Source organism: Balaenoptera acutorostrata, chromosome 12 (genome assembly GCF_949987535.1).
Source record: "Balaenoptera acutorostrata chromosome 12, mBalAcu1.1, whole genome shotgun sequence".
NCBI classification, from domain to species: Eukaryota; Metazoa; Chordata; class Mammalia; order Artiodactyla; family Balaenopteridae; genus Balaenoptera; species Balaenoptera acutorostrata.
The window spans coordinates 9,831,472-10,114,613 of NC_080075.1; the positions used below are offsets into that span (position 1 = coordinate 9,831,472).

At 48.5% G+C, this 283,142-nt stretch overlaps 7 protein-coding genes across 13 annotated transcripts; 4 read left to right on the forward strand and 3 right to left on the reverse strand.

Annotated features, from left to right (window-relative positions):
- Window positions 1–1,492: 1,492 nt before the first annotated feature.
- On the reverse strand, window positions 1,493–38,949 carry CNNM4 (cyclin and CBS domain divalent metal cation transport mediator 4). Of its 2 annotated transcripts, XM_057557734.1 has the most exons (8): window positions 37,456–38,949; window positions 12,130–12,273; window positions 11,704–11,838; window positions 10,523–10,692; window positions 10,164–10,260; window positions 8,529–8,591; window positions 5,241–5,425; window positions 1,493–4,923 (listed from the first exon to the last, which is right to left on the reverse strand). In XM_057557734.1, exons 1-8 carry the CDS (start codon window positions 38,855–38,857, stop codon window positions 4,726–4,728), a joined length of 2,394 nt encoding a protein of 797 aa, XP_057413717.1. In that variant the 5' UTR covers window positions 38,858–38,949; the 3' UTR covers window positions 1,493–4,725. The 2 variants fall into 2 exon arrangements, with proteins under 2 accessions (XP_057413717.1, XP_007197399.2); XM_007197337.3 differs by lacking the exon at window positions 8,529–8,591.
- Window positions 38,950–53,976: 15,027 nt separating this feature from the next.
- Window positions 53,977–77,960, forward strand: LMAN2L (lectin, mannose binding 2 like). 2 transcript variants are annotated; one of them, XM_007197338.2, is made up of 9 exons: window positions 53,977–54,178; window positions 55,392–55,510; window positions 58,539–58,656; window positions 59,467–59,549; window positions 71,367–71,399; window positions 72,494–72,655; window positions 72,748–72,862; window positions 76,028–76,147; window positions 76,477–77,960. In XM_007197338.2, exons 1-9 carry the CDS (start codon window positions 53,992–53,994, stop codon window positions 76,617–76,619), a joined length of 1,080 nt encoding a protein of 359 aa, XP_007197400.2. In that variant the 5' UTR covers window positions 53,977–53,991; the 3' UTR covers window positions 76,620–77,960. The 2 variants fall into 2 exon arrangements, with proteins under 2 accessions (XP_007197400.2, XP_007197401.2); XM_007197339.3 differs by lacking the exon at window positions 71,367–71,399.
- Window positions 77,961–79,081: 1,121 nt separating this feature from the next.
- FER1L5 (fer-1 like family member 5) lies at window positions 79,082–135,203 on the reverse strand. The gene is made up of 53 exons (XM_028162651.2): window positions 135,119–135,203; window positions 132,105–132,157; window positions 131,418–131,509; window positions 130,603–130,711; window positions 128,911–128,965; window positions 128,342–128,451; window positions 126,249–126,377; window positions 125,001–125,063; window positions 124,218–124,268; window positions 119,402–119,432; window positions 118,608–118,723; window positions 118,254–118,377; window positions 117,775–117,827; window positions 116,486–116,554; window positions 114,034–114,077; window positions 113,858–113,940; window positions 113,686–113,780; window positions 112,594–112,722; window positions 110,732–110,909; window positions 97,417–97,541; window positions 96,478–96,578; window positions 95,580–95,757; window positions 95,349–95,504; window positions 94,236–94,367; window positions 92,958–93,121; window positions 92,528–92,642; window positions 91,600–91,702; window positions 90,876–91,054; window positions 90,628–90,780; window positions 90,251–90,395; window positions 90,047–90,124; window positions 88,978–89,159; window positions 88,465–88,655; window positions 88,087–88,180; window positions 86,895–87,041; window positions 86,652–86,814; window positions 86,476–86,501; window positions 85,644–85,694; window positions 85,403–85,507; window positions 84,966–85,085; window positions 84,311–84,472; window positions 83,979–84,070; window positions 83,401–83,571; window positions 83,052–83,200; window positions 82,691–82,830; window positions 81,468–81,556; window positions 81,111–81,206; window positions 80,768–80,909; window positions 80,436–80,535; window positions 80,167–80,360; window positions 79,868–79,977; window positions 79,419–79,566; window positions 79,082–79,309 (listed from the first exon to the last, which is right to left on the reverse strand). Exons 1-53 carry the CDS (start codon window positions 135,201–135,203, stop codon window positions 79,082–79,084), a joined length of 6,198 nt encoding a protein of 2,065 aa, XP_028018452.2.
- A 5,792-nt stretch (window positions 135,204–140,995) lies between these two features.
- On the forward strand, window positions 140,996–182,034 carry KANSL3 (KAT8 regulatory NSL complex subunit 3). 5 transcript variants are annotated; one of them, XM_057558069.1, is made up of 22 exons: window positions 140,996–141,048; window positions 142,060–142,324; window positions 145,321–145,491; window positions 152,635–152,725; window positions 152,871–153,056; window positions 162,127–162,258; window positions 162,488–162,604; window positions 162,832–162,933; window positions 163,031–163,102; window positions 164,282–164,356; window positions 164,536–164,693; window positions 167,104–167,167; window positions 167,616–167,816; window positions 168,009–168,165; window positions 169,626–169,703; window positions 171,130–171,321; window positions 171,786–171,870; window positions 172,165–172,295; window positions 173,181–173,290; window positions 173,693–173,915; window positions 174,271–174,404; window positions 179,362–182,033. In XM_057558069.1, exons 2-22 carry the CDS (start codon window positions 142,110–142,112, stop codon window positions 179,380–179,382), a joined length of 2,715 nt encoding a protein of 904 aa, XP_057414052.1. In that variant the 5' UTR covers window positions 140,996–141,048; window positions 142,060–142,109; the 3' UTR covers window positions 179,383–182,033. The 5 variants fall into 5 exon arrangements, with proteins under 5 accessions (XP_057414052.1, XP_057414053.1, XP_028018450.2 ...); XM_057558070.1 differs by lacking the exon at window positions 169,626–169,703 and having other exon boundaries at window positions 179,362–182,028; XM_057558072.1 differs by lacking the exon at window positions 140,996–141,048 and having other exon boundaries at window positions 142,071–142,324; window positions 179,362–182,034.
- Window positions 157,862–159,408, forward strand: LOC103012111 (zinc finger protein ubi-d4-like). The gene is given in 2 exon segments (XM_057558073.1): window positions 157,862–158,319; window positions 158,322–159,408. Coding segments are annotated over 2 exon segments (1,173 nt in total). The 5' UTR covers window positions 157,862–157,895; the 3' UTR covers window positions 159,071–159,408.
- Window positions 182,035–210,969: 28,935 nt separating the features above from the next.
- On the reverse strand, window positions 210,970–224,174 carry ARID5A (AT-rich interaction domain 5A). Its single transcript, XM_057558792.1, has 7 exons — window positions 224,055–224,174; window positions 216,410–216,525; window positions 214,829–214,949; window positions 214,418–214,470; window positions 213,859–213,956; window positions 213,444–213,603; window positions 210,970–213,061 (listed from the first exon to the last, which is right to left on the reverse strand). The coding sequence occupies exons 1-7, from the start codon at window positions 224,056–224,058 to the stop codon at window positions 211,832–211,834; spliced, it is 1,782 nt and encodes a 593-aa protein (XP_057414775.1). The 5' UTR covers window positions 224,059–224,174; the 3' UTR covers window positions 210,970–211,831.
- Window positions 224,175–248,403: 24,229 nt separating this feature from the next.
- NEURL3 (neuralized E3 ubiquitin protein ligase 3) lies at window positions 248,404–254,337 on the forward strand. The gene is made up of 4 exons (XM_007197342.2): window positions 248,404–248,431; window positions 251,110–251,595; window positions 252,567–252,638; window positions 253,299–254,337. The coding sequence occupies exons 1-4, from the start codon at window positions 248,404–248,406 to the stop codon at window positions 253,505–253,507; spliced, it is 795 nt and encodes a 264-aa protein (XP_007197404.2). The 3' UTR covers window positions 253,508–254,337.
- Window positions 254,338–283,142: the final 28,805 nt, after the last annotated feature.

Below are 283,142 nucleotides of genomic sequence, written 5' to 3' on the forward strand. Positions count from 1 at the left end.
CTTGGGAAAATAATTCCTAAAGACCAACAAGAACTACTCAAGAGAATCCTCCCAAAGACTGTGTGGTCCTTGACAGTGTGGAATGTTCTTCAACCTATTATATGTGAACTTTACCTGGTTGGAAGGAAATAGACAACCTGCTAACAAGACCTCTCTATAGGTGTCCAGATGAAATGGGTTTTTAAATATTTTCTTTACATTTTTATGTATTTTCAAATCTCCTAACATACGTAGACTTTCGTAAGGCCGTCCATGTACATGTCACTTAAAATGGTCTTTACAAGGATTCTATAGAAATTCATGTGCTGTGTCATGAAAACACTATAAACAACAGTTAAGACACTGTGGCCTCAATTAAGTAAAATATGTTTGTGTGGAAGGTAATGTGCAAGAATGAATAAACCCGTGGCGAGTGACCGGCAGAAATATTGTGTGAAAAGTTACAGAATAAGCCGCCAGCAGAAGCAATAATGACTACTGAGCCTTTCCACTGGGCTGGCATGCCTCTTTTGAAAGAAAAAAATAATAATAGTAGACTCAGCCCCTCTGGTTCACACTTCTGTCTCCAAGTCCAGATAAAATGCTGACACTGAGATAGAATGGACAACAGGCTTGAAATGAGTCATGTGCCTGAAAAGTTAACTAGCGAAGACCAGTTCCAGAGGCAAGATGGGGAGAACACTCGGTATATCCAGACAGGGCTCTGACCTTTGACAAGTTACTTTTCCCCTGGTCTCGGGCTCCCTTGGAAAACAACCTGTAACTTATTTGGGAGGGGGGAAACCTTTGAGTAGAAGAACAGTTGGATCACGCTTGGAAAACACAAATAGTGATTTAAACTGTGAGACCCAAAGACAAAGGATCCGGTACAGAGCAAACAAAGCTGCTCACGAGTGACTTTCTGTGAACAATAGAGGCCCCAACACTACTTTGCCAGCTTCTTTCTTCCTTGGCTCTACGTCACTCTTTGGCCCATCATCACAGCGTCAGTGGAGACACTTGTCACTGGGCATTCAGTTCCCCCATGGGCGATTTTTCCTTTCTGACCATTTGGTTCAAGACATTTCCATGTTTTATGTAGTATTCTTGAGTTTCAAACCCATAACTATTGTGTGTGACCCCTGGCTAATTTCTTCTTCTCTCTCAAGTCTGCAGACGTCACTTCCTCCAGCTGGTTTTCCTCAACCATCTTGACTAGATTGGGTCAAGGTTATGGGAGAATTGTGCTCCCCTGCAATAGCATCCAGTACTCACCTTCTTATAAGACCCATTCATTCATTCAACAAGTATTTCCTGCATCCAGTGCCTGCAATGTACTAGGTACTGTCCTAGTGCTGGGACTGCAGTGGAAATAAGAAAGACCCTGACCTGCTGGAGGTTAAGTTCTAGCGTGAGGACAACAGAAAATGTACAAATCCGTATTTTAATATCTGACAATAAGTGCTATGGAGAAAAACATGGCAATACAAGGAGACGGACAGAGGGACTGGGGCCAAGCTCTTTTGGATGGGGTGATGGGGGAAGGCTTCTTCAAGGAAGTAGCATTTGAACAGAGGCTTAGATGAAGCAAGGGGGTGAGCCTCAACAAAGACCTGGGAGGAAGTTCCAGGCGGAGAAGACAGCCTGAGGGGTTGGTGGCACCTGGCATGTAGCAAGGGCTTAAACGTGTGGAACAGGTGGATGAATGAAATTTATTCCTGCCCACCTATGCCCAAGACTTTGTATTTGTTATTCCTTTTATCTGAAATGTCCTCTTTCCTTTCTGCCTACCCAGTGCCTCCCTTTCCTTAAACATTTTCCCCCCAGTTCGCCCTGTCAAGCCAGGCTTGCTTGAGGCCCTGGCCTGGGTGCACTCGACTGCACACACAGGCCGAGGCACCTGTGGGCAGGAGTCTGCCTGGCTAAAGCCTCGGGAGCACATCCAGTGAGGTTCCTCTCAGGCGGGCTCTCCAGCTGTGAAACCACAGCCAGCCCCTGAGTATGGACTGAGAGGCACCTGCTGCTATAAGACAATGCGATCATACTTTTGGATCAAGCTCCTTTCTCCTTCAGCCCCCAGGGGAGAGAGGAGGGGCAATCTGCCCATCCCAGCTGCCCCCAACCCTCTGGTGTCCATTTTACTGGATTCCTAATGGTGGCAGTTGAGCACACTTGCCCTGTCTTATCTAGCAGCAGCTGGCACTCTCTAGCTCCTGTGACAACAGCCTTGATTACATATATTTGTGTAAGTTACATTTCTGCTTCCTTTTTACTGCTGAACAGTACCAGAATGCTTGTCCCTTGCCCTGTCATAGGTGACAGCCAAGCACAGCCACTTCTAGCTCTATGACCGGTACCGAGTATCGACAGAACTCAAACAGGCCAACTGTAAACTCACCAAGATTTATACATTTCTTTTTTTATTACCAATCAAAAATAAATTCCGTATATCGTTTAGCAAATATTATCATTGTTTTGTGACAAAAGACACAAGAGTCATAACAACAAAACTCCCCGAGAGTCAAACTCATAACAATGCCAAAATAAATCACAAAAATATACAAATTAAAATCTTATGCAAAATAAATATGAGTTATTTGCTACGGTGGCTGTAACTCGCCTACCCATCCAGAGGCCGTTTGCGAAGGTCTCCCTTCCACGGGAAGACACGCAGGGCTGGGCCAGGTCAGGGTACTGCTCAGCCCAGGAACTAGAGATTGGAATAGGAGGTGAAAAATTGCACTGGGAGGAGGAAGTCATCGGACCAGTAATATGTGGAAATAATCATGACCCTCTGCAAAAAGTGATTATAAATGGGGACGGGAAGAGGAGGGGAGGCGGGACCATCTCTTGAAAGTGTGCGTGCAAAGAGGTAGCCGTGGAAGTGTGTGCACCTGCTCCTTTGGCTTCACACACACTCGGTTCAGGCCGTGAGTCTGCTCCACCTGGCACTCAGGTCCCAGGAACACAGCTCTGCGAGCCCCTGTGTGGACTCGGAAAGCAAGCTGCTCCTGGAGAAAACTAAGGGGTTTTCAGGCCCCAACGGGGGACAAAGGTCTGGTATCTTTTTTCCTTATGGCTTGAGAACCCATGGCTGTCACCACCTTCTCTGCAGACTTGTAGGAATCAATTCTGTGTCTGGAAGGACTTTAAAATGACCAGGGGCCAGTATACTTGGTGCAAGACATTTCCTGGTCTCCAACAGAGCACTTGGGGTAACAGGACTCACAGGCTGAGGAAAGGAGTGAATAAATAACACTCAGGAAGGCCTGTGGAGTCTCCCTCGCCTGATCTTGGGCTCCCCCCACCAGCAACTGTTCCACCCAATCAAAGGGCCACCGTGGACCTTGGTCCTACAGCTTCCCCGATGGCGGGAAGCCTGCAGCACAGGGAAAAGGTGCTGGGGCAGGACTGCATGTGGGGCTGGGGCTCTGAGCGCCCAGGACCACGAGCTTCAGCAAAGGCCAGGACGACATCTCACACTAGGATAACACGCACGTGGGGAAGACGGGGCTGCCAGCTGTGTGCCTTTTAGGTGGATCTGTAAGTGCGTGAACAAAGCCAGGGGAGCCTCAGCCACAGAGGAAAGGGCATGAAGAACCTGCTTAGGTTGGCTTCCTACAACGTCCTCTTGTCCTCAATCCCCAAGAGGCACTGGGGCTTTGGATTAGAAACCAGGAGTCCAGAAAGAAGGGCTTGGTGGGTCGGTGACTGAGACCTGACTTTCGCTGTGGGGTGGGAAGGTGGATGGAACGAATTGCTAACGACGTAGATGCCCATGACCAGGTTCCCTCCTGGCCCCGAAAGGAGCATCGCAGACAAGTCCCCTCTAACACAGTCGCTCCCCCAACCTGGGGAAAACCTTTGGTGAAAGTGAGGTCAGGGCCTGGGGAGCAGGGGTTAGCAATCTTAAAGGTGTGAGACCCTGCCTAACACTTGGACTCAGCCCCATTACAAGGGGGGAGTTGTCCAGAGGAGCAGATAGGAGGGACGAGGCGAGAGTCCTCAGCGGAGCCCAACTCACCAGGAGAGCCCGTCAGCAGAGTTCTAGGAGATTCCTGGGTCCAGCTATTACCAGGAGGAGGTGTGCTCCTCTCCGCAGTTGCGAGTGTCACGTCCCTGATCACAGTTCCCAGAATCCCTCGGCCTCGGCGACACCAGGCGAGCCTCAGCACGTGTCCGGGCAATTGTTCTCAGCGCTATTTGGTTCTTTGCTTCCTGGGAAGAACTGTCTTCCCTCCCAAGAGAAAAACTTCCTCCAGCAGGCCCCTGGGATGCCATCTCTGGAGGAGGCAGAGGAGATGCAGAAAGAGTAGGCTTCCTGAGTCAGGGACATAGCCAAAAAGGTCACGGCTGGGAGCAGGTTATGGCTATTGCTTCCCGGGGTGAGAAACCCTACCCCTTTTAAAGTTTTTGTGGGAAAAAAAAAAAAAAATTGTTTTTAAATAAAGTTCCTTAACCCTGTCTTCCCTTCCCCATATGGTATTAAAGAGAGGTGAGATGAGCCTAGTTTAGAAGCGCTCCTGGTCGCCAGCCCATTGCCCCACAGTCCAGGGTGGGCAGCTGCCAGCTCGCAGCTGTTCAGAGGTCCCTGTCGGAGGCCAGATCCCCCTCGGGTCGGGGGCCATCTGGCTGCTCAGTCAGACAGGCTATCTGTACCCCTTCCGGCCTAACAGGCTCCCTGTCTTCGTGTGGGCCCACTGGGGAGGCCCCCGCGGGGCTGGCGGGGGACCCCGGGCCCTCCCGTCAGATGGCGCCCTCGAGGGAGGCTCTGTGCAGCAAGGAGTTGCGCTCGTTCAGGAGAGTCGTGGTCTCGTCCACCAGGGGCAGCTCGGACTTGTCGGTCAAGTTCTCGGTACAGATGGTACACCCATCCGGGGGGAACTGGGGGCAGTTCTCCATGCGTGAGGCCAGCAGCCCATTCTGGTACTGTTGCCGGGTGATCTGCAGGGGGAAGCGGGAGGGCCTGGTTCACCGACAGCAGGGCTGGGGGGGGCCAACCCTACAGGAGACCCGGAGAAACGGGTGGCCAGGAGGGAGGCTGCGAGTCCAGGAGAGAGGGCGTGACCCAGGGGGCGGGGCGGGGGGGGGGTGACCAAAGAGCGAGGAGCTAGAGTAGGAGGGACACGCATCCCGGGGGGCCCTCCGTGCTGGGTGTGGTGGATCAAAGAAAGAAGCTGCCGGTCAGAGGCAGAGTGATCCAGACGCCCAGGATGAGGAGGATAGTGCTGCCTGGGAAGAGGGCCATGGGGAGCGCTCACCTTAATGTACTGGAGGTCCATGAGCGCCCGGACGCTGAAGTCGGAGGTATACTGGCCCAGGATGGAGCTGCCGAACTGGTGGCTGCTGCCCGCCAAGGGGGCTGTGCTCGATGCCGTTTCTGAGCGGTCCGGGTAGCTGAGGGAGGCCGAGCGGCTGAGGGGTGCGGGGTGGGACGGGGAGCGGTCTGTGGAGGGAGAGAGGCTGTCAGGCCGGGGGCCAGCCGGGTGCCCCTCACAGCCTCCCGTCCAACCTTGTCCACAGACACCCGGGCAGTGGTGCCCCCACCGGCAGCAGGAAGTAGTTCTCGGGCACAAACGAACGGAAGCTCTGCCTGCAGAAGGTCTGACCTCATCAACGCCAATGAGTTAGTTTGTTTAGGACTGTGGTGCAGTAAGTATTAAAAAGTCTACCCAAACAGATGAACAAAACAGAAAACAAAAACCAGAGACACAGAAAGTTTATGGCTACAAAACCCCTCATTTCCCCAACAGCTGATCAGGCAAGGGTGACACAGCGATGACCCGAGCATGGCAGAGGAGCCACTGGACAGCTTCTGTCAAGGGACATAAACTGCATACTTTTAAATTATATGAAAAGGAAGAACCTACAGTTTGCACTCTCTCACCACATGTCATACACCCCCCAACATGACACACTGTTCACACCTCAAAATGCTCGTAAGAGCTCAAAAGTGTGTTCTGCACGTAACCTGTTGCGTGTGGAACAGTCCTGCCCTGTGTCTGCTGAGCCCAGCCAGTCTGGCAGGGGGATGGGGGTGCAGCAGGTTCCTCTCAGAGGAACCTAGAGGCCCCAGAGCTCCAGGCTTCCCACTCTGGGGTGTCTGGGGGCTGGGTCCCAGTCCGCCTCCCACGAGGCAGAGCCTGGGGTAGCGGTGGCAGTGCCTCTTCCCGCCACTAGGGGAAGCACAGGCCTCCATTCGGTCGACTGTAACCAGGAAAGGGGAATGACTCAACCTCCAACGAGGAAGGAACCAGCTCCTTATTTTGGAAAAGGAAGGGCACACACATTACTGTACATCATTAGCTCGTATTTTTGGGAACACTCAGAAAACAATGAAATGCACCAAGAAGTTAATTGTGGAGGCATACTGGCTTGTTTTAAACAAACAGGAAGTGGACTAAGCTGATTTGCTTAGTTAACTAGTAAGTTACTAACTGCTGAGTTAGCTATTCTAACAAACAGACCAGTGAAAAGAGCAACCATTGAATCTGGGTGGCTGAACCAAGTGCGACTGAACTGAGTAATACTCTACGTTTGCGTTTCATTCATAAAACTAGGAAAATACAGTCTGGATATTCTATGATTAGGTGATATACAACCACTAGAGGACCATGTGCATGTATCACTCATTCTAACTCAGGCAACACCTCTGATTAAGTTCTAGCAAAGAACAGAAACACTAGGGATATTGCTTAATATTTAACATTAATTATTTGGATGATAGAATGATTTTAATTAATGCTTATTAACACTCCAGGAACAGGAACTGAATTTAAACCAACATAAATTAGTCACATGGCCTATTAAAAACAGAGGTCTAGAAATATAACAAAACATGAAGTGTTTGTTTCTGAATAATGAAATTATGATGCTTCTTAATTTTCTTAAGATTTTTTTCCACCTTCCCAATTTTCTAAATAAGCTATGTTACTTTTATGATTAAAACAAAACAAAACAAAAAAACAGGGGGTTTGACTTGGTAAGTCCATTTCTGGAAGAATATTCTAAGGACATAATCTTAAATACAGAAGAAGTTTTTCTGTAAAGAGGTTTACATCATGCTGTTATACTTAGAATATAGACCCCCATGAATATGCATAAGGGGGAAAAAAACAAATGAAGGCACGCCTGCTTGGTGAAACCCTGTGTAGCTCTAACTAGAAAGCTTATGGAAAAGTGTCTCGGTTCCCATATTAGGTAAAGACATCAGGATTCAAACCATGTATGCATCAACTCCCGGCCATCTATGAGACAGAAGCAAGAGCAGAAGAGGAGAGTGAGGCTGAGGGGTTGGCCAGTGAGGGCTGACATGGCCCATTCTGTTCTCATCAGACAGCCCCCTGCTCAAAGACCATTAATTGCTTTGTACTTCCCATCACTGCCAAAAGTTGGCTGTGTTTGAACGGGACAAGTGACTTCTAAATCACCTTTTTACTTTTTTTTTTTTTTAAAGAGGATCAATTAAAAAAAGTGTGTGTTTGTATATTTAAGATGGAAAAAAAACCAGCTGTACAAACATAATAGGGGAAACAGTTGACTGAAGTGACAGGTTTTTAGCACTGCTGGGGCCCCGGGACCTTCTCTAAGTTACGCACTGAGACTGGAGCTCAAAGGCACTCATAATGCTCTTCTCCTCCGGCCTCAGCAGCCCGGGCCAGAATCCTGACATCAGGACCTCTGCTGCCGCAGTATACATGGGATAGGAATCCCTCGAACTGAGTGATTCTGGGGCCAACACAGTTCCCACCGACCCTGGGACAAGGCTCGGGAGTGTGACATATCAAAGGCCAGAAATAGCATGTTTCTGTGGCTTTTGGAATTTTCCTAAACACTTTCTGATTGGAATGTCACATTTTGGTTGTAATAGCGAAAAAAACAAATAGTAACTGAGCTCTAACTAAACATTTTGTATCAATTCTCTCACTGCTGCGAACAATTCTAAGAAGAGGGCACATGTATTGTTCCCATTTCACAGGAGGAAACTAAGACTTAGAAAAGGTAAGTCAGCTCCCGGAATCATTTAGCTGCTGTCTATGGAGACCCCATTCAACCAGGGCAGTATGACTACGGCCACACTTCTAACCACCCAGCTGCTGCCTCCCCCTGGCAGGTGGAACCAGCAGCCAAAGAATGAAAACCAAAGCCTGTGAGGAAAGCTGGAAAGTTTTTTAGAGAAAGCTGATGGGGTGACAAGTCATCCTGCTGAGGCCCGTGAGTGGCCCTGAGCAGCTGGGCTCCCTTGGCCTGGCCGGGAGCCACCCTCCACTCCCAGCCTGTCACCTGCAGGCGTGTGTGTCTCTTCTCAAAGACCGAAGGACCTTTGGGGAAACCCTTCCAGGACCTGGGCAAAGGCACATAGTAATTGGGCCCCAGGCCAAGCAGAGCCAGCACTGGCCAGGCTGGCCCACAAGTGTGAGCAGGTGGGATGGCACAGGTGCTGGGCGGGGGCGGGGCCCCCAGTGCCTGCTGGGAGCGGTTAATGCAGCTGCAGTGTGCGGGCTCGGGCGGCAGGTGGCAGTGCAAATTCTCCAGCCATGCCATGTTACCTGAGAGCCAGGAGAGCAGGGAGTTCCGCTTGCCAGGCGGACACCTGACCAGGGTGGAAGGCACTGGAGCAAAAGAGGAAAAGGTCAGTGATGGGTGGGGTGGACGTGGAGCCGTAGGTACAGGATGGAGAAGCAGACTTGCTGGGGGCCAGGTTCCCTCGAGCAGAGAGGGGGGCACAACAGTAGAGGGGACCCGGCTCTGACGGGGAGGGTGCTCAGAGCTGACCAGAGCCCTGATCAGAGAAGGGCAGAAGCTGGTGGGGTGCGCCCAGAGCCCCCGGAAGTCGTCTCCCCTCCCTTCCAGCCACTGCAAGTGGGAACCAGGGGCCTCCACATCAAAAGACAGAGCCCAGGACCCTAACCAGGCTCTGAGGCGTGGCTGCAGAGGAAGGGTGCTTGGAGGAACGTCCCGTGACTGTGTGCCCTGCTGCACGAGATTTCCCCAAGCTGGACCGCAAGAGGTGCTCTCAGGAGGGGCAGAGAAGTCCTCCCCAGGCCTGGGGCACCTGCGCGGGGGCCACCTGTTCCAAAACCCAGCTCTGCAGCCTTGTTTCCCACTCCCCTCCCCCAGGAGCCTGCTCACGCTGGTGGAGGAGCTGAGCTGAGTCAGTATGCACGGGTGCCCAGCCCCCCGCACGGGGGTCCTCGTTGTCAAAGGACAGTAACAGGCACAGCACGGAGGCTCCCCAGGAGCTGCAGCAGCCCCCTCACCATGTGCCTGTCCCCGGCACCAAAGCAGACTTTCACCCCCCAGCCCGCAGCAACCTGGGGCCGGAGGGGTCACACAACTGGCAAGGAGCCGAGCCGGGCGAGACTTGGGCCTCGTCTGCAGGGCACCCCCTCCAGCAAGGGGAGCCTGAGCCACCCAGGACTGGAGAAGCAGAGGGCGCCGGGGTGGCCAGAGTGGCCCTTCTCAGAGGCTGTCCAGTCCTTTCTTTGCCCCCAGGTCCCTTTATTCCATCAGAACGGCCCCTTAACCAAAAGGCAGTGGCTCAGCCCCCTGAAAAGCCGAAGGCATCTGCAAACTGCGCGGCCAGAAAACAGGCCCTGGCCTGGCCTCCAAACGTGGGAGCTATGGGTCCCCTTCCCCCACCCTGACTCCCCTGGCCCAGTCTTCACAAGTGAGGCCCTGCAGCCTCCCTCCACCTGCCTCCCTCTCAACTGGCCTCCCACCGTCACGGCTAAGGAGGGCCACTGTGGCCCGCTTGCCCAGTTGGCCCACTCTGCTGTCATAGGTCCTCCCGCTCAAGGGCCACTAATGGCCTCCTGCTTCATATCGCAAGCAAATGCCATCAACTTCCTGCGGCTCCCTGACTCATATCCACCCTTTTCCTCATCTCCTGGTGGGCTGGTCTCCCCACCTCAGAACACGCTCTCAGCTCCCTCCGGGCTTTCGTCAGAATCCCCTTCTCATCTCTTCTCTCCACCCTCTGAACCCTGTCCCAAGGGGCGAGTCACTGCTCTTCCAAGCCACTTCCCCGAGGCCCTGGCAGCTCTGGCCCTCGCTGGCCTCCTCTCCCCTGAGCCACCTGGGTTATGACCCTTCTAGGCGGCCCTAGGTTCTGGGGGGCCAGTCCGAGTCTCTCTCCCTCCAGGAGTGCTGGAGGGCGGCCCAGACATGGCCCAGAGACTCACCAGAGGGGAACGAGGACAGGGCCATGGTCCCGTAGTAGGAGAAGGCGCCCGTCTCAAACTTCATGTTCTCCTTCCCGGCCTCCACCTCTACCTTCCCCTGAAAGAACGCAGGTCAGGGTTACAAACAGAGTTGAGAAGGAAAAAACACCAGGGAAGAAAAAGCCTGAGGCACGAGGGAGAAGCGAGGAGTGCACAGGGCTGTGTGCCCCGTGGAGGAGCTAGTTCCAGAGCCCTGGAGACCCGGGGGCGCAACGGTGGCCTTGCAGGAGGAGGACGGGCAACGGGGAGCAGAGGCTCAAGGGCAGGAAAGCAGGTGAGAGGGCAGCGCGGGCATGGAGGGCGGGGCGGGGCAGGCGCACCTGCAGGATGAGGATAAAGTAGTCAGCCGGCTTGTTGCGGGTGTACAGGTAATGGCGGACGTAGTACTTGTTGTGTTCATCGAACTTGAGCTCCTGAATGACGTCCGGGTACTTGAGCAGCCGCAGCAGGATCTTCTCTGATATCAGAGCGGGGCTGAACTGGGGAACCTCTGGAGGAGGAGAGAGGAGGATTTCACATGAGGCCAGGCTGGGCCGGGCAGTGCCTGGAAGATGGTCACTGCTGTGCTGGACGGCTCCTCACTGCCTGGCCCTGCCTCCCCGGAGGACGTGACCTTGGCTCCGGCCTCAGTACACGCAAGTCTGTCACCGGTTGGGCCTGAACAGTGGCTCCTGCACTAATAGAACATGACCTCAGGCAAACTCCTTCACCCGTGCCTCAGTTTTCTCATCTGTAAAATGGGGATTTAAAACTTCATGGGGTCGCTGTTTGGTGAAATGGGATAACCGATGTAGGACACTTAGACACATGCTTGCCACATGCGAAGTGCCTAATAAACGTGACTATCACTACTGTCAGTATCCACATCATCAACAGCCCGGCAGGAAAAGCACAGGAGAGGGAAGGATCACAGCTTTAGCAAGTGAGGGCTGGGAAGAAAGTCAGACCGAGGGGAGAGGACAGAGCAGGCGGGCGTTTTCCTAATCAATCACCCGGGTCTCCAAGGGAGCTTTGAGTCAGGGGTGAGAAGAGAGAAAAGTCACTGACCTAGAAGTCAGGTCCCGAGGGGCCCAGCAGATGCAGGTGGAGGGGAGGCAGAGAGACGAGAAGGGAGCTGGATCCAGACGCTCAGAGAGGATGAGCAGGCAGGGCTGTGGGCTGTACCCAGGGGGAGGGGGCATATGGAAGGGCCTCCTTCTCCCTCCTCAACGGGGAGCCCGGTGCCCACCTCAGGTCCTCCCAGCACATAACAGCCCAAACAAACCCAGACGGTTCCTGGAAGTTTGTAGCAGCAACCCATTAACGGGGAAAACAAACCGCAGGGATCGTCGGTGGGGATGGAAGGAAAACACCTCGCCCCCTTCCAGAGGCAGCGGCGCGTGCCCCAGGCCCTTCATCTGCTGTAGCCCTTGTCCCCTGGGGAGGAGTAACCAGAGGCCCAGTACGTCTCCCTCCGGGGCTGTATCCCACCGACACCTGAAGGCCCCCCTCTTGCTCTTACCCGTGGACAGGAAGCGGTGAGCAGCCAGAAGCAGCTGAGGTGAAATTTTCACCTTGAGTTCATTGTCAGCATCCTTGAAGGCTGAGAAGTCACGCTTGTTCTTCTCAGATACCCGTTTCCGGCTTCGGTTGTCAGCTGCAACAGAGGGAATGTGGAACTGAGAACAGCATCCCCCAAGGAGTGGGGAACAGACTGGTACCCACCCGCCGGCTCCCAGCTCCGCGGGCCCTTCTTCCACCAGAAGCAGAAGCAGCAGTGTCTGGGCTGAGACACAAACGCTGGGAGGAAGGAAGGCGGCTCCTGTGGATGCTCCGAGCAGCCCTGGCTGGCGCCCAGCCTCCCGTCCCCACGGCGGCCTTCCCCCCTGGGGACAGCAGGTGCCAGTCTGAGCAGAGCAGGGCAGGGCAGGGTGGGAAGGGGACTCACTGTACATATCAGACTCGTCCAGGATCTCGGACTTGATGATCTCCTCGATGACGTCCTCCAGGGTGACCAGGCCCAGCACCTCGTAGAAGGGGTCACCTTCGCCCTCGTTGTTCACCTTCTGCACGATGGCCAGGTGGGACTTCCCTGCGGGGTCAATATAATGAGTCAAACAAGAGCAGAGGGACCAGTCATGAGACTCCTCGACCAAAAGTTAACGCATTTGGGGTCATGAGTCACTGGGGTGGGGTCATGAACGGCCTTTTTTCCCCTTTCTGCATTTCCTGAAGCTCCTACTGCAAACAGACATTGCTTTTATGGAAAGGAAAACCAAAAATATTTTTCAATGTAAAGGCATTTAATTAAGGACCATTTGTTTAAATAGAATGAAAATGGCAAGGCCCTGCCTGGTGCTGCGCATCAGGGGCTCCTGGGACCCCTGGGAAGGGGAGAGACCCACCCTGACAACTCGTGGACAGAGGCAGCATTGGTCAGAGCCCTGCGTGCACCCGCTGGACATGGGGCTCCCCAGGGGGCCCACGCCGCCCCCCCATGGGCCTCAGAGGCCACTCACGTTCCTTCACCCGGTGCTCCCTGGCAAAACTTGCCTGCGTGTGCCCAGGGGCCATGATCCTGCCCAAGGCAAGGGCTCTCAGTTCCCAAAGCCATTAACAAATTAGCCCAGGCTATAATTAGGCCAGGCAGGTACTATAATTAGAGGAGGGTCATCCTTAGAAGCAAGAAAGAAAGTTAGGAGGCAGAGGGTGGGGGAGGAAGGACCCTCCACAGAAGCTCTGTGGGGTGGCAGGGCTTCCCAGGCCCTCCTTTGGGGTCCCACACTGCTCTCGTGCCCCTCGCCCCAGCGCGTGACAATGACGGTGACAGCCAAGAAGGGCCCGGCCCCCACTCTGGGCTGAACGGGACTGTGTGACCCACACACGGGGACACGGGTCTGGAGCAGCCTAAGGGGAGAAGGCCCGGAGAGCTGTGAAGGTCAAGTCAGGGTCTCCTGCTCAGCTTCCCCCGCATGACCCAGTCTCAACCCTGACTCTAGCGCACGGTCCGCAGAGGATGTTCTCCAGGTCTCTAAGGCCTCAGGGAATCCTAGCCCCAGGATGCAACTTCATAACTCCTAGGGGCCTCTGAGGGAGAACAGAGACATGCCAGTTCTCGGGACCAGCATTTCTAAAAATAAAGTGAAAAATCGCAGAGTACACCACATGGGGGGAAGTACTGTTTTTCGTTTGTGTGGTTGGTTTTTTTGTGTGTGAAACTTTTCCACAATGTGCCGGTCACTGTGGTATCCTTATTTCCAGTCGTGGTCAAAAAACTTTCAGCACTTTGCCAGGCAGAGCCATGGACTCGATTAAAACTTTCCAGTGTCTTCCAGAGCTGAGCCGGCAAGACCCAGAGCTCGGCCAAGGTCCTCAGCGGGCAGCAGGCAGTCAGGGCCAGAACCCTGGTGTCCGGCCCCCCGGCCTCTTCACCTGCCACTGCTGCCCATCCCGGAGCGCTCTCTGGAGACAGAAACGATGCTCTGAGGGGCCTGGGGCAGCCAGTTAAGCTGTGTCATCAGGTGGGAACCAGACTTAGAGCAAGGTAGCTTTTGCTGCTTCCAGACAGCACACCCTAATGAGCCTGGGAGTGCCCAGCGCTGGGGAGACACGCAGGCCCCCACAGGCACTCTGGTGGGTGGGCAGGTAAACGGGCACTCATTTCAGGAGGCCAAGTTGGCGGCATGTCTCAGAATTCAGGGTCCCTAAGCTTGGACTTGGAAATTCCACGGGTAGGAACTTACTCTACGGATATAATTTTCAAAATGTAGAAAGAGAGAAAAAGCAAAGGGGTTCATCAGAACATTCTTTTTAACAACCTCAAACCTCGAGAGCAATGGAGCAGGAGTCCTTAACAGGAGCCACTGCTGTTCTGGGGAGAATGCGGCACAGCCGGATGAACCACATTGTGGAAGGAAGCCCTGGAGAGGCTGTAACGGGACAGAATGCGTGCTGCCATCTGCCTGCGAGGGGCGGTGAGGTGTAAACTACCCTGTTAGCGTCTGGAGGAGATAACCATGGCCACCTTCGGGGATATTTGGAGTTTGAGGGAGGGGCCTTGTTATCCCTTACTTTATTCCCTTCTATATTGTTCTAGGCATGTTTACTTCTACAGTTTTTTTTTTAATTGAGAAAAAATGAAGGGGGAAAAACAAAATTAAAGGGAACAAAGGGAAACTGGTGAGAGGGAGTGAGCAAGGACCCTCCCTGCCTAACCTGCCGCAGACTGAGCCCCGGAGAACAGGGTGGGTGTGGCTCAGTCCGCAGGTCCTTGCTCACAGCCCAGAAGTCAGAGCCCCTGCAGAGAAGACACAGCTCCAGTAATCTGAGAAAACGTCCCCCTCCCCACTGAACCCTCTAATTAACCCACAGACTCAGAACAAGTCCTGACCCACAAAACAGTCACGGGTCACACTGGGCCTCACAGGGAAAGGTGGGTGGCTTCTCTGAAGGACCGTAATGCCCCTCCTGTGGATGAAACGAGCAGATTCCTTGAGCCCCTCTCAGCCCTCCTCGCTCCTCTCTGGGGCACCTTGGTTTGTGGAATCCACTGGTGGGTGTGGGTGCCCTCTAGTGGCAGCACCTTGCAGACAGGTACCCCGTAGGTAAGGCAACCCGGGGCACTGCCCACGGCCAGCCCTGCTCTGCGGCTAAGAGCTTGGAACACTGCACTGACTGTGGCTGGCCAGTTGGGCCCCATGCAAAGGTGCTGGGCTGGGGGCCAGTCAGTCATCCTCTGCTGGCCCGGGCACGGGACCCTGGGCCGTGTCTGCCTTCTTCTAATTTATCTGCCCAGAGGAGCCATTCTTGGGTCGTAGCAGAACCATCTCCCCACCTGGTCAGAGAACCTCTCTTGCCAAGGTCACCAATGACCTCCAATGGTGGGGTCTCATTCTCAGATGACCTGCCCAGGCCACAGTCTCTGACAAGGGGCCAACTCTCTCCCTCCCCCTGGAAATCCTCCCTCTCCTCGGCTTCCAGGACACGGCTCTCCTGGTGTTCCTCTGACCTCAGGGCTGCTTCTTCTCCTTGAGAAGAGAGGGTCCCAGGGCTCAGTCCTTGCACCTGGTCCCTTGCCTCTGGACTTTAAATACAAACTATACGTCAAGGCGTCTCAAATAACTATGAGCAGCCCAGCCCTCTCCTGTGCCCTCCAGACTCACATATCTAGCTGCTCGCTGACAGCTAGCTCCACGTGGATGTCTAACATCTTGAACTTAACTCGGCCAAAACCTAGCTCCTGCCCTTCCCCCAGACCTCCCCAATCTCCATCCATCCAGTGGATGGGGCCCTGGAGGAATAAACTTTGCCACCTCTATTTCTTTTTTTCTTTGGCCACGCTGTGCAGCATGCGGGATCTTAGTTCCCCAACCAGGGTTCGAACCCGAGCCCCCTGCAGTGGAAGCGCAGAGTCCTAACCACTGGATCGCCAGGGAAGTCCCTGATTCCTCTGTTTCTCTACCCTTCTACATCCAGCCCACTCAGCGGATCCCATCAGCTCTGCCTGCAATGGACACCCAGAATCCAACCTCTTCTGGGAGCCTCCACTGCTACTGCCGTGTGCTGAGCCACGTGCACCTCCTCTCACCCAGAGGGTGAGAACCCAAGTCTTCATCCTGGACCCGAGTCTACTCTCAACACAGCAGCAAGGGGGACCCTCTTACAGGAGAAGTTATAACGCCACCTCATGCTGTGCCCCACACCCTCCAGGGGCTCTGTCTCACTCCAGGTAGACTGCATACTCCTCGCAGTGGCCTGGGGCCCAAAGCCCTCCTGCTGCCCTGCTCCCTCACACTTGTGCCGCTCGGCCTCCTGGCTCTTCCTCAAACTCCTAAGGCTGCTCCCTCAGCCTGGCCTGCTCCTCGCCCACACACCTGCCCAACTCAGCCTGCTTCGGGTCTTCCTTCACTGCTCAAATGTCACCTTGGCCTACCCAGAGGGCCTCGCTGAGTACTGCAACCCTTCCTCCAGCCCCGCAACCCTGGTCTTTAGTTTATCACCTACAATAAACAATAGAGGGCTTCCCTGGTGGCGGAGTGGTTAAGAATCCGGCTTCTGATGCAGGGGACACAGGTTCGAGCCCTGGTCCGGGAAGATCCCACATGCCGCGGAGCAACTAAGCCCGTGCGCCACAACTACTGAGCCCGCGAGCCACAACTACTGAAGCCCGCGCACCTAGAGCCCGTGCTCCACAACAAGAGAAGCCACCGCAATGAGAAGCCCGCGCACCGCAAGGAAGAGTAGCCCCCGCTCGCCGCAGCTGGAGAAAGCCCGCGTGCAGCAACGAAGACCCAACGCAGCCAAAAATAAATAAATTATAAAAAAAAAAGACCATTCTTGTTCATTGTGTTTATCGTTTTATGGCCCATCTTCTCCCACTGGATTGAGAGCTCCATCGTATCAGAGGCTGTCGTCTGTGTTCCCGAAACTCAAAACAGCTAGCAGCACACAGTAGGTGTTCAAAGAATATTTGTGGGATGGATGACACAGTTCATGTGGATGTGCCTTAGGAAAAGAAACATAACCAATGGGGGGAGGGGGAGAGGGACGGAGACTAGGCAAAGAATTATTCCGAATTTTAGTAATCAAGAAGTTTCTGTACGGACTTCCCTGGTGGCGCAGTGGTTAAAACTCCACGCTCACCAAAGCAGGGGGCCCAGGTTCGATCCCTGGTCAGGGAACTAGATCCCACATGCATGCCGCAACTAAGAGTCTGCATGCCACAACTAAGGAGCCCATGTGCCGCAACTAAGGAGCCAGCGAGCCGCAACTAAGACCCGGTGCAACCAAATAAATAAATAAATATTAAAAAAAAAAAAAAAAGCAACAGGGGGTGATGACTTAAAAAAAAAAAAAGCAGCTTCGAACAGTAATTGAGAAATTACTATTAACTGATTTACCATTTAGAATAAGAGGATCAACTTAGGACTTACATTTATGATTCTCATTGTATGGAATTTAAATCTAATATAGAATTTCATTTTAATGAGTTACCTCATTTGATTATTAGTATCCATTCAACTGGATAATTGGATTTTGCGGGGAGAAGTGGGGTGAGAAATGAAACATGAAAATTGACGTAATACATCTACTCCAAAAGCTGAGAATCCCACATTTTCCAAGGCAGTCCTTATTCAAAGAAAATAAGGCTGAGAAAATGTAGCAAAATGATTATATTTGGCTGACCCATATGAAATTGCTGATATTTGACTATTTTTGACCAAAAAAAAAAAAAAAAAAGACAATTTCAATTCATATGGTTTAACCTAACAGTACGGGGGGTTCAGTATGGTTTCTGTTTTCTTTTTTATACTTTCCTAAATAGAAATTCTAAAATTTCCATAATCGATGGTAGAATTAGAAAGAAACACATAAGAAAGAAAGAAACTTAAAAATACTCTCAACACTGCTTTGCTAGGGCTTGGGGCTTCCTCAGCCTTCTAAATTCAAGCACTGCTAGGAAGGGGCAACGTGGCTGTGGGGAAGGGAAGGAGGCACCTTGAAATTGCTGTCCTGAGGTCACCTCTGGGTCACATCTGGCTGCAAGCTTGCCCTCTCCGCCCTTGTCAGCCTTTGTCCAGGTCAGAAAGCTGCACGAGGCCTCTAGAAACCCCCGCCGGATCGGCAGATGCAGACAGCAAGCCTGGGCCTCTTTCACTGCCCTCTCCCACCTGGAAGAGGGGGCAAGCAGAGGGAGGACCTGCCTGAGTCCCTCAACAACCCTCCCCCACCTCTTTACCCTTCCACCTGCCCGTTAGCACTCACTGCCCCCGCGCCGCCCCGCCCCAGTTCTTCCTTTCCCAGCACTTGGAAGGCTGCGGGCTGTGCCATCGGCTGCCTGGCATCCAGCTCCCTACGGACCAGGACCAGGACCAGGATGCAGCTAGCCTGGCCTGCACCGTGATTCACTTCTCTCCACGAGCCCCCCATCCCTCGCCCGGTGCACAGCAGATGCTCCAAACTCTGCTAGAAACATACAGGGAGGTCTCCAGGGGCCCTGGAAAGCCCAGCCCTCCACCGCCCACAAGGCCCATTTTAGCAAACAGCTGTGGCCTCCTCCGCCCACGCCCCCCCCCCCCCCCCGGTAAAAAACCTTTATAGTCTCTCAAAGATCATAAGAAAAAAACATTACTAGGTGCTGGGTTTCAAAGTCCACAAGGGCTCGGAGAGGCCCTACTCGCCAGCTCCAGTTGCCTTTTCTCATGGGGAAGATCCAGGGGCCCCAGATCAGACGTGGGATTACCGCCACCCAAGATGGTGTCCTCGGCATCTCTCGCTGGCCTCCCTCGCTGGCCTCTCGGCAGGTCCCACCTCCTGCCATCCCAGGTTCCAAGACTGGCCCTGAGCTCTCAGGTCCCCCCCATGGGGAGAGGAGCTGGCCAGGCAGCCAGCTGCCAAGTGCAGACCCATGGCCCAAGACATAGCCTTGGGCCATGGGTCTGCACTTGCAGACAACAGGCACCCTGATTTCCTGGGAATCCCCCTCCTCCGCCTCCCTCCACCCGGCCAGGGCAGGATTAGGCTGATGATTAATCGCGCTGACCTCAGCCAGCAGGAGGAGCCGTGGCCCATCCCAGAAAGAAGCCAGAGGCCAGGGTGACAGAGGAACCAGAGGCGCACAGCACAGCCCTCCCAACTCAGCTCCAAGGGGGTGGGAGAGTTACATGCAAAAAGAATACTGCAGAGCATCCAGAGCAGAGGGGGGCCGGCCGGACTGGGGAGGGCCGGGTGGAAGTTGTTTAATCAATAAGCAATTTAAAAGAACAGTGAGAAAAATTTTTTTAATTTTTTTAATTAAAAAAAACAAACACTGATGAGGTCCTTAATTTTAATATAAATTAAAATATAAGACTTTGGTGACTAAAAGAGTGCAGTACTGGAGAGAACAATGACATTTTTCCGTCATGACCTGGCAGTATGCGTCAAGATGTAAAATGTATGACCTTGGACTCCGTTTCTTTCATTTCTAGAAAAGACCATAACACAAAGGAAGTGCCCAGGCCATGTGCAAGGTGTGCCCAGGAGGGTCCACCCAGTGTGGTTTATGACACAGTATTGCAGGCACTAAAAAGGCTGATGTAGATATAGATTTATTTTAAAAGACGGTGGTTCACTGTGTAAAGCAGAAAGTTACAAAACAGGACAGTAAGAGCGATACTGATTTCTTTTGCTTTTGCTTGATGCATTTTAAAGTCAATATGTATTACTTTTTAATTTTTACACTTATAATCAGAAAAGAGAAGAAGGATGTCTCATTTTGAGGGAGAGAAGCAATACAGTTCATTGCTGACTCACTAGAAGAAAACGCAACTAAAACATTTGGGGTGGTAGGATGAGGGTGACTTTGACTTTTATTTCTTAATCATTTTCCACTTTTCTAAAAGTTTCTACAGTAAATATATTACTTTTATTTTTATTTTAATTAAAAATACAAGGTACACTTTTCTGCACCTTGCGTGTTGCCCTCAGAGAGGTCACTGGAGCGCAGAGCTGCTCCCCACCCCGCGGCCCGAGAGCTCTGATTGTGGGCACCAGGATGGATCTCGATCTGACCCTCTCCCTTCTGCTGATGGACGCATTATTGTTGCCAGGTTTTTTTCTACTGCAAATAATGCTGTAAAGATAATCCCTGTACGTCCACCATTTTCGACCCACGTGAGATACATTTATAGTTGTGGAGTCACAGGTCAAAGGGCAAATTTGATAGAAAACTCCCAATTGCCCTCCCCAGCGTGGGTCCCGGTTTACACTCTCACCCACAGAAATTATATTGGGCGGTTCTTGACTCACGCCTCCTTGTCCAGATGAGGCTCAATATACAGCAGGTGCCCGACAGGCAAGCTAGCCAATGAATATCACCAATGAAAATACCGCATTATAGCGGGCTATGTTTTTGTTTGGTTTTGATAAATTTATTTATTTTATTTTTATTTATTTTTGGCTGCATTGGGTCCTTGCTGCTGTGCGCCGGCCCTCTCCAGTTGCGGCGAGTGGGGGCTACTCCTCGCTGCGGCGAGTGGGGGCTACTCCTCGCTGCGGCGAGTGGGGGCTACTCCCTGCTGCAGTGCGCGGGCCTCTCATTGCGGTGGCCTCTCCCGTTGCGGAGCACAGGCTCTAGGCGCGCGGGCTCAGTAGTTGTGGCTCGCGGGCTCAGTAGTTGTGGCTCGTGGGCCCTAGAGCGCAGGCTCAGTAGTTGTGGCGCACGGGCTTAGCTGCTCCATGGCATGGGGGATCTTCCCGGACCAGGGCTCGAACCCGTGTTCCCTGCGTTGGCAGGCAGATTCTTAACCACTGCGCCACCAGGGAAGCCCCAACGGGTTATGTTTTTAAAAGGAAAGAAATGAAAATGTAAGGCAAGACAAAAGGTAAAACAGAGTAAAGCAGGAAAAAAAAAAAAAAGACAGTGATAGGAGGACAGCTGCATGGAAAGAAATGGAAATGGAGACACTGGGGCCCACTTGACAAAATAGACAGGGGTCTGCAGGTAAAAGGGGTTCTAGAGACTGACCAGGAGATCGACCAGCCGAGCCACCCCGAGCTAGACAACAACGCAGCACGGCCCATCCGGGACCTTTCAGAACAGGGTCTCCCAAGGGGGTACTCATCCCTTACACGGTTTCTGTTTATTTTTAATCCAAGATAAATAAGCAACTTTAGCTTTTGTTTCTACACAGACTGACCACGGGTGGGCCTGGACCAGGCCTGCAAGCCAGCCGGTCACCAGTCACCGCAGGTGACCACGGGGCTCCGGATGTCCTGCGCACACACACTCACTCATACTCCAGCAGACTGGGAGCAAGTGCAGACAGGGATTTACACACGATGTGGAGTACGCGGGACCAAAGCAAAGCTCGCAAAATGGACAGCTGCTTAACAAGACCCGGGCAAGGAAATCCCAGAATGAAGAGCACAGATGCCAACAAAGGCCAGAGCTGCCCCTCTCACCACCCGCCGCCTCAACCAGCATCGGGGGAAAATCAGTAAGGATGGAGTCAGCGCTGAGTGATTGGCCAAAATGATTCAAAACAAAGAAAACTATGTGAAACACAGACGTCCAGCCACTGTCAGTAATGATGAATCCCAGCACAAGGGCATTTTGTGCCTTGAGAAAGTATATAAAGTATGTGCTAGAGACAATAGGAAGTGATAACTATTAGCAAGACATTTAAAAATAACAGTTATTCCATTTTTACTTCTTTAAAATTGTTTTTCTTTGTTTCATAATATATATATTAGAAAAACAGTACATGTATATAATTTTTGAATGAATGGAGATACAAATTTAAAAAAATTTTTTTCCTAATAGGGTCCACAATCAAAAAAGTTTAAAGAGCTCTGTTTAGAACAGCCTTGGAAAGGTGGCCACACCTTCGCTGTCCCTTTGCACCGTAGACGCTTGGGTGTCCCCCCTCAGGGTCTACTTCCCCCCAGGCACTGAGCAGTCAGGGTGAGCACTTTTGGGGGAGGAGGGCAGGGTGCTGTCCCGCCCCTCCCTTCCCCCCATCAGAGCATCTCCTACGACCAACCCCGCTCTTCACAGGAGGAAACCCCAGCTCAGAAAGGTCCTGCCCAGAATAGCACTGTGAGGAGGTGAGCAAGCTGGGATTCAGAAATGGGACTTCTCCAAATAGCCTTCTTTTAACCCAAGCGCCCCAGGGGTCAAGCTGTTGATAAATGGATGTCGGGGAACCCTAAGACTGTTCTCTAATTCTCAGGACAGGTCTTCATGGCTTTGATTTTTCAGTTAGCTAGTAGTCTCTAATTTTTAACCTTTTATGATGGAAAATAAAAGCATATACAAAAGTAGAGGAAATAATATCATTACACCCTTCACCTACCTTAAACAATTAACAACTCTTCTGGCCAGTCCTGTTTCCTCTTTCGCCCCACCCGCTCCACTAGTTTATTATGAAGGAAATCCCAGATCTTATCTGTAAACATCTGTAACTTTTACCCAAGCACTTTGGTGAGTATCTCTAAAAGTTAAGGACCCTTTAAAAAAACAAAACCACAATAGTATCATCACACACACCACACAAACATATAATTCCTTAAGACCATCAACAGTCAGCGCTCTAACTTCCCCAGTTTTCTTGTAATTTTTTTTTACATCTAACTAATTTTTTTTCTGATTGTGGTAACAAAAGTAGAAAGAAGGAAATTAAGATCACTTTTAATCCTACCTTCCAAAGATAAGTACTGGTAACTGCTTGTTTGCTTTGGTCTTTTAAAATTAACATATATAGATAAAATATTATAATATATATTTTCTCCACAAATTGGATCATAATGTAAATAGTTTTGTACTCCATTTTTTAAATACTTTGCATTCTTTGTATTTGCCCATGTCATAGAAATATTTGTAAAAATTGAATGGCCTGATAATATTTCATTGCACACATGTGTACATAATCTCAAGCCCCATTAGGCTCTTAAACTGTGTCCTTCCCCTTTTTTTGCCAATATGAAAATCCTCGTAATAAATATATTTGGATCTATCTCCATGTCCTTAAGATAGATTTCTAGAAGGGGAATACCTGGGTAAAAGGAGAGGGTTGTTTTTTTTTAAAGTTTCTTAAGTTATCTCAGGAGTGAGTTCAGACCAAGTGCTGGTGTCTTGGTCCTCAGTGATGTGGAAACCTCTTCTGGAGGACACAGCCAGGGATGGTGCAGAGGGTGGGGAGGAACACAGAGAACTAGAGCTACATTACACAGTGGAAAGAAGTAAAGTGGAGAGAAGATGCTGGCCCGGCTGACATGCCTGTGAGGGGAGGAAGGCACCACCAGCCTCCTTTTGACTTTGGACCCTTCCAGCAAACTGCTTCTCTCTCTTTCCACCAGTCCTCTGGTCTCAGGAGCCCCCCTGGCCTTTCCCCGTGGAATCCCAGCTCCTGGCCATCTGGCCTCCCGCCCCAGCCCCCTGCCCCCGAGGAGAAGCCCCTTCCTCACCACTCCCCGCAGGACCGCTCACAGACTCAGCACACTTACTGCCTTTAGAGGCACCTGCTCTTTTGGATCTGTTTGTGCAACCAGCTAATAATCTACGGGCAAATCAACCTAAAAACTGGACCACTGTTAATGAGCCCATATGTTGCATGTTATTCATGAAGAGATAATAGGAAATTCTCTTAAATGTTAACATCAAGATAACATTAATTCTGGGACTAGTTTTCTCCTGAAATAACCTAGTAATCCTATCCCCCGTCACAAAAAAAAAGGTTTTTTGTTTTGTTTCCATTGGTGAAGCCCAGTTGGTTCCTAGTAATCATACACGTTTCCAAATAATTCGTAAACTATTAAAATCATTCTAGACCTTGATATCAAAATCTGAAGGAGAGAAAAAAAAAAAAAAACCCTAAAGAAGGAGAAAAACTGCAGCAACATTTCCCGTGATTTAAGAGGTTTATACTGGTTGTCTGAAGGAGAAGCAGGAAACGGGGAGGCAGAGGGTGAGATAATTACTTGCTATGTTCAAATTTGCTCGCCTAAACTGAAATATTAGTTAAAAGAAGGAAAAAGACTCAATTATTAAGCAATTACTTTTCCTGCCACAACAAACAAACAAAAACCTAACGGGGACACCTTGTAATAATATCTTCCTCAATTGCTTCTTTAATGGCAGAACAAATACTTACAGGCCAATCTCTCTTATGAACGTAGATGCCGAAATTCTAAACAAAGATATTGGCAAATCAAATCCAATGACGCGTAAAAAGAATACATCAGGGCTTCCCTGGTGGCGCAGTGGTTGAGAATCTGCCTGCTAATGCAGGGGACACGGGTTCGAGCCCTGGTCTGGGAAGATCCCACATGCCGCGGAGCAGCTGGGCCCGTGAGCCACAACTACTGAGCCTGCGCGTCTGGAGCCTGTGCCCCGCAACGGGAGGGGCCGCGATAGTGAAAGGCCCGCGCACCGCGATGAAGAGCGGTCCCCGCACCGCGATGAAGAGTGGCCCCCACTTGCCGCAACTAGAGAAAGCCCTCGCACGAACCGAAGACCCAACACAGCCAAAAATAAATAAATAAATAAATAAAGTAGCTATACAATTAAAAAAAAAAAAAAAAAAAAAAAAAGAATACATCACGACTAAGTCAGGTTTATTCCAGTTATACAACAAATGTTTAAGGATTAACGTTCAAAAATCAATCAGGGGGCTTCCCTGGTGGCGCAGTGGTTGAGAATCTGCCTGCCAATTCAGGGGACACGGGTTCGAGCCCTGGTCTGGGAAGATCCCACATGCCACGGAGCAACTGGGCCCGTGAGCCACAACTCCTGAGCCTGCGCGTCTGGAGCCTGTGCTCCGCAACGAGAGAGGCCGCGATAGTGAGAGGCCCGCGCACCGTGATGAAGAGTGGCCCCCGCTTGCCACAGCTGGAGAAAGCCCTGGCACAGAAACAAAGACCTAACACAGCCATAAATAAAATAAATAAATAAAATTTAAAAAAAAATCAATCAGTATAATTCAGAAAAAGGGAGATTAATCATTCAATCATCTCAGCAGATATTTAAATAAGAATGCCCACTGTCACCAGGTCAACATGATCCTATATGTCCTAGGCAGTGAAATAAGGCAAGAACAAGATATAAAATATATAAAGTTTAGCAGTAAATAAATAAAATTTCCATTATTCATAGGCAACATAATTATACGTGTAAAAAAGCCAAAAGAATCTAAAATAAACCATTTGAATTAAATAGTCAGTTTGGCAAGGTCAATGAATTCAGAGTCACTATACAAAAATTAACTACATTTCTCTATACTTGTGAAGTATAATAAAGCATATATCTGGTCTCTGACCCTAGTTCCTGGCACGGAGCTTCAAAAACCCTTGGATTTCCTGAGTGACAGGAGTGTCTTTGTGATGTTAATAAGATGACTCTAGGGAATTCCCTGGTGGTCCAGTGGTTAGGACTCCGTGCCCTCACTGCTGAGGGCCCGGATTCGCTCCCTGGTCGGAGAACTAAGATCCCACAAGTTTCGGGGAGCAGCCAAAAAATAATAATGATAATTTTGATGACTCTAGGTGGGACCCTAGAGAGAGACTGGAGATGGTCACCAGTTAAACTAAAGAGGGCACAAAAGGCCCTACCTCCAGGGAAGGCCAATGACTTAATCAAGCATGCTAAGGAAGTCCTGATGATAAAAACTCTGGATCCCAAAGCTCAGTGGGGCGTCCAGGTTGGTGAACACACCGATGTACCAGGAGGGTGACACACTCTGGCTCCAGAGGGAGAGGGCATGGAAGCTCCCTGTCCCTCAGACAGACCCCATCCTAGGTACATTCTTTAAAATAAAACTAATCGTAAGTGTAGCACTTTCCTGAGTTCTGTGAGCCATTCTAGCGAATTATCAAACCTGAGGGGGAGTCATGAAAACCCCTGAGTGTATAGCCAGTTGGTCAGATGTACACAAGCGGGGGGGTCACCACTTGAGGCTGGCATCTGGGGTGAGAGCCGTCTCTGGAGGACTGAGCCCTTACACCCATGGGGACTGATGCTAACGCCAGGTGGTTGGCACCAGAACTGAACTGCAATACACCCTGGTTGGAACAATCTGCAACAAACAAATGGAAAATAAAATTTTAAAGACACTGCTTAAAATCACCAAATACCTAGCAATAAATCAAGAAAAGAAGTGTAAGACTTCTACACAGAAAATGACTGTATTATTGAAAGAAATTAAGAGAGCATGAACTAATGGAGGGGTAACCATATTTGTAGATTGGAAGATTCATTACTATAAAGATGTCAAGTCTTCAAGTTATCTATAGTCAATGCAATTCCATAAAATTCCCAGGCAAAAAAGGTTAAGAATAGTCAAGACAATCTTGAAGAACAAAGAACAAAGTATCGGACATTATCAGGTACCAAAGCTTACTGTAAAAGTACTGCAATTATGTCAATGCAGCATTGGAACAAGGAAAACTAAAGAGACCAATGGAAGAGGGCCCAGACCTACATATATACCACGGTTCAGTGAGGAAAGGACAGTCCTTTCAATGAGTTCTACTGAAGTAGTTGGACATCCATATGGATTTTTTAAAAAAAGAATCTTGACCTGTAACACATCAAAAACAAAAGTAAACTCCGGAAGGATTATAGATCTCTAAGGTAAACAATACAGCTTCCAGAAGATAACACAGGATTCTAGCTTCCTGACTTTCATATAGGCAAAGAATCTTAAACGGGGAGTCAAAAGCACTAACCACCACAATGGATGATAAGCATATGAGAATGTGCTCAGCATCATTAGTCATGAGGGAAATCTATATTAAAACCACAGTGAGATACCAGCACACACCTGCCTGACGGGTTAACTAAAATAAAGTAAAGAGCCAACAATACCAGAGTTGTGAGCATAGGAGTGGAAACAGATACAAGCACTTTGGAAAACTGTCTCCTCTATGCCTATACGATGCCCTAGCATTTCTACTCCCAGGCATATTCCCAACAGAACTGGCTACATATAGTCACCAGAAGACATGCCAAGAGTGTTCTTCGTGGCATTATTTGTAAGACTCTCGAAGTGGAAACAATCCAAACGTCCACCAACAGTACCATGATGGTGTGTTTCTATCATGGAATACTACACAGCAACGAAAAGAGAATGAACTACAGCTACAAGCAACATGCATGAAGTTCATAACCTTAATGTTGGGCAGAAGGACCCGGACATAAGAGTATATACTATACGATTCACTTATAAAAGTTCAGAAACAGAAAAAATTGACCCATGATGATTTGGGGGGCAGGGGCAGTAACTGGGAGGGTGTGCGGGGGGCTTCTAGGATATTGATAATGTTCTATTTCTTGAGCTCAGAGGTATTTACACAAGGGTGTTCCTTTGCGAAAAACTAGCAAGCTGAATACTTATGATTTAAGCACTTTGCTTCAACACAAAGTTTACTTTAAAACAAATCTAGGAGTTTCCCTGGTGGCGCAGTGGTTAAGAATCCGCCTGCCAATGCAGTGGACACAGGTTCAAGCCCTGGTCTTGGAAGGTCCCACATGCCGCGGAGCAACTAAGCCCATGTGCCACAACTACTGAGCCGGCGCTCTAGAGCCTGCGAGCCACAACTACTGAGCCCGTGTGCCACAACTACTGAAATCCACGCTCCTAGAGTCCGTGCTCTGCAACACGAGAAGCCACCGCAATGAGAAGCCCATGCACCGCAACGAAGAGTAGCCCCCGCTCGCCGCAACTAGAGAAAGTCCACGCACAGCAACGAAGACCCAATGCAGCCAAAACCAAATAAATAAAATTAATAAATTTAAAAAAATAAAAAATAAAATAAATCTAGGTGGTTGCCGAAAGTGAGAGGTTGGGCAAAACAGGTGAAGGTGGTCAAAAGGTACAAATTTCCAGTTATAAGTCCTTAAAATGGGGGATGGGGATGGGGATGGGGGTGGGGGGGGGTGCGGGAGATAAATAAGTCCTGGGGATGTAATGTACAGCATGAGCACTATAGTTTATAGTTAATAAATAATATGTACTGTCTATTTGGAAGTTGCTAAGAGAGTAGACCTTAAAAGTTCTCATCACAAGAAAAAAATTTTTGTAACTATGTGTGGTAATGAATGTTAACTAGACTTAACCGCAATGACCGCTTCACAACATATACATACAGCAAATCATTTTGTTTTATACCTGAAACTGATATAATGTAATCTGTCAATTATATCTCAATTTTTTAAGATGTAGAACTGACAGTAAATTTTCTAGCCTGGGGTTACTGGAATAGCCCAATCTTCTGGTCTCTTTCTCAGTACGTACAACCCCCCTGAGAAGTGACACAGAACAGCAGTCAAGGGCTTGGCCCGTGGAGGGGAGCAGCCTGGGGTGGCCACTTAGCTGTCATGTGGCTGAGAAAGAAAGATTCTCAGCCTCTCTGAGCCTCAGTTCCCTGTCTACAGCGCTTGGAGGATTAATTCAGTATTCAACAAAGGCTAACCATTCATGAAGGCACTTCTTCCTTCTTTAACGATCCCTGCTCTACCCTCTTCCAGAGCTTGGGTCTGGGGCATTTCTGGGGAGACTGGGCCTCTTGGGGAGCCTCAGTCCCTTGGATCCCCCTCTTGTTCCTGCTGCTTTTCTATCACAGCCTCTTGCCTCCCTAACTGGGGCACCAGGGAGGACAGGCGACTGGTGGATCCCGAGATGAAAGAACCCACACAGGGGCGCAGCTGGTAAATGTGGCCATGCTCCTTTCCCAGACATCTCCCCAGAGCAGCGACCCCCAGACTGTGCTTCTGCAGTGAGACCACAAAGGCGCTGGCCATCAGGACGGCTGCCTGAACTTTTCCCAATCTGCGGGAAACAAATAACTGAATGAGGAGCATCTCCTCAGTTTTAAGTTACTCTTCTGGACATTTTTTTTCTTAAGTTCTGGCTTCTCTTACCCTTAACATACACGCTAGGGTCCAGATAAGATGCCATCTGAATTAGCGTGCAATTATATAGCAGGCTCTTTTGACCTCAATGTACTCATAATTCCAAGAAAGACACCACGCCCAGACAGTGGGGCAGCTGCCACCCAAGCCAGTATGTAAGAACCACCGTGGCCCAAGTGGGTGTCAACGCCAACAGGGGTACCTTTTGGATAGTAGTAACAGTAATTTTTAAAACAGCTGACATGTATTGCACAACAACATAGTGCCGGTGCCAGGTGCTGAGCTGAGCCCTGTGCGTGCCCTACCTCGTTCTGTCCTCCCCACAACCTCCGGGTTGGGTGCTGTCATTCGTGTGGATGACCAAATCACCAGCCACCAAAGAGAAATTTCTCTGAGCCCAAAAGTCAGTCACTATTTTAAGCCTTTTACAAAATAAACTCCACTGCACAAGCGTTTGCTCCCTTTTTAAACTTACTCTTGAGAAAGTTTGATGAGAGACGGACGTACATTTAAAGCAGGACTCTAGGTGATGGTGCATATGTGCGTGTGTGTGTGTGTGTGTGTGTGTGAGAGAGAAAGAGAGAGAGGGAGGGAGGGAGAGGGAGCGCCTGCCTGGAGTGGATAAATGTGTGTGTCTGTCTGCCGGTGGGTGTGGGTAAGAGTGTAAAACGATGCCTGAGTGTGTGTGGGATTGAGCCTGCCTGTGTATGAGTGGGTAGGTGGGTACGTATGTGTGCATGTATGTGTGTGCGTGTGTGGACGTGGGTGTGTGTGGGTGTGGATGTAGGTGTGTGGGTGTGGATGTAGGTGTGGGGTCGTGTGTGTGTGTGTGTGTGTGGATGTGGGTGTTTGTGTGTGTGGATGCAGGTGTGGGAGTGAGCCTGCCAGTGTGTGAGTGGGTAGGTGGGTGCATATGTGTGCATGTATGTGTGTGCGTGTGTGGACGTAGGTGTGTGTGAGTGTGGATGTAGCTGTGGGGTCGTATGTGTGAGTGTGTGGACATGGATGTGTGTGGGTGTGGATGTAGGTGTGGGGTTGTGTGTGTGAGTGTGTGGACGTGGGTGTGTGTGGGTGTGGATGTAGGTGTGGGGTCGTGTGAGTGTGTGGACGTGGGTGTGTGTGGGTGTGGATGTAGGTGTGGGGTCGTGTGTGTGCGTGTGTGGACGTGGGTGTTTGTGGGTGTGGATATATGTGTGCATGTATGTGTGTGCGTGTGTGGATGTGGATGTGTGTGGGTGTAGATGTAGGTGTGGGGTCGTGTGTGTGTGTGGACGTGGGTGTTTGTGGGTGTGGATGTAGGTGTGGGGTCGTGTGTGTGAGTGTGTGGACGTGGGTGTGGATGTAGGTGTGGGAGTGAGCCTGCCTGGGGCGGGGCAGGGGGTGGGGGTGGAAGGCTTCCTTCCAACCAAGGCTCCTGGCTGCCAGCTGGCCAGAGACCAGGCGTTCCAGAGAGCCCAGCGAAACCAGTCTTTCGAGAACCCTGCCCAGGTCACAGTAAATAGGCCCTGCAGCAGGGAAGAGACTCTGGCTGTAACCTCTGGGGAATGCTCCAGCAATCCTAGGTTTAACCCCCAACGAAACAGGCTGGCGGCCGCACACCCCAGCCCTCTGGGCTCACCTTGTCAGCCACAGAACGCAGCCCAGCCCTCAGTCTGTGGAAATCCTCCTAGACGCTCCTCCTAAGAATCCCAGGGGTAAAAAGGGATTTCACTTCTTATCAGAGGAGAAATCTGAAGAACCGATCTAAACTGTGTTCCGAAAAGCAGAGCACAAAATTATACATAGACAGTGACTTCAACGTGAAAACACGTAAGGGCAGCTAATGAGAGAGAGCATGGCTGTAAAAATGAAAATGATTTTGAGCCTGTTGTCTTGTTACAAGATTTTTTAAACTTTAAAAAAAAAAAGATTAAATTTCTAAAAAGTGGACTTCCCTGGTGGCGCAGTGGTTAAGAATCCGCCTGCCAATGCAGGAGAGACGGGTTCGATCCCTGGTCTGGGAGGATCCCACATGCCGCGGAGCAACTGGGCCCGTGCGCCACAACTACTGAGCCTGCGCTCTAGAGCCCGCAAGCCACAACTACTGAAGCCCACACGCCTAGAGCCCGTGCTCCACAACAAAGAAAAGCCCCCGCAATGAGAAACCCACGCACTGCAACGAAGAGCAGCCCCTGCTCGCCGCAACTGGAGAGGGCCTGCATGCAGCAACGAAGACCCAATGCAGCCAAAAATAAAATAAATAAATAAATTAAAAAAAAAATTTCTAAAAAGTTATCAAAGTAAATTAAAATATTAAAAGTGCTTCTAAGTCACTGGCTTCTGGATTGTTTGGTTTTGATTTTTGCCTGTTTTCAAAGGCTCTGATAATGATATGTAGGTCTTTTTAATTAACATTAAGGAAAAGAAATTCCATAATGAATGGGACAGGAATAGAGTAAGTAGTCCAGAATCCAGTCTATGAAATGAGCCAGGTGTCCTTTCTGTAGCCACAAAGCCTTTTACAGCTGGATGTCCTGGGATGCTCAGGTGTGATGAGAGGGGTAACCCGAGGTTCAGGACAGGAGAGCAGCCTGTCATAGGGCAGCTGTGCCCAATGGCAGATGGAGGGGCTCGGAGAACAAGGGGAGGGCACTGGATCAGACGGCAGCAACAGCACCAGGAAGCTGCTCCCCGTCCTCTTAGCTGAGGGCCACCTTGGGCACCTCTAGGAAATTCCATAACCCTCACATCCTCCTGGCAAGTTCTGCTGAGAAGCTCAAAACTCCCTAAGGCCAAAGGAAGGCAGAAAGAGAGAGCCAGCCCTAGGACAGGCAAGGCAAGCTGTCCCTCCCAGCAGGCTGGGCTGAAGGAACCAGGGGGCTCCGCTAAAATCAATCACCAAGTCAGCGACAGAAGGGTCCGGTCCACCCTCCCCCTCTAGGCACACTCCCCTCTTAGAGTGTCTGATAAACAGGCTTGCGGCCCCTGCCCTCGAGGAGACAGACTGGCAGGAAAACGTCATGCGAGGCACCATTCCCTTCCCTCAAGGATGTCATAGCTGTTCAGTTACCTGGCTCATCAGCATGACAGCACTACCTCGGGGGACGGGCACACAGCGGTGGCACCTCCCAGCCCCTCTGGAAAGGGCTGAGAGGCGGTCACAGTATGCAGAAGCAGTTTCCCCCATAGTTGGCACCAAGGACTGAGAAGCTCATTTCTCACCCTGTGGTCTCGTCCAAGTGCTCCCAGAACAAGAGACACAGACATGAAAAGTGCTGTGTCTATTCCCCCTCGAAGATAGAGCTGAAATGTCAGCTTTCTACTGACAAGACAAGCAAGGCTCCGGCTTCCGGAGGGTCCCCTGCCCCTTATCCACTTCTCCTGCAGGACACAGGAGAAGTGTGGTTTTGTGTTTCTGTGCACTGTTTTCAATATTAAACATCTGTCCAATACCTCCTGCCCAGACCAGAGGAGTCCAGGAAAACTCTAGAGCTGGTCTTTTGGATTAGAAATACTAGACTTTTGACAAGTAAAGATCTAAGAAGCTCTTATTAGGGCCTGGCCGTAAGGCAGAGCCTTCCAGTACACAAATAAGAGCTTGAGGAAGAGATCTGTAAATAGAAGATGGGTGAGGTGCTCTCAGCTCTGGCTCCCCTATGGAAGCCGGCCCACGGGCTGCACATGCACCGCACTGAAGAGAAAGTGAGCAGCAAGCTGGCCAGTGCTTTGTCAGTTGCCCCGCTGGCATCTCTGCCCCGACAGGCAGCTCCTGTCACTCACTCAGATACACTTGCCCCCGGGGAAGCTTCTTGAGATCAGATCACCAGCTCAGTTCAAGAGTGTTTCCAGGTGGAGCTGTCCGAGATCAGGTGTAGAGCTGCCTTCGCTCTCCACTCTGGAGGCCGCCCTCTCCCAGAACCTCGGGACCACTGTCCCATCCCACAGCTGGGCTCAGCACTCGCCCTATGCGACCTCCCCAGGAGGCTCCCCAAACCAGGCCTGCGTGGCTCTTTCTCATCTCCCCAGGGAGCCGCTTCGGCCGGCGGGCTTCTCCACGCCTGCCTGCTCTCAGTTGGCTCCCAAACCTTTCAGCCGGGTCCCGCCTCACTCCCGAGCCCCACGTGGCCCTTCCCCTGCATACCTGCCTGGATGGACTGCACCCTCGTGCTGCTTGGGGTGGCCCAGGGCCAGCAGCACGGGCATCATCCGAGAGCTTGTCAGAAAGGCAGACCCTTGGGCCGCACCCCAAACCCACTGAGTTCTCATCTGCGTTTGAACAGAATACCTAGGCGGTCGGACATTCGTTGAAGTGCCAGACGCTCCGGTGCACACAATGCTGGGCACAGAAGTCTGATAACGGGTCACACCCGTTATTATTTAGCACCACCCCTCCCTCCGCCCTCACCAAACTGGCTCTGCTCCCTCCTCTGCCCACTCCCGTCAAATGACATCATCAACTTGAATCCCAGGCAAAAAACCTCAGACGTTCACAACTACTTCCCACCCCGACTCCAACATCTCCGTAGTAATCACTGGGCCCTGTCATTCTGACTGCAGAAGCGTCTGGAGGCCTAGGCCTTCCCGGGTCCCACCGTGCCTACCTGTCTCCCTGGCAGACAGCGGCTGCTGTGAACAGGGCTGTGTTAGTCCTCTGACTCCCAGTAGCTAGCACACCATCTGACACACAGGCTTCCAAAAGTTAGATGTTTGTTGAACAAATGAAAAGAACAAGCAGGTGGAGGGAAATAAGATACTTAAGGTGCGCCAGACGGTAGGAACCCAAAGCAAATGCAAAAATTATGCAGTGTTCTTTCCAGCCTGTATAAAGCTGTTTCAGGAATAATATTAAGCAGGTGGGGAAAATGTGATGTGACAGAGCTGGAAATATGGGAGGAGTTTTCGATGAAATTATTTCTAGCTTTTTCCCTCCAAAGTATATAACTCACTAACTGTCTATGAGGAGCAGTAATAGGTGCAAGGTTACCCCAGGGGTCAGTGACCACTGACTAAAGAAGAGCTGAATGCCTGGGAGGGGCAGGAATGCCCCGGAGGGAGGGGGAGGGAGGGGCACAACGGAAGCTGGAGGGTGGGTTTCAATGAGGGGCGGAGCTTCCAAACTCTCAAGTGGAGAGTTCATTCATTACTGTGCTTCCAGAGTCTGGGGGAGCAACTGTGGTGAAGGAAAAACACAGCAGGGCCAGGAGCAGCCCAGGGAAGCTTCGTTTTAAGATTTTGAGCTGTAGCCAAACTCAACCAAAACGCCCAGTACTGCGAACATTCTAGGCGAGGTTTAAGTGGAAGGACCAAGGTTCAAATTGCAGGAGCCTCTCAGTGGCCTCACAGCTCTCACCAATTAGCGAGTCTTACTCCTGAGGGCCTGCAGCACCAGGCATCCTGTCTGGCACATAGCACGGGGTTCAGTAAACGGTGACAGCTGCCTTGAGTTGGAAGGCAGAAGCGGCTGGGAAGCTGTCACCTCGTTGCTTTGGTCCCTAGGCGAAGCTCAGCGCCCCCAGGCCTGCAATGACTCTCTGAGCCTGTCTCTAAGTGTGTAGGAGCATATTCATGACTCTCACTAATGAGTGAAGCCATGTCAGCTCTTGATGGTCAAAGACCGCTTATTCACCGAGAAACTGAAGCACAGGGAAGGAGAACCAAGACCCCACACTCTGCTTCTCAGTCCCTGACCTGAACCTCTGATACATGTGTCACTGCAGGAGCACCTCCTGGCTTTCTTGGGGCAGCTGGAAATGTCAAGTCCCTGGATAACAGCACAACACACCCATTTTTCTTTATCCCTTATCAGCTCGTCAAAATTCTAAGACTTCTGGGATGTGGATAATTCTCTCTCAAACCTGACAGGTCATTCGTTCATTCAGTGACTTTTTATTGAGGTCTTACTATGTGCCAAGAACCATGTTACGTGCCAGGGATATATTGGTGAATAGAACTTAGAGCCCTGCCCTTTGGAACTTACATTCTAGTGGGAGGAGACAGACAATAAAAAACAAACTCGTAAATTGTACAGTTGTTAGAAAGTGATATGAGAAAAAGAAAAATGAGCACAGGGTAGGTCTGGGTAGATCAGGAAGGTCAGGGTGGGAAGGGGGTTACAGTTTTAACTAGGGTGACAGGAAGGCCTCACTGAGAACGTGAAGTTGAAGCAGACCTGAGGGAGGGGAGAGTAAGCCATGCAAAGTCTGGGAAGAACATTCCAGCCTGAGGGAACACCCAGGGCAAAGGCTCTAGGGTGGGAGTGTCCTCAAGGCCAGCAAGGCCAGCAGGGCTTGCCAGAGAGAGCCATTCACTTGTAGCTCATTCATTGTTTAACAAACATTTACTGTTAATTTCTTCCCTAGCAACTGAGTGGAGAAAACACTAATAAGGCATGATCCCAACCCTCAAGGAGCTTATAATGCTAGTGGGTAAGGTGGAGATAAAATGACCTTAAAAGAGGATTACACCCGCAGCCGAGAGACTCTGGCAGAATTCAGGACCCTCACCCAACTTGGAGGTGCCAAAGGGTCCCCTGAAGCACAGAAAAGACCCTTGGCTAGACTAGGCAGGCACCCTGGCCCCGATTTTGGTGCTGCTGACAAGGCTGGCTGTGTTAACCTGGCTTGTTGGTTTTTCTTAGCTAAAAAAGAAGCCTTCCAAACACCAGATTTGTAAAGAAAATCCTTTAAGTTGCAGATGTACACTAAGCGTTTGCCGTGTCCTGGAGGGCCTTAGACTGAAAAGGTAGATGCCAGATGGAAAGATCTGGCAGAGGTCACACTGCGGGGAGCCCAGCATGGCAACGAGGTAAGACTGGGAACAAGGAAGTGATGGTGTAACACCCCGGGTACGTCCACTCGGGGTGACCATCCATCACACTCGCATCTCCAGGGCCTCACACTGCGTAGGGCAGACCGTGCCTGTGTTTCCATGGAATTACCAGCACCCCCTCCAGGCCTCAGTCTCAAGCTGCAAGCCTGTTAAGGAGGAGAGTCCAGTGGACTAAAATGTGCATCCGCAGAGCCCCACTCAGCAGCGCTCTGGCCTGAGAGATGCTAGCTCTGTTTCCTCAGCTTCAGGAAACGGTACTTTTTTTTTTTTTTTTTTTTTTTAAGATGAGTCCAAAGGTGGCCCTGCCAAGACCCAGGACGCTCCCACCCTGCTGATCAGGGTGGGAAGAAGCCTGACCAAGCCAATCCATACAGGTTGGATCCAGATTCGGGCTGAATGATGCAAACGTGCTGGTCGGGTGTGTCACCAGCAACAGTCCCAAAGACCATCGAGGTGGTGAGGAGGAAGCTGCCCTTGTGAGTCCTAACCCGGCTCCTGACCAAGCAACAGGGGAGAGGTCCTCTGGGCCTAGAGGCTGCAGGGTGGGGTGGGGCTCAAATCCTCAGCGCTCTTCCGTTCAGACTCTGAAGCTCCCCCCAGGCTGTGCCGTCACCACCGGTCCCTCTGCAGTGAGACGAACCTTACTGGGCTGTCTCCCACTCAAGTCCTCCTCAGCTCTGACGCTGAGATTCAGTCTGTCAAACTGAAAAAGGGAAGGTACCTGGCCCTGACCCTGACCCCAGCATCCTTGCCAGGCCAGCTCCTCCCAAACCCACTCCATCACCCACTGACCCAAGCCAGTTCAAGCTCTCCTCCACGCTCGGTTCCAGAAATGACTGAAAAGGGTCTGGGCTCTTGCTCCCAGCTAGAAGCTAGAAGGCCTCAGCCAGAGGGAGTTCCACCTACGGGAAACAAAGCAAAGTCCCCAGGTTTAGGATAAGGTCCCTCTCCCTCTTCCCCCATTCCTTTATAGAGAGCTTCCCTTTCTGCCTCCTCTCGCCCTTTGGCCTAGGAGGGTTTTACTCCATAATTGGTTTGTTTACTGTCACTCTGAAGGCTTCGGACTGGCAGAGGTAGGAGAAAAGTTTTGTTGGAAGTAAGGAAAGGGGTGTGCGCCCTGAGCTCTGAGGCTGGTGAGTAAACCCGCCGAGTGTCTAACTACCTGAAAATTGGCCAAGAACCCGTGTGAGAAAAAAACACAAGGCAATGCAAGGCCCGCTGAAGATTCCCAGCACACCACAGGAGGGAAGCTTATGTTTGGCGCCTGGGAAAGACAGAACAATAACCGAAACTTAATCGGCTTGCTTCTGCTGAATAGTCGAAAAGCGTTACTTGGCATTGTTCTGAGCGGGGAGCCAACTAGAGCCCTCCCAATTCGGCTTCTGTGGGCCAGGAGCTCCAGTGACACTGTTCCCCTGCTCCAAAACCTTCCATAGCTCCAAGCTTCCAGCAGGCTGACTGCCCTGACTTTCAGGCTCTTCCTGAGGCCCCAGATGACTCAGTCTCTCCCCCACTGACCAGTGATCAGCAGAGCCTGTACCCATAGGAACAGGACCACCTGCTGGGCCACAAGCACATCCTTTGCTCCCCAACTCAACTTCTCTGCTCGAGGTGTTCCCTCTGCCTCAAGTACCAAGTCTCCCCACCTTTCAAGGCTCTCCTCAAATATTCCCTCCCCTGTGAAGGTTTTCCCAGTTCCCCGGCCCCTTCCCCACCCGACCCCTTCCCCACCCGACCCCAGTGCGACGTGCTGGCGCCGGTTCCTTGCCCTAATCTCCATGCCCTGGTGTTGGCCTCTTCTGAGGCATTAGCTTCCCTCTGTCTGGCTCCCAAGTGGGTGAGTGTGTCTTGCTCTGCTTTGATTCACCTGAAGCACAAAGCACAGCTCCTGGCAGACAGCAGATGCTTAAGAACTGTTTCTGCTGCCCTGAGTACCGTTCACCTCAGAGGCATAGGAGGTGCTGAGCAAAGGGACACAGAGTCACGCGAATGGAACGCTAAGATCCGCAGACACAAACCAGGCAAGGATACGCACGACACCACAAAGAGTGAAGCGGGAGCTGCATCAGGCCTTACCCTTCTTGAACTCCTCCAGCATGGCATCCAGCTTGGTATCGTGGAAGACGAAGTGCACCGGGTGGTTGTAGAAGCGGGTGATGGTCTTGAGGGGGGTGCAGTCATCGGGGTCCACGAAGGCCAAGTCTTTGACGTAGAGAATATCTACGATGTTGGACTGCTCATCTTCATACACGGGGATGCGCGTGTAGCCGCTTTCCATAATCTCCGACATGGTGTTGAAGTCCAGGATGGCATCGCTCCGGATCATGAAGCAGTCGTGGAGCTGGGTCATGATATCCTCCACAGTTTTGGTCCGGAGTTCCAGGGCACCCTGGATCATGTTCAGCTCCTCTTTCACGAGGTCATTATAGGGCTCCGTCACCTTCAACATCTCCATCAGCTTCTCCCGATTGTAAACGGTGCGGATCTCCTGACCCAGGAAAAAGTCCAGGAGCTTGCTGATGGGGAAACTGAGGGGGAAGGTGAGTAGCATAAAGAATTTGGTGAGAATGATGGTGTTGGCGCCCACAGCCAGCCCATGTCGGGAGCACAGGGCCTGAGGCACAATCTCCCCAAAGATGACAATGCCAATGGTGGAGAAGACCACGGCCACCAGCCCAGAGCCGATGAGGTTATCTACAAGGATGGTGAGGGAGGTGTTGACCAGCACGTTTCCCAGGAGCAGGGAGCAGAGCAAGTAGTTGCCCTTGCGTCGGATGGGCTCGATCTTGCGAGCATAGCGCCTCTCCTTCTGAGTGCCACAGTTCTGCACGATGCGCAGCTCCATGGGGTCCAGGGCCATAAGCCCCAGATTGAGGCCAGAAAATATGCCCGACAGCACCATCAGCACCAAAATGAGGAGGATGTGCAGCCAGAGGGGCAGGAACCTCCCAGCCTCCTCCACCATGAAGAGCAGCGAGTCCTTGTCCGTCCACTTCTGCCAGGGTCCGTCCACGCCGGCCCGGGTGCACAGCGCATACAGCTTCATGTTCTCGCTCCTCCGGAGGAACTTAGTGAGCACCACCAGCATCCCGGACGTGTCCCCGCGGCTCACGTTGACCAGCTTCTGGACGACCAGGTCCTTGGTGAGCTCGGGGCAGCTGGTGGAGTTGTGGATGGTCTCGGCGTTGTCCACCTCGGTGAAGGAGATCAGGTTGCTGGAGAAGGAGCCCAGCCTCTGGCCGTACAGCCTCAGGTTCACCGTGCTGCCCTCGGACACGAAGATGATGCCATCCGAGTTTATCCCACACGATTTGTTGCAGCTCGCCAGCCTCATGCCCAGGATCGCGCTCCGCTGGGGGTCGCCCTGGCCGCGGGCCCCCCGCGCCCACAGCAGCACCAGCAGCACCGGCGCCACCAGGAGGAGGCGCCCTCGGGCCGGCCCGCCGCCCGGGCGCCCGCCCCCGCCCACCGGCGCCATGTTGCTCCGGCTCGGCCGCCGCCGCTCCCCGCGCCCCTCCGCGCAGCCCCTCTCACGCCGTCGCTCCTGCCGCTCCGCCGCCGCCGAGCCAACTGCCCGGGCCGCCGGCCTGACGTCAGGTCAGCGACCCGCCCGCCCACGCCCCGCCCCTCATTTGCATGGGAGGCCCCGCCCCCTGGCGCGCGGCTCCAGCGCCCTCCCTTAAGGAGGTCCGGCATTTAAGGTGGCGCGGCGAGGGAGCGCGGGAGCCTCGGGCGAGCGCACGCCCCGCCCTTCTCCTCGCACGCCTTTCCGCTCTCTCGGCTGGTCCCTCTTTCCTCCTCCCCGACCTGCTCTCTCGACCACGTAGTTCCTCTTCCGCAGCCCAGCCTGGGCTCGGTTGCTGGGCTCCTTCCCCTTCCCCAGAAATCTGCAGCTCGGGGCGGTGGCCCTTCTCTGCAAGAACCTCTCGGAAGCTGCACCGCGTTGTGCTCGGGCGAGAAAATTGATTTTCTGCTATGAAAAAAGAAAAGGAGAACCTGAGGGCATAGACCTGAGGGAGGTCTTCAAGTTCACCGGCATTGTTCTGGCACTCCCGGGGGTTTTGCCCACCTTGTCCCAAGACCAGAAGTGGGTTCCCCAGGCCCAGGCCCGGGGTCTCCTTCGGGGGCCAGTGGAGGGAAAATCTGGGGAACTGGAGCTGTAGGATGTACCCGCGGATAGAAGGGCCAGGGTCTGACCTGGGCTTATCTCCTGTCGTTTCTATTTAGGACACAAATATTGAGCACCTACTACGGTCACTTGTTCCAGGCTCAAACAGTACAGCAGTGAATGAGTCAAAGTTCCTGCCCCCTGGAGTTTGCAGTCTAGGATAGAAAACCGGCAATAAACAAACGCGTACATAATATTTTTTTAATCTTCCCAACAACCCTAAGAGGTAGTGTTATTATTTCCATATTACAGATGAAGAAATTGAGTCTAGGCACAAATCAGAGCCCACCCAGACTGTTATCTTAAGAGCAGGCCTGTGTGACTTTGGGTAAGGCAAGTTGGAATGTCTCTCAGCCCCATTTTCTTCATCTGTAAAATGGGGATAAGAATGATAACACAGCACCATTTCACTAAGCTTGTGGGAACAGCTGGCCTAGGCATTGAACAGGACAGAACAACTCTGTGAATGTTCTTTGACTATGCAGCTGTTGTTGTTATTGTTGTTGCTGTTATTATCTGCCCTGCTGGGACCAAACCCCTAACCCCAAATTGTGGTGACTGACCCTGGGGCAGCTGCATGTGGAAACAAGCTGAGACGCTCAGCGCCAGGCCCAGCCCTGAAATGACTGCTTCCTGGGCGGCCCTACCTCGATGTCAGTCGGCAACTATGAATTGAGCACCAAGCACTCAGGATGTGGGGGGAAAGACCAACCGCAGCTGCCATCCAGTTTGGGAGAAGGAGAGAGACAGACAAACATCCTTATAATTGCAGAGGTGTGCTGACAGGAGGATCAGGTACCAGGTTGACCACTGGGTCTTGGAGCAGGTTTTTTCCCAGCCCTGGAGACACAGAATCCATTTCACTCTCTCCCTGCACAAACACTTGTGTTTATTTTTATTACGGTATACTGTTTGCCAATAAAAGCAACAATCAATACCAGCCGGAAGGAAAGGAAACTAAACAGAGAGGAACAATAATATAGTGTTTTAGGAGGAGGCGTGGTGGCAGAGGCCTGATGCAACTAAGCCCTGTTAGCAGGGGTAGAGGGTGCTGTGTGCTAGGCCAGCCTGAAGCGACCCCTTGCAGGTGCCTCACTTCATATTCCATAGTGAGTGTCCAGCCTGCCAGTTTTCCAGAAAACAGGAGCCTCAGATGGGCACTGGCCGACACAGAATAAAAGCAGAGGGCTTTCCTGGTGGCGCAGTGGTTAAGAATCTGCCTGCCAATGCAAGGGACACAGGTTCATGCCCTGGCCTGGGAAGACCCCACATGCCGCGGAGCAACTAAGCCCGTGCACCACAACCACTGAGCCCACATGCCACAACTACTGAAGCCTGCGCGCCTAGAGCCTGTGCTCTACAACAAGAGAAGCCACGACAATGAGAAGCCCGTGCACTGCAACGAAGAGTAGCCCCTGCTTGCCACAACTAGAGAAAGCCCGTGCACAGCAACGAAGACCCAACACAGGCAAAAAGAAAGAAAGAAAAGTAGAAAGCAGAACTTTTGACCAGCTGTTCCCTCCCATGTCCACTGACCAGCATGAGCCACCTACATCACCTCAGAGCAAGCCCAGCTCTCAGGGATGCTTCTGCCCTCATCTCTTTCCAGCCAGCTTTAGGACCAGTGCCCTCCCCCACGGTACTTAGAGACTTTCCCATTCTATTATCGACCCACTGGCTATTTTTATTTTGCCCTTTTCAGACTATCTGTACTCAGAAACATTCTATGCATGCTCTGAGCCCAATGACAGAAGCCAGCAAAGGGAAGGAAAAAATAAATTTTCAAGATACTTGGGTTAAAAATGCCAGGGGTGGTGAAGATTTGGTAGGAAAAATCAGTCTCTGCTAAAGTTCATTTAATTACACCCATCCTGGGCTTCCCTGGTGGCACAGTGGTTAAGAATCCGCCTGCCAATGCAGGGGACACAGGTTTGAGCCCTGGTCTGGGAAGATCCCACATGCCGCGGAGCAACTAAGCCCGTGTGCCACAACTACTGAGCCTGCGCTCTAGAACCCGCAAACTGCAACTACTGACCCCACGTGCCACAACTAGTGAAGCCTGCGTGCCTAGAGCCCGTGGTCCACAACAAGAGAAGCCACCGCAATGAGAAGTTCGTTACCGCAACAAAGAGTAGCCCCTGCTCTCCGCAACTAGAGAAAGCTTGCATGCAGCAACGAAGACCCAATGCAGTCAAAAATAAATAAATTAATTAATTTTAAAAAATTACACCCATTCATGATTATATTCACACCCGTGATTAGGTAAATAGAGCAGATGCAATGAAGTAAAGAAAAGAAATTCCCCTTTCCATGCTACCCAGGCAGAGGTCCATACGGCCTTGTTCTGGGTGCCCATTATAACTTACAGGGACGCTTTCACAATGTCCAGAACGCTTGATGCCCTGCCAATGAAGGAGGAGGCGTCATCTGTTATTAAATAGTTTATACAGTTAAGGAAGGAAGGGAGGGGAGGGAGGGAGGAGGGAAGAGAAAGAAAAAGAAAGAAAGAAAGAATGAAAGGAAGGAAGAAAGAAAAAGAAAGAGAGAAAGAAAGAAAGGGAGAAAGAAGGAAAAAATGAAATTCTTCTTTGCCCTCCCAGGGCCTTCAATCTGCAGGGGAGACAAGACTCCCTGGGTAATAGTTAAATGATACAACCCAGAAAGTGTCAGAGGAGGTATTTGAGATGCAGACTGGAGTCCACGTTCATTCTCTGCCTGGCATTTGTCCCTGGTTAGGGCATTAAACCTTTCCTCATCTGCAGAGTTGAGACCCACAGCGTGGTGGGGACAATGTGGAGATGGAGGTGTATTAATGTGCAAAGCAGGAAGCCTGGACCATGTTTGGCTCCTGTGAACAAGGCTGTGAGAACAGCAGAAAGTGATGTGCATGTGAGAAGCCTCCTTCCTTTAGGGGGCAGACCTGTTCCTCTGCCTGGAGTAGAAGTCTTTACTCACCTGAGTTGCCTCCATTTGAAAGTAAGGAGTTTGGAGAAGGTCCTTCCCCAAGGGGTCCTGATACCTGACACCCAAGCATCCTAAAGCACTCCATTCACGACATTTGGGCCTGATGGGTTCTTTCCGGGACCTATGGCAGCACGTCTACACCTCCCGTGGTTGAGCCCACTCCTTTCTGGTCCTGTGTAGGGAGACAGCCTAAAAGGTTTATTGCCCCTTCTGTACCTGGCATTGAGCTGACACCGAGGATCCAGTGATGAACAAGGTCCTGAATTAGTAACCTGGGATCTCCTTTCCCACTTCCTAGGCTGGGATCCTCCCAGGCTGGATTCTTAGCCCTTTTCAATCTCTCGGTCTCCACAATGGGGAGCTGTGGGCAGAGAAGCTGCCCATCTACTGGTGGAGCTCAGAGCCTGAGGTCTGCCATGGCCCCAGGCTGGGCAGAGCCCTCGGGGGATGCCGTGGGCCTGGGCTGTGAGAGCCTGGCTGGCAGCAGTGGGACACCTTTTCAGAGTGAGACATGGACCATCCTCAATGCCTACCGTGGTCTGTTTCACCACTGTCTACAAGTCTATAGTAACCCTGAGCATTTGCAGGATACCTCTGTGCCATTTAATTGTCTCAGGAGGGGGCTTCCCTGGTAGCGCAGTGGTTAAGAATCCACCTGCCAATGCAGGGGACACAGGTTAGAGCCCTTGTCCGGGAAGATCCCACACACTGCGGAGCAACTAAGCCCGTGCACCATAACTACTGAGCCCGCGTGCCTAGAGCCTGTGCTCCACAACAAAAGAAGCCACCGCAATGAGAAGCCCGTGCACCTCAACAAAGAGTAGCTCCCCTCACCGCAACTAGAGAAAGCCCGCACGCAGTAGCGAAGACCCAACGCAGCCAAAAATAAATAAAAATTTAAAAAATTTTTTCTCAGGAGGGAAGGAGCAAGCGTGGGGTTAGCTGGATGCTGCCTTTGTTTTTTTTCCTTTGGCTGCACTGCGCAGCATGCAAGATCATCTTAGTTCCCTGAACCCATGCCCCCTGCATTGGACGCGCAGAATCCTAACCACTGAGCCACCAGGGAAGTCCTTGGACGCTGCCTTGACTCACATCCCAACTCAGGGCATCCCAGCGAGTGGGGACAGGAGGACCCAGTGTGTGAGACAGATACTTCATTGAGCCAGAGAAGGGGATGAAAACATCAGGTCAGCAGATCCAGGCCCATAAAAGGATGTACCTCTGAGAAGCGGTCAAATGCCAAAGCGGCAAGGGGAAGGAAGCAGTTGTATTCACTGGGTAGGCTTCAAGGCTCCCACGGCCATAGGACAGGTTGCCCTCCTTTGGGACAGACCCACGGGAGGCAGGATGTCCCACCATGAGGGTTCAGGCACAGCTCTGGAGGCACGATGGGGGGGGCTGGCTTGGCCACAGATGGCCTGTGTGACCTGAGACTCCGGGACGTTCTTCAGTGCGGAGTGAGAGGATGTCTGGCCCATGGTAAGAGCTCAATACCATGACGATGATGGGAACAATGCAGCCAGGATTTTTAGAGGACACACAAATGTCCTTAGCTCTGCTGTGTCTCTCCATCCAACTTCAGCCAGTCTTCTTGTCCTTTCCCTTCCCTTTCCTGAGGAGGGAGAAATCAATAGAGGATGATGGGGAAAACCAGAGGCTGAGGGGGAGATCACCGAGGACTGAACGAGACCACATGTGGCCCCCTTGGGCCTCCGTGCGGAGGGAAGAAAGGAGGCTGAGGTTAGGGGAGGTCGAGCTGCTGGAGGGCAGAGGGGCTGGGGGTTACACACAAGCTCTCAGGCTGCTGGGAGGGAGAGAAGCCTCTCACTCGGGATCAGAGAGACCTGACACCCCACGAGCCCAGGCCTAGGGAAGCCCCTGCTGTTCCAGGGCCCCTGTGGGGAGCCCTGGGCAGCACTGGGTGTGAGAGGGGCCTCCCGGACCTAGGACTCTGCCCGCTCTCCTTCCCTCCTGCTTCCCTCCCTGTCGGGTGCACTGGAGCACCCTCCGTCCCCAGGACTGGCTACCTCAGCAAGCTTTTCCTTCTGCCTCCCCCCAAAAAAGGACCCTTTTCTATTTTTTTAAGTAAATTTATTAATTTACTTATTTATTTGTTTATTTACTTTTGGCTGCATTGGGTCTTCTTTGCTGTACGCGGGCTCTCTCTAGTTGCGGTGAGGGGGGCACTCTTCCTTGCGGTGCATGGGCTTCTCATTGCGGTGGCTTCTCTTGTTGCAGAGCACAGGCTCTAGGTGTGTGGGCTTCAGTAGTTGTGGTGCACGGGCTCTAGAGCACAGGCTCAGTAGTTGTGGCACACGGGCTTAGCTGCTCCACAGCATGTGGGATCTTGCCTGACCAGGGCTCGAACCCGTGTCCCCTGCATTGGCAGGCAGATTCTTAACCACTGCACCACTAGGAAAATCTGACCCTTTTCTATTTTAACAGATTAAATGCTCATCGCTAGAAAAAAACTAGGAAGAGCAAGCTAACAAACGCTGAGTATTTATAGAGGCTTAAGAACAAAGTTTTCGGAGTCATTGTCCCTAGTTTCTGACCCTTTTTCTTAGTTGGCAGAAACGTCACGGGCTCTGACCCTTACCATCTGGTGAATTGGGGCAAAGTGCTTGGCCTCTTAGGGCCTCGATTTCTCCACTTTAAAGATGAAGATCAAGAGACCCTTCTCGGGCTTCCCTGGTGGCGCAGTGGTTGGGAGTCTGCCTGCTAATGCAGGGGACGCGGGTTCGAGCCCTGGTCTGGGAAGATCCCACATGCCGCAGAGCGGCTGGGCCCGTGAGCCACAATTACTGAGCCTGCGCGTCTGGAGCTGTGCTCCGCAACAGGAGGGGCCGCGATGGTGAGAGGCCCGCGCACCGTGATGAGGAGTGGCCCCCGCTTGCCACAACTAGAGAAGGCCCTAGCACAGAAACGAAGACCCAACATAGCAATCAATCAATCAATCAATTAATCAATAAAAAAATAAATCTTTAAAAAAAAAAAAAAAAAAAGAGACCCTTCTCGCTGTATTGAAAGGACCAAATGAGCCCTGGTTTGAAAGCACTGCTCTGTAAACACTGGTTTCCTTTCCTTCCCCCAGATTTGATTTTGATTCCCAAATCTTATTGGCTCCTAGCCCAACCCAGAAAGGGAGACTGCCTTTCAGATCTTCATTCCCAAGTGCCCAAACAACTGCCAAGTCACCAAATACCTGGAGAGCCTTCAGCAACCAGCTCATCTTGCTAGCCTCAGGGCCTTTATCTTTAACCTGAGGGAACTGGATCTGATAATTAGGTTCTATCCTAATTTAAATTCTTTGATCTACGATTCTTCCTGGACAACCAAAGGAGGAAGGTAAAGGCAAGACCAGCAAGATCAGAGGTAGTGGGCATCTGTTGTTCTGGTCTGTTCAGCTTCCTTCCCCTCCTTCTGCAAACGGTACCTCCCTTTCCTCTGCGAACGTGTCCCACATCCATTTTCATGGGTTCTAGTGGGGATGGGCAACTGACCAGGCCTGGACAAAAGTACCCCAGGCCACAGCAATTGACCTAGGGTGGGTAGGACACCAAGAAGGGCCAATCAGGAGCCTGGATTTTTATATAGGGGGAGGGTCCCTAAATGGAGGTAATAGAAGCCTCAAGCTGTCTGTTACTAGGTCCCCTCCCCCTGTTGAGGGCAGTACTTCTGTTCAGCTTCACCACAGCCCTAAAACAGGGATACCATTAGTCACCTCCTTTCACAGATGAGAAAAGGGAGATTTGGAAAGCTGAAGAAACCTGCTCAGGGACTTCCCTGGCAGTCCAGTGGTTAGGACTCCGCACTTCCACTGCGGGGAGCACGGGTTTGATCCCTGGTCAGGGAACTAAGATTTCCGCATGCTGCACAGCACAGCACCCCCTAAAAAATAAAGAAACCTGCTCAGGATCACACAAAAATGGATTTCGATACTGTTCCAACCTGTCTGGACTCCAAACCTTCTTAGCCCTCCTGCATGTGCTACCCATCTGAGGACTAGGGTTCCAGGAACAGAACTGTAATTGGTTGACTGAGGAATTTCAATTCAGTGGGGACTTAACATGACATGGTTTTATTTCTTTTCTAATCAAGGCTTTTAACCAATCTCTGTCAAATTTCCCCTTTCCGGCCTTCCTTGAGGTCTCTGGTGGGTCCACCATCTTTAGTGTGACTTTTAGTATCAGGAATCCAGTCAGGTCCATTAACAACTGCCATCTCATTTCTGACTTACATCACCTGTGCCCCCTCCCTGTCATCCTTCTCCAGGCATGGGATCCAGGGTCTGCTCCAAGGACTTGGAGCAGGGAAGGGCCTTGGTCAGCCTTTCAATCCTCCAATCACTGCAGCCAGTTTGGGGTGAGTGTGTATGTGTGTATCTGGTGTCAAGTGGAGGGGGTTACTTCATTCTTCCTTTTCAGGGTCAAACTTCTCCAGCATTGGGGCCTGGTAGGGCAAGGGGGCAAGGGGAAGGGCAATTTCTCTTTACTTAACCTCCCACAGATTAGACCCCCCCCCTCCCCTTTATGGCTGTTGCTGCTTGACTGAGTGTGGCTTGTGTCCAGTTATTGGTTTCTTATAGGGGGAGGTTCAGCTCAGCTTCTTGCTGTTGGGGTAACCTTTGCCTGGCAGACAGCCCCTCTTGAGTCCACCCAATGGATGCTGTAGAGACCACTCCACTGATGACCCCTCTCTCTGCCTCAGGTCTTCAGTTCTCTCCTCCCTTTGCTCTAGGAGTCACAGGGCAGAACAGCAAGTCTGGTGCTTATGGTGGTATAAGATGCCAGTCCCTCTTCTTGCAGGAGCCCCCAAGTTTTCTTAGAGCACCCCCTTCACCTGACTTTGGGAAGTATGTTAGTTACCTATTGCTGCATAGCAAATTATCCCCAGAAGTTAGTTGCTTAGAATAGTAAACATTTATTATGCCATAGATTTTTGGGGTCAGGAATTAGGAAGCACTGTATTTTATTTTTTTAAATAAATTTATTTATTTAATTTATTTATTTTTGGCTGCACTGGGTCTTCGTTGCTGCGCGTGGGCTTTCTCTAGTTGCGGCGAGCAGGGGCTACTCTTCGTTGCGATGGGCGGGCTTCTCATTTCTGTGGCTTCTATTGTTGTGGAGCACAGGCTCTAGGCGCGTGGGCTACAGTAGCTGCAGCGCACAGGCTTAGTAGTTGTGGCTCGCTGGCTCGAGAGCACAGGCTCAGTAGTTGTGACGCACAGGCTTAGTTGCTCCATGGCATGTGGGATCTTCCCAGACCAGGGGTCAAACCCATGTCCCCTGCATTGGCAGGCAGATTCTCAACCACTGCACCACCAGGGAAGCCCCTAGGAAGCACTTTAGCTGGGTGGGTCTGGCTCAGAGTCTCATGAGTTGAAATCAAGACATTAGCTGGGGCCTCAGTCATCTGAAGGCTTGACTGGGGATGGAAGATCCACTTCCAAACTCACTCACATGGCTGTTGGCAGGAGGCTTCAGTTCTTTTTCATGTGCCCTTGTCCACAGCGCTGCTCACAACATGGCAGCTGGCTTTCCCCAGAGTAAGTAATTCAAGAGAGAGCAAGACAATGTAGAAACCATGATGTCTTTTATGATCTAGCCTCAGAAATAACATACCACCAGTTCTTTCCAATTCTATTGGCTATATGTACCCAAACTGACACACTATGGGAGGGGGTTATCCAAGGCATGAATAGCAGGTGTCACAGACTACTGGGGGCCATTTGGAGGCTGGCTGTCACAGGAGGTGAGGGAAAATCCTCTACTGAATACTGATCAACTAACAAACGTCCCCCAACCCTGACCCCCAATAACTTCTCTTAAAAATTGGGAATACGGTCTTACTGGGTTAATGGTTAGGGCTGGAGGGTCTGTTCTCTGCTTAGAAGTCCAATAGACACATAAAGCCATCATCACCAAAATTAAAATATTGATTTCTCCTCCAAAATATATATCTCCCATAATTTCCCTTCTATCAGTATATGTCAATTCCATCTTTCCAGTTGCTGTGGCCAAAAATCCAGAGTCATCCTACTCATCTTTTTCTCTTATGCCTCTGTCTGATCCATCAGCAAATCCTGTTTGCTCTACCTTGAAAATACATCTAGAATCTAGGTACCTCTCCTACTTCAGCTGCCACCACCCAGACTCCAGGCACCTTCCTTTAGCACCGATATAGCCTCCTACCTGGCCTCCTTATTCCTACCCTTTCCCTCCCACATTCTGTTCTCAAGGCAACAGCCAGAGTGATTTTATTTTTCTTTTTTTTTCTGGCCGCACCACGTGGCTTGTGGGATCTCAGTTCCCCTGACCAGGGATTGAACCCCTGCCACAGCAGTGAAAGCCTGGAATCCTAACCACTAGGCCACCAGGGAACTCCCCAGAGTGATCTTTTAAAAACATAAATTATAAACCTCTTCTGATCCAAACCTTCCAGAAGCTCAGTTTCTTTTAAAGTAAGAGCTAAACTCCTGACATTGGCCTATACACTAAAGAGTTTTGTCTTAATCCTATCAGGGAGGAACAAAGATTCTTATTGGGGAAATGATGTAATGGAAACTAAAATTTGGTCAGTGTGTTGGGGAAATGGGGTAGGAGGGAGTCCAGCAAAGAAGCTGCCATTGTAATTCAGATGTGAAGGGACAGGTAACAATTAATAAAAATTACCTCCCATTTATTCAGTGCTATGTGCCAGACACTGTGCTTTCCACACCTTTCCTCATTTAAATATTTATAGCAATTTTGTGAGGTAGGTGTTATTATTATTCTCCTTTTACAGGTAGAAAAACCAGGTCCCAAAGAGGTTACATAACTTGCCCAAGGTCATACAACTAGGCAAGGTCAACAGAGCCATGTATTGAAACCCAAACCTGCGTACTACCAATGCTTTCCAAGCTGTCATTTCCATTGACAAATGTTGAAACCAAGGGACATCATAAGAGTTTTCATTACAGGAAATAGAAATCTTTATTATAAAACAGCCATGCATGAGTCTAGTTGTTTAAAGAAATTCCAAGTGGAATATGATTTAAAGAAATAAAGCCATGTCTTTATAATTGGGCTTCTTACACATCAATCTTCAGTTTTTGTCTTTTAGTCTGTAGTCTAACCTTGACTTCTTGGCTCTCTCCCAGAGCCAACAACCCTCCATCTGACTTTGGAAATAGCCATCATCAGGCTGGCTTAAGACTTCGGGCCAGGTTAATTTCCAAAGCCACAGGATGGCTTCCCTTGACTCCGTGGCATCCACTCATCCTGAAGAGCCTGCCGTTCTTGGCAGAGATGGGCTCTGAATTCTCTGCACAGAATGAGAATTTCCATCCTCATCCACCCCCTCCCATGGCTTCTGTCATAGCTGTAGCTCAGCTGTATCCATGCACTTCCCTACACATCTAACTCCTGGAGAGCTCAGGGCTCCTCCATCTGTTCATCTTCCACAGGAAGAAGGAGAGTGAGGAAAATTATACCCAACAAAGCCTTTACTTAGCTGTTTGACCTTCAAAGCTATAGCTTGTTGTATTTCTAATTAGAAACCCCAGTGATAAGATTGCACATTACACACTTCCACTCTGCACCCCAGATCCCTGAACAATATCCTCAAATAAGCCAGTGGTTTCTACTTCATTTATAAACCTACTTCTAACAGAGGGACTTTCTTTCAAAGGGACCAAACCCACTTTCCCAGAACACAGTCCAGAACACAAGTGAGCAAGCCATAGCAAAGCTTTACAAACAATACTAATCTGTATACTTATAGAACTCTTTAGAGTCAGCAAGGTGCATGTGCATCCTTTATACATTCTTTAGTTTAATGCTGTCAACAATCAAGTGTGGTAGGTTTCATCACACCGAATTTACAGGTAGAGAATTTGAGGTTCAGAGAGATTATGTAATTTGCCCAAGGTCATACAGTAGAGCTGGGTTCAAAAGGGCAGATGTTTTCATCCCAACTCAAACATGCCAGAGTTCTCCTCCCCCCTACCCCCATTCTGTAATTCTTGGTGACGCTTATATCCCAACTCTGTGACAAGCAGGCATCTGGATGCCTAGAGGCAGTCCCTAATTCGTAAGAGTTCTCCTACTTCATTGAGCCATCACAGATCTAAGATCTGGTCCTTAGGATATTGGTTTTTATTAATTCACTGATGGATTAACAGATTGGAGAGGGTAAGTCACACTAACTAAGCAAGTAACTGAGTGATAAACCCAAATATGAATTTCTTAACTAATACTGTGGCTTGTTGGGAGGTCAGAATTTGTAAGTTGCCACTGGAAAATAGTTGGCCAGTTAGTGTTGGAGCTACTGTCCCCTTCTATGCTCCAGGGTCTGCTGGGAGAACTGGAAATGCAGGGGGGTGGGGCCAGATCAGCTGCAACTTTAGGGCTGAAGATGGGCCCAACCCCAAGGCTCAACCTGGATCTCTGAGGCAGGAGGAATGGTCTTCCTGGTTTTGGGAAGGCTATGTTAGGCCCTGCTTTGTGTCCTAGGTTTGGGTGAGGGTAGATTTAAATGGAATATCAAGGTTTAGAACTGAAGGGTGGTACTAACACAATATTGTAAATCAACTATACTTCAATTAAAAAAAAAAAAGGGGGAATTGCAGGGTGGAAGGGAGGGAAAGGATGGGGCCAAGATTCTACCTTGGAACCTCTTTCATGAGGTGGGGAGCATCAGGCTTTAAGGTGCTCCTGTTTGACTTTGAAGACAGGAAAGTAGGAATCAACCAGAACTCTAGAGTTCCCAGCTCACTTTGCACATGAATGGCCCCCACCTTGGAGCTATGCAGCCCTAGATTGTGATTCCGCGGAGAAAAAGAGGAATATTAGGCAGCTGAAAGGGTGGTCGGTCCAGACCTGACCCAGCTTTCAGAAGGTGCCTCTATGTGTGTGTAGGGCAGTGCTGGAGGGGGGCAGGGCTCCTTTTTCTCTTTCTTCCACCTCCCCTCAACACCTTGACATGTTGAACTTTATCTGAACCTTGTACTTCTGGAAAGCAGATACAGTCAAGAAATGCCTCCTCTGCTTTGTGTCCCCCCTCACCCCATTTTGAGTTCTGAAAATAGCCAACTTCAAAGGACTATCCTGTTCTAGAATATTCCAAGATAAGACCCCCTTCCACCCTTCCTCACTGACTCAGATAAGACCCTCTCTAGCCTTCCTCATGATGACTCCTTGTTTACCTGCCTCTATAAAACCCCAGTTCCCTCCTTTTCTTTGATGCATTCCTCATTAGTGAGCATTCTCCCTTTTGCAACAGTCTGATTTATTGTCCTGTGCATTTTGTCTTTCACACCCTTCTCTTTTATTCCCTTTTTATTCATTGTAATGAGTTTCATAATGAGACATCTCCTGACATAATCTACCAAAAATCAAGCTCACAGGCTGCACAACAATATGAATGTACTTAATGCCTCTGAACTGTATACTTAAAATGGTAAGCTTTATGTTATGTATATTTTACCACAGTAAAAAAATTCCAGCCGATAGAGAAATACAATGAAAATAATTTTATTCAAAACAATGAGAATCCCTACTATGTGCTGGGTGATGGGTTAGGGAGTGGGGAAGTGGGTGGGGCCTGGGATAGGAAATGAGTAAGATCTGCTCCCTGTGGTCCAGGAGCTCTCAGACTTGCTGGGGAAACAAACACATAATCTGCTAATTGAGCACCATAATTCAGAATGACACACATTGTAATAGACATGTGTACAGCCTGATTTGACTCAGGCTGAGCAGGGCCTTGAATGTTACACTAAGGAGTTCGGATTTTATCCTTAGTGTAACATTAGTGGGAGGCATGCATGGTTTTAAAGCCAAGGTATGACACGGATAGATGTATTCAATTCCTAATGTCTTATCACCAGTCATCTGCTTTGTGTAGAGTGTGTAAAAGATCAATAGCTGTGACAGCTTTAATTTTAAAAAGTTGACCCCCCCATAAAACAGGCTCATAGTCATATATCTCCTATTAAATATATTTATGCTCAGGAAAGAAGGACTTAACTTTGGTCAAGTCTATTGGGAAGACAGAGACACAGAGCTGGCAAGTACTGTGTAAGAAATGTGCTTGGGAACACTGAGAGCTCAGAGTGGGGCACTGCCCGCTGGCTGAGGGAGTCAGGGAAGGCCTCCAGGAGAAAGTGGGCTGGGGCAAAGGAGAGGGAACGGGAAACTGGAGCATATAGGCAAGGAAGGGGGCTGTGGGCCAGATGGCAGATGGCTTTGTGTGCTAGGTTGAGGGGCCTGAACCTCTTCCCCACAGGTGATGGTGAACCATACTGGGCTCTGTTAATAATGATGGTGATGCTGCTGATACTGTCGTGCTTACTACATGGCAGACACTACTCTAAGAGGTAAGAGCTTTACCAATAGGCACTCATTTAACCCTGACACTCAGAAAAGTGCATGGGTAGATGGTTTAGATCACTTGGATGGCCATGTTGATAATGGTGGCCAGAACAACAGTTGGGACACTTGTTGCGGTTCAGGGGAAAGACAAAGGGAGGGATGGAAAGGATGTGATGGCTTTGAGAAATAATTAGGAATAAAACCATCAAGACATGATTATTTACTGTTTCGGTGGTGGAATTGCTGAGAAAGAGAATGGAAGCCGGGATGAATCTCACTTTTTTGGCTTCGGGGCCCGGATGTATTATTGCACCAACAGGTAAAGGATTGATTACTCTGTTCCATTTCTCAGAGGACTCGCTGAAGTCGCCCAGTGCCTCCTACTCCCTCACGAGTAATTTAGAAGTTAGTTTAATTTCCAAACATTTGGAGATTTCTCAGAAATCTTTCTGTTATTCTTTTCTAGTCTAATACTGTAATGATAGGAGAACATCCTTTATGTGCTTTCAAGTCTTTTAAATTTGTGCAGGTTTGGGGTTTTTTGGTTCAGATTATCTTGGGAAATGTTTCTTTTGCACCCGAAGAAAATGTGTCTTCTGCTGTTGTTGGCTGGAATTTCTATAAATGTCATCAGGTCAATTAAAAAAAAAAGTTTGATAGTGCTCTTCAAGTCTTTTATAAATTTGATAATTTTCCTGATAATTTTCCAACTACTTGAGTTGTGAAGTTGTCTATTTCTCCCTTCAGTTCTATAGATCAGTTGATAGATCCGCACAGTCAGGAGGGTACTATGGCAGAGAGGCTAGAACGTTTGCGTGAACTAGAAGAAACATTTTATCTCTTTAAATTTACTCTAGAATGCATGGACGAAATGGAAATCACTACGTATCCCAGCAGGCCTAGTGGCCCTCAGGACAAATGCAAATAAGGGAATCCAGGCATTCGGCCACGCCCCTTTCCTGAGTTGGCAAGGCAAACTGGTGCTCAAGCCAGCCAATCGGTGAAATGCTCACCTGCGGGGGCGGGGACTCGACGAGAGCCAATAGGACGTGAAGCAGGTGGTTCCATGGGCCAATGGCTTGGAGGACGGGGCGGGCTTTCGATGAAGGGAAGGCAGTGGGAAAGATGGCGGTGGCCTTGGTACCCTCTGGGTGGTGGCAGCGGTGGCGGCGGCGTTTGTCGGCTCGGGATGGGTCCAGGATGTTGCTCCTTCTCCTTTTGTTGGGGTCTGGGCAGGGGCCACGGCAAGTCAGGGCGGGTCAAACGTTCGAGTACTTGAAACGGGAGCACTCGCTGTCGAAGCCCTACCAGGGTGAGGCGCCGGGGGCGAGGTGGTCGTGCATGGGGAGAGCTTCGGGACCTGAGCTTGTCCGTGTAGGCGGGGGCGGTGAAGGGCTTCATGGCCCCGGGGATGCTGCCGGCTGTGGGTGGGGGCACCGGGGGCTCTCGCTGTGTTTGGGAGCCACGGGTACGAAGGGCAGGGGCCCGTTTACCCTCCTCCCACCCCGGAGTTAGCCCTGGAAGTTTCCAGCAGGTCGAAGCCGGACTCTCGGATGCCACTAGCGCCGGGCCTGGAGGAAGGGGAGCTTAGAGTTGGACAGGAGGAATGTGGGAAGGGGAGAGAACTGCGACCGATGGGAGTGATTGAGGGCCACTAGCAATGAGCCGGGCTCCGGATGGAGCTGTGGATGTGCTAGAAATAGAGCAGGCGGCAGAGCTAGGGTAGAACTTGGCCGGACTGAGAAGATAAAATTCTTCTATCAGTTAAGACACGTGTTCTTCTCCAGTCCAGGAGCCCTATTGATGAAAGAGGCTGGTTAGCTTTGCTCTGTGTAGTGTTCATAGGCCGCTAGGCACAGCTTATCAACCAGAAAATTTACATGGTTAGCTACAAAGAAGACCAAATCAGTGTAGATGGCTTAATTAACACAAGTCCGTTTCCCCACTGGAGGATATGGGGACAGCAAACAAACAAAATCACAAAGTGCAAGAGTATATACGCTGCTGCTAAAGGTGATTATTTACTTAGCACGTGCATCCAGGGCCTTCTCGTTGCTAATACTGTGGGTTATACAGACACAAAGTTCTCACTCTCAAGGGGCTGATAGTCTGAGGTAAGGGGAAAAGTAGCTTCACACTTGGATTGTTCAAAGAAAGAATGTGATTAAGCCCCAGAGCCCCAAAGGGTCAAGCTCTTTTGGTATAACTGGGGAAATTTTTTTATTTCATGGTGCTAAAATTTACTCACATACAAAATGGGGAAAAATGGATCTGAGCTATGGCTACTGTGGCGTGGATAAAGTGACAGCTCTGATGTGCTCTGGGGTCTTCACCTGAGAAAGTCTTTGTGAAAGGAAACCGTAAAGATGGTAAGGAGTTGAGATGTAATGAGTGACAGAAGATGGGAGATCGAGTGACATGAAAGGGGAAAAAAAGGTGATGACACCAGCTTTCGGAGGGTCCATGGTGGCTTTCCGAACGGGTTGGTGTTGAAGAGAATGAACTGATCTACTTCCTCTCCGTAGGTGTAGGCACAAGCAGTTCCTCCCTGTGGAATCTGATGGGCAATGCCATGGTGATGACCCAGTATATCCGCCTTACCCCAGATATGCAAAGTAAACAGGGTGCCCTGTGGAACCGGGTGGTAAGAATCTTTCTCACTCCTGTGTTGCTGACCCAGAAAGTACTAAAAAGTTCACCAGTGGCATACTGACTTAATTTCACTGTCTATCCCAGTATTCTGTCTTCTGTGGATATCAAGGATTTTCATTTCAGAGATTATCATGACCTTCATAATGAAATCAGATATTCAGGGAGGTGCTCTGTTGCCCTAAGTATACCAGATAATCAATTTTGATTCTATTTTCTGAAAATAGAAAAATAGCAGTCTTTAATTCCTGATTGACCTGATAGTGTTATTTTGGAGGTTAATAACTTAACTCATGTTTAATTACTTTGCTTTATGAAATAGAAGACTGCTCTTTTAAGTTTATCTCAAGCTTCATCCCAGTAACGCCCCCCCCCCTTGTTATTTCCCTTTGAGTCGAATTTTAAATTTTATTTTCGTGTAAAAGCCACTTTCAGCCCTTGGTCATTTTATTTGTCCTTCTTCTCTGGGCCTTTTCTAGCTATATTGTCTTCCTTGAGGTATGGCGGCAAGAAGTGAATGCAGTATTCCTGGTGCGGCTGCACTGTGATTTTGTACAAGTGTAAGACGATGCTTTCTTTTCGGTTTCCAGGGCTCTTTCTAAATCTTTCATGACCACTTTTAGGAGTGACCTTGGCATCCTTTAACACTTTCTCATGGGTTCGCAGAAGCTAAGAACTTACTTGTACATGGCTTTTATCATTAGTTGTAGACAAGTGAATCTCAGAAAAGGAAACGATTTATTTCCCCTGTTCATTTTGTGTGGCAGAGAATTCTAAAGGAGCAGCGGGATGAGAAGTTTCTACGTGGAGCTGTTTGCACAAGCTGGCCCCTTATCCCAGATTGCAGTGCTGAACTCAGTCTTGGACAGAATGCAGGGCAGTGTGTTCTGGTAGAAGAGGTGAAGGGCTGGCAGTTGAAAGACTTGGGTTCTCAGTTTAGCTGTATCACACACCCACTGTGAGCCCTGGCAGTTATTTATCCTCTCTCACTTTGCAGTTTCTCCAACTGTTAAATGAGCTTCATAATATCTGTTCAACTTGCCTACCAGGGTTATTGTGAGAATAAAATAAGGCAATAGACATGAAAAAGCTTTGGAAAGTTAAAATGGTTACAGAAATGTGCTGTTGTTTGTTACACCTCTGTTACAAGTTTCACTGATACAGGTCTATGGATTATAAATGATTGTGTCCAAGACTTTGCTGCTGTCTTGCTAGCTGTCTCTACATAACCCTTTTATGTAGCAGTGATTCTAGTGTAGGATCTAGTTATCTTGCCCTTTTTCAGATTCTCTGATACCTGTATTTTTGGTATTTGACTCTCAGAATGAGCTTTGGCATTGTTTCTGAGTTATTTGAGTAGGATGGATTTGTTTGAGCAGTTCTCAAATTTGGCTGTCCACTGGAGTTGGTGGCTGGGACCCACCCCCAGAGATTCTGAAATAATTGGAATGGGGTGCAGCTTAGACACTGGGATTTTTAAAAGCTCCCTAGGTGAATCTAATATGCAGCAAAGTTTGAGACCCACTGTTAGACATAGCCCTGAGCAAAACTGTATAGCATTGCGCTACACAAGGCCAAGGATAAATGGCAGACACCTCTTGGCTCAGTGTGAACTTCTCTGGCCCTACCCTCTTCCCAGGGGCATCATACCTACCCATTGGCTATGGGGCAGCTTCCTGCCACTGAATTTCACTCTTGCTGTGAAATCTAAATGAAATAGCAGAAAGAGGAGAACCCCGAATGACAACACAGGGATTGGGCTCATCAGAGGAGGGAAAGCTATTGGAGATTTCAGGGTTGTTTGGTGAACTCAGGAGTATCCACACCCCTTTTATTTTTGACTACGTACTCCTAATACTAACACTTTTGGAAGATTTCCCAGAAATTAAAAATGAAAACTGAAAATAATCTAGCAGTATGTTGCTCAAGAGCCAGAACAATTTTTTTTTTTTTTTTGGCCACGCCGCGAGGCTTGTGGGATCTTGGTTCCCTGACCAGGGATTGAACCCGGGCCCTCGGCAGCAAAAGTGCGGAGCCCTAACCACTGGACCGCCAGGGAATTCCCCAGAACAATCTATTTGGAGGGCCTTTGGCTGAACCCCACTGGTCTATCTGCTCTTCCTTCCCTTCTTTCTTCATGGTGAACTTTAACCAGGAGCCTCTGCAAAACAAGTACCCACTCTGGTTTGAAAGTGGGTTGAAAGTGGTTGAAAGTTTTCAACTATTTAGAACACTTAACCATCCACTTACCTGCTTATCCATTTTTACAAGGTTTTGATACATAATTCAAAAGAAGAAAAACAAGAGTCTGTTTGGTAACCACCTCCTTAAATGTTTTTCCACCAGAGGCTGTCCCTGTGCTGGGGGTGGTGGTGTTCTCCTTTGGTGCATTTGTGCTCCTTGGCCGTGGGCTTGAGGTTGGTGGGGGCATAGCTTACCCCTTCTCAAGGGAACTCTGGGGTGCCCCTCAGCTTGGCATAGGGCCAAGTCTAGCCAATTAGAGTTGTTTATAGCATCTGCTAATTATTCCTGGAGACCTTTGCGGAATGACTTAGCTTATCTTTTTCTTTTGTAATGAATGGGGCTTTGACCCTTTTTGAAATCCAAGCTTTTTAGAGTCTTTCTGTCAGAGGGGCGATCTTAAGTTGCAGATGAGTGTTAATTAATCAGCCACCTCTGCTCTGTAGGCTGAGATCCTTTGCTGGGTGGATGTAGAATCACAGTGCTCTAACATGAAGTTCTCTTGTCTTTTCCAACTTTGGAGTGCTATCCTGTTTCTGTTGGGAGATGGTGAAGATAATGGGGAGGTTTATTCACTTTTCATATTAAATATCATATACAGTTGAATGGCTCAATCTGTTTAATTTTACCACACAAACACTTAGGAAGTCTTAGATCTCGGTTTTACCCCTTAGCCTCACGTCACCTGCGTTTGTGTTTTCCGAGTCTGTAGACTGTGCATGAGGGCCTGAGGGCTTCGTGTTTCATGTTCCTCATTGATTCTAGGGTCTTCTTCACTTTAGCCATGTTTCCTGAGAGACTGGGAGTTGCAGGTGCACTTCAAAATCCACGGACAAGGGAAGAAGAACCTGCACGGGGACGGCTTGGCGATCTGGTACACGAAGGATCGGATGCAGCCAGGTACTGGGACCCTGGGTTGCTCTCGTGGGGTGTGTGACAGGCCTGCTTTTTTGTGTGCCCTCTTTTTGAGAAGGGCGCGTCTCCACAGTGCCAGCGGTTTTCCCTCTCCCTTGATGTCTGTACATAAAGACTGGCCTGTCTAGTCTCTAGAATGGGGTCTGAGTCCTAAAAGCAGCTGAACTTGACTCATCCCAGGGTGATTTCTTGCTAATTGGTGACTTCTGCTTTCCCTTTGAAACCTCCCGGCCCGTTGGCCGGAGGAAAGCACTGCCTGTCCCGAACACTGACATTGGGCACACTGGTTTCTTCTGGGCATGCATAGTGACCGATCTCAGAACTCCTGAGTCAGCAGAAAGGAGAAGAGTTATCTATTTTTCCTTGTTGTGTGGGAGCCATTGCTCCAAGTTATGGCAAAACTCAGCCTGATTTGACCGGATCTCTTCTGCAACAAGAAGTGGAAACTTGGGAATTCAGTTCTCTCAGGGGTGTAGTCGTCACCAAGTGCTTGTGAAGCAGAATTCTTTAGGGGCGCCTTAGCAACCAGTTTGGATCAGGGAGCAACTGGGGTGCTAAACAGTGTGGCGCTGGCCTTCTCTCTTTCCCCGCCTTTAATGACAAACAACTGCAGGTGCTTACTGGGTGCTTGTTACAGGCCATGCCCTTCACTGGGTGCTTTTACAGCTGTTTCCTCATCTTAAGGAGAGGCTGGGGAGTCTTGAATTTCACTTTTTCCTCTGTCATAGTGATGTATTATTCCTTTATCAACTCTTGGCTTTATTTCACTGTTCATCATCTGTTCTCTCTCTCTAGGGCCTGTGTTTGGAAACATGGACAAATTTGTGGGGCTGGGAGTATTTGTAGACACGTATCCCAATGAGGAGAAGCAGCAAGAGGTAACGGCAAGTGTCAGAGCTTAGGTCAGCTGCCCTGACGTCACAGCCCTTTGCCTTAGGAATGTTGTTGAAGAGGAAACAGAGGGGAAAGAAAGTGAGGGGTTCGGTTCTATTTTCTTCACCTGCTGAACTTCAAGAGTTAACGTCTATGTCAGGGTTTTTTCTGGATAGAGCTGTTTATGGTGCACAGTCTTGGGAATGGCTCTCGCGAATGGGGGCTTTTTCTTTAGTGTTGACAGTGTGCTGTCTTGTGCACGTTGGGAGCGCCTAGGCTTGAGCATGTGCGGCTGGTTGGCGCTGTGGCTCCTAGGCCAGCGCAGAGCAAGCTGGATTTAGGCACCTCCACTCCGCTGACGTCCTGTATCACTGCTGAGCTCTCTTCTGCAGCTGCTCCCCCTTGCCAGCATCCTTTTCTTCTTCCTCTTCTCAGAGGACTGCACAGCAAGTCTCCTCTCCTCTAGGAAAGGCTGTAAAAAGAAACTGATGAAATCTCACCATTTTGTTGAAACCCAGTATCTGGCTGTTGGCAGAAGCTTCTTTTTGTTAGCTGACCCTGAGTGTTCTTAAGTACTGTCTTATACTGGCAACAGGTCTGCGCTCGCTCTGTGCCTGATGGCCCTGAGAGCAGATGGTGGGAAGATGATTAGGACACGTTGTTGCTGGGTATCCTGTTGCTAAATAATACTTAGCAAGAAAGGCAGGATTAGGAATGGAGGCAGAACTTACTTTACTTTTTTCCCCAAAAGTTCCTTATGAAAAATTTCAAACTTATAAAAAAATTGGATGAACAGATCATTGTATATACAACACCCAGATTCAACAGTTTTTCACATTCCCCACAGAGTTCTGCTTAGAGGAAGTGGAAAGTGAGACCTGAGTTAGGAGAGGAACCTTTGTTGTGGGTCAGTTATAGACTTGCTTCTCCACGTTGCTTCTGGGCTCTTCTTCCGTCCATCAGACCTCAAGCACTTTCAAGGTGCCAGGCCCTGGGAATTAGCGAGACCAGCACAGTCCTTGCACTTAGTAGCAGGGGTGCTGATGTAGTAGTGAGGGTGCTGATGGGGGTGCTCCAGGGGGGCTATAGGAAGACCCAGCAGGAGCATCTAACCTGGGGTGGGATGGTGGTGGTGGGGACAGTGGTTGGGAAAGACTTCTTCCAGGAAGTGACATTGACGTTGAAATCTGCAGAATTAGGAACCAGTGCAGAGGGAAAAGCCATGTGTTAAGGTGATAAAGTTAGAGAAGGGAAAGTGGATGTGAGGGGAAAAAGGGGGGTCAGGGAGAGATGAGGGTAGAAAGAAAAACAGGGCCCTCAGTCTCGCCATGTTCCAGGGCCGCCATTCACATTGCATTCTTTGCTGCTAACACTCTTCCCTCTTGAGCAAGCTAACTGGCCCGTGAGATTGAGCAGCGTCTCCTTGGGTGGTTGGTGGCTTGGCTCTTTAGACCGGCAGCAGAGCAACCTGAACGTAGGTGACTCGTCCTCACCGTGCACATTGTGGGGCGGGTTCTGAAGGGTGGTGTGTCTGTTGGGGAGTCTGGGTTTCTAAGTATTTTAAGGGGGTAAGTGCATTAAAGGATTTTAATGAGGGGAATGTCATGAGAAGGTTTGCAGTCCTGCTGAAGAAATAGTGGTGGTAGTTAGAAATACATCTGAATAAGAGGTGTGGGCTTCAGGGCTTGACTAGAGTTTTAAACGTGGCTCCCTGTTTCTCCCAGAAATAAATCGTTCAAACTCTTTTAGCTTCCATTTCTCCATCAGATAGGAGTAATTCTGGTTGAGAGGGCAGATCTGATGGGCCTCATTTTGTAAGGAGAGTAGATGTTAATCAAAAAAATTAGTTTCAGATGGTAAAAATCAGGACTTCTTTTCTGCCTTACTCCCAGCTGCACTTGGAATTACCTGGAGAGCATTTAAAACTATCGATGTCCAGGCCCCGAGCTCAGAGAGCCTGATGCTGTTTGTCTTAGGTGCAATCTGGGCAACCTTACTTTTTCAAAGATCTCCAGGTGACAGTCCCATACATAACCAGGATGAAGAACCCCTGGATCAACGTCAGGTCATTGTTTCCTTATTATTTATTAAACAAATTTATTTATTAAAACTAAATTTAAAAAAAATCGAATAAAAGCAGTTTCTGTTTTTTAGTGGCTGTTATGTGCCAGGTACTTTACAGTTATTATTTTGATCCTCATCAAATCTCCTTATAGTCAGTATTATTTTTCCCATTTTACCAATGCATAAACAGAAGACTGGAGAAGTGTCTTGTCTAAGGTGACAGCCAATATAAGGTGGAGCCAGGTTTTGAACACTGGTCCACCTGATTCCACAGGCTGCACTTTTAATTATGGTGCTCTGCCACCTCCCATCCGTTTTTTCCTTATGCCAGGATGATTTCCTTGAGAACGGAGGCATTCATTCTCGGAGTGATCTCCTCTGCAATTTCAGTTCTCAGAGCTTATGCTCAGTGCAGAGAGTGGAGAAAGTGTACTCCTCTCTACATCCCAACGATCTGGTACTGTCTCAGAGGGTGAAGTCAAATGTGTTTTGTTAGCGGCATGGTTTTCTTTGACATCATACTTGAAGGTGCCAGGCATTGTTTTAAGTGCTTTTACATGTCTTACCTATTTATCCTAACAACCCCTTGGGGTAGATATTATTATCCCTACATTATGGGTAAGAAACTGAAGTACAGAAAGGTTAAAAAAAAACTCGTCAGTGACACCCAGGTAGTGGGTTTGACTCCAGAGACTGCAATCTCTTTATTTTGCTTTATTATTTTGAGCTCATAAGGAGAGGGTGACAAATATAGTACCTTTTGAAAATTTGGAAACGTTGTGTGTTGAAGGTGTTGAAGACGAGGAGGAGAAGGAGCGGGCAGGACGGGCTGTGGAGCAATTCAGCAGCTCGCTCAAGGCAGTGGTAAAATTGTCTCTCTGGTTTCTTGTTTCCTTGTCACCAGAGTGCCCTTGACCTCATTGCTCAGTTCACTGTCTACCACATTTATTTATGAGGAAATATTGGGAAAATACTAGCAACATTAATGCATCTGAGAAGAGGGTGAGGGAGTTTAGGATTTAAGTTGTGTTTAGGCTTGGCTCCCTGAAATCAGGACACGTTGTTCAAAATCACATAACCTCTGTTCCCCCATGAGCAATATAAGAATTGTTGTTTAGGTTGTCAAGAGCTTTAGTATTTGAAGAACAGGGTACCACCTGTGCCACAGTGAGATTGTCAGGCCATAAATGGCTGTTAAAATGATAGTTGAAGAAATAGAAAATCTGGATAGATTGAATTGGTAATTAAAAAGTGACTCACAAAGAAAAGCTCAGGCCCAGATGGCCTCACTGGTAAATTCTACTAAACATAAGGTAGAATTAATACCAGTTCTCAAACCCATGTGAAAAATCAAAGGAGCAGATGCTAACCAATTCATTCTTTGAGGGCAGTATTATCCTGATACCAAAGCTGGATAGAGACATCATAAGAAATGGAAAGTACACACCAATATCTCTTGTGAGTATAGATGTAAAAGTCATCAACAAAATACTAGTAAACCAAATCTAGCAACATATAAAAAGGAGTATACACCATGTATAAATACACTGTATTTATGCTAGGAATTCACAATTGGTTTAATATCTGAGCATTAATATGATAGACCATATTAATAGAATAAAGGACAAAAACCATATAATCATATAAATAGATGTAGAAAGAGTATTTGACAAAATTAAATACCTTTTTATGATAATAAAAATACTCAACAAATTAGTAATAGAAGGGAACTTCCTTAACCTGAGAAAGGGCATCTATGAAAACCCTACAGCTAACATCATACTTAATTGTGAAAGACTGAATCCTTTTTCCCTAAGATCAGGAATAAGGCAAGACTATCTGCTCTTGCCTCTTCTATTCAACATTGTACTGGAGGTTCTAGTCAGGGCAGCTAGTCCAGATTGGGAAGGAAGAAGTAACGATTTCTCTTTGTAGATGATGTGATCTTATCTATAGAAAATCCTAATGAATTCACAAAAAGCTATTAGAACTAATGAATTCAGCAAGGTTATGGGATATAAGATCAACATACAAAAATCTATTGTGTGTTATATGCTTTCATTGAACAATCAGAAAATGAAAGTAAGAAAACAATTCCATTAACTATCGTCAAAGAGAATAAAATACTTAGAAATAAATTTAACCGAAAAACTTATACTCTGAAAACTATAGAGTATTGTTGAAAGAAACTGAAAAAGAGCTAAGTCAGTGGAAAGACATCCCATGTCATGCATTGGAAAATTTTGTATCATTAAGATGGTGATACTCCCCACACTGATCTACAGATTTGAGGGAATCCCTATCTTTCAAAAGCCTAGCTGGCTTCTTTGCAGAAATTGACAAGCTGATTCTACAATCAGTATTGAAATTCAAGAGAACCAGAATAGCCTCCTCTTGATTAAAGAGGAGCAAAGTTGGAGGACTCACACATCCTGTATTTAAAACTTACTATAAAGCTACAGTAATAAAGACAGTGTGGTACTGGCGTAAGGATAGACATATAGGTCAATGGAATAGAATTGAAAATCCACACATAAATCCTCACAATTATGAACAAGTGATTTTTGATAAAGGTGCCAAGTCCATTCAATAAGGAAAGAATCATCTTTTCACCAGATGGTGCTGAGACAACTGGATATCCATAGGCAGCATAATGAAGTGTTTCCCTACCTCACACCATACACAAATGTTAACCCAAAGTGGATCAAAAACTAAACGTGAATCACCAAAATTAAGAAGTTTTATACTTTGAAGGACACTATCAAGAAAGTGAAAAGACAACCCATGGAATAGGAGAAAATAAATGTGAATTGTATATCCGATAAGGGACTTGTAATAGTTCCTTATATATTCTAGGTACAACTCAGTAATTAAAAAGACGGCCCAAATGAAAAATGGCCAAAGGATCTGAATAGATACTTCCCAAAGAAGAGAGATAAATGGCCAATAAACACATGAAAAGATGCTCAACGTCATTAGCTATTAGGGGCATACAAATCAAAACCACAGTGAGAAAAAAAAGACCACAATGAGATGCCACTTTATATCCACTTGTCTGTCTAAAATAAAAAAAACAGATGATAACAAGTTTGGTAAAGATGTGGAGTAATTGGAACCTTCATACACTGCTGGTGGGGATGGAAAATGGTACAGTTGTTTTGGAAAACTATTCCATAGTTTTTCAAATGGTTAAATGTAGAGTTTATATGATCCAGCAGTTCCACTCCTAGGTATATACACCCAAGAGAAATAAAAACATGTCTACACAAAAAGTTACATGAATGTTCATAGCAGCATTATTCATAATAGCCAAAAATGGATCCAACTCAAATGTCCATCAGCTGATGAATGGATAAACAAAATATATCTATACAATGGGATATCATTCAACATTAAAAGGAAATGAAGCATTGATACGTGCTTCAATGTGGATGACCTTTGGAAAGATGCTAAGCAAAAGAAGCAAGTCACAAAAGACCACATATTGTATAATCCCATATATAAAAAACGTTCAGAATAGGCAAATCTATAGAGACAAAGTAGATGAGTGGTTGCCAGGTGCTGAGGGTTGGGGTCTGGGGTGGGGAGAGTGCACAGGGTTTCTTTTGGGAGTGATGAAAGTGTTCTACAATTCATTGCAGTTATCATAATCTTACCTGTGAACATACTAAAACCCATTGGATTATAGATTTTTTTAAAATTAATTAATTTATTTTTGGCTGTATTGGGTCTTCGTTTCTGTGCGAGGGCTTTCTCTAGTTGCGGCAAGCGGGGGCCACTTTTCATCGCGGTGCGCGGGGCTCTTACTATTGTGGCCTCTCTTGTTGCGGAGCACAGGCTCCAGACGCGCAGGCTCAGTAGTTGTGGCTCACGGGCCTAGTTGCTCCGCGGCATGTGGGATCCTCCCAGACCAGGGCTCGAACCCGTGTCCCCTGCATTGGCAGGCAGACTGTCAACCACTGTGCCACCAGGGAAGCCCCCGCATTATAGATTTTAAATAGGTGAATTGTGTGGTATGTGAGTTACATCTTGGCATTGCTAACTTTTTACAATGTTGATTAAAACACAACCTGATCATCTTTTCTTGGCACCAGAAAGTCATCAGCTGATGGTCATCCGTTTCTCAGGAGAACCCAGATGTTGGTGAAAAGTTGCAGAGAACTCAGTAGCAGTCTTGGAGTAGGAATGTCTTCTCTCAGTTGAAATCAGAGTATGGTGGCAAGAGACCTTCCTGGAATGAGAGCCCAGAAGTGCAGCCCTTTGCAGCCTTGGCCCTCATTCTTCCCAGTGAGACCTTCAGGCCTCACCCCTGGAGGCAGAAACAGCTGGTTGGAAAGTGGTGCGAGCAGCTCACTGCTCTTCTCAGATCAGGCCAGCTTGGAAGTCTAGTTTGAGGTGCTTCCCGTATTTTTTTAATGTGATGATTGTTTTTCCTCTTTTGAAACTGGAAGAAAATTAACAATAATATGCCATTCCAATTGAAAAGCACATTCCCTCAAATCTTTATGTTGATGAAGACACTAATCCCTTTTGGTGTCTTTATTGTTGGTGGACAGAATTTTTACAGTATTAAAGGAACTCCATAACTTCTTAAATTCTCTTGTTGTTATACTACTTGGATGTGACTTAGGCTTTTTTTTTTTTTCCCTCAGTCCTTGGTGAGGCAGTGTTTTCTAAGAGACAGTCCTTTGGAAACTAGGTCCAGCAAGCTCTCAGATGTGATTAGGCAGTGAGGCTGAGCTTCATTGATGAGAACTAGTTTTCAGGGGAAGTAGAAATGTACGGCTTTCTGGCAGATTTGAATACAATAGGATTTTACATACAGTGTCAGGAGATTCATGGGTTCCCCACAGTAGAACTATAGACAAGATCTCCTATTCCATAGAGTTAACCAGAAGTATTCACATACTACCATAATGGTGGTTAGCAGTGAGATTAAGGTGTTGCCTCTTAGGCTGTGTTCTACATCTTGGCCCTTGTAATCTGGGTAGGTGGGTTATGAACTTCAGTGTTTGGGGCATACCTCGAGTTTAAGGTTTCCTGATTTTACAGTACTCTATTGAAGTCCCACATTACATGGTCTGGGTTTGTTCTAGTTGGGGATCACAACTAAGATAAATGGGATTAAAATCATTCTGTGAGTTTAAGAGTTCATGATAATTAACGTTCAAGTATGTGAAGCTCTTCCAGGCAGTCAGCTGGCCTGGAGGCTGCACTATTCCGTATCCTCCAGTTGAGGAGCTTTGAGACTTGGAGACAGAGTCACAGCTAGTCTAGTTTAGTAGGAGTTTGGGGGCTTATGGAGCAGGGGCCTTCTCATGCTGCTTAATCTCACTGATGTTACCCATTCTAAGTAGGATGGGTGTTGCTCAGTTAACCAGCCACCTCTTTCCAGATTCCTGCACAAAGGGTCAGTTGGATGAAGATTACTGTAGGACCAGCGACTTAGAAAGTTTTGAAAGTCTGAAAAGTGTCTGTCTGGGAAGTGGCAGTGAGTGTGTTCTGTTGGTGAGCCAAGGGGAAGGTCACAGGGAGGTGTGAAGGGAGGTGCTGTAGAAGAGGCAATTGTTTTGTTAATTCTTATTTTTATGTAAAAGCTCATTACAGAAAAATCAGAAAAGACTAAGACAAAAACAGAACTATACACACCTTTTTAAAAATGAAAACATTGCATCTTATTTAACATACTGTTTTTTTTAAACCTTTTTTTAATTTTGAAATTTTTTAGACATAGAAAAATTGAAAGTGTGGTAAATACTAGATTCAGATTAATCATTAAAATTTTTTAAATTTTGATATAATTTCAGACTTACAGATAACTTACAGTAATGCAACAAAGAATTCCAGAATGCTCTTCACCCAGATTTCCCAGAATGTTAATGTTTTAGTACATTGGCTTTGTCCTTTTCTTTTACATGTATATGTGTATGTTTGTGCCTGTGCTCATGCGTGTGTGTGTGTGTGTCTGACCTTATGCATATGTGTATATTTTTTTCTGAACTACTTAAGAGTAAATTGCCTTCATCATGTTTACTTAATCCTAAATTCTTCACTTGTTTTCCCAAAACAAAGTGATAAAAATCAGGAACTTAACATTGATAACGATATTATTATCTAATCTATTGACCTTATTCAATTTCACCAGTTGTCCCCACTGTGTCTTTTATAGCAAAAGAAAACCCCAGATCCTGTGTTGCATTCACTTGTCATATCTCTCCTTTCCTTTAATTTGGAGCCATTTTCCAGTATTTCTTTGTGTTTCAGGGTATATTAGAGACTTAGGTTTTTTGTTTGTTGGTTTGCTGGTTTTGGTTGTAGCTAAGTATATACCAACCATTGTTCCATACTGATTGATCTTGAGAGCAGTGTGGCATAGTGATTGAGCCAGGGCTCTGAGGCCAGACTACCTGGTTTCAAACCCTGCTTTCACTACTTAATACCTGCGTTATCTTAAACAAGTTTTCTTAACTGTGAAGTGCAGATACCAGTACTACCTCTTAGGGTTGTGGGAATTAAATGAACGCATATGTGTACATTACTGAGTACAGTGGCTGGCACAGAGTAAGCTCTCAAAAAACGCTAGCTATTCATATTCACACCACTAAGTGACATTCCCAGGGACGTTTTATCGACATCTTGGCAGTAGCTGGTGTGGCTCTGTGCTCTCCCTTTCTCCTCCCACCCTCCTTTTTTTCACATCTAGGTTCCAGGGAGCAAACTTGGCCAGCTTCCTCAACTGCACTGGGGTTTAGGTTGGTAAACCTGCTTTAAGAGAGCGGCTCCTAGATGCTGGTTCATAGACTCGTATTGGTTGGTTACAGAGTTTCACTGGTTTAAGAATAGGAACAGTGAAGTGACTTTTTATAAATGCGAAATGTTTTATTAATGAGTTATTTATTATAAAATTATATAGTTCTTTCTTTTTTTGGTTTAAAATGTTCTTTTTAAAAATGATGTTTATTATAGATGGTTGTCCTGTCATTCATTATTATATTTTAATATATTTAGTAGGCAAAAAAAAAAAAAAAAAGGCAAGAAAAGGCAAACCTATTTATCCCAAAAATATGTTTAGAGATTTTAGTGGTCCATGACAGCCAGTGGTCTGGGAATTACTGCTCTGAAAGACATATGTTTGGCTTTGTGTCTATATATGAACACCTGTGAACAATATATCTAAAAATTCATTAATTTGGTCATTGGTTGAATGAACATTTATTGACTCCCTTCTGAATACCAGACACTGTACTAAATGCTTTACATATTTCATTTCATCTTCATAATTAACCCTGTGAGCTGTGTATTATTCTCCCTGCTTACAGTGAGGAAATAGAATCTCAGAGAGATTACACAGGTGTTAGTGGTGTAACTGCATTTAGAACCCAGGTCTCCCTGATTACAGAGCGCCGTGTGTGCTCTTTTTTACACCTAGTGGTTCGCAGCCAGTGTGCTTTGCACCTGTGGAATTTTAGCATAGGATCCACACAACCACAAGTTCATGAGTCTCTTTTCAATCAAGTTATGCTGAAGGTGCAATACTGTGTGGAGGGCCTTGTAGTACAAAAAGTTGAAGACATCTCCCCACCTTTCCGACATCAACCATTTGGACAATAGGTAGGAGTTCCTAATTTTTGATGACTCTTAAATTAGGAATGAAACTACCACCTTTGCCGGAGTCAGGGTGATTCTTCTGCCTTTGGTTCTGGCTATATATAGGCTGCTTTCCAAGGAAAGAAAATTAGCTGCTGTGTCAAATGAGTGGGTACCCAAGGAACCCTTCAAGAACTCCTGACTGGGCATAGAAGTTAAGACGACATTTAAAGACATCGTTAATGTGAGGTGTAAAGTGGAAGGCCAAGTCAGGAGTTGCTGAAGTAGACAGATTCCAGCTCCAAAGCTGTGGGACTCTGTCTAGGGCAGTATTTCTTAACTTTGGCTGCACATCCCAGTCGTCTGTGGTGCCTCTTAAAAAATACATAGTCCCGTGCCCCATTCTAGACCTACTGAGTGAGGCTCTTTGACTGCGGCACCCACGTGTACGTGCAGTTGAAAAGCTCCCCCAGGTCATCCTGAGGCCCAGCTTGCCTCTGGCTGATACTGGACGATTGGCTGCTTCACCAGCCTTGGGAAGAGTAAGGCCCCCTTAGGTTAAGGATCGCTGTCCTAGGCACTCCCTTGAAAGTTACAACTTCAACGTCTGATCACAGGTGCTGGGGTTGATAAATGAAGCAAGCCTTGGGATCACCAGAGCTCACGAGGGCATTTTCAATCCCTTCTTTTCCTAATTGTTCACTGAAGTTATGGGCTTTCTTGTCAGAAGCCCATCTCTGTAAACTGCTGATAACATACTCACGATTCCCTTGTCCTGAATGATAGTTGTAGAAGAGTAGTTTTCCAGCAGTTTAATCATCCTCTGATTCATTTCATACCTTTCTATAGTCCTGTACATATGCCACCAGTGGCACAAGAGAAGAGCAGCTGCTCTGAGGCTCACCCAGACCCTTGCTGTGGCCTGTAAGGGGCTGGTATGAGCTGGCTGCCTCCTCAGCTCACACCAGCCCCTTCTTCACTGGCTGGGCTGAAGACACCCCTGTCATCTTCCAGTCCTTGAATATGCTAACCTCATGCTTCTTGTGCCCTCAGAGTTTTTGGTGGAGTCCCTCTAACTACTTGGGTCTCAGCTCAGATGTTGTCTCCTCAGAGAGATGTTTCCTCATCAGTCTCTATTGTGTTACCTATTTTATTTTTATCATAGCATTTATCAGTCTCAGATGATTTTATTTACTTATTGTTTGTCCCCTCCACTTTAATGTCAGCTCCATGAGAGCAGAGAGCATTCTGCCTATCTTGTTTGCTGTTGAGCTCCTAGCATCTGGGACTGTGCCTGGCTCGTAATAGGTGCTCACTAAGTATTAGCGGGCAGGAACGCTTTGGGTTCTACACCTTTGCCCACACTTCCTGTAGGGCAGGGCCGAGCTGAGCTTGTACAGGTATCTCTTGTTGCTAGTAGCTTAGAACTGTAGCGGTTTTCTGGAGCGAAGCTAAACATGCTTGAACCTTGTGATTTTTCTAAGTCTGTCCTGCTGCAACGTTCCCACAGAGCTTTTTCTTGCCCACATGTTGTCGGTTAGAATAACTGTTTGGAAATATATGTCCATAAGGCTCAATTACAGGGTAAATGATCCCTTTGGATTAGAGTTAATTTGATAGCCTCTCAAGTGGTGGGATTTTTGTCTTCTGGGCAAGAGCTATATCCTGAGATCCTGGGCACTAAAGGACATCTTGAATTTGGAAGAATTTAGCCCTATTTATCACTCCTGTCTCTCCCCTTGCTAAAGAAATACTGTAGTCTGGGTACAGACCAACTCATGGCCTGACTTTTGAACTGTCAGAGACATAAGTGAGGCCTGCTTGGAGAGTGTGATACTGTGTGTTTTATAAAGTTTCAGAGAGTTTCAGGACCCCATGTGGGTTAGAGGGGTCTTCCTAGTGGACCCCTTTGAGAATCTCATGATAGCAGCAGACCCTCTCCTTAGAAAGTGTACAAACACCTGTGCATATAGTTTTGCCTGTAATTTTGAGGGGTATGAGGACTTGCGAAATGCCTTTCACGGACCCTAAAATTCTGTTTGGGGATTTAGATTGGTTTGCTCATCCACCACAGCTGGGTCATAGCTTTTCCATGGCTGTTTCTTTCTGACTTGGTCTCCTGTCTTCTGTGCCCTCTCTTGTTTTTATAATAACCTGCTGGACCCCCTCAGGCCCAGAAGAGGCGATATTCTCCCAGAGTCCAGGTACTCAGTTCTTGACCCACCATGGCCATCCTGTACTCCCTATGTGTCCATCCAACATTTGCTACTGTTTAGAATCTGTGTGGCTGTTGTCTCAGGAGTCACCAGTCTCTGATTTCGACTGCATCTTCACCTTGCATGTTGATTGTTTAGGACAATGAGGGATTCACCAAAGAAGTGGCATGTCTCATGTTTCCTGTCCTTTCATCCCCCTGCCTCTCTGCACTGCCTTAGCACTGGGCTTGTTCTGGAATGGTTAGCTCAGCATTTCTAGGGAAGAATTTGCTCCACGAGCCTATTGGAGAGAGAGGGCCTCTGAAGTAGGTGGGAAAATGGGTGGCATATGGGGAAACTTTCAGTGGGAGAACCTCGCCCTGAGTATTAGTGGGAGAAGTTATGTGTGGTGAAGCTTAAATGGGCTGGATGGTCTTTTGACTAAGAATAGTCATCTGTGGCTGGAGAACACCACCTTGCAGCCTGGTTCTGGCACTGCCCTTTCTGAGTCCTAATCCATTTAGCATCATATGCTTATAGAATTTTAGGATTTGAAAGGTGCTATCCTGAATGGAAAGATATCCCTGATTGAACAGGTATTTTCGGAATACCTGTCTGTGCAAAATACTTGCCCTGGGGGGGAAGGGATGGAGCTAAGGTGGACACATGCAGAGAGGCATAATAAATGATTTTTCTCTTCAAGAAGTTGACATGGCAATTACACACACACACACACACACACACACACACACACACACACGAAGAAAAACAACAGTCTTGGGTAGACTGTAACTGCCAAATGGCGATCTTTGGGAGGACTCCAGTCAGACTCCAGAGTGTCAGAGGGGCCATTTCACACCCACCCAGATGGGTGCAAGGAGGATTCCTGAAGGCAGGTAGAGAGGTCAGTCACTTCTGGGCCATGTCCCTCGAGTGACCATCTGAGTGTGTGTTCTCGGGGGCTGCTAGTGATGAGACAGAGTGGTTGTCTGGTCTGCTGTGAGGAGCTCAGCTTTATGTGCAGAATTCCTGATGCTGTTTGCACAGGTGTTCCTAAGAGTACTTCCTCACCGTTCTCTGCTTTTCCTTCCCTACTTTCCCAGCGGGTTTTCCCCTACATCTCAGCCATGGTGAACAATGGCTCCCTCAGCTATGATCACGAGCGGGACGGGCGGCCTACAGAGCTGGGGGGCTGTACGGCCATTGTCCGCAATCTCCATTATGACACCTTCCTTGTGATTCGCTATGTCAAGAGGCATTTGACGGTGAGTCCCTGTTCTGGACCTGTTGGCGATATGGGCTGTCTCGCTCCCGCTTCCGTGGCCTGGCCCTGATTTATCTCTTCTTTTTATTCTAGATAATGATGGACATCGATGGCAAGCATGAGTGGAGGGACTGCATAGAGGTGCCCGGTGTCCGCCTGCCCCGGGGCTACTACTTTGGCACCTCCTCCATCACTGGGGATCTCTCGGGTACTGCCATGTGCGCTCCTTACTTGCCCTGACTGAGGTCACATCTCAGTAGGCAGCCTGGGTGAGGCTTCTCAGAGGGGAGAGCCAGCCAGGCAGAGCTCTGGCAAACAAGTGCCCTGCGAGCGCTTATCTTCCTGCATTCTCGTGTCCAGATCCCTTAAAAGCCCAGGCCGGGGGTTATCTAGCACGGTTGTCTTCGGGAGATGTTTGGTGCTAATGGAAGGCAGTGTTTGCCTCTACATCAAGCCAGCTCTTCCAGCCTGTGTTTTGAGTTCTGTGCTTTCCTATTTCTTGTGCCTCTTTTTATAGTCAGGTTCCTGTCCTTTCACCTAATGTGCTTAGTTCCCTTTCTCTTAACAAAGCTTTTCCTTGACTCTGCCCTCCCTCTTCGGACCCCCAGACTCTCCTTTGTGCTCAGACTTTTGGATGTGTTGTGTGTGCAGATGCTTGTGTTTCCAAGACATCCACCTCTGTAAATTTACCACCATGGTAAATGCTGCACTCAGGCCTGTGTCTCTGCTGTGCTATTAGCAGAAGTATTTTTATAAAAGCTCCTTCTGCTTCTTTGCTGTTCTGTGTGCTTGCTGTTTGTCCTCTCTTCAGCTTGTTTGACCAATTACTCTGAAACCCCTGCCTTCCTTGACTTATGTGGCGTTAGCAGTACCGGGCTCTTCTACTGTTCTCTCTCCTCTGGATTTTCTTCCTACTTGTTTCCGATGAGAAGCTTCTTTTATGTGCTTATTCTCTCCCTTGGCTTTAGCATCAATCATAACGTCTTTTCAGAAGAGGTAAAGAATTAAACTTTTGGTTCTTTTGATATAATGTATTATGAATGAAGCTAGGAAGAAGTAGAACTTTCTTCTGGCAAGAAAGAAAGGCAAATACCCATCTGAAATGGGCAGCATCCACTCAGTTTCAGCCATTGTTGCCGATAGAAAATGTGGGCTCAATGAGGCCATGTCTTCTAGTTTTTTAAGAGAAGCTGGAAATCTGGATTTTTTTTAATGAAATCTGATTTTGTACATCCTAGCAACTAATTTTTTTTTAAAAAATCAACCCTATTGAGATATGCTTTCCACATAACAGAAGTATATAGTGTGAAGAGTTTTGACAAATATTTACATATATGTAACCACCATCCCAGTCAAGATACAGAATGTTTCCATCAGGGAAAAGTTCTCTTGTGCCCCTTTGCAGCCTTCCTCCCTTACCTTGCCTCCAGACAATCATTGATCTGCTTTCTGTCACTTATAGGAGATTAGTTTTGGCAGCTAGTTCTAAATACTGTGCAGGTAGGCCAGAGCTGTGGGACATCTTACCTTGGCACAGGTAAGGGGAGGCACAGGCTGGAGATCTTTGCTATGGAATCTTGTTATGCGACTCAAGTTGAAAGAGGTATCCCTGTCCACAAGTTTCCTTTGAGCTTGCAGGCTTCTGGGACCTGCTCAGTTAACCTCCTGTTGTACTTGTCAGTGGGAAGTTGTTCCCAACTGTTGGAAATGGCCAAAGAGAGTAATTTTTTGTTTATCCTAAGGAGTCCTTTGTTCTAAGTTCTTGGTGATAATGCCTAGGTTAGTACGTCCATGTTCTCCACCTGTAGGATACCCCTAAATACAAATTGGGTCTTTCTATTAAGGCGTTTCTTGTTAACATCTTAACTTGTTTTGCTGTGGATTATTGGAAATGCTGAGAAAGGACACATCACAGCGTCCCAGCCTACGATGCCCCTCCTTTGTGAGGAGGATCACTGTGGCTCTTTATCTGTCCCATGGTTTAATCTCAGTCCTGGCAGAGAAAACGTTTTGTCTAATAGAGGGTAAATCCAGTTTTTTTACCTGGGGGTCTGCTAAAGATTCTAAGAGTCCAAGCAGCTGTAAATGCCATCCTGATAATAGAGATGGCAAGAAATCCAGTCTGCAATAACCAACCTAGTAGCAGTGAGCACCCCTAGCACTCATGTTTGTGGTCTCTTAATACGAATACCAATGCCAAGAGGAACGAGAGCTTCTTGGGGATTTGGCTAATGCCAGGTCTAAGGTAGGAAATACAGGCTGAAAACTTCCTAGAAAAGCAAGGAAGATACCAAAAACTTCTGGGTTCGTGTAAGAGGACTTGGGAGCCAACTTCAGTAGGCTCCCACTGGATAACGTTGGGTTGGGTTGAGCATCAGTAAGAGATACAACTTCAGTGTATTGAGACACGTCAAGTATGTTTGACTGTCTGAATTTATAATGTTACTTTAAAAAAGGAGAGAAAAAATTGAGTCCCTAACTTCTTCATCCTTCTCTGGTAATTAATAGTGAGATTCAGGGCCACAGTTACTGCGAGGGATTAGGCACAGTCCAGAAGGGAAGTGTGTTCCAGGCCAATAGCTGTGCCCTGCTCATGGCCCATTAAACAGCTGCTGGGAGGCCCTCTCCTGTCTTGCTTGTGTGTGTTGTCCATGTTAAAGGGAAGCTGTGGGGCTGCTGTGTCTCCTTTCACTAGAAGGTTTTACGTGTGATGGGGGGTTAGTTCTTGTATCATCTCTAAATTTTATTTTATTTTTATTTATTTATTTTTATAACATTGACTTTCCTTTTTTATATTTATTTATTTATTTATTTATGGCTGCGTCGGGTCTTAGTTGTGGCTTGCGGGATCTTCATTGAGGCATGCGGGATCTTTCGTTGTGGCGTGCGGGCTTCTCTCTCTCTAGTTGTGGCGTGCGGGTTTTCTCTCTAGTTGTGCGCGGGCTCCAGGACGTGTGAGCCCTGCAGTTGTGGCCCCGCGGCTCCAGAGCACGTGGGCTCTGTAGTTTGCAGCACGCCGGCTCTCTACTTGAGGCGTGTGGGCTTAGTTGCCCCGAGGCACGTGGGATCGTAGTTCCCGGACCAGGGATCGAACTCGCATCCCCTGCATTGGAAGGCGGATTCTTTACCACTGGACCACCAGGGAAGTCCCTCTCTAAATTTTAAAATTATATAGGTAATGCATGCTTGTTGATAAAAACTATAAATACAGGATAATGTAGAATATTCCCTGTTCTTTGTCCTTATTTTTAGATGAGAAACAGAAGTTTCAGTTATTTTTTTTCAGGTCACTGTTTGTTAGCTGTGGATTAGAAGCTTGAACCAAGACACTTTTCAGGGTGGCTTGAGTAATCCTTGTTCTCTTTTTCTTTAGACAACCATGACATCATTTCCCTGAAGTTGTTTGAGCTGACGGTGGAGAGAACCCCAGAAGAGGAGAAACTGCATCGAGAAGTGTTCCTGCCCTCGGTGGACAACATGAAACTGCCCGAGAGTGAGCACGGGGGATCCTGGGGAAAGGCCCCATGGCCAGTGAGGAGGTTGAGGGCTGTGGGGGTCTGGGGTGACATGCAGTACAGCTGGTGGGGCTGCCTCTTTTCGGGGTTCTTCTCCGAAGCACTTGGAGCACTTGCCCGTGCTTTCTCACTTGTCTCCGTGTTACAGATGAGCAGACTGTGGGCTGTTTAGGTTTTAAATTGCGGCATCCAGAAAGGTAGAGTCTGAGCTGTAGCTCCCAGAAATGGGGACTTGATAGCTTGTTGGTTGGTCCTTCCCACTGGGCGGGCTCCCTCATTCTGACTTGCTTCTCTCTTGCTTCCTTAGTGACAGCCCCGCTGCCGCCCCTGAGTGGCCTGGCCCTCTTTCTCATCGTCTTTTTCTCTTTGGTGTTTTCCGTATTTGCCATTGTCATTGGGCTCATACTCTACAACAAATGGCAGGATCAGAGCCGAAAGCGCTTCTACTGAGCCCTCCTGCGACCACGACCTCTGTGACTGTCACCCAGGAGTATGGGAGGAGCAGGCACCGGCCTGAGCACATAGCCAGGCGGGTCTTCTCTCGTCTCCAGCAGCTGGTCAGGGACTCGGTTCTGTCACTGGAGCTTTGAGTGCAGGGACGCTGCGTTCCCATGGTCACCCATGAGGATGTCTAACTCTGGATCAGGAAGCCCACCGCCCCGGGCAACGCTGCTGTGATGTGCCTTTCCCCACAGTCCTGCCACTTGGGAGCGAAGAGGGATGGAGAGAACATAGGCTGTCATGATGCCAAAACCACTGGAAAGAGTTTCATAGCCCAGGCTGCCTTGTTGTTGGGCTCAGAGGACCCTCGTACTTCATTCTTAAATCTGCAAAGACTAGAAAACTGATAACTCCTCATACCTTCCAGCCATCCATCCACTGGTTTTTGCTTTTTGTCTAAGCCTCTCTCCAGCTGAGGAGCTTTCCTTGGAAATCCGGATGGAAACTTCTTCCCTGCCTCGCCTTCCTCTCCTTCCATTCATTGTCCTCTGCAGATGCAACCTGAGCTGGAAAAGACACCTGGCTGCCTCTCTATTGGGGGCTGGGGCTGCAGAACAAACTTGAGTTTCACTGACCCTCATTAGGTGGCCGTAGGGAGGGGGCATTCTGCTGGGGCTCACTGCTCCAGCCTTTGTTCCTGCGGGTGGATCTTGGTCCTGTTGGTGTGTTCATGACCCTCGCAATTAGGTCCCTTTAGGCCCTCAGCCAGGTTTGGCTGAAAGCTGGTGTGCAGGTCAAGAGAAGCTTGGGAGACGTCACGGATGCAGTGGGACTAACTGTGAAACTGACTGCTCCACGTTTTGACACCGAAAGCAACATCTGTCACATGATCTGACCACGTGGAGATGTTTCTGGACTCTGGAGCCTGCTTAGCTGCATGTTTTGTGTTCATCATAATTTTTGGAATCCTACTTAGAGTGTTCAAAATGTAAGGAAACTTTCTTCTTATAGCCTGAGCTTGGATACTCCCCAAAGAGGAAACCTGGCTTCTCCTTCTTAACGGACAAGGAAAGGTTGTTGTAAATCTGTAAGCAGTGACCCCCATCATCCGTGCCTGGAAGAGTTCACTGTCATTTGAGCAGCCGAGCCTGAGTGTCCTCCTCTGTGGGTCAGCCCTGATTCCACTGCCTTACCTGATGCGGGGTCACGTGCTGCTCACCTGTCTGCCCTGTGATTCCATTGCTAACAGGCCGGAGGCTCCCTGGAGGGCTTGGACTCTGAGCTCTCCTAGCCCTGTGCTCTGTAGCCTGAGGGAAAGTCTCAACATGGCTGATGGAAACCAAACATGAACTCCTGAGTGGCCTTCCTTTTACTGGTGGGTTTGGCTGAGCCTTAAGCCATCCACCCTTGCCCTGCCTTCTGGGTTGGGAAAGCCCGCTGCTCAGCCCTGAAGGAAAGGAGGGTTACCTTGTCTGGCTGTGGGTTTCTGTTGTCTTCAGCTTTCTTGTATCCTTCCCACAGGCGGTAGTGCTCTCGTGCAGGTGGGATGACAGTGAGACCCTCCTGACCTCCCCCCACGGCAGAACGGCTCCAGAGTGCCAGAGGGTCAGCTGGGGCCCCGGGCTTGGCTTTCGGACCAGGTGGAACTGAGAAAGCAAGTGGCTGTTCTGTGTTTTTGAGTTCCGGGGGAGATTGGCTAGACCCCTGTAGTGGGAGGACGCCGGTGGGCTCGTGAGCTGGCCCGGGCAGGGGTGCAGGAGGGGCAGCTCAGCGTGGAGATCGTCACACTTGTGGCTTTTGTGTGATTCTAGCTCATGAGGTCCTTGAGGCTCTGTGAAGAGGGCGGGGAAGACGTGAAATGCAGTCCCCCCGACCCGGGCCGGCCTCAGAGCAGTGTGTGGTGCAAGGAAACAATCTGACTAGCGTGGTAGGTTCTGCCCTGGCTCTTCCCTTTTGTTCTAGAAACACATGCTTCCCATCGTGAGTGGGGCCGAAGGTTGATCTGGGCGCTGGAGTCCCAGCCGTGTCCCAGAGGAGGGGGCCACCTGGTCACGTGAGGGGTGAGAGCGGCGGCCTCGGCCGGCTGCTTACCCCGCATGAGCCACCTTTCCTCACAGATGCCCTTCCTTGCCGTCTGTTTTCCTGTGACGTCAGGGCCTCTTCGAGTGGAAGAGTCCCTGGAGACTCGAGGAGGTGCGTAAGGGTGACATCATTCCCCATCCTTGTGAGTCTTGTCTGAGAGCCTGGCGTTTTCAGCCTTTCGTGGTGTTGTCAACCCCCTCAGATTACAGGGTGGCTCCGTTACCAAAGTTGTTTATTTCAGTGGAAAGTTACAACTCTGCCCTTCTTGTTGGAAGTGGCCCGAACAGAATGGTCAGAATATCCCTAGTCCCCGGAAACAAGGAACTGGTAGGAAGCCCAAGGGTAGTGCTGTGGATGGGCAGGAGAAAAGCCTGGCAGACACGGGGGAATTAGTCTGGTGGGGCTGGAAGTTCTGGGAAAATAGCTTGCAGGTGATTTATGTGTCCCTGGAGGAGTTTCAGCTTATGGCCTGTTGTAGATTTCAGGTTCTGATGGGGAGTGGTGAGGTTGGAAGAGTTGGTGTTGCTGGTGTTTAGTGAATTGATGATATTGGTGTATATTTGAATGGGAGCATTCAGCCGAAGTTCAGGCTTGACCCAGCTCATGGCCAAATAGTTCTAGAGAGAATAGGCAACAGTTAGCCTGAAGTAGCAACCTGAGGGCTCTCTCTTGGGTCATCCCGAGAGCAGCTGTGCCTTTTCCCCTGTCTCCAAGGTTGTCACTCACCGGAGCTGAATAGATAAAGTTGAACAGCAGAAGCCCTATAAGCAGTATGATTGAGATGGCTATGATTTTGAAGCGGTAGCGTTTCCAGAAAACATGGATGAACCTTGCAATGGGTGACCGAAACCACATGAGCAAGGTATGGGTGCGTCTGTCCAGGAGCAGAGATGGCGGAGAATGGAGGACAGAGGGAAATTTCAGGTCAAGTAAACCAGAGCAAAGGCCTTTCATTTTAAAAAAGCAACTTCTGCTTCTGCCCTCCCCCCTCCCCAGCTTTTCTCCTCGATTGTAACTGAGCATTGAGCCAGAGTGGGGAGGTGGGGGTGATCATTATCCCTCTTTACTTGTCAGCCTCCTTCCCCGGTCACCACCCCATACAGACTGCTAGGCCCAGCAGCTCAGCTTTGTGAACGAGGAAGAGACTTGGTGCCTTTGCCCTGCAGGACCCTTACAAGGGAGGATGGAGTGTAGGGTACTGGTTGGGTTCTGACTGGCCTCTTCCTGCTGCCTTGATTAAGGCTTCCTTCTCTGTCAGAATCTCCAGGGTCATCTTCACTTTACCCTAGAAACACCATGGGTGGTGGGAGCTGAGCTCAGATGGCAGGAGCAAGGATAGTTTTAAAGCCTCTTCCCAGGGTCCAGAAAGGGAAAGGGATGTAGCTCAGGCCCCCAGAAGTCTGTCAGAGCCAAGTGATGCGGCACAGCAGTCAGCCCTGTTCCCTAGGCAATAGGCACCTTCCCCAGCTCCTACCGACAAGCGCCATTTGCCGCCATCGAGGACCTGGCAAGGCCACCAGCCGCTTACATTCTTCATCTTAAAGAGGGAGCAGTGCTTGTACTGGAGGAAGTGAGGCCACTTGGGGTCAGCGTCCATCATCCTGATGGAGCATAGCTTGGCATGCCGGGCCGGGAGGGGCATGTCAGTCAAATCCAGCTCCAGGACCCCTGAGCCCAGAGAAATGCCGTCAGCGAAAAGGAGCTCCCTGTCCTGTGGTCACGGGCCCTGTGCCAGGATCTCACCTAGGAAGTCATCCGCGGAGATGATGTTATTGTCCCAGATCTGGATGATGAGCCGGGCTGGGAACTTCATCAGCGTGGGGTCCAGGCTCCATATGTAGTCCTGGAGCAGGGCAGGAGAGCGTATTTCCGGCCTGTCTCCTCTGAGAGTTCCTTTGGCCACTTAGCAGCCCATCACCCAGCAGTGATGGACCGTTGAGGAGGAGGAGAAAGTCGGGGAGGGGGAGGGGGGAGCGGGGAGTTGTTCCACCCAAGGCCACATTCCAAGTGTCTTGGTGCAGCTTGAAGGCTTTGAGGGGAGGGGGAGGAGTGCACCCTGCTCCTGGGCCTGTTACCTTCTGACTCAAGACGCATGCTTGCTCTGCTGCCAGGTAGTCCAAGGTGAAGATGAACCGCCAATTGAAGATGCCCTCCCCCGTCAGGGAGTGGTAGTGGACATCTGTCTTCTGCATGTCCTTCTCCAGCCCGAATAACCACCTGGGGCCAAAGTCCACTCATCTGGGGTTCACTTGGATTGTCCCCACCCCTGAGCTGGAGCCCTGGGGGGAGGGCTGCCCAGTAGACGCCAGGCATGGGTGGAAATGGAGAGACGTCACGCCAAGATTAGGAGGACCCCCAGGAATGACAGAACTGGGCAAGTCTGAGGGCACTATGACGGAGCCCGCTCCTCTCCCTCACCCTTTGACATAGATGTCGCTCATCTTCTCGGTACTTAAACTGTTTTCCTTCAGGTCCACGTGGGCAGTTTTCCAGATAATGCAGCGCAGCTCATACCTGTAGCCACTGTTCTCTGAGGCTTTGCTGAGGAATAGCTCCCCAGCTGCAACCTCGGTGAGGGAAGAGAGCCCTGGGAGGCTGCCCTCCGTGCCCACCCAAGTCATGCTGCGTTTGGGGGACCACAGGGAAAGGAGGCTCCCCGGATTCCCGACAGAGGAAAAGAATCACCGTGACTCAGTGTTGGAGCCCACTGGCGCTCCGCACGCTGGGAAGGCCACACTGAGTGGTGCAGTTGCTTGGGAGATGGGTGTCACTCACCTTCTAGGCTTTCTGGGCCTAATGTTGAATGGGGGGCCAGGAGGCCCAAGCTTCTTGGGGAAGATGTCCACCCACATTTGCACCTTTCCCTAGAGTGGAGATGGATTAGCTGGCTGGGGTTGGCCAGCCCCCATTCTCGGCATCCTGGTCTTGGGGGGGCCCTGTCTCAGCTTCTAGGTCTGCTGAGGCTGTGTTTCCAACACCGAGCGGTGGGGTATCAAGGCATCTGGGAGGCGGGATGGACTTCAGACCGGAAGTCAGCACACCGCCCATCAGCTTCCACTTGTTTCTCTTTTTGGCTGGGAGCATACGACGGCTACGAGGCTGACGGCTGTGGCGCACGGATGTCACGTGTAGCTGGGGTCTGGAGGGTTGATGCCATTTAACAGGTCCTGCTGGACAGCTTCTCTGGACGGGGCTCCAGGATGGGATTGGGGCTGCGATTACTAGCCACCTTCGTGGCCCTGAGTGAGAGTAAACTAGGTGACCTCTGGGTCACTTTTGTGGAACCACAGCCTAAGGGTGACAAGCTATCCACAAAGCACAGAGCTCTAGGAAAGAAGGACGAAGCTGGTAAGAAAAGGGGAGACAAAAGAGCTAAGAGGGTAGAACTACCAACAGTGGAGGTAGATCCCTTCAAACCATGTGGCCTAGTTTTATTCTTTTGAAATTGGCCCCATTTAATGAGAAAACAGGTTTAATGAGGATAGTTTTAAAAAGTGCTCAGTAGAGAACTTTGGATCTAGAATGTGCTATCAGTTTGAGAGATTTGGAGAATGAGGTGAGCCATTCTGCTGGCTGGAGGGTAGGGGATGATTAGGGTGCCTGTGGGGATTTTTATTCCTCCTGTTTGGGGTTCCTTGCCATGGAGAAAACACAGCCTGCACTTAACAGCCAAGCCGGGGCTGTGATGGCTGCACTCTGACCCCGGGTGCTGCCTCCCCACCCTCCCTCGGGAGAGACTAAGGCAGTGCTGGCACCGGCGGGGAAGGCCCCGGAACACTTCCACAGCTGACATGGGGCCTCGGTTTCTCGTCGGTGACTTTTCCAGCTCTGAACTTCTCCATTCTAAGAGACACCACTGCGACTTCTTGCTTATTGACATGCGCAGAACGTGCTTGTCTGCTTTTCATGTACATCTGTGGGTGCCCGGCCTCTCTTCCCCTCTTGTCCTGGATGGGTGGGCTTCCCCACCTCCTGATCCAGCCCCTCCAGTCTCATACCTGGTCGATGCCCGGCTGGCTGTCGCTGTACAGTGTGCGGGTCTCCACGTGCTCAGGTACCAGTCCCTGGGTGTGCAGGAGGTACAGCGCAAGGCGTTCTTTCTTAGGTCCCAAGAAGCGAGCAGTAGGGGGCTTGAGCTCTAGATTGGAGGGGGATGGAAGGAGGGGATCATGAGGTCATTAGCCTTCCCGTCTCCCACATAGGCCCCTTCTCCACCCTCAGCCTGGGCAGTGGACTTGGTTGTCCATTACAGGAGAGAAGGGGGGGGCGGGGTGCCCTCTGGCAGCTCCTGCATCCTGTAGCCCCACTTGTTGCAGAGGCCCGGCTCTGTGCTTTCTGGCGGTGTGCTGTGCTTCTCACCAAAGCTTTGCAGTCTGAATTTTTTCCCATTGTAAAACACAGAGTCATCCTCAGGGCTGAACAGAGGCGGAGGCAGTCCTTTCTGCTTGGCATGGTGTTCCAAGAGCAGGCTTGGGGGCATCTGATCCCGCCACCTAAAGGGCCCTGACCTGTGGGGAAAAGGTGGGGAGATCTGAGTCCTGGAGAAGCCTCTGCTTCGAGCTGCAGGCTGACCAGTGCTGGGAGCAGGGGTGCAGACAGGTACAGGCCCTGGTTCCCCAGCCTGGGATGCAGGCGTCTTCGAGGGGAGCCGTGGGCTTACTCTTCCAGCCCCCCGTGCTCCCTTGCCCTGGTTCAGGGCCACGCTTACTGGCAGTAGGATTTGGAGAGCCCACAACGAGCTCCAAAGCCAGACAGGAGTCGGTTTTCAAGGTCGATGACTGTGGTTCCAATCTTATCATCGGGTGAAAATAGGTCAAAGTCATACAGCTGGATCTCTAGGTCCTTCTTCAGGGGGATGGTGCAGCTCATTTCAAACATCCTTGGGTGAGGGTGTTGGAGACACAGAGACCGAGGACCATGTTATCTACACAGCTCCCTCGCCAGCATCCCAACCACACGTGCCCGTGCTCTACCCCCTGCTGTTTGGCCCTGGTGAATTTGGAGAGCAGAGCCTGGGGTGGCTCTTGTCTGCCAATAGCCATCCGTCAGTCGTGGCTGGGAGTAACTTTTGACAGGCCTGGGGTGTGGGACTCTGAGCTCCCTTCCCAGGCAAAGTGCTTGAGGGGGGAGGGGAGAGCTGGGCTGCCCATCGATGCATCTTCCATCTGTTGGACACTGTGCTAGGGACGTGGAGGCTAGAAAGGAACGTGAGAGTTCTCTGCCTTCTGGAACTGCTCCCGGCACAGAGAGCGGGGATGTGGGATTGGGAGCGTTGGGGCAGCTCACACGCCAAAGATGGGGTCCAGAGTGTTGGGCTGGTACTTGTCCCGGTTGCCAAGCTTTGTCTCTCCCAGTTTCAGTATCACATAAGGGTCACACTGGCGTTCAGACAGACGTGAGAGAAGGACGGGAAATGGAGAGTCAGCCCAGGTTGGGCAGGGAGGGCGGGAGTGGGGCAGAAAGGAGCCCCTTGGACCAGATGGGGCCTGTGGGAAGTTGGCAGTCTGGGTGTCAGCCTGAGGGAGCTCCGGGATGCTGGGGTGTAGGGTGAGGTGAGGGGGGTGCCCGGGCTGGGGGGCTGGGGAAGATGAGCGCTGCGGTTCAGGGCTGCTCGTTACCAGGCCATTGGTGTCTTGGGGCTGCAGGTTGACTGCTCGCACCACGTACACCCGCACCAAGCACTGCTGAGGGAAGTCCTCTTTCTTAGGCCAAGGCAGGAACTGGCGAGGGGGCTTGGGGGCTTCTGGATTCTCAGGAAAGGGGTAGACACGGAATTGGCCCTGTGTGTGTGTTGGGGAGGAAAGGTATTGGTCTCCGGCCTGGCTCTGTAGAGCCCTCCAGGAGGTGCCCCTGGTCCAAGGTCAGAAGAGTGGGTTGTGTTGAGGGTGGCAGGGACGAAGCCCGTGAGGACGGGTAGGGGCACGTGCCGCAGAGATGCTCTACGGGGACCACGGTGTTGTTTTCCGCTGAAGGGAGGTCTCGTTCCACCCCCACCCACCCCTTGGGGTCCGCACTTGTTTTTGAAGGCTCTCGGGCCTCCGAGAGCAGCCCAGGCCCGAGCTGGGACTGAGAAGCCCTCACGCTTCCTGCTTTGGGGGAGGCCACCCTGAGTCCCTGCAGAGGTCAGTCTCTGCCCCCCACTCCCAAGACTGTCAAGCCCTCCGTGCCCCATCCTCACGCCGAGCATATAGAACCAGCGCTCCTATCAGAGTCTTCCCTGGACAGAAGGGGCACAAGGTGACAGGTGCAGCTAGGCAGGGCTGGGACACGCACCTTGAACTCCCCTACCACAGGGCTGTCCAGCTTGGGCCGTTCTTGGTAGAGTTTGAAGGTCTGGCAGAAGTCCTGCAGGCCTTGGAAGGCTGGCACGGCCTCCAGCTCGCAGTCGTATACCTGTGGGAGGGCGTGTGGGACCCGGCTGGCGGGGGGAGCTGGCCAGGGCTTGAGGGGACCATTCCTAGGATCAGGGGGTTGGGGGGCCACCCAGGTCTCGCCCCAGAGCGTCTGCCCCGGGGTCAGCAGAGCTGCTGCTGGGGGGCAGTGGCCTGCGGCGGCACGGCCAGGAGTCTTGTGAAAAGACGAGGAAGCCACCACCCCCACCCCCACCCCTGACTTGGTGGTTCCCCAGGGACTCGGGGCTGGGTTTGTTGGCCTCTCCCCGCAGATTTCCTCCATCCCTCAGCAGTCTCCCCTCATAGGGGCCTGCGAACCTTCAGGGCGTGATACTCTTTGTACTTGTACTTCAGGGACTGGGGAGCATCTCCTGTGGCCCAGAGCAGCTTGCTCCACCAGTCTACTTCCTGCTCGTGTTCATCCTGGCAGGGAGGAGGAGGGGCATTTTGGCCCTCGGGGAGAAGGCACAGTGGCCTTCCTCTGCCCGGAATCATGCTGCCCCACCTCCCTGAGCTGCCTGGAGTTGTTCCTTATTCCCCGGGGCTGAGCCTACATCACCTCAGCTTGGCTGGACTTGAACCAGAACTTTTCGTAAAGGTAACCTAGGAGCTGAAAAATGATTGTGGGTGAGCAAGGCAAGGCCTGGCCGCCCAGGCCGCCCACCGCCTCTGACTTCCGAGATCAGAAGGGGCTCGAGGCCACGGCTTCCTTCCCTGGCTCCCTTGCCCTTCACAGAGGCTTTTTAATTCAGGGATCCTCAGACATGGGACTGGGGCGGAGAAGGAGGGTCAGGTTAGTTCTTGGTTCTCATTGCCCACAGCTGCACACTTAACTTTGGAAGGGCTCAGAAGTTCAGAGCCTCAAGCCCCACCCTAGGCCTCCTGAAGCTGAATCTGCTTTTGCTCAAGATGCCAAAGGATTCCTGTGCATTCAAGGTTGACAGGTGCTGCTCTAGAGCAGCCGTTCTGAACTTTGGAAACACTGGAATCACCTGGGGCGGGGGTGGGGCGTAGGTGGTTTGGGCTTGAATAAAATAATTGCTGCTCCTGGTTCTTATCCCCAGCAACTGGTCAGAAGCCATTTTGGGGGGGGGGGCGGGCTGTGCAGCACGTGGGGTCTTAGCTCCCCAGCCAGGGATCGAACCCATCCCCCCTGCAGTGGAAGCGCGGAGTCCTAACTACTGGACCGCCAGGGAAGTCCCTCAGGATTTTTAAAACGCTTGGGCAATTCTAATGTGCAGTCCAGGTTGAGATCACTGCTTTCGAGTTCTCGTGAACAAGTAGGCCTCACGCTGGGGGCGCGGATATCGGAACTCTGTTTAATCTGTACCCTCCTCAGGCACAAGGGCTGTTTCCTCTAAATGGCACGGGGCCTCCAGCGCTTTACTCACCTCCTGGTACTTCTTCACAGACAGCACTGCGTGGAGAGAGTGCGGTCATGAGTCTCAGGAGAAGGGAGAAGTGGGCGGGGAGGGCCACCAACCCGGCAGGACAGCCAGGGCCTTGGCCACTCCCAGTGCCAGCTTGTTGGTGAGGTCTGGGGAGGGGCAAGGAGAAAGGGCCGTACTTGGAGGCCGTGGGGGCATGTAGTCCTCAGCCCAGGGGTCACAGAAGTAGGGCTGTAGGGAGTCAACGTTGGCCTGACCCACCACGGTCTCCTGGCCGAAGTCCTGGTGGTCCACCACCTTCAGCACCAGGGGCAACGCGAAGGCCTCGTCCGTAGGCATGTACTGCAGCCCCAAGGAGAGGCCAGAGCATGAGGCTTCCCACGAGCCGGGGCTGCCCCAGCCCTGGCCCAAGGCCTTCTCACCAGCGTGAGGAAGAGGGCTGACTGGGTGAAGTTGGGATTGGTCTGGAAGTCCCTGATGGGCTCTGTCTGCACGGACTCTTCCCAGCATTCCACCAGGAGCCGGGGCGAACGCACCTGCTTCATGTTCCGAAGGCCCCAGACCAGCATCTGCCAGAACAGAGAGGGAGGGTGGGGAAAGGGGCAGGTGGCCCCTCTGATGGGGTCCTGGCCTGGGAGCAGTGGGGCCTCAGGGGGCCTTCAGGGCCAGGGCACGAGGCTGGGTGAAGGCAGAGTCTGAAGGCTCACCCAGGCCTCCTGCGAGGGATGAGTCCTCCAGGCCTGGACACTGTCGTCGCTCCTCCACGAGGGAGGTGCCCGTTAGGTATTGCCCTTCCTCCCCTGCTGCCCGTCTGGCCTCTAATCATCTCTCTCAGGGGTGACTTCCCGCTGCCGGCTGCCTCCCAGGCCCACAGCAGCTGGAGTGCCCCGGGGTTCTTGGGCACCTCTGTGCCGTCCAGCTCGTGGCTGACCTGGATCCCACAGGACTCCACGGCCAGTCAGTGAGCCAGCACCCTGGGATCTCACTCTCAACGGACAAACACTGCGTACCCCGGGAGCTGTCCACACCCTACTCATAGGGCTGCCTCAGGGCCAGAGTGGAAACCAGCCAGGGGGTCTGATCTTGGCTCCAGTGCCGGGAGGACCTGACCACCTTCCGCTCTTTGCCAGGTTTGTGGCAGGGCACGTAGGTTCTGACCTGGGGGCCTCCATGCTACTTTCAGAAGAGGTAAGAAACATCCTGGCATGTGGAGTCAGGCAGGGCCGGGCCTAAACTCTGGCACTGCCACTGAGCCCCCGTGTCACTGTGCGTGGATGTGTTGTTTCTCAGAGCCTGAATTTCCGTCTCTGGAAGGTCGTCCCTACTTTTTGCACAGGGGCCTCATGAGGCTTACATTCGGTAGGTAATGAATGCTAAAGCCCTTTGTCTACGACGCACTGCAGAGGTTTGCATTAAAATACTTTGAAATGTTCTATCAGAACTTCATTTCTCTCCTGTCTCCCTCCATCTCTCACATGGTATCTCCTCGGGGTCCAAGCTTTGGAGCAGGTAGGCAGAAGGCCCAAGAGGGTCAGCAGAGAGCGTGCCGTGGGGCTCGACTGCTCTGGGGGTGGCTTGCGCCCTGCCCACGCGCCCTGCTCCACGTTTCATCACCTCAATAGCCATTTTCCTTAGCGTGGGCTGGATGCTCTTGGGGAGGATGTAGATCCCATTCTTCCAGGGAACACTTAAGATTGGCAGGTGTTGTCTGAGACTCTGAAGGGATGAGGTGGGAGAGCAGGGAGCCTGAGGCCCTGTTGGGCTGGTCCTACCGTCCCCCACCCCCCCACGCAAGCAGGACCCTAAGAGGCTCAATAGCGGCGGCCCCAGAGCCCTATGGGCAGAAGCTGGCAGGGGAGTTAGGGAGAGGTTGGGCAGGCCGGCACCTCCCAGCCCAGTGTTCTGGTTCCCGGGCCCCAGGACTTTGCTGAGGGACTGCGGTTGGGGGCCGCTGGCAGGGGAGTGGGGCAGCGTGAGGGCGCTGAGTACCACGCTCCCGGCCGGGCCCTCTCTCCCAGCACCTCAGTCTCGAGGATCAGCTCACAGGACGCCAAGATCTCGCCCTCTTCCTCCTCCAACCCTTTTACAAGGGGGTGCCACCTCATGGGGGGCAGGATCCGGTTTTGGACATCCAGCCAGACCGCCGGTGACCACATGCTCCGTCCCCACAAGCTCTCATTGCCCTGGAGGGAAGGGGAAGTTCACAAAGCATGGAGGCCAGGCTGGCAGGGGTCTGGCTCCTCCTGGGATTCTGACCGCTCTAGGATCAATGCGACGTGCTCTGCGAATCAGGTCCCGCTGGAGCACTTTCTGAATATTCTCCTCTAAAATAAAAGCTCCTCACGGAATTCCCTGGCCGTCCAGTGGTTAGGACTCCACGCTTCCACTGCAGGGGGCACAGGTTCGATCCCTGGTCGGGGAACTAAGATCCAGCATGCCGCATGGCACGGCCAAAAAAATACATTAAAAACTTCTCAGAGCTCTGCCCAGCCCAGCCCACCTTACCTGGGTGTCCCGCTGCCACAGTTCCAACACCACAAATGGCGGGCTCTCTTTGGTGTCCTGGGGGTTCTCGTACAGAAGAAGGTGCTGGAAGATGAGCGTCTGGGCCCACGTAGGGGCTGCAGAGCTCTTCAGGGTTTGGGTACACTGGCTGTGGTTCAAGAAGACCAACCGAATGAAGGGCGCTGCGGGTGGAAGGAGAGCTGTGCCTTTGAGCTGCCGAGTGAGGCTCTCCTCTCTTCTGGCTGCTGCTGCCACTGGACTGGGTAGCCGGGGAGGCTCAGGCCAGACAGCCACAGCCACTCCAGCTCCCCAGAAGGCCACCTCAGAGTAAGCCACAGAGTGCATGGGCTTATAGCTAGAGCCCCCTTATACCATCATGGTTGGGGCCTAGCCATCACAGACGCAGAGGGCCCGGCGGCTCCTCTGGAGGGGTTCTGGGGACCAGGCTACACGTAGCTGCCCTTCCACAGCATCAGCAAGTGGCCTTGGCATCAAGGAACATCACATGGCCCTCTCGATGAGGGTGCTGATGCCCAGTGGACGCAGCTCCCAGCAGACACCCACTGCCCTGGCTCAGACCCTCGTCCAACAGTCTGGCTCCCAACAAACAGGGCCACTGCCGGCCCAGGGCAGGAGCACGTGACTCACCTGAAACTTCCCATGGGGCCTCCACACAGGGCTAGAAATTGCCACACCTCCTCCCCACCCCTCATCTTCTGTCCCTCACAAGGGACAAGTGGTTCCCAAGCGTGTCATCCTCTCTCTTGCCTTTGTGTCTCATCCTCCCTCTTCCTTGTCAAGGCCCAGCAAACTCCTCCTCCCCCTTCAAGGCTCAGCTAAGTGGCCTCCAGTGGGATGAAGCCTCCCCGTCTTGATTCCACAGTGTTGGGGACACACCGCAAGAGCGGTCCTGCCTTGTATTCCTTGTTCTTGTGTCTTTTCCCCAAACCAGGGCCATGAGCTGCTGGGGGCAGGGGTCTGCATGTGTGTCACCCCCTCCTCGCCACATCCTTTGTACTGCTGGGTGGCCACATGGAGGGGCTGGGGGAGAAGAGGTGCCCACGCCTACCCTGGAATGTTTGGATGTGGTTGGACATCAGGTTCCGGGCCTGGTAGATGTAGCAGAAGAGCTGGTAGTAGTGGGGCTCTGGGTAAGAGAGGAGCCGTGTCCGCCACCCGCCCCCAGGATCCCCACCCCATGCCCCCTGCTCCCTGCCCTCAGGTGCTGGGTGTCTCTGGGGCCACCCAAGCCGACTCTCAATTGAATGCTCACTGTTGAAGACGCAGTAGATGAAGGGCAGGTTGGGTGGCTGGGTGATCTCTGGGGGAGCCCTCCAGGAGCTCCTGATTCTGTCCAGTCTCCGTGTCGACGACACCATGTCCGCTTCCCTCTTAGCTTGCTGTTTCATATCTAGACTCTGTGCCCAGGACAGACTCCCTGAGGCTCATAGGTGCCTTTCCTGTCTCGCCCAGGTCACCCTTCTCCCCATCCAAAGCCTGAGGATGTGGCTCTGGGGCCCAGGTCCCCCCACCTGCAGTGGTCAGTGCATCTGGCCACACGGGGCGTCTCCGTCTGCCTGGCGCACTGGGGGGCCCTGGCTCCGGAGGTGGGGTTGCAGGGAGGAGACACCTAGCCCACTGGGGCTTTACCAAGGATCCCTCCAGGAGGAATATGGGCGCAATGCCCTTGACCTTGTTGGGGGCCAGCCTGCGGTGCCAGCGGCGGCGGCGGAACCGGCTCTGGGGCTGAGGCTTCAGGTGGAACTTGGAGCCGAAGACGCCGTACTCCCAGCCCTCCTCGTCCTCAGCCAGGCTGGGGTGGTGCTGCGGGGAGAGCAGAGTCGCCCTCTCACCCGGCCCAGGGTGGGTGCCACCCATGGTCCCGCCAGGTCCCTGACCAGGCAGCCCCTCACCAGCTGCAGGAAGGACAGGGTCTCCTGCTCGTGGCTCAGCCTCCCGTGGTCCCGGTAGCGCACGCGCGCCCAGCGCCGGCGGCGGCAGGAGTAGTAGGTCTTCTCCACTGAGTTCCAGACCTGGGGCAGCCCCGAGGGCGGGATGCCCACTCCGTACTCCCAGCCTGAGGGGCCAGGACACAGCCCGTGGGTGCCCAGGGGCCCACAGGCTCGGGGGCTCGGACAGGCCCGAGAGATAAACCCCGGAGGGGCAGGCCAAGGGGGCAGTGCTGTCCCTCACGTCCAGGTCTCTCTGGCCACAAAGGAAGGTGTGGTCACACTGCGTCACCCGGGTGGCCTGGGCTCCACTGCCCATCTTACAGACAAGGAAGGTGAGGCTCACAGGCGTCCTGGGACCCGCACAAGGTCACACAGCCCGCGAGTAGCAGAGGCTGCATCTTGAGCCCAGGTCTTCCGACTCCCAGCCCACTGCCCCTTCCCTGGAGCCACCTGGGGTGAACCAGGCTCTGGACGCGACCCCAGTTCACGTGCTCGGGAGGCGCTTAGCACGTGCCCTGTCTCAAAGCTGGGGCCCACGTCTGTGGCAAGGGTGGAGGCCCCGCTCTCTGGAGACTGAGGACCCCCAGGAACGCAGGCCTATCCCACCCGACAGCTTGGCCACTTGCAGTTCCAGGCCCTGCCGCCCTTAGCCGCTGCCCGGAGGACTGACCCTCTTTGTCCACCGCGTGGTTCAGCTCCACAGCCCAGTTCTTCTTCACGTGCCAGCCTTGGGGGCACTTCACATTCTCCCGGGCCTCCACGGGTTCTCCGTTCTGTGGGTGGACGGAGAGGGTGGGCCAAGGGCTGTCTTGCTCACCTACTACGGCTATGGTGGCCTCCAGCCCCCAGGAGCAGACCGCGCTTGTTATGTCTGATGCCACCCACATGTTCACTTAATACGCTTTTACTGGCTTGCCTTTCCGAACCGTATGTGTCTTTTTTAAAGGAAACTTTATATAAACACTGTCAGTGGAACCACTCACCATAAATAGGAAACAACCGTACGAATGACTGTGAAAGCAAAATAGTGTGACTGAATCTCAGCTGGACGCTGCTGCCTGCCCAAGGCGGCTCTCGGGAAGGGGAGACCAGCGTGCGTGACAGATGGGTTAAACCTCAATGTCCAATCAGTGGCCACCAGCCTCCTGGGGCTCCTTAAATTTAAGTTCGTTAAAAATGAAACAAAATTCGGGAACTCCCCTGTGGTCCAGTGGTTAGGGCTCCGTGCTTCCACGGCTGGAGGCCCAGGTTCGATCCCTGGTCAGGGAACTAAGATCCCGCATGCCGCGCGGTGCGGCCAGAAAAAAAGAAACAAAATTCAAAGTTCAGTTCCTTACTGAACTTTGAATTCTGGGTAAAAGCGCCACCTTCGAAAGGGGGAAGGAAAGGTGCCCACTCTGTCGTTCTTCCGATCCCATTTAGGGGACTTCTCCCCACCACCTTGGGATACAAACCCCATTGGTGCTCACCCAAGGTCACACCAGGGAGCAGGGCTCAGATGGTAACGCCTGATCCAGTGCTCTTTCCACTCAGACACCCCAGCTTCCAAGGTGCCCCCCTGGTTGAATCGTTTGCCCCCCCTCACGCCCCCTGCTCACCGCGTCTGTGTTGGGGATGGCGGCAGGCACCCAGGCCCCCGTGGCGTCCCGGTGCTGGTTCTCGTACACCTCCTCCAGCACCTGGCTCTTGTTGATGTCTGTGTCCAGGAGGAGCCTGGGGGCAGTGAGACCCCAAGTTCCCAGCATATCTCCCTCAGCTTACAGGCCCCTGGTGTCCTCCTCTGTTGGCTGAGCGCTCCCGTACCTGGCAGCCCCACCTGCTCTGGGCAGCGGGGCCTGGCATGCAGGGTAGGGTGGCGGGCAGGGCCCCCTGTCCTATGCACCCCAGCCCCCGGGACCAGGCTGCAGTGGCTGTGTGCCCGCCCCTCTGGGCTGCTGCCTACTGGCCCTCCTGGGTAAAAAGAAGTGCCAGCTCCGGTGCTGCCTGTCCGGGGGCACACAGGCTCCGGGTCCCGCATCCCAGCCTTACCTCCGCTGAGGCTCCGCTGTCCACGGCCCCTGCCAGTGCCATCCATGGGGCTCCTTGAAATCTTCCCTGGGGAGGGCCTTGTGCCCCATGACGTCCGAGAAGCTGGGGCAGTGCTGCAGCCACTGCTGTCCCCACTGGTCCTTATACTTGGCCTGGTTCTCGTACTAGGGGAGGGGAGTCCATCAGTGCCTGCTGCCCCCCCTCCCCAGCATACCCAGCACCGGCCTCCTCCCGGGGGCAGGAGCTGCATTGTCACTTGTAATGGGACAGCACTGCCCCCGCTGTCAATCAGCACAGGCAGCTGCCACTCATCAAGTGCTCACTGTGGCTGGGCCCAAGCCAAGGGCATTACATGAACTATCCCCTTTCAGCCGCACACTCCCATTTCACAGGTGAGGAGACTGAGGCTCAAAGGTCACCTCTACCCCAGGCAGCTCAGCTCTCGAGGAGTGGAGTGGGGTAGATGCCCGTGGTAGAGCCTGGTGGCGCCTGCGATTTGACCTGTCCGCCCCGTGTCACTGCTGACCCTGGGGAACCTGGTCCTGCTCCACCACTGCCACGTCTTTGCTGCCTCTGGACCTTTCTTCCACATTCCCCTTCTGGGCACGCAGCCCCTGCTCCCTACACTCATCCTAAATCCCTCTCTGTCTCAGCACCTCCAAGTTCTACAATCTATCCACAACATGCAACTTAGGAACCATGAAAATGTTTTGACAAAGTAAGTTAGAAAGCCCGAAACTCAAAACTTATTTCTCTTCTGTTCTCAGGACCTTCTCCTGAGCCATGTCCTCCCCCTCCTCTGATCATAGAGCAGCCTCTGGCCGGCTGCTCACCCACCTCCTGGGTTTACGGTTCTAAGGGAAGATGCCTCATTTCCGGCTCCTCTGACTGTCCCAGGCCTCCCCCTCCCCGGGACCACCAGGCTGGCCTGCAGGACCCAGCTGGGGTCGGCAGGGGTTCCGGGCTGTCACGTTGATGATGGACGAGACCCCCTGCAAGCAGTTGGAGGCTTGCTCACCTCACATACCCTGAACTAATTGGGAGAAACTCCCAATAAACCTCCACCTGGGTGAGAGTGACCAGCCCCAGGGGACCATTCAGCTGCCCTCCTGTCACCACAGCCTGTGGCTTGTCAACAGGGGACCTCTTTAGTTTCTGCCACCTCTCTCAAGCCCCATTCACGGTTCTCAGATTCTGCCAGTAATGTTCTTCTCCACCTTCGGAGCTGGGCTGTTGCCGGGTCACCCTCCCGCTGGCCCCACCCGGGGCCCTGCTCACCGTCTCCGCGGACACGACCACTTCGCCCTGGCGGAGCAGCTGCAGATCCTTGCTGTCTGTCACGTTGCCGAGCCACATGCAGACCCGGAGCTGGGCCGGGAGCGTGTCCTTCTTTCCTTCACCCTCTGGGTACTGAGCCAGAGGCAGGTCAACAACCACGGGGGTGCGGGTCCCCCAGGGGCAGGGGTGCGGGTGAGGGAGGGGCACACACACCTGCCCCTTCACCCCGAGACCTGGGAGCAGGGGCCTCACCCTGAGCTGGGTGATGAGCATAACAGAGGCTGGTATGGGTTGCGGGGGGAGAGGGTCAGTGCCGCTGGGGAACCTGGGAATGCTCCAGGGAGGAGTGGTGCTGATGGTACCATTGACAATGATGCTTGCTATGCGCCAGGCAACGTGCTAAGTGCTCTGATCCTCACACACCACCGCAGGGCGGGCATCATTATCGCCAGGCCCATTTCACAGAGGAGCAGGCTGAGGCCAGACACGGTCAGGAGTTGGCTCCGGCTCACACAAGCCAGTGAGTGGTAGAGCCAGGATTCAAGTCTCATGATCCTTGCAGGACGAGAAGGACTCAGGTGGGCCCTTCCACCGTGGCAGAAAGGGCAGTGGGGAGCCAGGGACGTCTCCGAGACGGAGGCAGTGTCCCCCACCTGCCTCCCAGGGGGAGGGCTGGAAGCACAGGGCCGTCTTCAGGGCAGGGGACATGTGGTCAGTCAGCCTTATTTATGGATTGTGTCTGATATGAGGGGCTGGCGCCCAAACCTTATAGATATTAAATATGCAGATAGCAGCCAATCGTGGTCCAGGGGAGAGAGGACAGGGACAGGACCAAGTGAGGCATCACTTGGATGACGGAGGGGACAAATTTGAGGAATATTTATGGGGGGCATGGACTTGGTGTCGGCCACATGCTGATGGTCCCAGGCCCCCGCCTTCCTCTGGAGAACTGTTTAAACCCCATTTCACCTGGTAAAGGGCCTGGCAGAGAAGAAGTGGGCATGCCCTTGGGAGGCTCATGGGGGCTGCCCGGGGTTGGGGGGGGGTGGTCAGGGCTTCTCCCTTGGGATGTCCTGGGCCCTCTCCTCCCCTGAGGACCCCTGGCCTCCCCACCTGCAGGAAGAGGGTCTGTGTCTTCCCACAGAACCTGCCGGAGTGCCGGGCCCCGGTCGGGGAGAACAGGATGGTGTGGGCGGGCACCTGTGCATAGGCCACTCGCTGCTCCCGGGACATCAGCCAGATCATCACATCCGGGAGGTTCATCTGGGGCTGCCGGGCGGTAGAGCGTCAGGCCCACGTGGCCGGCTCCAAGGCCCGCTCCCGGCCGGAGTGTCCAGCACCCACCTCGGGGAGCACGGCATTGAGGCGGTACAGCCAGCCCTCCGCGGTGGCCACCATGTCCCTGGGCTGGGCTTCCTTGGCCTTCTGGGCCAGCTGCTGCAGAAGGAGTCTGCGGAGCTGCCACCTCTTCATGTCCAGGTTGGTTGCTTTGGGCTGATCAGCCATGCAGGGCAGTGGGCGCCTGTGGCCAGGACCGGGAGGGCGGGGCTGAGTCTCTGTCCACGTCACTTGCTCACCATCCCGCCCGGCCTCAGGGCCCTTCCTAGACCCAAGATCCTGCCCCACGCCTGCTGGCCTGGCCCGGGGAGCCCTGCCCACCCTCCATAGGAAGCCCACTCACTGCGGTCCTGGCCCCTGGGTCCTCATCCTTCCCCTTCGCATCCTCCCAGCCCCTGCAGTGTGCCAGGCCCGTGCTCAGGACCTCCTCGTGGACAGAGGTGTGAGCTGTGAGACAGGGGCCAACCAAACCCAGGCGGGAGGGGGGAGGATCCAAGTGGGCTGCCGGGCCAGGAGGAGCCTTCCAATGGCTCTTCCAGAACAGGCAGAACCCTGAAGAGGGCCTCGTGGATAGAAGGAGCGGCAGGGGAAAAGGTACGGGCCGGGACCGTGCAGGGCTTGTCTGGACAACGGGGAGGCTGGTTTGGTGGGAGCACCAGGCATGGGTGTGTGGGGAACAGTGATGGGTGGGGAGGTCAGGGCCATTTTGGGGGTCCCTGAATGGGAGAGAGGCAGCTCTGTGGTTTGGGGAGAGATCTGTGCAGAGCTCATATTTCCTGCGGAGGCAGGGGTGTGGAAGGGTGGTGGTGAGGGCTGTTCTGTAGGGTCCTGTCTGCACCCCAGAGCCTGTGTGAGCCTGATCTGGCTCAGCCCCAGCCCCGGGTGAGGTGCCCACCGCCCCTACTTGCAGTCCTCCATCAGCTCCCTCAGCAGTTTCTCCCACTGGGGGAGCAGAGCTGGGTCCCTTGGATTCCTCATGGATTTCAGGGTGTCCAGATTGGCTTTCTGCCCAGCAGGAGAGAAGCGGCAAGTGAGCATGGGGCTCCCTCAGGACAGGCTGCAGGGCCGATTGGCCCAAGATGGTTTCAGCCAGGACTTGGGGACGTTTGAGGGGTAACCTGAGGATGTCAGTCCAAAGCTGTCACAGGCCCTTGCAAGGCTAGGATTCCCACCCACCCTCCCAATGGGTGGCGGGAAGGAGCCAGGACAGGGTGGGACCGTGAAGAGGTTACAGGGCCCTGACGCTGGGCTCCCCTTCTATCGGTGCGAGAAAGTCATATTTGAGGCGGAGGCACCGGGTGGCTCTCCTGCCTAAAACTGCTCTGCGGCTTCCTTCCTTAACAGCCACGAAGACCTTTTGTGATCTGACCCTTCCCAGCTTCCCTGGCCTTATTTCCACCTCACCTCCAGGCCCCCACCACCCCCGAACTTCCTATCACCATGGCTCTGCCCGTCGTTCCCTTCTCTGCACCCCACCACTGCCCCCAGCAAGACTCTGCTCCAATGTCATCTCCTTTTTGAACACCTCCTCTGACTCTCCTCTCTTCATCTCCCCCACCCCAATCTCTCTGCCCCTATGGTTCTCCTGCATCTCCACCGCGGCCCTACTGCACTGTGTACCGCCTATTTGCACATCCAACTTCCCTGCTGGCGAACACTGTGTCTACCCATCGTTGTGTCTTCAGTGCCTGTGCCTGGCACGTCCGTCTCAATTGGTGTGGAATGCGTGAGAGAACTGAGTGACCGGGTTCCTAAGACTGCGATTCATTTTCCCAAGCCTCCCATCAATGACCCAGGTCCTTTCCTGTACCACCACCCCATCCCCCATCCCCACACCACTCACCAGGCGGTCCCGAGTGAACTGGAGGAGGTTGAGGCAGTTCATGCGGAAGCTGACGTCCTCCCAGTAGGAGGTCACGGCCACGACGGGCTTGGTGTTGTACCAGGGCACATAATGGTAGATGTTCCCTGAGACACAGAGACACGAGCAGGGGGTGGGGGCTGGAGGTCTGAGGGACAGTGTTCCCTCACTGTGTCCCCTCAGAGGACCTTTCTTGGGCTACTTCATTCCTCTAGCGTCTGCTACGCATCCTCACTGGACCCCTCCTGCTGGAAGGTGGGCTGCAGGCCAGTCCAGGACGGACGCGCTTCGATGAGCACAGCCGGCTGGCCGGAGCATTCACTGTGCTCAATGTCACACAGCCTTACAGAGTCCCCAGTTTACAGGTGGGAAAACCCAGGCTAGTGATGGGAAGCAGTTTCCCTGTGGTGGCACAACCAGGTGGCATAACGCAGGCATTCAGTTCCAGAGCCCGTGCCCCTAACTCAGGCAAGATGCCAAGGCCAGGGGCCTGCCCTGAGGTAGGGTCTTCCTTCTGGGTGGTGGGTAGGCACAGGAGGAGTGGGTCCTGGGTTCGGGAGACCCAGGGTTTGGTTGGCGTGGGCAGACATCTGACAGGAAGGGCCTGCCCGTGCAGAGGAGTGGCGTAGAGGAGCAAACATGGACAAAAGCCAGTGATGGGCTTGGCAGGCTGGGTCTCCTGGCCATGATCCTTATTGAAAAGAGCGGGGGGCTTCCCTGGTGGCGCAGTGGTTAAGAATCCGCCTGCCAATGCAGGGGACACGGGTTCGAGCCCTGGTCTGGGAAGATCCCACATGCCGCGGAGCAGCTAAGCCTGTGCACCACAACTACTGAGGATGCGCTCTAGAACCCGTGCTCTGCAACAAGAGAAGCCACCACAATGAGAAGCCCGTGCACCACAACGAAGAGTAGTCCCACCGCTCGCCGCAGCTAGAGAAAGCCCACGCACAGCAACGAAGACCCATCGCAGCCAAAACATAAAATAATAAATAAATTTATTAAAGAAAAGAAAAGAGCGGGGAAAAGCTAGATGAAGCATAAAGGAATCTTTTTTTTTTTTTTGGCCTCACTGTGTGGCTTGCGGGATTTTAGTTCCCCGACCAGGGATCGAACCCAAGGCCATGAGAGTGAAAGCGCAGAGTCCTAACCACTGGACCACCAGGGAATTCCCAAGGGATTCTTTTTATGAGATGTATTGCTGGGTTGACATAAAAGCAAGAAATCCACAGAAACCAAAAATAAAGTAAAAGCAGAAAGTCTGTGAGGCAAGTGGAAGCAAAGCAGACTTTTGTCCTCTGAGTTTCTGGCAAATCTTGGAGAACCGGTTCTTCTCTTTGACGACTGCCAGGGCCCAGGAGAGAAAGCCGAGCACTGCCTGGGGTGGGCAGTCTAACAGGACACCCCATGTGATATGGGTGGAATTGCATCCCCTATAAAACTATGTTGAAGTCCCAATCCCTGCTACCTTTGCATGTGACCTTATTTGGAAATAGGGTCATTGCAGCTGTAATTAGGTAAGATGAGATCGTACTGGAGTAGGTTGGACCCTTAACCCATAATGACTGGTGTCCTTATAAGCAGAGGAGAGGGACAGAGAGACGACAGGCCTGTAGAGACACAGAGACAGAGGCAGAACGCCGTGTGGAGATGGAGGCAGAGATGCAGTGATACATCTCCAAGCCAAGGAGCACCGAAGATGGCAGGCAGCCTGCAGGAGCTGGGAGAGAGACGTGGAAGAGATTCTCCCCCGGGTCCATCAGAAGGAATCAACGCACTAACACCTTGATTTCAGACTTCTAGCCTCCAGAACTGTGAGAGAACTCATTCGTGTTGTTATAAGCCGCCCAATTTGTGGTACATTCTGATGGCAGCCCGAGCAAACTAATCTGCTATGCAGAGCTGGCACTGCCAACCCTAAACCCTCAATCAGTGAGAAAGAATCCACCACACGGAAGAAGACAGTAAGGAAACTCGCCCATCTCCAGCGTGGCTCCGGGTAGAGGGGCAGGAATTTTCCCGAAAATTTGTAACCACAAGTGAGGCCTCATGCAGGTTGCATTCTGCACTCATGCCACCTGCACGGTCTGGAGAAAACTTGATGCGGTCTCTGGTTGGCAGTGCCCCAGGTAACTAGAGGAGGCAAAGACAAATCCTCACCGGAGCATGAAATTTGGGTCATGTCCCAAAGGATTCCCACAGATAAAGTTCCAAGAAAACGAGCAGCTAAGAAGCAATATACACACCCTCTACCCCAGCAATTCTGTTCCTAGGTATACAACCAACAGAAAGGCATAGAACAGCATTATCAAAAGAAAAATGTTCACAGCAGCACTACTCATAACAGTCCAAAATTAGCAACCACCAAAATCTCCTTCAGCAGTAGAAGGCATAAATAAATTACGGTATTTGCACAATGGAATACTATACAGCAATGAGAATAAATGAGCCACAACTACACCCAACAGCATCTAGGTTTGTGAATGCATTTCACAAATAATATGATGAGCAAAAGAAGCCAGGCACAAAACAATACATACTATATGATTTCTTTTATATAAAGTTAAAAAACCAGACAAAACCAACTGGCAGTTAGGAGAGGGGTAGCAGCCCTTGGTAGAGGGGGGCTGAGGGGCTCAAGGGGCCTCTGGGATGTTGGGACTTTGTTTCGTGGTCTGAATGTTGTTATGTGGGTATGTTTGCCTTGCAATAATTCATTGAGCTGGATGCTTTGGTTTGTGTACTTTTCCATAGATGTGTTATACTTGAATCAAAAGTTTACTCAAGAATTTAAGAAAATAGTGGGAGCAAAAAAGGCAACATACATAAAATACAATGGGTCAAATGGTGGAAAATGCTATGGAGAAGGATGAAGTGAGGGAGAGGGATAAGGATCTGCCAGAAGTTTTTAATAGAGTGGTTGATTACCTAAGGCCTCTCCTGAAAAATCTAGAAGAAATTATGCAGAATGCAGCCCAGAGAGATGAAAAACGTGGAAGAAAGATTTTTTTTTTAAATGGTCCATATTAAATGGACCAGATTTGATAGCTTGCTTGCTTGCTTTCTTTCTCTCTTGGCTGCGTTGGGTCTTTGTTGCTGCGCGTGGGCTTTCTCTAGCTGCGGTGAGCAGGGGCTACTCTTCGTTGTGGTGCGTGGGCTTCTCATTGCAGTGGCTTCTCTTGTTGCGGAGCATGGGCTCTTAGGCGCACAGATTTCAGTAGTTGTGGCACTCAGGCTCAGTAGTTGTGGCTCGCGGGCTCTAGAGCACAGGCTCAGTAGTTGTGGTGCATGGGCTTCGTTGCTCCACGGCATGTGGGATCTTCCTGGACCAGGGCTCGAACCCGTGTCCCCTGCGTTAGCAGGCGGATTCTTAACCACTCTGCCACCAGGGAAGTCCCGAAAGATTTTAAAATGTGCAGAACAGAATGAGAAGTTCCACAGAGGATAGAGTGAATTCGAGACAGAGCTAGGAAAGAAAAGGGGAAGAGGTAATTTTCAAAGAGAAAATATTTTATAATTATCCAGAATTGTTGGAAAGACGCCTGTTTCAGACCCTGGCACTGAGTGAATCACTGGAATGATAAATAAGCAGAGATCCATGACTGGGGCTCTCAGATATGAGCGTGCCAATACAAGATAGCAATTTTCTTCTTCTACTCTTGGAGAGCATACAAAAGCAACAAGGAGAAGGAAAATAACTCAATTTTCAGCAAAACAAGGAGACAGATATAATCTGCAGGTTCAAAATACACATAAGGGCTGCCAAAAGCAACTGTGAGTGCCCTAGAAGCTGCAAGTGTTGAAGGGTGGCAGAAGTCACCTGGGGGGAATGAATAGCAAGACAGACAGCGAGAGTCACGGCTTGATGGGAGCCGAGCGCAGAAAGTGCCAGCAAAAATACACCCCCAGAACGAACTTAGGAGTCAGACAAGGACATGTGAGCCGGCAAAACTCAGAAAACGAATAGAAAAAAACAAAAACATCACAGGAAGGAAGACCACATGAAAGGAAGCCCAAGGGACATTAGACTCTGCAGACAATCCAGTGAGAGGCACAGAAATAAGAAAAGTGACCAAAATAAGATGGAAATAAAGAGCCAAGAAGGATCAGGGAGAAAATGACAGATATAGAAGAAAACCAAGGAGAAATGTTAAGCCCATAAATGGAGACCCCAAAGTAGAAAACCTGAACAATGGAACAGAATGTTTAAAAATATAATTTAAAAAAACTCACATGGCAAAAGGATAGCCCTTTTATCAAATGGTGCTTGAAAAATTGGATACCCATATGCCAATTAATTCAAAATGAATCATAGAGCTAAATGTAAGAATTAAAACTAAAACATTTTAGAAGAAAAAATTGGAGAAAATCTTCATGATCCTGGGTTGGGCAAAGAGTTCTTAGATATGACGCGATAAAAGAAAAAAAAATTGAACTTCAGCCAATTGAAAATGTTTGCACTTCAAAAGACACCATTAAGAAAAGGAAAAGACAAGCCACAGACTATTTGCAAATCATATATCTGATAAAAGACTTGTATTTAGAGTATATAAAGGACTCTTACAACTCAATAATAAGACAAACAATCCAACTAAAAAATGAGCAGAAGATTTGAATAGACATATAAGCAAAGAAGATGCATGAATGGCTAAGAGCACATGAAAAGATGCTCCGTATCATTAGATATTAGGGAAATGCAAATTACAGCCACAATGAGATACCTATCCACAGTAATAAATACATAAAAAGAGGAAATAACGAACATTGTCGAGGAAGTGAAGAAACTGCAGCATCAGACGTTGCTGAGGGAATGTAAAATGGTGCAGTCACCTTAGAAAAGTCTGGCAGTGTATTAAAAAGCTATTCCACTTCTAGCTATATGTCCACAGAGAGACTTGTACATAAACGTTCGTAGCAGCTTTATTCATAATAGACAAGAAGTAGAGGTAACACAGTGACCATGAACTAATGAGTGGATTAACAAATGATGAATGATACATGTGTATGACGGAATACTATTAGGCGATAAAAGGGGATGAAGGACTGATGTATGCTACACTGTGGATAAGCCTCTACAACACTATGCCAAGTGAAGGCCAGATGCAAAAGGCCACATATTGTACGATGCCTTTAATATGAAAAGTCCAGAAAAAGTAAATACACAGAGACAGAAGGAGATTGGTAGTTGCGTGGGCCCTGGGATGGGAATGCGAGAATGACTCCAAACAAACATGAGGGATTTCTTGGGGAGATAGGTTCTAAGATGGGGTACGGTGATGGCTGTCCAACTCTGTAAATTTACTAAAATTTATTGAATGGTAAAAAACAAGTGGATTTTATGGTATGTAAATTACACCACTAAATAAATTACTAACAAAAGAAAAGAAGACTTGAATCTACATATTGAAAGGTACACCATATGCCAGGGAAAACTGACCCCAGAGGATGAACATGTGGTCACATCCTACTGAAGTTATTGGACTTTCAAGATAAAGAAAGAACCTTTGGGCAGCTGGACAAAAAAATGAAGACATTTATAGGGGGAAAAAAAATCAGAAAGAGAAAAGGTATTAGTTATGAAACTTTAAGAAACCACAAACTTCTAGAAAGAAGCATGAGAGAATTCCTTAATAAATTTGGAGTGGAAAAGATCTAATTATGACTCAGAAGCCAGAAGCCATAAAACAAATAGTTTGCATACATTAAAAAAAAAGTTTTCATGGGGGAAAAAAAACCCCAGAACACCATAAGCAAAGCTATGAGACAAATAGAAGATATATATTTAGAGCTCATATCACAAAGGCCTAGTTTCCCTAATACTTGAAAGGATACTAGAAATCAATAAGAAAATGGCTAACATCCCGATAGAATAAAAGAGAAAATTATATAAACAGTCAACTAACACCAAGGGAAATACAAATGACTTTTAAACATATGGAAATATGTCTAACCTCATTTATAATGCGAGAAATACAAATGACAACTATACCAGAATACCATTTTTCACTTATTGGACTGATAAAAATCCAAAAGTTTATGCCAGATTTTGATAAGGCTCTCACATTTCAGGAGTGTACAATGGTACAACATTTATGGAGGATAATCAGTCAGGGTCCAGCCAGGAAAAGAAAACATCATACGAGATATTTGAAACAGAGGGGATTTGATAGAGAAAATATGTTTATGAAAGGGCCAAGAGATCAAAAAGGGGAAACTGAAGTTACTGAGACATTAGTAACTGGAGGAAGAAGCTACTACTTCCATGGCTGGGGGGAAGGGACGCAGTGGTATGACCAGAGACAAACGCAGAGCCATGGCTGCATCACTGAGCTTGCTGCACGGGGTACTGGAACCACTCAGAAAATGATGCCCAACCAGGAGTGAAACTGCAGAGGAGGGGCTGCCTGGCCAAGGCTGGAACCATGGAGAGATGGGAGTCAAGCTGGGGTCTCTGAAGGGATGTAGCTACTTCCAGAGACGTCTCCTGAATCAGAGAGAGAGAGAGGAAGAGGAAGGGGAAGAAGGAGGAGGAGGGGGAAAGAGGTGAGAGGAGGGGAGGAGAGGAGAACAGAAGGGAAGGGAACAAGAATATCTCCCCTTCTATCATCTGACAAGGGAATTTGGGAAATGGAGTTTGCAGGTGTTCAGCCCCTGAGCTATGGAGTGAGGAAGGGCAAGAATGAAGCTTGATAGAGAACAAAGCATGCAAAGGCCTCCTCTTGCTGGAGGAGCTGAGAGCAAATGAGAAAATGACCAGCACAGAGGGCAGTTTTGCAATATCTGCCAAGATGCAAACACACTTTGACCAGTTGCATTTTGGGAAATGAATCCTACTGATGTACTGATTCATGTGAAATAATTTATGAATAAGACTGTATCTTAGCAGTATTATTTGCAATAGTAAGAGATTGGAAAGTTACACACACACAACCCCACAGAGAATAAAATAAGGGGAGATATTTTTAGATATTGCAGAGATTAAACAGATAACAATAAGAAACTATGGTGGAAAATAGTTTGATGGTTCCTCAAAAAGTTAAACATGGAATTACCACTCCTAGGTATAAAACCCCAAATAATTAAAAACAGGGACTCAAACAGGTATGTGTACACCAATTTTCATAGCAGCACTAGTCACAATAGCCAGAAAGGTGGAAGCAACGAAAATGTCCATCAACAGATGAATGGTTAAACAAAATGTGATATGTACATACAATTAGATATTATTCAGCCATAAAAAGGAATGCAGTTCTCACACATGCTACAATATGGATAAAAACATTATGCTAATTGAAATAAACCAGACATAAAGGACAAATATTATATGATTCCACATACACGAAGTATCTAGAATAGGCAAATCCAGAAAGACAAAAAGTAGAATAAAAGTTACCAGGAGCTGGGTGGCGGAGGAAAAGGGGATTTATTGCTTAATGGGTAGAGTTTCTGTTTAGGATGATGAAAGAATTCTCGAAATAGTGGTGATAGTTAAACATTGTGAATGCACTTAATTCCACATTTAAAAATGGTTAAAATGGTAAAATTTTATGTTATATATATTTTGCCACAATAAAAAAGTAAAGATATTATGAACAATTTTATGCTGAAATATTTGAAAACTTAGATGAAATTTATAAATTCCTAGACAAATTAAACTTACCAAAATTGACTTTAAAAGGCAGAAAAGCTGAAGAGGCATAAAGTAAAATAAATCTGTATTTAAATCATTGCAGAAAAAACCCACCAGCCTCATATTTAGAGGTGAGTTCTGCCAAACTTTCAAGGAATACATGATTCCAGTCTTACCCAAATGCTCCTAGAGAGTAAAAAGAAGAACTGCTACTCAATCAATTTCATGAGGTTAGTATAACTTGATATTAAAACCAAACAAGGACATTACAAGAAAAATATTGCAGTCAATCTCATTCATAAATACAGATGCAAAAATCCTAATCAAAATTCTAACAAACCTTGTGTCCACCTAGAGGCATGGGATAGGGAGGGTGGGAGGGAGACGCAAGAGGGAGGAGATATGGGGATGTATGTGTATGTATAGCTGATTCACTTTGTTATACAGCAGAAACTAACACACCATTGTAAAGCAATTATACTCCAATAAAGATGTTTAAAAAAAAAAATCAGGCAAAAAAAAGTACTAGCAAACCAATTCGAGAGTGTATAACAAACGTGAAAATACAATTATGCTATTATAATTGTATTACATATTATATGTAATAAATATAACAATTATTATATGTAAAGTAGCATAATATTAACTCAAGGTAGACTCTGATAGGTTAAGGGTCACTACTGTAATCCCCAAGCAACCACTAAAAATAATCAAAGATGTATAGCTAGTAAGTCAATAGCGAAGATAGAATGCAATACTAAAACCAAACCAAAACAAAACAAATAAAAAACATTTGATTAAAACAAAAGACAGGAAAATTCCAGCAGGCTTTTTTTGGTAGAAATTGTCAAGCTGATGCTAAAATTTATATGAAAGTGGAAAAGAACCAGAATAGCCAGAAATTGTATTATTTTGTAAAAGAACAACAAAGTTGGAAGACTTACACTACCTGATTTCAAGACTTGCTTTAGAGCTACAGTAATCAAGATGGTGTGATATTGGCATAAAGATAGACAAACAGATCAATGGAACAGAATAGGGATTCTAGAAGGAGACCCACAATATATGGTTGATCAATTTTCACCAAAGGTGTCAAAGTTATTCAATGTGGAAATGAATAGTCTTTTCAACAAATGGTGCTGAATTGGATATCTGTATAGACCAAAAGAATTCTGAGCCCTTCCTCATATTAGATACAAAAATTAAGTCAAGTTAGGCCATAATCCTAAACAAAGAAGCTAAACTTATAAAGCTTATAGAATGAAACACAGGAGAATATCTTCACGATCTTGGTTTGGGGAAGACAAATAGTTCTTAGACCACATAATGCACTACTCTAAAAGATAAGCTAATCAACAAATTAAACATCAGAATTCGAAACTTTTGATCTTCCAAAGACACTGCTTGGAAATTGAAAAATCAAACCACAGAGTGGAAGAAACTATTAGCAGAACATATCTGACAAAGGACTTGTATCCAAAATATAAAAGAACTCCTGCGATGTCATATAAAAAGACAAACAATGAAAGATAGGCAAAAACGTGAACAGTCCTTTCACTAAAGAAAGATATGTGAGCATGAAAAGATGCTCAGTATCATTAGTGATTAAAGAAATGGAAATTAAAATTACAATTAGGTACAACCTCACACCCACCAGAATGACTCAAACGAAAAAGGCTAACAATATCAAAAGCTGACAAGGATGTGGAGCAGTGGAACACTCACGTTGCTGCGGGCATGTAAAATGGTACAACCACTTTGGGAAAATGTTAGGTATTTTCTTTAAAACCCAAATTCCGTTTATAGGTATTTACCCGAGAGAAATGCAAGAACGTTTCCACAAAAAAATTTGTACAAGAATGTTCATAGCAGCTTTACTCATAATACACCAAAACTTGAATCAATCCAAATGTCCATGAACAGGGGAATGGATAAATAAACTGTCATATTCATATAATGGAGTACTATCATATAATGTCATATTCATATAATGGAATACTGAAATATGCAACAACATGGACGAATATCTAAAACACTAGGCTGAGCTAAAGAAGCCATAGGAAAAGAAAGGGTACCATATGCATGGTTTCATTTACGTGAAGTTGTAGAACAAGCAAAACAAATCTATAGTGATAGAAAGCACAACGATTGCCTGCAGGGTTTGCAGAGATTGCCTGAAAAGGGGTACATGGCAGCTTTGTTGGGTGACGGAAATTTCTACCCATGATGGCTACATGGATGTATGTATGTGCCCAAATTCATCCAACTGTACACTTAAAGTCTGTGCATTTTATTGTTTGTAAATAATACCTCAATAAAAAAAAGAAAAAGCCACAATTAAGAGAATGAAAGCTCCAAAGTTGGAGAAGATATTTACAACACACACATATCTGACAGAAGATTATTCCCAGAAAAAAATAACATACAAATCAATAAGAAAAATACAGCCAGGGACTTCCCTGGTGGCGCAGTGGTTAAGAATCCTCCTGCCAACGCAGGGGACACGGGTTTGAGCCCTGGTCCGAGAAGATCCCACATGCCAAGGAGCAACTAAGCCAGTACGCTGCAACTACTGAGACCATGCACCACAACTACTGAAGCCTGCACGCTCTAGGGCCCATGCTCTGCAACAAGAGAAGCCACTGCAATGAGAAACCTGCGCACCACAACAAAGAGTAGCTCCTGCTCACCGCAATTAGAGAAAAGCCCGCACACAGCAACAAAGACTCAACACAGCCAAAAAAACAAAGAAAAAAAGAAAAATACAGCCAAATAGAATAATAGAGGGACTTCCCTGGCGGTCCAGTGGTTAAGATTCCACGCTCCCAATGCAGGGGGTGCGGCTTCAATACCTGGTGGGGGAACTAAGATCCCACAAGCCACGCTCGGCTCAGCCAAAAAAAAAATCTACAAACAATAAATGCTGGAGAGGGTGTGGAGAAAAGGGAACCCTCTTACACTGTTGGGAATGTAAATTGGTACAACCATCATGGAGAACATTATGGAGGTTCCTTAGAAAACTAAATATAGAGCTACCATATGATCCAGCAATCCCACTCCTGGGCATATATCTGGACAAAACCACAATTTGAAAAGATACATGCACCCCAATGTTCATTGCAGCACTATTTACAACAGCCAAGACATGGAAGCAACCTAAATGTCCATCGACAGAGGAGTGGATAAAGAAGAAGTCGTACATATATACAATGGAATATTACTTAGCCATAAAAAAGAATGAAATAATGCCATTTGCGGCAACATGGATGGACCTAGAGATTGCCATACTGAGTGAAGTCAGTCAGATAGACATAGACAAATATCATGTGATATTGCTTATATGTGGAATCTAAAAAAAAATGGTACAGGGAGTTCTCTGGTGGCCTAGTGGTTAGGATTCTGGGCTTTCACTGCTGTGGCCTGGGTTCAATCCTTGGTCGGGGAACTGAGATCCCACAAGTCATGCGGCGTGGCCAAAAAAAAAATTGGTACAAATGAACTTATTTACAAAACAGAAATAGAGTCACAGATGTAGAAAACTGACTTATGGTTACCAGGGGAGAAAGAAGGGAAAGGGATAAATTGGGAGATTGGGATTGACATATACCCACCACTATATATAAAATAGATAACTAATAAGGACCTACTGTATAGCACAGGGAACTCTACTCAATAGTCTGTAATGGCCTATATAGGAAAATAATCTAAAAAAGAGTGGATATATGTATATGTACAACTGATTCACTTTGCTGTACACCTGCAGCTAACACAACATTGTAAATCAAATATACGCCAATAAAAATTGAAAAAGAAAGATGAGGAAAGACAAATGCTTGGAAACATATGAAAAGGTGCTCAACCTCCATTTATAACCAGGAAATTGCAAATCAAGATCTTGTAATATACCCACCAGACTGGCAGGAATGAAAAGGCTGGGCAAGGTCAAGTACTGGTGAGAACGCAAAGTAATAGCAACTCTCATACCATGCTGATGAGAGTGTAATTTGGTATAATTACTTTTGCTTTGAATTTCTCTTCCACTCCTGGGTATATAATTTAGAGGAAGTCTTACACTTGTGACCAAGAGACATGTACAAGAATGTTCACAACATTATTACGGTAGATAAAAATGGTACAATCTAAATGTCTACATAAACCACATAATTTGTGGTATAATCATGCAGTGGAATATACACAGAAATGAAAATGAACTTCAGCTTACATACTGATATAAAAATTTAATATTGAGCAAAAGATGCGAAACAGATGAATACAGACTGAAAGTTTCCATATATATAAGATGTAAAAATAGTATGCTGTATAGGGTAGCATACAAAGGTGGTAAAAATTAAAAAAGAAAAGCAAGGATGTGATTATCACAAGACTCAGCATCGTGCTATTTCTTGGGTAAGTGGATGTGGGTAGAGCACACAGGGAACTTCTAAGATGCTTCGGCAATTTTCATCCCCTCTAAGATAATTTTTTACTTTTTAAGCTGGGTGGTGAGTTCATGGGTACACATTTCATTATTCTTCTTTAAACTATACATATACATTTAATATACTTTTTGTATATATTTCATAATTTAAAAACAAGTAGAGCATTATGCTAAGTGAAAGAAGCAGTCACCGAGGACCATACATTGTTTGATTCTATTTATATGAAATGTCCAGGATAGGAAACTCTATAAGACAGCAAGTAGATCAGTGGTTGCCTAAGGTTGGAGAGGTAGAGGAGAAATAGCTACTGGGTACAGGGTTTCCTTTTGGAGTGATGAAAATGTCGTAAAATTGACCATGGTGATAGTAGCACAATTCTGTGAATATACTAAAAACTATTGAATTGTATACATGGATGAATTGTATGGTGTATGAATTATATTTTTAAAAAAGCTGTTATTAAAATAACAGGCAGACAAGGGGGATGCATGGAAAGCCCTCCATGGGTGATAAGAAGGTGAAGCTGACAAAGATGAAAATGAGAGAATGTTCCTCTAGAGCAGTGGTTCTCAAACTTTAGCATGCATCCCAGTCACCTGGAGGGCTTGTTGAAACACAGATTGCTGTTCTGTTTTCTGATACTGTAGGTCTGGGCTGAAGCCAAGAATATGCATTTCTATCAGTTCCCAGGTGATGCTGATGGGGCTGCCCTAGGGACTGCACTTTGAGAAACTTATAGTGCCCCATGGAAGTGTCCAATGAGTATACATTGGATGAAAGGATGGATGGGTGGATGGGTGGATGGGTGGTTGGTTGGATGTTTGTGATAGTAGATGGGTGGTAGTTGAATGGACGAATGCGTGGATAAGTGGATTCATGGAAGGATGGAAGGTGGGCAGGTGAGTAGTGGATGGTAGCCACATGGCTGGATGGGGGTGGTTCAGAGTAGTAGGAAAGAAGATGAGGTTGGGAAGCTGTGGTGTGGAATGTAGTGTAGAGAAGGACTTGAAGTCAAAACCTAGTTTCAGTTCTTGTCATGGGTTCACCACCTACTAGCTAGCTGTGCAATGTTTAGCAGGTAACTTCACCTCCCTGAAGCTCACTTTCTTCACGTCTAATGTGGGTTAACAATGCTTATGAATGTACCATGAGCTAATACCATTAAAAGGACCAACAAAGAGCCCGGCATGCACTGGCTGATCTCTACCCTTTGGTTGGATCTGACTCTTACCATCATATATCACTTGGCTGTACTGTGTGGTGGAGACGAGAGGCTTGTAACTCAGGTCCATCTTGTTTCCATAGTGACCAATGCTGACCTCGAATTGGATCAGGTCCTTAAAGTTGGGCATCATGGTACAGGAAAGGAAGATGACGCACAGCCCATACTTTTGGCGGTTCTGGTGCTTCTAAAACAATAACCCACCACGTCCCCCGTACATAAGCCAAGGGATGAACAAGGCTATAGAGACAGGCAGGGAGGCAAGCATGAGGTGCCCAGTTTCTTTCAAAAGCCACCTTTGCTTCTATTCAGGGTGACCTAGACCATCACTGAACCCCTGCCCCCTCTCAAAATCCTGCCTTGACTCCCACTCACCTGGCTGATCAAGGGAAGTTCCTCCCAGGACTTCCGTCACCTGGCCCCCTCCACCCAGCCAGTCCTGGTTCCTTCTCTTCCTGAAATCAGGCAGGAGGGTCTTCTCCCTGGTCAGGCTAGACTCTGAGTTGGGCCACCCCACCCCTCTCCTTTTTGCCTAAATGCCCCCTGTCGGATGAGACCGAGTGTGGGCAGGGGTGCGTGGTGGAGGATGCATACACACGCACATCTGCTCTTGGCTTTTCTCAAACCCTGTCCTCCCACCGCGGGTCCGTCTGCTCAGGTCCTCCATCCATCATGTGAGCCCCTCTCTCATTTCCGCTGTCCACCTCTGACCTACTTATGCATTCTCCCAGTCTGTTCACTAGCTCAAATCTCCCCCTCTTAAAAAATAACCCTCCTTCTCCTGTCTGAGCCACTATTTAGCTGTGACCTGATCTTATCTCCTTCAACTTTGCAGCCAAGTTTCTATGCACTTGCCTCTATGCACCGTCTGTAACTTCTCCCTCCCACCACGGCAGCCTGGCTTCTCTCCTGACCCAAGGCTACTGGTGTCTTCCTAATAACCAGCGCACACTTTTGGGTCCTCAGCCTTTCTCTCCGCCACATTCAGATCGTTGATCGCTCCTTTCTGCAACTCTCCCCTCCGGAGGCTGCCTCAGTTCTCCGCTTTGCAGACTCCCCCTCCGTCTCTCTGCAGGGTCACCCTCTTCCTCCTCCAGTCTCATAGGCTGTGCTTCCTGATGGGCTCCAGCCTCAGCTCCCTTCTCCCTTCACTCCACCTACTCCCCAGGGCAATTCCTCCAGAACCTTGGATAGATCCTTGGATGTGTGTTGATGACACATCCTGTTGTCTAGCAGCCTTGGGGACTGGTCTTCGTGGGAGTCTCACAAGCACACGTCAAAGGTGGGATTCATCATCTCCCCCAGACCTGTTCCTCCTTTGGGGAGCCCATGTTGATGTACGCCCCCCACCTTCCCACCTCGCCACCTGAGGCAGAAAATGGGAGTCAGCCTCACTTCTTAGTGTCCTGTTGGTCTGTGGCTCTGATCGTTGTTTCCAAAGGGTCTCTGGCACCTGCTCCCTCCTCTCCAGTTCTCCTCCCCTGTAACTGTGTCCCCATTTCTCTTAACTGGGTGGCCCAATTTACTCCCTTCCAATCTATTCCTGACTCTCTTCCTCCTGCCCCTTCCTGCCTCAGTGACCCTCCTTGGTCTTCAGGAAGAAATCCAGGCTCCTTAGAACATCATTTCTCCTTAACTGGATTACACATCTCCTAAACTGAAGCCTTGTCTTTACTGGTTCCCCTGACCTCCTGGGATTGGCACAGCAGGAAGCCCCCATAGGGGCTTAGCAAAGACTCAGGTGGATCGACCAAACATTCTCACACATCCAAAAAGCGCATTCCCCTGCTGGCCAGGGCCTCTTGCAATGTCAGAAACGGGACCCACAGCAGACTAGGGGCAGGCAGAGGAGCTCTTTCTTCCTGGGTTACCTCTACGCTGATCACATCTCGGGAGAGATCCTTCATCTTAGCATCTTGATGGGACTTGATGTGGGTGATTAACTCCAGGAAGACTCGGCCTCGATAAGCTAAACCATCCTTAACAATGTTGGGAATAGTCTAGTGTGACAGGAAGGAAAACGGTGAGAAAAGGGAGAGAAAAAAAAAAAAAAAACCAGGAAAGTCTCCCCTGAAACCTCTGAGGAAGGACAGGGTTGTCCTGTAACTTCCTACCTAGGGCTGACCACAATCCCAGGGAGGAATTCCAGAAACTCCAGTCACGGCCATGCCTGGAAACCTCTGGGCCCTGAGCCGTCTTCTATACCCTTAGGTCCACTCTTTCCCTTCATGCAGTTCTACCTGCTGGCCCACCTGAAGGACCCTGTTCCTGGTAAACCCCTCATGCTTGGAGGGGACCGTGGTACCTATTGAATTATCCCAGCCTGGCCAATCAGGACAGGCCCCGCCTCCTCAGCAACAGTGATTGGTCCAAGGGGAGCACACATGACCTAGGAAGGCCAGTTAGAATGCTTCCCTGGCCTTCCCTAGTACAGGCTTCTATGGTCCTCTTCCCAGCAGGGAGGCCAGACTGCAGTAGGAATGAATGAGGCCCAGGAAAGAGCAGCAGAGATGAGAGATGGAGAGTCTCCTATAATGGCATTGAGGTCCTGGTTTCTGCGGCTCTTCCTCACTCAGAGTCCTTCCCAGCCCCATTCCCTTCTTTTGCCAATTGGCTTTCTGGCATTTACCACCAGTCTTGAATAACCCAGTGCTTTTCCACATTTACCTGTGCTGTTTCTTTTGTTGCCCATGACTTTCCACCTGCCGAAACTCTTACCCGAGGTCTCATCTCAATGTCCCTTCCTCAGTGACTGCCCAGAGCACTCCGTCTGTTCCTTTCTTGTGCCGCAGCACACGCCCCGTGTTTATATGGCCATTTATGTACAGCCTTCAAGTCCTCTACTGGAGTGTGGTGGGCAGAAACCAGGGCCTGGCCCTCCCCAGGCATTTCCCAGGCCCTGGCGCCTTACACATGGTTGGTTTTACCTCCTCTGTTCCCTAGAGCTGACATGAGAAGCTTACAGCGTCTTCTTCCTTGATCCTGAAAGGGGCCTTTTTACCCCCACGGAGAGTCAGGAAGCTGGGGCCAAAGCAGGGGAGGAAGCCAGAGTACATGCCTGCAAGGGGAGAGGGTGAGAAGGGTCCCCAGGTCCAGTGGGAGAGGTGCAGGAGGTGGGGCCGGGGGCTTGCTTGCCTTCTATTTCTGCTCCAGTGGATGAGATCTGGTTGAGGGACAGGCTGACCGTCCCGATCTCATCGTGGCACTTGTTCCTGGGGCTGGAGAGAAACACACCCTGCAGGCTGAGCCCCTGGCCCAGCTCTGATTACTTCCTCCCTGGCGTGTTTTCCAGTCTCCACCCAGTTGCTCACCAGTCCAAGACTCTGAACTTGATGTAGCTGGAGAGGCAGGGCAGCTGCAAGGGGCAAGCGACAGGGGCAGTGGGTGCCTGCTCGGATGGCCTGGGCCTTGCTGAGACTGGGAGCAGGTGGAAAGTCCTGAGTCTGGGTCAAGGCCTGGCTCGGTTACCAGTGAGCCCAGGGAGCTTATGGACCTTTGGCTGTGGGCCCCCCACTGCATCGGCCCTTTGCAAGGGCCTGGGAAAGGCCTTGGACTGTGTCCCATGATCATTTTGTATTGTTACTCTTAAAATGGACCCTCATTACATAAGCTTCCTAGTGGACCTGGCTTCCCTGGTGGCACAGTGGTTAAGAATCTGCCTGCCAATGCAGGGGACATGGGTTCGAGCCCTGGTCCGGGAAGATCACATATGCCGCAGAGCGACTAAACCTGCGAGCCACAACTACTGAGCCGCGTGCCACAACTACTGAAGCCCGTGCACCTAGAGCCCGTGCTCTGCAACAAGGGAAGCCATGAAAATGAGAAGCCTGCGCACCACAACGAAGACCCAACACAGCCAAAAATAAAAACAAATAAATAAATAAATGTATAACATTTATTTTATAAATTTTATAAAATAAATCGGGTCTTAGTGGACCCGAGTCCACCCTACTTTGGGCTCCGTGATCGCAGTCTTCACACGGCCCTTCAGTCTGGAGGCATGTTTACCAAGCCTCATGGGGAGGTTGTAGGCCTCGAATGTCTTCCTCACATTTAGCAGTTAACCTTTATTTATTTATTTATTTTAATTTAATTTAATTTAATTTTTTTTTGGCCGTGACCTGCAGCTTGTGGGATCTTAGTTCCCCGACCAGGGATTGAACCTGGGCCCTCAGCACTGAGAGCACGGAGTCCTAACCACTGGACCGCCAGGGAATTCCCTAGCACTTAACCTTTAAACAGCGGGACATCTATCTCCTCAAAGAGTAAATCATCATAGCTGCCACTCTGGGGAGGGTTTCTGTTGTCCCCAGCATGTCCTGAATGGTCTACGTGGATCACCTGAGAGACCCACCCCGCCTACAACCCCAGAAGCCAGGAGCTATGATTATTCCCATTTTCAGACAGGAACACTGTGGCACAGAGAGGCTGAGTTCCTGAAGTTCTCATGTAACATGCAGAGCCCCTACCCGCTCTGCCATAACCCAGCAAGGCCTGATTGTCCCTATTTACCGAGCGGGACTGAGGCCCAGAGAGGGACTTGCTTGAGATCGCACGGTAAGGGGTAGAATCAGGATTGGAACCCAAGCTTCTGAGTCTTATCTCTGCTCTGCCCTCAGTTATAAAAACAAAAAAATCCACGTATAAAACAGAGCTGTTGGGGGTGAGGTCTGAGTGGGCCCCAAATCCTCTCAGCTGGCCTCTTCTCTGCTCACAGCAGTTCCTGGGGTGTGGCCTGGGGTCCTCAGTAGGAGGACCTACTCAACAAAGGGTAGCCCCCGCTCGCCGCAACTAGAGAAAGCCCGCACGCAGCAACGAAGACCCAACGCAGCCAAAAAAAAAAAAGATGACTCACGAGGAGGCAGAAGATTCTACGAGAAGCAGGGAGGAGGGTCCACAGAAGGGTAGCTAATTTCACGTCACACAAATGTAAGGTAGATATAAGGAAAGCAAAACACTCCCTGGGTAGCCAAACAGATGCCACACAAAGTTCTGTACACTCTCACTTATGGGAGTGCCCAAGTTCTCTCTCAGACTGCATACTCTTATTTTACACACAGCTCTTAGAAGCCTGGCATGGAGTCAAAAGGCAATCAAGGCTCTCCCAGGGCTTGGAGAAAACTGGGATCCACACTGCTGACAAGTGACTGAGAAGGACTGGAAGGCTTTAGAAATCAGACTACAGAACCCCACAAAGAAGAGCATGTTGGGGCCATTTGATGTAGGAACAAACAGCCCCACACTACATGTAGCCCAGCATGTAACTGTGTTCCTGTAGTGCCTCTAAGCCATCAACAAAGAGCTATAATTATGTTCAGGGCACTTTGCCTAGAAGATAAGAAAATGCATAATACAATTTAGAATGAGTCTTGAAAGTGATTGCTATTTTTTTTAATGTAGGTGAAAGGGCACGTTTAAGTTCTCTGGAAAGTTCAGTTGTAGGGTCCATTCATTTCTTTTTATTTTTTAACCTGGCCTCCTAGATCATCATAGTTCCCTGACCAGGGATTGAACCCAGGCCCTCAGCAGTGAGGGCGTAGAGTCCTAACCACTGGACCGCCAGGAAATTCCCCCATTCATTTCAAGTAAGGTTCTCTGTAATGTGTCTTGGGCTTCCTCACGCTCCCTATCAGGCAGAGTCCCCGCCCCCTCCTGCCGTGCTTCGTGGCCCCTACCGTCCATCCATACCCCCCCACAAACACCCAAACCCCCTTCTGTTTGTGGTGCAGGAGGAAGAGGGTGGGCGTGATGCCACAGCAATACCTGAATCCGGAAGGTCAGGATCTGGTTCCATATCGGGCTCTCGGTTTGCATCTGCACGTGTGTCTTGAGCTGGGGACATCCCAAAGCAGTGTCAGTGCCAGCCTGTCCCCTCCTCCCTCCACTGGCCTCACCTCCCAGCCCTTCCGGTCCAGCCCACAGGTGAACCTGTCTGCAGCACAGGGCTGGTCATGGGAATCCCTGGTCCAAAGACACTTTGACAACTTCTCATCCGCTACAACCTTGGTCCTTTGAGTAGCTACCTAGATCCAGACTCCTTCATATTTTCCCTTAAATCAGCTTTCAATTAACTTTTACATAGATACAGGGTTACTAACTTTATTACATCAGTGCAAACACGTAGATTTTGTTAGATAAACTCTAAGATCCCGACAAAAAGTCAGCAGCAACAATGCTGATGGTATGCCCCTTTCCAAAGCATCACTTGACTTCCTTTTTCAACCTAGCCTTATTCTAAGCAATCATGTCAGTGAAACCAAGGGTTAGTTGAACTGCTTAACTTTTTCATACACTCTAAGAAAAACACAGAAATATTAAAATTTTTGAAAAAATGTATGCCTCTACCACCCAACGGTATCTCACCTACTTCCAGGGTACCTAAACCACTCATTGGGAAATAAATATTCAGTGTGGTGGCTTCAAAATATGTCCACACCTCCCTTTGGTACTCTCCCCTTCAAAAGGGGGACACTAACCTCCCTCCCCTCATGTATGGGCTGGATTTAATGACTTCTTCTAATAGGTAGAATATGGTGGAAATGATGGTTGATGAATTCTGAAACAAATCTATTTAACTTTAACCCAGCATTCCCCAAATTTGAACATGCGATCTTTTTTTTGCACATAACGTCCATCAACACCCTTTGGAAAATGCTACCGTGTGTTCATAGAGGTTCATGGAATGTCAGCAACTCTCTTGCCCAGAACCTTCAATTTCTAGGTGAAGAAACTGAGGTCCAAAGAGGACGGTGACAGTTTCAATGTTGTGCATTTGCAGGCATGTTGTTTCATCAACTTGTCCACTCATCCGTGCATTTGGATGTTTGGTTTTCGGTGGGCATCTTCTCTATGCAGGGCACTGGGCACAGCTCTGGGATACAGGCTGACTAAGCCATGGCCTCCACCTTCACAGAGGCCCGGGTCCAGTGGGATCATATCACCCATAAATGGAAGAACTGGGATATGATTCCTGGGGTCCTGGCCACTTTTCCTCCACACTATTTTTTTCTAGGTGCCAATTTCTCTAAGTCTCAGACCATTTTTATGCTTACCTTTTCCCCAATTAGTTCCACCTCCAACATAGGACTCACTGAGTGGTGTTTCTCTAAGATCAAAGAAGTTAAAAGATTTCTGAGATGGCAGCATTTTTCTTGTTTTCAGGAGAGGGAAATGGAGAGGTGACAGAACAACTTAAAACCCTCCCCCATAATTTGGTTTGGTGCCCCCTGGGCAGACACCTCCCATTTCCACTCTGTCTCCATGTGCCGTTGTGTGTCCTGGCACACAACAGCAGCGGGGGTGGGGCCTGGCATAGGGAACCTTGAGTCTGCATCTGGGCATCAAAGACAGGGCAGGGGCACATGGCCCATTTTAAAGGGGCCTTCATAAAACCATTCTAGGCAGATTTCAGTCTCCCGCTCTCCCCCACCCCAAATCGTAGTGTCAAAACGGAACTGGGGAGCCCCAGGAGAAACCAGAGTGCCAGCGGGTAGGGAAACTCAGGGTCACCCCCTCCCCCGCCCTGACTGACTGAGGTGGAGATCCTCCGCGCAGTAGATGAAGAACTGTAAGTAGGCCATGTTGATGGGCACCACCGATGACTTGAAGATCTGAATGTCAGTGTCATCAGCCCTATAGGTCAGCTTTTGATCTACCTGGAGAGACCAGAGAGCTGATAGGGTCAGAGTCTTAGGGAGGTCACGGCCACCAGACTTGGCTTCCCCAACCTTCCGCTTGGTTGGGGTGGGGATGGACAACCCTGAAGGGACACAGTGGACAAATGAAAGCATGTGAAGAGCAATGGCCTCTTGGGGGGCCCACGGGGGGCCCCACGGAAGCAGCCAGGGTAGGAAATGCTCCTGGGGTATTGGGGGGACAGCCTCACCGGTGCCTGGTCTCCCACACCGAGGGCAGAGATGGTGACTTTCAGGTAGCCTCTCACACCACTGCTGGGTTCATTTGGCTGGCAGAGGCCAAGCCATTTCCTCAGGAGTGTGTGACCTGGAGAGGAAGAGGGCCCATGGGAGACCAGCCTCCAGTCTCTATCCTTCTTCCCTGAAACCAGCCTTTGCTTCTGTAGGAGACGGGTGTGGAAACGTGTCTCATATATTCTGGTTCCCAGCCAGGGGCAGGGGGAAATGGGAGTCACTCCTACCTTTAAGCAAAAGCTGCCAGCTATTGCCTTTAGGAAACAGGGACCCCCCTTTCCCATCCAGGGAACTTATAGTTGCTACTGTCCTGATCTGAGAGAGGCAAATATTTCCCGCAACCCTAAGTCCCAACCTCAACCTGGTATGTATGTTATGGTCAGGTTTACTCAAAATTCAAACACTGGCCACACATTGTAAATCAACCATACTTCAATTAAAAGAAATGAAATAAACAACAACAACAACAAAATTCAAACACTGGCATAGAAAAATAGAAATTCAACCCAAGGCTGCAATAAAAAATTAGCATTTGACCCAAAGAGATGCTTTGGTTTTTGCAGAAAAAGACGTTATTATAAAACAAGATAAAATACCATGAAGTACAGTAAAATGTTAAGTACAGAAAATAATTCACACCTTCTAATACTCTCCCCCCATGTGTTGAACATACAGGGATTTTTGAGATGATTTCAACACCTGACCTGGTTTTTCTCAGAAGATACATATATTTCCAACAACTGCTGCCTACCTGGAGAGTTGTAGATGAACCCAATATCTGTCTGAAAAGAAAGAATAGAGTAAGGATTAGTTAGGGCCTCCAGCCAACCAACTTGTTGACAATAGAGTACTTGTTCCACCCTAATTCCTTTAATCTTTTTTTTTTTTTTAATTCCTTTAATCTTTACAACGACCTGGAAGTTGGGCCATTATCATCTCCACTCTACAGAGGAGGATACTGAGTTTGGGAGAAGAGCCCAAAGTTTTACAACTAGTAAGTGAGGTGGCCTGGATTGAAAGGATTCTTGATCACCACCAGCACTGCTGGCCAACACAGCGTTGTTCTTCCCTACCCCTGGGGGTTGGGGAAAGGTGTCTCCCGTTCTGGGGAAGAGGATGGTCAAGGGAGGATTTGGCAAAGAGACTATGGGTTTTCCCTTTCCCCTGGGAGACAGTTTTTGACTCTCTGAGGCCTGAGGGATGCAGTACAGGATTGAAGGTGGTGTGGGGCAAGGCACCGCAGAACATTCAGGCCACCCTTGGAAGGGTCCATAGAGCAAGCCCCAAATTTTGCATGTAGGCCTGCTTTAAAGCTCAGTCAGCCCCTTGGGTTAGGTGGGCAAAGATTTCTTAGATCCAACAACAAAAACACAATCCATAAAAGAAAATTTTGATAAATTGGACTTCATCGAAATGTAAAACTTCTGCTCTTTGAAAGACACTGTTAAGAAAATGAAAAGAGGGCTTCCCTGGTGGCGCAGTGGCTGAGAATCCGCCTGCTAATGCAGGGGACACGGGTTCGAGCCCTGGTCTGGGAAGATCCCACATGCCGCGGAGCAATTAGGCCCGTGAGCCACAACTACTGAGCCTGCGCGTCTGGAGCCTGTGCTCCGCAACAAGAGAGGCCGCGACAGTGAGAGGCCCGCGCACCGCGATGAAGAGTGGCCCCCGCTCGCTGCAACTGGAGAAAGCCCTCGCACAGAAACGAAGACCCAACACAGCCAAAAATTAATTAATTAATTAATTTAAAAAAAAAAAGAAAAAAAAAGAGAAAAAGCAGGATACAAAAATATATGTGTATTATGTTTATAATTAGGCGAAGTGGGCTTATCATCAAAGCCTGGAAGAGAATAAATAAAATAATACTGTGTGGGAGGATATGAATAAAGGTGAATTTAAAAAAAAAAAAAAAAAAAAAAAAGAAAATGAAAAGAGGGCTTCCCTGGTGGCGCAGTGGTTAAGAATCCTCCTGCCAATGCAGGGGACACGGGTTCGAGCCCTGGTCCAGGAAGATCCCACATGCCGTGGAGCAACTAAGCCTGTGCACCACAACTACTGAGCCTGTGCTCTAGAGCCTGTGTGCCGCAGCTACTAAGCCTGCGTGCCACAACTACTGAAACCCGTGTGCCTAGAGTCCGTGCTCTGCAACAAGAGAAGCCACCACAATGAGAAGCCCGCACATCACAACGAAGAGTAGCCCCCGCTCGCCGCAACTAGAGAAAGCCTGTGTGCAGCAACAAAGACCCAACACAGCCCAAAATAAATAAATTTATTATTTTTTCAAAAAAAAAGAACCCTTAAAAAAAAAAAAGAAAGAAAAGAAAATGAAAGGAGACATCATATACTGGGAGAACATATTTCCAAATCATTTATCTGATAAAGGACTTGTATCCAGAATATATAAGAAAATCTCAAAACTCCATAGTAAGAAAACAAACAACCCAAAGAAAACAAGCAAAAGATTTGAACAGACACTTCATCAAAGAAGTTAGATAGCAAATACTTGAAAAGATGCTCAACATCATCAGGGAAGTGTAAATTATAATCACAATAAGATACCACCACACATACTTAGAAGAGCCAAAATTTAAAAGATGGACAGTATCAGGTTTGGATAAGAATGTGGAGCAACTGGAGCTCTAATATATACTGCTGGTGGGAATATAAAATGGTAGAAACTATCTGGAATTTTTGGGAAAAAACTGCTAGGAATTTTCTTTAAAAGTTAAACACACACCTACCATATGAGGTAGTCATTTCACTTCTACATATTTACTCAAGAGACATCAAAGCATAGGTCTATACTAAGACTTATACATCAGTGTTACAGCAGCTTTGTTTTAATAGTGCCAAGCTGGAAACAATCTAAATGCCCATCAGCAGCTGAATGGATCAACAACCTGTGGTATATCCATAAATGGAATACTATTCAGCAATAAGAAGGAATGAACTATTGATCCATGAAACAACATGGATGAATCTCAAAATAATTATGCTGATTGAAAGAAGCCAAACAACAATAAAGTACATGCTGTATGATTCCATTTATATACAATTCTAGAAAATGCAAAGCAATGTGTAGTTACAGAAAGCAGACCAGTGGTTGTCTGGGGATGGGAGCAGGCAGGATTTGGGGAAGAGGGAAGAATTACAAAGAGGCACAAGGAAAGTTTGGAGGGTGATAGATATGATAGATATGTTCATTACCTTGATTGTGGTCATGGTTTCATGGTTGTATACATATTTTAAAACATGAAATTATACATTTAAAATATGTATAGGGAATTCCCGGGCAGTCCAGTGGTTAGGACTCAGCATTTTCACTGCCTTGGCCCGGGTTCAATCCCTGGTAGGGGGACTAAGATCCTGATAAAATAAAATAGTATAATTCATTGTATGTCAATCGTACCTCAATAAAGCTAGAAGAAAACAAACCAAAATGAAACTCAGTCACCTCTAATGAAGCCACAGATCTAGGCAATGATCATCAATAGCTGTTAACAACATAAAAAGAGACCAACAGTCGTTCTGTGTCTCCTGGTGACATCATCTTGCCAAATAATTGACCCAAGTCTGATCTAGCCTCTAGATAGGAAATACCTGGGCAGAGAGACCTGAGAAGGGATCCCCTGGAGGTACAACCAGCAAAACCCAGACTGAGGGAAAACTGCAGGACAAACTATCCAGTTGCTTCAACAAATAAACGGCAAGGTAAACTAGGGGGCAGGACCAACTGAATAAAATACACCTAAAAATAACATTTTAACCAACTGCAATGTGTGCACTTGGTTTGGATCCTGATTTGAACAAACTGTAAATGGAATTCACAAGACAATTAGGGAAATGTGAACACTGACTAGATATTTAGTGCTATCCAGGAATTATAAAGGTGTTTAGATGTAGTCATTGTCTTTGGTTATGCTTAATAAAATCTGTATGTTTTAGAAATAGGTAATTAAATATTTAAAAATAAAATGATGTCTGAGATTTGATTCAAAATCTGTAGGGGAGAGGGAGGGGGCCAGGTGTAGATAAAACATGATGATATGATTGACAATGAATTGGTGAAGGTGAGTGATGGGGATGGGGGAATTCATGATACCATTCTCTCTACTTTTGTGTATGTTTGAAATTCTCCAAAAAAGGAATATATATATTTTTAAAAGCTCAGGTTTTCCCCTGACCTCTAAAACTTATTCAACAATTGTTGGTCATCGTCTGGAAGTCGCACAGTGGCCTTTGTCAAAAGCACATTTTGACCTCCTGCTACCTAGCCTCTCTAGAATCTCTTAATTTCTAAATCTGTGCTGCTTCCTTGAGGGTTAGGTGGGGGAGGGGCAGGTCATGACCCTTCGTGTGCTTATTACAAGTACTGTAGTGAGAAAGAAACCTTACTTTGATTTGTCCTAAATTTCCCTTTCCCAAGGGCTGGGCCCTTTTCCATGAGTTGCCAGATTTAGAAAATAAAAATACAAATGGCAGCTTAAATTAGAATTACAGATAAAAAACGTGGTGCTCCAAGGACAATGGTGCTTCAAGGACAAAGGATAACCCTGCCTGAAAAAGTTTCAGCATTACACCCCCCCTTACCAGACTCTTAATCACCCTCCCTATCATGTTACCATGGTTACGAAATTCCTGAGCCCACCTGGGCGACGCCCGCCTGGGCAACGGGACCTGTCCCAAATAAGGAAAGGCATCTGCCCTGTCCCACTCCCATCCTATAGAAGGAAGGTGTATGTGCCTCGACCAATCGGTAAAGGAAAATTTCACCTCGGACCATTCCTTTGTTTTCTGGCTATAAAAACTGATCAATAGCACACGTTTGGGCTTGACTCTCCCAGACTACTAGGAAGTTGGCCCTCTGTTCTGGCAGCAACCCTTCCTCTAATAAATTCTATCTTCTTTACTTTCTGCCTTATGTCTAGAAATTCTTTTCCAACCCGCGTTCGGACCACGACTACTTTTTTAGTATACGTAGGTCCCCAGCAATATTTCATGAGGAGCCATGAAATACTGGGGACATACTTATATTTAAAAAGTACCTGTTGTTTAAAATTCAAAATTTCCAGGGCATCCTGTATTTAATCTGGCAACCCTGCCTTTTCCTGATCTTCCTGGATTTGGAGAATCTTAGTTTAGCCCTTCATGACCATGTGAACTTTCCTCACTTCTCAACCTGGGTCTTTCCCAAAGCAAATCTTTTTACTCTGTCTTCACAGGCAGCAATCTTTCTCTAAGTTTCTCCAGCAATTTGGTTGGCCTTTTGAGTCCTCTGCTTCCACAGTGTTATAAGTGTGGGGGGATTCAACGTGGCACCCAGCGCTTTCATAAATGTTACATACGTTAATCCTCACAATGACCCTGTGGGTTGAGTATCTTATTATCCCCATTTTACAGATGAGGAAGTAGAGGCTCCGAATAACTTGTCTAAATCACCCAGTTGGTAGGTGGATCCAAATCTGGATCTTTTAGCATCAAAATCCTTTCCCCTAGACTTGGACACAGAGCCCAGGGTGGGTCTCTGTAACTGTTTCACCAAACCGCCTCCTCCATCCAGTGCTCACTTGGAATCTCCCGATCTCTGCATTGAATCTCATCACTGAGGAATTCATCACCTGCAGGGGAGTTTCCAGAAAGATCTCAGTTATTCACAAGCCCAATTTCCCCCAGCCCCATGGGAGGAATCATAAGGGCACATCTGGATTTTCCAGGATTTACTCAATGCTTCCTAATGGCTGACACTTCCATGTAGCTTTTCTCATTTAATTTGCAGAGGAGCCCTGTGAAGTCCATATATTTCAGCTCCATTTTACAGATGAGGAAATTGATCAGAGAGGACAATTCACTTGATCTCCACAAAGCAAATTGTTGCACTCAACTTTCTCCACTGCATGCTGTCCTGGCTATTTCTCAAGAACATGTAAACTCTTCAAGGGAGAAGCCTTGCTCTCCTTAGCCCTGTGCTGGGCACATAGGAAGCACTTGATAAATACCTGCTCACCATTGTTACCGGGATCCCTCTGATTGGAGAAAGGGATGTCCCATGTTGAGGGGACATTTGAGGGGTGGCATGAGAATCCTGGCACATGGGAAAGGGCTGCTTTGTTCACCTCGGAGCTGAGCTCAGGGCCTATCAGTTGGCCTTCCACAACATTTGTTGAATGGATGAATGAATGAATGGGGTGTCTGGTTGCTGGGATAAAGAAGGCGGCAGAGATGCTGCCTTGGGGTCAGAAAGTCCATCTGATGTGTCTCTAGCTCTACAGGTAAGGATGCGGGGCTGACGCACTTTCCAGAATTGAGGTGGGACAAGAAAGTGGACCCACCTTGTCCAGCTAGCTCCTCACCTGGATTAAGATGGTCTCGTCGAAGAATTTTGCAGGAACCTCATAAAAATTCTGAAAGAAGATCTGAAGCAGAGAGAGTCAGGGTGTGGGTAGGAGATATTCCTTCCACCACTTCCCCCAGGGACTCAGCAAGCCTGAAGCCTCAGACTAGCAGGTTTCTGCCCCACTGTTTGCCCATTTCAATGGCTTTCAGCTCACTACCACCTGAACGCTCCTCCCACAGAAGCAGAGGCCTGCCAGGTCCCGGAGGGGTTTTCTCTCCAGAAAAGGGCGCGGTAAGGGATCCCTGGAGGACTTGTCAGGAGCAGCTCAAGGCCAAGCTAACTGCCCTGGGATGGAGATTCAAGCCTCTACTTCTTTCTAGATCGCCCTGGGAATTCCTTGGCGGTCCAGTGGTTAGGAGTCTGCGCTTTCACTGCCGAGGGCCTGGGTTCAATCCCTGGTCAGGGAACTAAGATCCCACAAGCTGAGCAACGCGGCCAAAAAAAAAACAATTGCCCTGTCTGTCCACTGCACCCCACTCCCTGCTGCAGCCAGAACCTCCTTCCCCAGATGCAGACCAGGCCCTGTCACTCTCCTGCTTTAATCCCTCCATGGCTCCCAAGTCCCATCCATGACGGGGCCCCAGGGCACTTTGAAGGCTCACCTCCGGCCACTCCCCTCCAACTACACCCGTGTCTACAGTTCTGCCAAACAGTGTACTGCTTCTCCTTTCCAGGCCTCTGAGAACACTATTCCTTTTTCCTGAATTATCTTTCCCCATCCTGCCTTTTCGGAGTCCTCTCCAACCCCTGCTCCCTGCTCCCACCGTGCTTTTATCTTTTCTTTGGTGGTCTAGTCATCAATTAATTCAGCGCATGTGTATGGAGTTCCAACTGTGTCAGACACGATGCTATGAGGTGGGGCTTCCGCAGTGGCCAGGGCTACAGAGGGCCTGCGTTTCGCGGCTGCAATCCCTGTGCACCACAGTCTTGCCCCGTTGTCATCCTTTACGTGTTCACATATGCGGGAGGCCCCCCACAGACCACTGGCTCCCCCCATGCAGGGCTCGGAATTACTCGCTCTCTATTTCCTGTGCCAAGCCCAGTGTTTGGCCCTCCATGCCCAGTAAGAGTTTGTGGAACAAACAAATGAAAGCACCCGCGTAAGGGAGCAAGCTTGCTGGCTGCCGGCAGGAAATGCCCAGCCCTTGGCTGGCCCTCTTGGCCCAAGTGCCCCATTCGGCTCTGAAGGGCATGTGCTGCCCACCTCATTGAAGAAAGGGTTATTTCCCATCTTGATCCGCGTGTGGTGCTGGTAGCCTCCGATGACCACCTTCACCACCGGCTTGATGTCATTGCCCATGAGCTGCCGAGCTTCAAACACCTTCACTCGGACCTGCAGAGGAGGAAACAGGGGAACTTGACGTTGGGCTCCCCTTCCCCAGTGGGGACTCTTCTCTAGAAGAACAATATGTTCTGATAAGAAACATCTACTGCGGATAGAAAGTGACCCCACGGGCCCTGGGAAGGCCATGGTTCCTTCTCTTTCCTTTTCTGGGAACCGTCACCTCCACTTTGCCCTTTTCATCTTGGGTGTTTCTTGAGTGGTAGGGACTTGTTACAGAATAAAGTCTAACATTTCTCAGTTTGCTGTCTTTTTATGTTTGTCTGCGATCTTTTTAGGGAATCGAACATTTTAAAGTTCTATGCAGTTGAATCTATGATCTGTGATTTGATCTCTGATTTGTGATTTCTTCTTCTTCTGCTTTTATATACTTTCCTGAGACTCAGTAAAGGGACTATGAAGTCTGAGCCTAGAATTAGAAGGTGGGAGGGAGAAGAGCCCGTAAGATCCAGGCTGGCTAAAGCCCCAGGGGAGGGAACTGGAGATGGCGGCGGCTGGCAGGGCACAGTCGTGGGAGCCTGTCGTGACTAGAGGTAGTAACAGCAAACAGCTCTCCCAGCCCAGCCCGTGGATCCTGCCATTCTCCATGAGGCCTCCTGTGTCTCCATCAAGTCCAGGAGCCCTTCAAGGATTAATACACACGCAGCTACCTGACCATCAGAGACAAGAGTGGTCAAACCAGGCAAACAGCCCTCATGTCAGAACTTTGCCCTAAGCACTAGTACATAGGAAGGGTAGTGATTTGGGCACGCTGACCTTCTATCCTGTGGCCAGCCAGCCTCGTGAAGAGGGACAGGGCCAATGGGGAGAGGGAATGTTCTCCAAAGGAGGCGACAGCACGTGCAAAGGCCTGGTGGCTACGGAAAGGGTCTTGAGAGTGGGGACTGTAAGTTGTGTAGGATGTTACAGCAGGGCGGGGCGGGGCAGGGACAGGGGACAGAGTGGCTCACGGGCCAGGTTTGGGTTATCAAGGGCCTGGGAAGCCATCGTAAGGAGTTTGGGTTATGTCCTGAGAACACTGGGAGTCCTCATTTTTAAGAACATTTTTAGGCACACGCATGGCATGATAAGAAGGACTTTATTTTTTTTTGGCCACGTCATGCGGCATGCGGGATCTTAGTTCACCGACCAGGGATCGAATCCATGCCCCCTGCTTTGGGAGCATGGGGTCTTAACCACTGGACCACCAGGGAAGTCCCAAGAATGACATCTTTGAAAGACCACTGGGACTGAAAAATGGACAGGAGAGAGCTGGGGGCTGGGAGTTTGGGAGGAGCCTATTCAAGGTGGTCCAGAGAAGGGATGATGTTGTCTGGGACCAGGGGATGGAAGAGGCAATGGAGAAGTGGGTGCGGTCAGGTGATATTAAGAGCTAGGACTCGGCCGTTGACTGGATGCTGGGGGTGGGGTGAGGAGGAGGGGCAGTCAAGAATAACTCCCAGTCTCCTGAGCACACGGCTGGCTGGGGAGCAGGTGCAACCATGGCAGAAATGTTAGATCACAGGCTGGAGATCAGAAATAAGTTGGTAAGCCTTGGTATGGGGGTTCCAGAATCCACAGTGGAACCCGTGGAGCTTCCCAGGGATCCCCTCGAACTCTCCTCAGCCTCTGCTGTGCAGCTCATTTCTCCTTGCCCAAGGCTAGCCTTGTATTGCCACCTCCTGAAGGCAGGGTCCAGGCCTCAGCCCTGCCTCCCCGGCATGGCCAGGGCCTGGTGTGCACTGCCCACAGTGCTTCCTGTCGCCTCCCTGGAGCTGGCTCCAGCCTCAGCCACACGCAGAAGTTTCCCAGAACGGCCCCCGGAGGAGCAGAGGGTGTGGTGAAGATCTGAGGACCTGGAGCCCAATCTGAAGCCCTGACCTTCCTCCATGACCTTGTGGAGAGGCAGGCATGGCCTGGGAACACGGTGAGGGTGTCGGCCAAATCACGTGGGCTTTCACCCTGGACGGCCTCACCTGGAAGTGCTGAGGCTTTGGGGACAGAGCCTTGTGTACGGCGGAGCTGGGAAACGTCCGTTTCTGCCTGGCCACCTCTTGTGCCATGATGGCCAGGTGGTCTTCACCGCCTAGGGAAACATAGTCCAGGGTGGGCTCTCAGAGGCTGGGGCTCGGGAGACTTGGAGGCATTTCCCCCATTTCATTGTTCCATCCCCAGTGACCAGCTTCTGAGTAAAATCACGGCCAAGAGGCCCTGACAAGGGCACATGTCCTCCCCAGACATTCCCATGGTCTCCACCCACCATGGGCAACCCTGGGCCTCACACTTTACATATGGGGGCCCTTGGAAATGGCCATCCTTGCCTCCCTCTGCAGCCCATTGGAGGCTGGGTCTTCTGTCTACAGATGACAAGTGGACACATTGGGAGGACAGGTGACCTCAGGCAGGTGTCCGGAGATCTGGCCTACAGACCCTAACTTGGTCACTATCCTTCTGTAGGGCTCAAGGGTTGGGTCTCCAAGATCCCCAAGAGCCCATCCAGCTATGCTTGGTGAAATGCAGCGCTTAGCCCCATGGAAGTACATACCTATCTTCTCTATATCCTTGTAGGTCATAAGGGCCACCTGTAGGGTGAGAGTGCACTGCAAGGCAAAGGTAGGGGAGCTGTAAGATCCTGCGATCCTTGGCCAAATCATAGCACTGGAACCTGGTCCAGCCTGGCAGGGGCCACACCCAGTCTTCCTGGGCGGAGTGACGCTGGCCATGGCACAGGACCACACCATGGGGGCCTGTGCGGTCTGGGATGGAGGGAGGTTACAAACTGGTGGGGAGAGAGCAATGGGTTACCATGGATGGGGTTTGAAGAATAGAGGAGGCACACATTAGTGGTGGTGACAGAAAAGGATGCAGCAGGGTGGGGAGGAGAGAGGGAGGTGACTTGAGACCAGTCTAGAACCACTGATGCTAACCTCCGAGCCCAACGTCTTATGACCTCATGTGGGAACTCCAGCAAACACCTAACTGACCTCCTGCCTGCAAGCACTCTCACTGCCCATCCATCCTCCAGACCATCGTCAGAATCGACCCCTAAACACTCCCTAAGTGCTCTAAACTATCAGAGTAAAGTCACAACTCATCAGCATAGACCACAGGCCCTTTACCTCTGGCCCCTGGCCGCCTACCCAGTCTCAGGTCTCCCTGACCTTCACACCCCTTCCGCCCCCTCCCCTGGTGCCAGCAGTGCAGGCAGCCCACCCTCCTGAACCTGCAGTGCTGCCTCTTTTCCCTCCAGCCTTCACACGTGTACCTTATACCCCTGGCTTGGATTGTCTTCCTTTCCTGTCAATTGGGCAAACTCATGTCCCTCCTTAAAAACCATCCATAAAAATGGAACTCTGACAGGCAATCTGTAGCAATCAGCTCAGGAAACTAACACGATATCTATAGTAACCAGCCCAGGAAGTCAGTCTGCAGTGAGTCAGACTCATAGGAAGTCCAACCACCAACTCTAGCAACAGACAGTCGGGATTTGATTAATAACGGATAGATCCCTTAATTTTGTCCCCACTTCTAGCTCAGGACCAATGGGAGAAAGACAAATATGCACCCTTAAGCGATCACATAGGATGCCCGGCTTCTAGTTGGGCCACTTACAGCTTCCCACACCAACAGCCTCCAATCCGGGCACACCTGAAGCCTTCCCTTTTTTCTACCATAAGGCTTTCCCACTCCTCTGCCTGCCTTTGAGTCTCTGTCCAAACCAAGTGATGGTGGCTGGCTCCCTTGTTATATAGCAAGCTCTGAATAAATCGCCTTTGCTTGTTCTCATCTGGTTGGTCTTCATGTGTTTCCACACATCTTAATCACCTGCCCTGTAAAGCCTTCCATTTCCTCCCAAGTGGAATCGTTCATTATCTCCTGACCTCAGTGAAATAGCTCACTGACCTCAATATACATGTGCTGGAGCACTTGTCACCGAGAGTGACAACAGATGTGGGCTTCATTCAATTTTGTATCCCAGGCCTTGCACAGTTGCTGACACCAGTGGACAATCAACTGAATACTCAATCTCAATGGGTGGATGAAGGGTGGAGAGGTGGGTAGGTGGATGGAGGGCAGCATGGGGAAGTTGGGGAGACGATGGGAAGTGTGATGGGTCCCCCGCAGGGCAGAAAGTGCTCTCTGGGTTGGGGGCACACTGGGACTCTGCTGGAGTGGATGCCTCATCTTCACCAGCTGCCCCCGCTCCTCCACCCACCCTTCCTAGGGCCCGACTCACATCTGTGGGCATCATGGAATGGTTGAGCAGGGTCAGGTCCTTCATGAAAAGGATCTTACTTGGTTTATTCACCAAGGGTTTGAGCAGTATTGTGGCCAGGCCAATGAACCTGGAGAGACAAAGAGCAGGTGTGAGTTCCTGAGCCAGAGGAAAAGGTGTCCTTCTCCGTCCCAGGCATGACTTTATCCAGAGATGTCTTTCTCTCCTGGAAGCTGTGCTGTCCACCCAGGCTTAGGGAAGGATGCAGTTGCTGGGATCATCCACCAGAGGGCTCTCAACTCTCTGGGAATTGGCTTTGGGGCTTCCTGGACAGTGGGCACCCCAGTTACTGGCTCTGCCCTGCCCAGCCTTCTCCCAGAAGCTCTGCACCCACACTCCTCCGGAATGGGACCTGTGCCAAGTAACAGCTGATTGGACCAGGAGGTGGGCACCTGACCAAAGGTGGGCCAGTCAGATTCTCTGTCCTGGGAATTTTGACCTGAGATGCCATAGCCTCGGTCTCCGTGAGGCACTAGAATGGGGCTGTGATGAGAAGCCAGGGTTGGGCAGAGAGAAAGAGATCTGAGATTCTGTGCCTTCAGAAGAGACAGAACTGCCCCTGGGTCCCCAGTTTCCAAGGTCTAGTTGATCTGTCCATCTATATACCTAGCCTTCATATACACCCCCCCCCCTTTTTTTCCTTTTTTTGCATTAGCTGTCTGGAGTGGATTCTGGTCCTTGCATCTGAGTGAGTTACAGATTAGAGACAGGAGATGCAGCATCTGCCGTAGCTTTAGTCAGGAATCAGGCTCCTCCTGCCTCTCTCTCTGCCTTACCTTTCCTTCTTTATTGAGCCCATGTCCCGAAGGGTGATTTGCAGGAAAGAGTCCTTTTGCAGGGGGCTGTTCCAGAGGTGCCAGATGAGGGTCTGTGGGAGGCACAGAGAGGTCAGCGTCCTCCCTCTCCCCTCCCTTTTCCATCCTCCTAGGAAATTAGAAAAGATGCAGGGAACGGCTGGCACTGTGTTTCTCTCAAACTGAGGAATATCCGTCAAGTCTAATTTCCTAAGAGGATGGCATTTGCTACCTTCACCAAGGGACCACTGGACATCCTACCTGGGCTCCCACAGCTTAACTGCAGTATTGTGGGCTTGTTAGTAGCTAAGGGGTTTGGGGACTGGCTGGGGGGACATGGATGGATGGGAGATGAGAGGGGATCCTACACGGGGAGCCCTGTCTCTATTTCAGGTTTCTGGGAACATCAGGGCGGCCGGGTTGGACAAGATGGGTCCACCCCCAGAGTGGGTGAGATGGGCCAAGAGCTGTGGGCAGATGTGGCTGTTATGGCCCTGAGACCTGCACAGCCTTCTCAGCTCAGAGGCTACTCGCAGGGCGTGATGTTCCAGCCTTGGGAAAGGCTGGTGAGGCTCCCTGTTCCCTCCCTAGACTTCTGGGCACGGTCTGGACCCAGCCTCACTGTTGGGCTTGTCATTGCCTCATCTGGGCTTGTCTGATGTGTTTTACCTCGTTCCATATGGGGTGATTGCCTTCCACCTCACGAGTTGTCCTCTTGACATCTGCAAAGACACCAAGGGGCCGGCACTGGTGGTAGGAAATATTTCAAAGTCTAGGTTCAAGTGAGCAAAGAGGGGTAGGACTTATCTTGATGTAGAAAACATCCAGTCTACATTGGCAGATGTGACACAGCACTGATTCTTTCTTTCTCTGGAGATTTCAAAATTTCTCACTTTTTATAAGAGTGACATCACCCCATGTGACAGATAATGTTATGTGTTCATTTCATTTTCTTCCTGGGTACATGGTTCCCAGCCATCTTGCAGCCGGGTGCGGCCGTGTGACTCGTTCTGGCCAACGGAGTATGGGATCCATGCTCACCACTGCCTGGACTGGCTCTCAAAATCTCCCATGAGAGTCTCCGTTCTCCTCCCCACTCTCCACATGCGTTCTCACCGTCTGCTGGCAGGGTGGTACCTGGTGACTTTGCAGCCACAAGCAAAGAGCAGCTGGCCCCTAAACTACTGTTTGGAGGAGTCATTCAGGATTGTTGCCTGATCTGCACAGTCGATGCAGCACTTGGTGTGGGCAAGAGGTAAACTTTTTGCGGTGAGGTGGGGATGGTGGTGTGCTGAATTGGGCGATTGGGATTGACATGTATACACTGATGTGTATAAAACTGATGCCTAATAAGAACCTGCAGTATAAAAAAACAAACAAAACAACTAATACTAAACTTTCATTAGGTTATTTGTATGGAAATATGTTAATATAAATGTTTCAGACATTACATGAAATTTCTAAAAATCTTATATTTGTATTTGTATGGAAATATGTTAATATAAATGTTTCAGACATTACAGGAAACTTCTAAAAATCTTATATGTTCTGGTATAAGGTTATAAGTAATAATCCTAGTTACTACTTTAAAATGTATATCTCAGAAATAACTAATTTTCTTGTCAACTGCATTATTATGAACTTTCATCAAATCTTTAACCATGGTCATTTTTAAGTCTTCTGTCATTTACAGACAGTTCTGGGTGTACTCTGATGATTTTGCAAATATGTTCCTATAAAAGGGTTTCATCTTCAAGAAATTCATGGAAAAGACTCTGACAAGTACAGGTTTCTGGTAACTGACTGTACTGCTGAACTGAATGAATAAGCATTTTCAGAACTCTAATGAAAAACTGATGAACTCATAAAAGTGCTAACAAAAGATCAAGATGAAAAAAAAAATTAATTACATGGGACTGAGTGAACTGATGAGGATGAGTATAATTTTTGTGACTTTCTGTCTGAATTAAAAAAAAAAAAATCCCACAAGGACTCAGAGGCAAAGAATATACAAATCAATTTTCACTGCAAAGTAAAGAGCTGTTACAGTGGAGGATTACTGGACTGAATGTCAATATTATGACATAGTATGAGTGTGTTTCATGTTTGGTAATTGCAATCATTGTTGCTTTTGTTGTGGTCATCCATGTACAATGCTTGGTGTCAGTCTATTTATCTCTTGTAAAAATAAAATACAGTGTGTGTGTGTGGAAAAAAAAAAAAAAGAATCTTAAAAAAAAAAAAAAAAAAAAGAGGTAAACTTTTGTTGCGTTAAGGCACTGGGATTTAAGGGTTCCGTTGTGACCGGAGCAAAGCCAGTGTACCCTAATACATCCCAAAACATCTCTAATGGGTTGACAGCTCTTTATCTACTAAAATATGCCTTCCCCGGAAATATCTTTAACAAAGAACAGTCTATAGCCCTGCAAAGAACCTCTAAATTGGTAAATTTGAGATTCTTCCCAAGGAAAGAATGTGTGTGAGAGAGAAGAGAGAGGAGACAGACGGGGGTGGGGATGGGGTGTGGGGAGAAGCAGGGGACTCTCTGTGCCTGTCCAGTAGTGGGGAAGTGGGGCTGGAAACGACAGGTGAAAAAGGAATAAAAGATATCAAGCAAACATTCAGTGATAAAAATGTGTAGGCAAATCTGGGGGCAAACCCAGGATTCTGGGTTGTAGGCATCTTTGTAAGAGAGATTTCTAGGAGGAGAAAGACAGTGCCTGGGAGGTGACGGGGAAGATGGCTCGGAATCAGACTGCTCCCCGGCTCACCGCAAAATCAGTTTCAGGGCAAAGACATGCTGAACCTCCACTACACCTCTTTCAACCTGCAAACTGGGGACATAAACCTATATCACCCTATGCACCTGGAGTCCTGAGTGTTCCACCTCTGAGTGACAGCACACTCAGCAAGCAGAGTTTCACAGGCCAGAAAAAAATTTAAGGAATTTCAGTCTCCGCTCATTTCTTTTGGAAACTACTGTGTCCTATTTTCTCTTGGCCCCAATTTTCTCACTCCCCACACTTCCTGGAAAACCTCATTTGCCTGTGTCCACACCCCTCTTTCTCTCCTCCAACAGACTGTTCATCTTTCTTTCCCTTTTCCCCTTTTTGTCCCCAGCTCTCTGTTATATGGATACACTTAACCTTTTTCATTTTCTCTCATAAATCTTTTACACCACCCCTCCCACCTCTCTTGGATTTTTTCCTTATCTATGAAAAATTGAGACAATAAAACTTGCCTCATAGAATTGTTGTGAGGAGCAAAAATCATTATATTTATAAGACTTTGTTGATTATAAAAGTAATTCATACAATTGAGCAGTTATTACCAGAAGTTGTACAAAGACCTGTATGTATGTTATCTTTTCAAATCCCCACAGCCATCCTATGAAGCAGGTACTTGGGTTTTTTTTTAACCTGTTTGTGGCACAGCCCTAGTTCCTAGAAGAAACTCGAGAAGTATTCATCTTCTTTTTCTCCCGTAGCCATTCACCGGAAAAAAATGGGAGGCAGAGGAGTCATACTAAGAGAAATAATAGCAACAAGGATGATAAATTTGAAAGAGCCAGATGGTGTCTACCTCACCTTTCTGTGACACAAGGCATCTTTTACCTAGTAGGGCACCGATAAATCTAGTTTTTCATTGAACATATGTTGCCTCTTGGGGCTCCTGGCTCTCACCTCTGAAGTACACGGACACGCAGGGTCTGGGTGGGGGGCTCAGGGGTGGGCTAATGTTGGCCGACCACACGACAAGCTGCAGCATCTCTTCCATCTGCTTCCCTCCGTCCTTCTCTGGCAAAGCTTCCTTCTTGGAGCACCTCGGTCCAAGGCTTCTCCCAGGGCTCAGGGGATGAGGAAGGTCCCGAGTGTGTTGCTTAGCAAGAGAGGTGATGTCACAAAGGTCGGTGGTTCTTGGGTGGTGGTTCTTGGTTCTGGAGAGGAATGAAGAGAATGGGAGGAAGAAGGAATCACAGGGTACAAAGCCAGTGGCTTGAGGTGACCAGGGCTGTAGAAACAAAACAATTTGGCCGAGCTTCATTTCCTCTTTCCTTTCTCTTTTCTCTCTCGTTCTTACTGTCCTTCTGATTTCAAGATCAGGTAGAAGGATAATATCTGCTCTTTATACAAGCAAGTTATCTGGAGTGAATCATTGCCAAAGTCACACAGTTTAGGTGAGAAAATAGAGAAGGGAGGTGAGCTGAGAAAAGAAATAAGGAAATCAAAGACGATTTCAGTGGTGTTTCAGAAGTCCTTCCTAATGTGGAAGCAAACATTTAGGCCTCCTTTTTTCTAAAGGAAACATGAGTCTAGATATGAGTCTCTCTTTAACCAACAGAAACTAGCTTTCTCATCAATGAGCTCTTACGCCAGCTGGGTTTGTAAGGTTAAAGAAAAATCTCACTGATGTATTATCTTGCTGTGGCATCTTAATTGCCCTCAAGGCCTCTCAGCATGAGGATGGAACAGGGTGATCGCTCTTGTCCCTAAGCTTTTTCTGCTTTAGGGTTGAACATTATATAAATTATACGTTATCCAATAGTTAGCGTGAAAATTAATAGATGTTTTAAAAAAGTATATTAGTTGATGAAACAATTTAGCAGTAAGCTTACTACCCATTCTAAAACATACATGGGTATGTTTTAGAGCAAAAAAAACAAAAAAACTGAATGTGTGATCTTGGTGTTAGGCCTGCTTTCAGCAGATTTAAAAAGTACTTCCTGACAGTTTTTCTTGAAATGTAAACACAACACAATGCTTGTTGCTTTGTTAATAATTTTCCAAACTAAGCATGACACAAAAGGCAAACCCAGGAAAAGGAAGAGACCGATAGATTTGACTGCATAAAATTCAAGATTCTTGTACAGAAAAATATACCTTAAAAGGTATATCAAAGTAGGGAATATTTGCAACAGCTCTTACAATTCAATAAGAAAAAGATGAATACTCCAAAGGAAAATGGGGCAAAGTGTAGATTAGATGATTGTCCAAATGGACAAAAAAAAAAAAAAAAAAAAAAATGTAAAAAAAATTCAGCCTGTTTAATAATCAAAGAAACACAATGAGAACTTCCCTGGTGGCGCAGTGGCTAAGAATCCGCCTGCCAATGCAGGGGACACGGGTTCAAGTACTGGTCCGGGAAGATCCCACATGCTGCGGAGCAACTAAGCCCAGGCACCACAACTACTGAGCCTGCACTGTAGAGCCAGTAAGCCCTATCTACTGAAGCCCGTGTGCCTAGAGCCCATGCTCCACAACAAGAGAAGCCACCGCAGTGAGAAGCCCATGCACCACAACAAGAGTAGCCCCCGCTCACCGCAACTAGAGAAAAGCCCACGCACAGAAACGAAGACCCAATGCAGCCAAAAATAAATAAATAAATAAATTTATTTAAAAAAAAAGAGAAAGAAACGCAATGAGATACTGTTTATCACTTTGCCAAATTGGACTCAGAAGCCCAAAAAACAAAAAAGATGTTAAAAAAAATTCAACGTCCTTAATAAGCAAAGAAATACAAGATACCATTTATCACCTCCCAAATTGGCAAAGAATGAAAAAAATAATAAGCCTGGTGTGCTGAGGAAGGAAGAGGGGCAGAGAAAAGATACAAATCCATACACAGCACTGATCAGAGTATAAAGAGAAAAACAGCAGAACGAAGGCCCAAGATAAGTGCCAGGGAAAGAGAATTAAGCGTGGGGAGAGATGGACCAAAGGCTGCTCTTTTCCTGTCATCCTAATAGTAGTATTAACCTCTATATCTCTAAATAGCATATTTAAATAGCATCCCTTGAATTTTTCACTTTGAGACACTGTCTATCAAGTCATCTCTTTTATATCATCTCTCACGCCTTTCCCACCTCCTAGCTTCTCTCTCCCAAACTTCCCCCAACTCATCACTTCTAGATATTATCTACTGCTGTTTATCACACCATGGCAGCTTTCTTACACCTGCCTTTCCTGCATCCTGTTCTCATAATTGTATCTCATTTGGGAGCCAAATCTATATTCAGTATTTTCATTTTTATAATAATGTATTTTTTTAAACCGCAGATCAAGTAGTACCCTCCAATTCCACATCCTTTCTTTTTTTTAAAATTAATTAATTAATTAATTAATTTTTGGCTGCGTTGAGTCGTCGTTGCTGTGTGCAGGCTTCCTCTAGTTGCGGTGAGCGGGGGCTACTCTTCGTTGCTGTGCGCCGGCTTCTCATTGCGGTGGCTTGTCTTCTTGCAGAGCACGGGCTTAGTTGCTCATTGCTTAGTTGTTTCAGTAGTTGTGGCACGCGGGCTCAGTAGTTGTGGCTCGTAGGCTCTAGAGTACAGGCTCTAGCTGTGGCGCACGGGCTTAGTTGCTCTGCGGCATGTGGGATCTCCCCGAACCAGGGCTCGAACCCGTGTCCCCTGCATTGGCAGGCGGGTTCTTAACCACTGCGCCACCAGCGAAGTCCTCCTCATCCTTTCTAATACAACTTTGTGTTTTTCTGTAGTTTACAAATTGCTTCGTTTTTTCATTTGCTTGCTTTTCTTAAAAGTCTGACCAAATCTTCTAACATCCTTCAACAGCTCTGTGATCTCCTTTTAATACAATCTCCCCCAGGTTCAAATGCATCAGGTATTTTACCAGTTTTTTCATTTTCCCTGAGCCCTGGGGAGATCTCTCCTGGCCTCCTCTCCTCTCTAGTCTACACTAGTTGCTCCCCAGCCCTGTAGCACAGCTATCATCCTGGGGCTTCCCTTCTTCACCACCAGTTTTAGAATTCCCCCATTTGTCTCTTGTGTTGGACTCTGTTTCCCAGATCCCTTCCTCTTTCTTGAGTTACTCTCTCATCTTAGTGGAACACGATTTTCCATAGCTTTCTGAATTTTTTGAGTGTTTGTAGGTCTGCACATGTCTTTATTCCACCCTTGCACTTGACTGATAGTCTGGCTGGATGTATCAGTCAGGATGGGCTATGTTATGCTGAGGTAACAAACATCTCCAAAAATCTCAGTGTCTTAAAATAATAAAGCATTTTTTTAAATAGCAGCTTTACTAAGATATAATTCACATACCATAAATTCAGTCTTTTAAACAGTACTGTTCAGGTTTTTAGTATATTCACAAGGTTGTGCAACTGTCCTCACTATCTAATTCCAGAACATTTCATCACCCTGAAAAGAAACCTCATATTCATTAGCAGTCTCTTCCCATTTCCCCCTTCCCATAGCCCCTGGAAACCATGAACCCACTTTGTCTCTATAGATTTGCTATTCTGACATTTCATATGAATGGAATCATATAATATGTGGCCTTTGTGTCTGGCTTCTTTCACTTAGCATAGTGTTTTCAAGGTTCATCCATTTTGTAACATGTATCAGTACAGTTGGTCGCCCCGAATCCATGGGTTCCACATCCATGGATTCAACCAACTGCAGATGGAAAATATTAAAAAACAAAAATTCCATAAAGTTCCCAGAAGCAAAACTTGAATTTTCTGTGCATCAGCAACTATTTACATAACATTTACCTTGTATTAGGAATATATAAGTAATCTAGAGATGATTTAAAGTATTTGGGAGGATGTGTGTAGGTTATATGCAAATACTACACTGTTTTATGTAAGGGACTTGAGCATCTGTGGATTTTGGTATCCAAGGGGGGTCCTGGAACCAATCTGGATACCAAGTGACAACTTACATTATTCCCTTTTATGGGCTGATAAATCCATTGTATGGATATACCACATTTTATTTATCCATTCATCAGTTGATGGACATTTAGGTTGTTAACATTTTTGGGTTATTATGAATAATGCTGTTGTGAACATTTGTGTACTTGTTATGTGTACATATGTTTCCAATTCTCTTGAGTATATATGTAGGAGTGGAATTGCTGGGTCATATGGTAACTCTATGCTTAACATTCTGAGGAGCTGCCAGCCTGTTTTCCAAAGAGGTCGCACCATCTTACCATCCAGTCAGCGATGTACAAGGGTTTCAATTTCTCCATGTACTTGCCAACACTTTTATCACATTGTTTGTTGTCACCATTGATTTTTTTAGACATCCTAGCGGGTGTGAAGTGGTAAAGATTTATTTTTCTTCTTGAACCATGTTTCTTGCCTTGGTGTCCCACTGTCAGTCAGTCAACCAACTGATCGGTCATCAATCAGTCAATACAGGATCCATTCCCTATATCCTGGCTATGTTCTCTGAAGGATACAAAGAAGGTTAACATCCCCCACTTTAGGATCTACTGTCTCTTCACAAAACACAGAGGAAAGTTAACTCAAAGCAATCTATGGTCAGTACCAGAATTCTTACTGGGGCATCTGGGGCCTTTTAGGGTCTGAGTTATGTCTGCCTCTCCAACCTCGTCTCTCTCCACATATTGACCACTGCTTCCTAGCTACACTGCTCTTGCCACTTTTTTTTTTTTTTTTTTAATATTCCAAAGCTGTTTTCTGCCCCAGAGCCTTTGTCTTTGCTGTTCCTTCTCCTGGAGAGCTTCTCACCCAGCATCTACCATGTTACCGTATTCTCTTCCTTTGGTTTCAGCTTTAAGGTCACCTTCCCAGGGACACCCACCCCATCAACCAAGCCAAGGCTGGGTCGCTGTTCTATGTGCTCAGATCACCATCCACTTTTCCTTATTGCAGTAGGCATGGTGGGGAGTGGAGCTGTGAGGAGGTTCTGAAGCCAAGTTGCCTGGTTCCAGTTCTGCCTTTGATACTTACTAGCTGTGTAACCTTAGGCAAAATATTTGACTTCTGTGGATATGACTATAATAGAACCTAGCATATAAAGTCACTGAGAGGATTAAATGAAGTAGGTTATTTACGTTACTTAGAACTTGATTGGCATTCTCTAAATACTAGCCCTTATTATCACAATTATAAATTAAAGTGTTTTTTAAATTGAAGTATAGTTGATTTACAATGCTGTGTTTGTTTCTGGTGTACAGCAAAGTGATTCAGTTATATACACACACACACACACACATATATATATGTATATATGTTCTTTTTCATATTCTTTTCCATTATAGTTTATTGAAAGATATTGAGTACAGTTCCCTGTGCTATACAGTAGGACCTTACTGTTTACCTATTTTATATATAGTAGTTTGTATCTGCTAATCCCAAACTCCTAATTTATCCCCCTCCCCGCTTTCCCCTTTGGTAACCATGAGTTTGTTTTCTAGGTCTGTAAATCTGTTTCTTAAACAGTTATTTACATAGATTTGAAAAGAACGCAACTATACTCCAATAAAAATTAAAGAAAAGAAGTTATGCCAGCCACCCGGCAAAGCAACAATGGGGGGAAGCGAGAACAGGGGCTGCAGGGGCCAGCCTCCTCCCTCGCCCTAGTTTTCCCTGCTGAAGATGCAAGGGGCCCGAACTCCGGACTCTGCGCTGTCTTGCCTGCGAGACCCGTTCGCGTTCTAGGCTCTTCTCTTCCCCCGCAGCTATATCCGTTCCGGGTTTTGCGGCTCACCGCCCCTCCCTTCCCGGGCTGTAATCCACTTCCGCGTTTTGTTCGGTGCCCGGGGCGCCGGGGCGCGGAGGCGGTAATGCGCAAGCGCATAGGAATCCGGCCCGGGCTGAGCGCGCGGCCGGAAGGTTGCGGGTGAGGAAAGGGTCGGCCCCGGCGGGGGTGGCGGGCCCGGGGCGGGGGGCGGGGGGTCGAGGCCCGGGTCGGAGTGGGCGGGGGTCTCGGTGAGGACCTCCGGGCTCCCAGGGCGCGCGGGGACTGGGCGGCCTGGGTCGGACGGCCGTGTGGGGCCGGGGGCGGACTCGGGCCGCCGTGACGCGGGCGCTGAGCGGGGCCGGGGCGGGCGGGGGGCGGCTCCTCCTCGTCGCGAACTCTCGGTGACCTTGGTTGGCTAAGTCACTCCATCCCCCTGAACTGGCGCCTCCGTCTGTAAAGTGCGAATCACAAGCCCTGGCTACCAGCTGGGGCGGTTTTGAGGCTCGGTGGCTGGACCCCCGAAGGGTACCTGGAGTAGAGGGCGGTTCCCCAGGGACCACCCCGGCCTCGGTGAGGGAGAGGGGCCTTCCTCGCATGGCATTGTTACAGATTTTTGGGGAGGAGCTCTCACCTGTATATTTTTAAAACTCCAGAGCATTATGAAGTCGTTGCAAAACTTTTGTTTAACACAAACAAGAGACGTCAAGGGCTTCCTTGAGGCCCACGTTAAGCAGGTGTTCCTGGGATGCTCACGCTCCTGCTGGAGACGGCTCTGGGAAGCTTTCGAGAATGGTGTGCAGCCGTAGAGACCCTTAGCTTCAGAATTATTAGTATTTGTAATTCCTGTTGTTTGCCAAAACCCGTCCCGCCCACGTGGGAAATTGGGGCGCTGGCCAAGCAAGCTTAGTATCTGCCTTGGTGAACATTGGAGTCCCTCGGCTTTGCAGTGGACCAAATTGTAGAGATTGAGGATGGCGGTGGTGCCATGGCCTTTTCTGGTGGTGGAGTGGGGTCTCGGGAGCCCTCCCTACGTGGGCAAGGGTCTGTAGCGTGATGGATACTCAATGACGAGTGCTAGAAGGGCACAAAAGTAAGAAGCCTGTTAGATGTTCTAGGGTGGAAGAAATTCCGAGCATTTGAATTGACTTAAACTGGAACTTTTCACTGCAGGTGACTAGCATGCAGATACCCGTTCTCTGACCCGCTGCCCCTCTTCTGACATGGCCCACCGCGGTGGGGAGAGGGACTTCCAGACGTCAGCGCGGCGCATGGGCACCTCGCTGCTCTTCCAGCTTTCGGTGCATGAGCGGGAGCTGGACCTGGTGTTTCTGGATCACAGCTATGCCAAGCCGTGGAGTGCCCACCCAGATGCCAGTAGTGCCCGCCCCACCCGCATGCTCTTTGTTACTCCCCGGAGGCAGCACGAAAGTACCATGTGAGTTTGGGCTCCTCTCCTAAGGGCGGCCATTGCCCTAACTGGGCAGTGATCAGATGGTTGGAGATTAGAGCGGATTTTACTGTGGGAGATTGTAAAGGGGGGTGGGGCTTGGATGTTTAATTCAGGCGTCACTGTTAAACATCGTGAGGTTATCAGGCCTATATGTGGATATCTGCATTCAAGACATCTAATGAGTTAGGAAAGCAAGATGTTCAAAGGAAAGCAAACAACCTGTTGCACTTAGATAACAGGACTTGTGTGGGAAGAGGAGTTGAAGAGGATTATTTCAACTGTGAAGAAAAAGACTGAAGAGTTGACTTTTAAAAATTGCCACCTAGGATTAGACTCATTCCTTTAGTCCAGTGGTCTGGCTCCAACAGTGGCAGCAATAATCTTTTTATGGTAATTCGATTTGCTTTTCCTGGCTTCACCTGCAAAGTTGAGGAGCATATGCCCAAGACCTTGCTTTCTCTCTTAGCTTGTTACAGAACTCTCACCATGGGTTGATCTTAACCCTTCCTAGGTCTGGTTACATATTCAGCCCGTCTACATTATAGGGTAAGGACTTTTTAATAAACTTACCGTGTAATATGTGATACAATTACATTTGGCCTAAATAAACTCATTTAGCAGTTCGTTTGAGCTTTAAGGTGTTCTGATTACTGGTGTTTCAAGATTTGTTGATATGTTCTATTTTGATGCTTCAATCATGCCCATAATAATTTTATAAACTTTTATTGGGAAGAGGTTTTTTTGTGTGTTTGTTTTAATCTGACCTGATGTTTAATCTTTCCTCTGGCACAGGTTTTAGGTTTGTTGGAGAATAGAGATCTTGTGTTTTGCTTTCTTAGATCCCCCAGTGAGCCTTAATGAGCTAGAAGTACCATGATGTATGTGTTCAACACGTGTAGAATAGTGGTTTTTATTTCTTTTCCCAGTGAGGGCAGCATTTTGTTGGCCTACTTTGAATGTACAGGGCATGGGATCTGTGAATTTAGGGAGTAATCCAGCATAATCCTGATGCTTCTGGCCTAGGGCATAACTGAAGAGCTCTTTTAAATAGAATTTGAAGTCTTTCTCTTAGTTATGTAATAGCTTCTTAATATTGAGACTCCTGTGTTCATACCTCATGATATTTTCTTAAAGTGAGATTTTTTGGATTTGGTCATTTCAGTACTCAGAAAATTATTTCCTTTTATAGACTGACTCCATATATTGGCCCTGAAAGTGGGAGTTCGGCATGTTTTAGGAACTCTTTTTAGGCCATTGGGTCCGGAATGTGGTTGCAATGGGGGTATAAGTGGGAGCTAAGGGAGAAGTTGGCAGAGGCTACCTCATGTAGGAATTTGATTCTAAGAGTTGGTAAGAAGTCACTGAAGGATTTTAAGCTAGAGATTGGATTTTTATTTGAAAAGATCACTCTGAATTTTTGTTGAATAGATTATAGTGCAGGAGTGGAATAGAGAAGACCTGCTAGGCGACCATTGCAGTGGTTGGGGCCAGAGATCACGAGCCTGATGGGGCAGGAGTAGTACAGGCGGAGAAAAACGGTTGGCCTTGAGGTGTATTTTGTAGGTCGATCCAACGTGCCCTGCTGTAGTGAATTGGAAAGAGTGGCCGGGGTTGAGGGGAAAGGCGAAATGAGGATGACCCTTAGATTTCTGGCTTGAGCAGCTGGGTGGTGCCGTGAGCTGGGGCAGGCTTGGCGAAGACATGGTTGGAATAGTGAACTCAGGAGTTCTAGTTTAGGGATACAAGTCTCAGTATCTTGTCCCGTGGCGGGTCCACAGAAGACAATCTGCTCTTTCGCCCACCACCAAATCTAGCTGCACATTATTTCACTTCATTTCATAATGATGTAATTATTCCAGCCGTTGGGAATGGAAACAATAACATCATTGAGGTCAAAAAGTTCAAGTGATGTTAGGTGGATAGCCAGTAGACCATTTTGATTGACATCATATTTTGGGTGACAAAGTTGGTGCAGTGAAGGACCCTCATGGCACTAGGATTTCTTTAACGTTTTAAAATATGAAAGATCCTTTAGGTATCCACTTGTGTTTGTTTCTGTCGTAGGCTCCTTAGAGAGTGAGTAAGCGAAGGCGTCTGCATTCCAGGTGATCTGTCTTAGACAATCATAGGCTTTTATAGCATATCATTAACTACCAGTTGACTTGCTAAGGAAAGGGCAAGTTTGTATGAATTTATTTAAAACTCTAGACCAACACCGCCCAACAGAACTCTGTAGTGATAGAAATGTTCTATATCTGTTCTATCCAACATGGTAGCCTTAGGCAGATATGTCTGTTGAGCGCTTGAAATGTGGCTTGTGTGACTGAGGAACTGAATTTTTAATTCTGTTTATTTATTTATTTAGGCCACGCTGCACAGCTTGCAGGATCTTAGTTCCCCAACCAGAGACTGAACCCAGGCCCTCGGCAGTGAAAGCGCAGAGTCCTAACCACTGGACCACCAGGGAATTCCCTCTAATTTTTATTAATTTAAATAGTTCCACGTGGCTTATAGCTACTGTACTGGAAAGCACGTTTAGGCAATCAACTATATGCTTAGGGAATATATTTGTCCTTTTTAAAAAAATAGCTCTTTGTCATTTTTGCATAGGTTCACTTTAAAATGACTTTGTGTTCCCCCAGCACATACCAGCATGTCAGAGGGCAGAGATCTAGACAAGTGTGGGAAAGATGACTTTGGATCATAATTTTCTTGTGGATATAATATGCTTATGCATACTTTAAAGCTGAATAGGGACTTCCCTGGCGGTCCAGTTGTTAAGACTCCCCGCTTCCAGTGCAGGAGGCACAGGTTCGATCCCTGGTCGGGGAACTAAGATCCCGCATGCCGCACGGCGCAGCCAAAACAAATAAATAAAAGCTGATTATATTAAAGAGACGTTTTTGGCAACCAGATGATCGTTAAATACCTGTGTTGTGTGAAGTACATGTGGCTGGTCCTATTTCCTCACTTCTTTACAGCGAGTCAGACGTTCCAATAGATGTGGAGACAGTCACATCAACCCCTGTGCCACTCTATGACAATCAGAAGGCACGCAGCGTGATGAATGAGTGTGAACGGCATGTCATCTTCGCCAGGACCGATGCGGACGCACCTCCCCCTCCAGAGGACTGGGAGGAGCATGTCAACAGGTAGGCTGCTTCTGAGAGGACTGGGCGTTACAGGGTTAAGAGTCACCGCACTGTAAATATTTTGTATCATTTTCATTGAAGCATATTTATTAGGAGCTTATTTCATTTGTAGCCACATGAGTCAGAATGTTCTCCTGTCTCTGCATGATACCTCTCAGCTCTCTGTGCAGTGAGCTTCTTGGGAGGAGAGCTTGTGTCTCAGCCATCTTTCCATCCCTGACACCTAGGACATTGCCTGGCACATAGTAGGCATATAGTAAATGTTGATTGAGTAAATAAATGAGTTAAATTTGATAGGTATGACTTGCTCTCTAGTGTATATAGTACATGTTATGTTATGTACTAACATACGTGTATGTCTGAGTTACCCAGACTGCTAGAAAAGAACCCTGTTAAATAAATGTCCATTTGTATGACACTGTATTTACATTGTCTGTAATTAGGGTAGTGAAAATGTTCTGGAGTCGTACAAAAAGCTAACAGATGTTTGATGTGAGTGGCTTTTAAAAATAGATTTGTAGTCTGTGGTTTTGGGGGAACACTTCTCCCCATTTTCATGAGTTTGCTGCCTAGTTTTATTCTCTTACAGCCTACTCACCGTGGGGACTCAACACTCCTTTTTAGGTCATTTGTTGTTTTTCATTTGGCAAACATTTATTTATCTTTTATTTATTACATAAAACTTTATGAAGATAAAATTTACATACCATACAATTCACCTATTTAATGTGTACAATCAGTGGTTTTTAGTATATTCATCACCACAGTCAATTTGATGAACATTTTCCTTAACCCCAAAAGAAACTCCATACCCATTCGCAGTCACTTCCCATTTCCTCCCAACCCCTCCAGCGCCTAGCAACCACCAGTCTACTTTCTGTCTCTCTAAATTTGCCTTTTCTGAACATTTTATACAGATGGAATCATACAGAATGTGGTCTTTTGTGACTGGATTCTTTCACTTAGCATAATGTTTTCAAGATTCATCCATGTTGACGTATGTGTCAATATTTCATTCCCTTTTAATGCTGAATGATATTCTATGGTATGGATGTACCACAATTTGTTTATCCATTCATCTGTTGATGGATATTTGGGGTGCTAACACTTTTTGGCTATTATGAATGTCACTATGAATATTCATATACTTGTTTTTTAAAAAATAAATTTATTTATTTTTATTTATTTACTTTTGGCTGCATTGGGTCTTCGTTGCTGCTGCGGGCTTTCTCTAGTTGTGGCGAGCGGGGGCTACTCTTTGTTGCGGTGCGCGGGCTTCTCATTGTGGTGGCTTCTCTTGTTGCGGAGCACGGGCTCTAGGCAAACGGGCTTCAGTAGTTTTGGCATGTGGGCTCAGTAGTTGTGGCTCAAGGGCTCTAGAGCGCAGGCTCAGTAGTTGTGGCGCACGGGCTTAGTTGCTCCGCAGCATGTGGGATCTTCCTGGACCAGGGCTCGAACCCGTGTCCCCTGCATTGACAGATGGATTCTTAACCACTGGGCCACCAGGGAAGTCCCCATACACTTGTTTTTGTGTGGACATATGTTTTCATTTCTCTTGCATATATACCTAGGAGTGGAATTACTGGGTCATATGATTACTCTGTCTAACTTGTGAGGAATTTTCAGATTGTTCTCCAAAAGGGCTACATCATTTTAAATTCCCACCAGCGGTGTATGAGAGTTCCAGTTTTTCCACATCTTTGGCAACACTTGTTTTTAGTCTGTCTTTTTCTTATTATGACCATTCTAGTGGGTATGAAGTGACATCTCATTGTGGTTTTAATTCACATTTCCCTCATGGCTCTCTCTATATGTATTTACCTACTAAGGGAATGTTAAGATCTTTTATATCAGGGGTTGGTAAGTTGGTAAACTTGCCATAATGTTGGAGAGCTCTCACTTTATAATAATGGAAGAAAAAGAAGTAATTTGGTAGGAGGAAGGGTAGGAAAGTTTGAGGCTAATTGGCATGGTTTATGAGTTTGGCTGGAAGCAGGGAATGAGACTGAGCTGGTGTGCTTATGTGATCAGGATAGTAGCTGTTGAAGGAGGAGCAGTTCTGAACCTTGGCTGAAGAGCTTTTGAAGAAGTTGTTCGGGGTCTTGAATTGGAATTAACATTGTGCCCTAAGAAGGGGAAATGCTCTCTAGAGCTTCAGATAAAGAGGAAAACTGCTGTGAATGAAGATCAACTGCTAGAATATTACCGGAGTCAATGAATTCAGCAAAATAGTTTATCACCATTGTTACAGTTAATAATACTAAAAATACTGACTATGGTAGTAACAAAAAAGAACTACCATTTGTTGAGTGCTTTCTAGGTGCCAGGCATTGTGCCAAGCGCTTCATATGCATTATCTCTTTTAGATCTCACAACTCTCCTAGGCATATCCCTTCTTCATCTCTATTTTACAAATGAAGAAACCGAGCTCAGGGAGTTGAAGAAACCTTAGGAAGTAGTGGAGCAGGGATTTGTTTAAAGCGAGCAGTCTGACTCTGGAGCCCAGTGTTCTCAACTACTATACCTTCTCATTAAGGGTAGTAAAAAGACAAACCAGTTAGTTATGGCTGAACAAGGTGGCCTCACACTTACGTGTCCTTTATGGTGTTGGTTGCCTTGTCCTCAGTTTGCAGTTTCAGAAACTGCATGGGAGAATTGCATGAATTTTTCGATCAGTTTGCCCATGGTCATGATCAAAAGGTTTTGGGTGACTCTTCATGCTTACCAAAGTCATCAGAGACTTAATAATACATATGAATACCAGTTTCTTAATTTGTAAGGAGAGATACAACTGCAAGGCAGGTGAGACACTGGGGTGGCCTGGCCCAGAGCTTTGATTCTCAGTAGGAGAGTCTGGGAAGCTGTTCTGTTCCAGCAGTGGATGGCACGTGGACAGCCTGCACAGGAGGCGCCCTCCTTCAACAAGGTAGCTGGATGCACCCATCTTTCCTCAAAGCAAGACGGGCCCCCAGAGTTAGGCCAGGGCACACCTCCACCTGCCCAGTCCTGCACAGAAACACTGACAGATTCTAATCTTTGGCTTGTCTTTCTCCATGTGGACCTCCATCCCTGTGTTATGACATTGCCACAGATTGATATGATTAATTAGCGCTCAGTTTATCTCAGATTATTTGTCTTTTAGTGTCTGATGAGATTTTGGAGGCGTCCTTCTCCCATTAGCAACAGGCTTACAAACCATCTCTTCAGGTAGGTTACTTTTGCACACAGCTAATTTCATTATTTGATGGTACTTACTGGCTTCAATTTCAGAGGTCACCACTTTATGACCTTGTCCCCAAGTTCTGGATCTGTAGCCTGTTTGGAGGTTGCAGTTAGTTCTGTCTGCTTGATTATAATCATCTTGTTGCCATTCTTTCCCTTGATTTGATTGTTAAATTGCTGCTTCTTTTCTTCCTGTATAAAATCATGTAAAATTACAGTTTCCCACATCAAGAACTCATGGACTATATAGGACAGCTCCCTAGAAATCTGTTTTTCCTCAGAGAGATTACTGACCTCTCTTATCAGTGGATTCAGAAACTTAATTTTCTTTTTTAGTGCCCTATTTCACCCTCTTGAATTATTTTAGTAGCAACTGCCTTCAGATAACTTTCTATGTTTAGAAAATGAAGGCCCCCCCCACCCAGCCCCAACTGACTCTGAGTTTCTCTAGTAATGCCTGATATTTCATGAAACAGTTTAATATCCCTCTCTTCTTGATTTAATTGTCTACATCAGGGGTTGGCAAACTATGGCCTATGCGCCAAATCCGGCCCATTGCTTAGTTTTGTATGGCCCATGAGCTAAGAAATGGTTTTTACATTTTTAAGTGGTTGAAAAAAAATTTTAAAAAGACACAAGAAATTCAAATTTCAGTGTCCATAAATACAGTTTTATTGGAACACAGTCATGCCCACTCATTTAGGTATTGTCTGTAGCTGCTTTTGCACTGCAGCTGCGGAGTTGCACAGCTGTGACAGAAACCACATGGCACACAAACTCTAAAATATTTACTATCCAGTCCGTCACAGAAGAAGTTTGCCGACCTCTGGTCTAGATTGCGTTCCTGTGTCTGCATGCCAAAATCGTGTGACCTGGAGAACCTTTGAAAATGTTACACATTTGCTGGTGTAGTAATGTTGTCCCCAAGAAGTTGGACCAGCTTTTTCCCCCAGATGTTTGTCAAATGCCAAGTTTAATTAGATGCACAGCTTTTCAAAGACATTTAACAAAATACTCCTGACATATGATACTTGGGGGCATTGCTCTCAAATGGATTTTAGGATGTTGTCACCATTTCAGTAAAAGAATCTAGTGTCCTAAAGCAGGTTGTCTTATCTTAGAAATCAGAACTTCTGAATTCAATTGAAAAAAATTCTCCTTTTCTAAATTTGCTCTAATTATCTCTCTCATCTCATTGTTTCAGGTAAGGGGAGTGGATGGTTAGGGCCCCGTCTGTGCTGTGGGAGCATGCAGGGTGTGCATGGGGGAAATGAGGGGAGGGGGCAGTGTGGGGAAGCACAGTCAGCTGGGGACAGTCACGTGGATGAGGTTGGAGAGGCAGGGGGGTTCCAGACAGCCCATTGCAAGGACTTGGGCTTTCAGCTGATTGAAATGGGGCCATTGAAGGGTTTGAGCAGAGTGACATGATCTGATTTAGGTTTTTGCTTAATTTTTTTCCAAAGTTGGTTTTCCAAAAGGTGGTACTAATTTATATTTCCATCAACAAAGTTTGGAAGGATCTATTTTCTTACACCCTCACAACAGAGTACTACTGAACTTCTTATGACTTCATTTTTTAAAAAATTAATTTATTTTATTTTTGGCTGCATTGGGTCTTTGCTGCTACGCGTGGGCTTTCTCTAGTTGCGGCGAGCGGGGACTACTCTTCATTGCAGTGCCTGGGCTTCTCACTGCGGTGGCTTCTCTTTGTTGCGGAGCACGGGCTCTAGGTGCGCGGGCTTCAGTAGTTGTGGTGCACGGGCCTAGTTGCTCCACGGCATATGGGATCTTCCCAGACCAGGGCTCAAACCCGTGTCCCCTGCATTGGCAGGCGGATTCTTAACCACTGCGCCACCAGGGAAGTCCCTACATTTATTTATTTTTAAATATTTATTTATTTATTTATTTGGCATCGGGTCTTAGTTGCAGCACCAGGTTCTTCGTTGTGGAGTGTGGGCTTCTCTCTAGTTGTGGCACACAGGCTCTAGAGCGTGTGGGCTCAGTAGTTGCAACGTGCGGGTTCTGTAGTTGGTGGCGCGCAGGCTCTAGAGCACAGGCTTAGTTGCCCCATGGCATGTGGGATCTTATTTCCCCAACCAGGGGTCAAACCCACATCCCCTGCATTGGAAGGTGGATTCTTAACCACTGGACCACCAGGGAAGGCCCAAGGGGGTTGACTGCCTTTTCATGAACTGCGTTTTCATTTTCTTTGCCCATTGTTTTTGTTTTGAGTGTTTTGTCTTTTTCTTAATAGTTTTCTAGAGGCTTTTTCTATTTTAATGAAATGGTAGTTATTTTTTCATTGTGTTTTGACTTCATTTATGATACTTTATTTTTTCCTTTACAGAAATTTGAAATTTTTATGTAGTTACATTTATCTTTCTTCTTTTTATGGCTTCTAGGTTTTAGGTCATACTTAGAAAGTTTTACTCATTCTAAGATATAGATTAGATAGGTAGATAGATTTTTTTTAAATTAATTAATTAATTAATTTATATTTTTGGCTGTGTTGGGTCTTCATTTCTGTGCGAGGGCTTTCTCTAGTTGCGGCACGCGGGGGCCACTCTTCATCGCGGCGTGCGGGCCTCACTATCGTGGCCTCTCGTTGCGGAGCACAGGCTCCAGACGCGCAGGCTCAGTAGTTGTGACGCACGGGCCTAGTTGCTCCGCGGCATGTGGGATCCTCCCAGACCAGGGCTCGAACCCGTGTCCCCTGCATTGGCAGGCAGATTCTCAACCACTGCGCCACCAGGGAAGCCTGATAGATTTTTTTAATTACTGTTTTTTCCTGGTACTTTGGTCACTTTATTTTTATTTAACTTTTTATTCCACTTGAAATTTATTTTGGTATAAAGAGTGATGTGTAGGAATCCAGATTTTCTTTTTCCAATTGGCTAGTGGTTGTCACAAACCTATTTACTTTATCCCTACTGATTTGGAGTGCTACCTTGATCTCATTCCAGGTTCTCATTTGGGTCTGGCATCCACCTAAAATTTTTTAAAGGAGATTTAATCACCAGTTTATTTTTATGGCAGGGAGAGTTGGTAAACAATTGGGCATCTTCTGTTACCTTTCTGTTAGTATCTTTAGGAAGATTACTGGCCAGAGTTGGAGTATCAGAGTAATTAAGATTGCCAGGAGTGGGGTGGAGGGGGGCTTTAGTCAGCTCCACACTGCTGTGCTGTGTGTCATTAGGTGGGGACAGGAGCAGTAGGACAGGTTTCTAATTGCAGGGAGTTTACAGCTGAGCTGGAGGAGGAACCATAAAGCCTTCCATAAGCAAGGTAAAAAGTGTGTCTGCCAGGGTCATAACGCAGGGATGATACAGAGTTAACTTATATGGGACAGACCATTCAAAAGTAAATTTGTTAATTGTGTGATATACAGGGGGAAAAAATGGAAAAGGGAGAAAGGTTAGTGAGGGGTGGATTATTAAGGAGTGGGAGAATAGCCACTTCATTTGTTATGTTTTTGTTCCTAAAGCTGATTTAAATAGGCCTCTTATCTTAGTCTGAGGTTTTAGTACATTAAAATGCTTTCTCATCCTGTCTCCCTTTTTGTGTGAAGTATTAAACTTGTGAAATTCAAATAAGTCTGTGCAATGGTGCCATGCTTTTGTTCACTGATGGATTGTATTAGCCACTGGGTAATTCATTACCTTTGCGAGCACCAAAAAGACTCCGTTTGTGACTGGTTTTGACTTGTAGCGTGTATGTTAATACAAGTATATGTTGAGGTGATTCATTGGCAGGATTGGGACCAGAGTCTGGGTGTTGTGCTTTAGCTTCGTTCTAAGCTACTTTGAGTTATACTGCTTCATAGTGGGAAAAAAAAACAGGACATAATCTTCTTTGTACAGTGTGCATGCATGGCGAGCATCCCCAGGGTTTGACTTTAATTCCTCAGAGTTTCTCTTATAGGACTGGCTGGACAATGGCCCAGAACAAGCTATTCAACAAGATCCTCAAAGCCCTGCAGTCTGATCGGCTTGCCCGCTTGGCCAACGAAGGGGTAAGACTCTAGAAGCCTGCCCACTGTGGGCTCCCCACTAGTTCGGGCCTCACGGGCTAGCTGACCTCACCCCGCTCCCCCCCCCCACCCCACGTTGCTAACGAAGTGGCCCTCATACTTTGTCCCCCCCACTTACACCTTTCAGGCTTGTAACGAGCCAGTGCTGCGCCGTGTTGCCGTGGACAAGTGTGCGAGGAGAGTGCGGCAAGCTCTGGCGAGTGTGAGCTGGGACACCAAGCTGGTGCAGTGGCTGCACACCACCCTGGTGGAGACCTTGAGTCTGCCCATGCTGGCCGCCTACCTGGATGCTTTGCAGACGCTGAAAGGGAAGGTGAGGCTGTGATTGGCGTCTGCCCTGTCCTGGGGTAGCCAGCCTCCGCTGTGGGTTCAAGAAGGGGGGCTGGGCAAGGTCATTGCCTGGTCAGGCTGGAGGGCGTGACTGAAGCTAACGGGTTTGTTATCAGAAATAGGAGACATGGTATCATTTCGTGTTTTCACCTGGCGTAAATGTCTCTAGCCCTCCTGTCCCCAAACCAGAGAACATGTTTAGCCTCTACAGCCCTGCAGCTTGTGGTTTGAGGTGAGGTGAGAATGGAGAAGATGAGGGGTTTACCAGGGAGGGGTGTTGAGAGGGGGGCAGGAAGCAGACCCGTGGTGCTGAGAGTGTGGGGGTGGGCGCGGGGAGGTGTTCCGGAGCAGGGAGCGCCGTGATGTGATGCCTTGGTCTCTCCTCATCATGATGAGCCTTCGGTAGCAACACTTTCACTTAAATCACTCTTTATAAAGCATATCGTTAGCTTTCCTTGCTTTCTTACTTAGACAGTACTGCACAAAGTTAAACTGTTTTTCTTCATGATTGCAGTTTATTTTGGTTGCAGTTATTGCACTGGCCTGTGTTCGGTGTGATTGGAGTACAGGTTCTGGGGGCAGACTGCCTGGCTGACCTCATCTTGATTACTGATTAGCTGTGTAATCTTGGATTAGTGTCTCAATTTCCTTATCTCTAAAAAAATGGCTGATACTAATACCTATGTAGGATTTTTGTGAAAATTCATTAATTGAGATAGAATGCTTGGCACAATGTTTGGAACATAGGAAACCCACAGTAACTGTTAATGATTTATAAGTGGTACCATCATTTTTAGAGTGTTTTGCTCCAATACAGAATGGCCTCAGGCAACTTGGATTAATTCAGTTCTTGACTTTTTTTTTTAAGTGGTTTTCTTCTACTTTGCAGGAAGCTGGCCTGTTTTTGTTTTTGTTTTTTTTTTGGCCTGTTTTGTTGCTATAATTTACCTGGCCAACAGCTTTCCCCAGCCATATTCCCCCAATTTCCAGACTTATTGTTTCCTACCTGTTTGTTACTTGAAGGTTGCTGAGTTTGTTTGAAAGCAAAAGAAGACTGGTTTAGTGTGGAAATAAAACAAAACTCAGGACCAGATGCGTTAATGAAATGCGTGGTAGGATATTTGACATTAAATTATACGTTCAACTATCTTGCGCCTGTAATGTGCCAGGCGCTGGGATGAGCAAGACAGAAATGCTGTCTACTCTGACGGAGCTTATTTTCTAGTGGAGAAAGAGACAGGAGAAAAGATAGTCCCGGACTTCCCCCTGTGCTGCTCCTCTGCAGTGGAGACCCTGGCCCAGGAGGTGAATAGCGGGCAGGCATGGGCACAGGGTGGGTGTGGAGCCAAGACAGGCCCCTGGCCGAGAACAGTGGCTTGTGAGTATTTCAGGCATTTTGAATGTTCTCCACAGCATTCCACCTATGGGAGGATTACGGCATTGCTGAATATCCCCTAGGAGATGAGTATTAGTAGTGCCCAGAGCCCACTTCTCTGCCTTACATTGCATGGCCAGTATGCCTTGGAGGTCAATTCCCTCGTAAAGAAGTTGGCCCTGCTCCCCCACTGAAGTCACTGTCTGGGTGTTCCCAAGTGAATGAAGTGGTGTAAGTGGTGTTAAGGTTCACTGAGCATGACGGACCACTGGCGGACTCCACAGGTGTGCCCAGTGCACGCTGCCCGGCCCTGCTTCTAGGTCATGGTGTGGGCTGGCTGGAATGGCAGAGGACACACAGTCAGCAGGGTCCCACATTGTGAGCCGCTGTCCGCTTGAGGCGCTGCTCTCAGTGGTTCCTCTCCCTTCAGGCTCTTATTTCCCACGACTCTCAGATTCACGACAAATACTTAGGTTGTTTCCCACAACTTCTAATGTTCCTGCTGGATGAGAATGCAGGTGGATGGGATCATGCTCTTGGCCCAGCTACTTTCACCATCAGACCTATTGTAAGGGGAGCAGAGAAGGTATAGACCCTATGTCTGCTGAGAGAGATGCAGTGCTGGAGAGACCAGGGATGCTTGGTCTGCCTGGCTCCAAGCAGAGAAGTTGGTTATTGATTAATTATTTCTAAGTATTCTTATTTACAGAAAGTGAGTTTCAAGGCTTTGTCATGTGAGAGGTGTACTCTTATTACTGCCAGCTAAAAGCTTTTAAAGTCTAATTCAGTCAGATCCTCTACCTCAAGGTGTTGAGTGGCTCACAGTGACAAAGTAAGTTACAAGAAATGGCCAGTTTAGGGTGAAGATCCTTTGCAGTTGGGCCCTAGCCTTTGCTACTAGCCTTACGTCCTCCTACTTCCTTACTCGAATTCTCAACTTCAGGCCATCTATGCCTAGAATAAACCCTGTTCTTTCTTGCTTATATCTGGTGTCTCTGATTAGAAAGCTTTTCCCCATCTTCTGTCAGAATTCTTCAGAGTGCATCTCACTTCACATGCATCTTCAGATGAAAATTGCCCGCTCGCTTCCCTCTTTTCTGTTAGATGGTTTGAATCATAGTGTGAGGCTTAGTTTTCTTTATGGCACTTACCAGCCCCATCTCTTTTGTGGTTTGTGTGCTTGTCTTCATTAACCCTTGTAGATTAAATTCCTTTGCAGTAGGCACTAGGCTGGTGTCTTGTAACAGCAGTGTTGTGTAAACATTTGTTTCCTGAATTAAACTGAGAAAGTCTCATGGTTATATTCCCCTCATTTCTTTTTTTTTTTTAATTAATTAATTAATTTATTTATTTATTTTTGGCTGCGTTGGGTCTTCGTTGCTGCGTGGGCTTTCTCTAGTTGCAGCAAGCAGGAACTACTCTTCCTTGCGGTGCGCGGGCTTCTCATTGCGGTGGCTTCTCTTGTTGCGGAGCATGGGCTCTAGGCATGCGGGCTTCAGTACTTGTGCACGGGCTTAGTTGCTCCATGGCATGTGGGATCTTCCCGGACCAGGGCTCGAACCCGAGTCCCCTGCATTGGCAGGCGGATTCTTAAGCACTGCGCCACCAGGGAAGTCCCTCCCCTCATTTCTTGTACAGAAATCTTTTTAGTCTTGCTCTTTCAAAATTAGGATCACTGTCCTTGCTTATCATTGCCGGGAACAGCTTATCTTCTTGTCCTATCTTTGCATTTTTTATTTTAATTGAAGTATAATTGACAATATAGCATTATATTAGTTTCAAGTATACAGTATAATGATTTGATATTTGTATGTATTGCTATATGATCACCACAATAAGTCTAATTAGCATATGTCACCACACATAGTTACAAACTTTTTTTCTTGCAATGAGAATTTTAAGATCTACTCTCTTAGCTACTTTCAGATCTGGAATACAGTATTATTAACTGTAGTCACCATGCTGTACATTACATTCCATGGCTTTATTTATTTTGTACTTTTTGATCCCTTTTACCCATTTCACTATCCTCCACCCCCTCCCTCTGGCAACCACCAGTCTGTTCTTTGTATCTGTGAGTTTGGTTTTCTGTTTTGTTTGTTCTGTTTTTCTTTAGATTCCACATACAAGTGAGATCATACGATATTTATGTTTCCCTGTCTGACTTAACTTCACTTAGCACAGTGCCCTCAGGGTCCATCCATGTTTTCGCAAATGGCAAGATTTCCTTCTTTTTTATGGCTGAATAATATTCGTGTGTGTGTGTGTGTGTGTGTGTGTAGAAAACGTGGCGCATATATATATATATATATATGCCACATTTTCTTTATCCATTCATCCATCAGTGGACACTTAGGTTATTTCCATATCTTGCCTATTGTACATAATGCTGCAGTGAACATGGGGATACATATATCTTTCTGAGTTAGTGTTGTTTTCTTCAGATAAATACATGGAAGTGGAATTGCTTCATCATATGATAGTTCTATTTTTAATTTTTTGAGGAACATCCTTACTGTTTTTCATAGTAGCTGCACCAATTTACATTCTCACCAGCGTGCACAGGGGTTCCCTTTTCTCCACATCCTTGCGAAAATTTGTTAATGCTTGTCTTTTTGATAATAGACATTGTAACAGGTGTGAGATGATATCTCATTTTGGTTTTGACTTGTATTTCCCTTATGATTAATAATGTTGAGCATCTTTTCGTGTACCTGTTGGTCATCTGTATATCTTCTTTGGAAAAATGTCTATTCAGATCTGCCCATTTTTAAATCAGATTGTTTATTTTGTTGATCTTGCATTGCATGAGTTCTTCATATGTTTTGAGTATTAACCCCTTATCAGATACATGATTTGCAAATATTTTCTCCCATTCAGTAGGTTGCTTTTTCATTTTGTTGATGTTTTCCTTTGCTATGCAGATGCTTTTTAGTTTGTAGTCCCACTTGTTTATTTTTGCTTTTGCTGCCTTCACTTTTGGTGTCAGATCCAAAAAATCATTGCCAAGACTAATGTCAAAGAGCTTACTGCGTATGTTTTCTTCTAGGAGTTTTATGGTTTCAGATCTTCATTCAGATCTTTAATCCTTTCTGAGTTAATTTTTGTGTATGATGTAATATAGTGGTCCAGTTTCATTCTTTTGCATGTAGCTGCCCAGTTTTCCCAACACCATTTATTGAAGAGACTGTCCTTTCCCCACTGTATGTTCTTGGCTCCTTTGTTGTAAATTAATTGACCATATATGCATGGGTTTATTTCTAGGCTGTCTATTCTGTTCCATTCATCTGTGATTCTGTTTTTATGCCAATGCCGTGCTGTTTTGATTAGTATAACTTTGTAAAATAGTTTGAAATCAAGAAGCATAATGTTGATTCCCCATGCGGCCCCAGCGCCTGCGCGCTGCAGGCTTCGGGCCTCCCGGCCTGAGGGAAAGGAGCCGGGAAGATGGCAGCTGTGGTGGAAAATGTAGTGAAGCTCCTTGGGGAGCAGTATTACAAAGACGCAATGGAGCAGTGCCACAATTACAATGCCCGCCTCTGTGCTGAGTGCAGTGTGCGCCTGCCTTTCTTGGACTCACAGACTGGAGTAGCACAGAGCAACTGTTATATCTGGATGGAAAAGCGACACCGGGGTCCAGGATTGGCCTCTGGGCAGCTGTACTCCTACCCTGCCCGGCGCTGGCGGAAAAAGCGGCGAGCCCACCCTCCTGAGGATCCAAGACTCTCTTTCCCATCTATTAAACCAGACACAGACCAGACCCTGAAGAAGGAGGGGCTGATCTCTCAGGACGGCAGTAGTTTAGAGGCTCTGTTGCGCACCGACCCCCTGGAGAAGCGAGGCGCCCCAGATCCCCGAGTTGATGATGACAGCCTGGCGAGTTTCCTGTGACGAACAGTCGAGCACGGAAGCGGATCCTAGAACCGGATGACTTCCTGGATGACCTCGATGATGAGGACTATGAAGAAGACACTCCCAAGCGTCGGGGCAAGGGGAAGTCCAAGGGTAAAGGTGTGGGCAGTGCCCGTAAGAAGCTGGACGCTTCCATCCTGGAGGATCGAGATAAACCCTATGCATGTGACATTTGTGGAAAACGTTACAAGAACCGACCAGACCTCAGTTACCACTATGCCCACTCCCACTTGGCTGAGGAGGAGGGCGAGGACAAGGAGGACTCGCAGCCACCCACCCCGGTTTCCCAGAGGTCCGAGGAACAGAAATCCAAGAAGGGTCCCGATGGATTGGCCCTGCCCAACAACTACTGTGACTTCTGCCTGGGGGACTCCAAGATCAACAACAAGACAGGACAACCCGAGGAGCTGGTGTCCTGTTCTGACTGTGGCCGCTCAGGGCATCCGTCCTGCCTCCAGTTCACCCCTGTGATGATGGCAGCAGTGAAGACCTACCGCTGGCAGTGCATCGAATGCAAATGCTGCAACATCTGTGGCACCTCCGAGAACGATGACCAGCTGCTCTTCTGTGATGACTGCAATCGTGGCTACCACATGTATTGTCTCACCCCGTCTATGTCTGAGCCTCCTGAAGGAAGTTGGAGCTGCCACTTGTGTCTGGACCTGCTGAAGGAGGAAGCTTCCATCTACCAGAATCAGAACTCCTCTTGATGTGGCCACCCCCGATCCCCCATACATCTAGGGCTGTTTCTCTCCTGTTTTTCATACCCACCTTCCCTTCCTAATCTCTTTCACAAGTCCAGAGAACCTCGGGGAGGTCGTGCCAACCTACCTTTGGCAGCAGCAAGCTGAGGTGGCAGCTCTGACCGCCTCTGGCCCCAGGCCCTCAGGGAGAACGGAGCATCACACTGCCCCAAGGCATACCTGTGGGCCCAGCTTCTCACTGTTCTCCATGAAGTGCATTGACTCTGTCTGCCTTGGGCCCCGGCCCTGGTATTCACAGGGTTCAAACCGTGTCCTCCGAGAAAGAGTGGGAGAGCAGCTCACTTCTCTCAGCTCTGCCTCCACTCTGGTCCCCAGGGTTTCCCCTTCCCCTGGAGGTGAGCCCGGCTGGGGCCTCCGCCAGAGCAACTGGGAGTGAGAACTGAGCAAGCTTGCAAGAAGCTTCTGGTGCCCTCTGTGCTGCTTAGCCTCACAGCCTCCTTCCCCCAGAGTGGCTCTCTGCGGCTCTCTGTTCCTGCTACCCAGGATCCTTTGCCTGAGCCAGGATGCTCTTGGTCACCCTCCTGGCTCTATCCCATTCCCACCACCCCACGCCACGGGGAGTAGCAGCTTCACCTGATTGTTCCTTGTGCTTGCCTGGCTCACTGTCACAGGCCCTGGTCTCTAGTGACTGAAGCATTCCCCACCCTTGTTATTTCCTGTCTTCTGCCTCCCCTCCTTATTGCCTTTGGTTTTGTGGGGAGAGGGGAAGCATTAGGGGGCCAGGCCAACTGCTTGGGGGCCACAGGGAGATGTTGGATAATGTGCCTGTTTTTTAACTCGATGAAAAAGCCTACCTCCGAAACCCCCTTTTTGTTCTTCCTGGACCTGGGCATTCAGCTCCTGCCCTTAACTGAATTGGGAGCCTCTGCCTCCTGCTCTGTGTATCCTGGCTCCTGGGTGGTGGGGAAACCACATAGACATCCCTTTCTTCCCTGGCACACTCGCTAGCAGCTGGTAAGGTCTTCGCACCCTGATTCTTCAATTTTCTGCCTGGTGACACATTAAGTAGTGTGGGGGGCGGGGACAGTCCATGCCAGGACACCCTGGAGTGTCCTTCCCCTTGGCTGTGGGCAGGCCCTAATTCACTGTCATTTTGGAGTTGAGGTGTCTTTTTTTTCTTTCTTTCTTTCTTTAGTTCCTGTATTCTAAGCATTAGTACAAATAAACATTTTTACACAGAAGGAAAAAAAAAAAAAAAGAAGAAGCATAATGCCTCCAGCCTCGTTCTTTGTTCTCAAGATTGCTTTGGCTATTCAGGGTCTTTTGTGCTTCCATATAAATTTTAGGATTGTTTGTTCTATTTCTGTGAAAAATGCCACTGGAATTTTGATAGGGATTGCACGGAATTTGTACAGTAGATTGCTTTGGGTGGTATGGACATTTTAACAATATTACTTTTTCCAGTCTGTGAGCATAAAATATCTTTCCATTTATTTGTGTCTTAGTTTCTTTCATTAATGTCTTATAGTTTTCAGTGTACAGGTTTTTCACCTCCTTGGTTAAATTTAATCCTAGGTATTTTATTCTTTTTGATGCAGTTGTAAACGAGAAAGTTTTCTTTATTTCTCTATTAGTGTATAGAAATGCAGCAGATTTTTGTATATTGATTTTGTATCCTGCAACTTCACTGAATTCGTTTATTCTAATGGTTGTTTTTGGTAGAGTCTAGGGTTTGCTCTATATAATATGATGTCATCTGCAAATAGTGACAGTTTTACTTCTTTCTAATTCAGATGCCTTTCCTTTCTTTTTCTTGCCTAATCGTTCTAGCTAGGACTTCCAATACTATGCTGAATACAAGTGGTGCGAGTGGGCATCCTTGTCTTGTTCCTGATCTTAGAGGAAAAGCTTCCAGTTTTTCACTGTTGAGTACGATGTTAGCTATGGACTGAACTTTTACAGCCTGCATCACTGTAGTAGTTTTTATTCTCCAGTTCTCAAAAAAAGTTTATTTTTCTGAAAACTACTTCTAACAGTTAAAAATCTTTCCTTTCCCCTAGGTCATTTTGACCTCTTGTGGGTAGTATGGGATTCACACAGGTAGTTCTTCTCAGTGTAAGCATCAGCATGTCTGAAACCTATATTTACACATCTGTGAGGTCACATTTTTGGTGAATTGTAATGGTGTAATGTGGAACCACTGATATGGAGGGCCAACTGTAAAGTTATACACAGATTTTCGACTGCATGGGGGGTTGGCACCCAACCCCGTGTTGTTCAAGGGTCAAGTGTATACACAGTATAGTAGGATATATTATTTGGGGCACAATAACATATTTTTTTAACACTACACAGTTTGAAGGCAGTATTCTAGCAGTAAATGCAGAGTTTTGTTTAGTTTTTAATTTATAAAATCAACTAGTGTTCACTGAGGAAATTTAGAAAATACAGATGTCTAAAAAAAAAAATTCATAACTCCATAAAGTTCATTATTAACCTTTTGGCATATTTTCTTGTAGTATTTTTTCTGAGTAGAGATAATTTTTTTATTTTCTGTTTACCTTTAACATTTTAGCAAATTATTTCCCTATGTTATTACAAATTGTTTTAAATATTTAAAATTAATCCATAATATCTAATTATGTAGATAGTTTGCTTAACCACTTCCTTGTATATGCCTTTATGTTGTGTCCACTTTTTGACTATTATTGAGAGTGAATTTGTCTTTTGCTTCCCCCCCCCCCACAGCCATGTGTGTGTGTGTGTGTGTGTGTGTGTGTATTTCTGATACAGGTTGTTAAGAAAGGGATAAGAATAAGTTTAAGTCTCTTGATGCATGTCACCAGATTGGTTTCCAGAGGATTGTATCCACTTATCTTTAATATGATGGGAGGCATATTTTTCAGCCACGCACTTATTTGTACTTTTCTCGTGAGGAAAGTTTGAGAGGCGTAGTTGAAATCTTTCCTTGGCTCATAGTGGGGCTGCGTCCTCCCACCTGATCCTGGTGGTGGGATCTCCTACTTCATGCTGGAAGCATCTTTGCTCTCCCTTGCTTCTAGATCCCTACCTTGATTGACCGGATGCTCGTGTCGTCCAACACGAAGACCGGGGCTGCTGGAGCTGAGGCCTTGTCCCTCCTACTGAAGAGGCCCTGGGACCCTGCTGTGGGAGTGCTCTCTCATAACAAACCAGTAAGTTGGATTTAACTGTGGCCCATGAAATTGTTTTTAGAATCCAGTCTTAGAACTTTGGCAAGAGGATAATGGCTTGTTTAACTTGCTTTCATTAATAACTGGCTGGGTGTAGTGCTTAACGTAGTTTCCTGAGCAAATTAGCATTGGTTGGGATAAGAAGGGTACTGGGGTTCCATGGAGGAGCACCTCTCACTCACTGGCTCTCTGGTGGGGTCTTTCTCCTTAGAGCAAACTCCCCGGCTCTCCTCTCATTCTCATTGCCCCCTCCGGGCCCTCCAGCTCCGTGTTCCCCACCTCGCGCCGCCACCGCTTCTGGCAGTCTCAGCTGTCCTGCTTAGGCAAGGTATGTACTGGGCAGGAGGAACTCCTCCTGGGGAGGATCGAGCAGACAGAAAGGAAGAGGGGGTCAAAACGGATGAACTTAAATGTGGAGCATCCCCCAAGTCTCTTTTTGTCTAGAATGCCAGTGGTGCTTATCCGAGGTTGAAGGGATTTAGGTAGGTTAAGCAGACTCGAGAGGAGATTTGGAACTTAGCTCTGCTGTCATGCCTGCCACTCTCTTTCCTTTAGGTCATCCCTGTTGCCACCCATCTGCTGAACAATGGTAGTGGCGTAGGAGTTCTGCAGTGTCTGGAGCACATGATTGGGGCAGTGCGAAGCAAAGTGCTGGAGGTGAGAATGTCCCTATTTCAGTTCACTGTGGCACACCCAACATTCTGCACCAATCTGTGGCCTCCAGTCTTACTGTCTTCTTTCTCTTCCCACAAAGATTCATAGCCATTTCCCCCACAAACCCATTATCTTGATTGGCTGGAATACAGGAGCTTTGGTGGCCTGTCACGTAAGTAATCCCCGTCTTATTTGGAGGTTGTCCTTAGATAGACTGCTGCTGCTACTACTGATAGTGACTGTTGAGCGCTTTTTAACGTTCCAGAGCACTGTGCTGGATGCTTTGCCTACAAACTTTACTTTTTAAATTTATTGTGGAAAATTTTAAGCAGAAATTGAAAGGGAGGATAGACTAGTATAATAAACCCCTTGGGCCCCTCACCCAGCTTTGCCAGTGATCAGCTCATGACCAAGCTTTTTTCATCTTACCTCTGCCTGCTTTCAGTCTCCTTCAATTATTTTGAAGAAAATCTCAAATATCGTATCATTGTGTTTATATATATATATTTCAGCATGTATCTCTGAAAAAATTTTTTTCTTTCTCCCCCTAGACATAAGTACTGTTCTCCCACCTAAACAAAACAAAACAAAACAATAATTGTAGCCAGCAAAAATTTTAATAGCTCTGTAATTTGATGTTGTGTTCCTGTTCTTTCCCTTTCCAAGGCATCAAAGAACCTTTTCTTTATTATTTTACATACACTTGCATGTATATTAGTTTGTATAAGTGCCTCCGACCTGTCCAAAGCCCCAGTTCTCAAGTGGATCAAGTAAGCAAAGTCTGTGCTGCTTCATGTAGTGTAAGTCACATCTAGGGGCGTGAGAGGAAGAAGGCTATCTGCCAGTATTCCCTGGTCCGAAGGATGGCAGTACCCTGTCAGCGACTGCTCTTAAGAAATTTGGGGTGTCTGGGAGCTATCTATTAAGTTCAAAAGGGAGAGATTTTCTTCACTTAAGGGAAAAGAGCAACATTTGTGTTCTCCTGATTGCGTTTGCTATTAGTGGAGGGAAAAGGGAGGACTCTAGCCTCGCAAATTGCCAGGATGGAAGTATTAAACTTCCCATCCTATGGTTCAGCCCTCTTCTGGGGTCCACTGAGGGCCCCAGTTCTCTAGGTGGTGGCCTCTGGTAGAACAGCACATCTTGTGTTCTTTGCTCTTACTGCTGCAACTATGGCTGGTGCACCTAGGGGTTATGTCCTAACCTAGTTATGTACACCTAGGGGTTATGTCATGACAGCGGGGGAGGAGGTGGGACTGGCTGGTGGGTCTGGATCACCCCTGGATTCTGGGTAGGATGTAGCTGCAGTGAAGTCATTTGACCTTGAGACAAACCGTGCCATTATTTCCAGGTGTCGGTGATGGAATACGTCACTGCAGTTGTCTGCCTTGGGTTTCCTCTGCTTACCGTGGATGGCCCCAGAGGGGTAAGCGCAGGGTGTGGCTGATTTCTGGGTCACTGGCAGGTGAGAGTACGGGAGTGCGTGCCTCGCCCAAGCTGCTGTTCAGTGACTGCAGTTGCCCAGCTGACTCTCCTGAGCGTACTTGCCAGGGCAGTACTCAGTGAATATGCACTGGCTGACTGTAAAACCTGGATCTGTTTTAGGATGTGGATGATCCCCTCTTGGATATGAAGACTCCAGTCCTCTTTGTCATTGGTCAGAATTCCCTGCAGTGTCACCCTGAAGCCATGGAGGACTTCCGGGAGAAGATTCGGGCTGAGAACAGCTTGGTGGTGGTTGGGGGAGCTGATGATAATCTCAGGTGGGTAGGTTCCCCCAGAGCTGCAAGAGTGCCATGTTGGAGAGATGCTTATCAGGTGGTGATGTAATTATAGCTAACCTGGTTCAGTGAAAAGAGGGCATTAAAAAACTTAAAAAAAAATTTTTTTAAACTAATTCAGATTTCTAAAAAGTTGCAAAATTAGTACCAAGAAATTCCCTATACTGTTCACCCAGATTTCCCAAATGTTAACATCTTACATAACCAAAGTGTAATTATCGAAGTCAGGAAATTAACATGGATATGATACTGTTATCTTATCTACAGACTCCCATTTCATCAGTTATCTCACTAATGTTCTTTTCTGGTCCAGGAACAAATCCAGATCACACATTGCTGTTGGTTGCCTGTCTCCTCAGTCTCCTTAATTTGGTACTGTTCCTTAGTCTGTCTTTGTCTTTCATGACCTCGACACTTTTGAAGACTTCTATTTTGTAGATGGTCCCTCAATTTAGGTTTTTGACATTATCTTACGATTAGGTTGAGGGTGCACATTATTCGCGGGAATGCTGTGGAGCTGATGTGCCCTCAGTGCACCCCTCAGGGGCTTCGTGGTGTTGATACGCCTTATTACTGGTGGTGTTAACTTTGACCAAGGACGCATCTGCCAGGTTTCTCTACTGTAAAGTTACTGTTTTTCTCTTTGTAGTTAGTAGTCATCTTGTGGGGAGAAAATACTTTGAGATATTGTAATTATAGTCTTGGCCATTGTGCTTTCACTGGGGTAGGGCATTTCTTCACGTTTTGTTCCTTACTGAGGATGAATGTGAACATAGATTTTATTTGTGTTAAACATCCTTTTATATATTTTGGAATATAAACAGCCAAAGTTTGGAGAGGATTTTAAATTTATTTATTTTAAAATTTATTTTATTTTTGGCTGCGTTGGGTCTTCGTTGCTGCACACGGGCTTTCTCTAGTTGTGGCGAGCAGGGGCTACTCTTCGTTGAGGTGCGCAGGCTTCTCATTCTGGTGGCTTCTCTTGTTGCAGAGCACGGGCTCTAGGCGCACGGGCTCAGTAGTTGTGGCTCGTGGGCTCTAGAACGCAGGCTCAGTAGTTGGGGCGCAAGGGCTTAGTTGCTCCGCAGCACGTGAAATCTTCCTGGACCAGGGCTCAAACCCATGTCCCCTGCATTGGCAGGTGGATTCTTAACCACTGTGCCACCAGGGAAGCCCTGGAGAGGATTTTAGGAGGGCACCTTTAGTCATTGAGATGGCCATTCTTCTCTTACAAGTCTGGCTGCCTGTAGGGCCTTTAGTTATGTTTTTATGAAAGGTACTGAAAAAGAGGTTGTATCCTTTACTGGTCTCCTTTTTTATATGCTCAGTCTTAGATATTAACTTCATTTGTGTGCTTTAACTGGAGAGCTTAAAGCGAATACCTATTCCCACCTCTCTTGTCAGTTTCTTACCCAGAGATGCTTTGGAGAAGTCCTCCTGGCCTTTGTCATTTGACAGCTTCTTGTGGACCTAGAGTCTAACCCTTTGATGCTCAAGGCAATGTTTGCTTGTAAATACATTATCTTCCTTGCTAATTCAGACATTCTTGTCTATAGGAGAACAGACTGTGTGTGTTGAGTCGTGGCGAGGGAGCGGGAGAAATGGAAATAACCCTTAGTGAGAGTTACGTTGTGAGGCTGCTTATGAGACATATTTCCATGGTGCCAAGAGCGTTGGACTGAGAACTGGGAGACCTCGATTTGTTCTTGGCTCCCTTGCTAAGAAGCTTGGGTAGAATACGTAACCTCTGGGACTCTGTCCTCACCCATAAAATGAGCATTGTTACACAAGGTCAGAGGCCTACAACCAGTAAATTGGGGTCTCAGAATTTGGAGGCTCAGGATGTTGTTCTTCATCCTGTCACTTGGTGCCCTGTTTCTCTCCTGCTGAGACCCCCAGTCAGAAGCCAGGGGGTTTAAGGCTGGCTTTCAAAGAGGAGAATGCAGCCAGCTGTGGTCAGTTTCTGTCATCCCTTTAGAACTAACCTGTGGCCACCTTGCCTTCCCTCCTGCTAATCGCATTTCAGTAGCACCCAGTAATCTCAGGGTTTGGGTCTGTGTTGGGGTGCCTCGAGATGAGGTCTTAGCAATCAGATAGAGTTTACCTGTGAAGCCATAGGTATAGGGCTTCTGAAGTGTACCATCCCGGGTACTTTTCCCTGTATTCTTTGGTTCTTTACATATGTTGTTTTGTGTCATCCCCATTAACTCCGTGAGTGAGGTGTTACGGTTCCCCATTTTGCAGATGTGGAAACTGAGGTTCAGAGAGGTTGCAGACCTGCCTGAGGACTAACATAGTCTTCCTTTTTGGGTCTAGAGAATAACCAACACAGCAGAGAAATGGTGCTGTGGAATGTTTGGAAAGTAAACATTTCCTCTTTTTTGTCTCTTAGAATAAGCAAAGCAAAAAAGAAATCGGAAGGGTTGACTCAGAGCATGGTGGACAGATGTATTCAGGTACACAGTAGCTTTATGTGGTTTTCTCAGCTAGGCTTGCCTTTCTGTAACCTTTTAGGCTCGGTCTTGTTGGCAGCAGCCTGTTGACTAAGGAGGATGGGTATCCACTGCGGCCTCTGTTAGGCCTAAATCATAAGCAAAGAAAAGGGGGAAAAAGAGAGGGGGAAAGGAGAGTAACGATCTAAGACATGAGCAGAGCATGAGGGGAGGAAGGGTTCATTGGAGGAGTGGTAAAGCGTGACCACCCCCAGAGTACTGCCTCACGGGTGCAGGGCGCAGGCTCCTGCTGGTCCTTGGCTGAGGCTGGGGTTTGTGCCAGGCTTTGTGTGGTAGGAGGGACCGGCACACTGACATCAGAGCTGAGGTGAATCGATTTTAGTCGGGACTATCGGGGAGGTTCCTGTTCTCCAGACATGGACTCAGAGGCCTTGACCCCTCTTTACACTAGGATGAGATTGTGGACTTCCTGACTGGAGTGCTCACTCGCGCGGAGGGGCACGTGGGCTCTGAGCCTCGGGATCAGGACGCTGAGAAGAAGAAGAAGCCCCGGGACGTGGCCCGCAGAGACCTGGCCTTTGAGGTCTCTGAGCGGGGCAGTCGACCTGCGTCACCAGCTGCCAAGCTACCTGCCTCACCCTCAGGCTCGGAGGTAATGCGGAAAGGGAGGGAGTGCTTTTGCTGGGGAATGGGGACTGAAGAGTTGGTTCCTTCGCTTCCTGGGGATGCCTGTTGGCCTTGGTGGGCCTGTGATTTCCTACGAGGGGAATTCCAGGGGGACTTGATGATTGACAGTCAATCTGGACGACATTGGCTTGGCCCTTGTCCTTCTTATTCTACTCAGGATCTCTCCAGTGTGTCCAGCAGCCCCACCTCCAGTCCCAAGACCAAAGTGACCACAGTGGCCTCTGCCCAGAAGTCCAGTCAGATCGGAAGCACTCAGCTGCTGAAGAGACATGTGCAGCGGACAGAGGCTGTGCTCACCCACAAACAAGCTCAAGGTATAGCTGCCTGGCCCGGTGGCCTCTCTTGGGTTCTGTCTTCTGCAGTTGACGCCGTGTGGCAGTTGGGAAGTATTGGCATCTGCAGCTTTTTCCCGACATTTCTGTCCCGGCAAAATTAGGTTGAAATAAATACCGAGGGCTGTTTTCAAGGGTAAAATATCACAAAAGGTGATATTAGTGTGACTGTATAGTTCCACTAATTATAGCTTTGGCTTGGTGTTTGGGGAAGTTAGGCTTTATGAGCTGACTACACGTATATTGGCCTCAAATTTTTTACCAACTCTGGGCCCTGCCCAGCCTCTCCTGCAGTCAGGGAGCTCTTCGGGTCCCGCAGACAAGGGGATTGGCCATGCTCATCAGATTCTAGGGCAACTGCACTGGTGTCGTGCCCGCCCTTTGTTTTGCCCTTGAAGAGTTAAGATTCCCACACTGGGACTTCCAGTGAAGTTTTTCAGGAGTCTCTGCAGATAGGTTTTCGATTAGGCTGGGAAACATTTGTTTGGTTGAAATTAGAGTTTGGAGAACAGTCAGCACAGTGTAGGAAGCTGTGGAAAAGCCGTGTTCGGTGGGTGGGGAGGGGAGTAGCAGCGGCTCTACCCCTGGCCCACTTGGATCCAGTTGGGCAGCCCTGACGTGAGGTCTCTTGGGCATTAGTGTTTGGTGATGTATCCAGGAGCGTGTATCATCTGAGGGCCTCAGGTGCCTGGGAAGAGGCAGCAGCCAGAGCTGGCTGTCAAGTAGAGAGACGCACAGGAGACAGGAGGCTCGTCTGCTCTCTTCCCCTGTGTTTCTTTTAGTGGAGGCAAAGGATCAGGACTTAGCCCCAGGCCTCTTACGAGGTTGCCCGTGTGGTGGTGCTAACAAGGAGCAGAAGTGTGAGTGGCTCGGTGAAGGCGAAAAAGAGGCCGGGCCCCTAGGGTCCACGTGTGACCTGCATCTTCTTCAGTGGTGGCCAGAGCCAAGTTCCAAGTGGGCGTTGTCTTCTTGGGCTTTTGATGAAGAGAGAGCCAGCAGTTTGCCAATAATTAGTGGAGACTGTACGGAGTTCTAGAAGGCTGACTGGTGAGCCGGGTTCGAAATGGGACCCAGAGCATCATGGAGGAGAGCCGAAGCACAGCAGCCTGGTTTCGGCAGAGTTCGTAGGTGGGGCAGTGAGAACAGCTAATGGTTATGGGCCCTCACTGTGTGCCTCGCCCTCTTCTTGGCACTTGGCTTGCTGTTGCTCGTGGAGTGTGGGCAGTGGCCCCATGAGGCAGGTACATTTATTACCGTCAGTTCATGGATGATTCCATGGTGCTGCTAAATGGCAGAGTCAGGTTTCAAACCCATGCAGTAATTCCAGAAAAAGCCCCTGTTGACCATTTTCCAGAACATTTTCATACCTTTTTCTTACTCCTTCTCTTTTTCTCCTTTCTCTGGCTGGCTGTGATTCTGTAATTCTTTCTGATTCATTCCAGCGCAGTTTGCTGCTTTTCTGACACAAAACATGCTGGTGAGGAAAGCTCTTCCTCCCGGCACCTCCTCCTGTCTCTTTGGTGAGTATTGCTCTTTCCTCACCTTTACACTCTCTGCTCTCTGCCTCTCTCCCTTTCTCCCTTTTATTTCTTTCCCATCCCTGCCTCTCATTTGTCTCTGTTTGGTTTCCCCCTGTTATTTTCTCTCTGCATTTTTCTATCTTCTGTTTTTTATTCTTTGCTGATCCTTTTGCTTATTACTCCATAGTCTTTGCTTTTTCCCCATTCTTTCTGTTTGCCTCTCATGGTGTTTTTCTCCTTTTGTCTCTTATTGTGGCTCTTGGCTCTGCTTCTCCTGTGTGTGCCTATAGGCCAGTGCCTGTGAGCCTGAATTTCCCTGTCTTTTTCTCCCTGCCTCTGGTTTCCTGCTTCCATCCTGGCCTCTGCAAGCACTTACCAAGCATAAACCTGTAACTCCTTTCCCTTTTTCCCTCCTTCCTATTCTGATTTTAGTCGATGCAGTCCTTCCTTTCAGCTGGTTGTGGCCTGACTGTGGTCTGGAGTAGCTCCCTGTGGCCCCATGGCATCCCCGCCACCTCCCATTTCTCATGTGACTCCTGCCTTTCCGCCCCTGGTTGCCTGCGCTAAGAAGAAGGACTGGGGTGGGCTTCTAGGTTTAAAGAGGAGGGGATCCATGAGGAAACCCGAAGGATAACTTAAGAGTCTGGGAGGCTTGGCCATGTGCAGGATGAGTCTGTGTGATGCAGTGGAGGGGGAAGCCCATGTGTGAACAGGTGGCCTTTCTCTGTACTAGTACAAATGACCTGGGGACTAGCTTGTGACGTGGGCCACTGTTGCCCTGTTACCTCTGGGCAGGAACTGTAAAGTTGTCTTGGCTGAGATAACCTGCCTAGGAGTTACTGAAAGCCAGCCTGAAGTCCTGGTGATGATCCTTCCCATTGTCCCCATTCGGCAAGCAAACCCTCAACCTTGGGCTCTGAGGGCAGGGGGGTACTCAGAGCTTGGAGGAAGTCTCCCTTGTAGGGAGGACTGGATAGCCTGCTCCTCTATTGCTTCTCCAGAAACGGTTTGCTGCCCTCCAGCTGTGTGATGTGGGGAGGGCATGACAATTGCCACATTCTTTGAGTCTGGGAAGCCCTGCTGAGGTCCACTGTGGTGAGTCCTCTATTGTTTGATTGGCCTTTGCCAGGCAGGGTCAGGATGTCTTCTCCTTTCTTTTTGTTTCCACCAACTCAGAGCCCCTTCCTTCCAACTCCAGGACAGGGTAAGGGAAGGGGATGGAGCCATCTTCTGAGAGGGCCAAGGTGGAGTTGCACCGTAGGTGGGCCCGAGTGAGGCAGGACTGAAGCATTGACATTCTCCTTGCACGTGTTGGGATGGTTCTTCCTGGTGTTCCCACACAGCCATGCCAGTGCTGGTACTGGCTGTCAGTATCTGTCGGGCTGTTTTGGATTGTGGAGAACTTCACCGCAGCTCCATTTCTTAGTTCCTGTTTCGTCAGAACAAACGGAGGAAGCCGAGAAAGAGGATCTCCGGGTCCAGCTGAAGCGGCACCATCCCTCCAGTCCTCTTCCTGGCAGTAAGACCTCCAAGCGACCGAAGATCAAGGTGTCCCTTGTCTCCCAAGGGGACACAGCTGGAGGGCCTTGTACTCCTTCCCAAGGAGGAGCTCCAGAAGGTGAGTTTCTCTTGGCCTCCTTAAATAAACACCGACAGAACCGTCCCAGGCGCACAGTATTGCCCCCTTGGTGGCTACTTGCTGGGCGGCTCAGCCTCGCCTTCAGCACAACAGGCACCCGGAGACGACAGCAAAGGTTGCACGTAGGGGGAAAGAGGGCAGCAACCTCACCTGAAGTAGGATCAGGGAGGCCGAACGAGGATCCGAGGAAGCTGTGAGGTCATTCAAAGCGTCATACATTTTGTTCTTCTTTGGTTTCAATTAAAGATAATAAAATATTCTAGAAGGTTTGGAAAGTAGAAGGAAAAAATAACCCCAACTCTTCCTATTCTAATGTAGTTATCCTTCATTTTTTATCTTCCAGTCTTTTCCATAATATCTTGGATTTAGCCTGGCCTCTGGAACCCTGAAAGGTCAGGACCAAACAGGACTGACCAGTGGCCTTGGGGTTTTCTGTTTTGCAGCCGCAGGAGGGAAGCCCATCACCATGACACTGGGGCAAGCTTCCGCAGGGGCCAAGGAGCTCACAGGGCTTCTCACCACAACCAAGTGAGTCTGTCTCCCGGTCTATCTGTTCCCTTCTTTCTCTTCACGTTTTCGCTGGTCCATTGAGTGCTTACTTAAAATTTACAAAGAGTCCTGTAGCCCTTGCTTCAAGGCCTGAAGTCTCTCCTTGAGGCCTGACTTTTTTAGAAAGACTAGAGGCTAGATTCAGAAAGTGGGATGAAGAAACCGAAGTTCTAGCCTTGTGTCCATCGCTGAAAGCCTTGCTGGGCCCCATTCTGGACCTTCGCTGTGTTGGCAGGGACCTTTAGATAATGGAGCTCTTACCTTTGTCTCCAGGTCAAGTGCTGCTGAAGGGGGAGTCTCAGCCAGCCCAGCGTCCTCAGTGGTCTCCAGCAGCACTGCTCCCAGTGCCTTGCACACACTCCAGAGCCGCCTGGTGGCCACCTCTCCTGGCAGCTCCCTCCCAGGTATCTGGTAGCTCAGCGTTCCCTGCCTCCCAGCGAAGTCTGTTTGGGCTGCTGCTGGAGGGTGGTCCTGGGAAAGGCTTGCGGAGCTAGATCTGGAGGAGGACGCTCTGGGCCTCAGGCTCGTTGTAGAAGCTTGGCATGGAGCTGGCATTAACTTTGAGGTAGGGGAGTTTGGGGCCTTCATATCTGCAGTGAGTAAATGTCCCAATCTGCAGGTAATGCCTCCTGTACTGCAAGGAGAAATAGCTGGTGGGAAGTGTATGTACTGGTTTCATTTTGGTGTTTTTAAACACATCTGGTTGAATAAAACTGGAAATGGTGCTGTACTGGGCATTAGCAAAATGAGACATTTTTCTGCCTATGCTTGTCTCCTCACTTTCTCCGCCCTCACCCTACACTGAAAGGCTAGTTGCCTGAGCCCAGCAGGGCCAAGGCACTGCAGATGCCCTGATCCTTCAAGAGGACCTTCCTCTTTGCTTTGAGGCCACTGGACTGTGTGTAAAGTGAAGTGTAAGTCAGGTGTTTGGGATTCTTTTGGCTTATAAAGTCCTTCCTCTTCCCTGGGAAGGTGGGATAGATTTCTGAAAAGTGGGATTCATGTTCTCCTTGGTTTTCCTAAAACTGTCCAAAATTTAGGACAGGTGGTTTGGCGCAGGTTGGGGTGTGCAGAATGAATCCAAGGCAGTGTGTCAGGAATGGTACCTTTCCTCATGTGGGCGTCCAGCGTGCGTGTTTGGGGAGCCCTTCTGGCGTCTTTCTGAGAGCACTGGGAATGTCCGAGGGAAAGAGCGTTGGTGTTTCAGTTGATTGTTGAGGGTGGACAGGCACAGCTGCTCGTGGGGAAGTGACTGAGCCTGTGCTGATGTCTGCTGTGTCCTCTCCTAGGGGCCTCATCAGCCAGCAGCCTCCTCCAAGGCCTCAGCTTCAGCTTGCAGGATATCAGCAGCAAGACCTCTGGCCTCCCAGCAAACCCCTCTCCCGGGCCAGCCCCACAGGTGCACATCTGCCTTCCACTGGGCTGGGCAGGTGTGGGAGGAGGCCTCCTCAGCTTAGTTGGTTTTGGCAGGGACGCTGGGTCAAGGACAAATAGGCTTCTGGCTTCACGGCTGGGAACTACCAAAGGTTAAGGCTCCACCACTTACTAAGTGGCCTTGGGCAAGTTTCTTGATCTCTCTGTATCTTTTGTTTTCTTGTTTGTAAAATGAGGATAATGATAGTACCTCCCTCACGGAGCTGTTTTGAGGATTAAAGAAGGTAATATATGGAAAATACCTGGCAGAGTACCTTGCATGTGGTAGGCACTGAATACATGGTAGCCGTTAACAGTATGGGCCCTCCACACTCGACCGTTGCTGTTGGCAACAGCTTCTGATCACCTGGGCTTGTGTGTCCCACAGGCCACCAGTGTGAAGTTGCCCACCCCCATGCAGAGCCTGGGTGCCATCACCACGGGCACCAGCACCATTGTCCGTACCATTCCTGTGGCCACCACTCTCTCCTCCTTGGGTGCCACTCCTGGTGGGAAGCCCACAGCCATCCACCAGCTGCTGACCAATGGGGGCCTCGCCAAGTTGGCAAGCAGCCTCCCTGGCCTGGCTCAGATCTCTAACCAAGCCTCAGGTGAGTCTCTCATGAGAAATGAGAACCGTGGGGACTCCCAGATATGGGATCTTCCCCCAAGACCTTCCCATCTCTCATGGTCCAGGTATGATGTTGAACCCAACCCCACAGGGTCCTGGCCTTGACCCTCAGGGATTCAGCTGTGTGGGTCCATCCCCCAGAGAAGTTGAGAGAACACAGGCTGTTCCTGTTGCCTTTCAGACTGACTGATAGGGCATAGATGACCCAGCTGGGGAGGAGGAAGCCGAGGCGGGAGGCTGATGGGGGTATGTTACATGGGGAGGAAACTCTCCAGGAAAGGGAAATGGAGGCTGTGACAAAAAAGCCTACTCCTCTGTCTGTCTGTCTCTCTCAGGCTTGAAGGTCCCCACCACCATCACTCTGACACTACGTGGCCAGCCCAGCCGAATCACCACACTGAGCCCCATGGGCTCAGGAGCAGCCTCATCGGAAGAGCCCACCTCCCAGGCGCTGCCCTCCAGCTCACAGGTGAGTCTGCCTGGGAAGACCGAGGACACAGCCTCCAGTATTGGGAAGCTTGGGGCCGGCTGGCCGATTGGAGGAGCTGGACTTGTAGGCAGACCAGATACACATCCACATTCAGAGTTTGTAGCTTTGTTGTTGTTGGGTTTTTGTTTTTGTTTTTTAATTGAAGTATAGTTGATTTACAGTGTTGTGTTAGTTTCAGGTGTACAGCACAGTGATTCAGTTATATATATTCTTTTTTGGATTCTTTTGCCTCATAGGTTGTTATAAAATATTGTGTGCAGTTCCCTGTGCTATACAGTAGGTCCTTGTTGGTTGGAGTTCATAGCTTTGTGACTGAGCATGTCATGGACCTCTTTGAGTCTCCTTTTCTGTAACACTCCCTGGATTTTTGTGAGGATTAAATATGTAAATATGTTCAGTGCCTATTTAATGTTTCTGTTTTCTTCCCCTCTCCATCGTTTTCTCCTTTCATTCTTGGTTTCGTCATTCAGAGGTTGGGTAGAGGCTAATTGACTGATACTCCTTCTTTGACCAACAACTTTCCAGCATTGTGCCATTCCAGATCTTTGCGTTCATTGCTGTCTTTTCAGGGCACAGTTAGGTTTTTAGAGCTCTTACCCGGGAAGTAAGTCACCATTGATTTCTCTTAGCTGATCTAATTTCCATTATGACCTTTTCAAGTAAAATGTTTCTAATCTTAAATGGTGATCTGAGAGCCACCCAAAGATCAGAGGTTAAAGAAAAAAATAGTTTGAGTCCAGTAGTGCATGTCCTCTCCTTCAGTGTCCACTTTTCAGCTGAGGCCGCCTGCACGGGGCCCGGTGCTGTGCAGGCTGCCCTGACTGAGGGCCGGGCCCTGTCCCCTCACTCCCACCACACCAGCCCTGCCCGGGAGCTGGGCACCTGTCCCTTCCCAGCCGTTTCAGGAGCTCTTCTGCCTCTTCCTCTGTAGGGGAAGATACTGCACAGAGGTTGTTCCCTGGCAATCATGGGGGTCATAGCTACCGTTCCCTGCCTTTGTGCAGAGAGGCGGAGGTGTTTCTATTTACTTTATCCCCTATTTTTTAAATTACAAAAGCAATCACTTATTTTAAATAACGCAAACATTACAGAAATAATATAATTTAGAAAATGAAAATTTCCCATGATACCACTCCCAGAGATGATATCCCCTTGTTGGTAGCTTGATATGCATTCTTCTAGATTCTTCTTTCTATACAAAGTACTTTATTTTATTTTATTTTTTTGACAAATACTGGATCACAGAGTATGGCTGTTTCGTAACTAGCCTTTTTTTATAAAACATGTTTCCCTGTTCATTACATAGAGACCTATCTATTGCTTGTCAGTAGCTGCCTAGTATTTCACTGGGTGGATGTACAAAAATGTATTTCATCAGCTCCCGTTAGAGGGTTGGGTTATATTTTGGTTTTTGATATCGTAAATAATGGTACAGCGAATACTCTTGTTCATGATTTTTGTGTACCTCTGGGAGATTTCTACAGGTTAGAGACCAGTAAGTGGAGGGTCTGTGCATCTAACATCTGGCTAGCTGCTGACTAATTGCCCTTCAAAAGGTTTGCTCATTTACAATTCAAGCCACAGTGATGAGAGTATCTGTTTTCCTATGCCTTTGTCAGTTGTGGAAATCAGTATTTTTAATTTTATTAATTTGATAGGTGAAAAATGAAATTGTTTTAACGTGTATTTTCTTGATTACTTATGAGGTTGTGTGTCTTCTTTTATGAATTGTTTGTCATATCCTGTATCTGTTTAATTCATAGCAGCTTTATATATGCAGGTGTTAATCCTTTATTATACAAATTGCGTATATTTTATTCCAGTTAATTGCTTATATTTTTTTTCCTCTCTGTTGAAGTATTAAGTGCTTGTCTTTTAATTTTTGTTTCTGGATCTTTTATCAAACAGGCATTAAAAATTTTTATGTAGTAAAATCTTCAAATTCTTCCCTTTATGACTCCAAAGTTTTGTGTCTTAAGAAAGCTCTTCCCATTGCAAGAATATAATCTTATTGTGTTTTTAAAAATTTTTATTTTTAAAACTGTGGTAAAATTTACTTACATACAATTTACCATTTTACCCTTTTCTAGGCTAACAGTTCAGTGGCATTAAATGTATTCACATTGTTGTGCAGCCATCAGCACCATGCACCTCCAGAACTCTCCCATCATCCCATACTGAAACTCTGTTTTTGTGTTTTCTTATATTGCTTTTGTTCATCTGCTTACCTTTAGTTGTTCAGTCCACTTGGAATTTACTTTTTTATGCTAAGTGAGGTAAGGATCTAATGTTATTGATGAGTCCATTCATCCTTCCTCTATTCATTTGAAATCAGCTGCTCTCACATTCTAGATTACTGTACACACAGGGCCTGTTCTGTACCCTTGACCTGTCTGTTTCTACACAAGCTTATTATTGTTTGATAATGCAGGTTCTCAAGTTAAGGAAGTATATCAATTATGTTTCTAGTTTGCTAAGATAATCTTTATTCTCTTCCTTTCTCTTGATAATGGGTTTTAAATTTTGTTCATTGCCCTTTTGGAATCAAATGAGCTGAATGAGTATAAACATTTCCTTTTAATCAGCTAAAATGATGCATTACTTTCAAAGATTTCCTAATATCGAACTGTCTAAATTCCAGATTCAGTACTTGTTCAGTATGTCCTATTCTGTTTGTTTTTTGCACATACCTAAATTTATTGTGCATGTATAGGAAACAAAACTCCATCAAAGGAGAACAAAACAAAAAAAGAAAGAAGCTAAGTGCTTCAGAGGAAAAAAGCATGTCTAGTCTTGATTTGCTTTTATTTTACTTAGGATTTTGACCTCTATGTTTATTAGTAAGATTAGCCTATAGTCGTCTTCCTCTCCACCCTTGCTTTTTTGTGTGTATCCTTTCCTTGTCCAGTTGTAGAAAAGAGATAATTCTACCCTTATAGAATGAGATGGGAAACATTTTTTTTCTCATATTCCAAAACATTTATATAGCACAGAAATTATCAGTTTCTTGAAGGTTTGACGGAAATGACCTATAAAGCTATTTGGGCCTGTTTTCAGGCAGTCTTATCCTTTGCTGGTGCCACATTTGAGGCACAGCTAGAACACAGATCCCCACCATGAGTTTCTTCCTCCTCTCTTAGGTGGTCCTCTTCAGCTTGCTCTGGCCTGGGGGAGCTAGTTAGAGTTGAGAAGAGTAGAGGTCATTGAGAATCCTTTTCCATGGCTAAATTGAAGTACAGAATAAAGATCAAAATCTGACTTCTACCTGATGGTATTAACTTGAGAGCTCAGTTTTTTTTATCTCAGTAAAATGGGTGTATAAAATTAGTAGGAGGGTTCTAGTGGTGATTGTTTTCTTTTAGACAAAGGAGGTGTTATTAGATTCAGACTTGCTGACTCAAAAGCGTCTAACAGGTACCTCAGTGTTCAGACTACCAGACAATGTGATATCAGGGAAAGCATAGGCCCTCTGTCTTCAGCTAGCTGTGTGATCCTGGGCAAATCACCTGACTTCTCTGGGCATTTTCTCATCTAGTCTAGTGAGGAGGTTGGCATAAGTCAGTGATTGTTGTGGTGGTGGGATAGTAGGGGCTGTCTCAGAATGTCCTCAGGTGCTGGGAATATACATTTTTAAAGGTTGAGAAACAAACCACCCATTTTTGATGTTTATAAGACACCAGGAAATTTGAACACTGACTGGATAATTGTTGATATTAAGGAATTGTTAACCTTTTTAATGTGTGATAATGGTTGTAAGTTTGAAAAATAACCTTTTTTAAATTTTTGGGTTATATACTGTAATATTTATGGAGAGAATGAATTTAAAATGAAAAAAAGTCGTAAACACTGGCTAGACTTCTCTAAGGTCTTTGCAAGCACTTAGTTATGTGTTTTGTTTCTGGCGGTGATGAATATTTACCGTGTGTTTCCTTTATGGAACTGGACCATTATGTACACCCTACAGCTGAGAAGCTGCAGGAGGAAGGGGAGAGACAGAGACTGTGTTGTGCCCTGCAGCGGGGTCCTGGGAATGGACTCCTTGACTGTGATCACAAGGTTTTTCTCCTCTCTGGCCACACAGTGCCCTTGTCAGGCTGGCAGGCAGCCTCTAGCTGCTCCTGAAGCAGCCCCGGGCGAGCGGGCTCACTCTGGAGACCTCCTGGTCAGGATGGAGTGCTCATCTGTGCACAGCCCACCTTTGGGCAGCGTGAACAGATGGGAGGCGGATTCTTTCCAGTTTTGATTGTCAAACCCTGCTCTCCTGTGTCTTCCTTCTTCCCCCCTTTATTGTATCCTCAGAGACCTCTTAGGAGTTTTCCAAAGGTGAAATCTAGAGAGGTGGGGAAAACCTTTGTGAAGAAAGGCCAACTCTCTCTACCTTGCTTGCTTCCTTCTTCCTAAGCTGCAGGGCTCAACAATTCATGGCATCTTCCACAGCACTTAAAAAACGGACAAGACCAGAAACAATGATGTTGTCAGTACAGTCATGGAAAACTTCACTTCAACTCTGTCACCCTTAACGATTCACCTATTTCCTTTTTCCTGCATTCTTTTCTTGTTCTTATACGTAATAATAAGAGCTAATGTTTGTGGTTGAACACAGACTGTAGGTGCTTTATGCAGATTGTCTCATTTAATCTCACAACAACCCTGGGGAGGAGGTGCTGTCTTCTCTGTCTCACAGAGGGGGGAAAGGAGGCTCAGAGAATGTAAGTCACTTGCCCTAAAAAGTAGTAGAGGTGGGTCTCTACTTCCAGAGTCCATGTTCTATTCATCACTTGGCTGCTAGAACACATATTCTCGTGCATCCAGCTTTTTCCCTATTGAGCATCATTTCTTCGAGATAAATTCTCAGGAGTGGGATATTGGGTCAGAGGGTCTGTATGTGTTAACCTGGCAAACTTCTGACCCTTGTTCCCTACCTCTCCTGCCACAGCGCCTGCCTCCAGCACCCTGAAGATGCCATGCGATATGTCCTCCTTTACCAGGTTGGTGACGGCTGCTGCACGGTGAGGCCTGGCACGTGTGCTGTCCTGCTGAGCTGTACACTTGTCTGAAGACCTCTTTAAGACAGTCATTTTTGCCTCTCTGCCAACTGTCTTCAGGGTTGGGCCTCTGGGTCTTATGTAACCATTAGACAAGGTGATATGGCGCTGGCAAGGGGGGCCTTGTCCTTCAGCATCTGCAGATCTGGTTCCCAGAATCTCCAGGTCCTCAGCAGATCTGGCCGTGTATGGATTGGAGGCAGTTCTTCCCCAGCATTAGCTGTAACTTGACCCAAGTAGCAGTGTTGGACTGCTCACTGCATTTTAATAAAGGAGCTCCTCTTCGAAGTCTGTACTGCCCCATGCCAAGTTGGGAGGAGACGTCCATGTGGTCTGGGGCTGCAGGAGTTGGGACTGAGAGCCCTATGCTGAGGACCGGAATCATCCTGGCCCCCTGGCCAGTGGTTCAGTGCCAGAAGGGCTTGTTTTGTACATCACTGTTGCCTTCACCAAGCAGCCATGGGAGAGTGCTCCCCGTGCAGCTCCCTCCTTAGGAGCCACATTGGATACTGAGTACCTGCTGAGACCTGGGAGCTCCTCATTTCAAACCCACGATAGGGCACAGAGAACTGGGCTGTCATCTTTCAGTCCCTTTGGCCACCTATAGATGTTGGGACCAGCAGTCGCCAGGAGGTGAAAGCTGGCTTCTTTCTTTTTTCCATCATGCTTTGGGCAGTTCTTGTATCCAGAAAGCCTGCAGGTCCAGAAAGGCTGAAGAAGAGGAAGGGAACAGCAGATGAAGTGGCTTGAAGGACATGTCAGTGGTGAAAACGATTTGGGCTTGAGGCTTTGCATGTGGTACCTAAGGAGCTGTTGATTCAACTGGAGATGAGGAGAATTTGCCAAGCCAGAGGAGAGAAACCCCAGCCCCTGAAATTTCTGTCTCCAGTGCTTGGAAGTGGAACAGGGATAACTGCTAAGTTAACATCTTGGCCGTCCCGTGAAGCTCAGGCATCAGGATGACGAAGGCCATGCTTCAGTGTTTCTGTTTCAGCTCTGTGCAACTTTTTGTCTTCTTGCTTAGAAGTGGGAAAATTACTGGTATTGACTCTGCTGTGCAGGGCTCTTGGTACCAGCCTGAGCCCTGGAGGTGGAGGTCCCTGGAGAAGTGATCACTGAAGATGGAGCTCTGAGCCCCTCCTTACCTCCTCACAATATTTGTGTGCAAAAGTATTTTAGATTTGGCTGACAAGCTGTCCTCCAGAGCAGGCTCCTTTCCCTTCCCTACTCTAGAATGTTTCCAGCCAAGGCGATAAATAAGGCAACCCAGATATAACTCTTCAGTGTCTGTACTGAAGGCAGGGAGGGCCCACAACGTGCCGTGGCTGGACTTGAGGTCCAGGGTCCTGACCCGTAGTGCATCGTATATCCAAACCAGGCCACCTGCATTCAATCCAGAAGCCTCATCTCTAGTATGAGTGGCAGCCAGGAGGGAGTACACAGCGTGCAGGAGTCTCAGACAAGGCAGTTTGGGGTGGTACAAGCAGGGCCAGGGGAGTGTATATGATAGGAGTGGAGTGGGCAGATTATACACCATACCCTTCCTCTCCGACCTCCTGCAGAGCTGGTCTCAGCAGTGATTCACACAGAATTAGGCTGCGTCCCTGTACTAGCTGGCAGGTAGCTGCTTTCTGAAATTCAGGAGGCATTTAGTAAGTTTGAGGAAGATACGAAATCTGAAAGAGACATCCAGTGTCAGGGGTTTAATAACTTTACAGGTAGGATAGTAACACACCAATAGGAATTGAGGACAGTGAAACTGTGAGACTATATGAAGCTTTAGGAATCATTCAGGACAGAGGTTCCTGAACAACCCATTCATGACTTAGAGTGCCGTCTAGACAGCACTGGAGGGGCTGCTCCTGAAAGATGCTGGCCCTGTGTGTGCTGGGGCCAAAGGAGAAACTAACGCATCATCCTGCGTTTGTGTAAATCCTAGTATGCTTCCCATGGATGATTTCCTGAGGCTTGGGTTGTACACCTTAAAGAATGCCAGAACGAGAAGGGAAGTTGTAAGAACATTGATTCTTCTGCACCGTGGATGGACAGGCTCAAGGAGGAGGTGGTTGAAGTCTGTACAGTCATGTTCCCCAGTTCCATACTTCTCCAACCACACTTCTTGAAGTGTAAAAGGAAGCTTTCCTCTGCCTACCATGTAGCAGACCTGGAGTCCATAACCTCAGAAGGTGATACTACTGGCCGAAAGTGTAGAAGGATGAAGAGGGCTTTAGTTGATTTCTTGGATGACAGATGCATGTTGATGCCCTATGGAAGATGTCCTTGTTTTGAGAAGAGGTCACTGATGGAGGAAGACCTGTCTGTCCTTGGCTCTACCACTAGAACAATCTTGGGCTGGATGGGTTATAGAGCTGAGCTGCTGTGACGGTTCTGTTCTTCCATTAGCCAAAACAATAAAAAACAAAAATAAAAACAAATTTGGATTACTTCAATGTATTTTTAGTTGACTTCTTATGTTTATTCTGGTAACCACCCAATTGAGTGGCACAGAAAATAAAAGCTAAGATACTGTGGTAATTCCAATGATCATCTTACTGTTGCCTGGAGCCATGAGGTGGGTACTGTAATTCCCTTTAAGGTAATTCACTTGTAAGGTGAGGAAACTGAGGCACAGAGAAGTCACACAGCAGGAAGTGGCAGAAGCAGGACTGAACCCAGGCAATCTGATACCAGTGTCTGTTTGTCTATTCTGCACTGTGCTGGGGTTCTGAGATGGGAGACCAGAAGTAGAGATGAGCACAGGAGGTGAGGAGATGGTGGCTTGCCCTTCATGTGACCCCTTTAAGTTTACCTCCCACCAAGCCTAGAGTGATTATTGCTGCCCTGGTGGGCTCTTGGCTATGCCTGAGTCAGTAGGTGGGGTCTCTCACCTTTGGTCTTGAGAGATTGAAATCCCTATACCTCTACGCCCTCCAGTAAATAAATAATGACTTAGAGATGAAGGAATGAATGAATGAATTCCAACCTCCACATTATTTGTAAACTTGTATCCAAAAAGACCTTCCTTCTTATCCTTAAATTCCAGGTCTCTGCATTAAGCATTGGAACCCTCTATGGGTGGAAACTGTAGTTCTGATATACTGGTTGGAGGGTCTAGTATGCATGAGCTCTTCTTGTTTCCATCCTTAATAGAGACCTGATCTTTCCCTCACTTTCGACTCTGGTCTCACTGATTTGGGTGGGTCAGATGAAGTGAGAGATGAGGATCAGATTGTTTAAATGATAGGTGTCTTAAACTTTAGCAGTATAGGGACAGGGCCATAGCAAATTACGATGCAGAAGAAATTTTGTTACCTTTTTAATCTTCCCTCTCTACAGTATGTGTTTTAGTCAGGGTTGATGGTTGGAAGAAGCAGAAACTATTCACCACCCATATTAGTTCTAAAAGGGAATATTCTCTCAATTGACATTTTCTCTGACAGGCAGCCTGACAGTTTCTGCTGCTTGCCGCATGACGTCAACTGACTTGGAATGGCCAGGGACCAGTTTTGATCCTGTTTTCACAGGATTTTTTTCATCCCTTTGCGAATGGCCAGTTTTCTGTCTTTCAATTCAAATTCTGAACACAGTGAACCTGATTGGCTCAGTCCCACTTACGGGTTGGTACTTCTTATCCTCTCTTACCCCAGTCTAATAATAGCATCCAGAGGATGAAGTCGTATGGTTCATATTATTGCCTTTCTAAGAGAGAAGGGATTTCAAACAAACTTGGGCTATTTAGATGTGTGTGTGTGTGTGTGTGTTTAACTTACAGTGATAGCATAGGGAGGTCCCATGTTCACTTCATCCAGTTTCCCCCAGTACTTAAAGCTCACATAAGTATAGTACAATATCAAAACCAAAAATTAACATTGGTACAATATGTGTGTCTAGTTCTATGTCATTTTATCCCAGTAACCATAATCAAGATATAGAACAAATTCCATCCCCACAAAGATCTCCCCCCTGCTACTCCTTTATAGTCATATCCATCCCCTTCCCCTCACCATTCCTGACCTGTAGCAACCACTAATCTTCTCTCATCTCACAGAATTGTATAAATAGAATCCTACAGTACATGACCTTTTGAGATTGGCTTTTTTTCTACTCAGCATAATTCCCTTGGTGTCCATCCAAGATGATGTGTTTCAGTAGTTCATTTCTTTTTACTGCTGAATATGAATGTTCCATGGAATGGATGTACCATAGTTTCTGTAACCATTCACCTATTGAGGGGCATCTTGATTGTTTCCAATTTGGGCCTATTGCAAATAAAGCTGCTATGAGCATTTATAAGCAGGTTTTTGTATGAACATTAGTTTTCATTTCTCTAGAACAAGTGCCCAGGAGTGTGATTACTGGGTCATGTAGTAAGTTTTTATTTTTTAAAGAAACCGTCAAACTGTTTTCCTAAGTAGCTGTACCATTTTATATTCCCACCAGTAATGTAGGAGAGATCCAGTTTCCAGCATTTGATACTATCTCTGTTTTTTTGTTTTAGCCATTCTCATAGGTGTGTTGTGATACCTTATTATGGTCTTTAAAAAGTTTGTTGAGGTTTGTAATACGGTCCATGATCTGATGGTCTATCTTGGTATTTTCTGTAGGCTTAAAAGGTATTCTGTTGGGTGTAGTTGTTTGTAAATGTTGATAAAATTCTGTCAATTTTGCTGATTTTCTGTCAGGTTGTTCTATTGGTTGTTGAGAGAGTGGTGAAATTTCCAGCTATAATTGTGGAATTGTCTGTGTCTGTTTCCAGTTTTTGTTTCATGTATTTTGCAGTTCTGTTATCTGGTGCATACCATTTAGGATTTCTGTGTCTTTTTGGTGGATTGACCCTTTTATCATTATGTAATGTCTTTCTGTACCTGGTAGTTTTTTTTGCCCTGAAGTTTATCTGACATTCACATGTCACATCTGATGTCAATCTCTTGTTTTTTAATTGGTGTTTTTTTAAGACTTTTTACTTAATGTAATTGTAGATATGTTAGGACTTAAGTCAGCCATTTTTAGTTTTTGTTTTCTGTTCTCTGTTTTTTGTTTTTGTGTTTCTTTTTCCTGTCTTCAGGTGATTTACTTGAACTTTTTTTTTTAGAATATTGTTTTGATTTATCTCTAGTGTTTTTGAATGTATCTCCTTGAATAGCTTTTTCAGTGGTTTCTCTAAATGTTGCATTACATATACACATAAGTTATTACAATCTACTTGTATCCACATTTTACCAGTTTAAGTGAAGTGTAGAAGCCTATCCTCCCTTTTTGTCCCTTTACCTTCTCCCACTTCTAATACAATTGTATATATGTTGAGAACCATGTTAGACAATGTTCTAAAGTTTTGCTTCAAACATAATTTGGAAAGCTCAAAAGAAGGAAAATCTATCGTATTTACATATTTTTATTCTTTCCATTTCTCTTTCTTCCTTCCTGATGTTCCAAGGCTCCTAATTTTACCATTTCCTTTCTGTTTAGAGAACTTCCTTTAGCCGTCCTTTTCAAGAAGTTCAGCTGGCAACAAAAGTTTTTAATTTTCCTTCATCTGGCAGTGTCTTATTACTGAAGGATATTTTCTCTGGAAATAAAATTCTGAGTTGGCCATTCTTGTCTTTCAGCCCTTCAGAAATATTAAGCCAGTTCCTTGCTTTCTGATGAGAAATCTGCTATCATTCAAATTGTCTTTTCATCCTATAGGTAAGGTGTTGTTTCCCTCTTTGTGCTTTCAACATTTTTTTTTTCTTTAATTCTCAGACTTGACTATGATATGTCTTGGCATGAATTCCTTTGGGCTTATCTTGTTAGGGTTCACTCAGCTTCTTGAATCTGTAGGCTTATGCCTTTTTGCCAAATTTGGGGAATTTTTAGCCATTATTTTTCAACCCCACCCTCTTTTTCCACTTCTCTAGACGCCAATGACATGAATGTTAGATCTTTAACATTCCCACGGGGCCATGAGACGCTTCCTTTTTTTGCCCCTGCTCTATTTTCCCTCTCTTCAGATTGTGTAATTTCTATTGTCTGTCTTTAAATTCACTAATTCTTTCCCCTGTCCCCTCTATTCTGCCATCGAGCCCATCAAGTTTTTCACTTAGGTGATTATATTTTTCAGTTCTAAAATTTCTATTTTATTCTTTATATCTTCTATTTCTTTGCTAAGGATTTTTTTTTCCTTTTGTCTCAGGTGTGTTTGCAATTGCTCACTGAAGCATTTTTATGATCACTACGTTAAAATTCTTGTTCGACAGTTCTAATATCGACGGCATCACAGTGTTAACCATCTGTTGATTCTTTTCTCATTTAAGCTGAGATTTTGCTTGTTCTTGGTATGTTTGTTAAGTGATTTTTTATTGAAATCTGATGTCTTGTGTATTATCTGTGAAACTCTAGATCTTATTTAAATCATCTGTTTTAGCAGGCCTTATTTGAGACTGCTCTGGTAGGATAAAGAGGGAGCTGCTTTGATACTGCTAGGTGAGATGGAAGTCTCGAATCCCCACTCAGCTTTCATTGACACTGGGGTTGGGGTGGGAGGCGAGCGTCTCTTTACTGCTGTGTGGAGGTGAGAATTTCAGCTCCCCACTTAACCTCTGCTGATGCTAATCCAGCTGGGGAGGGGGTATCTCGTTAGTCTTCCTCACATGGCCTCGGTTTACACCAGCAGGGGTTATGTGTCATTACTCCTGGGCAGTGGCGAATGTTCTGACTCTCCCGTAGGCCTTTGCTGATGCTACTCCAGTTGGGAAGGGAGCGTGACTTGTTACCTCGAGGTGGGGTGCTTGTCCAGCCCAACCATATAATCTCCCATAACACAGTAGGTATAGAGGTTGGAGGCCTCATCCCATTCATTGGAACAAAAGTTTTGGTTCCCCACTTGGCCTTCTTTGACACCAACCCCTAAATATCTAGATAGTTGAAGAGACAGTCACCTTATAAAAAGGCAGCATGCTGGACAACATATGCCTTCTGAAGAAGATTATTGGAAGAGATGGACAAAGAAGTTAATATATGATTAATATATGTGGAGTTAAGGTTAGAAATTATCCAGATGGAACAACAATAAGAAAACATAAAAAAAGAACCAGATAGAAATATTAGTTATGGGAAATATATAGAATTTGGAAAAAATAGATAAAATTAGAACAAGATAATAATGGGATAAAAAGTAGGAGGAATATGGCTAAAGAATGTATTAATGGTGGGCTTCCCTGGTGGCGCAGTGGTTGAGAATCTGCCTGCTAATGCAGGGGACACGGGTTCGAGCCCTGGTCTGGGAAGATCCCACATGCCACGGAGCAGCTGGGCCCGTGAGCCACAATTGCTGAGCCTGCGCGTCTGGAGCCTGTGCCCCGCAGCGGGAGGGGCCGCGATAGAGAAAGGCCCGCGCACCGCGATGAAGAGCGGTCCCCGCACCGCGATGAAGAGTGGCCCCCGCTTGCCACAACTGGAGAAAGCCCTCGCACGAACCGAAGACCCAACACAGCCAAAAATAAATAAAAATAAAATAAATAAATAAATAAATAAAAAGAAAATCCTTTAAAAAAAAAAAAAAAAAAAAGAATGTATTAATGGCTTGGAAGGCTACAATTAGGAACATTTCCAGGAAGCATCAAGTAAAGCCATGAAATATGGAGAGTAGAAGTAGAAATAGTACAACACAATTAAGAGTCTTGGAGAGAAAAATGAAAATAAAACCAAGGAAATAATTTTTAAAAGAATGGAGAATTTTCAGGAATTAAGAGAAAATAGGCCTCAGTTTGAAAGGGTTCACATGGAGTCCCAAATGGAGCAATAAGGAAAACCCACATCTATACATATTATAGTCAAAGACAGAACATCTTAAAGGCTTCCATGGAGAAAGTGCAGATGCACCACAAGGTTTGAACCAAAATTAGACTGCTGTGACACATCTCAACATGACTCTTGGATTTGAGTCACTCATTAATACTTTTTATGCATTCAAGGAAAAGAGCATAGAATTTAAATGTAAGGACATGATAACAATGTTCTCAGGCATACAAGGCTTCAAAAGTATGCCACATAAAGACTCACATTGAAAGAAATATTTAAAAGTACTCAGAAACAAAGATACCAAGGTGGTGGAGTAGGAAGACACAAAGCTCACCTCCCCCAATGAACACATAAAAAATACATCTACACGTGGAGCAATTCTCACTGAAAACAAACTGGAGACTGGCAGAAAAACTCACACAACTAACTGCAAGAAAGATCCACATGGAATTGGGTAGGAAGGAAAGAGAAGCAGTTGGGATGGGACCTGTACCCCTGGGAGGAGACACAAGAGGAGGAGGATTACATGGGCTTAGAGATCCTCCCTGGGGAGTGTGCGGTTCAGACTACACATTAGGTGCCCCTGGGGTCCAACACTGGGAGGACAAGTCCCCTTAGCTGGTTTGAAAGCCAGTGGAACTGACAGCAAGGCTGTAAGAAACCAAGACTCCACTCGTGAAGAGTGTGCACATGCTTGCTTACTCCCAAAACAAGGTGGAGGAAGCAGATCGAAACTGCCTGGGGCTCTGGCTGGTTTCCTGCAACTGCCCAAGCACACGCCCCAGTCTGAGCTGAGTGCCCATTACAGCCCTGCTTATTCTGCAGTACAGGTCTCTACTAGGGTGAAAGCTGCCAGGGCTGAGGACGTTGTGCAGCTGTGGGGGATGGAATTGGCTCAGACCTAACACGGCATCTGAACAAGGCAATGGCAGCCATTACTGGTGCTTGCAGAGGCAGCAGATCAAGAGTAGTCCAGAACTCTGACTGCTAGAACCACCCCAGCCTATGCCCTGACCCCTGCCAAGGGCCTGCTCCAGCCCCTCTCGCTCCAGCATTGCTTCTCTCTGGGGTAGAGGTGCCAATGCTGGGGTGAGGGAGAGCACACACTTACAGGGGACAGAGCCAACTTGGACCTGACCCTCAGGGCTTCTGCTTCAGCACCTTGGGACCTGCCCCCACCACCAGTAGGGTGATGTTGGCCACTGAGCAGAGGGGAAGCCCTGGCTCTAGCCCCTTCATCTCCAGCCCCACCTCCTACCAAGGTGATTGCTGCCAACACACCCTGAGGGAAGATGTGACTCCTGCTCACGTCAGATCCAGCTCTCCCACCAAAGCGACTGGGCACATGCAAACTGTATAGGGACACACCCACGTAAGGACACCCTTTCAAGACTGTGATAGGTAACTGTTTTACCTAATTTCATAGAGACAGAGAAAGTTAAGCAAAATGAGAAGACAGGAATTTCGTTTCAAATGAAAGAAGAAGAAATAAAAAAACAAAAAACCAAAGAACAACTAATGAAATATAATCTACCAGATAAGAGTTCAAAGCATTAGTAATAAGAATGCTAACTGAATTAGGGGAAAGAATAGATGAGCGCAGTGAAAATTTTAACAAGGAACAAGAAAATTTAAAAAAGAACCAATCAGCACTGAAGAATACAATAACAAATGAAAAACGCACTAGAAGGAATGAACATCAGACTAGGTGATGCAGAATGCCTAAATGATCTGGAAGATAGAATAATGGAAATCACCCAATCAGTAGAGCAAAAACAACAAAAAAATTTTTTTAATGGCACTTTAAAAAAAATATTTATTTGGTTGCACCGGGTCTTAGTTGCAGCTCATAGGCTCCTTAGTTGCAGCATGTTGGCCCCTTAGTTGCAGCAGGTGGGCTCTTTAGTTGCGGCTTGCAGCCTCCTTGGTTGCAGCTTGCGGGCTCCTTAGTTGCAGCACATGGGTTCCTTAGTTGTGGCATGCAAACTCTTAGTTGCAGCATGCATGTGGGATCTAGTTCCCTGACCGGAAATCTAACCCAAGCCCCCTGCCTTGGGAGTGTGGAGTCTTATCCACTGCACCACCAGGGAAGTCCCAAGAAAAAAGTTTTTAATGAGAACAGTTTAAAGAGTCTCTGGGACAATATCAAGGATACCAACATTCGCATTATAGGTATCCCAGAAGGAGAAGAGAGACAAAGGGGTCAAAAATGTATTTGATGAAATTATGGCTGAAAACTTCCTGAACTTAAAGAAGGAAATAGATGTCCAGGTACAGGAAGCACAGAGGGTCCCAAACAAGATGAACCCAAACAGACCCATACCAAGACATATCATAATTAATAATGGCAAAAGTGAAAGAATTCTAAAAGCAGCAAGGGAGAAAGAGTCATAAACAAGGGAACCTCCATAAGACTATCAACTGATCTTTTTGAAACTTCAGGTAAAAAGGGAGTGGCATGATATATTTAAAGCACTGAAAGGGAAAAACCTAATCGCAGGATATTCTGCCCAGCAAGATTAGCATTTAAAATTGAAGGAAAGATTAAAAACAAAAACAAAAAGCTTCTCAGACAAGCAAAAACAAAGAGTTCATCAATACTAAACCAACCCTAAAAGAAACGTTAAAGCGTCTTTCTATGTGGAAAAGAAAAGGCTACAAGAAGAAGTAATCTATCAGAAAGGGGAAATCCCACTAATAAAGGCAAATATATAGTAAAGGCTGTGAATCAACCACTTAAATAAGCTACTATGAAGACTAAGAAGTAAAACTATAACTACAGTAAACAATTAAGGAATAGACATGAAAATGTAAAATATAGCACCAAAAACACAAAACGTGTGAGGAAAACACAAAATGTAGATCTTCTAGCAAGTATTTGAACTTTAACTACCAGTTTCAAACAAGTAGGTATAGGTCAACATGTATGAACCTCATGGTAATCACAAATCAAAAACCTACAATAGATAATCAAAAACTAGAGAGAGGAACACAAGCATACCACTAAAGAAAATCATCAAATCGCAGGGGAAGAAAATAAAGAAGAAAAAGAACAGAAGAACTACAAAAACAACCAGAAAACAAGTAACAAAATGGCAGTAAGTTCATACCTATCAATAGTCACTTTTAAGTGTCAGTGGACTAAATGCTCCAATCAAAAGGTGTAGGGTGGCTGATTGGAATAAGAAAAAAAAAAAAGCCATCTATATGCTGCTTACAGGAGACTCACTTCAGAGCTAAAGACACACAGAGACTGAAAGTGAGGGGGATAGCAAAATATATTTCATGCAAATGGAAATGACAAGAAAGCTGGGGTAGCAATACTGAGATCAGACAAAGTAGACTTTTTAAAAAGTTTATAGCAAAAGACAAAGAAGAACATTATATAATGATAAAAGGATCAATACAAGAAGAGGATATAACACTCATTAAAACATATGCACCTGATGACACAAACAGATGGAGAGATACACCATGTTCTTGGATTGGGAGAATCAATATGGTGAAAATGACTATACTACCCAAAGCAATCTACAGATTCAATGCAATCCCTATCAAATTACCAGTGGCATTTTTCACAGAATTAGAACAAAAATTTTTACAATTTGTGTGGAAACACAAAAGACCCCGAATAGCCAAAGCAATCTTGAGAAAGAAAAATGGAGCTGGAGGAATCAGGCTCTCTGACTTCAGACTATACTGCAAAGCTACAGTAATCAAGACAGTATGGTACTGGCACAAAAACAGAAATAGGGATCAGTGGAACAGGATAGAAAGCCCAGAGATAAACCCACACACCTATGGTCACCTAATCTATGACAAAGGAGGCAAGAATATACAATGGAGAAAAGACAGCCTCTTCAATAAGTGGTGCTGGGAAAACTGGACAGCTACACGTAAAAGAATGAAATTAGAACACTCCCTAACACCATACGCAAAAATAAACTAAAAATGAATTAAAGACCTAAATGTAAGGCTGGACACTATAAAACTCTTAGAGGAAAACCTGGGTAGAACACTATTTGACATAAATTGCAGCAAGATCTTTTTTGACCCACCTCCTAGAGTAATGAAAATAAAAACAAAAATAAACAAATGGGACCTAATTAAACTTAAAAGCTTTTGCACATCAGAGGAAACCATAAACAAGACGAAAAGACAACCCTCAGAATGGGAGACAATATTTGCAAATGAAGCAACTGACAAGAGATTGTTTTCCAAACTATACTAACAGCTTATGCAGCTCAATATCAGAAAAACAAACAACCCAATCAAAAAATGGGTGGAACAGTTTGCAAGGCAGAAATAGAGACACAGATGTAGAGAACAAACGTATGGACACCATGGTGGGAAAGTGGTGGGGGTGGTGGTGGTGGGATGAACTGGGAGATTGGGATTGACATGTATACACTAATATGTATAAAACAGATAACTAATAAGAAAAAAAAAGTGAGAGTAAAAAGTTTTGCTAAAAATAAGTCCAATGAGAATGAATTGTCCACAGTCTTTTATTTAAATTGCATCTAAATATTTAATGTGGTTGGAAAAACTACTTTTCTAAATTCTTTTGTGACTTTCAATAAAAGTTTCCCTTAACTGACGTCCACCTTAAAAAAAAAAAATGGGTGGAAGATCTAAATGTGTCTTTAGATCATTGTCTAAACACATTTCTCCAAAGAAGATGTACCGATGGCCAACAAACACATGAAAAGATGCTCAACATCACTAATTATTAGAGAAATGCAAATCAAAACTGCAATGAGGTATCACCTCACACCAGTCAGAATGGCCATCATCAGAAAATCTACAAACAGTAAATGCTGGAGAGGGTGTGGAGAAAAGGAAACCCTCTTGCACTGTTGGTGGGAATGTAAATTGGTACAGCCACTATGGAGAACAGTATGGAGATTTCTTAAAAAACTAAAAATAGAGTTGCCATATGACCCAGCAATCCCACTCCTGGGCATATACCTGGAGAAAAGCATAATTCCAAAAAATACATGCACCCCAATGTTCATTGCAGCACTAACAATAGTCAAGACATGGGAGCAACCTAAGTGTCCATCAACAGAGGAATGGATAAAGAAGATGTGGTACACATATACAATGGAATATTGCTCAGCCATAAAAAGGAACGAAATGGTGCCATTTGCAGAGACGTGGATGGACCTAGAGACTGTCATACAGAGTGAAGTAAGTCAGAAAGAGAAAAACAAATACTGTATAATATTGTTTACATGTGGGATCTAGAAAAACCAGTGAGTCAATGAAGAAATCAAAGAGGAAATCAGACAGTACCTCAAGACAAATGAAAATAAAAACACAACTTTCCAGGACTTCCCTGGTGGAGCAGTGGTTAAGAATCCAACTGCCGGGCTTCCCTGGTGGCGCAGTGGTTGAGAATCTGCCTGCTAATGCGGGGGACATGGGTTCGAGCCCTGGTCTGGGAAGATCCCACATGCCACGGAGCAGCTGGGCCCGTGAGCCACAATTGCTGAGCCTGCGCGTCTGGAGCCTGTGCCCCGCGACGGGAGGGGCCGCGATAGAGAAAGGCCCGCGCACCGCGATGAAGAGCGGTCCCCGCACCGCGATGAAGAGTGGCCCCCGCTTGCCGCAACTGGAGAAAGCCCTCACACGAACCGAAGACCCAACACAGCCAAAAATAAATAAAATAAATAAATAAATAAATAAATAAGAAAATCCTTTAAAAAAAAAAAAAAAAAAAAAAAGAATCCAACTGCCAATGCAGGGGACACGGGTTCGAGCCCTGGTCCGGGAAGATCCCACATGCCGCGGAGCAACTAAGCCTGTGTGCCACAACTACTGAGCCTGCCCTCTAGAGCCCACGAGCCACAACTACTGAGCTCGCCCGCCGCAACTACTGAAGCCCGCGCACCTAGAGCCCGTGCTCCACAACAAGAGAAGCCACCACAATGAGAAGCCCACGCACTGCAATGAAGAGTAGCCCCCGCTCGCCACAACTAGAGAAAGCCCGTGCACAGCAACAAAGACCCAACACAGCCAAAAATAAATAAATAAATAATTAAAATTTTTAAAAAACAAAAACAAAACACAACTTTCCAAAATCTATGGGACACAGCAAAAGTAGTTCAAAGAGGGAAGTTTATAGCAATACAGGCTTACCCAAGAAACAAATATCTCAAATAACCTAACCTACCATCTAGAGTAATTAGAAAAAGAACAAACAAAGCCCAAAGTCAGCAGAAGGAAGGAAATAATAAAGATCAGAGAGGAAATAAGTAAGATAGAAACAAACAATAGAAAAGATGAATGAAACCAAGAGCTGGTTTTTTGAAAAGTAAACCAAAATTTATAAGCCTTTAGCCAGGCTCATCAAGTACAAAAGAAAGAGGATTCACATAAGATAAGAAGTGAAAGAGGAGAGGTTATAGAGATACAAAAAAATCATAATACTACAAACAGTTATATGTCAACAAATTGGACAACCTAGAAGAAATAGATAAATTTCTACAAACATAAATCTTCCAAGATTGAATCAGAAAGAAATAGACAAACTGAACAGACTGATCACTAATAGTGAAATTGAATTTGTAATTAAAAAAAAAAATCCCAGCAAATGAAAATCCAAGAATGGATAGCTTCACAGGGGAATTCTACCAAACATGTAAAGAAGAGCGACTACCTATCCTTCTCAAACTATACCAAAAAATTGAAGAGGAGGGGACACTCCCAAATTCATTCTACGAGGCCACAATTATCCTGATACCAAAACCAGACAAGGACACTGCCCCAGAGAAAAAAAAAACTACAGGCCAATATCTTTGATGAATATAATTCTGAAATGCAAAAATCCTCAATAAAATATTAGCAAATTGAATTCAACTATGTATAAAAAGAAACAAACACTATGATCAAGTGGGATTTATTCCATGGATGCAAGGATGGTTCATTATTCACATTATCAATCAGTGTGATACACCACATCAACAAAAGGAAGGATACAAATCGCATGATCATCTCGATAGATGCAAAAGAAGCATTTGACAAAATTCAATATCCATTCGTGATAAAAAGTCTCATCAAAGTTGATACAGAGGGAACATATCTCAACATAATAAAGGTAGTTTATGACAGACCCACAAGTAACATCATACTTAATGGTTAAAAGCTGAAAGCTTTCCTCTAAAATCAGATATAAGGCAAGAGATAAAAGGAAATGTAAAGCACGCTGAAGCACTTGTCCTGTTCTGGGAAGATGTTAAGATAATGATGAGGGTATATGAATATGAGAATGGATATTAAGACAATTAACCACCCTAAGAACAAAAATAGAATGTAATCTTTTTAAGCCAATAAAAGAAAACTTGCTAGGGAGTTCCCTGGCGATCTGGTGGTTAGGATTTGGCACTTTCACTGCTGTGGCCCAGGTTCAATCCCTGGTTGGGGAGCTGAGATCCCGCAAGCTGCACAGTGCAACCAAAAAGAAAAAAAATTTTTTTTTTTTGCTAAATCTATTGGAAGGTAAGAAAGAAGAAAAAAAGAGAGAGAGAGAGAAATACCCTAAGCAGAAAATACAGAATAAGTCCTATTACAGTAATTATAGTAAATACAAATGAATTAAATTTACCAATTAGAGTCCAAGGTAACTCGCATCTGATAGGGGCTGTTTTGTCTCAGTCTTTGTGATCCAGAACCCTGAGCCCCAAGAACCATGGGGGCAAAATGTCAGATAAATAACAGCTGGTAGGGTCCTTGGAGATGATGCCTTGCCATGTTTTCCACACACCTGGCTCACTGAATTATTTTGGGATTTAAAATATGACCAAATCCCACTCTCGTAGCTTCTGATTCAGGTCTGGGGTTGTGCCACAGAATTTGCATTTTATTTTATTGTTATTTTATAGTTATTTTCATTTATTTATGTATTTATTTATTTTATTTGGCTGCATCAGGTCTTAGTTGCAGCATGCGGGATCTTTCGTTGTGGTGTGTGGGCTCTTCGTTGTGGCACGCGGGCTTCTCTCTAGTTGTGGCACGCAGGCTCCAGAGCACGTGGGCTCAGTAGTTGTGGCGCGGGAGCTTAGTTGCCCCACAGCATGTGGGATCTTAGTTCCTTGACCAGGGATCGAACCCGTGTCCCCTGCATTGGAAGGCGGATTCTTAACCACTGGACCACCAGGGAAATCCCAAATTTGCATTTTAATAAGTGCCTTAGGTGAGCTTTGGTGATCTCTGGCATCTGGTACCCTCCCTCAATTTCCAGAGGAGGGATCTGAGTCTTGGAGAGAGGAAGAGAATTTTCCAGGGCCACACAGCTCATGGTGGAGGGCTGGGAAAGACCAGAATGTCTTCAAAAAGGGCCCATTCTGTTTTACTGACCCTGGCCTAACAGCAGGTGGCAGAGCTGGTTCTGAGCAGTACTTGCTACTGCTTCTCTAGACTGTGGCCTCACTCTGGGAGTGCTTGTTGTCTCATGGGCTGGGAAGCTGGATACCAGGGGGCAGACAGAAAAGTCTTCTACCTCCTATGAAGCCCACTCGAGCCAAAGGAAGCCCTAAAACAATTTTCTGGTACAAGAGTGTCTCTGACATGCAGAGATTCCACATGGCACTTTCTAAAATGTAAACTTTTAATTCAAATACAATGTACATGCAGAATAGTGCACAAGTAGAAAGTGTACAGTAATGATGAATTTTCCCAACACATGAACACTACCACACTGTCCCCCTCCTACTTCAGAGTAATTTCTTTCATGACTTCCACCTCTTATAAATTGGTTTTGCCTGTTTTTAAACTTTATAATGATGGAATCATGTACCTTTTTGTGTGTCTGGCTTTTTTCAACATTATGTGAGGTTCATCCATGTTGCATATATCAATAGATCATTCTTAATGTTGTATAGTATTTCATTGTATGAATGTATCACCATATGATAGTTCCTAGTTTGGGATTATTATAAATAATGCAACTATGTTCATTCCTTTTGATGAATACATGTACTCATTTCTTTTGGTGGAATGGAATTGCTGGGTCATAGGGTATACTTATGTCCAGCTTTAGAAGGTACCAAAGAACCAATTTTTGAAGAGATTGTAGCACACAGCACTTTTCAAAGGAAAATTTTCAATGGCAAGGACTCTGTCTCCATGAGGATAAGAACTGGGCTGGAATTCGTCCTCTCTCTGAGGAGGAAGCTACTGTGCAAGCCATCAGCAGGCAGTAGGACAGGTTCTTTTCCTGTTTAGGTGCCAAGAACTGCATATGTGCTTGAGTGAATCAACACAACTTTCTTTCAAATCTTATGCCACTCTGAATGATCAGGTGTGTCTTCTTTCAAAGAGTTTATTAATAGAGTTATCAGTTAACACCGTTGCAAGAAGAGATGGCGTACTCAAAGAGCACATCAGAGTTAATGAAGAGACCATTTAGTCAGGGTAAGAGAAAAAACAAGGAATGGTGAAGCACCCAGGGACTCAACAGTGGAAAACTGTTACCACCCATTGACCCAAAGGAGCACTGTTACTGTAGCCCTGTAGAAGGGCCACCTGACTTTGACTGGAAGAGGAATACAAGAGGGAGTGAGGTAGGTGTGTTACTGAGTCCAAGCTCTACTGCTTGTCGCACAACAGGCCAATAAATCAAGAGATGAGGTGTTGGGATAAGGAATAGTGACTTTATTTGGAAAGCCAGCAGACCAAGAAGGTGGCAGACTGGTGTCCCAAAGAATCATCTTAACTGAGTTAGAAGTCAAGCTTCTTTTTTTTTTTTTTTTAATCACATTGAGTATTTATTTATTTATTTATTTATTTATTTATTTATGGCTGCATTGGGTCTTCGTTGTTGCAGGCGGGCTTTCTCTATTTGCGGCGAGCGGGGGCTGCTCTTCGTTGTGGTGCGCGGGCTTCTCATTGCAGTGGCTTCTCGTTGCGGAGCATGGGCTCTAGGCGCACAGGCCTCAGTAGTTGTGGCTCGCGGACTCTAGAGTGCAGCCTCAGTAGTTGTGGCGCACGAGCTTAGTTGGTCCACGGCATGTGGGATCTTCCCGGACCAGGGCTCGAACCCGTGTCCCCTGCATTGGCAGGTGTATTCTTAACCACTGTGCCCCCAGGGAAGTCCCTCAAGCTTCTTTTATGCTAAGTGGGGAAAGGGTATGGCTGGTTGTTGCCCTAGGAGTGTTGTGATAATCCTTTGTTCTTACAGCTGTCCACCTAAGTCTGGTCACAATGTTCCTGTAAACCTCCAATAAGACAAATGTCATTCTCTATTCTGCAACTTTTTATCTCTGTATGAATGAAAAGTGTCATACCTTTAAAGGTCAAGCCTGGGAGACAGCCTTGAGAAAGGGCTATGATGTATATTTCAGGCTTTAGGCAACAGTCTTTTATTGTTTGAGACAAAGATGTAGAGCCAGCATGACTAGTACAGGCAACAGAGCACAAAGGTTAGAGCTAAAGGAATAGATCCAATGTGGAGTCAGGTTTGTTTTCTGTTACAGGTGGGCATTAGGAACAAATACTCCAGTCTCCTCTCCTCCCTCTCATCTCCTGCTGGTGCTTCCCATGGGCTAAACCCAGGTGGAAGCTAGAAGGCAAAGCAGAAGTCCATATAGGTCAGCAGCCTAGAATAGTGTCCTAGGACACAAAGCAGGACAGAGAGGGAGAAGGATGAATCTGGAGGGGCAAACAGAATAAGCAACACTATATATATACATTTTTTAAAAGGATCCCCAGGGGGATCCCCTTCTTTTTTTAATAAATTTATTTATTTAATTTATTTATTTTTGTCTGTGTTGGGTCTTCGTTTGCTGCACGCAAACTTTCTCTAGTTGAAGCAAGTGAGGGCTACTCTTAGTTGCGGTGTGCAGGCTTCTTGTTGCGGTGGCTTCTCTTGTTGTGGAGCACGGGCTCTAGGCGCGTGGGCTTCAGTAGTAGTGGCACACGGTCTCAGTAGTTGTGGCGCATGGGCTTAGTTGCTCCGCGGCATGTGGGATCTTCCAGGACCAGGGCTCAAACCCGTGTCCCCTGCATTGGCAGGTGGATTCTTAACCACTGCGCCACCAGGGAAACCCAATAGATATATTTTTAACTATAAAAGGCATATATATTCGGCATAGAAATTTTGCCAAGTACAGAAAAGTGTAAAAAAGAAAAGAATGCTTATAATCTCACAGCCAGTTGCACCAGTTGCATCATTCATTCATATGTTGATGTGTTTGTTTCCAGTCCTTTTCTGTACATATTTTAAATAGTTGAAATCATACCATACAGGTAGCTTTTTATTTGTAATGAGCTGGCATTAGAATTTCTCTTGGGGAGAGAACTTGTGGTTTAGGGAAAGTTTAAGAAACTGAAAGAGATGGTGTGTCTCTGACTACCTGAGTATTAGCAGAAGCTCAAGCAAACAAAGAGTGAGGAATTAATTTATATTCACTTGTGCTTCTGAGGGAGGTGGGACTAGGGAAGAGTCTTAATGGTAGGGTGGCCAAGGGATGTTTTGAGAATGGTATAGCAAAACTGATGGCTATTCTCCCATTTTCCATACTAATAAAATTCCAGTTTTGTTGAAGAATTGGGGGAAATCATTTTCTCAGGGAAAGAGAACTCAGCCGTTACCGAGAGGTGGGCATGTATCCCAGTCCTGGCTAGCAAGTTGTAAGAGGAATGGGCCAGGGGCTACTAGAAAGGGTTTTCCCTCTCATAAAAAGGGAGAGGTATTTGAGGAGAAATTCTCTGCCCTCCATTGACTTCTGTTTCCTGCCCTCAAAGGACATAGCTCTAGGAGCTGCTGCAGTCATCTTACAACCAGGAGAAAAAGGCCAAGACAGCATTGAGTTATTGTTAGGAGCTGCACAAGATCAGGATTCTGGCCCCCAACTCAGCTCTGCCTCTGCATCATTTGTTTGTTTTTTGTTTCTTTTTTTTTTTTTAATATTTATTTATTTATTTTTGGATGAGTTGGGTCTTAGTTGCAGCACGCGGGCTCTTCGTTACGGTGCGCAGGCTTCTCTCTAGTTGTGACGCGCAGGCTTCTCTCTAGTTGTGGTGTGTGGGCTCCAGAGTGCATGGGCTCTGTAGTTGCAGTGCGCAGGCTCTCTAGTTGTGGCACGTGGGCTCAGTAGTTGCAGCGTGCGGGCTAAGTTGCTCTGCAGCATGTGGGATCTTAGTTCCCAGACCAGGGATCGAACCAACATCCCCTGCATTGGAAGGCGGATTCTTAATCACTGGACCACCAGGGAATTACCTGCCTCTGCATCATTTGTTGATGCTGAGTCCTGCTTGCATCTAGGCCTTGATTTGTCCCCCTTAGTAGGGAGAATAATAGCAAACACTTAGCGCTTGAATTCAGGCTTTTTTCCAGGCAGTTATTTTTTCTTACTGTGGTAAAATACACATAAAATTTACTGTCCTAACAAATTTTAACTGTACAGTTCAGTGGTATTAAATACATTCCCTTGTTGCACAACCATCGCCACCGTTTACACCAATAACTGTTTTCATCTTGTAAAACTGAAGCTCTGTAACTATTAAACAGTAACTCCCCATTCTTCCCTCCCCTTAGCCCCTGGCAACCACCACAATACTTTCCGTCCTTATGATTTTTTTTTTTTTTTTAAAGGATTTTCTTATTTATTTATTTATTTATTTATTTATTTTTGGCTGTGTTGGGTCTTCGGTTCGTGCGAGGGCTTTCTCCAGTTGCGGCAAGCGGGGGCCACTCTTCATCGCGGTGCGCGGGCCTTTCTCTATCGCGGCCCCTCCCGTCGCGGGGCACAGGCTCCAGACGCGCAGGCTCAGCAATTGTGGCTCACGGGCCCAGCTGCTCCGCGGCATGTGGGATCTCCCCAGACCAGGGCTCGAACCCGTGTCCCCTGCATTAGCAGGCAGATTCTCAACCACTGCGCCACCAGGGAAGCCCCCGTCCTTATGATTTTGACTACTCTAGGAAGTACCTCATATAAGTAGAATCATACGGTGTTTGTCTTTTTTGTGACTGGCTTATTTCACTTAGCATAATGTCCTTAAGTTCTTCCATGTTGTAGCATACTGAAGAATTTCCTTCCTTTTTTTTTTTTGGCTGCGTTGGGTCTTCGTTGCTGCGCATGGGCTTTCTCTCCAGTTGTGGCAAGCGGGGGCTACTCTTTGTTGTGATGCACAGGCTTCTCATTGCGGTGGCTTCTCTTGTTGCAGAGCACGGGCTCTAGGCACGTGGGCTTCAGTAGCTGCAGCACGTGGGCTCAGTAGTTGTGGCATGTGGGCCCTAGAGTGCGCGGGCTTCAGTAGTTGTGGTGCGTGGGCTCAGTAGTTATGATGCACGGGCTTAGTTGCTCCGCAGCATGTGGGATCTTCCCAGACCAGGGATCGAACCTGTGTCCCTTGCACTGGCAGGTGGATTTTTTTTTTTTTTAATTTAATTTATTTTTGGCTGCGTTGGGTCTCCGTTGCTGCACGTGGACTTTTCTCTAGTTGCTGTTGTCTTCGTTGTGGTGCTTGGGCTTCCCATTGCGGTGGCCTCTCTTGTAGTGGAGCACGGGCTCTAGGCACATGGGCTTCAGTAGTTGTGGCCCATGGCCTTAGTTGCTCCACGGCATGTGGGATCTTCCCGGACCAGGGCTCGAACCCATGTCCCCTGCATTGGCAGGCGGATTCTTAACCACTGCGCCACCAGGGAAGCCCTGGCAGGTGGATTTTTAATCGCTGCGCCACCAGGGAAGTCCCTTCCTTTTAAGACTGAATAATATCTCATTATATGTATATACCACATTTTGCTTATCCACTCATCAGTTAAGGGACACCTGGGTTGCTTCCACATTTTAACTGTTTAATAATGCTTCTGTGAACAAGGGTGTACAAATATTTCTTCAAGACCCTGCTTTCAATTCTTTTGGGTATATACCCAGAAGTGGAATTGCTGAATCATATGGTAGTTCTATTTTAAAATTTTTGAAGAACCACCATATTGTTTTCCCCAGTGGCTATGCCATTTTACACTCCCACAAGCAGTGCATAAGCATTCCAATTTCTCCACATCCTCTCTAACCAACACTTGCTGTTTTCTGGCTTTTTTTTGTTTGTTTGCTGTTTAATAGTAGCCATCCTAATGGATGTAAGCTGGTATTTCATTGTAGTTTTGCTTTGCATTTCCCTAGTGATAGTTGAGCATCCTCTCCTGTGCTTATTGTCCATTTATGTAGTTTATTTGGAGAAATGTCTGTTCAAGTTCTTTGCCTATTTTTGTGGGGTTTTTTTTCTGTTGAGTTTTGGAAATTGTCTATATATTCTGTATATTAATCCCTTATCAGATGCATGATTTGCAAATATTTTCTCCCATTCTGTGGGTTGCCTTTTTACTCTGTGGTTTATATCTTTTGATGCAAAATTTTTAGTTTTTTTAATTTTCATGAAGTCCAATTTGTCTTTTTTTTTCTTTTATTACTTATGCCTTTGGTATAATAACCAAGAAATCATTGCTGAATCCAGTGTTGTGGAGCTTTTGTCCTGTGTTTTCTCTAAGAGTTGTATTGTTTTAGTTCTTACATTTAGGTGTTGATCCAGTTTGAATTTCACTTTTCTATATGTGTTAGGTAAGGTCTAACTTCATTCTTTTATGTGTGGATATTCAGTTTTCCCAGCACATTTTGTCGAAAAGACTATCTTTTCCCTATTGAATAGTCTTGTCACCTTTGTCAAAAATCATTTGACCATATATGTGAGGGTTTATCTCTGGGCTGTTTATTATATTCCATAGGTCTATATGTCTGCCTTTATTCCAATTCCACACTGTGTTGATTGTTGTAGCTTTGTAGTAAGTTTTGAAATGAGGACTGTGAGCCCTCCAGTTTTGTTCTTTTTCAAGATTGTTTTGGCTATTGGGGGTCCCTTGAGATTCCATGTGAATTTTAGGATGGGTTTTACTATTTCTGCAAAAATCATCATTGGGATTTTGATAAGGATTGCATTGAATCTGTAGATTGCTTTGGGTAATATTGACATTTTAACAATACGTCTTCCAATCCCTGAACATGGGATGTGTTTCCATTTACTTAGGTCTTCTTTAATTTCTTTCAGCAGTGTTCTGTTATTTTCATTGTGTAAGTCTTCACCTTCTTGTATTTTGAAAAAGTGGGAAGGATTGGCATTAGTTCTCCTTTAAATGTTTGGTAGAATTCACCAGTGAAGCCATCACATTTTCGATTTTTCTTTGTTGGGAGATTTTGTTTACTGATTCAATCTCCTTACTAGTTACAGATCTATTCAGATTTTCTATTTCTTCGTGATTTAGTCTTGGTGTTGGTTTTGTGTTTCTAGGTATTTCCCCATTTCATCCAGATTATCTAATATTTTGGTGTGAAGTTGTTTATAACACTCTCTTATAAGTCTTTTTATTTTGGTAATGCCCCCACTTTCATTTCTGATTTTTAGTAATTTGAGTCTTCTCTCTTTTTTTCTTGGTCCATCTAGCTAGAGATTTGTCATTTTTTAAATCTTTTTGAAGAACCACCTTTTGGTTTTATTGATTTTCTTTTGTTTTTCTATTCTCTGTTTTGTATATCTCTGCTCTAATCTTTATCATTTCCTTCTGCTAACTTTGGGTTTAGTTCTTCTTTCTCTAGTTCCTTAAGTTGTTGATTTAAGATCTTGAGGTGGTTTTTGTTTTTTGTGTGTGGGGAGGTTAAATTGAAGTATAGTTGATTTACAGTATTGTGTTAGTTCAGGTGTACAGCAAAGTGATTCATTTATATATATTTTTTCAGATTATTTTCCATTATAGGTTATTATGAAATATTGAATATAGTCCCCTGTGCTATACAATAAATCCTTTTTGCTTATCTATTTTATATATAGTAGTGTGTGTCTGTTAATCCCATGCTCCTAATTAAGACTTTGTCTTTTTTAATGCATTTATAACTATAGATTTCCCTCTTAGCACTGCCTTCGCTGTGTCCCATAGATTTTGTTATATCATGTTTTCATTTTCTTGGGGTTTTTTTCAAAGTTTTATTTATTTTTCCTTTTTTATTGAGATACAATTGACATATAACATTGTATTAGTTCTAGGTGTACAACATAATGATTTGATATATGTATATATCATGAAATGATTACCATGATATTTAGTTAATATCCATCACCACACACAGCTATAAATTTTTTTTCCTTGTGATGAGAACTTTTAAGATTTACTCTCTTAGTAATTTCCAAATGTACAATATGGTATTGTTAAGTATAGCCACCATGCTGTAAATTATATCCTCAGGATATAATTATAACTGGAAGACTGAAAATTGTACGTTTTGACCAACTTCACCCATTTTCCCCACCCCCTATCTCTCACCTCTGGCAACCACTAATCTGTTCTCTGTATCTTTGAGTTTGGGGTTTTTTTAGATTTCCACATATAAATGAGATCATATGGTATTTGTCTTTCTCTGTCTGATTTATTTCACTTAGCAAAATGCCTTCAAGGTCCATTCATGTCAAAAGGGCAGGGTTTCATTCTTTTTTATGGCTGAATAATATTCCACTGTGTATATACACCACATTTTCTTTGTCGTCATTTATCACTGTACACTTAGGTTGTTTCCATGTCTTAGCTATTACAAATAGTGCTGCAATGAATAGGGGGGTACATATATCTAGATAGTGATTTTGTTTCCTTTGGATAAACACCCAGGAGTGTAAGTGCTGGATCATAGGGTAGTTTGTTTTGTTTTGTTTTGTTTTGGTGTGTTGTATGGCTTGCAGGATCTTAGTGCCCCCTGCAGGGGAAGTGTGGAGTCCTAACCACTGGACCACCAGGGAATTCCTGTGGTAGTTCTGTTTTTAAGTGTTTCCATTTTCATTCATCTCTAAGTATTTTCTAGTTTTCCTTGTGATTTCATTTTTGGTCCATTGTTGTTTAAAAGTATATTATTTAATTTCTACCATTTATGAATTTTCCAGTTTTAATTTTGTTACTGATTTCTAACTTCATCCCATTGTGTTAAGAGAAGATACTTTTAATGATATCTATCTTTTGCTATCTATTGAGACTTACCTTATGGCCTATCATATGGTCTATCCTAGAAAATGTCCCATGTGCACTTGAGAAAAATGTGTACGCTGTTGTTGGGTGAAGTGTTCTGTATACGTCTGTTAGATCTAGTTGGTTTATTGTGTTAAGTCCTCTATTTCCTTACTTTTGTCCGATTGTTCTATCCATTATTGTGAGTGGGATATTGAAGTCTCTATTACTATAGAAATATTTATCCCTTCAATTCTGTCAGTTTTTGCTTCTTCTTTTTTTTTTTCTGATGAAGCCTCTCTTCCTGGCTTGAAGATGGCTGTCTTCTTGCTGCATCCTCACATGGTCTTTCCTCTGTTCAGAGAGAGAGAGAGAGAGAGGGAGGGAGAGATCTGGTGTCTCTTCTTCTTCTTCTAAAGACACCAGTCATATTGAATTGGAGCCCCATCCTCATGACCTCACTTAACTTTAATTACCTCCTTAAAGGCCCTATCTCCAAATATAGTCACATTGGGGGTTAAGGCTTTAATATTTGAATGGGGAGTGGGGGACACAATTCAGTCCATAACAGATTTCAATGGCGAGATCTGGGTCATGGCTCCCACCTGCCAGGAGACTGGAGAAGTGGGGAACAGAAGTGTTATGATTGGCTTACATCCCATGCACAGATCTGACTTGTGCTTTCCAAGGCCTGGTTCTACTCTAGTCCTTCACGTTTATGAGCCACCATCTCCTTTCCATCCTTTTCTTAAATTACCCAACTGGTTCCTATTGCTTATCTTCAAGGAATACTACTAAATACTCATTTAAAAAATAGTAATGACATGTGAGATATATATATATTTCCATTTTACTACATTGGGAGCTGGGAGCAGCACCTGCCACATGGGTGGGGTTGAGTAGCAACTTCAAGAAGCAGTTATGGCTTGTGTCTTTGTTGTGTCTCCCTTCTGTTTTTCCTGAAAGTTTAATAAAATCTTGTTTCTCTCCCTGCCTAGTTTCAACTCTGTGTGTGTGTGTGTGTGTGTGTGTGTGTGTTTAAGGGGGAAGGGGATGGGGCTTGGCCCATATTTCTGAAGCAGTAGTCAAGAGTTGGTTCTATCCTTTCTCCAAAGCCAGGTGGGGAGTTGGCCCAGGTCACTCCTCTCCAGGGCCACCAGCATTCTGGGCTGATGGGGTGAGGAACAGTTCTCCAGAAATAACCTGGGGATGGCTCCTGCGCACGTAAGAGCCCTCTGGGCACCACTCAGAGGCGGCTGGGGAACAGGGTCCTGATGTTGACTACGAGGCACAAGTACCATAATAATTGTTTGGGTGGGCCTAGGACACCTGTCCTATGGAGGTAGGTAGGACTGGGGATTGGTGGTGAACGGGAAACACTGACTGCCCTCAGGGAGCCTACCGTCTGGGGGAAGGTACAGACTTGTAATAGGTCCTGCACCAGCAGGATGGGAGAAGCACTGGGTGCCGTGAAGGCACATGGGATGGGTACCTGAGCCAGTAAGTCTTCCTCAGAAGGCTTCTGAGCGAGGCTGGAAGGAAGAGTGGGAGCCGTGAAGAGAATGTTTTTCAGGTCAGTGTTTTCTGTGCTTCCAGATCCGAGGGAGGGCCAGGCATGCAGGGGAGCTGAGGTGGTGCCTCAGGGCTCAGCCCAGACAGAGGTTGCCTTGTGGGGTGGGGATGCCATGGGGGTAGGGAGTCAGGAGACTGGGAGGAAGCAGGGCCAGTAAAGAGCCTTCCACACTTAGACATCTGGGGTTTAACTTGAGGGCAGTGGAGTGCATGGGCCAGGTTTATGCAGGGCGGTGAGCTGATCGAAGTTGGAATGATTCTTTTATCATCTCCTGACTTCCCCAGTACCCAAGGCCATCTCAAATGCACCGCAGTTACTCCACAAGGGACTCTAGAATTGTTCCACTCTACTCTTGGAGTTGATCGTAGATAATCTCTCTCCACACAGCCCACGTGGAAAGACTTTTTTTTTTTTTTGCACGGTTGGGGCCAGCCTACCTGGATCTCTCCCAAGAAGCTGCCTCCCTGATTACTACCCAGGCATTCAACTCAGTAGCTCATGGGCAGGTGATGTCCAACCCAAGCTTCTAGGATTTGGCTCCCCAGCCCAAACACTGCTCCTCCACAACCATTGCTTACGTGGGAGGGAAACCAGACAGCTCCGCACAGGACCTGCGGCTGAGACGTGGCAGTGAGGTCAGGGACCTCAGCGTAAGTTAGACAGCCCACGTTCAGGTGGTCACCAGCTAGTCATCATGCGTGCATATGGCAACTCTGGCAGGTGAGCATCCTGTCTCTCCTGGGCCCTTGGCAGACATTACTAATCAGTTATATCACTTTCACACTGAGTCAGCCCAGAGCTGCAGACAAACCACCATCATTCAGAGCTGGTACCTGGGATGAAGCAGATACGCCATTCTTGTCCCAGACCAGACAGGATCCAAAGGTCAGGGTGACTCTGAGTCAGAAGCCAGGCTGGAGAGCAGCGGTCAGTGCCCCAGGAATTTCAAAGGCCCTGAGGTAAGGAGCTGAGCAGGGGGTGGTCAGGCTGGCCAAGCAGAAGGGCAGGGAAGGAGTTGATGATTCACATTCATCCATAACTTTAGTTTACAAAGCACTTTCACTAAATGCCCATGACTCTTGAGGTAGAAATTACTTACTTCCATATTACAGGGGAGGAAATGGAGGCCCAGTGAACCCTATTCGTCTGGTGTCACGAGCGTGGCAGCTACTGTTTTGGTCTACCTGGCAGACACACTTCCTGTGAGGTAACCCAGGTAAGCACAGGACCTGAGATCAGACTCTCTCTCCTGAAACATCTGTCCTTACCCTGAGACCCCCCCCCCCCGGGGGAGAAGGCAGCAGAGCTGAGCCAGATGGCAGTGGTGTGCTGGGAAATGCTGGAGCGCCGGCTTGGGGAGGATGCGAATCCTCTCACTTTGGCCTAGTTCAGGCTACCAGCGTGATGTCATTGAGTGCAGGGTTGGGAAGAGAGGAGCCAGTGGGAGCCAGCTCAGGGCAGTGCCCTGGAGAGGGGCGCAGGGTCAGTGCCCGCACAACCTGGTTGGTCAGCTCTCCCTGCAGTCCTGTGAGCCGCGCAAGCTCTTTCCTGCCTGGGTGGGAGTTCATTCCTGTTGTTTGCAAGTAAAGGGCCTGAGCATCCTTCCTGAACCCGTGGGGGAGTGGGTCTCAGGGCTGGGGATCTGCCTTCCACCTCCTTGAGCTTTCCTCCCCATCCCCTGCTCCCTCAAGGGAGGGGTGACCAGGCCAGGAAGGTGGTAGGAATGCCAAACATCAAGCCAAGAACCCGACAGTCAGGATCAGTCGGTCGTGGAAGGGGTGGAGGCGGGGAGGCAGCCCCTCCCTGCCTGGGAGCCCCTTCCTGCTCTCCCTCCAGCGGCCCCTTCCCTCCTGGGCGGCCTCACAAACACAGCTGGGCAGTGGCTCCACTTGACATGGCCCAGAGTGGGGCAAAGGCTTTTGATACCTGAGGAGCCGGGCAGGGGGTACCTGTGCCCTTGTCCCGTCCACCCATCACCACCTGCCCCTGCAGCCTGGAAACCAGGGGACACTGCACAGGTGAATTGGGTCACTGCAGTGACCCAATTCTGCCCTGCCCTCCTGTCTGGAAGCCCTGTTGAGTTTTCCAGCAGGACATTCTTGGAGTTACTTGCTTAGGAAGCAGGCCTGGCTGATCTTACGACAACAGAGCAAAAGCCGCCGCCTAGCGTCTGAGCGGCTGCAGGGCTCCAGCTCGAATGTGGAAATGCCCGTGTCCTCGGGAGACCGGGTGGCCAACCCAGGCTGGGTCCCTCGGGCTTGGCGACAAGCAGGGCTGTAGCGGATGGGCAGGTATACCCTGACCAAAGGACAGCAGCCACCACTGAGCTTCAGGCAGTGACCTCCATGTGTCCGGAAATTCTGATTTTTAAAGAGAAGCCCAATACCCAAATTTTTATGTGCGATCTCCCGATTTTTAAATGCTGGCAACTAGTTACAAAAACATTTTTTAAAATTACATGGGTCCAACTAAACACATCTTCAGGCCACCATCTGCAGCCTCTGGTCTTGAGCCTAAATGGAAATCTCTCACTTCCCTGTGGGGTCTTCCCAGCCAGCCCTTCTAGTACCTCCCTCCCCCTGCCAGCCCATGGCTGTGCCCACCCTGAGCCCGCTCCCCTGCAGCCCCTCCTACGCTACCCTACCCGCAGTGGCCTGAGCCACCCCATGCTTCAGACCCCCTGGCTCCCCGCTTTGAAGGTCACACCAGAATAGGACACCCACCCCGTGTCCTTGCTGCAGTCGCCCACAGACCCTCGTGTCCGCCCCAGTCCTTGCAGACAGCAGTCCTTGCCCCAAACTGCTGCTGTCCTACTTGCGCTGATTTTTTGTTTTTTAAATTTTTTTTTAATTAAAAAAATTTTTTTTTGGCTGCGAGGCATGCGGGGTCTTAATTCCGCACTCCCTGCAGTGAAAGCTGATTTCAAGGCTCCCACATCTCAACTTCTCTGGTCCCGACCTCCTCTCCTCCAGTGATTTCTCTCCCACCCTCACACCACTCAGTCCCACGAACTCACCCAATAACCGAAGTGATTTCAGCCGCCTCCTTATGTTCCCAGCTCACCTCCTCTGGTGCCCATGGTCCTCTGAGCCCACAGGGACCTGTGTCCTGGGTCCCCCACTCCCTGCCGTCCTCACCTCCCCCGCCACTGCTCCCTGGGCTCACACTGCTCCAGCCTCGTAGCCTTCCAGATCCTCAGACACGTGCCTGCTCCTGCCCTGGGGGCCTTGACCCTCCCCGTCCCTGCTGCTCTGCCCCCAGAAGCTCCCAGAAGCCTCTGTCTCCTCCTCCAGCCATTGCTCACATGCCACCTTCTACCTCTCTGGCCGCTGCGTTTAAAACGCCACACCCTGGAAATGGACAGTGGCGATGGTCACCCACCACTGTGAATGTACTCAGTGCCGCTGAATTGTACACTTAAAAATGGTTAAAATGGTAAAGGTTATGCTAAGTTACGTTTGCCATAACAAAACTGCCCAACCCACTCCCAGCTCTATTTTTCTCCCCAACACTTCTCCTGACACTCCTCCTGACACTCTGTATTTTATTCATTTTTTAATTTACTGCCTCCCCCATAGGGCGTCTGCTCCGCGAGGGCAGAAACTTGAAGGTTCTGTCCACTGGGGTGTCCATCCAACACCTAAAACAGCGCCTGGCACCCACTGGAAATAGACAGTGCTTGTCAAACGGCCTCTACTTAGACTGTCCCTGGGAAAAGGGCTGGGACTGTGGGGACATCCCTTTCAGAGTCGCCTCCGCTCACCACCGCCGACAGCTCAGACACCACAGATGGTTTGGAAGGAGTTCTAAAAGGACCCTGAAACACGGTTTATGCCTCAAAGGCAGGTGCTGGCCTGTGGGTCCCCAGGGCAGAGTCAGGGACTGTTGGGACAGGGCAGGTGATGCAAAGGAAAGAGTATAAAAACCACGATGACCTGGGGTGCACCTGTCTGCCTAGGGCAGCAGTGCCAGGAAGCATGTACAGGGTGCCCTTCCAGCGAGCCAGGCACTCCATTCAGCCCAGCCTGGCATCTGAGGCCACGGGACCTCTCAGAGCCGCTGCTTCATTTGTACATAAGGATGGTACCATCCCCGGGAATTGAGAGGAGTGAGGAAAATCATGGAAAGCTAGCACGCCGGAGCTGCAGGGCACAGGGCATAGAGGTTTTCCAGGAAGCTCGTCCACTTTCAGCCCTGGTGTTTGCTGATGCCCAAGCAGAGCCACAGCGTTCCCCTCCCCACCCCCGGGGGACCAGCTCAGCATGAAGATACTCACATGGAAAGGAGTACTTCCCAGAGCAGCCTCCAGAGGGCGCCACCATCACGGCTCTGAGCCACCCGAGCTCAAGTTTTGCTGCCAGGTCACCAGCCCACCTCTGTGCCAGGGTGAGGCCGCTGTGGCTTTGCAGATGAAGGGGACCCCAGCAACCCTGCCCCATATCAGGCAGGGCCCACCACACAGTAGATGCCCCTACCCAGGGGGTCTGACCCCAAAGACCTGTAGCCCAGCACCCAGGGCACTTGCAGGGAGGGTGGCCAGAGAATTCGGTCCTCCCTGCTCCTCGTCAACCACGGAGACTCCAGAGGCTCAGAGGGATGGGAGCACGTGGGTGCCTGCGGGAGCTGGGAGCTCGGGCTACTTTGGCTGGCACCTGGCTTCTCCCCAAAGAAAGGAGAATCCAGAGATGTCCCTGCAGAGCCTGAGTGTTCACAACAGCGGTGACCACCTGCCAGCTACCCCGTCGCCAGCTGATAAATCTGATGCCAGAAGTCAGGACCCTGAGGCCGATAGTGGCACTGCCCTTCCAGGAACCTGTATGAAGCTCGGCAAGCAGCTGTGCCCGGCTCCCGAGAACAGGCAGCCTGAGGAGGGGAGGGAAGCAGTGCCTCTGACAGGGGCACCCCTCCCACTGAGACAGGCGGGGGCACACTGCTCCCCAGGCAGAGTCTGTAGGAAGGAGCGCGTTAGGCTGCAGGGTTTGAGCCCCTGGAGCAACCACGTCTGAAAAAAGGCAGATGCCCCAGGCCAAGATTGCGGCCCCTTCACCCCTCTCTTTCCCTCCAGGTGCCCCCAGTAGGAGCCTCCTGTGCCCCACCCACTTCTGTGGCAGGCAACTGGGGGTGCAGCGGGGGGCTCACCGGGAAGATTCAGCAGCAGCCCGGCAAGTCTGCGTCCACCACCAGGGCGGACCAGCGCTTCCTGCTCACGCCCTCAGCCCCCAGGGGTGCTGCAGGGCATCCCGCCAGCCAGGCCCTGTGGCTTAGCTCAGAGCACTGGAGTCACGCCCGAGTGCACAGCTCTGCTCCCCCACTTACCTGCGGGGGAACCTGGGCACGTCCCCAGCCCTCTCTGAGCCTCAGGCCCCCACCTGTACCATGAGGTAGGTAAAAGGCAGCTGTCCTGAGGCGCAACTAGCCAAGCGGATTGAAGGCACAGGATGAAGGGCACAGCCTGCTGAGGTATGAGCGGGAGGCTGGGTTTGGCTCTGGGTCCCACTCTTCATCGGGGTGATGGCATCCCAGGCCCGAGCAGGTGCTGGGCAGGTCCCTCTCCTTGGCTCCCCTGTGTCACCCTGTGGGAGGCGCTGCCCGCAAGGATGCCCCCACCTTGCCCTTGCAAAGGTCCACGCCACACATACCTCAGGGCTGCGTGGATTCACAGGTGTTTTATTGGCTTTTCCGCAGGCAGCCTGGATGCCTCACGCTGCTAACCAGCCCCTCGACCCCTCACCCCGCCCCTGGCCTCTGCTCTGGGGCCCCGGCTGGGAGCCGTCAGCCTTAACATCTTCTCCCAAGGCCTTGCAACCACTGGGCCCCCAGCTCCTGGGCTCAGGCTGCCTCCTTGAGAGATAAACCCACTTTTCTCACTGCTTCTCTTCGGGCCAGGCTCCCAAGCCGAGGGCGCGTCCCTGCGTCAGGCACAGCCGAGTTCTCCTGAGGAGTGGGCTCCGGCCCAGAGACCCTTGGCAGTGCCTACCCATCCCAGGCTGAGTCAGACCCTGTGCACAGTGTTACGGGCTCAGGCCTACAGCTTGGTGTTGAGGTGGAAGGAGAAGTGGGGCACTGCATAGGTTGTGGCAGGTGGCACGTGCCACGCAGACGAGGCTGGGCAAAGTCTGTGGCGCAGGGCACTGTTGAAGGATGCGGGGGGGAAGTGCATCAGGCCAGCGGCCACGGGTGAGGGTGCTGCAGTGGCCAGGAGGTGGGCTGGGAAGGCCGGGATGACCAGGGGGCTGAAAGGGAGTGTGGCCTGGCCCTTTAAGGGGTCCAGGGTGCTGGCGAAGTTCAGTGGGCAGCGCAGCATGGTGCCCCTGTAGGCCTCTGGAAGGGTGGGCCCCAGGGCCGGGCCCAGCAGGCAGGAGACGGCCAAGTCGGGCCCCACAGACTTGGTCCCGCACTCCTTGGTATCCACCTCCTTAAGAAAGGGAGACACTGCCCGCAGTTTTTTGCCGCCATGGACCAAGCCCTCTTCCTCCAGGCTGCGCTTGTTGCCCAGGCCTGGGCTGCTTGGGAAGGTGGTCAGGGGCACGGGGCTCTCGGCAGGGACCTTGGTCATGGGGGACACCCAGCAGGCTTTGGGTTTGGGGTAGAGGCCGCCCCTTCTGGAGCCGCCCTTGTGGAATGCAGAGGGGTGGTCGGCATCCCCGCCCCACACCAGCTGGGGCTCTTTGGCTGGCAGCCCCTCCTCTTTGCTAGGAGGCCCTAATAACACCCCATCTTTAAGACTGGGGAAGAAGTTCCGGGGGTGCTGGCTGATAGGCTTCAGCACCTCGGTGGGGTAGGCATGGAAGCAGCCAGTGAAGATGGGGGCCGACGGGCGAGGGCCCACCTGAGCCTCCTCCTTGAGGCTGCCACCAGGGCCCTGTGTTCCCTCCGGAGGCGTCAGCCGGTGCCTGGGGTTCTCGGCCGGCCCTCCTGGGCTCCGGGGATTCTCCAGGGGCCGAATAGCTGGGGGTGCCTGGGACTCCCCACCTGCCCCGTGGCGACAGCCCTCCTCCTGGCACTGCAAGGCCTCCGCCTTGCTCACCTGGGCCAGAAGCTTCTTCTTGGCCAGTGGTGACATGATACCATGTGTCCCTTTGCAGTAGAAGCTGGACAGAAGCCGCCTGTAGGCCTCAGGGCAGCCGCTGGCACCCACGAAGGGCAGAGAGGGCCCAGGGGCTGGGCCTTGCTGTTCCATGCTGTCCCTGGAGGGCTCCTGGCTAGGAAGCCTTGCCAGGTCAGGGGCATCTGTTTTGGTCTTTCCTGGCATCATCTGGAAAGAAAGAAAAGGCCAGGCCTCAGGGCTGGGTGTGGCCATGCACCCTGACCTGGGCACTTGGTGACAGCAAGGTCCCAAGGGGGCACCCAGGAGCCTCTGCTAGCCCTTCCAGCACCTTTGTGCAGAATTTTCAAAAGGTGTCCCGTCCTCTGAATAGACGCAGCCTGGGGTCAGGACACAGGGACTGGTGAACAGGGTGCAGACTGGAGTTCAGACCCCACCCATCGTACCCACCAGTGCCGCCCTCAGAGGAGGTTCTGGGTGTTCTAGGCAGGGAGCCCTGTGGCCAAGGTGAGGACAGGTAGGGGGCGCTGTGAGGGGCAGGGCACGAGGAGGCCAGGGTCAGCTGGTGGCCCCAGCAGGGCTCAGAGCTCACCTGGTCCACCCGCTTCTCCTCCTTGGCTTTCTTTGGCCTCTCAGTGGCCCCGTCATCCCCCCGAGGCTCCTTGGCAATCTTGTACTGCTTCCTGGGCTTGGAGGGGGGTAGGGGCTTGTCATCCTCTCCCTTCAGGTGCCGCACGTATGGGAGGACCAACCTGAGGAGGAACCGGGCACGCTGACCAGGAGGCCAGGCTGGCAGCAGGCTCCCACCGCTCCAGGCCCACCCGGCCTCCGCCAGCCCCGGACCGCGAACACCCCTGCCCGGCAAGCACACAGACACCCCACGGGGGCCCGCGCTCTCCCTCGCCTCGTCCAGGAGGCCTGCAGTCTGCTCTCCCCCCTCAGGGCCCTGCTGGTCCAACCCTGGGGGGTGAAGGCCCAGGTCCTGTGACCCGGGGGCCTGGCCGTACCTCTCGTAGTGGCGGCGCGTGCACGTGGCGGCGCTGGTGCTGCCCGGGCTGCCCCCCAGCTCGTCATACACGTTCTTCCAGAGGCGGCGGCCAGTCACCTGCAAGGATGCCACGTGAGGGCATGGCCGGCGGGCACCCCCTGGCCGCGGGGTCCTCACACCTCAGAGTCCCCACTTGGATGCAGTTTTGCAGCTGCTTCTCCAGCAGTGGGGCGGAGAGGTTGGAGGGGGCTGCCCTGGCCGCCAGCCAGGTCTCCCGCCCAGGGGCCGCCCGAGTGCTGGCCCAAGCAGCTTTCCAAGCACGAGGACAGAACAGATGGGAAAGAGAGGAAATCTTGCTTTGAGCAGCAAAGTAGCAGTGTGCAAGGCGGGTCCCTCCTTCTCCCCGTAGCACACAGGGGAACTGGGGAAAGGGCAGGGTTTGGGACGCTGCCTCGTCCTCCTGTCTAGGGGTGAGGGCAGCTCTGTTGGGCTCACTCTCTTCCCCAGCTTCCCTGGGGGTGCAGCTGGGACGTGCCAGGAGATGCAGCAGGGTGAGGCCTCAGAGGTGCTGTGCTTACCAGCTCATAGGCCCCCAGCTTCTCCACAGCCTTGTAGATCTTCCACAGGTTAACTGGAGAAAAGAGAGGGCAGGGCCACTCTCAGTCACGGCGGGAGGAGGGGGTAGCCAGCAGCCGGTCCCCCTGGCCCTATCAGGCAGGCACAGAACCAGCACATACCCAGACAGGGCCACTGGGATGGCTAGGCAGGCCATGCCCCGTGCACTGGGGACCCAGTGGCCTGTGAGGATGGAAATCCAGCCCCACCCACTGCCAGCCCTGTGCCTGGAGGGGGGCACCCTTTCTGTGTGCAACCCCCGTGGGCTGGCAGCGTCCAGGGTCACCCAGAACGGAGGTGCTCCCCGATGCCCTGCCTGGGTGGGGGTCCCCTGCCGGGCGCCCCCCCTCCCTGCCTGCACCCCAGGGACGCACTCTGCTTGAAGCCGAGATGGGGCACCCTCTCGATGGGCGTGTGTCGCTCCTTCATGAACTTGTAGAGGCTGACCAGGAAGGCCTGCTCCTCCTCCCGCTCCCCGCCTGCCTCGGGGGAGTCCTGGGGAAAGAACATGAGGCAGTAGGATGAGCCCTCACCTGGTGGGAGGCTGGGACAGGCGGAACCACTGGCTGGTGGGGAGGAAAGAGATGCGTGGCCCCCAGCCCCAGGCTCCCACAGGAGGGAGCAGACCCCCAGACCCAGCTCTGGGCTGCATTGGTTGTTCCTGGGGTCAAAAAGGCACAGGTGTCAGCTATTAGTGCCCAGAACCCCAGGTCAGGGTCCACAGAGGCCCTGGGAGCAGCCCTGCACCTTCTCCAAGCTTCTGACCACTTCTTCAACTTGCTCTGTATTTGTCACATCTGCATCTCAGCTCCTCTACCAGATTGTGAGTTCCTGGCGGCAGGCGCAGCGTCCCCAGGGCTCCCAGTGACCCCTGTGATCCAGGTTGAAGGAACGAAAGTGTCTGGTGCTCCCTGGCTCTGTGGTGCCACGCAGCCAGGCCTGAGTCTGTGACCCGCCCGTCCGCGTGCTTAACTCAGGGAGGGGAGACCCTGTCCTGGGCTCCACCTGGCACTTCTGTCAGATGCACAGGTCTTTTGGTTTCTGCTCTCAGGGGGAATTTCTGCCGATGCTGTTCATGTGGCTGGTAGCTCAGGGCAGGGGGCTACTGTTAGGCTGGGGCTGAGGTCCTGGCAGGGGAGGCCCCAAGCACAAGAGGGACAGAAAACACCAGGGCCTAGAACCGTGCAGAGAGCCACGTGCTCCAAAAATACTCTATTCAAGTACCATGTCTGTGATTTTGACTAATCAAAGACCTCTGGTAATAAACAAGCCAGCTCATACGTTAACGCACGAAACTGGAACACACTGGAGCCCAAGGCAGCTGTTTTCTGGAGCCTCAGAATGAAGGCGCTCTGACCACAGCTCTTCAAATGAACGTGCTCTTCTATTCCTCTTCTCTGAACTCCAGGCAATCTGTTAAAACCTGTTCCCACTTGCAGCTACTTTTCTACATGAACCAGGATTTCTACTCCAGCCTGTGCCACCGAAGCGAATGGCTGAGAAGCGCGACGCTGAGGAGTGGAGGCTGACCGCTCCGACCACGCTGGTCAGCACAGCTGCGCTGACCTCGCGAGGAGACTTTAAGGTCCATGTTATAAATCTGGATGGACGGAAGGATGTAAATGTAGTTTTACATCGTAGAACAGTGATTTTATCTGTTTCATAGATCAGGGTTCCAGGTAATCCTCATCTGATAAAAGGGTTCTGCTATAGAAACCAAGCCTGAAACCCTAGCCAGGGGTGACGGTGAGGCTTCCTGTCTGCCCAGCGCCCAGCGCCCAGTGCAGGGCCCAGGACAGCGGGGCTGGGCCCCTCTCCAGGCTCTCTGCAGGATGGGGGGCAGGGAACACATCTCCAGGGAGTCTCCACGTTCACCTGGGAGGCTGCACACAGGTGGGGCGGGGGTGAGGGCGGGGCAGGGAAGAGGGCCCCGGCGGGGGGGTCGTCCGACTCACCTCCAGCTGGACGGGGCTCTGGCTCCTGTTCTGCTCAGCATCGGGTGGAGGAGACACAGGTGGGTCTAGGGGGTCACCGTCCTCTGACTGTTTCCTTTTGCCTTTGACAGGAGGTGCTGGAAGGAGAGGAAGAGGGAGAGAAGCGGGGAGGAGGGAGAGAACGTGAGATGCTGGCAGGGAGGAGCGGGCGGCAGGAGGGCCAGGTGGGGGTGAGTCCTCGCCGCCGTCCTCTGCTGTGTGTCCTCTGCACACGGTGCCGGCTGCTGCAGGCAGCCCTCTAAACGCACACAGGGCTCCCCCAACTCTGCCCTCCTCCCCTCTCAGCCCCACCAGGCCCCGCCCACGCCACACCTGCCACTTTTCCTTCCTCCATTCCTGCCCTCTGCCTACAAATTTGAAGGAAACCCTAAATCACTTTGGGGTCAAGTGAGAGGAGACCAGGGCTGGGGCCGTGGTGCTCGGGGAAATCACGTCTCCAAAACCCGCCCCACATTCAGGCAGAAAGTTTGGGAAAGCTGCGGAGGCTTCCATGTTTGTGGACCCCCAAAGCACCACGGGGGGCTGCTTGGACCATAAACCCTCCAGGAATAATCAAGAAGAGAGTAAGTTCCTATTTGTGAAGCACCCAGCCTTTGCCTGAGCACCAGCAGAGTCCTCACTGCCCCTAATTAGGCCACACGCTCCCCTCACCTGCACGGTTCCTGGTGACCCTTCAGGTCTCACCCGACAAGTCGCTTCCTTGGGGTGGCCCTTCCCAGCCCCCAGCCAAGCACAGAACTTCTCTCTAGTCATCCTCTAGCCATCCTCACACCATCCAGATGGGCCTTCCAGACTGAGATGCCCATGGCTCGTCTGGCCTCCTGAGAGCTTCGTGAGGCCGCCCAGCAACCCACAAAGTAGGTGGCAGGTAAGCGAGAATGAGTGAGTCTCACAACAACCTGACAGGGGAGGGAGGAGCCAGGGGCTTGGTTTTACTAAGGGCGTCCTGAGAGCTGATGGCTGCAAAGACACAGCACCCCTGCCGCTGCCAAAGCACAGCCACTGGGAGCTGCTCTGGCTGGCAGCAGGTGTGAGACTGGGAGCCCATGTCTTCTGACCACCTTTTCTTTTTTTTTTTTTCTTTCCTTTCTCCTTTTTGTCAGTCTTGCAAGAACTGTCCTGGTTCGCTCCAACTCAAGAAATTCTTACTGCTGGGAACCTGCAAGATTCCCCCTCCAACCCAGACAGAAAAAGAATCTCCATAAGAACAAGAAACCCGCGCCAGCGTGACCCACAAGGTCAGCAGTACCCAGAAGCACGAGCTGCAGAACCTCCGGCCGCTGAACAGTGTCCCCTTGGGTAGCTGTTCACAAGGGCGCTGTGCAGGTTCTTGGCTCTGTGTCCCTGGCCCTTTCATGTATGCTCTCTCATTGAGTCCCAGAGGAATCCCATTTTAAGGGAGGCTGGGGAGACTGAAGCCAGAGAGGTTAAGTTGCTTGCCGCCCTGGGGGACCAGATTCAAAACAAGGTCTGTCTGACCACCAGTCCAGGGGCCTGGCCTCGCCACCACTGCGGCTGCTGTATCACCAACATTACGAAGCCTTGGTGGAGAGTCCAAATAAACCTGGAAGAGAAACCGAGCCTAACACTTGTCAAGCATGAGTTAGGCCTGGGCCGTCCTTGCAGGCTGGCTCCTGACCACTGGAGACACGGTCAATCTCCAGAAATAAGTGGGTGCTAACGACTGCCCCCCCTCAGACTGATGCCTTTCCAACCAGGTCCTTGGGCGACTCTGTGCCTCAGTCTCCCCTTCTGTGAAACGGGGAGAGAAGGACGCTGGAGTCCTTTGCTAACTATCTGTGAATCCCGAAGCCTTCCAGGTCATGGGCACGCCTGCATCCTCCTGCTTTTCTCCTTTCCCTTCCTGCCTTCTCTGCTCTGCTTTCACATCCTCTCTCCCTTCTTGCCTGAAGGCAAAATGCTCAGCTCCGAAGGAGTCTCTCCGTCGTGTTCCTGTGATGGGGCTTCTCACTGAAGCCCTCTCGCAAATTCGCTACAAATCAAAGTCACTGTCCTCGGGCCTCAGAGAAATAAGGTGGTGGGACCAGGGCCCACTGGAATCACCCGGGGAGCATTTAAAAGACATGATGCCTGTCTCCCACCCCACCCTCACCTGAGTTTGATTTAAGGTCCTGCAAGGGGCATCAGAGTTTAAAGCTCCCCAGGGGAGCTGAGAGGGCAGACAGGTTGAGAGCCACCAGGCCAGAGTGGCCCTAGTCCCTCCTGCTCAGTTCCAGAGTTGGTGAGCTCTGCCTGGGCCATTCTCTCCTGGGAAAATCTCCTGGAGTCGGGCACTTGGGTTACCTGGAAAGGAGGTCACCAATCTGAGCTGTTTAACTCCAGACGGGAAAGGGATTATAGCTTCCCTAGAGCCACAAAGGGAAACACTCTATCTCTGTGTGCGGCTGAGTCCCAGAGTGAAGCCGGCCTCCGTTCTCTCCCACCCAGGACTGGTGTGCTCACTCATCCTGGCAGGGCCTTCTGGGCCCACACCCTCGCAGCCCTGGATGAGGCAGGGTGGGGAGAGTCTTCGCCCTCCTTCCCCAGCCTGTCCTGTCCCTGGCTGTCCTATCCTTCTCTTCCCCAGTCATTGGTAGATCAGGGTTCCGGGTAAATCTTCATTTGGAAAAAGAGTTCTGCTACGAGAAATAAGTTTGAAACCCCCTGCTGTAGGTGCCGGGTGAGTCCTCCTGCCTCCCAGCTCTCACACCTCGCAAATGTAGGGCCCGAGACAGCGGAGCTGGGCCCCTTTCCTGGCTCTGCAGGGAAGGGAAGGGGCTTACAGACAGGCCATCCCAGTCTCCCAGCCACATCCAGCCGCAGAGGCAGGAGAAACCCGCCTGCCGCTGAGTGACCGCTGCTGCCATGAGCCACTGAGTTCCTGTCTTGCCCCGAGCTTATGGGTATACAGATCCCCTCTGAGCACAGAGCCTCAGATGCCCTGTTGTAATGGAGGTGGATTCAGTTACAAAAAGAAAACCTCTGCTCTCCAAAGGCATGCCCTTCAGACATCGCCTTTTCCATCCAGGAAGCAATGACAATAATGGTTATTATTTATCTGTTTACTTTAATCTGTCTGGAATCTGTAAGGTATGAGGGACTTCCCTGGTGGCGCAGTGGTTAAGAATCCGCCTGCCAATGCAGGGGACAAGGGTTCGAGCCCTGGTCCGGGAAGATCCCACATGCTGCGGAGCAACTAAGCCCGTGAGCCACAACTACTGAGCCTGCGTGCTGCAACTACTGAAGCCCACGCGCCTAGAGTCCGTGCTCCGCAACAAGAGAAGCCACCGCCATGAGAAGCCCGTGCACCGCAATGAAGAGTAGCCCCCATTCGCTGCAACTAGAGAAAGCCCGCGTGCAGAAACGAAGACCCAACACAGCCAAAAATAAATTTATAAGGTACGAGATAGGGATTTAACCATATTTCCCCATGGGTGGGCAGTCCCAGTATTGACTGAGTGATCTCCTCCCCCAATAATTTGAAACGCTACTTTTCCCACAATCTACAGGCTTGTAAGGAACACTTTGGGGGCTGGTTTTGGACTTTCTATTCTGCTTGATTCACTGTGGAATGCTGGACCCATGTACAGTTTTAATTTCTGTAGCCTTGTAACACAACTTACTATTCAGAGCATAAGTCCCCCATCATTACTCCTCTTAGAAAATTCCTTCTGAAGTTTAGGATAATTCTGTCACATAGACAGGAAGGAAGAAAAGAAGGAAGGAAGGGAGGGAGGAAGAGGGGGAGAAGGGAGGAAGAAAAGAAAAGAAGAAGAAAAACCACTGAGGTTTTGACTGAATTGCACTTACATTTAGAAATTACTTTGAAAAATAATAACACCTTTCTGATAGTGCATCTTCCTCTGCAGGACCACGAGTCTTCGCAGATTCAGGTCTCCCTCTGCAGTGCTCAGAGGTTCCTGCTCACGGGCCCTGTGCATCCCTGTTGAGCTTACTCCCGAGTTTTGTGCAGCTAGACAATAGTGTGAGAAGAGCCCTGACAATGACAGCAGGACTAGGCTCACAGCCCCCTGCCATTTCCTCATCTCAGGGGCCCCTGTGACCCAGCCCCTCACCGGCAGTGAGGGGGCGTGGCAGGTGCTGGGCAGTGGGATGGCTCAGGCCCCTCCTGTGTTAGGAATCTGTCTCTGTTCAGCTCCATGGCTCTGTGGAAGTCAAGCTTAACCCTAGATCCTAAAACCGCAGCAGTGAAGAGGTTACTTTCAGTCGCTGGCTGCAAAAGAGGAGATTCCCGAAGTGAAGCCCACCTGTTCTCAGGCCCCTCTCTCCCTCTCTTTCCACACTATGTACTCCACCAACTGAAATCATTCTCTGCTAGGCCCTGGACTAGGCAATTCTGCACACTAGCTCACTGCATCTTCCCAGCACCCAGTGGGTATTATTTCCCCCCCTTTAACGATACAAGACCTGAGGCTCTGAGAGGGTCAGTAACTTGCCTGAAGTCACACAGCTTACTAGTGGCAAAGCTGGGATTTGGAACCAGTGCAGTCTGCCTGTCCCAAGACACTGAACCCTGAGATCTAGAGTTTTTTAATGGGAGCAGGGAGACCCCAAGTTCCTTCTCTGTGCTCAGAGGGTACCCATTTGCCCACCCTCCCTGGGGGATCTGCAGTCTCCCACCACAGCATTCCCGTTAATCTGCTGCCCTGCCAGATGAACTGAAAGCAGATGAGAGTGGGGCAGGAGGAGGGATGGGGAGGGGGCTCTGACTCCACACAGGTGTTTCTGTACCTTAGTTTACCTGTCTATAAGGTGGGTGTGTTAGACCCCACGGGCCCAACGTGCTAAGCAGAACAAAGCGAGAAACGAGGCTCCCCCTACAAACCACAGTTGACTGTGTGTACGTGTGTGCGCACATCCCTCAGTGAGATCTGAGGTCTGCCTGTCCTGCTCACTCCCCGGTGTATCTCAGCGCCTGGAGTCCTGCCCGGCAGAGAGCAGGTGCTCCAAAAACACAAGCCCCACTGAGCCTCACGGATGCAGTATGAGCTACCTGACCTCAGATAGTGCTGATGCTGAGAGCCGCCTGGCTGTGACTAGTTCAAGGCCTGCCTCTCTCTCTCTTTCTCTCTCTCTCTCTCCTCCCCCCGCCCCCTCCCCCGCCTCATTCACCCTTGGTGTGATGGAAAGGAAGCGACACTTCCTTTCATGAAAAGTCACCCACTGGGAGCACCGCGTCAATTACGACAATAATGGTAACAGCAGCCTCAGTAACACCCAGCAGACGCAGCCACACCTCCTCGCCTAAGGCCGTTGGCTTAAGTTTCTCTTAGCTTGAGCTGGAGCTGAAACAAAGACAGCCTTTGAAGCGGCCAGTCCACTCTGTGGCCCAGGAGCCCGCTGCCTGGCAGTCTCCGTGTGGGGCTCGCTCCAGCGTGGTTTGGGGAAGGGGGACCTGCCAAGGGCTGTGCTCCAGCCAGCGCTAAGGACAGACGGACGACCTGGACATGGAAGCCCAGAGGGCACAGGGTGCAGCTCCGACCCAGCCCTGCCTCTGGGTCTCAGCTGGGGGAAGAGGGGGGTCAGGGTCTAGGAACATCTGGGGCCAAGATGACAGCCTTGAGTGTAGAAAAATGGGGGCACCAAATACGACACTGCCAACTCCCAAGGCCTGCTGGAACTTGGCCGCTCTTTAGCCAGCTCTGGGATATCCTAAAAGACCCTTTTCCAGGATGGGCTGAATCCCCACTGTCCCTCCCCTCCAAGTCTGGGTGATATTTGACAATAACAGTAACGGCTCCATCTATGGACCGTTTCCTGTGTCCCCACAGACTACATTTCCTGCACCTATTCCACCTATGGGGGAACCAGGCTTGGCAGCAGCTTGTCCAAAACACTGGCCAACAGTAGAGGCACAGTCAGGATGGAGCTGTGTCAGCTGCCTGACCTCTGCCTGGGGCACTCGTTTGCCTCTCAGCTTTTCCGCTCCGCTCCTAGAGCACCCCACACCCTCCGCCAAGGATGGCTCTCCAAGTCGGTACCGCAAGGTCCCAGAGGGAGGGTGGGCCATCCCAGGCCAGTCTCCAGAAACCATTGCAAAGGGAGAGAGGGGCGGGGTCTTAGAGGCCTGATTCATCCTCACTGCCAGACCAGGGCTGGTCTGTAAGCCTCAGTTTCCCAGACTGTAACTCAAAGAAGAAGGGGCTGATTCCCTGAGGTCTTTTCTGCCTCTGCCGTTCCAAGTTCGAGGCCCCAGACGGGTCCCCGGGGCCTGTACGGACTCTGGAACTCCACTCCCGTGGCCCAACCCACTAGCTGCCATCTGCCATCCCTCCTCTGCCCTAACACGGCCTGTGGGCGCAGAGACCCCAAGTCCCCAACACTGGTGCTCGGGAGGGGACAAGAAGCACCTGTTATCCTCTCCTCGGCCCCGCGGACCCCTCCTCGATAGCTGACGACCCCGCAAACAAAGGGACCCTGGGTCTGGCCAGGGAAGTGCCGCCAGACCCGCACCCTGAGCCTTCGGGGGTCCGGCAGCCGGCGACTCCCATCCCTATCCCAGCGTCCGCGGGGCTGGAGGACGGGAGCCCGGCCTGGCCGCGCCCCCTGAACACCCTGCTCAGGGACCGAGACGAGGCAGCCGTGTCGTGGTTCCAGGCTCGGACTGAGCGCTAAGCCAAACACTTCTCGCACGCTCGCAGCCCGCGCACCGCCACTCCTCTTCTCTCCCCCACCCCACCGCCCCCATCACTCCCGGAGCCGCCACCCTGTCCCTCCTGGAGACCCGAGGAGAGAAAAAAGAGACAAGAGAAAGATGAGCAGAGCAAAAAGGGAAGCTACTTCTTCCCTGCCGGGGGGAGCGTGGGGGTGGGGGCGGGGTGTGTAGAGGAGGGTGGACAGGAGACAAGAAGAGGAGAGACCAGAGAAGAAAAGAAAAAAGGGAAGAGAAAAGGAAAAGAGAAAGGGTAGGGGGCGAGCAGCCGGTAAGCGCCGAAGGATCAGCACGCCCCTCGGCTGAAAGAGGAACAGTTGATTCTTCAAAATGCATTGAGCAAGTTCTTCAAAGCCCGCGCAGAGTCACTTTCAGGAAACGGCGGCCGCAATGGAAAGCGTCCCGCGCGCCCAGCGGACCCCGGTGCCCCTTTCTCGGCGGCGCCGGCGGGTTCTGAGAACCACCGGGATGTGACGGGGAGAGGGGGTGGGGGGCCGGGGGGGTGCTGCAGGCAGAGAACTGCTGCGGACAGCTGTCACAACAAATTAGCTGAGACCAGCTCGAGATTGAAAACCACAGCAGGAAGTGGGATGACAGAACCGTACAGGACTTGGTAAATTTCAGTCAAAAGACGACGAAAAGAGTTTCGAGATAAACGCCCGGGAAGCCCCTGGCCGCCAAAACTTTTTGTCTTTCTTTTTTTCGAAGAGCGCGCGCCGACACCGGGCCTCACCCTCCCGCTCGGGGCGGGGGGAGCGGGCGCCCCGGTCCAGGCTAAGTCCCCGCGTCCTCGCCCTCGAGTCCACCCCCGGCCCCGCTAGCCCCCCAAGGCAGCACCGACGGCTACGAGCGCCGGGGGAGCCCTGGCGCCGCAACCTCGCCCTCCCACGGGGTCGCCAGCCCCATCCCGGGCCGGTCCACAGAGCCGCTTACCCATGGCCCGGCGACGTCCCGCAGCTCCAGCCCGAGACCCTCCGCACACTCCTGCCTCCCGACCCCGCGCTCTCCGCGCGACTGACCCGCCGCGCAGCTTGCCAGCCGCCTCCCCGCGGCCCCGCCTCGCCCCGCCTCGCCCCGCCTCGCCCCGCCTCGCCCCGCCCCGCCTGGCCCACCCCGGCTCCGCTCTGGGCTCCGGTTGGCGGGTCCGATTCTTCCGCGAGGGGCAGGGACCGCCCCCTGAGGCCGGGGAACTCTGGGGGTTGTAGTGTGCTCTTCCCCTCCCCAGGCTCAGAGACCTGGAGGGACTGAGGCAGGACACCCAGGAGTCACTGGTGCCTTGTGCCTCTGGAGGCAAAACTCGAGCCTTGGAAAAATCCTCCTTGCTTCTCAGCAGGGCACTGGGCGTCTGGGTGGGGTGAGCAAAGCCCTTCTGACTTTGACTTGAACTCCGTGGAAGGCATTGTCCATCTCCCTCCCAGCCCAGCATATAAGTAGAGATGGTTGGTGTTAGCTAAACAAGGACCCCGCCCAAAGTAGCAAGTCTTTGGCCAAAGCTCTGTGGGGTCCCAGAAAGGCCTGGGACAGGAAACCTGATAAATGTGGATGGCCAGTGTCCACATATATCTCAACGACAGAGAGGACAGCTACAAAGTGAGCAGTCGAAAGAGGGGGCATGACCCCTGCTTGGAGGGGTGAGGCTTCGGGTGGAATGGGGGCCCGAGGAGATGCTGAGTCAGCTGCAGCAGGGCTTCTGCTGGAGGGAGAAGTAACTCAGCCATACTGACGTCACAGAAGAAGAAACCAAGGCTTGGGTTTGAGAGCTCAAGGTCTGGAAGCATCACTCACAATAGCCAAAAGGTGGAAGCAACCCAGAGTCCATTGATGGATAAATGGGTGAACTGTGGTTTGTACATACAACGGAATATCACTCAACCTGAAAAAGGAAGGAAATTCTGACATCTGCTACAACATGAATGAACCTTGAATAGACCAGACACAAATAATAAATACTGTATGATTCCACTTATAGTACTTAGAGTCAAATTCATGGAGCCAAATAGTAGAATGGTGGTTGCCAGGGGCTGGGGGGCAGGGGGAATAGGGAGTTAGTGTTTAATAAGTACAGAGTTTCAGTTTTGCAAGATGAAAAAGTTTGGGAGATGGATGGTGGTGATGGTTGCACAACAATATGAATGTACTTAATGTCCCTGAACTGTACACTTAAAAATAGTTAAAATGGTAAATTTTATGTAATATGTATTTTACCTCAATTTGAAGATAGAGCCTAAGGTCTCAGCATGTGGGTAGCTAGGACTTAAACCCTGCTCCTAACACAAGAGTAGGCGCCCACAATTTTATTGATTAGTTTTAATACAAACAGCTCTATGCATTTCCTAATTTTATAGGATAAAACTTAGGCTCTCAGGAATTCCCTGGCGGTCCAGTGGTTAGGACTCCACGCTTCCAATGCAGGGGGCATGGGTTCCATCCCTGGTCGGGGAACTAAGATCCCACAAGGCTTGCGGCCAAAAAACAAACAAAAAACAAAAAAACTGAGGCTCTGGAGGATTAATCAGCTCAAGTAAATCGCTGGTAAGTGGTGGAGCCTGAGCTAAATCCAGGCATCAGAGCTCCAGTACAGGCCCCTTCAACCGTTTCCCTCATCTCTTGGCAGTGCTGTTAACTGAATCAGGGACCACGGCCTGAGGAGGAGAAAGCGTAAGGGGGAAGATTTGAGTGCTGGTGAGGACATGGTGGGTCAGCAAGATGTCCAGTGGTAGCTGGCACTGAGGCCTGGAATCCAGGAGCAAGGCGCAGATTGGAAATACAGATGGTTAAGGAGCCCTTGTACCCAGGCACCCACCAACCAGGTTTGCATCTATTACGGCCCAGCCATCACCCTAAACAAATGGACCAGGGTTGTATGTTGGTGACCCTGAAACCCTGTCCCTTACCCTTTGGCTCTGAGATGGAAGAACTCTCCAGGCTCAGCCCAGAGTGAACAACACTGTGGGCTCCCTTGTCTACCCCATAATGGGTTGGTTTGTAAAAGCCAGTGCTTGTAGATTCGGTAACAGACACATCATCAACAATAGTAACGGCCTAGAACAATTGTTATAATGGTGATTATAATAGTGCACCCCACTTCTCAGTTTACAAGCTCTCTCCAGGAGAGCTGAGGCCGTGGTGGCAGATGCTATGTGGAATGCCATCAGGTAGCTTTGTCCATTCTTTTTTTTGTGGGGGGGGGGGGGCGCCGTGCTGCACGGCTCGCGGGACCTTAATTCCCCAACCGGGGATCGAACTTGTGCCCTTGGCAGTGAAAGCTTGGAGTCCCAACCACTGGACCACCAGGGTATTCCCTCGTCCATTCTATAAGGATTGTTTGCCCAAGGTTCAGGATGGAGACCAGGACGCTGCCCTCACCATCCCAATCTAGGCCAACCCCACCCTCCCAGATTGGATAGACTCACTGCCTGACAAAGCAGCAGCTCATCCCACACGGGATAGAGTTATTCTGCCATCCGGGCAGCCCAGCACACTCTTACAGGCAGTGGCTGCTGGGCAAAGCTTCAGCAAGTCCACACCTGCCTGTGCCAACCTGGGAACAATATGATCTAAATTTAATTGCCACCTGCGGCAGCTGTTTGCAATAGAAAATAATTTACAACAGCCAATAAATCTTGCACAGGAATGACATCTCCATTTGCTTCCCTAAAAGCATAAATACATCCATTGGTCAAGCCACTATCTCACACACCTCCACCTCGAGCCCACAGACACCCTCCTCCTGCATCTACCAACCATCAGCTCCCAGCCCACGATGGGCTGAGAGAAGTAGCCTAGGCCCTCAATGTCTTGGTGTCTCTAAGTCTCAAATAAATTAATTTTTTTTAAAAAGCACCACTAATGAATGCATTCCTCCCATAAAGACATTACAAATAAGTCGGTCCTCTCTGACACCACTCCAAACTCAGTTCCCTCCCTGACCCAGAGCTAAGGACTCTATTATCAGATTGGGTAAAAGCTTCCAGAACTTTCCCTATGTATTTTCATAAATACGAGGTGTAGAAAAATATGTAACTTTGTTTTATGGGTGTTTTTTTAAAAAGTGATACAATTCTAATTGTTTCATTCTGCAACTTGCTTTTTTGCCCAACAATGTATCTTGGAGATCCCTCTTTGTCAGAACACAGATCTGGTTCTCTCGCCTGGCTGTTAGGCTTCGTGACTTGGTATGGATCTACCAGGGTCTTTATTTAAATCCCCTCTTTGTGGTGTTTGGTCTTTTTGCAATTATGGGAATCCTCTGAGGACATTCTGGACCCCCTTAGAACATTTACAAGGCTCCAGAGCTCACAAAGTAGTCCAGGAGATTGAGCTAAAAGCTGCTTTCTCCTACCTCCTGCCTCCAAATCCAAGAACCCCCTTGCTGGCCCAGTTCTAGGAAGAAAACCTGGTCCTGGCGGGGGTGGTCCTCATCCCAGAGCTCTCAGAGCTGGAGGGACCATTAAAGATCTTCTTTCCACCTGGCCTCATTTTGGAGAGGAGGCCAGCAGGCCCAGAGATGTTAAGCGAGTTGTCCAAGGTCACACAGCAAGTCCGTGTTGTTGCTTCTGGGACCCACAAATCCATCCAGCACACTCAGGAAATAACACACAGCCAGTTTTCTGCTCTGGGAAGCTCCGTTCCCAGGCTCGGCAGTTGCAAAAGGCCCCCAGGGCTTTGTTTTCAAAGGAGAAATGAAGCGGGAAGTATTTTTAACCGCCGGCCCCGCCTGGCTCCTGCCTCGCTCCCTCGTGCTTGCTGTCCAGGAAAGGCCGGCTTCATAGTGGCATTCGCAACTCATGGAAAACAACAAACGCCCGAAATAGACGATACCCAAGCTCAGGAATGGAAAAAATTGGCTCATGGCTTCAAATGCCTCTTTTAGAAAAAGCCGAGAATAGCTTTCGGCCTTTGGGGAACTGCCGGGGGTGAGGGAGTGGGGAGGTGGCGCTGGGAGGGGGATCTGAGAGCTTTGGTCGGTCACTTTGCCCCCCGGGGGCACGTGAACACTAGCTTCCCCAGCTTTGTCCACTCTGGGAGCACATCCGCACCTGGCTGCTGCCCCTTCCCCCCAACCCCCTCCCCACCCAGCCCTGCCCTCCAGCCCAATCTGGAACAACATCCTTTGTTGGGCTGGGCCTGGGTCCCAGCTGGGTAGAAACCCGAGATTCTTATGCTTCTAGAGCCTGAAGGGTGAAAGTCGAATTCCCATGTGTGTTGGGGGGAGGAGGAGAAGGGAGGGCGACAAGGAGAGAAAATGTGGGTTTTCATCTCCACTCAGACAGCCCAGCTGCTGTGTGACCTTCTGCAAGTCACTTGACCTCTCAGAGCCTCTGGTTCCTCATCAGCAAAGCAGGGGTAATGCTTTTTTTTTTTTTTGGCAGAGCGCGGCGGGTTATGTGGGATCTTATTTCCTGGACCTGGGATTGAACCTGCGCCCCTAACCACTGGACCACCAGGGAAAGTCCCGGTAATTCTTCATTTATTCATTTATCTGACATTTGTGGTGCAGCTATGTGCCGGCACTGGGCTAGGGCTAGGCACTGGGGACATAGCCACGACCAGAACAAAGCTCCGATCTCGTGGAGCAAAAGCTATAGCTCTTGCCAACCTCACAGGTGCCAAGAATCAGCCATTCCTTCTTCAAACAGTTCCTGAGCCACGGCCTAGTGCTGGGAGGGATGACGGTACCTTTGACCAGTGTTTATCAGCCACTGCACCAAGCATCTTACACGGATTATTTCATTTACTGTCACCCCAGCCCTAAGAAGTGGGCACAATATTTATGCCCATATTACAGTTGAGGACACCGAGGAGCAGAGAGTAAGTGTTGGATGAGATCATAGACTCATCTGCGCAGAGTAAGGAGTAAGGAAAGGCCAGCTGTAGACCAGCTCCCTCTTAAGCCCTGGAGACCTGGATAACCAAAGCCTGGTTCTTTGTGACACAAAATAGTAAGTCTAGACTGGAGGTCAGTACAAATGCACTGGATAAGGTTGTTTTTTTGTTTTTAAAAAAAAACGTGGGGTCTGTATAGAGCTTTTACTTAAAATAAGATCTCCGCTAACCTTTCATCCTTGTCGTATGACTGTCTCCCATTTGATAGATGAGTAAACCGAGGCATGCAGCGCTTAAGTAACTTGTCCAAAGACGGCACAACCGGGGTTCCTACCGCAGGGTTTCTTACCACCCGCAGGTTCCCAGGACTCCGAGGCGGGGGCGGGGGCGGTGGGAGGGGGCCCGCGCCCGGGCCGGAGAGAACTACGTCTCCCAGGATGCCGTGCGATGGGAGTGTAGGGGCGGGGCCGTGCGAGCACAAGGCTGTCATTTCTTGGTATTAAAAAAAAAAAGTAGCAAAAGAAAAGAAAGAATCAAAGCCTCAAGCGTCACGTCTAGGAATAGCCTCGAAGCCAGGCCAAGTCATTATAGACGATGAGTAATCCGGTTAAGTCATTTCTCTAAACACCATTGCTTGTAAGAGAATTAAAATATCAGCTTACATCAGAGGGGGAGAGGCAGGCTCCAGGGGCCCGGGGCGGGAGCGCAGCCAGGAGGGGGCGCGGCTGGCGCGCCTCCGCCGCTCGGCCCTGCCCGGGGCGGAGGCTGGACGCCAGCGCCCCGACAGCTGGGCCCTGGGCTCGGCCTGGCAGCCAGCTAGGGGATGGCGGGGGAGCGGCCCGCCAGGCCTCAGTTTACCTCATTGTTAAGGGCTTCGAGGAAGGTTTCGGGCTGCCTCCTCTCAGGAGAATCGGTGCCCTTGTGGGGGCGGTCCTGCAAGGTGAATGAGGGCCAGGGGCCTAGGCCAGACGGGGCTGGGGTTCCCTTGTCTTCAGTGTCCCCCCTTTCTCCCGGATTCCAGAGTTCATATCTCGATAGCTGCAGGAGCAAAGGTCTGGGGACACTTGGAGGGTGTGAAACGAACCTCACGGAGGTGCCAGTTTTGCGCTAGACTGCAGGAGTCATCAAGGGTTTTGGCATCCCGAGGTCAGGATTGTGATGAATTTGGGTAGGGCGAGCTGATCAAGAAGCTGCCTCTACAGTCCAGCGTTTAAGACTCTGTGCTTCCACTGCAGGGGGCATGGGTTCCATCCCTGGTCAGGGAACTAAGATCCTGCATGCTACAGCTGAAGATCCCATATGCCGCAACTAAGACCCGGTGCAGCCAAATAAATAAATAAATATTAAAAAAAAAAAAAAAGACACCACTCTTCCACTGCAGGGGGCGCAAGTTCCATCCCTGGTCGGGGAACTAAAATCCAGTATGCTGCGCAGTGTGGCCAAAAAAAAAAAAAAAAGCTGCTTCTAGAGCTTGCCCCCTAAGCCCCGCTCCAGAACCAACAACATGAACTGGGGCCTGGCCATGAGCCAGACACAGGTATCATCTCCCCCTCGGTGACCCTAACCTGGGACCCTTGGCAGATAAGGCTACTGGGCCCCAGAGTCTTCCCACTGGCTTCTCACACCAGTCCCCAAAGCAGTAGAGAGTAACTCAAGCTTACAGCTGAATGCTTGAGGCAGGCCAGACCCAGCTTTAAGCTCCTTACACACGTTCACTCTTGCAACGAACTGGGCACTTTTGAAATTCCCTTTTCACTGAAGGACAGAGGGAAGCATGGAGAGGTTCACGACCTCCCAGGAGGCTGCACTCCCGCTCAGCCAGTCCACTGGAACAGGAGCCTCCGAGGCTCTGGGGTCAAGCTGACTGCTCCCCAATCCTGGCGCCCTCACTTTCAGGTGACCTTGGGTGAGTGACTCACTATCTCTAGTCCTCAATTTTCCCACGTGTAAGATGGGTTTAGCAATACCTACGTTGCAAGATTACTGTGAGGGTTAGAAATAACGGCCTTCAACAAACACCTTCTGTTGTGTCGGTGGTGTTATGTGAAAATAGCCTCCGACCAAGCAGATTCTACGTACTTCTGAGCCTGTGGAAGAAAGAAGTAAATACTTAAATCCCGCCCCCCCAAACCCAATGATCTCTTAGCACAGCAGGCATCTTCCCTACACCAGGGGACCGAGCCCTGGTCACACTGCTGGCTCCCCTGCACAGCGCTGCCCTGTGTGCACCCCAAGGCCTGGCCTTAGTGACCTGGGCTGGGCCCTGAGACTCCCCATCTGATCAGGTTTTCTATGTTTGCAGGTAGCAGCTTCAAGGTCCTGAGGTCCCCAGTTGGGGTCTTAGGGTTTGGCCAGGATGCCAGAATGCTGGGAGAAATTGTGCTCAAGGTAAATGATTTCTCTCCAACCTGAGTGGGCCCCATTAACCCCTTCAGTGCTGGAAGCCTAGGCTTGGGTTGGGGAGGGGGTGTTGCTGCTCTAATTCCTGCTCCCCAAATGAACTCGTGGGACTTTGCTGATATCACAGTGAAAGCTTCTAGACTTCCCTGATGGTGCAGTGGTTAAGATCTGCCTGCCAATGCAGGGGACACGGGTTCGATCCCTGGTCCAGGATGATCCCACATGCTGTGGAGCAACTAAGCCCGTGCGCCACAACTACTGAGCCTGCGCTCCACAGCCCACGTGCCACAACTGCTGAGCCCACGTGCCGCAACTACTGAAGCCCGTGCGCCTAGAGCCCATGCTCTGCAACAAGACAAACCACCGCAATGAGAAGCCCGCACACTGCAACGAAGTCCCAACATAGCCAAAAAAAAGCTTCTAGGCTTGGGGTTGTCTGGAGAACATTGGCTCTAAGAATTCAAGATCGCTTAGAAATTTCATGCTCTCCCTGCACCTCTCCCCACACCATACCTGAAGGTCAGGCCTCTGCTTTCATCTTCTTGGTGATGAAACTGCCACGGGGTGGGGAGCGTGGGGTGCTGCCGTCCCTTCCCGACATCCCACAATGTTTGTTGGCAGGGAGAACCCAAGGGGAACTCAGGTCTAAATGGTCCTGTCTATACCCCAGGCCCTCCTTCCTTCCCACTCTGCCAACCAAGAGCTCAAATTCTCCCCACACCTAGTGTACATCCTTTCTGCTCTTGCATACCCAGGAGCATGTGTTCAAACCCATGTACACCTGTGTATCTGACATGCATCCTGCATATCGAGGAACCTGTAGCTCACACATAGAAGCACACATACACATATACACACTCAACTGTAACTCACCTGAGAGCCCACAGCCCCTGAGGCTTCCTTTTCCACATCTGGGACACCACCTTGGCCTACCTTGGGAACGCTGAAAGGGGACAGATGGTTGTCCAGCCCCCCCGCCTCTCCTCAGCTGCCCACCTGTGCCTCGGTGTCTCCAGCATGGGGCTGGCCTGTGAGATTTTGCTCTGTTGCAACTGCCTTCTCTCCCTGCCTTGGCCTCAGCAGGCTCTACCAGGCCACATTTGAAGGGAGAGGGCTGCATGTAGGTGGTTTCCCTGGGCGTCGACCGGGGGTAAGGACAGCTCCTGGGCATGGTGGTAGCTTGGCGTCCACCCCTCCCTGCCAAATCTGACAATACGGTCACACTGGGAGGACTGTCCTCCCCGTGTCCCAAGCTCTGTTCCCGACACCAAGTGTTTGAACGCGCTGTTCCCTCTGCCCAAGTGCCCTTCGCTGGCTTGGGAGTTCCCACCTTATCCACCTAGAGAACGAACCTCTGCTCATCCTTCAAGGCTCCCTCCAAAGCACGCATCCACACCAGCTCTGTGTCCCAGCGCTCCCAGCATACACCTCTGCTTGACATTTGCCACAGTGAGGCTCCCGTGGTCAGTCCCATGCCATTATGTGACTGGCCAGCATCTACTGAGTGCCTAGCCCCAGTGAGGAGTGGTCCTTCCTATCAGCCAGCACCATGCTGTTGGCAGGCCACAGCCCCAGGCCTCTGCTCTTCCAGAGAGGAGACCCATGTTCGGAGATGGAAGGGACTTGTCTGAGCTCCCGCAGTAGGTTCAGGAGATTCTAAAGCCGGTGAATAAAGGAATTGGGAAGGAAGAGGAGGAAGTGAGAGGCCACAGAGGGCAGGCACATAGTAGGTGCTCAGTGGAGGTCCACAGAAGGGGGATGAAGGACACACAGGAGAAGAAGGGAAGAGGAAGGGGCAGGATATCCATTCCCACCTCCTCGCACTGCCTTCCTCACATCACCATGTACCATCCAGCCCTTCCCCAGGGCAGCACTTCCTAATTTTCAAGGGCAGGATAGTCTGTGATATTTTGGCCTTGAGGTAACACATGTTCCCGTCTTTCTGGAGCCCCCGGGCCGGGTAGCTCTACAGGTCTGGTGGTCATGCCATCCCTCTGGCCCCAGGCTGGCAGCTGGGATCAGAGCCCCTACACTGGGTATCCCTGCTGCTGCTGGACCCTCAGTGGAGCCGCGAGTAGGATCTGTGGCCTTGAACTCCACTCTGGGCAGCTCCTGCTCAATCCTCTAGGGGACTCAGAGTCTCCCAGACCCTGACCCACAGAACTCTGCAAGAGGGAGTTTCCAGACACCCCCTAGCCTCACTCTGGTGAGTGCGGCCTCCTTGTGGCTGAGAGGGAGCTGACTCCTCCGCGGAGTGGGGAAAGTGATGGGCATTCTCCATACGAAGACTGAGTGCCCAAAATCAGTTAAGTTCTTCATGCTCAGTTTTCTCATCTATAAAATGGGCATGGCATAATAAAAGCCCGCACACCTGCTAGTGCAGTTATGTACACTGGATGAGTTATTTCTTATAAAGAGCTTAGAACTGTGCCTGGTGGGAGGAAGATCTCCATAAATGTTAGCTCTTATCCACAGCCTGGGACAAAGCAGAAGGCATGGGGGGAGCCAGGGCTGGGGGAGGGGCACAGGAAACCTGGGATCCAGGTCCTGCTCCAAGGTAGCAGACAGGGTGTTCCTTCCCCACCTACCCCAGCTTCCCTCCTTCTATTTCTATCTGTCAATGTGTCATATTTTGTTGGCTTTGGGGCTTTTTTTTTTTTTTTTTTTTTAATAAACAAGGGCTGCCTGAAACCCCTAATATTCTGGTTAAGTTTTGAAACAGCTCAGAAATCCCCTCCTCCCCTTGTGAGTCAGAGGCAGGAGCATTAAGCAGAACTCCTAGTGGCCTGCTGTGCTAGAAACTGCAAAATAACAGCTGGGCAGCCCTGTGACCCCAGCATCTGAAATGGGGGCTCGAAAATATTAGGGTGCGCTGGTGAGGCACGGAGGCCTGAGGGCTAAACCCTAAAAGGATCACGATGCCCACCTGCTCGCGGAATTTAAAATAAAAACAATTCTGAACGGTTCGGTTAGTGTAAGGAAGTCCCACAAGACTGGCTTTTCCCGGAACGGTGATTTCGATGCTTGCTTGGAAATAACGAATTCTTTCCAAGCATTTTTCTTTTTCTATTTTGGTGCCTTAAGCACGTGCTTTGGGGAAGTGATGGGCAGCTTTCTCTTTCCAACCAGGCCCGCGCGCGGGTCCTCACCGACGCGGGACAGCTGCCTCGCCTGCTCCGGGAAGCGAGCGCCCCCGCCGCGCCCGCCCTCGGCGCCGCTCCACCCGGGCGCGGGGACTGCGGGGTCCGCGGGGGGCGCCGCCCCGGGGATCCGAGCCGGGGTTCCGGGGCGGGGAGCGCTGCCCGAGCGGACCCGCGGCGCGGCGCGGCGCGGCCCGGCCACCCTCCCCCCGGGCGCATTGAGCCAGGGGAGACCGGCGGGGGTTTCGGAAAGCGCTTTCCTTGCTCAGCGGATCTGAGTCAAAAGGGGGAGCTGGTTCAAACCGAAAGAATAATTCGGCTAGCCAAGGCCGCCAATATTTCTCTGGGGTCCAAATTTTTGCCAGACAGGGAGCTGCAGAGCCGGAGCATCGCTGGCCCCTCGGGCTTCGCTGAAAGCCCCGGGCCCCCAAGTAGTTCCTCTTTTCCCCAGAAAAGGGACCAGGGGGGCTAAAGGCAGAAAGGGCGGACTGAGGGGAGGGTGCTTCCTCCAGCCCCACAGGCTCTGCCGGGTCCCCAGGACCCTCCCCGACCCTCCTTGAGGCCCAGATGATTGGGGCTCTCTGTCAGAGGTGAGTGAGGCCTCCCTCTCCTGCCCCAGTAGGCCCTTCTCAGGTCGTTCAAGAAGTCCCTCATGCCTCTGTGCATTTGCACCCTCTGTTCCTTCTACTTTTCCCTCTCCACCGGCTTGCAAATCCTTGCACACCCTCCTGGGGGTAGAGATGTGAAGCTTTTCAGAAAAAATTCTGGGAGTCTCATATTGACCCTCTGGGACCTCTATCTCCTCTTAGAACACGCCTGGCTTCCTATTCTAGAGACCTGCTTGAAACCAACTTGAAAAGAACCCCTCAAGTAGGTTCAAAATCCCCGACACTGGCCCCCTCCCCTCGATTTCACTGCCAGGCCCCTTGGCTCAGCAGGGCTTGCCCTCTGACCAGCATCCTAGTGGACACAGTGAGGCCCAAATTAACAGGGTTTTTTGAACTGACATTAACAGGGAGAGAAACGTTGATCTATAGTAGTAGCTAATCATTGTTTTTTCAGGCTGGACTCCCAGCAGGGAGTGGGTTAGGGGGGGCCCACTGGATTCTGACCCTTCCAACTCAGCTTCCTCAGCCTTTGCAGTCACAGAAACTCTCTGGCTCAGGGACCCTGTTGCACCCAAGTTCGTTCTGACCTCAGGACAGGTGTGGCAAGGAGATGCTGATGGTTCATCTTCCTGGGCCACCCAGAACACCTGGCCTGGCCTCTGCTGCACTGCTGCCGCAGCCCAGCTCGCCGACTCAGCACAAAATTCGCCCTGTAAGCAGGACTGCCGTGAGCTCCCAGGCAGGGCCAGCTGGCCTTCTGAGGAAGAGCCCTGTAGACAGCAAGATGACTGTGGCATAGAGGGCCTGGCTGGTGCACACAGCACACAAGGACAAGCACAGAACATGTCCAAGGTCAGGGTCATGCAGGGTCAGCTGAACGTGTGAGGAGGACACAGATTCCCGCCCCCCCGCCCCCGCCCAACACACACAGGCTCATGGGCAGGGCTGGCAGGGTGGGGTCAGCATGGCCACTGACCCATCAGAACACCTGGCATTAACCTGGCATTACCTCCCTGTGGTTGCTGTGTTGTGGGAAAGTCTGGGGTTCCTGCAGCTCCCCTTTAGAACATCGTGCTCTGGCCAGCGGTGGAGACATACACATGCACACATCCGCACGTCCAACATGCTCCCGCATCAACTGTCGGGCCCACCTCCATGACCGGGAGCATCTTTCCTCTGTGTTTAGCGGTCACTGTTTCAGATTAACTCTAACCCCGTGAAAGGGAAGTGGAGATCAGGGGTGACCGAGAATACCAGGCTGTCTGCCAGCTGCAGGGCCGGGGCTGCCCCCAGTCCAGGAAGCCTTGTGGAGGGAGGAGAGAAGAGACCTCAGGGATCACTTCCTGTGAATGCTCCCACTTCCAAGAGCCCTCTGGACAGAGGAGTCTCCCAAAGGACAGGGTTCTGGGGTCATCATATAACTCCCTGAGGTTTCTCTCTTGTTTGGGGAGGGGCTGGCTGATTAGGTGCACGTGGAAGACTCAGGCAAATAAGGCCCAGAGAAGTTTTATCTCAAGACTCCCAACAGTTTTTTTGTTTTGTTTTTGATCTAATTGTCAACATAAAAAAAACAAAACAAAACGGGGGCGCAGGGGGGAAGTACCATATAAAATTCTAGATCTTGGACTTCTCTTAAAATCAGATCCGCCTCACCAGCCACAGTGTCCTGATGGGGCCTGAGTAGCAGCTGCCCCTCCACCGTCGGGTGGACGCTCTGTGGTTCCCTCAGCCCCTGGATGGCCTCCCCACTCTGAGGCCATTTGTCACTGGGCTTTGCCAGTTTTGTTATCCCCCAGAGGGATTTGAGTGTGGCCAACCCCTGGACGAAGCCTCCATTTTACAGAAGACTTGGCTGGTTTTTGTTTTTAATCAGTGCTTTAGAGCAGGGGAATAACTGTTAATCCAGAGGGGCGAAGAGAGACCTGGCTGCCAAGAAAAAGCTGGGAGCATCTCCATTTTAAGGGGCCGAGTGAGAACTTGGAGTTACGATGGCGGGGAGCAGAGGTGGTTCTGCCTTCTTCTGGTACATTCTGGGAAGCCTCTCTGGCCTGGTTCCATTTTTATAGGGTTTTATATTTTTAAGGGGTTGTACAAAAACAAAAAACAAACAAAAATGAAGAATATGTGACTGAGATCTAAAGCCCCGAATATTCACTATCTGGCCCTTTTCATAAAAAGTTTGCTGACTGATGATTTTACACATGGGAAAACTAAGCTCCAGAAAGGCCACACAGCAGATTGACGGCTGCCTGTATCCACCAGTCTCCTGCTTTTCCTTCAGCCTTGCAGTGAGCACAGGTAGGTGGCCCATCGCCCCTGGGTCAGCCACCTGTGAGAGCAAGGGGTTGGAGGGGGGACCCAAATGAATGCTTGTGCCCCTGATGGTGACCCATGCTTCCTATCCTTTCCCTGACAGTTGCTTTGAATGAGGTATGTTTTGTTACCTTTTACCTGGGGATCTCCAAGCACACGACTGAATTCAGAGAATATAGTTGCTGGTTTCTGTACATTTTCCCCACTGCGGTCTGGCCTGTTCATCAAGAACTCTATGAATCAGACAATTCAAGTGCGTGCAGACACACACAGGCGTGTGTGTGTAGGGGAAATGACTTTTCTGGGTAACTGAGGGTTAACTGGAAACCTGTGTTCTTAGGCCTTGTTGAAATTTTTTCTACAAATGATGAGCATTTCCCCAACTGAGTATTTTGAAAAGTTCCACCACTTTCTAAATATGTGACCTTGGTCAAGTTACCTAACCTCAGTAACCTCAGTTTCCTTATCTGTAAAATGCACCCAGTGCTGCCTCTCTAGGCTGTGAAAGGCACTAGAAAGACGAGCACGTGCTCGAGCGATGGAGCCGTCCTCACTGTTGTTATTGTTCTTGGCGAGTCAAAGGAGCTGGCTGGTCGGCTGAGGCTCTTTGCAGGTATTTAGGATTATGGTTTGGAATCCATTGTGCATTCTGTACATGTTGATGTGGCGATTGGCCAGAACTGGCATCAATCTGCCGTTTCTGTCCCAACTAAGTCCTCCCAAGGAGATGGTTTTCTTATGATTTGCCACTTTCTCATAAAAGCCAGTGCAGTCAGGGCTGCCTGCAACGAACCAAGGACTCTCAGTCTGTTGGGAGCCTGAATGCTGTCTTTATCTGAAGAAGGGTCCACAGATAGAGTGCAGGGCTGGGGCTCAGCGTTCCCATCATGCCATCGCACCCCCATCCTTTCCCATCCTCCCTGCACACGACCCAGGACCCACCCCCTTGCTGAGGGCCAGCTGGGAAAGAGACAGGGAATGGGGGGCCTTGGCTGACCACTGAGAAGGAAAGAAGCTCTGGGGTGAAGGCCCCGGGAGGGCTGTGGGTTCCCAGCAAGTTTAGGGGGTGCTGGGGGGTGTTTGGGGAGGTCCAGGTCTCTGTCTTGGCCGGGTGCCTTCTGGGAAGCTTTTTCCCACTGGCCGTCAGATTGAGACGTTGAGGGGGCTTCCCTGAAGTGGGGAGCCTACAGGAGCCCGAGCTCCTGCCATCTGTGGAGGGGAAGGAGGCAGCCATAGACAGGGAGGGTGGCCACCAGGCACCCCACCCTGCCGGGCCCTCTGCTCTCCGGTCTGACCCCTGCTGCTCCAACCACTTGCCCCCCTCGGGGTGAGGCCGAGGAGGCTGCTGGTGCCGTGAGTAGGAGGCACAGCGCCCACCTTTGGTGAAAAGAATGAGCTCAGAGTCAGATCAGCTGCCAGCCCCGCCCCTTACCGTGTGGCCTTGGGCATGCCACTCCGCCTCTGGGCCTCGCTCTCCTCATCTGTAAAATAGGAGCACTTACTTCTTGGTGTGGATGTGAAGACAGTGAGATTCATGTGTGAGAAGTCAGCCCCATGGGGTCTCTAGGCTGACAGCCTGCCCTCTTCTCAGGGCTGGGCAGAGCTGCATCCGGCCCTGGGGCTGGCAGGGTCTTCCAGACCCAGGGCGGAACACCGTAGGCTTTGGCTTCTGGGCTGGGGACAAAGGCTTCCTCTAATCCTCATCTGTGTTCAGTCCCTCCAGGGTCCCCCTCCAGCTCAGTCTGTCCCGGTCTCTCCACTTCTCGCTCCACACAGCCCACCTGATGGCAATGTAGATTTCAGCTTCTGTTTACCCTACAGCGTGCTCACCAGCAAAAGTTTAGTTTCCACCTGTCACCATACAGTTGACCCCTTTACTCATTTCACCTGCCCCTGGCTTCCCCCGCTCCACTTCCCCTCTGGTAAACACTACTCTGTTCTATGTATCTACATGTTTGTTTTTGTTTGGTTTGGTTTATTCATTTAATTTGTTTTTGTTTGTTTGTTTTTAGATTCCACATAGGATTGAAATCATACAGTATTTGTCTTTCTCTATCTGACTTATTTCACTTAGCATAAGATCCTCAAGGTCATCCGTGTGTCGCAAATGGCAAGATTTCATGTTTTTTATGGCTGAGTAGTATTCCATTGTATACAAAAACCACATCTTTATTCATCCATTGATGGGCACTTGGGTTGTTTCCAAATCTTGGCTATTGTCATTAATGCTGCAGTGAGCATGGGGGTCATATGTCTTTTGGAATTAGTGTTTTCGTTTTCTCTGGATAAAAACCCAGAAGAGGAATAGCTGGATCGTATGGTAGCCCTATTCTTAATTTTTTGAGGAACCTCCATATTGTTTTCTAGAGTGGCTGCACCAATTTACATTCCCACCAACAGTGCAAGAGGGTTCCCTTTTCTCCTATGTGGATTGACTTTTATTTTTCCTGCCTAGGACTCAGTGCGCCTCTTCAATCTGAAGATTCATGCCTTTTTTTCCATTCTAGAAATTTTTCATCCATTTTTGCTTTGAATATTGCAAATATTATTCCTGTCCCATTCATTCTGATTTTTTCTTCTGCAACTTCTATTTGTTGTATATTGAACCATATCATTTTATCATCTGTGTCTCAACCTTTCTTTCAAATGTTCTAGTCCTTTGCCAGAGTGTTGCATTCTGATTAATTTTCTCAGATTTGCCTTCCAGTCAATTCGACTATGTCTAATCTGCTGGCTTGCCTGTCCAATCTGTTTACAAATTCAACGTCTATGTCTTTCATTTCCTTGCTTCCTTTTCAAATCTGTTTCATCCTTTTCAAATCTTTTTCATAGTATCCTGCTCTTTCACTGTCATTTTTATTCCTCCCTTTACATTTTTAATTTTTAACATACCGATTTGATCTCTTTCAGCTTGTCCTGTTACCACAAGTTCTCAGAGATGATTTTCCTATTTGCTGTACTGCTGACTCTCTTTCATGGTAGATAGTTTCTTTGTGTAATTTAATTGGTGTTTGTGAGCTCGTCTTCAGTGAGATTGTTTTGCTCTGTGGGAGTCCTATGTGTCCTGGGCTGTGACAATGGCCTCAGACGTCTGTTTTGTATTTTTTCATGCTAACTGCTCCAAGGGCTCATCAGGGGAGCATTTTTGTGTAAATTTTTCAGCTTGGGAATTCTTCGCCCCATGGAGAGTGTAAGTTTGGATGCCACCTCCATGGACAGTTTGGGTTTTCAGCTCTGATCTTCCCCAGGAATCTTTTCTCCCACCCAGAGCCATAAGGTAAAACCAGATTCACTGTCCATTGCCTAGGTTGTTGAGTAGATTCTTTCCTGATAGGCAGCCTTTCCAGGGTTCTAGCTTATATAGCGGTCTCAGTTCCTTTTCTTCTTCTTTTTCTTTTAAAAATTAATTAATTAATTAATTAATTTTTGGCTGCGTTGGGTCTATGTTGCTGGGCGCGGGCTTTCTCTAGTTGCGGCGAGCGGGGGCTACTCTTCATTGCGGTGCGCAGGCTTCTCATTGTGGTGGCCTCTCTTGTTGCAGAGCATGGGCTCTAGGCACACGGGCTTCAGTAGTTGTGGCACGCAGGCTCCGTAGTTGTGGTGCACAGGCTTTGTTGCTCCACGGCATGTGGGATCTTCCCAGACCAGGGCTCGAACCCGTGTCCCCTGCATTGGCAGGCAGATTCTTAACCACTGAGCCACCAGGGAAGTCCCACAGTTCCTTTTCTTCTTAAGGCCATACCTCTTGACCCTGTGTGGCCAGGGTCAAAGCTCAATTCTGACACCCAGTCCTCTCTGTACACTCAATACCGGGGTGTCTCCCCACACTTTTTTCAAATTCTCCTGTGGTTCAAACGTCTATTCTGAATTTCTCAGTGTTTTCTCAGTGTTATTTCCGTCCGTGGTGTTGCCAAAACCTGAAAGCAGTGGTCTTGGTGTTTGGCGGAGTACCTGGTGGGGGGGTTTGGGGGCCTGAAAGACTGGTCCTGGGGAGAGTATCGGTTCAGAGGGAGAGCTGAACATCTCTGCGTGAGAAATAAACAGAGGCGGCAGGGTGAGGAGAGGGGAAGAATAAAGGGCCTGGGGGTAGGGACGTCCCTGGAGGTCCAGTGGTTAGGGCTCCGCGCTTCCACTGCAGGGGGCATGGGTTCGATCCCTAGTTGGGGAGCTAAGATCCCGCAGGCCGCCAGGTGTGGGAGTGGGCGGAAAGGCCTGGTGTATGAAGGGAGGTCGCGGCTTGTAAAGTAAGAACGGTGAGACACCCCAGGGGCAGAAACAGGACTGTGAAAATACTGTTTGATTGGGCTTTGATTTAACTTTGTTCTTTGTGCCGAGCAGCGCTGTAAATCCCTGCTCTCCCATCACGCACCCGGTGACCGCCACCTTCAAGTCGCTCACAAATGCCTGGGTCAGTGGTACCAGAGTAAAATCAAAGAAAAAGAGCCTATCTGGGGTGTGCTGGGCTACAGGGAAGAAAACCTCCACAGGAAAGGAGACAGGGGAGGAGGATTCGGCAGAAGGAGGCAATGGGCAAGAACTGGGGGGAGGGGGAGGGTGCTTTGTTAACCTCTCCCTGGGGTCCCTGGAGCCTTTGAGGGGAGGCACTGGGTTCCTCTCTGGACCTAAAGAGAGGGCTCAGGAGTTTTACCTCAGCTCTGAGTAGCACAGCGCACTGGGTGAGGCCTGGGGGAGCTCACAGATGGGCCCCACAAACACAGGCTCCATGCGAAGAGGCAGCACCTTGCTTATCCAGAAGCCTAAGGTTTAGCCATCTCATCTCTCCGGAACAGACCTGAGAACAAGAACACGTACTGAGCTTTTTTTTTTTTTTTTTAAATTTCACTTGATAGTGGAATTTATTGTACACATTTCTACTTCTGAAAGCGTCATTCTTTTGGTTTTTATTTTTTTATTTTTTGGCCGTGCCATGCAGCATGCAGGATCTTAGTTCCCTGACCAGGGATGGAACCCGGGCCCCCTGCAGTGGAAGTGCGGAGTCCTAACCACTGGACCGCCAGGGAATTCCCTCCATGTACTGAACTTTTGCACATTTTTCAAATGCCTTTGGGACATTTACTCAGGTGACTAGTTATCTTTATTTTAGAATTATTAAAAGGGTGGAGAACTTTGGTATCAGTTCCGGTGTAACCTCTACTAGCTACTCAAGCTTGAGCCTCAGTTTCCCCGTCTGAAACGCACCCAGGTCACACGGCCAGTGGTGGCAGAGACCCAACCCTGTGATGGCACTAAGCTATCCTGTGTACTTAGCACAGGACCCTGGGAAGGTCTGCTGACTGTCCCACTGAAGGACTCAATGAGTTAACGAAGTTCCTGGTAAGGCCACACACGAGGGACGCATGTCCTCTCACAGATGGAGAGAATGAAGTGCAGGGTGATGCCCGGAGCACTTGTCTGCGGTCATTACCAAAAAGCCCCCCACCCCGCCCTCAAAATCAACCCTCAGGACGAGCTAGACCCACAAGACAGAATTCGAGGACCTGTCTTCCTTCCCTCGATCATGTTTTCACACATAATCGGAAGCTGAGAGAGGAAGCAGAAGTCAATGGGTGCACAGCCCAGCGAGGGCAGAGACACCCTGCTGTTAACCCCTTCATCCCTGGGGGATGGGTCAGTTCTTATTCTGCGTCTGAAAGCTCAAGGGGTGGGTGGAGAGGCCCCTAGGGAGACAGAATAGGCCGGAGACCACTCTGGTGCTGGACATCTGGGGTCCCATCTCTGCACCCGTGCTCGCAGGTGTTCCATGCTCAAAGCTCTCTCTTCCCTTCACCACTCCCCCTGGCTGCCACCCCCTTTTCCCTGCACCCTGTGATTGCTCCTCCCCCTCCAATATCCATTCTCTCCTTCTCTCCTAGGATAATGGCTGGCCCCCATTCCTAGATGGGCACAGAACTGTCCAGAATAAAGGCTATATTCCTAGTCCCTGTAGCTGGATGTGGCCAGTGGGAGGTGAGCTGAAGTAAGGGGTTGTGTGAACCTTCCTGGCTGTGCCCTAAAAGGGAAGGGGCAAGCTGTGCCCTGCCTGGGCCCCTTCCTCCTGCTGCTGGCCCATGGCTATGGGGCAAGCACTCTGGGCCACGTGGAGGGAGCAGGACCCCAGGGAGGATAAGCAAAAGTTGGAAGTGGCCTGGCCCATGATGGCTTCCTAGAGCAGAGTCCCCACCTCCAGACTTGGACTTGGAAGGAAATGAACCTCAGTCTTGAGCAATTTTGAGCCTCTGTCAAGGGCAGCTGCCCTCACAGCCTATCAGATACAGGTATACATACGAATCCATGTCTCCAGCAGCTGCCCCTGGCTTCTGCCTGCACCCCTCCTCTCCAACCACTGACCTCCTTCCCGACAAACCCAATGGCTTCTTCCCAGCTGTCGTCCCGCCGGACCCCTGGGTTGAGCTTGGCAGCCTCCTGCTCCTCCCTCTCGGCCCATCCTTAGCTTCTGGATGTCACGCTCCTTGCACCTCCCATGTCTCTGACGTCCCTCTCCGTGTCCTTTGAGGGCCTTTATTCCTGTGCTTGTCCCTGACATGTTGGTTTCTCCAAAGTTCTGTCTAAGATCATTTTGGGGATAAGGGCTAGATTGGCCTTCTAAATGGAAGGGGGGATTTCTGGGCTGAGCGGTGGGGTACTGTCCACTCAGACTCCAAGCCGGGCCTTTTCTCCTGGGTGGACATTGCCCATGCCGTATGCTGGGCTCGTGCAAACGTACGTGGGCCACTGCTCTGCTCACGATGGCTGGCTGGACTTTCTCCCTCTGCGCCAGCAATTGTTATGTTTTTTTATTTTCCAGAATGGGGCTGGGTCTCCTTAGAATCATCTCTGTGGGGTCCACGGCTGGCCCTCACCCTCCTGCTCGGCTGTGTCCTGGCACGTACATAACTCCCTTCCCAATCCACCAGCTTGGGCTGCTGGTGCTCCTGCCTGGGAGATTTGGTCGAGCCAGGGGCTGCCCTGGCTCTGCTGGGTCAGAGGTCCTCAGGGCCCTGGAGATGCACAGTGCTGGTGACTCACTCCCCAGCGAGCTCACATGGGGCTCTGGGTACCCTGCCCCGCAGCAGGAAGACCGTAGGGCACTCGCAAGGCCCCAGGAAAGGCACTGATGTCCCCTCCAGTAAGGGGAGGCCCTTACTGCCCCTTTAATGGTAAGAGCTGATATTTACTGACAGTTCCTTTGCCTGTGCTAAGCACTCACCCTTCAGTCCTCCTATCAGCCCCAAGGTAGGCACAGGGAGAAGGAAAACAGGAAACCAAAAGAGGAGAGGGTATGCCTCTCCCCTCCCCCTTTCCCTCACCTCTGGGCTGCCACACTGGCCTCGCAGCGGTGCCTCCTCTCCCCCGTCCCCACCCCGGCTCCCCTCTCCGGCCGGCGTCACACTCACAGGATGGGGTTGCTCTAGTGCTGGCACGGCAGGAGCCAGGGGGCCCAGGGCAGTGGAAGCTGTAGCGAAGTCAGGGCCCAGGAAGATCTGCACGGGGCAGAAGTGTGTGGACGTAAGAGCACAGACCTAACTTGGGGCTGGCTACTTTGCGGGCACACCCTAGCCTCCCTCTCTGACCTCTGGACCTCTGGGTCGGGTCCAGCTATTGACCAAGAGGATTTGGTTGACCCCCAGAAGTGCTGGGGGCTCACTGGCAGGAAGCGAGTGGGCAGAGAGACCCACTGCCGGGGGACACAGGTGGGAGCCACTGCGGTCCCAACCATTTCCTTCCAGGGTATTAGATCCACGGTCAGTTCCATTTATCTCCACCAGGTGGCAGTGCTAGCCAAGCCCTCTGGCTTCCAGGGAGGGGGTTTTTCCAAGGAAGTGTGGATGCACGACCATTCATCAGCTCACTCAAAATCAGAGTCAGGTATTCACCCAGGAGTGGAATCGCTGGGTTGTTAAGTAAGCTGATGGACAATTTTTAAAGAAACTGCGACACTGCACTGTTTGACACTGACAAATCCTTGCTGACTGCCTCCTGTGCACACGGCCCTGATTGTTCTAGGGGCTGGTCTCCAGGCCTGGCAGCCCCCTGCCGTCCGAAATTTCGGCTTGACGGAGAACAGTTGAGCACAGGCAAGGGGCCTCAGGGCCCTGAAGGCAGGAGACACCAGGGGCTGGGCTGCCTATCGGGGTCCCAGGTTGGTCTGGATTCCCACTGGCTTCCCACTTCTGCTTGACTGAAGGCTGGCGTGAACCCTGGGCAAGAGCTCAGCTTCCTCGGCTGTGTGGTGGAGGCTGAAGCAGCTGTCCAGAAGCTTCTCAGAGCACTTGAGGCATCTTAGGAGATGACCTGTAGGACAGCCCTTTGTAATGATGGGGGTCTGGGCAAACTGAGGGTTGACTGCTAGTGAGGGGACCCTGGGTGGGGAGGGAGGGACTGTGGGGACCTTCAAGGTGGGGGGAAGAGGGGCAGAGGTCTCAGAAGCCTCAGCCCCTCTGACCTCTGGTCCTGGGGGCGCCCATCCTATTTTTGAGGGCTCACGTGCTCGCGCCTCCTGCCGTACCGGCTACAGCCAGCAGGGGGCGCCTCAGAGACTGCCCTTCTCTTGGAGGGCCAGTCATTGCCTTCCAGGAACAAACGTTTGCAGAGGCCTTGCGGCCAGGCGGGTGGCCTGGAAGGGAGAGTAGGGTGCAGTCTCCATCGTGGGATGGCCTCTGCCTCACACTCGGGCAACCAGTCAGCAACTCTCCCTACTAGTGTCAGTTGAATGGGGAAGACGTTAAAATGCCCAGAGGAGCCGTGGCCTGAAAGAGGATGGTGCAGGCGGCACAGCATGGCAGGCAGGGCACCCACTCTCCAGCCAAACAGCCTGGGCCACGCCCTGGTCTGTCACTTGTATTTGTGAACAAGTTGCTTCACCTCTTTGTGCCTCAGTTTCCCCATTTATAAAATGAGAATGACTACAATAAATAGAACCTTTTCAAGAACTTGCCATGAGGATTAGCAAGTTAATACAGCACTGGACTTAGAACAGTAGTGTTTATTAAATAAATAAATGGTGGAGTGTGTGATGGGAGGGGCGGCCCGGGCACCCCCATCCCTTGGATTTCAGTTCTTAGAACACCTACCCAGCTGAGGTCCTGACCACCTCAGCCTGCTGGCACTGGGCAGCCTGATGTCTGCAGCTTGTCCAGTAATTTTCCTGATGGGCTGAAGCTCAAGGCCTGATTTCCCTGATAAGACTCCATAACTATCTCTTTGATGGGAATGTGGTTTATCAACAAGCTGCTCTTGACGCCAGCCCTACAGGCGGAGACCGGGTGAGGGAGGGGGAGGGGGAAGAGGTAGGCTCTCTGGCTCCAGCACTGCCCAGAGACAAGGGGATGCCCTGAGCCCGGATCCCTCAGGCTGGGCCAACAGGACCATCAGCCGTGGACTCACTGTGATGGCTGTTGACTTCTCACCAGTTTGCCTTTGACCTTTGGAAGACAGTTTCTAGAGAGCCTGGCAGGGGGCTTGGTGTGGAAGAGAAGGTCCAGGGTCACAGCAACGTCTTCTGAAGTCAACTGGGGCCAAGCAACGGTCACCAGGACCGAAGCCACGGCACATGGGGGCCGGAAGGGACCCACAGACCAGCTCATCTGGGCTTCCCATTTTACACACGGGGACACCAGGGCCCAGGGAGGGTAAGAGAGGGCAAACTGACACAGGGGACAGAATCCGGGTCTCCAAACACCCACCCTTCCCCACGCCCCCTAAACTCCCCAGCCCAGTCAACAGCACCACTGTCCCCACGTCCTTCTGGGACATGCATGGGGCATATCCACCCCTTCAGCCCAGTTCAGAGCAGTCACTGATCATGGCCTTGATCCAGGGTCTTGGGAGGGCCTTAGCCTGGAGGTCAAGGGCCAGAGTACCCGCCTGCCTCCAGACTAACCTAGGGCTTGTCACCTAAAGTGGGGTCTGCAGAACCACCTTGTTTGAAAAGCAGAATCCCACAGGTGCCCCAGAGCTTCTGAATCAATCTTCATCTGAATAAGATCCCCGCGCTAGGTTCACATGCACATCGCAGTCTGAGAAGCGCTCTGTTAGAGCAAAAGCCACTTTCCCGCCACCAGCCTCAGTTTCTCTCACGGAAGGGGCAGAAGATCTCTGACCTCTTTTCCACCTCTACCACCCTGGAAGCAAGGCCTTGGGCGTGACCTCCTGCGGGACTCTCTGCGTTTCGTGGGGGATTCTGGGAAGTGGAATTCCAGCTCCAGCAAAGCTGAGGAGCAATCGACATCTCTCCCATTCCGTCTTGCTGGGCCCTCTCCTCTCTGCTGGAGACCCGGGCCTGGGGCAACTTCACAGGTCCTGGAATGCAGCTAATTCAATTCAGTCCACTTCACCAACACTGATTAAGCGCCTCCTGTATGCTGGGGTCAGTAGCAGTGAATCATTGCTACCCTGGCTGTACATTAGAATCATCCGTGGTGCTTTTATTTTTATTAGTTTGTTTTTTGTTTATTTTATTTTTTACTTTTTGGCCATGCTGCACGGCTTCTGGAATCTTAGTTCCCTGACCAGGGATCGAACCTGTATCTCCTGCAGTGGAAGCACGGAGTCTTAACCACTGGACTGCCAGGGAAGTCCCTGGGGTGCTTTTTAGAAATGCCAGTGCTGGGCCCCACCCCAGGCCACTGGGATCGAGGTCTCTGGGGGCAGGTCTGGGGACAGGTACTCATTAACGTGACTCAGGCAATTATAATGCACAGTCGGGTTGAGAGCAACTGGCCAAAAGTAAGAGAGAAATCTATGCCAAATCCTACCCAGGCCATCTCCTCAGTCCCCGCTTCCTCCAGGCCAGCCAACTGCAGCAGGCCTGTTGCAAGCCAGAGGAAGTCATCAGGAAATTCCCTGGATATGGTAACCTGTGACTGCAATCTCTAATTAATCATCAACAGTGTAATATGATCCTGGCGCATGACAAGGGGACCTGCTGAATCCTTTGAAAACCTGTCCACTGGCCTTCTTCAGACCCAGGGACCAGTGTCCGAGGACCCCAGGCTGATGGGGGCTCAGAGCTGCTCCCAGGCTGGTAAGTGGGAGCCCCAAGCTTGGTCCCTGGACCAGGAGTGCAAGAAGCAGAGGGGGTGCTCTGTGTTATTGCTGGGGAAGAAGTCTCGGGAGGTAGAGGTATAGTCAGTGTAAATATCGTTCAGGAGGAGTTTCTGATACAGGCTGGGCTGACCTAGGTAGTGAACTATTAGGAGGCAGTGAGGTAGCGAAATTCCTTTCCTTGCAAGAATCCAAGAGAGGCTGAGTGACTCGGGTCCAGAATCCCTGCAGTGATGCGATGACCCACATGACCCATTTGCCTTTGGATCCTGCTTTGCAGAGAGAAGAATGGCTGGGGTGGGAACAGGGTAGAGTGTAGGGGGCCTGGTGGAAGACTAGGGGTCCCAGCTCTGCCCCATGGAGCTGTGGGACCTTGGGTGAGTTCCATTTCTCCCTGGGACCTCAGTTTCCTCACCCGCAGGCTGGGGGCCAAGCAACATACCTTGCCGGTTACAGAGCTGCCAGAAGCACAAACCACAAGGTCACCAGGCACCATGGTTCTCTGCCAGCCTCACCTGAGGCCACAGCGTCCCCTTAGTGTGCGGGGCAGGAGATGGAGAACCGGGTCTTTTACCAACAGAGGTCAGGGATGGGCGGTGACCCAGCCAAGTGAGGGGGGTGGCCCCCACCCTCCAGGACCCCCTACCCGCCCCCCGCTCCCAGCCCGATGCCTGTCCAGGTGGGCACTGAAGTCCTCACATTCAGGATCCCCAGACAAGTACCTGGAGACTCCAGGCCTGGGCTGTCAGGCATATCATTCCCACTGTGGATAAGGGACCAAACCCAGAGGGGCAGTGACCTGCCTAGGTCAGCAGCAGAGCTGCGGCTAGAATCCAGGTGCTGGTCCTCACTGCCCTCCACAGGGTCTCCTGGCTGCCCCAGCAACTTGAGTGGATGCAAGGACAGGTCCACCTGATGTCAGGACCCTCAATTCTGGCTCCTGGTCACCATCTGTGCCTTCTCTGGGCCTCCCTTGCCGGTGCACAGCCTGGAGGAGCAAGGGTTGGTGGGCCAACCCTTTGGGAAGGGAGGGAGAGACCAGGGCATTCCCGGAAGGGGTGGTGGCATGGGCAGGGGCGTGGGTGAGGGTGAGGGAGGGGTGAGCTTGGATAGCAGGGTGGGTTCAGAGGCCCCCCAAGCCAGGGTGAGCGCTTGTCCCTCACACCTTGGGTGAGGGAACCATGCCAGGCTTGTCTTTGGCCTTTGGAGGTCAGGGATGGATTCACTGTGACCTTAAGGGTGTCCCTTGTGCCTGACCAGAAGGAGCCTCCCCTCCTTGTGCTGGGCTGGAACCTTGCAGGCATGTGGGTGTCAGAGAGAAGGGCCAGGAGGGAGGGGCCTTGCTCCTTGGGGCTGGGGTCTGGCTCAAGTTTTTTTTTTTTTTTTTTTGGCTGCGCCGGGTCTTCGTTGCTGTGCGCGGGCTTTCTCTAGTTGCTGAGAGCGAGGGTTACTCTTTGTCGTGGTGCGCGGGCTTCTCGTTGTGGTGGCTTCTCTTGTTGCGGAGCACGAGCTCTAGGCGCGCAGGCTTCAGTAATTGTGGTATGTGGCCTCAGTAGTTGTGGCTTGCGGGCTCTAGAGCGCAGGCTCAGTAGTTGTGGCGCACGGGCTTAGTTGCTCCGCGGCATGTGGGATCTTCCCGGACCAGGGCTTGAACCCGTGTCCCCTGCATTGGCAGGCGGATTCTTAACCACTGCCTGGCTCAAGTTTTGACTGAATTCACCTCTTTTAATTTTTTATTTCCCTCTTCCAACCCAGAAAGAGCAGGGCCAGGAGGGGAGGAGGAGGGTATGGGGAGAGAGAGAAGGCCTATGGAGCTAAGAGCCGTTCTGGGGGCAGGAAGCTCCGCCAGCTTCCTCCAGGCCTCTGGGGCTGAGAGAAAGGGCTGCCCAGCAAGGAACTTACCCTTCCTGGCTGCCAAGTGGAGTCAGGTCAGGAAGTCCCCTGATTTCAAAGCCTACCCAGGCCTTGGCTGGGCCCAGCCCACGATTCTGAAGGGCTGACCTGGGACTCCCCGTCAACAGGCTTTGCCCCCTCACCGGATTGGGAGTTGCCAGGCACCTTCTTTCCCAGGACAAGAAAGTCACCCTGTTTGGGGGCCATGGGCTTCACAAGTCACGCGGGTTCTCTGTGGGAAAATCAGAAAGTCACACAGGCAGAGAGGAAAACACAGCACCAGAGACGACCACAAAAAGCATGTCAGCCCATTTCCTTTCAGGCTGTTTCTAGAAACAGATGAGATATACATGTATATAGTAAACGTATAAGTGTATGTGTCAAAACCAGGGTCATATTCTGTCTACCGTTCTAAAACCTGCTCTTCCTAGTTAACGGCAATAACAGCCATTACCAGGTATCCAGAGCCGGTACTGCCATTAAAGGAACTGCGGTTCCTTTAATTTTTACAACAATCCTACGGGAGGGGAACTGAGGCTTGGGGAGATTTACGAGGGAACTAAGATCCCTGACAGGCAAAGCGGGCTCCTCACAGGTTCTAATGTTGGGGGGAGGTGGGGGGGTAAGAGCGGGGACAGTGGCACCGGGGAGCGAGGGTTGGTGGAAACGCCCTCTCCCCTGGGAGGGTGGGGGGTGCTGTGATGGCCTTTGCAGCCCGTGGGTCCGGCCCGCCCCGCCCCGCACTGACACCTCCCGCCCCCGCAGACGCCAAGATGCCCCGAGAGGCGCTCCGTTTCCACGCCGAGGCCGTGGGCGCGCAGGTGCGTCTGGACGCGCAGCGGAGCACCGCGCGCAGGCGCGCCACGTTCCATGACGGCATCGTGTTCAGCCAGCGGCCGGTGAGGCCCGGAGAGTGCGTGGAGCTGCGCGTGCTGTTTCACGAGCGCGGCTGGGTTGGCGGCCTCCGCGTAGGCTTCACGCGCCTGGACCCCGAGCGGGTGACCGCGCCCAGCCTACCGCCCTTCGTGTGCCCGGACCTGGAGCAGCAGAGCCCGACGTGGGCGGCCATGCTGCCCGACGGCTGCGGGCTCACCGGGGACGTGGTGTGCTTCTGGGTGAACCGCCTGGGCCGGCTCTTCGCCCAGGTAAACGCGGGCCCCCGGCTCCTGCTGCGCAAGGGCGTGCTCATGGGCGCCCCGCTCTGGGCCGTGATGGACGTGTACGGGACCACCAAGGCCATCGAGCTGCTGGGTGAGGCCCCGGGTGGGGACCCAGGCTCCTCCCCTGGGCGGGAGGAGGTGGAGGCTCGGGCGGTACTTCACCTGCATCCAGAGCCGCGGGGAGAACTGTTGTTTCATTCATATGCGGTCAGTTTTTACATCAGCTCATGTCAGGGTATGAAGATGGGCGCTGGGGACCAGACCTAGTCATAGGGAGGGCAGCCTTATCTCTGAAGAATGAGAAGACGTGCTCAGCACCCCAAACATCTGTTAGAGGGCTGATCTCTTTCACAAAGGAAGAAATTTGGGGGCTAGGCTTTGCAGTCTAAGTAGGAGTTTGCTGAGACAAGGGTGGCAACAAAGGGAACGTAAGTGTGAGAGAGGTGAGTAAGAAGGCAGCCTGTGGGGCAAAAGTGAGATGTTCAGGCACTGGATGGGGAAACAAGGACCACCTGAAAGGAGAGAGGATTTCAGGAGAGGGAAGAGGTACAAGAACACTCATAAAAAGAAATTTTGGCATTCTGGGCTGGTGTTCCATTGGCTTGCACAAGCATTCCAGACACCGCCGCGCGTTTGTTTTTCACACTGCTTGTCACAGCTGCTGGAGCCTCACCTCTGGAGCACCTGAATTGGCAGGTCTGGAGTGAAGCCCGAAGCACCTGTTTTCCCTCCTGGGGGATTTTGAAGCACATCTGGGTTGGGGACCGTGAATAATGCTGAAGGTCTCCACTCAAGCAGCGGAAGTAGGGCAAACGGGAGCTGTCTAAAGGAAGGGTGGATTAGGAAGAGGAACTTGCAGTTCTACAGATTCTCTGCTGGGTTAAACTGGGAAAGGGGCGGCCAGGACAGGGCTGGGTGACCAGCTTGGAGCTCCAGCATTGCACCCCAGAAAAGAAAGGGGATGGACACTTTGCTTTAGGGGCAGGGACTGGGGAGGTGGGAGGGAACGAGGACACCCTGACTTTGCTTTCCCCAGGCCCTGACTTTCCCTTTCTGCCTTAGATCCTACAGTCAGTGCCTCCACCCCAACCATGCCACGGGTCCTCAGTGATGAGGCTCTGCCTGAGCCCAAAGGTGAGTGGCTTCCCCGAGCCCCAGGGACTCCCCAGGACTCCAGCACTAGGGGAGCTGGGGGAGGCCCCAGCCCTGGGAACTCAGTTAAGTCTTTCCAAGTCCTATCAAGTCTCCCACGGGCTTTAGGCCAAAAAGATTCGGCTCCGCCCCTGGAAACCTAAAAGCAATTTAACAGCTCTGCCTTCTGGGACATTGGCTAACTTCACAAGTTACTGGAGCACATTCATGAACAGATATTATTTTGTCCGTCTGCTTTTAAAAAAGCAATCCACGTTCATAGTAAAAGCTTTGCCAAACAGAAATAAAATACATATTAAAGGATAAGAAAGGAAGTAAAACAAAAACAAAAACAAAACACACCCCCCAAACCTCGCATTACCTGTTAGGTGGATTTCCTCCCAGTATTTTGTGGACTTCTATATGGGGAGTTATTTGTGCTTTGTTTTCCTTTTTTCTAAATTGGAATCTTATGATATGTATGTTTGTACCTTACGGTTTTCGTCCCAACTTTTTTCACTTGATTACATTGTGAGCATTTTCTTACAAGGTAATATTCTTCAGAATCCGACTGCAGAGTTCTCTGTCCTGTGGTTATATCGTGAGTGGGCTGCCCACCCCTTGCCCCCAAGTGCCCCTGACCTCTGTTGTCCCCTTTCCCAGGCACAGCAGGAGAGGAGTGTGCCATCTGCTTCCACCAGGCTGCCAACACCTGCCTTGTCCCCTGTGGCCACACACACTTCTGCAGCTGCTGTGCCTGGCGGGTCTTCAGGGACACGGCCAGATGCCCCGTGTGTCGCTGGGAGATTGAGGCGGTGGCCCCGGCTTGGGACCGTCCTGCTCTGGGCCCTGGTATAGGTGCACAGCTCTGAGCCCGGCCCCTGCCAAGGGACGAGGTGCAGCTCTGCCCTCTTTCTGGAGAAGAGTCAGAAAGCCTGGTTAGCAACAGGTGTGGCGGAGAGATGGAGTCAGGGCCGCAATGGCTCTTCCCCCTCCTCAGCAGGAGGGGGCCAGTGGACCAAGGAGGTGCCCCTTTCTGCCCACATCAGAACTACCTCCCTGGTGGGTGCCTGGCTGGAGAAAGTGGCTCAGCACGGGCCAGCGGGGTTCTCACCCCTCTGCCTAGCTCCAGGTTCATTTTTGCGTGCCAAGGCTTTTGGCTGGTCACCTGGTTCAGCCACCATGAACCTAGCAATCCCTGGTACACCGGAGTCCCAGGAACCCACATGTGTCAGTGAGAAGGGCCTTTGTGTAGAGACGGGGCAGCCTGATCCCTGGTTTTATGGCTAAGGAAGTTAAGGTACCTGCGCGTGTCTGGTGAAGCCCTGCCAACCCCGGGGTATTGAGGAGCCTGGACCAGATGCAGGGAGCATCTGGGTGGAATTTTGTTTATTTATTTATTTTTTAAATTGAAGTATAGTTGTTATATGGTATTAATAAGTTATAGATGTACAATGTAGAGATTCACAATTTTTAAATGTTATACTTCATTTATAGTTATTATAAAACTATTGGTTGTATTCCCCCTGTTGTACAGTATATCCTTGTAGCTTATTTTGTACCTAATAGTTTGTACCTCTTAATCCCCTACCCCTAAATTGCCCCTCCCTGTTTCCTCTCCCTACTGGTAACCACTAGTTTGTTCTCTGTATCTGTGAGTTTGCTTTTTTGTTATATTAACTAATTTGTTATATTTTTTCAGATTCCATATATAAATGATATCATACAGTATTTGTCTTTCTCTGTCTGACTTATTTCACTTAGCATAATGTTCTCCAAGTACATCCATGTTGCTGCAAATGGCAAAATATAATTCTTTTTTATGGCCAAGTAGTATTCCATTGTATATGTATACCAAACTTCTTTATCCATTCATCTGTTGATGGACACTTAGGTTGCTTCCATATCTTGACAATTGTAAATAAGGCTGCTGTGAACATTGGGGTGCATGTATCTTTTCAGTCTGTGTGTCTCTATATTTGAAATAAGTCTCTTGTAAGGCAGCACATATGGGTCTTGTTTTTGTATCCCTCAGCTACTCTATGTCTTTTGGTTGTAAATTTAGTCCATTTACATTTAAGGTAATTATCAATATGTGTTCTTATTGCCATTTTGTTAATTGTTTTGGGTTTGTTTTTGTAGGTCTTTTTTTTCCTTCTTGTTTTGTTCTCTTGATATTTGATGACTATCTTTAGTGTTATGTTTGGATTCCTTTTTCTTTTTTGTGTGTTTATCTGTTATAGATTTTTGGTTTGTGGTTACCATGAGTCCATACATACATACATATATATACATATATATATAGACACACACACACACATACACATATATATGTATATATATGGTTGTTTCAAGTTGCTGATTTCTTAATTTGAAATACATTTTAGCAGATATAGAGAACAGACACCTTGGTGTATGGACACCAAGGAGGGGAAAGGGGAGGTGGGATGAATTGGGAGATTGGGATGGACATATATACACTAATATGTATAAAATAGATAACTAATGAGAACCTGCTGTATAGCACAGGTAACTCCACTTTGCTGTACAGTAGAAACTAACAAAGCATTGCAAAACAACTATACCCCAATTTAAAAAAAAAATGCATTTAAAAAACCCTGCATTTGTACTCTCTTCCCCTCACAATGACTGTTTTTGATGTTGTATTTTGCATATAATTATTTTGTGTATCCCTTAACTGCTTATGTGGATAGAGATGATTTTACTACTTTTGTCTTCTAACCTCCCTACTAGCTTTGTGTGTGGATGATTTCCTACCTTTACTGTATGTTTGCCTTTACCAGTGAGCTTCCTCATTTCATAATTTTCTTGTTGCTAGTTGTGGCCTTTTCTTTTTAACCTAGAGAAGTTCCTTTAACATTTGTTGTAAAGCTGGTTTGGTGGTGTTGAACTCTTTTAGCTTTTGCTTGTCTGTAAAGCTTTTGATGTCTCCATTGAATCTGAACGAGAGCCTTGCTGGGTAGAGTACTCTTGGTTGTTGGTTTTTCTCTTTCATTACTTTAAGTATATCATGTCACTCCTTCTGGCCTGCAGAGTTTCTGTTAAAATATCAGCTGATAGCCTTATGGGATTTCCCTGTATGTTATTTGTTGCTTTTCCCTTGCTGCTTTTAATATTCTCTCTTTATCTTTAATTTTTGTCATTTTAATTACAATGTGTCTTGGTATGTTCCTCTTTGGGTTAATCCTGTATGGAACTCTCTGTGCGTCCTAGACTTGAGTGACTGTTTCCTTTCCCAGGTTAGGGAATTTTTCAGCTATTGTGTTTTCAAATATGTTTTCAGCCCCTTTCTCTCTTCCGCTTCTGGGGCCCATATAATGCAAATATTAGTGCATTTGATGTTGTCCTAGAGGGCTCTTAAACTATCCTCATTTCTTTTCATTCTTTTTTCTTTTTTCTGTTCAGTGGCAGTGATTTCCAGTACTCTGTCTTCCAGCTCACTGATCTGTTCCTCTGTATCATTTGGTCTGCTGTTGATTCCTTCTAGGGTATTTTTCATTTCAGTTATTGTATTCTTTGTCTCTGTTTGGTTCTTTATATTTTCTAACTCTTTGTTGAAAACCTCTAACTGCTTGTTCTGTGCATCCATTTTTCTCCCGAGTTTTTTGATCGTCTTTACGATTAATTGCTCTGAACTTTTTCTTCAGTAGATTGCCTGTCTCCATTTTACTTAGTTCTTCTTCTTGGGGTTTTATTTTGTTCCTTCGTCTGGAACATGTTCTTCTGGTGCCTCATTTTGTCTAAAGTGCTGTTTGTATTTTTATGTATGTGGTAGGTTAGTTACATCTCTCGACCTTGGAGAAGTGGCCTCATGTAGGAGACGTCCTGTGTGTCCCAGCAGTGGACCCCCCTCTCATCACCCAAGCTATATGTTTTAGGGGTTCCCCCTAAGAGGGCTGTGTGGGTCCTTCCATTGTGGTAGGCTATGTGAGCAGTCTGGTACAGGCTTGGTTGGCCCCTACCCCAGTTGGTTGCCAGGCCCTGCCTTGCGTGCATGCTGCTGGCTGCTGGTTAGCAAGGCTTGGTCATGAGGCAGCTGGCTGAGGAACCCCAGGGGGCCCTGGGGCTAGTGTTGGCTCACTGGTGGGCAGAGTTAGGGTCCAGAATACTCTGGGGTTGTTGCCTGCCCACTGGTGGATGAAGCCAGGTTCTAGGGTTGGTGCTAGACTACTGGCAGGCAGAGCTGGGTCCTGGAGTCTGGCTGCAGGGCCCAGGGATCCCAGAGCTGGTGTCGGATTGCTGGTGGGGTGAGGGGAAGGGCTGGTCCCTGACACAGTTGGGTATGGAGTCCAAGGTGTCCCAAAGCTTGCGTTGGCCTGTTAGTGAGCCAAGATGGCAGCCACCAGCAGCAGTGTTCACGCGGTAGAATGAGTGCCCCAGAATGTTTGCTGTCAGTGTCTATGTCCCCAGGGTGAGCCACAGCCGCCCCCTACCCCCACCTCTCCAGGAGACTCTCCAAGACCAGCAGGTAGGTCTGGCCCAGGCTCCTATCACATTACTGCTTCTGCCCTGGGTCCCAGTGTGTGTGGGATTTTGCATGCACCCTTTAAGAGTGAGGTCCCTATTTCCCCCCGTCCTTTGGGACTCCGGAAATTGAAGTTGGCCTTCCAAGCCAAATGCACTGGGGGCTTGTCTTCTCAGTGCCTGACCCTCAGGCTGGGGAGCTTGACATCAGGCTCAGAGCTCTCACTCCTGTGAGAGGAACCTCTGCAGTTCCTCTCCAGCTTGTGGGTTGCCCACCCAAGGGCATGGGACTTGATTATATGGTGAGTTCGCCCCTCCTACCCATCTCAGTATGGTTACTTCTTTATGTCTTTAGTTGTAGAAGATCTTTTCTGGTAGGTCTGGTCTTTTTCATCAATGGTTGTTCTGTATATAGTTGTGATTTTGGTGTGCTTGTGAGAGGAGATGAGCTCAGGGTCTTTCCATCTTGGCCGCTGTCCGCCTGGTAGAATGTTGACAGTCTGTATGGAAGCTGGGTCACTTTAACAAGTCCTCTGTAAAGGCAATCAGTAGTCACCTGCCCCGCCTTCCTTGCAGGGCAGTTGTGAAGTCCCAGTGAGATCGTGCATCTGAAGATGAGTCAACGTATGAGAGTGCACTGTTACCATTGTGCTTATTTCCTTGCCAATTTCTGAGATATCAAAATAAAGTTTGTCTTTTATGAATGATTTTGTAATGTTTATGTCCGCTTTGTTGCAGTCAGTGGGCGTGAGTAGGGCTGGGGACTGGTCAGGATGCAGGGGCGTGGGGACATGCCTTCCTCTTCTCCACAGAGACATCCTGGGCTTGCAGTGGACTAGGCGGGGTCTGGGCCCTCAGGCCTGTGGACTCTATTTTGCTGAGCATGTGGAGGGGATAGTCCTACAGCTACAACCAGGCTCTGCCCTTGCCACCCTTGACTTATGAGGACTTTCTAGAGGCTCTGGCTCTTGAGTGAAGGGAGGAGTTGACCTGGGGACCCCCTCCTCAGCTGGTGTTTGTGGCGGGGGATGGAGGAGGACAAGCCATACCTGTTACTTTGCTCTTGTTCCTGCTTCATGACTGGTGAGGGAGAGAGCTAATAGGGAGTTTGAACCTATTGTACCCAAAATCATGATGATGGGCACCTCCGCAAACTGCGTCCCTGCACCATGGCCAGCCAGAGGGTCAAGACTTTGGGTTAGGTGACCCCAGAATAGCTTTCACTCTGGAGTGGGATCTCCTCTCTGCCACCCTTGAGTGTTCTAACCTTGGTCATGTGAGCCTCAGTTTCTTCATCTGTAAAGTGGAAAGAAGATAATTTTCTTTGCTGGTACGTTGTGAGGATAGTGAATATGAATGAAACTTGTAGCTTAGAGGAAGTACTCAAAATATGGCAGCTTCCTTTCCCTGGAAAAGACATCTCCCAGGAGAAGCAGCCAAGAGATCACTGGGCTGGCTGTCGGGGGTCTGGGGGGGTGGTCCCGGCGGCCCCCACATCACCCCAGTATTTTGGAATGATTCCTATGGATCCTAAGACAACTTTTTTCATCTTTTTTTTAATCTTTTAAGTGTCTTTTTTTTTTTTTTTAAACCCAAATACCTCCAAGGCGAGGGTAGCACTTTAATCCTACTTCCAGTGAATACCTCCTTATTAGTTAACACCTAGTGAAGCCTTTGAAATGATATAACCAGAGGGGGGACTTCTGGAGTGGTGGCATAAGGACTTCTGTAAAGCCATTTCTCCATAAAAGCAACAGAAATATTGGCAAGATTATAAAATTCAACTTTTCCAGAACTCTGGATATTAACCAAAGGCTAACGAAGTTTATCCAAGAGAATTTACTCAATTTCGGTAAGAGCAGTGGGGTTTGTGGTGGTTTAACCTGGCCTGCTCCCATCCCTCTAACCTCAGCTCCACAGTAGCCTTAAAACCCAGCAGCCTTGCAGCCACCAGAGGGGACAGGTTGTGTTGGGAACTCCTCAGAAAGCTCTGCCACCAGAGCGTCATCGCTGTTTGGCCTGTACTACACTTCCCTGGAAAGTCTTCATTTATAGGGTGTTGTCATGACTTAACCCAACTTGGAACCCTCTCCATGGGAAAAGCCCTATTCCCAGGGCATTTGTCAAACATCATCAGCTTCAGTTGTTTAACGTTGCAGCTGTCTGAAACCGTGATACCACTTGAGACAGACAAGGGCAGCCAGGAATGTTTATCTCAGGCAGGCAGTGAGCCACAGTGTGTCTGACCATGGGCAGGAGTAGTGGGGGTGGATGTCTGGGTCAAAGAATTAAGGCAAAGCCCCAGGTACTGACAGTTCCCTAAGGGAACAGAAGCCTCTGTATCCGGAAGACTAATTTTTTTAAAATAAAATTTATTTATTTATTTATCTATTTATCTATCTATCTATCTTTGGCTGCGTTGGGTCTTCGTTGCTGTGCGTGGGCTTTCTCTACTTGCGGTGAGAGGGGGCTACTCTTCGTTGCTGTGCCTGGGCTTCTCATTGTGGTGGCTTCTCTTGTCGCGGAGCACAGGCTCTACATGCGCAGGCTTCAGTAGTTGTGGCTCACGGGCTTCCGTAGTTGTGGCTCACGGACTCTAGAGTACAGGCTCAGTAGTTGTGGTGCATGGACTTAGTTGCTCCGCGGCATGTGGGATCTTCCCGGACCAGGGCTCGAACCTGTGTCTCCTGCATTGGCAGGCGGATTCTTAACCACTGCACCACCAGGGAAGCCCCAGAAAGCTAATTGTTGACTCATTTTGTCCAGCAGCACATACATTCCATTTCTCATTATCACTTGAGGCAGATGCAGTGTAATTCACAGCTGAATATTCTATTCTTTGCAAGCAAGGCACCCAGGCTAACCAGGCATCTCAGTTCCAGGGGAGATGACACCCAAGAAAAGCCAAGTATTTGAGGAAAGCTAGCATCATGGGGGAAAAGGCATCCAACTCAACAAAAAGAGGACTTCATACCTGAAAAAAAAATATACAGTTAATAGAGCAGACAGACCTGGGCTTTAGGACAAATATAATTAGATGCAAAAAGATATTGCATCAAAAACTCTAGGTACCTTGGAAACAGAAAACTAAATCATTGAAATAAAAACTTATTAGATAGACTGAACAGCAGAAAGATTATAGCTGAAAAATAATTCATGATCTGGAAGCAAACAGAATGGACTGCAAAGTTACAAAGAGATGAAATATATGAAATAAAAGAGAATAGATGCAGAAGTTCAAATATCCAGAATTTCAGGAGAAAATAGAGAAAATGGAGGAAAGAGAATATTCAAAGAAAGAAAAAAGGAAAATTTATATTGAAGAAAGACATGACTCTTCATACTGAGAAAGCATACTAGTTGCCAAACAGAATACATGAAAAAAAAAAAAAACCTTGACACATACTGATGAAATTTCAGAGCATTGGGGGTAAAGAGAAGACCCAAGGAGGAAAAAAATAGATCACATACAAAAAATGTGAATCAAATGGACAGTAGACTTTTCCTCAACCATACTGGATGCTGAAAGACAATGGAATAATATCTTCAAGGTTCAGAGAGTTTTTTAATTTTATTAAGGTATAATTTACATACACTAAAACCTACAGATCTTAAGTCTTCATTTTGATGAGGGAATAATTTTGAAATTTAAAATTCTCCAAGCAACTACTCTCTCATTCAAGCATGAGAGAAAAATGAAATTTTCAGATATAAACTTGGTTTTTCACTCACCAATACTTTTATGAAAGAATTTTTAGAGAAATTGCTTCATAAGAAAAAACAAGAAAAGTTAACTTTTTGTGATCAATGAAAGCACAAAAAGTTGAGTCTAAATAAGTGTTAGTCATTAAAAAAAAAATCAGTAAAAATCTGGAGTGAAAACCACAGACGACAACATCTTGGATGGAGTGAGGGGAAGCAAAAGCATGCTAAGTTTCTTTTCTCACTAGGAAGAAATAATTATTAACAACAAAAATGAGAAAAATGTAAGTTGGTATGTTGAAGAACATACAGAGTGTAGAAGACTACAAACAATATATAAATTCCAAATATTAAAATAATAGAACTCCAATTTCAACAATCCAACAAAAGACAGGATAGGAGATAAAAGAATAAAAAGTAAAGTAGATAGGTACAAGTCCAAACAGAGCAGTACTCACAGTAAATGTGAATGGGTTAAATTCACCTCTCAATTGACAAGGATTTTCAGTTTGGGCAAAGAAAAAAATATAAACTAAAAAAATACAATCCTGTTACATTCTATCTCTGAGAGGTGGACCTAAAACAAAATCCAAAAAGACTAAAAAGAAAAGAAAAGAAAAATATACCAAGAAATATGAAGAACACACAAACATGTTGTGGCAGCCCATGATCAGGCTTGCCTTGGAGATCCCTCAAGGTAACATAAATGGAAAATGCCTGGGCCTTGCAGCATAAGAGCAGATAGGAAGAGATTGCCCAGTGCTGACTCAGAAAGAGCCCAGGTATCAGGCTGGGGACTATGCTCCCTGATGGGTTGAAGTTCTGCTGTGTATGTAGTATTGATTGTTTTTGATACTGAAGTGAGACCATGATTCTACACTTCTCATACATCTTACTCCATGTAAGACCATCAAACTTTGGGTGTATCTCTTGAGACATAAGAGATGTCATAAGAGATGTGGCAACCAAGAGCCACCTCCCCCCCGAATCAATATCCTATGTAAATCCTTTGATCTAGTTATTTGTAAACCAAAAGTAAAAGTTTCCTTAAACTAGGTCCAAGTCATTATTCTTGTTCATCATAAAAGACAGATTAGGCTCCTTGGTCTTAGCTTCTGCTCAGTTGTAGCTGTATTAGTATCAGACAAACTAGAATTTAAGGGAAAAAAAAGATTATAGGGGATAAAGAGGGAATTCAACTAGAGATTATCGTACTGAGTAAAGTAAGTCAGAAAGAGAAAGACAAATACCATATGATATCACTTATATGTGGAATCTAATATATGACACAAATGAACGTATCTACAAAACAGGGACTTCCCTGGGACTTCCCTGGGAAACAGGGACTTCCCTGGTGGTCTGGTGGTTAAGACTCCATGCTCCCAATGCAGGGGGCCTGGGTTTGATCCCCGGTCAGGGAACTAGATCCCTCATGCCGCAACTAAGACCCGGAGCAGCCAAATAAATAAATAACTATTAACAGAAAGAAAGAAACAGAAACAGACTCATGGACATAGGGAACAGACTGGTGGTTGCCAAGGAGGAGGGGGTTGGGGGAGGGATGGAGTGGGAGGCAGAGGGTAGCAGATGTAAGCTTTTATATATAGAATGGATAAGCAGCAAGGTTCTACTGTAGAGCACAGAGAACTATATTCAATATCCTATGATAAACCATAATGTAAAAGAATATTTTAAAAAAAGGAATGTATATATATGTGTAACAATCACTTTGCTGTACAGCAGTAATTAACACAACATTGTAAATCAACTGTACGTCAATAAGAAAGTAAAAAATAAAAATAAATATGATTACAAAAAGAATTATTCATAATAGTGCCAAAGTGGAAAACAATCCAGATGTCCATCAACTGATGAATGGATAAACAAATGTGCCCTGTCCATACAATGGAATGTTATTTGACCATTAAAAAAAGGAATGAAGTGCTGATTCATGCTACAACATGGATGAACCTTGAAAACATGCTAAGAGAGGGAAGCCAGTCCCAAATGGCCACATAATTGTATAATTCCATCCATATGAAATGTCCAGAATAGGCAAATCCATAGAGACAGAAAGTAGATTAGTACGGGTGCCAGGGGCTCGAGAGAGGGAGGAATAGGGAGTGACAACTAAGGGGTATGGGGGGACAAGGAAAATGTTTTAAAATTGATTTTGCTGATGGTTGCACAACTTTGTGAATATGCTAAAAACCACTGGACTGCACACTTTAAAGGGATGGATATTATGGTATGTGAATTATATCCAACTTAAAACTATGGAAAACTACACACCAAAATAGGTGAATAAAGATGTGCTAGTGGAAGAAAAAGAAGGGAAGATTATCCCTGGGAGCAGGAAAATCTTCAAAGAAGAAGCAACATTTAAACTGTTCTTACAGGGCTAATGGCTATTTTGAAGGCAGAGAGGAGGGGAAAGGGTATTCCACATAGTGGGCACAGCACATGCAAAGATGGACAAGTGCAGGACGGGTCCGGGGAATTATGAGGAGGTCACATTGGCCAAAGCAGAAGGAGCAGGAAGCCGCAGAGGAGTCCAAGGGGAAGGTGGGCTGGAGCCAGCCATTGAGAGCTCTGCCGGCCGTCGAGTGGCTGCAGGGGGTGCCTTTGAGGTCCAGGCGGACTGCAGGAGGGCTAATCTGTCAGTGGGCCCGTCTCACCTCAGTCAAACACACTCTGCTTGTGAGGCACCTGAGGAGAGAAACAGGCCCCTGCTAAGTTTCACTTTCCTAGAAATCCAAGATTTCTAGGTGTCATAAGAAGTCACTGGATCAAAGCAAACAGAGGTAGTGTATAATGAATCATCATCATGAGGATAATACGGAGCGAAAGGAAAGTAAAAGTGCAACCAAGGATTGTCAATATTTGCTTGGCTTAAGCAGGAAGCCAGCCTGGGCTGGACGAGGGACCTGCTAGGGGACTTTCCCAGAGAGTGAGAAAAATTCCCTTGCTCAGGTGGCTTTCAGATGAAGCTTCCTGTTACACTGACTGGGGTGTGAGACGTCAGTCTGGGGAATAACAAGCCGTCCCTCCAGGGGCCAGGACCACTGTGTCCCCTGTCCATCCCCCACCCCCTCACATGGCCCCAGCACGCCACCGTCTTCAGTGCCCCCCCAGCATTATTGCCTAATACCTGCTCCCCACCCCTACCCCCAAGCCCCCAACCCCACACAAGCAGAGGCTTCCTGCCTGCTGATAACCTGTTCAGGAAATTCCACTTGGAAGAAGTCCACGAGCAAAGACTGAGGAGGGTAGTGGGATAATCCCTGAGCCTGTGGCAGAGTGAGGAGAACGAGGTGCTGTCTCGTTCCTCCATCGACCCGCACACCAGATCAGCGTCCTGTCTTCCAGCTGCCCAAGGAGGAGAAGGTAGGGGTTCCCTCATGAGCCTGGAACTGGTGACTTTGTGATCCTCTGGGTCAGCCAGCCTGTCCCTCTCAGGTCTGCATGAAGTAGGTAAGCCACAACACAGATGATAATGTCCCCATTTTATAGCTAGAAAGAGTGAGGCCCAGAGACTGTGTCTGACTTGCCCAAAGCCACTCAGCCTTTCCTGGTTTGTCAGGACTAGATCCCAAACCCCTGAATCCCAGCCGAGGGACTCCTCTGCCTCAAGCTGTACCATTTACGGTTTGACATAAATGCAGATCACCTAGTGATACCACCTCTTTATCCCCCCAAAGTTCCCCAAAAAAGGGGAACAATTTGCCCAGTCCCACCCACTAGCAGGCTGGCAGCCTCTACACAAGGCAGGGCCTGGCAGCCAACTGGGCTGGGAGCCAGCCTTGCATACCAGTGCACCCATAGTAGTCAGCCCACCACAACAGAAGGAGCCATGCACAGAGGGGGCACCCCTAGAGCATATAGCTCTGGTGACCAGAGGGAACTGTGCTGCAGGGTGTCATAGGACGTCTCCTATATAAGTCCACTCCTCCAAGGTTGGGAAACATAACCCACCTACCTAATACGTAGAAATAAAAACAGAGACTTAGGCAAAATGAGGCAACAGAGGAATATGTTCCCAGTGAAGGAACAAGATAAAATCCCAGAAGAACTGAGCAAGGTGGAGACAGGCAATCTACCTGATAAAGAATTCAAAGCAATGATCATAAAGATGCTCAGTGAACTTGGGAGAAGAATGATGAACACAGTGAGAAGGTTAACAAAGAGTTAGAAATATAAAGAAGAACCAAACAGAGCTGAAGAATACAATAACTGAAATAAAAAATACACTGGGAGGAAAAAAAAATACACTGGAAGGAATCAACAGTAGATTAGATTATACAGACGAACGGGTCAGTAAACTGGAAAACAGAATAGTGGAAATCACCCAAGCTGAAGAGAAAAAAGAAAAAATAATTTTTTTTTTGAAATGTAGATTTGTTTATTTGGTTGCGCCAGGTCTTAGTTGCAGCAGGCATGCTCCTTAGTTGCGGCCAACAGGCTCCTTAGGTGTGACATGTGAACTTTTAGTTGCAACATGCATGTGGGATCTAGTTCCCTGACCAGGGATCGAACCCGGGCCCCCTGCATTGGGAGCGTGGAGTCTTAGCCACTGTGCCACCCAGGAAGTCCTGAAAAGATAATTTTTAAAAATGAGGATAGTGGACTTCCCGGGTGGTGCAGTGGTTAAGAATCCGCCTGCCAATGCAGGGGACACGGGTTCTCACCCTGGCCCGGGAAGATCCCACATGCCACAGAGCGACTAAGCCCTTGTGCCACAACTACTGAGCCTGTACTCTAGAACACGCGAGCCACAACCAGTGAAGCCCACGTGCCTAGAGCCTGTGCTCCGCAACAAGAGAAGCCACCGCAATGAGAAGCCTGTGCACCGCGACGAAGAGTAGCCCCTGCTTGCCACAAGTAGAGAAAGCCTGTGCACAGCAACGAGGACCCAACGCAGCCCAAAATAAATAAATGAATTTATTTTAAAAAAATGATAGTTTAAGAGACCTCCTGGACAATATTAAGCATACTAATATTCACATTACAGGGGTCCCAGGAAGAGAAGAAAGAGAGAAAGGGGCAAAGGACGTAGTTGAAGAGATAATAACTGAAAACTTCCCTAACCTGGGAAAGGAAACAGCCAGGTCCAGGAAGCACAGACAGTCCCAAACAAGATGAGCCAAAAAGAGGTCCACACCAAGACACATTGTAACTAAAATGGCAAAAATTAAAGATAAAGAGGGGATCTTAAAGCAGCAAGGGAAAAGCAACTACATGGGAGTGGCACAATATATTTAAAGTGATGAAAGGAAAAAAACCTACAAAAAAATATTCAGCAAGACTATCATTCAGATATGAAGAAGAGATAAAGTTTTACAGGGAAGCAAAAGCTAAAAGAATTCAGCACCACTCAACTGGCTTTACAAGAAATGTTAAACTTCTTTAAGCAGAAAAGGAAGACCACAACTAGAAATATGAAAATTATGAAAGGAAAAAGCTCTTTGGTAAAGGCAAATACACAATAAAAGTAGTTAGATCAACCACTTATAAAGCTAGTAGGAAGGTTAAAAGACAAAAGTAGTAAAATCATCTATATCTACAATAAGTAGTTAAGGATATACAAAACAAAAAGATGTAAAATATGTCAAAAATATTAAACATTTAAAAAAATAAAGTTTATTTTAAATTTTTAAGTAATTTTTATTTAAAATTTTAGGTGAGTAAAAATGCAGGGTTGTTAGAGTGCCTTCAAACTTAAGAGATCATCAATTTAAAATAATCATATCTATATACGTTGTATATAAACCTCATGGTAACCACAAGCCAAAAATCCATAATAGGTATACACACACAAAGAAGAGAAAGGAATGAAAACATAACACTAAAGATAGTCATCAAATATCAAGGTGTCAGGCCTGCATCACCTTTGAAGATTTTCCCCTCCTCCAGCTCACTCCCCTTTACCCTTCCCCAGGCATTTCCCCCAATAAATGCCTCATATGTCTAACTATGTCTTGGCATCTGCTCCTGGGAGGGCCTGATTACCACAGTGTCCATTAACAGGAGAATGGCTGAGTTGTGTTGTGGTCACACAGTGGATGAACTGGAGCTACGAGTGTCACCTAGACAAACCTCCAAAATATAATGTTGATTGGAAAAAGCACGTTGCAGTAGGATGTTTCAAATCAATCCCAGCTCCAGCCCACTAGCGGTTCTAAGCACTTTACAGGTGTTCATGTATATGATGCTCACACCAACATTCTGGAGGAGGGCCTATCATCGTCCCCGTTTTACAGGTGAGAAAACAGGTAAATCACGTCACTTCTCTTCACCTCGATTTCCTCATCTTAAAAAGAGGATGATGGTAATGCCTCCTTCACAGGATACTGTGAACAATCAACCAGCGTAAAACATTGAGTATTGTGCCTCCCATATAGTAAGCGTCTACCATCACCATGCTTTTTATTTACTTTAATTCTGTTTTTCTCTCTGGAGGACCACACCTCCCTTAGATATTTCATGGACATTGTCTTGGTATCTGCATCTCTCTTGTGGTTTTCCCTGGCTCTAAGGTCCTTCAGGCCAACAAAAGCTGGCAGAGGTAATTAGAAGAAATTGGGTGTCTGGGAAGGGCATGATATAGTCATGAATTCTGCACGGAATCCATGTCAGAGGCATCAGTCCTCTGGAAGGAAATAAGGGGGAAAAGCTTGTTTGTGTGCTTTCAGGGGAGGTGAGGCAGCCAGGTGGGCTGAGGACCACCTGTGCCTGCCCTCGAGGTTGGGAGCCAACAGGAGGAAAGAAATGGGAGTACAGCCCCTGTTGTGCTGCTGGCACCGTGCCAGTCCCTTTCCACAGTGCTCTCATTACATCCTCGCAATCATCTCCTTCTCTGGAGCAGAGCAAAGGTCACTGGAAGAGGAGGAGCCACTACAGAACTTAGGTCTGTCTGGCTCCAAATGAAGTTTTGATTCCTGCCCAGTGGCTGGAACCAGGCCATGTCACTTTGAAGCTTGACCTGGGGACATTCAAAGCATGGCCCCTTATGATCTAATCTCCTGTATTGAATAGAAGGACAAACCAGAAGGCAGTCTTCTGGAAAACAGTAGGTCAGGCCATTTCTATAAGGTTTCCTGGGTGTGTTTGTTCACTCCAGACTTGCATAATTTTAGGACAGCTATTTTAAGAATAAAAACTCCATTTGCCTTATGTCCTTATCTCTAGGAATTTCCAGATTCTATCTTGATCAAGTGCTGATGAAATATAAACAAAGACTAGGTGGAAGCTCAGTGGGGAAGTAGAGTAGATACTTTATCCTAAATGAAAAAATGCACATCTGTATTTTGTGCAATATCTGTATGATTTCCCTCAGGTAACCCTATTTTTACTTCACACCTACTCTGAAGCAGGATTTGTCGCTTTTTTTTTTTTTGGCCACACCACGTGGCATGTGGGATCTTAGTTCCCCAACCCGGGATTGAACCCGCACCCCCTGCATTGGAAATGTGGAGTTTTAACCACTGGACTGCCAGGGAAGTCCAGGATTTGTCACTTTTTGAGATTTTTCCAGGAGAAAATCTACCCCCAAAGCATTGGTGAGAGATGCCAATTTGATTGAAGATGCCAGAGCATATCAAGGAATGAATGAACTGAATGATAATAAAACTACTACTCAAAATTTGTGGGCTATAGCTAAAGCTGTATATAGAGGGAAAGTCATAACTTTATATTACATTCACCTGGAAGCAAGAAAGTTTAAAACTAAATGAGGGACTTCCCTGGTGGCGCAGTGGTTAGGAATCTGCCTGCCAATGCAGGGGACACGTGTTCAATTCCTGGTCTGGGAAGATCCCACATGCCACGGAGCAACTAAGCCCATGCACCACAACTACTGAGCCTGTGCTCTAGAGCTGGTGCACCACAACTACTGAGCCCGCATGCTGCAGTTACTGAAGCCTGCGCACCTAGAGCCCATGCTTCACAACAAGAGAAGCCACTGCAATGAGAAGCCTGCGCACGGCAATGAAGAGTAGCCCCCACTCACCACAACTAGAGAAAGCCTGCGTGCAGCAACGAAGACCCAACGAGGCCAAAAAATTTTTTTTTAATTAAAAAAAAAAACTAAATGAGCTAAACATTCAATTCAAAAATTTGGAAAAGAGCGTCAAAGCATACCAAAGAGAAGGTTAATAAAAATATAAAGCTGATTCTTTGGAATAACTAATAATATCTTTGGCAAAACTATCAAGAAAAACAGAAGATGCAGATAAAGAAAGAAAAGGGGAAATAGCAAGACATACAATAGATATGTGAAAAACAATAAAAGACTAATATGAATAACTTTACACTATAAGCTAGATAAAATGAGTATAATTTTAGAAAAAAATATAACAATTGAGGAAGTGACACAAGAAGAAATAGAGAACCAGAATAGGACAGTGTCTTTTTAAAATAGAAATATTAAACAAAGACGCCCTTTCCAAAAAAGGCCCAGTTGATTTTACTGTTGAGTGCTTCTCAAATTTCAAGAAACAGTAAAATCTTCTTATAAAAGTAGTTCTAAGAAAATAGAAAAATAGCCAAGCCTCCCCAGTTAGTTTTATGAGGCTAATGTTGATTCCAAAACTAAATAGGATGAGATAGAAAATTACGTGATTATTTCACTTAAAAATGTAAATGTAGGGACTTCCTTGGTGATCCAGTGGTAGAGAATCCGCCTTCCAATTCAGGGAACATGTGTTCCATCCCTGGTCAGGGAACTAAGATTCCCACATGCTGTGGGGCAACTAAGCCCACGCACCACAACTACAGAGCTTGCGCACCTCAACTAGAGAGCCTGCGTGCCGCAAACTACAGAGCCCACGTGCCCTGGAGCCTGCACGTCACAACTAGAGAAGAGAAAACCTGCACGCCACAGCTATAGAGAAGCCACCACGCCACCGCAAAGAGCCCACGCGTCGCAACTAAGACCTGACGTAGCCAAAATAAATAAATAAATAAATAAACAAATAAACAATAAATAAATCTTTTTAAAAAGTAAATGTAAAAATAAAATATTATCTAACTGAATCCAACAGTGCATGTTTTAAAAGATTCATGATAATCCAGTAGGTTTATCCCAGAAATACAAAGATGGTTCAATGTCAGAAAATCTACTCATGTAATTCACCACATTACTCAACTAAAATAGAAGAAGGTATGATTATCCCAATGTAGAAAAAATCATTTAATAAAGTTCAACACAATTTATGATTAAAAATTCTGAGCAAACTAGGACTAAAAAAGGAACTTCCTAAACTTGGTGAAGATTATAATATTAAAATTTATAGCATATAATATACTTAATAGAGAAATTTTACATGGATTTTCTCGAGGCTCAGAAACAATTTTGATCAAAAGCATTAAGAAGAGAAAAATAAATAAAATTGGTAAGAATTAGAAGATCAGAGAATCAACTATCATAATCTGTAAATGATATGACATCTCCCTAGAAAAACAAAATCAATAAACTTTTAGAACAATTAAGAATCTTTACCAACTAGTAAGGATCTTGCTGGATTCAAGATCAACCTGTGCTGGCAATTGCCAACTAAAAGTTTTAATAAAATATAGGATACAGTTTTTAATATTGACAAAACCATAAAGTATCAGGGAATTAACCAAGAGATGTGTATAGAAAATACTTTAAGGGCTTCCCTGGTGGCGCAGTGGTTGAGAATCTGCCTGCCAATGCAGGGGACACGGGTTCGAGCCCTGGTCTGGGAAGATCCCACATGCCGCGGAGCAGCTAGGCCCGTGAGCCACAATTACTGAGCCTGCGCGTCTGGAGCCTGTGCTCAGCAACAAGAGAGGCCACGACAGTGAGAGGTCCGCGCACCGCGATGAAGAGTGGCCCCCGCTTGCCGCAACTAGAGAAAGCCCTCGCACAGAAACGAAGACCCAACACAAGCCATAAATAAATAAACAAATAAATAAAAAAAAAATTTAAAAAAATAAAAGAAAATACTTTAAAACTTTAATAAAAGATATAATAAGGATGATCTAAAAAATCCTGAATGGGAAGTTTAATAATTATAAAAATATTGATTCTCAGAAATTAATCTATAAATTCAGTACAATCCAATACAACTTCCAGTTGAATTTTTTTTTAAATTGAGAAATTAACTATACTGGATTAAATAGTGTCCCATCAAAATGCATGTTGCCTGGAACCCCAGAATGTGACCTTATTAGGAAAAAAGTTCTTTGCAGATGTAATTAGTAAAGCTGAGGTCATACTGGATTAGCATAGGCCCTAAATCCAATCACTGGTGTCTCTATGAGGGCCATGTGAAGATGGCCGCAGAGATTGGAGAGATGCAGCTACAAGCCAAGGACTAGCGACAGCCACAGAAAGTGGAGGAGGCAAAGAAAGAGTCTTCCTTGTAGCCTTTGGTTCCAAGCGTGGCCTTGCTGACACCTTGATTTCAGACTCCTGGCCTCCAGGAGAGAATAAATCTATGGGAGAATAAATTTCTGTTGGTTTAAGCCACCAAGTTTGTGGTACTTTTATTACAGCAGCCCTAGGAAATGAATGCACTAACTCTGAAATTTATCTAGAAGACTAAAGATCCACAAGCAGTTAAAATGTCCTACCAGATAGTAAGATACACAACTAAAAAGTTTGGTGCTGGAATAAGTACAGTCGAACAGAACATGAAACAGAATAGACAGAATAGAAATATTAGAGACAGACCTATGCATAAATGAGGATTTAGTATATAAAAAGGGGAAAGAAATGATTGTCTAGTATTTGATGTTAAAAAATTGACTCAAGGGACTTCCCTGGTGGTCCAGTGGATAAGACTCTGCACTCCCATTGCAGGGGGCATGGGTTCAATCCCTGGTTGGGGAACTAAGATCCTGCATGCTGCAGGGCATGGCAAATAAATAAATAACAGTGGCTATGTAAATCAACCATACTTCAATTTAAAAAAAACTTTTTTTATTTGACTCAGTATAGGAAAAAAATAAAACTGAATCCCTACCTAAAGCCATATTAAAAAGTTGTATTCCTGATGAAATAAAGACCTAAAACCATAAACTAATAGAAGGAGATGTAAGAGAATATCTTTTGTGACTTAGGTATGGAAGGACTTAAAATATCAAAAGCAGAAATTATAAGGGAAAAAACTAATTTTTGGTCACGTCAGATTTAAAGATTTCTGTTCAACAAAGGACTCTGTGGACAAATTTTAAAGATTGGTGCAAACTGGGGAAAGATATTTGCAATTTCTAGGGCCTACTATCTACAATGTTAGTCTAGAATAGCACTGTCCAATAGAACTCTCTGTAGTGAAGCAAGTGTTCTATACCTGCTCTGTCCACTAGGGCAGCCACTAGCCACATGTGCCTATTGAGCACTTGAATTGTGGCTAGAGTGAACCAGGAACTGAATTTTTAAATTTTCTTGAGTTTTAATGAATTTAATCTTAAATAGTCACATTTGCCTAGTGATTACCCTATTGGATGGTACAGGTCTAGAGTATACAAGCAACTCCTACACATCATCAAGAAGAAGATAGGAACGGCAACCGAAAAATAGGCAAAGGTTATATCCAGTTATCCAAGAGTAAACCCCCGAGGCTAGTAAACATAAGAAGGGGTGCTTAGACTCATTAGTAATCAGAAAAAGGCAAATCAAAACAGCAATGAGGAAATTAGACCTACAAACTGGCAAAAATCAGCTGGATAATGCAGTCTTTGTTGGAGTTTTGGGGGGTAGGAACTCTCAGGCATTGCTGGGTGCATGTGAAGAGGGCGTGTAGACAGACACCACCATTCAGGAGTCCATCTGGCAGTACTTGGTCAAAGTAAATATTGATATATGTGTACTGTACAATCCAGCAGTTCTGCTCCTGAGTAACTATTCCAGAGATATTCCCAATCTGGTCCTTAGAGAGATATGTAAGAATGTTCACTGTAGCCAGGGCCAGCTCCATGGGTGTGCTCTGTGTCACCGTCTTGAAATTCTCAATGATTTTTGATCGAGGGGCCTTGCATTTCATTTTGCACTGGGTCCTGCCAACGATGTTGCTAGTCCTGACTGTAGCATTATTTGTGGTGGTTAGAAGTTGCCAATTTGGAAGAGTGAAGGATAAAATGTGGTGGGGTAGGGACTTCCCTGGTGGTCCAGTGGTTAAGAATCCGTCTTCCAATGCAGGCGACACGGGTTCGATCCCTGGTGAGGGAACTAAGATCCCACATGCTGTGGGGCAACTAAGCCTGCGTGCTCTAGAGCCCACACACCACAACTAGAGAGAAGCCCGCGGGCTCTTCGCGCTGCACCGAAGAGCCCGCACTGCAACAAAAGATCCTGCATGCCGCAGTGAAGATCCCGTGTGCTGCAACTAAGACCTGATGCAGCCAAATAAATAAATAAATACTTTTTAAAAAAATGTGGTGGGGTATGGTGCTTCCCTGGTGGCGAAGTGGTTGAGAATCTGCCTGCCAATGCAGGGGACACGGGTTTGAGCCCTGGTCTGGGAGGATCCCACATGCCACGGAGCAACTAAGCCCGTGGGAGCAACTAAGCCCGTGCGCCACAGCTACTGAGCCCGCACGCTTAGAGCCCGTGCTCTGCAACAAGAGAAGCCACCGCAATGAGAAGCCCGTGCACCGCAACGAAGAGTAGCCCCCGCTCGCCGCAACTAGAGAAAACCCACGTGCAACAATGAAGACCCAATGCAGCCAAAAAATAAATAAATAAAGTTAAAAAAAAAAAAAGAAATAGGTTTCTTATTATTCTCTTATCTAATGTAACCTTTAACCCAAGAGAGTAATTTCAGTGTGTTTGCAATGTAGGTTTGTTATAGGAAATGGCACTGGTTAATATGTTATAGGTAATTGTGTTTTTATTTCAGAGTTAAACTATGTTATAGTTCATAAGACAGGTTTCCACCACTGTTTGGAAGTAGAGTGTTCCTGTGAAATCTTTCATAAGCCAAAAAGGTGTAAAGTGAAGAAGGCTTAAGACTCATCATGCCAACGGATACTTAAAATAAATCGAGATAAAACACAGGTGCTCACAGACACAGTTCAGAGCTATGCCAGCTTGAAGCTGCGATGCTGAGGGTGGTTCCCAGGCAAGGAGCTTGGCGGAGCCTCTCTCGGTGCTCAGGGTGCCCCCCGTCTCTGTAACGGCTACTGCAGAACAAAAGCTGAACGCTATTTTCGATTTTCGCCTTTTTTCCCTAAAAGCAAAAACCCTGTTAGGATTTCTCTTGGTTAATGAAAACAGGCACTAACGTAGGTCTTCAGTAAAAGCCAGTCGGTGGAAAGCGAACTTTCAAAAAGTGAGGGATACATCACTGCTTTTGATATAATTAACCCAACCAATATAAAAACTGTGTAGAATCTCCAGGAATAGGAAAAGCATTTCTTCTTTGCAGAGGTTTATGCAAATTTTTAAAACAAATGATTTGACCCACAATGCAAAATCTCTTTCATGGCACTATGAACATAAAATTCAAGGAGAAGGCAATACAAATGGCTTTTTTTTTCATTGTTAATACTTTTATTTAAATGGTCAATTATCTTTTTTATTGTGGTAAAATATACATATCATAAATTTTACCGTTTTAACTATTTTTAAGTGTACAGTTGGTAGCATTAAGTACATTCACATTGTTGTGCAACCATCAACGCTATCCATCTCCAGAACTTTTCCATCATCCCTAATTGAACAATAACATCCCCATTAAACAATAACTCCCATTCCCACCTCCTCCCAGCCCCCATCATTCTATTTTCTATCTCAGTGAATTTGCCTGCCTACATATTTCATATAAGTGGGATTATATAATATTCGTCCTTTTGTGTCTGGCTTATTTCATTTAGCATAATGTCCTCAAAGTTCATCCCTGTTGTAGCATGTATCAGAATTTCTTTCCTTTTTAAGGTTGGATAATATTTCATTGTATGTATAGGCCACAATTTGTTATCCATTCATCTGTCCGTGGACACTTGGGTTGTTTCCACCTTTTGGCTATCGTGAATACTGCTAAGAACATTGGTACACAAATATCTGTTCAAGTCCCTGCTTTCAGTTCTTTTGGAAGTGAAATTGCTGGATCATATAGTAATCCCAAATGGCTTTAACATATGAAACAATACTCAACTCAAGAGAAAGGAGAATTAAAACTCTGAAGGAAGTAGCTTTCATGCATAAGACTGACAGAGGTCAGAAAGGTCGTTAACAGCCGGGCTGATGAAGGTGTGCCAGGATGGGGCGGGGTGGAGCTCACTTTTTCATTGTGTTCCCTCTTTGTTCCTTTCGGCTTATACTTCTTTGTGCACAGTTACGCCTATTCCTGCACTCGGTGGTGTTGACTTCAGCTGCCCGGCCAGAGTAAGAGGCGGGAGCAATTTGGTCCCAGGCCACCTCCCCAGATTCCTGGGCGCCCCACTGATGTGGGGGAAGGACTCCCACCAACCTGGCCTTGGTCCCTGCGGTGTCCTGGAGGCTGGAGGGAGCGCTTCCAGCTGGCACCTGCAGCCGGCATTGCAGACCTCCCTGCCGTCCTGCGCTGACTGCCCTGGGTGGGGAGGTCACAGTAGCCTGGGGCATAAGGAGCAGGGCCCTGTCCCCACTCCCAGTCTGGAGGGGCCCTGGGTTACCCCGTCCTCCTCTTCAAAGGCTGCTTGGGACTGGGAGGCCACAAGGGACCCCCCTTCACAACTTCAACACCACCCCCTGCCGGCAGGTCACCCTGTTTCTCCAGCAGCTCTGGGGGTGGCTTGGACAGTGCATCGATCAAGAGTATTTTTTTTTTTTTCTTTTGGCCATGCCACGTGGGATGCGGGATCTTAGTTCCCCTACCAGGAATCAAACCCATGCCCCCTGCAGTGGAAACGCAGAGTCTTAACCGCTGGACCGCCAGGGAGGTCCCCAAATAACTCTATTTTAAAGCCCCGATGACACCACCATCTCGTCAAAGCTTTCCTCCTCTTTAATGGTTAATTTTTCTAACTCTGATGGACCCTCATTTATCAGTGGCTTTGTGTTGGTTCAGGCAGTTCCCCCATATCATTCTCACCCACTTCGTGACTTTCCAGCATCTTTTGCAGGATTTCCATTTCCGTTTTGCAGTCATTTGCGTTATTATTTTACAGCATTCCCTATCCAGTCATCAGGAAGAGACTGGCCATTCAAGCAACCTGGGTAGGGGGTCTGCACAGAGCCATCCATTGGGGTTCTCAGGAGGGGGTGATAGAGTGGTCAGATCATCGTTGAATGGCTTGGGCTTGATGGCTGTTGCTGCCCTACTCACCTTCATGACAGCAAGACTGCAGATGGTGAGCACTGGGTTGGGACACTGACCATCCCTCTCCCTGCAGGAACCAGCACTTACCACGTTCCGTTAATAGCCCTGTTCTCAACCTTGGCTGCACGTTAGAATGAACTGGGGAACTTTCAAACAATTCCCATGCCAGGGCCCCCACTGAGACGTTCTAACATAATCTGTCCGGAGTTGGGCCCAGGCCGAGGTATTTTTTAAAAGTGTTCCAGCTAAAGTACAGCCAAGGTTGAGAATCGAGTGACTGAGTGAGGAGGAGCTGGAGGACCACATGGCAGAGATCGACATTTTGGCCAGCAGCGACCACAGGCACACTGTCTGGCTGCCGGTTACCCTCTTCCTGGGAGGCTGTATTAGTCTGCTACGGTTGCCATAACAAATACCACAAGCTGAGGGGCTTAAATAAGAGACATTTATTTCCCCACAATTCTGGAAGCTGGAAGTCCTAGATCAAAGTGTCATCAGGGTTGGTTTTTTCGGAACCTCTCTCTTTGGCTTGTAGATGTCCGTCTTCTCCTCGGTCTTCCCTCTGTGTGTGTCTGTGTCCTAATTGCCTCTTCTTATAAGGACCCAGTCATACTGGATTAGGGCCCATTCGTATGACCTTGTTTCACCGTAATGACCTCTTTAAAGGCCCTGTCTCCAATACAGTCACACTCTGAGGTACTGGGGGTTGGAACTTCAACATAAGAATTGGGCAGGGGGCACACAGTGTAGCCAAGAACAGAGAGTAAACCTGGGCGGGTCTGGGGCAGGCAAGGAGGAAGTTGTGCCCAGCCAGCGCAGCTCAGTGCATCTCCCACACCTTACCAGGATGGGGCTGTTTGTGGACTCAGAAAGCAGGTACTCAAACCGAGAGCCATTAGCATCCAGGTGTGTGCCCAGGGCTGTGTGTGATGGGGCAGGCTCAGCTGGCTTCCTCCCCGAGGGCTCCGGGAGGACAGGGCCTGGGAAGAAGTCTGTCCGTGTGGGCATGACCCACACAGGTGTGGGGGACCACTTCCAGGGGCTTCTGAGGAGGGTCTGTGCTTGTCTCTGGGCCTTCTTGTTCCATTTCTTTTCTTTTTTTTGACCACACCACATGGCATGCGGCAATGTAGTTGTTCCCGGACCAAGAATTGAACCTGTGCCCCCTACAGTGGAAGTGTGGAGTCTTAACCACTGGACCGCCTGGGAAGTCCCCTCTTGTTCCTTTTCTACCTGCAGGGCCTGCTCCAGACCTCTGGCAGGTCCTTCCTGGTGGCAAGGCCTTCACTCAGTGCTCTCATACCACTGGCTAAGACTCAGGAACCAGAGGGAAGCCAAGTGGAGCTCCTTTGTTTGATGGGAAAGGGTCTCGAGTGCCCCAAGCAGGGATGGGGGGAGGCGGTCAGAGCCTTATGCCACTGGCTCTCAAAGCACAGCAGACCTTGGAATTTCTGGAGGGTGTTTGTAAAAATGCAGAGTTCCAGGCCTCACCACCAGGGGTCTTCTCCATAGAAAGTGTGTTCCAGGAGGGTAAGGATTTTTTTTCTGTTTAATTTGTGGCTGACTCCTCAGCCCCAAGACAGTGCCTGGCATAGAAAGCAGCCAGGAATGATCTGTGGAATGATTTGGTAGGCCGTGGCATGGCCTGCAAATCTGCATTTTTAAAGCTTCTCAGGTGTTTCTGTTGTACAGGGGCCTCCACCTACACTTTGAGTAACTGAGCCCCAGATTCTGCCTCTAGGAGCTGCGATGCTCCCTTAGTAGCTATCCAGCTGGTGTTGTAGAGAGCTGGAAAGGAGGGAGGTTTAGAGAGCCCAAGTCCAAAGCAGAGCCTCCGAGCCTAGCCTGGCCAGCTATCAGCCAGGCTTCCTGTGTCCCAGCTCTGTATGGACCACAGCTGGACATGCAACTTGTCAAAAAGAGGTAGTGTGTAGTCTTAAGAAAGAACAGAGCTGGAGGCATCACACTTCCTGATTTCAAACTATATTGCAAAGCTATAGTAATCAAAACAGTATGGTACTGGCACAAAGTACCATGGATTTAAAAAATGTGAGATCGGTATAGATATATAGTTATATATAATAGAATATATTCAGTCATGAGAAAGGAGGACATCCTACTGTTTGTGACAACATGCATGGACCTTGAGGCATTATGCTGAGTGAAATAAGTTAGAGAAAGACAAATACTGTATGATCTCACTTATATGCGTACTCTAAAAATGGTGAACTCAAAGAAACAGAGTAGAATAATGGTTGTCAGGGGCTGGCAGGGTGGGGGATGATGTTGATCAAAGAGTATAAACTTACAGTTATAAAATGAATGTTTCGAGGATTTAATGTACAGTATAGTGATTATAGTTACTAATACTGTATTATAAGGGACTTCCCTGGCAGTCCAGTGGCTAGGGCTCTGCACTTCCACTGGGGGGGCGCACAGGTTCGATCCCTGGTCAGGGAACTAGGATCCTGCATGCCACATGGTGTGAACAAAAAAAACCACAAAAAACTATTATATGCTTGAAAGTTGCTAAGAGAGTAGGCCTTAAATGTTCTCACCACAAAAAGAAAAGGTAATTAATTGACGTGATGCAGGTGTCAGGTAACACTACGGTGGTAATCATTTTGCAGTATATAAGTATATCAAATCAACATGTATACCTTAAACTTACACAATATTATATGTCAATTATATCCCAGTAATGCTGAGGGAAAAGAAAACTTCCAAGTGGGGAAAAAAAATGAGCTAAGGAAAGTCAAGATGCAATCACAAATCGATTTTATTGTTCCTCATCACTTTCCATTAATTTGCTCAGTAAATTTACTGCTTTCTTGCCCTTGGATGCAACTTTGGGTAATTCCCATAGCTCTTCTGATCATTCTTAGATAATATACAAATTGTCCCATTGTATTGGAAATTTTAAAAATGCAGTTTCAAGAAATAATAAAACTTTTCAATTTCATTCAAAATTAAAACTTCTGGAAGCCTGAAGTGGAGCAAACTTCTTCATCTCCATGTTTTGCTCCTCTGCTCTTTCTAAACCTAGAAATTCGACTTGGAAATTTAAAAATCCTCTATTAAACAGCTCGTGGGATGAAAGGGGAAAAGTTTTAATTGCAGAATTTCTAAAAAAGAATCATAAAACACAAAATCAATAGAGGATAGTTAAACCAGTGATCACAGAAAATATGTAGCCTTAAATCCTTGAGCAGCAACAACAAAAATAAAATAAAATAATGAAAACAAATAAATTGAGCTCCCATTCTAAAAATTAGAAAAGAGCAACAAAGTAGAAGAAAGAACAAGGAAGGAAATAAAGCAAAAGGAATGAAGTAGAGAACAGAAAAATAGTAGAAACTAATAAACCAAAAAGCTGGTTCTTTGTAAAAAGAAATCAACAAAATATATAAACCAGTAGTTAATCTAATAAAGGTAGGAAGCACAATAAGAAACAAAAAAAGATATAAAAATGAGGTGGTAACCAATGAAACAGAAAATTTTAAAAATCAAAAGAGACTACTTTGTACAACTCAATACAAATCAAACAGAAAACCTAGATGAATTGCATTATTTTCTAGGAAAATACAAAACAAACCCCCCCAAAGCAAAAAACAGACACATGGGCAAACAGAACAGTACCGAGAGCCCAGAAACAAAGCCACACATATATTGTCAGTATTTGGCAAGGGAGCCAAGAACACTCAATGGGGAAGAGAGAGTCTCTTCAGTAAATGGTGTTGGGAAGACTGGATATACAGCATGCAAAAAATGAAATCAGATCCCTGTCTTACGCCACTCACAAAAATTAACTCAAAATGGATTAAGAACTTAAACGTAAAACCTGAGACCATAAAATTTCTAGAAGAAACATAGGGGAAAAGCTCCTTGACATCAGTCTTGGCAATGATTTTTTTTGCATATGACATCAGAAGCACAAGGAACAAAACCAGTAATCAACAAGTGGGACTGCATCAAACTAGAAAGCTTCTACACAGCTAAAGGAACAATTAACAAAATGAAAAAGCAACCTACTAAATGGGAGAAAATGTTGGTAAATTATATATCCGATGAGGGGTTAACATCCAAAATATACAAAGAACTCATACAACTCAACAGGAAAAAAAAAAAGTCCGGTTAAAAAATAGGCAAAGAACTTGACCTTTTTTCAAAGAAAGCATGCAAATAGACAGCAGATACATGAAAAGGTGTTCAACATCGTTAATCAGGGAAATGCACATTAAAACCACAATGAGATAATCACCTCACACCTGTTAGAAGGGTTATCATTAAAAAGACCACAAATAACAAATGCTGATAAGGATGTGGAGAAAAGGAAACCGTTGTGCATTATTGGTGAGAATGTATTTCGGTGCAGCCACTATGGAAAACCGTATGGAGGTTCCTCAAAAAACTAAAAATAGAGCTTCCCTGTGATCCAGCCATCCCACTTCTGGATATATATCTGAAAGAGATGAAATCACTATCTCAAAGAGATATCTCCACTCCCATGTTCACTACAGCATTTTTCACAATAGTCAAGACATGGAAACAATCTAAGTGTCCATGGCCAGGTGAATGGATGAAGAAGATGTGGTGCATATGCACAATGGGACATTATTCAGTCATGAGAAAGAAGGAAATCCTGCCGTTTGCTACAATGTGGATGGACCTTGAGGAATGAACTAAGTGAAATAAATTAGAGAAAGACAAATACTACTCTATGATCTCATATATGGAATCAAAAATATTGAACTCATAGAAACAGGAAGTGAAATGGTGCTTGCCAGGGGCAGGTGGGGAGATGTTGGTCAAAGAGTACAAACTTGCAGTTATAAGATGAATAAGTTCCAGGATCTAATGTACAACATTGTATTGTGTGCTTGAAAGTTGTCTTGAGACTAGAGCTTTAGTGTTCTCACTGTAAAAACAACAACAACATGGGAATTATATGAGGTAAAGGAGGTGTTAACTAACCCTATTTTGGTGAACATTTCACAATATATGCGTGTATCAAATCATCGCATTGTACACCTTAAACTTACCTTTTCATCAGAGCGCCCTGCTGGTGAGGCCACCAGCTCAGCCTGGACTGAGGGGCAGCGCTGGGGGTGGGTGGGGGCTGGGAGGGGAGGACAGGGACCAGGGGGGCGCTCGGGGACAGCACCTGAGGGGGTCGGAGCGAGACCTCCCAGGAGGCGCCCTGTGGTCAAGAGCTGACAGCGCTGCCTGAGCATTAGTTGATGGAAGTGGAGCCCTGCACTGCCTGCTGAACCCCACACCCCAGACAGCTCAAGGTCTCACGTCCCTCCCGCCCATCCAGGCTGCCTGGGGGATGGAGGTCGGGGCGTGGTGAGTGCCCTCATCTGCCGCAGAGAAAAGGGGAGTCCTACCCCCCAGCAGTGGTGAGTGCTCCCTCCCCTCATACCCACCTCACCACCTGCCTTCTCCCTCCCAGCCCACAGGGTAGGAATAAGCCACCCTCCTTCCCCTCCCCAGTGAAAAGGCTGGCTGCACTCGGCCCTCTCCACCCCCCAGGTAACAATCGTGGGTGCTCCCCCCTCCCCCGCTCAGGGCAGTGCTGGGTCCTTCCTGTCGTGGTCCAAATGCGGGTTGGAAAAGAATTTCCAGACGTAAGGCAGAATCTAAAGAAGATAGAATTTATTAGAGGGAAGGGTCACTGCCAGAACAGAGGGCCAACTTCCCAGTAGTCCGGGAGAGTCAAGCCTAAACGTGTGCTATTGATCACTTTTTATTGCCAGAAAACAAAGGAATGGTCTGAGGTGAAAATTGCTTTTACTGATTGGTTAAGGCACATATACCTTCCTTCTATAGGGTGGGAATGGGACAGGGCAAATGCCTTTCCTTGTTTGAGACAGGTCCCATCGCCCAGGTGGGCTCAGGAATTCCGTAACCATCGTAACATGGTAGGGAGGGCAATTAAGAGTCTGGTTGGTAGGGGGGTGTAACGCTGAAACTTTTTCAGGCAGGGACGTCCTTTGTCCTTGGAGCACCATACTTCCCTCTGTCCCCACCCCAGCAATGGTGTGGCCTCCCCTCTTCCGCTTCCTCCTGCTTCCTAAGGTCACCCCACTTCCGCACAGCGAGCCCTGGGATCCCCAGCACCGGTAAGTTCAGCAAGCACACAGTAACAACCTGGGTGCTGGAGAGAAAGTCAGGTTTTCCGGGGCCTGATGGCGAGAGCGCTTTCTCCCACGGGACTTAATAAAGGGATATGAATTTATGGGCACCGGTGGCTCCACTTATTAGGCAAAGTTTTTTTTGGTGTTTATTTATTTATTTGGCTGTGCTTGCTCTTAATCGCAGCATGCAGGATCTTCGTTGCCGCGTGTGGGATCTTTAGTTGCAGCATGTGGGATCTTTAGTTGCGGCATGCGGGATCTAGTTCCCTGACCAGAGATCGAAGCGGGGGCACCCTGCATTGGGAGCGCGGAGTCTTAACCACTGGACCACCAGGGAAGTCCCAGGCAAATGTTTTTGAACATCTCATGTTCCGGGAATACGGCAGATAGGGCCAGGGCGTGTGCCTGGAGAGACTCAGAGGTGCAGCTCTGCAGGGGTAACCGCGGGACCCTGAATGTGTGTCTCTTATGTTTGGATTTGACCATGAACTTTAAATTCTCCAGGGTTGGTATCGCCGGCATTACTGGGGTTTGGCTGGCCTTGAGCTAAAAAAACAGTGGTCTGTGTATCTTCCATTGATCCTTCCCAAATATTTGTTGAAATTTAAGACTGTTGCCAGTTTTCCGGTATTTGGATTTGCATTGCAGTGAGCAGCTGTCTACCACTCTTGCAATTAGCCTTCTTTGTGCAGAAATCTTTTTCTGGCTGGGGTTTTGCTTCCTTAGTATATGCACTTTGGGGAGAGGGAGGGGTACTTGGAGCAAAGAGTGTGCATCAGTGCCTTCAGCGTGCCCACAACTAGCTTCGGGAACATTCCCTGTTCAACACGCCCCAAAATGTTCTGGTGACGGTGAGATACAAATTTTGGCTCTGCTTCACTTGCCTTAAACTGAGAAAAGAGAAATTAGAA

What these genes read in the sequence shown, in the direction of transcription:
- CNNM4 (XM_057557734.1), bottom strand. Translation starts at nt 38,857, where the DNA reads ATGGCGCCGGTGGGCGGGGGCGGGCGCCCGGGCGGCGGGCCGGCCCGA. An exon ending in TCACCGCTTCCTGTCCACGG is followed by an intron (nt 10,693 to 11,703) that starts GTAAGAGCAAGA and finishes CTCCTCCTCCAG; the next exon opens with AGGTTCCCCAGTTCAGCCCC. An exon ending in CCTGCTCTCCTGGCTCTCAG is followed by an intron (nt 5,426 to 8,528) that starts GTAACATGGCAT and finishes CTCCCTCCACAG; the next exon opens with ACCGCTCCCCGTCCCACCCC.
- LMAN2L (XM_007197338.2), top strand. Translation starts at nt 53,992, where the DNA reads ATGGCGGTGGCCTTGGTACCCTCTGGGTGGTGGCAGCGGTGGCGGCGG. An exon ending in GAAGGATCGGATGCAGCCAG is followed by an intron (nt 58,657 to 59,466) that starts GTACTGGGACCC and finishes CTCTCTCTCTAG; the next exon opens with GGCCTGTGTTTGGAAACATG. An exon ending in GATATTCTCCCAGAGTCCAG is followed by an intron (nt 71,400 to 72,493) that starts GTACTCAGTTCT and finishes CTACTTTCCCAG; the next exon opens with CGGGTTTTCCCCTACATCTC.
- FER1L5 (XM_028162651.2), bottom strand. Translation starts at nt 135,203, where the DNA reads ATGCTGCAGCTTGTCGTGTGGTCGGCCAACATTAGCCCACCCCTGAGC. An exon ending in ATCACCCCATATGGAACGAG is followed by an intron (nt 131,510 to 132,104) that starts GTAAAACACATC and finishes TGCCTCCCACAG; the next exon opens with ACCCTCATCTGGCACCTCTG. An exon ending in TGGAACTAATTGGGGAAAAG is followed by an intron (nt 116,555 to 117,774) that starts GTAAGCATAAAA and finishes GGATGTCCCCAG; the next exon opens with CTCAAGACACACGTGCAGAT.
- KANSL3 (XM_057558069.1), top strand. Translation starts at nt 142,110, where the DNA reads ATGGCCCACCGCGGTGGGGAGAGGGACTTCCAGACGTCAGCGCGGCGC. An exon ending in CACCCACAAACAAGCTCAAG is followed by an intron (nt 168,166 to 169,625) that starts GTATAGCTGCCT and finishes GATTCATTCCAG; the next exon opens with CGCAGTTTGCTGCTTTTCTG. An exon ending in CGCTGCCCTCCAGCTCACAG is followed by an intron (nt 174,405 to 179,361) that starts GTGAGTCTGCCT and finishes CTCCTGCCACAG; the next exon opens with CGCCTGCCTCCAGCACCCTG.
- ARID5A (XM_057558792.1), bottom strand. An exon ending in CCATCTCGGCTTCAAGCAGA is followed by an intron (nt 214,471 to 214,828) that starts GTGCGTCCCTGG and finishes TCTTTTCTCCAG; the next exon opens with TTAACCTGTGGAAGATCTAC. An exon ending in AGGAGAAGCGGGTGGACCAG is followed by an intron (nt 213,062 to 213,443) that starts GTGAGCTCTGAG and finishes CTTTCTTTCCAG; the next exon opens with ATGATGCCAGGAAAGACCAA.
- NEURL3 (XM_007197342.2), top strand. Translation starts at nt 248,404, where the DNA reads ATGGGGGCTCAGAGCTGCTCCCAGGCTG. An exon ending in CAAGGCCATCGAGCTGCTGG is followed by an intron (nt 251,596 to 252,566) that starts GTGAGGCCCCGG and finishes TTTCTGCCTTAG; the next exon opens with ATCCTACAGTCAGTGCCTCC. An exon ending in GGCTCTGCCTGAGCCCAAAG is followed by an intron (nt 252,639 to 253,298) that starts GTGAGTGGCTTC and finishes CCCCTTTCCCAG; the next exon opens with GCACAGCAGGAGAGGAGTGT.